General features: G+C 35.2%; 8 protein-coding genes and 1 long non-coding RNA gene across 15 annotated transcripts; 5 read left to right on the forward strand and 4 right to left on the reverse strand.

Moving 5' to 3' along the window:
• Positions 1-213: 213 nt before the first annotated feature.
• LOC126812009 (glutamate-rich protein 3) lies at positions 214-49928 on the reverse strand. Of its 7 annotated transcripts, XM_050538116.2 has the most exons (22): positions 49699-49928; positions 48354-48377; positions 45828-45921; positions 43235-43432; positions 40440-40541; positions 36735-37022; positions 36025-36222; positions 35140-35350; positions 33962-34148; positions 33639-33778; positions 33039-33104; positions 29680-29742; positions 20541-20683; positions 18839-18926; positions 17585-17662; positions 14311-16044; positions 13464-13655; positions 5780-5998; positions 5412-5560; positions 4794-4925; positions 2458-2549; positions 214-1863 (listed from the first exon to the last, which is right to left on the reverse strand). In XM_050538116.2, exons 1-22 carry the CDS (start codon positions 49734-49736, stop codon positions 1194-1196), a joined length of 5106 nt encoding a protein of 1701 aa, XP_050394073.2. In that variant the 5' UTR covers positions 49737-49928; the 3' UTR covers positions 214-1193. The 7 variants fall into 7 exon arrangements, with proteins under 7 accessions (XP_050394073.2, XP_050394084.2, XP_050394106.2 ...); XM_050538127.2 differs by lacking the exon at positions 48354-48377; XM_050538149.2 differs by lacking the exon at positions 40440-40541.
• A 134-nt stretch (positions 49929-50062) lies between these two features.
• LOC126808731 (very-long-chain (3R)-3-hydroxyacyl-CoA dehydratase 2) lies at positions 50063-60196 on the forward strand (the record flags this gene model as incomplete). The annotated part of the gene is made up of 7 exons (XM_050533670.2): positions 50063-50181; positions 51619-51736; positions 55726-55833; positions 56755-56876; positions 57568-57607; positions 58130-58268; positions 58954-60196. Coding segments are annotated over 7 exons (735 nt in total), but the record flags the coding sequence as incomplete, so codon positions are not given.
• Positions 60197-63343: 3147 nt separating this feature from the next.
• LOC126808710 (transmembrane 9 superfamily member 1) lies at positions 63344-85775 on the reverse strand. Its single transcript, XM_050533637.2, has 15 exons — positions 85519-85775; positions 83669-83758; positions 83346-83427; positions 80520-80624; positions 79948-80066; positions 79501-79610; positions 78683-78746; positions 76501-76572; positions 75826-75973; positions 75099-75224; positions 72067-72159; positions 71348-71458; positions 69100-69262; positions 68212-68403; positions 63344-67749 (listed from the first exon to the last, which is right to left on the reverse strand). The coding sequence occupies exons 1-15, from the start codon at positions 85597-85599 to the stop codon at positions 67548-67550; spliced, it is 1758 nt and encodes a 585-aa protein (XP_050389594.2). The 5' UTR covers positions 85600-85775; the 3' UTR covers positions 63344-67547.
• Positions 85776-86026: 251 nt separating this feature from the next.
• LOC126808701 (DNA-binding protein SATB2) lies at positions 86027-144125 on the forward strand. The gene is made up of 7 exons (XM_056098869.1): positions 86027-86409; positions 98798-98918; positions 126703-126909; positions 127996-128122; positions 140876-140993; positions 141884-141906; positions 144122-144125. Exons 1-7 carry the CDS (start codon positions 86323-86325, stop codon positions 144123-144125), a joined length of 687 nt encoding a protein of 228 aa, XP_055954844.1. The 5' UTR covers positions 86027-86322.
• Positions 144126-152026: 7901 nt separating this feature from the next.
• LOC126808711 (uncharacterized) lies at positions 152027-166540 on the forward strand. The gene is made up of 5 exons (XM_050533638.2): positions 152027-152081; positions 153398-153569; positions 161688-162063; positions 163097-163951; positions 164942-166540. Exons 2-5 carry the CDS (start codon positions 153408-153410, stop codon positions 165373-165375), a joined length of 1827 nt encoding a protein of 608 aa, XP_050389595.1. The 5' UTR covers positions 152027-152081; positions 153398-153407; the 3' UTR covers positions 165376-166540.
• A 10448-nt stretch (positions 166541-176988) lies between these two features.
• Positions 176989-180936, forward strand: LOC126808699 (toll-like receptor 7). Its single transcript, XM_050533621.2, has one exon. It carries the CDS (start codon positions 177152-177154, stop codon positions 179564-179566), a length of 2415 nt encoding a protein of 804 aa, XP_050389578.2. The 5' UTR covers positions 176989-177151; the 3' UTR covers positions 179567-180936.
• Positions 180937-184748: 3812 nt separating this feature from the next.
• On the forward strand, positions 184749-198834 carry LOC126808700 (solute carrier organic anion transporter family member 2A1). The gene is made up of 11 exons (XM_050533622.2): positions 184749-184845; positions 188254-188511; positions 189377-189817; positions 191824-191910; positions 192840-193043; positions 193545-193709; positions 194020-194203; positions 194826-194958; positions 195806-195960; positions 197396-197460; positions 198150-198834. The coding sequence occupies exons 2-11, from the start codon at positions 188259-188261 to the stop codon at positions 198734-198736; spliced, it is 2274 nt and encodes a 757-aa protein (XP_050389579.2). The 5' UTR covers positions 184749-184845; positions 188254-188258; the 3' UTR covers positions 198737-198834.
• A 7545-nt stretch (positions 198835-206379) lies between these two features.
• Positions 206380-208436, reverse strand: LOC126808723 (FMRFamide peptide receptor frpr-18). The gene has a single exon (XM_050533654.2). The coding sequence runs from the start codon at positions 208418-208420 to the stop codon at positions 207386-207388; it is 1035 nt and encodes a 344-aa protein (XP_050389611.2). The 5' UTR covers positions 208421-208436; the 3' UTR covers positions 206380-207385.
• A 3570-nt stretch (positions 208437-212006) lies between these two features.
• On the reverse strand, positions 212007-216385 carry LOC130014430 (uncharacterized). The gene is made up of 4 exons (XR_008789428.1): positions 216273-216385; positions 215698-215789; positions 213627-213714; positions 212007-212789 (listed from the first exon to the last, which is right to left on the reverse strand). It is a non-coding gene; the product is annotated as an uncharacterized LOC130014430 (long non-coding RNA).
• Between the last annotated feature and the right edge of the window lie 61891 nt (positions 216386-278276).

The raw sequence follows: 278276 nt of genomic DNA on the forward strand, positions 1-278276 counted from the left end.
GCGAGTTAATTAGCTCTCAATATTAACTTTTTTCTTCTGCAAACCATTATGTCCCTTTAAATTATCAACAAAAACAAACACGTTATAAATATAAAATATCTCTTTAATCAAATTAATATTTAAATTTAATAATTAGTTAACAATCATAATATCATAACAATATTAAATAACAATATATTTAATAAATTATGTTTAAATCATTAATGTTTTGTATAAAGTATATAAGATTAATAATGTCATATAATGTTACTCTCTGTATTTTCGTGTTATTATCTTCTCCTATTAAATAAATATTCCAATAAATAGGTGTATTACAAAATAATAACAAAATGGAATGTACTCATATTTATCAACGTATTAGCTTCCAAACTAAGGTTTCGCCAATAATGTTATTACAAATATATATTTATATGACTTTAGATAAATTAAAATAAATTTAAACATATTTCTTTATTAAGTATAATTATGTCCCCACCCTATCCCTCTTCCGAAATATTATTAAACATTTTCGGGTTACTTCCTGTTATTCGGTGTAGGGATGAAACCCTTTGATTCGATCCTATAAAGGTGTGTTAATTTTGTTAATTATTATTTAATGCCCCCCCCCCCTCAACACCTAACCTCCGAACTATTATTAACAATTTTTTGACAGTTTTATTCTATTCGGTGGGGTAATGAAACGTTCTGATTTGGTCCTAATTTGCATTTGATAAATTCCTGAAGATTATGGCAATTGACACAGTTTGTGTATGATTATTAAGAAAAGTTTCATTAAAATTATATACTCGGTAGTTATTCTTAAAGGATGCACGTTAAGATCTGTGATAAATGTTAAGTGATAGATTTGCCCACGATGATGATATAATGTCAATGATTCGGGCAAAAAAGTTAGATGAAGAAAAAACAGTTATCAAAACAATTGTAAATTTTGACAAATATTTCACCGATTCGATATTTTGTAGAAAGTATTAGACAATAATATTATGCAGGTTATACCCATAAAACAATTTTACAATAAAACTGTACAGTTCAGTTGACATTAAATTTGTAGACAAGAAGTTTGTACCTCCAATTTATTCCAATATAGTGACGTTGTGTAGCCAATATTGTATATTGTTACCATTAGAAACCAAACTATTATTCATTTTATCCAGTCCCCAACTTAAATCCTATTTAATCTTATCACCCATAGCTTAGTAACCGTCCGCGGCTTGGTTCAAGAGTAAATAACGTTTGATTTCGTTAAGAATGGATTCTGGAATATTATTACCAGGGGTCAAGGTCATGTCCAGTATCGTTGTGTTGCGTTTTAAAAGTTCAAGTAACATCCGGCCACCCCGTTCACCAATGCCAGTCTCTTCCAAATCTATTGCATTAATTGTTCGGTTGTCCTTTAAACCTCTGCATAGTAAAGTTATCCCGTCATCACCAATGTTATTGAAATCCAAAGTTAACGTCTGCAATCTGCGATTCTTTTCCAAGGCTTTACTCAATCGTAACCATCCTCTCTTACCGATTTCTATGTTCGAGCTTAAACTCAACGTTTCAAGGTAGACGTTTTGTTCCAGCATCCTAGCAACGTGTTCCATTCCGTCATCGGTAAGTCCAGTATCGCCTAGATCCAGTTCCCCAAGACGACAGAATCTTGCGTTCCGTGCTGGATCGAATAAACTACTATTACGACGTTGTGGTGGGGCTTGTGGGACGCTTCCATCTTGATGAGCATGAATTTGTACGACCTGAAGTTCGGATGATTGACGTATTAGCGAATTTTTCCTTCGCTGCCTTGCATCAAGATGTATGTCAACTATGCCGTCTGCTAGAATTCGAACTCCCTCATCTCCGATTTCATTACCCTGTAAACTGAAAAAGATTGACGACATCTTATTACAATAATGATAACGCAATTGGTTATAGGCCTATAAAGAAGACCAAGGACAATACCATCGCATCAAATAGATCCGCAGGCCCCGAGTTCACAAAGCATTCTCAGACCTTGTTAAGAATTTACTCAACTTTCAAACACACAACTTTGCACATAGTTTCTTAATGATGTATTTGATACATTAAAACAACAAAAGTTTGATAAAAGGCTATATTTTAGTTAACATAAGGTGAATAATTTTGAGTGAAATATTAACTTCAGTTTAAGAATGCGTGGGTTCTGGTATTTGGCTTACAATCTGAGCAAGTAAATGAATCTTCTTTAATTTATTTAATTGTCTAAAGCGTCGACCAATCAAAACCGTTCTTTGTATCTCTCACCAAAATGACTACTAAAGCATTCAAGGTAGACATTGGTACATAAATCATCTAAGACTTTCGAGTGACAGATTAGCGACATCCTGAGATCGTAGCTAGATTCTTAGGAAACAAAATATATCCAATGATTTGTCTATAAACATTATAATCATTATTTCAAGCTTCGTTGGTAGATAAGAAAAAATAGTTATTTACAGTAAAATGTCCAGGGTTGGTTCAGCTCTCATCACCTCCACCAGAAACTCCATACTTTTACTGGTTAATTCATTTAACATGAAATTTAACATCTACTCAAAATTAAAGTTTTAAAAATAGTTTACAATATGTTAAGACACAAAATATTGTACGTAATAGAACACGATTTAACAATTCAATTATAGACGAAAACCGAGACAATATTATAGTCCGTGGAGGGATATAAAACTTTAGAATATGGCCATACAATTTTATGAAAGCAGATTAAAGTTCCCAGGGGTGTAAATGGCAACAGACTGAACCTGACTAAAGAGTGATCGGAATGTGAACAAGCTCTGTCATGACGATTCAACCGTGAAACCAGTGTCTATTCTTACGGTCAAGACAATTTCCATAGGAAATTCAAGCCAATGTCACCAAAATGGAGCGTGTGACAAAATAGTACATGGTATTAGTATACTATTCAAAAAAAGTAGGGGATATTTGATTTTTAAGTGTTATTAAAGTCACCTAATGAAACTGACGAAGAAACAAATGACAAAATGAAATGAAGTTCACATTCATCGATTTATTCCAAATGATCGTTAGACTAAGTAAGGCACAGACTGACCATTATAAGGGTAAAATGATACCCGGGGTCAAACAGCAAAGTTACCACAGCATCACAACCAAGTCAGTAACGGGTAAATCCTCCTCTGTTTGCCAAACAAGCATTGATCCGACGTGGCATACTTCTAATGAGACGTCTAAGGTCATTTTGGTCCAGATTGTCCCATTCCTGTTGCAACGCAGCAGCAAGTTCTTGGACATTGGCAGGACGTTGTTGACGTTGATGTAACCTCTGTCCAAGCATGTCCCAGACATGCTCGATGGGGGAGAGGTCGGGACTCAGTGCTGGCCAAGGTAATGTGGTGATGTTCTGTTGTTGGAGGTAACCTGTAACGATCCTGGCCCTGTGCCATCTTGCGTTGTCATCCTGGAAGATGAAACGGCGGCCATGACGTCGTGCGAACGGCACAACATGGACTGCCAAGATGTTGTCCCGGTAGTACTGGCCTGTAACACGCCCTGCAACAACATGTAAAGCCGTTCTTCCAGCAACAGTGATGCCTCCCCACACCATAACAGAACCACCCCCAAATCGATCATGTCTGATGACGTTAACGTCTTGGAAGCGCTCGTTTCGACGACGCCACACCCTCCTACGTCTGTCCAAAAAATCAACAGTGAACCTTGACTCATCTGAAAACATCACATTGCTCCAGCGTCGATTATCCCAGTGTTGACGATCCCTACACCAACGACGTCTTGCCTGAATGTGATGATCTCTCAAACAAGGGATCACGCGAGGACGTCGGGCGCGAAGGTCACCCCTATGCAGTCGATTCCGAATCGTCTGGCCACTCACTCTCACACCAGTGTCTGTTTGAAGACGAGCGCTGATCTGATTTGCTGTGATGACACGATTTCTCAAGGCCAAGGTACGGATAAATCGATCCTGGGCTTGAGTTGACGCCCTTGGTCGACCTGAGGGTGGTCTGTCCTGTACAGATTGTGTATCACGGTATCTGGACCATAGCCTGCTTATGACAGACTGAGAAATATTCATCGTCCGCGCCACAACCGCCTGTGTTGTGCCGATCTGTAGCATGCCAAGGGCACGTAACCTTTCATTTTGGGTAAGCCGACGCATATTAAAATTTGTTTTCTGGTCACTAAAACAATTAAACTGATGTTTCCACCCTGGAATTCAATGCCACAATGACTGTAACATTCAAAGTCAGAGTCGTGCAAATCTTGGGTTGGACCCCCATGAGGATCCCAAGCATCACCTGCATTCCATGCGGTAGCTATTGGTGCGTTTGGGCGTCACATGTAACTGGAAATGTTTCTTCTGTTAGGTTCTATAGTGACTTTTTTCGTAGTCATTTGCATATTTTAGTATTATGCCCCCAAAATCAAATATCCCCTACTTTTTTTGAATAGTATATTAGGTTAATCGACAAGCGCAATCCACTTATTGCCAGTTTAACCCAGATATCAAAATCCTAATCCTCGTGTCCCTGCTCCTAAATATTAGTATATTACCAGACACTGGCTAAAACTAATGCGTCACTAATCGAAAATATGAATATCGTAAAAGAGAAACTTTCATATTCGCAACGTGGCATTTACATAAAAGCAAAACTTCAACGGCGTGGATGTCACTGTAATATGATAACACGATACATTAAATTAGAATAAAGTAAGATATGACTTCTGGGAAATTATTGGTCTTCCACAGAGTCCGGTGTTAGACTCACCTAGTTTATTATAAAATGGTTAGTATTACTTACCACGGGTTCAGAAGGGGAGCAAATTAATGCATCCGATATTTTGTTCAAGTCTTCATCCTTTAAACCAGCATTATGTAGACTTAATGTTTTTAAATCTTCTCTTTCTTTTACAATATCACATATTTCTTCAATCTATGAAATAAAAAAATAATCCTTCAATGAATGAATGAATGAAATGGGGTTTAACGTCCTATTTCTCTGCACCTATACCGAGAAACAGAAGACAGGTATACGCCATACATTATGCTATGAGTATGAGTAACCAACGCCTTCAATCTTGATCATGTCTGTCATCAATTAAATTGTCATGGTTTGGTCCCATGTTTCTATGTGACAAAGGGTATGGCTCCCCTGTCTAACCCTGTGGGTTGTTTGTGGCTGCTCGAGCTTTCGGTCACAGCTTGGCAGAATCGAATTATTAAAAATAAATAATTACCCAAATGAACTATTTTGTGTTGAGTGTCCTTTAAACTCAACTTATGGATCCCGCGCCCATCTGCGGTTACTTGGGCAAATTTGAAAAAAATGATTGGAAATCATTGATGCAAAGATTAGTCGTGGACCCCTTTCCACAGAAATGTACAGAACACTGTATACACTGCTTTATCCACGACTTACCTGATGTTTCTCGAGGTATATACCATCAAGCTGTATATCGTTACTATCATCCAGAAGATGTTTTATACTCCCAGCATGTATTTTATTCGGCGCTACACCAGATTTAGATAAAAACGTTCTCACTGTAGGTTCTTCATCTTCGCCATCATCTGTAGAGAAAGATAATGAGTTTTAAAGTTTGGTTGACATTTTACCTGAGACAAACATACGACTAAATAATTTACTATCGTATAAATCTTACTTTAAAAACATAGTGAAACCTCAGTGTCTCGAACACTATAATATTATAGAAATAAAAAAGCTTCTGTATCTGACTTAGTGAGATTCGCCATCTTGAAATCGTTAGTAATGAAAACCGATGCTATTACCATTTTCTTCTGTTTCAGCATGGCCATTTGAAACCCGGTTTTCCATTGGTTCAGGAGTATTGCGAAACCTCACCGACTTCGTTTTCCCTTTCCCATTCACTTGTTTTTCTTCAGCAGTGGTTGTTGTATCGCCATTTTGATTTTCTGTCGAAGCAACAGTGTCATCCTTTGGGGGTGATCGTTTCTCCTTGTTGGCACTTTCTTCGGGATTCACAGCATCTGAGGAGGAAAGTAATTTTCTTTATTTGTTCATTTATCAACTGCATTGTGTTATAACTCGATCGATAACTTTTATTTACTAATTGTATACCTTTAAACAGACTACACTACGTAGAGCACTGATTCTCAACCAGTGTGCCGCGAGATCTTCCTGAGTGTGCCGCGAAATTTTGAACGGCACACTAAGAAACTGGGAAAAACCACGTGATCCCAATTAAGTATTTTGGTCTACTGGTAAGTTCATAGCTGTGTTTTTCTTTATTTGATTTAGTCTCTGTCTACAGTTGTATGCCGTCTGACTTACATGTTTTTATTTTGCAAAATTCAAATATTTTTCATGTATATTTAGTCAGGTGTGACGCTATTTTTCCATGTGTTCCAAAGTGTACCGTTGGGAAAAAGGTTGAGAACCACTGGGTTGGAGAATTCTACGCTCGTAGATTTAGCCAAAAGTCGATAGATGTTTCAGCTGCCGACAATTTAAAGCCTCAATCGAATGGCAATCTCTAGCGTCTCGTTATTCCAGTCTACACCGATACTATTTATTGCGCATGCTCTCCAGATAAGAATATGTCGTCACTGTTTGACGTGACTTGTGGATTATGTCTAGCCTCGTTCTTCGAGTCCCTTGTTATAAATGGCGCTGAAACGCATTATGGTACACGTTTCGTGTACCAATCGTAAAATGTTTATTTTGTCTTATATACTCTTATATACCCATTTCACTCGCAAAGAGATACATTGTCAAAAGTGAAAATGGACGTTTTTGATTTTTGTCTTAATAATGAGTAATTGCTCCACCAATCCTCAGACATTCAGCAATTCGTCGTGGTATGCTCCTAATCAACTGCCCAATCACGATTTGGGGCAATCTGGCCCATTCCCCTTGCAGTGCCACGGCCTATTCTTGGAGTGTTGTCGGTTAACGTTGACGTCGACGAAAACGTCTCCCGATGAAAATAAACGTAACACACTAAAGCAAAGATACGCTAAACAGTAAATCTTATGCAAGAACCGATAGGAAAGCTAACATGGATAGATAAACCAGCACGCGGCAGTTTTCATCAACCCTTCCTTGAAGTGTCAAATTTGACAATGAACTCCTCCCGCGTGTGTGGCGCTATTGCGTGTCACGTGTGCAGCTCAGTGGTTCTGTTGGGGCGATCAGTTCTTCATCTGTGAACAGACTCTCAAAGCATGTCAGGTGTCCATGACTATTTATCATATCACAACCTGCATAGGTATTTGCCTTTCAATATCCCCTACTATTTTTGAAGAGTATATATTGGATATCAGAAGCACATCTTTTCTCGGTAAGATCACAATATCAAGGTTGATTTAAATTCACAAATAATTCGTATTTTCAGTGACGAAGACTTTGGATGATATTGAGTTAGAGACTTAGCTACTTTAATTTAAGTGGTGCAGGCATGGTCCACAAAGATGTTATCAAAACTCCGTGTGAAGTTTCAGTTTGTGTTGTCTTTCCATATCTAATTGGTGCGAACTAAATTAGGGGTGGGAGTGCGAGGGAATTAATGACACTTCTGTGGTCTTTGTTAATTACAGAGAAGAGAAATACAATGGAATGAAAGGGGGTTTAACGTCCAACTGGCAAAGAGGTGGCTGGTGGTCAATGGTAGTAGCTTTAACAAGGATGTAAGTTCTTAACTTGTTATGTTTAATAACGTTGTCATTAGTTGAATTGTGTGCATTAGTGAGAAGTGTGTTAAACTTAGCTTGAAGTGACTAATTTAAAATGGGCTGGTTAAAAGGTTTTTATTAACAGTGAACTTATAATTTAAGATTCTGTTTTGCACGGCACCAGTGTTGTGAATAGTGGTGTAGCAGGGTGGGTGGGGGCGGTGGGTGCGCAAATGTTTCCTCTTGCCTTGACAGATTTACCTATATGCACGAAGCAATGATTACGATTACCCATACTTGCTACCTGTTATATGGAAACAGTTGATGGGCACCTTACTACTGGTGCATATCTTATCACTATCAGCTGTCTCACGTGATCGTGAAAATAGCAGTTAAAGCAGTTTTGACAATTTAGCTTCCGGCTTTAAAAAATGGTGTGGGGCAGTGCCACTTTATTTAGATTTATATATGTTTTAATATGACACACAACTTATTTGATTAAAAGGAACCGCTTGGTTATCTTTTCCAAATAAAAGGTTTGTCAGTGTTGTTGCGGTTGTTGTAAAATAACTTCTTGCTCAAGCGCCTTCGTGGTCATGTAGTTACAGAAAGATTACATCTCTAACCCTAACCCTAGAATTTCAATGGTTCACATAAACTTGAAGGCGATGGAGGGTACCGAAACGACCGTCTGTCAAACAAATATCTCGAGAAGTATAATGTTTTGGTAACAAGTATATTTTCCCGATAGTTTGGGTATATTCTCTAAATGTTCATTATTTATTTAGGATCGCGAATCTCGGGGAAATACAACTTTTAACTTTATGAGTTGATGAAGTCAGAAGGTAAGGCAAGTTACAGAATTGATAAACTTTTTCGTGACTTTCTCGGCCTTATCATTTTTTATCATTGGTTGAAAGTCATAGATGTCAGTGGCTGGGTTCGATGTGAATATAATCCTTTCTTAACCATCGATAAAAAGTCGTCTGTTTTATGATCCACACTTAGGATAAAATACCCAAAGCGTTGATTTAAAATGTATAATATGAATCCAGCTTCATTGGATATCCTCTTGCATTAGATGCCTGAGTAGGCCTCCGGATTAAAATAATCCCATTTTCCATTATTTTTTTTTATTATTCATAATAATATAACAACATAAATATATCTACTCATAATAATTAATATTACAAAATAAATAATTATCACAATAAAATAAAATTCAAAATATTCTCAGTTTGTGCATTAATCTGTATTGAACTATATATTTTAATCAGAGTTATATTCCAAATGAGAATCTGGATTTATTATGGATTTGACAATTCACACAAAAATTATTCTGAGGGCACAATTTTTATGGTTCTTTGGTTTATACCAGAATAAATTTCATCTTGCCAAATTTTCTCAATTTCCAAACTTTTACTCAGTTTCAATCATCTGGTATAAATATGTGTGGAAGTGGGTCAATGGGTCATTTGATTGACTGGCCACAATTAATATTTGTAATAAAAAGATCCATTTTCCAATCAATATAGTATTTCTTATAATTGGAATAGGCTATAATATATCTTAATGCACTTAGAAATACATTAACCACTTATCAGTAATTTAGATGTTAGTGTAAAATTAAGTGAGTTTGTAAAATTTAAGAGGTGCATTAAAAAATAAGTAATTACTTTAATTACTTGAAGCGAGTGCACTGAAAATAAATAAATGCTGTAATTTTTCTTTAAATGTAGCTAAAAATATCGGATTTCAGAACAATTTTGAATGTGCTAGATATGGTACCTTTAATGATACATTATGTGTAAATCTTAAATGTCCTCTATTCAAAATTGGTATTTACCCTATATGAATGATTATATTTTTAAAGATATTCAAAAATCCCACCCAACTGCAAAAGTCTAACAACTCAGCAACGGGTGGATAATTTCACAACAGTGATGGGATTTGATAAATAAGGAGATCAAAAAGACACTTCAAGGCACAATAAATCTACTAAAAGGTGACAAAGTAAGGCACAGTCTAAAACACAAGAGTATAGCGACAACATATGGTATTAGTAAACAACTGATGCAATATGACAGACAACTGACCAATATAATAATTGATAATTTCTCCAAATTCTTTTAATTTTTAACCAGCCAAGTACCAACTTACTACTGGGTGTTTTTTGTTTTGAAGTGATGGTCACTTACATGGGTTAATTTCTGTCACATTTCATCATTTATCATATGTCATACCTATGGGGGACTTTTATGCAAGGTTCTTTTATCACAAGACAGCTTTTTTAGACTACATATATAAAAACAATAATACTACAATATAAGAGGGTTCTCAGATCTTTGAGCAATGCACAGCCATGAAGGCAGAATTGAATTTATATCTTTGATATCATTATGGGTATATTTTGCACTAAGGATGCAATTATCACATACAGGTGTTTTGAAAATATATTGCAATATCACATAATGCTTTATATATAGGGTTAAAAACTACTTAGACTATCACATTAACTACAAGAAAATATCACATACATAAATACAGTAAAATCTTGTTAAATACAGAGACAGAATGTCAATTTTATTCTTCTGTATTTTTTACCATAAACTACTGAATAGTTATTCAATGGAAGATAATATCATACTGGAGCCCAAATTACAAGGTTCAATTTAATTTAATAGTCTAAAATATATTCAATTTTATGCTTCGTTTATCAGGTTTCACTGTACTTATCCTAACATTTGGTGCAATATATTAAAAAATTATATAGCTATGAAAATAGTTTTGTAAAAAAAAAAATAGGGGATGCCAGGAAACAACAAATATTTACATAAATGGCAATCCATATGAAAAGTCTATTATATAAGGTCCATTATAAAAATCATTTGTAACACATGAAATTTTAATGACAGTTTCTATAATTTGTACATTTTAATATTTATCTCCTGTTATATTTATTTCTAAGTTTTATTTTAAAATTGCAGTCCCTCTTTGATTTGTGATAAAAATAAAATAATAGATTTTTTTGTGAGCAGACTATCCCTCTTCTTTCAAACTTATAGGTCTGCAGATAAAGCCAATGATGCAATAGGACAGTCAACCCTTTAAGCCAAAATCGTAAAGGTCTTCCACTCAATATTTCAAAACTAAAATGCTTCATAAGTAATTATAATAACACATCAAATCAACCTAAATCAACACTTTATTTTGCTCCAAATCAAAGAAGTGCAGGACCTTTAAACTTCAAGCTAACCACAACAATATTTACTTTAAAAAATCTGTTCATTCAGACTTCTAATTCTATCATATTTGTTTGTATTAATTACTACCTTCCTCAAACAAAACAATGGCAGTCTTTTATTTAAATTATTTATGCAAAAGTTAATAAATGTTTCTTCAAAATTGATTCAATTTAGTTATTAAACTATTGCTCTATATGTCTAATGTCGATTTTTATTGTTTTCAATAAGTATTATTATCTATCTACAACTTGCACCATATTTAAATCTAGCCATAGAATTTCATAAATTGGGCAATATGGTCATGTCCTAAAATAGCCAAAACACATCCTGTGTGACCTCAGAATTTAAGACATCCACCAAAAAGCATAAATATACATATCTGGGACAGATTAACGATATCACTTCGGTGGAAGCGGACGTTAAATAAAGCTATTTCACACACAGAGATTTAACTACCAGTAACACATCCTTACATTGCAGTGAATCTTTATCCATTGCTTAGGACGCTGGTCTACAATATGAGTGTACCGCTACCAATTTGAGACAGAGATGGACATGGTAAGATGAATAGTGTAGCGTTATTTAAGGATGCAGTCCTAAGCACTTTATATAATATAATAAAAAAAAGAAGACTAAATTCACTCTAAACCCACAAAGTTTCCATCCAGTCAATGGTCCCGGGGCAGGACATGATATCATGTTATCTCAAACCAATTTGTAAATGCTATCTGAAGATGCAAGGATTTTGTGCCCCAATCAATTCTTAAGTTGAAGTAATACAATACCTTAATGACATTGTTCTATTTCAGAGATAAAATAGATTCATGTTCTTGCCCAATAGGCACTATATTTCACAAAGCATGTGTAAAACTTACATGAATTAAACGTTTTACTATTGAAACAAACCCAAGGACATGAGAGACTGGATTGATTGTTTGGTGGTATCTATGAGGCAGATAATTCTTACTCTCTTAGATACCACGTTTCATTTAAAATGTTCATATAACCACAAATTGTTATTTTGATACTTCATTATAAGTACAGTAAAATATCCTCAAATAATGGTCTAAATTAAGAAAGTTTAAAAAAAGGGCTTTCAGATGAAAAATCACCAGAATTATTACCATAAGAAACTTTGCTATTGTGGTTCTACTAAGTGACTGAAATAAGTGTATACATACAAAAAAAACAGAATACTTAAGATATTATTTAGTAAAACAGAAATAATTCTACAAAAGCACAGAAGAGATGATACAGTGCCAAGCCACAGGAAAACAAGAATAAAAGGTCACAGGGTTCAAAGTTTGTAGTTCAAAGTTCATGGGTTATCTTTTAGTTCTTTCTCTGTATTGACCTCAGAACCTGAAGTAGGAAAGAGATTCAACCAATCAAAAATTAGTAATTACAAATTTAAATACATTTAATCAGATAAAGTGCAGTGATGTTGAAAATTCAGATTACAAATTAAGTTTCCTCCTATTAGTATTAATGATTTGTAATTAAATTTGAAAAGTCATCAAAAATCTGAATTGAAATATATAACTAAAAGGGTAAAATGTGGATGGATAATTTATTATTATTGTTTTGTAAAAGTTTAACCCATTATTCTTGTGTTAAAATGAAACAGTAATAAAATATAAAATACTAGCGAGCATTATATACACAATGAAAACACACCATTGATTTGACTTGGAAGTGCTGACATAATGCAGCTGAAATGTGATTTTTGGCTTGATTATTGGCTGGACATTTACCAGTGTAGAAAATCAACAACAACCCACTGGGGCCATCACAACTTGACTTTACTAACAAGTGTAGGCACAAAGAGTGGAATCAAAAATCAGTAACAGTGTTTGTCATGCAGTCCAGCAGAGATTAGTTTGCTAAGAACAGTGTCAGCACTGATACACCCATGTCAACCCATCACAGTAGCAGCAGTATGGGAAGCTACAGATGTTGCATATGACATGTCTGTCTTATTGAGGCATTCTTAGGCTTTCCCTCCAGATCTTGGCCAATCCTCTGTGGACCCTGTCTGTGGAAATGATCTGCCAGTTTCAGGATGATAGTGAGATGACATCTAAACCATTGGGAGACAGCTCTGGTACTAATGCATGTTCTTAATGTTCAGGTGTCAACCGTGGCATACTGTTGCGTCTTCCATAGAACTGTAGGAGTTACACTAAACCCAGCTTTTTAAAAGCTGCATTTTATAACACATGTCTCCGCACCACAAAATCATTGCCATTCTGTTGAATTGAATGTTTTGTGTATTAGGTAATTGATGGTGATAACAACATGCTCATGTGATATCATCCTGATCCAGAATAGCAATATCAGTTATCTCTCAAACAAGATTTATGGTCATTCGTTTATAAAAGTGGTGTGTTTTCATGGCATATCACTATATATCAAGTGAAACAGAATAAGGAATTGACTAAATATAACAAAAGTGAAATAAAAGTCTGACACAGAGTGTGAAAAATTCATAAATCAAATTGACTACAAAAGAAAAGAAAAGAAATGTATGGTGAAGAGTTACTGATAGATCTAATACTAATATAAAATTTAATCACCTTTTTCCTTTTTATCATTTTCTACAGATTGTTCATTTACTTCAGGTTTGGTTTCATCAGTTTGTGTGTCTCCAGTCTTTTTCACTTCACTCTCATTATCTGAACCAGATGTGGATGACACTGAATCAGAACTACTGGAATCATCACTATCTGAATCAGTATCAGAATCAGAACTGCTGTCTTCAGACACAGCTGAATTAAAGAACATTAAGTATATTTTAAAGATATAAATTATGGATACAGTGATTTCTTTTGAAAACTGAGATGTGAGCACATAATGAATGTTTTTGTCATGCAAGGTTACCTCCCCTGCTGAATTTATAATATGCTTAGAAGTATTTGATACAAACTAACAAAGAAAAAAAAATTCTTACATACAAACAAACAAAACAACATATTAGATGGATATTTAACAAAAACAACATGTATTTCAAAAATGCATCAGTGATATTGCTTAAGTTTTATGAAGTTTTTAACTATGGTACAAGTAAAACTATCGATGTGTCAAGCACCTAAAGTAAGCAAACTGAACATAAAATACTATTTAGGGGATAGATGTGGGAGTGAGTGTGCTGTGTTTAATAGACAAATATAATAAGGATTCTATACTACGCTGAGAGGAGGGGAAAGCAAATGGGTTTGCGAGGGATATTGTAGACATCTGTTAATATAAAAAAAATATTATTACATGTAATTGAATAAAAAGAAATTATTATTCTCTTTCTCAACCAAACAACTCAAGTAATCTCAGAACGTAATTTTTCAAAAATACCAGGAAATTATAACATAAGGCCTGTACAGTTCATTAATGCCTGTTACCTTTATTGTAACAAATTATAATATTTACCGTTAGTTTTGCTTGTAGCTTTTTGCTCTCCAGAGTCAGTAATATTTGTGGAAGGTTCTATAACTGAAGTATGTTGTGCCACAGATGATTGTTGAGGCGTGGTGGATGATGGTCCTGAAGTTATGTTTGAAGGTTCTGGTGTTAGTGTAGGTTTCTCATCTGCAACAGATGACGATTTTGTTTGTGTAGTTTCAACGTCAGTTTCACTGTCTGTACTAGATCCTGAAGTTGTCTCAGAATCTGAATCTGATCCAGAGCTGCTACTGGAATCTGATAAAGACATTTGTTTCTTCTCCAGAGCTGGTTTAAAGAACTCTTGAGAATCTCTTTTCTTCTGCAGAATTTCTTTTTCAGTTGAATCAATTGAAGTATCAGATCCTGGACTAATCTTTTTTTGGTTGGTATCTGGATTGAGAGATGAAGTATTATCAGCTGGAGATCTTGAAACCATGGAGGCAGACTCCTTCACAACTGGTGTTTGTTCTTTCTCGATCTGAATGGATTCTTTATTCAGGTTATATGTCTGGGAATCATTCTGGCCAAACTGTTTTAGCATCTCCTCAGCTACTCTTTGGTTTTTGCTGCCTTCAGATTCATTTTTCTCTAATTCTTTTAACATTTCTTCATCTACTCTACCATCAGTTTTTTTACCACCGAACTCTCTTAGGATCTCTTGAGCTACCCTTTTATCGTTGTTACCTTCTGGGTCTTTCTGACCAAATTGTTTTAGCATCTCTTCAGCAACTCTTTGGTCTTTGCTGCCTTCAGATTCCTTGTCACCAAACTGTTTCAGCATCTCTTCAGCAACTCGTTGGTCCTTTTTACCTTCTGATCTATTCTCACTTCCAGAGTCTTTTTGTCCAAATTGTTTTAACATTTCTTCAGCTATGCGTTGGTCCTTGTTGCCTTCTGGTACATTTTGACTCTCAGGGTCTTTTTCACCAAATTCTTTTAGGATCGCCTCTGCCACCCTCTTATCACTGCTACCAGAAGACTCCTTTTGTCCAAACTGTTCAAGAATTTCTTCTGCCACTCTTTTGTCCTTTTGAATTTCATCTTGATTAGTTCCAAAAGTTTTAATAATTTCACCGGATATTCTTTGATTTTTAGATTGTTCAGCATCTTCTTGGTCTTTACCAAAAGATCTTATGATTTCGCTTGCAACACGCTGGTTCTTTAATTGGTCAGAACTTCTTTCAGTTCCCTCGTCATCAGCCTCATAAGTACTCGCCCCATCAGGCTTTCCAAATTCTTCAATTATTTTGTTTGCAATTTTTCCACGTTTGTTGCCCATATCTTCATGCTCTGAGTCTGAAATAGGTGACTGTGAACTTTCTGTTTCCTCATCTGTCCATACTGTGTGAATTATTTCTGGTGTTTTGATTGGACTGCTTTGATTGGACACTAATATTGGGGAAGAACTTGAAGATTCCTTTTCATTTGTAGGACTGTTTTCCACACTTTCTGACCTTTTTTGTATTACAGTTGGGGTTGACTTGGTGACAATTTCGTTTCTTTTTGGACTTAGTTCCTGTAAAGTTGAATTAACTGGAGACTCAGATTCAGAATCTTCTGTGGAATATGTTTCTGCTGACGACTCTACAGGTGGAGGAGGGGTCGTTTCTTTTGAACGTTTGATCTCTTGTGAGTCTACAGGAGAAGCTGGGGGTGTTACTGTTTTAGAAGAATGGATATTCTGTGGCGATTTTCCTGCTTTTTGAGGTTTAACTGGAACTGAAACAATTGAAAGGATTTGAAAATGTTTTTTATCATTTAAAGGAAATTACCAATAGATTTCAGAAAATTTAAATTTATTGACAATTTTCTTATATTTCATTCAATCCTGATTGAATTTGGCTAATCTACAATGTAGTAAAATGCAGTCATGTTCAAATTTCACCCCAAAAATTATTCTACAATCAAGTGTTTGATAATAAATGATTTATCCCAATCAGGCATCCCAGCTTGGTTTATCCCAAGCCAGGCATCCCTGCATGTCTATCTCAAATGCTCATGTTAAGTGTTGATAATATTTTGCTAGCCAGTACTACAAAGAAAATGCAAAATAGCCTTATATTCTTCCTGAATTTCCAGTAAACCGAGCTAGAAACAGGAACTCTAAAAGGTTTCAATGGGATAGTTCTGATACTTTGTCTAGCCTTTGCGATGGCTATTATGATGGTTGACCACCTGTTATGAGTCAGAAAGATAATGTCCTGGATTCTGTTAGTTTTTTCCTAACATACAATGAATCAGGGAGTTTTGACATTTTTGATAGATTCCATTCATGACATATATCAATCTCAGTCAGAAAAGTTATTTTAAAGTGATAGATACAATGAAGGTACAGTCGTAAAAACATTTTAAAACCAGTTATTACAGAAACAGAGAATTGAAAATGCAAATCAGTACCATATGGTTGAAGCATAGGAAATTTAGACAAAAGGTCATTATGATTTTAATATTGCATGAAATAGAAAACTTTGACACAGTTGCAGTGGCTACAACAAATTGAATTTAAAAAATTGAAGATTTTCTGGTATTTATGAACAATCAATTTACAAAGAAAGGATTTTTATTTTGATTACATTTTGTATGCTTTGTGTGTAATATATAAAGCAAATTAAAATTAAAAAATACAAACAATCAATTTAAACAGAAACAGTGGCCATGGTTGTTACCCTCAGATTAACGAAAATATTTACTGGAATGATTGAAATGAAACAATTATGGCATGTAAAATTATGGCTACACTGCCTGGTAAAATGTTTGTCATGGTTACTTCAGATTAACAAGAGATTAATATCGTGATCAACACAATATTTCAGTCAATTGTAGACTAATATATGGTCAATTTTATTTCTATGGTTATATGTACAATTGGAAGTGAAGAATATTAGCTGTACCATGGCATTTTGGCTTACTAGTCTTCATATTCCAACTGCTAAGGGTCCTTCTATCTTAAGTTGTACAGCAATGTGTACACAAGTGAAAGAAAGTTTTTCATGGAATCAGAACAATTATTAGGCATTTAAAAGTCTGATGGTTCTTCCCCGCCCAGACCTTGACTTGAACCTTGCACATTCTATTTGAAAGGCCAATGAGATATTGCTTGACTACAGGGGTCCCATTGCATTTGAGAGAAACTATGAAATTTGTAACTTGATGAAATGAAAGTAATTCATATACATTGTAATTGTAGGGATAATGAAAAGAAAGATTAAATGTTAACACCAATTTTCCTCTTGTGATATAATTTGTCATGCATGATTACCTGTTTTCTTTGGTTGACCTTTTTCTGTTTTTTTGCAGATTTTTTCTTGTGACGTCTGCCTGATCTGTTGTCTAGGGGCTAAAAATGGAGCAAATAAACAGATTCTAGATATTCTACCGTGCAGAATTCAGACAACATAAGCTACAGATTTATTTCAGGCATAGCTAGCAGTGGATAGCTTTTAATAAAATAAATAAATATACTAACAATATGTTCTGTATATTTTATTTTACTTAGATATTGGATGTGATGCATTATTTTGATAGGTGATGGGACATGGTTTATCCAAATAAAGTTTTGTACCTTAAGATTAAGCCAAATATCTAAGTCTAATAATTTTAGTTTAATTTTGGTTTCCTGTGTCAATAGTGGAATAGAAAATTGGTTAATCTCATCACTGACATCTTCTACACAAAAATTTGATTTTTGAGTAAGTTTATATAGTTACAGATTGTATAAAAACAAAATACAAATTTAGATTTTTGCAATTCAAAATAAATCATATAGACATATTGGAAGTAAAAATACAAATATGCTAACTATGCAGCGTTGAAAAAAATCAGTTAAAAAGTAAAAGACAAATGAATAACATTTATAAAAGAGTAACAAATAAACAACACAATAACAAGATGCATCCACACATACAACACTAATCTATATCTTGTAAACTTTATCATATGTATGTTAAGTACATAAGAGAAAGTTTAGAGTTTGGTAGGGATAAATTTGTAACTGATCTTATTAATGTTTTTATTAAACCAATAACTAAATTAAGTAACTAATGTTTTGAGCGTTGTATTTTGTATTGTGTATAGGGAGAAATGTGGTTAATATTGGGAGTCTTTAGTAGTGGGAAGAAATCTGAATACCTGAATACTCTACTCCTTGTAATAAAAGTACAATGGGCTCGAGAACACATCACCTGACTCAATGACAGACTTTGTTATCTAAGTACAAGGGTTACAACATTCATCCCACCACCCTCACCCCCCTACTATGGCTTTCTGTGATTTTTTTTAGTTTGTATTAAATTTTGAGAAAATATTTTAATTCCGTCAGTGTTTTAGAACCAGAAATCAGTGTTTTATTAACCATCAAAAAAATAAAATAAATGCTAGTTATATAGAAGTTTGTGTTATAATAGATTTGTCCTCCCTGCCCAATGAGTGTTATATTAAAATTTGTATGCATTTTCTGAAGTGAAAGCAGTTTGAATGGGTGTTCTTGCAGAAAACTAAAAAGTTAATCTCTTACCTTCCTGATCCTCCTCATCTGTTTCTACAATAACTACTTTACTAACAGGACCATCTAGATCTTCTTCTTCAGATGAATATGCATCAATCTATTTAAGTATAACATAAGGAATATTAAATTTACTGAAGTGATCAAATGATATAACAACATTTTGAGGAAGCTTATACAATGTACATGAAACTGTTGATTTCATTTGATTCTATGGTTGTGACAAACAGTATAGTGTGAATGCACCTTTGATCTGATAGCCACACGAATGTATGATGTAATCTTATTGTACTTCCATATAAAGTATTGAGTGGAGAGAGATATCGAATGAGAAGCAAGGGCGAGAGATGTGCTGTTGTCGTCAGCGAAGAGTGAGCATGGAAGCCGGACTAAGACTATAATATGCATGTGTAAGGTATCAGTACTTTTAGAATTGCCTTCTTCAGTGTCTTATTTCTCTCTTCTTGTTTTCCCCTACCAGAAGCGTACCCAGGCTTTGTTATGGTACAAATATTATGGTAAATTACTTATTCAGAAAAGGTGTAATTCAATATTGATTTCACTAAACCATCGATTTAAGGGGAGATAATTTATTTTCAGGATTTAAGAATACTGGGACAAAATATTGGAACATTTTTAAGTTATCAACCACTTATTTAATATATGATCCACAGATTTAACAATAATGCCACACGGGTATAAAATAGAGTTGTTAACAGCTAGAAACGGTATATAACACAAGGAATCAAGGGGAGATAACTCAATCTCCAGAATAAATAAAGCTGAAAAGTATCTCCACCACAGACTCAATAATAAAATTTACTTGTAAGTTGTAACAAAATATTGTGGAGAATCCAAATGATGATATTTAGAGTTTGAAGTACAGAAAACATTGATTTAAACTGGTAAAACAGAGAATCAAGGGGAGATAATTTAGTTTTCAAAACCCCATTAAATATTTTATATCTCGGTGACCGCTTGACAGATTTGACACAAATTTTGCATACAATCCAATTTGAACATGCACAATGTTCAAATTTTAAAAAATGTTTTATCATCAAATGGTGACGACAATTTAAGGGCTATAATGACTCTGTAAGGGGCATTCTAAAGTCTTTAGAGTAAAATTGAAAAAAAAAAAAAAAAAAAAAAAAAATTGAAATGATACAGATATAGTAATAGAGAATGGTAGTCTTTGTGGAATAAACACAAAATTTCCCTCAGCCAAAATATTCAAATTATTTTAGAAAAAAATGCAACGACTTAATAAAGTTATAAGATAGTGGGAATAAAGGGACATGATTTGGTCTGCAAAGAATAACCAAAACATTTTCAAAATGCTTCATGAATTCAATACAGACTTTGTCATTTCTTGTAGGACATAGTTTCATTGTGGGAGCCACGGTGGTTCAGTGAGTACGACATTGGCTCGCCAACCTGGAGGGTCTGGTTTCGATTCCTGGGATGGCCGAGAATTTTACTGGGTGGTTCCCATTTGTCATTTGTGCAGTGATAGTCAATCGAATGGGACAGATAAACCAAGGTCCCATGTACACACTGGCGTACACATAAAAGATCCCCTGGCAGTCCAGGAAAATATCCCTCATAGCATACTGTATGGTGTATGCCCATCTTCATTAGCCCAGTTGGAACAGAAAACTAGGATGTTAAACCCCATTTCATTTCATTTCATTGTTTACAGTACTATTCTTACCTTTCTTCCATTTAGGAGAACTTCTTCATCTTTTTCTAAAACTGTTACAGGTGTGTCGTTCAATGAATCTCTCGGTGATTCTAAAGATAATCCTCTTATTTCACGATTATCTAACTCTTCTTCTTCTTCAACATTCTCCTTACCTTATATAGATCAATAAAAAATCATTTATAACGATTTAAATCAAATCTATAATTTTCTTATTTTAAATCAATATGGCCAAGTTAACTTAGTCAATGTCTGCAAGGTCAAAATTGCCGTCAAATATTAGTATGATATCTTGTCTGTCTGCTGAAAATGATAAGATGGTGGATGGAACTGATCTCATAAGTTTTAGCTCCCCGAATAATTTAGCCTTCGACAAACTGGATATTGTGTGCTGTGAGAAACTAACAGAAAATGGCCTTATCAAGATATTATGGTATGATATGTACATGTATGTACACCTGATATTATCAAAATCTTGTCAACGAATATTACATATTTTGATGGATATGGCATTCCATACAACAATCACTAAATTCTGCGATTTATTAATACTTTCACTCTAAATAATGATTTGGTAACGTCTTCACAACTTAACATATCAGATATATTTTATATTATAATTGTGTTTTTCTTATGGATCCGAGGTTTCTGATTTGCATGCTATAAATAATAATTAATTTTGGATATTTCTGAATGTTAGTTTAAAATACAGATCTATATTTCGTTTCGTTTTTTTTATATTTTTGATGGCCTACACTATACAAAGATCTGACCCTATGATGCCAGACATTGAATAATCAATCAGCGTTGATGTTTCTAGTGGTTTAGCCACAGTTCCGTGCATGGCACGCCATGTATTCGCTGTAACAGATCGTTCCATTGGCTAATCCTAATCCTTCACTTCAACCAAAATAATATAACAACTCTTTCAGATCCTAGCGTAGTTAAGACAAGTAAAACGAAATTTTGAACTATAAAAAACGAAACAAAATAGGATCTGTGTTTAATCAGATTGCGTTTTTAGTATAAAATGTGAAAATATGAAACGGTCCACAGCTTAAACCACACCAATATGTACTCAATTTAATTATTCAACATTTAATTCAATGACATTAAAAAGGGGACCCAAAAAGATTTTAGTGAAGATAATAGGGGTTGGGTGGCCGGTTGGTTAACATGAGGCACAACATCATAAGGCCTTTCATTGAGTTTCAACTGCCAAGGGATCTATAACATGCATGCCAATGTGTACACAGAATCTAGGTTTTTCATCCCATCCGAAGGACTATACATTGTTCCTTACACCAGTGACCAGGAGGAACCACCCCGGAAAATACTGATGAACTTTCTCTGCCAAGGCAGGGATCGAACACAGACCTCCAGGTTAGCAAAGTAACATCTTAGCCACTGAGCCACCATGGCTCCCCTATTGTTTGGGCTTGTGTATCTGTGAAATAGCTTTATTTAACGTCCGCTCCCACTTAAGATCTGTTCAATTATGCTTAAAATAGACTCAATCATCCAGTATAACAGTATAACCATATCTGATATTCATTGTTTGCAACCAGAAACAAATTTCTAAAGCACATTCATCTACTTTAGCTGTATTTGATTGGTGCAAATCAAATTTTTGCTGTTTACTTATTGTCAATGAAATATTTTTGGCAAACCATCTTTGGGGGTTTGTTTAGCCTCTTTTGTTCAAAAAGAAAGGATCACTGACTAGGTGATCTCAGATTCAACCCCTGTGTTGGCCACGAAGGTTCATCTGGATTTTTCAGCACAATGTCAGGGGTGAAGGACATTGCCTAGTTGTTAGGCTGTGTACACAATAGCATATCACATTAAACAAAAAATAACCTTTACAGTTGAAATCTGATGAGGAATAGTACACTGCATGGCATCATATTCCTGAAGCAATGGCCCAAGAAATCCCTCTCTGGTCATTGCTGGATTGACTTCTGCTACTTGAGCTTTTGGGGGAGTGTGTCTATTCTTCCCATTTAATCAAATCTCTCCTAAGTACAACAGCCCTTTGTTTAATCTGGGGTATTCCCTGAAACTTTGGACAGTGATTTAAGGTATTAAAAACAGTGAAAGTATTGTTTGTATTTAAAGAGTATTGTTTACATTGTAGCCATTTTGATACCCTTGTTTGTCACGCAATTAGTTTTTGTGCAATATTCTATGCACTGGTTAATTGGGCATAATAAATTTCTTGAGTCATGACGTAATGCTATGTAAACATATTTGGAGTTCTGTTTAAACCCGAATGATATTGTTACGCATTTAGGTATTGGTTGTTAATCAGACTATTGACTAGTCATAATTTGGAATAGAAATTTGCTTTCATTACGGCAGTGTTGAGTGGGATTAGGTCTAATGAAACAAAACACTGCGAGGAGTATGCATGGCATATGTCTGCCTTTAAAGTTTATTGTAACTGGACGGGAAATCTTTCTTTGTTCTTTTCGTTGAATAAGCAGATTGTTTTCTCTCTAGTAGATTGGGTGGAGCTTAACCGTGCAATAACTAGACATGTTCAATGTTATTGCACACTTTTGCTGGTTTACACTAGTTTTAGTAGAAGTGGGTTGGGTTTTCTGTGCAATAACAACAAGCATGTTGAGCAGTTGTCAATGTTACAAGTCATAACTTATAGCACGCTTCATTCGTTAACAGGTTTAACACATCGACCTACGACCTCTGGTTAAACCTGTTAACTCATGAAAGTCGTGCTATAAATATAACTTAGCCCAGTTGGCGCTGAAAAGTAAGACCTTAAACCCCAACATTTCTTTTAAATGTCACGATGTGTTATTTGTGCTAACTGTATACATTGCTGATTGATTAAAAGTCTTTTTGTAAGAAATTGTACCTGAAGATAAAATTACGAGTAAATCAACCCCTCTGTTCCACTTAATTAAAGAGTCCATTTCACAACATATAATACAGAGACAATATTATAAATTTCTTTCTTTATATTTATATTTGTTTGATATTATTAATATATACAGATATAATTCAATAAATAATATTAGAGTTAATAAAATATATCAAACAAAAGTAAATAAATGTAATAATTGTAGTTTATATATTATATATATAAAAAAAGGATTATATAATTTGGATACATGTATTTAACCACTTCTTTCACAAAATGACCAGATTAAATAGTACACTCAATATAAAATTAAATGAAATATTAATTAATAGTGTATAAATTATAACTAAATGTAAAAAATTAAAATAATCAGACAGATGAATGTACAATCAATGAAATTATTAAATATTTTAACACCCTTTGAGTAATACGAGTAAATATTTTTTAAAAAGATTCTTAGAATATCTCAAATTCATATACATCTTTATTACAATAATTTCAAGACATTGTTCAGATTGGGTTGGTGTAAAAATAAATATTTTTCTTTTCATATTTTTATCAACATTTGAGTTTTATTTGAGATAAGTTTATAAGAGTAAAAACAAGCAGGTGGATGGAGGCTATTATGAATGAATGTATGTAATTATGAATGATAAGAAGTGAGCATGATATTACAGTATATTGAAATTTATATATATGATTTATCTCTTCTAAAGATAATTTTTAACAAAGGATTATAATCTAAAGACTTTTCACACAATCCTTTCAACATGTACAGCTATAAAGTTAATAGGCTATAAATAAGCTAATATCACATAAACTACCGTAATTCATTATTCATAATCATTCATAATAATAATTCACTTTAATCATATGCTGTAACCAGGGTATATAATGTTCCATCTTTCATTATTAGTCCTTATTCTTTTCACATTCTTTCAAAATCAAATCTTTGTTTGAAAATTCTAGAAAAACTGTCTAAAATCATAGAAGACAAACACATGGACCAATGCTTCCTATTTTCACTTCATAAACATTTTGGTAATTTTGAGAACAACATCAGGTAATTCTGAGTCGACTATCAGTCCCTGCAAACTTGGAAGTCATTGTATGAAAATTATGTGATTCTTGATCTATTACGATAAATAAATATTAAATAACATTCTAAAAAGAATTTGGCATAGCTTAATTTTCTTAAGAATAATTGGTCATTTGGCTGTCTATGACTTGATCATCTGGTGTTCGATTGGACAATAACGGATCGTCGTCACTGGAGCTACCTGATGAAGATTCATCATCACTCGAAGACAATGAATCGCTTGAATAACTATCAGTATCATCTGATTTAGAATTTATTTCTACAACTAATTTTCCTGTATCTGAATCCATATAATTTGGATTAGATTTTTTATTTCTCCTGGCAATAGATTGTCCTTTACCAGACTGACCTTCATTAGATAGTTCATTGCTAAGTTTATTGTCTACAGCAAGATCAAACGAAACTGATCTATTCTTTTGAAGTTTTCGAGGTGAATTAGACTTAAGAGCCGATTTGTTTTCTCTTATTTCATTAACAACGTTTAAATCAGATGTTTGTTTACTTTTCTTTTGTTTTAACTTTTTTGAATAATCGTTCCGTATGTGATCAGTGTCACCACTGCTACCTTGACTGTTACTGCTACTGTCACTGTCAGTGTCACTAGTGCCACTGTAAGTATGTTCGGGTGGCTGGTGATCCTCCTTAGCTATTAATCTAGGTTGGTTGCCAACCAAATCTTTCGCTTCATCCATACACGTTTTTAAAAAATCATCAATTTCATCATCAATTTGCTTATCTTCTTCCTTTTGCTTTTCATTTTCACTCACAATGTTAACTTTCTCTTTAGGGATTTCAACAATTTGAGAATCAACTGTTTTGGCCTCGTCTTTGGTTTCAGTGGCAACTGATTCTGGCAAACTTTCTTTAGTACTATCAGTTTCTGTTTCTGTATCCATTTTCTTTTCTGTTGTGGTGTCTGCAATATTTGAATCCACCACTTCCTGATTAGCAACACATTCAGCAGGGTTTGAGTTAGCCACTTTGGGTGAATCCACAGCTTCACAATCATCACCACGTAAATCTGAATTTGAGTTTTCCATTCTCGGTGTGTCATCCTCCTCAAAGATAACTTTTATTGTTGGTGGATTGGTTTTCATATCTAATTTAGTAACTTCACTACCTTCTCTTGTCTTATCTTCATTGTCATTCATTTTTTCAATATGGCTACTTTCCGTAGATACAGCAGAATGAACAACATTTTCAGCTGATTTTGATGTCATATCCTCGAGAGTGTCCATCGTATAATTCTGAGTTTGGGATTCTGCTTCCGAAAACCTATCACTACTATTGTTATTATTACTATTCACTGTTAAAGAGGCTGGGGTCTGCTCTGTTGAGTTATGAGATGCCTGTGATTTACGGTATCCATGTTGTTGACTATCATCTTCGGAATCAGAAATGGAGAGATTTTCCCGCGATCTGTAAATATCCTTTGAAACTAACTTCACAGTTTTATTTCTAGGTTCAACACTAATCTCCACAATACTTTCGGTTTCTTCTGGAACCTCATACCTTGTCAATGAAATTTCTTCACTGAAAGTAACCTTACGTTTTGAAGGATCTTGCCGCCTTGGAGACTCAGCTTCTGTTTCAATGTCAGAAACTTCATCTGCTGTGTTGACGTCATTTTCTAGTTCTTTTAACAATTCTTGAGCAGAAAGGATTTCATCTTCAATGCTTGTTTTCTTTGAACCTCTTTTCTCAGGCTTTGGCTGAGAAGCAGACTGGGAGGAGTTTGATGATTTTACAGAACTTGATTTAACTGTTGATTCAGTTTCAGACTCTTCAGATTCAAAGGAGCTTTCGTACTCATCTCTACTACCCATGGCTGTTTCACGACCACTTTCCGTATTTGCCCCCTCTTTGATATCCTCACTTATCTCCCTTGTTTCAATAGTTGATTCTTTCACAGAGATTGAATCTGTCGAAGATGTGGATGAAGATGAACTGTGATCTTTAGATTTCTGGCTCCTTTTTATTTTAGCTGATTTGATTCTTGGAATTCTTTTTCTTGGACTAGAGGTATCATCTTTACCATCACTTTTTAAACAAATTAATGACTTGGAGTCCTTGTTTAAAATGACTTCTTGTGTTTCGTTAGAGGCAGATTCCTGTTTGGATGTTTGTGGAGAAATGACCTTATCAGGACCCTTTACTGTAATAATCCATCTTTTGTCGTCTGTGATGGTTATTTCTCTTGGGTTGCTAACTGGGTCTGCTTCTTCCTCTTTTAAATCACTACGCTCACTATTCTTCAGGAAGGTGTAAGTCGGTCCTGCATCAAGTGAATCATCAGGCTCAACCTCAACCCTTTTGATTTCATCCATTCCTCTTTCAGCAGATGATGGGTTTTTAACTGAATAGTCTGCAATGGAAAAAATAATGAGTTAAAAAGTAACAATACTAAGGCCAGAGATCAGAATTTTAAAACTGCTAATTTATGAAAGTTAGTACATTAATTAGACAACTCAGAATATGTTTTCTAAGATTAGATCTTGTCTTTTCAAATTATATTCCAGGTGACCTAGAGTCGTACAGTAACCATACACAAACATCTTGGCGATTTCTTTGACAAAACTTATTAAATTTAAAGCAAGGTTAATCGTGATCTACTCTAATCCATCAGTCACTAACTTGCTCTTACATTACAATATAAATCACAATGATGTTCGTATGCCATGTCTTGGTGACCTAGACTATTTAAATTACAGATAACTATTTATTTCTAAGTGACAGTCTCTGTCTAAGTCTAATTATGAAAACTTAAATAATTGTGGTTCCAAAGTGTTAACAAGGGTTTATAGTGAGGTTAAGGGTTATAACTCCAATTGAATCAAAAATCAAATGGGGTCTTCCATATAAAAAGTCGATCAACCTATTAATATCTTCTTTGATTGGCATTAAGTAATTGAACATATTAACACAATGTACAATTTTATGGATACACAATTACTGAGTTTAAAACTAAGTGACGCTTCGATGAGGAAACTCTCGTCTTTATCATTTGCTTGATAAAGATGAGAGTATCCTCGTCGAAATGTCGCTTAGTATTAAACTCAGTAATTGTGTATCCATAAAATGTACCGTGTGTCAACCTATTAATAGTTCATCAAGATCTAACAATAATTGTGGATGGACAACTAGACGGATAGCAATGTATAAAAATCACATTATATCAATAGCCTTATGGAGACTGTCACTTAAAAGTTAATTAAAATTAATCAACAACAAATTAATGAAAGTCCCACTAACCTGTTAGAGTGAAAAGTGCAGATCTTTTAGTTCAAATGTCAGTGAGTCAAACAGTGAAAACGGTGATATCTTGCGATAAAAAATAACGTGGTTATGATTTTATTGGCATGCATTACAGATTTTGAAATCCAAGTGTATTACATGCCCCTTTCAGCACAGGTGCTTGTAACAAATGTCAAAGATCCATTAATCATGCCCCAAATCATTAGTAGGAATTTTGTAACTTAACAGATCTATCATTTTTACAAATCTCTGTGCTAATCACCAACTCATGCTCATTGGATTTTGTGTGTTTAATGGTGATATATTTTGGTGTGTGTAATGGTGATAATATATTTTTGTATGTGTATGTTATATTGGTGATGTATATATATTTTTGTGTAATGGTAATATACTTATTAATGTGACTTTATTTATCAATCCATGCATTTTGGAGTTGAACTGTTCATTCGCATGCTTATCGAACTGGAAATCAAACCAAAAATGGGATTTTGTGAGGTCCATAATGTCACAACAATTATTATAGGAAGCACATTTGTAAAAACGTTTTTATATAATTTCAACATTTCAATAACCTTATCATGAAAATCCAGAGAGGTTGTACTACTACCAAGGCATAGTTAAATTTAAAAACAAAAAGTATTTTATAAGTCCTCATGTTACATGTGCTTTATGAAATGGGGGACCCTCATCAGTAATATCAAAACATTTAATAAAGGGAGCACATTTGTCGAAATGTTTATACAATTTCACAATTATCACAAAAATCATGTACTACCATGAGAAATCATTTATCTAGTGAGATTTTTTTTAAAAAAAAAGTCTTTAATACACTTTATGAAATGGGGGAACCTCATCATTAGTAAGAGTAAGGTCTACCAATATTCATCAATTATAATTTTAAGAATTAGTAAAACATGTTATAAAATTTTAACTTATTAATCACACATTAATTAGCACACAGCATATCTGTTATCATGGTGGGAGGCAAAGTCAATTGAATACAAATTTTAGACCAATTTAAAAATATATCAAGTAAGTAAGGGAGTTAAAACATAGGTTTTATGGTTCGGATTGGGTCTAATTGATCAGCAGGAATTCTATTAAATATAATTTTCAGCAGGGATCAAACAAAGTGAAATAATTTTCACCTAATTTTTCAGAGATTCTCACTTTCTTCTTTTTAAATTTATTTTTTACGGAACGTCTTTTTTCTGTAAATTATTTCAATATTAGATACTACAAAGGTAATAAATAGAATAACTCTTTTCCAAAACCAGATATATGCCATACAAATGTAAATTTATGGGATTTCATTCCTTTACCTAAAGTTCACTTAATAAAAAAGTATTTAATCACTTCACCTTTGGCATTTTCAAAGAAAACTGCTAAGTTTTAACCAGACCATTGCATCACATTTATCAAATTTTGGAAAATAATTTTTAATAATTATATATATTATCAACTATATGTGAGCCTCCCAAAAACATGTGTAGTGATATCAGTTGTCCTAGAGTAAGCATACCCTGTCTCATACATGTCGCTAGTCTTTAGTCTAGTTTCAACATTAATCCAGATTAACCAGACCCTACAGTGTTCCTATACTAAATGATCAGTTGAGGCAGACTGGTAACTCAAGATATACAGGAACATTTTAATTGGGTTCTTTTCAACCCTATTTGTCCCTGTTCTGAATGATTATTTATGACAGCATTCCAACATGCATATGTTCCAACATTCAACGAATCTGATTGGTTAATAAGGTGTAGCATCATGACAAACTTTGTGTGTGAAAATTATTGTTTTAGATTCAGTTAATTTCTCTAAAATCATGCAATTTTCATTCATTAATTTCTCTTGCATGCATGAAATATTACGATTTAATTGAAACTTATAAAACAAAATGTTGCACTTACTTTCATCTTTTTTATCTTTTTCCACGTCTGAATCTTCAAAATCATCGTCATAGTTTTCGCATGCTGAAAATACAAAGATGAAAAATTCAAACATTGGACATTTTTAACAGAACCTGTTTGTATTCCTCTGAAAACAAAACTAGGTCATTTCGGGACTACACATTGTTCAATTTTATTTCTATAATTCACTTGCACGTAGGTTCTTTTTAGCAGAGGGCGGAAATCGGAGGAACCGGAGAAAACCCACAAGGGGTTGGACAGGCGACCCTACTCCTTGTCACGTACAACCAGGGATTTGAAACCACGCCAGTTGACTCAATGACGGTCCTTATGGTACAGCACGCACACGCTAACCATTCGGCCATCCAACCCCCCAAAAACAACAACTGGTAGATCACAGATGACTGTTCTTTTTGATGTTGCCTCCCTTAAAGTAGTAGTCCTAAAGTTTGTAATTGAGAGGTTTGAAAAGTTCAACAAGCATTAGATACATTGTATTCTATAATCTGCATGTTTTGCCATTTATTACTATCTTTGAGATTCTAGTTCTTCAAAACAGAAAAGGTTCTGGAAAAAAAAAAACCCAGTACAAGAAATTGTCCCATTTGCTCATGTTCCAGTCAAACTGGTGTGCAGTGGAATGTTGTCACAATCACTGGTAGTGGAATTACACTATGCTGTAACAATCACTGGCGGTGGAATTACACTATGCTGTCACAATCACTGGCAGTGGAATAACACTATGCTGTAACAATCACTGGCATTCATGACTCATGTTTTATTGTGTTCAAATTAGAATTCAAAAATTAATTTAGTAAATAAACAAGTAAGTTTGAAATACGTCTGGAGACAAATAAAATAGGCCAAATAAAAATTGAGTGTTTGAAACTGTTATTAATCCTTTACATTATTAAAAGATATCAAGAACAACATATCAAATGGTAAATAATCTCTCGGTTTTGGATCCGATCAGATTAAACAGACACCCATAAAAATTTTTTATGCAACATGTCTGCAGATTGTAGACTATAAGAAATGATATGACGGGAATTGAAAATGTCATCATTGATATTCAGGAAATGGATAGAAATGTTGATCTGCAAAGATCACAACATACACCCAACGGTATAACATTATACTTTAAATTTAATACCATGTAAATCCAATGCCTTTTGTTTAGTATTCAGATAATGTTTGATTAACATCAGTTCTTACAGTTATCAATATTCTAATACAATAGGAAAAAAGAAATAGCTTCCTATCGCTTTGAGGAATGTCAATAACTAAAAGAATACTGTATCCAGAATAACGAATCAATTTTAAATAATAAAGGTTATGATATCTATAATAAACACATCATTGCGAAGAAACAAATACCCCCACCACCAGCATTTTGAAGACAGGCAAGAACACAATAGTTTGTAGTGATGTAAATTGTGCATTCTCCAAAACTCTCATTAGGTTTCTGCAAAATAGAGAGAGAGAGAGAGAGAGAGAGAGAGAGAGAGAGAGAGAGAGAAATGGGGTTTAACGTCCACTCGACACAAACTAGGTCATTTCGGGACTAACATATGGTTTTAATTTTATTTCAATAATTCGCTTGCGCGTAGGGGTCTTTAGCTGTGGGAGGAAACCGGAGGACCCGTAGAAAACCCAAGAGGTTGGTCAGGCGAACCTACTCCTTGTCACGTACAACCGGGGAATAGAAACCTGGCCAGTTGACTCAATGACAGACCGTATGATACAGCGCGTGCGTGCTAAACATTCGGCCATCCACCCCCCCCCCCCCTTCTGCAAAATAATTGCCACTCTGAATTTTGATTGGGTTCCTCCTATGACAATTTAATGAAATAATTAATTGCCACAGAAGTCTCGAAACAGTGGAGCGTTTACAAGGTTTCGATGCCAGGGACATAAAACTGATACATGATTCTGGAATTCAAAAGGATTCCTCGTTACATTCTGGAATATTTGAAAAAGAAATCTCAAAAACAAGAGGCACAGGCTGATAAAGGTGGTGACAATATATTCCACATAAAATGGAGGCATATCAAAATATATTTCTTTATCACTTCACACAAAATATTGAAATACTGATGTTGTATATTATAAAAAGACTTATTAAGATAAATGCTCGCCACAGCAAAAAAAAAGCAGACTTTATTTATGTGTCATGCCATCTTCACAATATTAAGGTGTTATGACATACAATGACTGCATGTATCTTATTGTAAGCCTGCTAATGAAACTACCTGAATCAAAGCTTTTGTTAGTAACATGCGATACCCACTCGTCATACCAATTGCTATAAATTAAAAGAGCAATGCACCAGAAAGCCAATAATTTATTTCCTTTTTCAAATTTAACAAAAATTATTGCTGAAATGGGTTCTTGTGATTATAATTCAGACGACGAAAAAACAAAAAATGCATGCAGATAGGAAAGAAATATTTTCCGGCAATCAATAACAATAAAGATGGAAGCGTTAAATCAATAGAAAACAATGTAAACTTTAAATGGCCGTAAGATTGATAGATTTTAATAACTTTTGGACCAATATGCTTTTCTGTTATAGGCTACTACTTTGTAGTGTGTATGGATAATTATTGATCATTTATTGTTTACATAAAACAAGTATTTAGGTTGTTAACCAATGACAATAAGATTTTGTGTGATATATCATCTGAATTATCTTTTAGTGGTTTATTCTCTGATTTCTAATGTGCTTCCACAACAAAGCAAGCTGTAGAAACAACTGTTGCCTATCTGTTCTTGAATAACATATCAAATTGTGGGTAATAGAAGTTTACATGGATCCAACCGAGGTGTTAACTTATCTGAATTTATGCATGTCTACACACCATCACGGAACCTTCACTGTTGGATGTGCCAAAATTTAAACTACAAAAATCTTTCAGTGATAAATTTGAAAACTCATTTATTTAATTTTGACTATAAGTTACTACCGGTAGTTTGTGAATAGTGTAAAGTGAAAAGAGTTTGCGTCATGAGCATGCATTTGTAGTGAGAACTGATCCAATATAAATATGAAATATTATTATCATTATTTTGTTTTCAGTTTGATGAAAATGAGTAAAAATAGAAGCATGCAGGCTTTACTAATGGTTCACAGTTATGATGTAAAATTTGATTTTTGTCTCTGTGTGGGTAATGTAAATAAGCAATGTGATTACATAAATCTGTGTTACATGAAATATGCATCAATGATATTGAATAGACTTTTTTTTCTGATTCTTTTGTGAGTAAACATGCATTATAAATGATTCTAGATATATTTGATATTTTTATGATATAAGCATGCCCAAATACCACTTCATGCCATAAAATGATTATTTCACCTTCTTCTATGGGTTTCACTTCAACTATGTCATTTTCTACGGGTACAAGAATCTGTTCTTGGTTTCCTAACAAATTAGATAGAGGTCAAAGGTGAAGGGTCAAAGAGAAGAATTCTAAGGATAAATGTATATGTATGCATGCTGTCCATAATGGACGTTTTGATGCAATAAACATCTTATCTTACTAGAGTATAGAGGTCTTGAACTCCAGCTTTAAAGTTACTCATACTTTTGGTACTGAAAGATGGTGCACTGATTAATAGACTGATTATTTTCAAAACTTTATAATGTATTTTTGGGTGGGTAGCTATTGTGTCTAATTTAAATTAGAGGCAAAACAGGGCAGATTGTTCACAGATACCTCTGAAGTCCAAAATATTTTTTATAAACACTTTTTTTTTTTAACCACATCCAAGTAAATTAAACACACTTTCATAAGTTTTGGCTATACGAAAAAGTTTTTGTTTTTACAAATAAAAGTACTTTTTGACTGTGTAAAGTATTAAAGTCTGTTTTTAATCTTTATTCTGAAATGTTGGGGCTATAAAAATTGTTATGTTGTTGACTTGAAGAATCATAAAAAATGTTTTTTTATTTTACCTTCTTCCACTGAATTCTGCATTTGTACTTCAGTCTCTGGTGTCTGATGTGCTTCCAAAATAATTTCTTCAGTTCCATCTTCAGGTTGAGCTGATGGTTGTTTCTTCTTTTTCTTTTTTCCACCTCTTTGTACTTGACATCTAAAATTACAATGGTGTCAATTGTCAAATTACACTTTTGTCTTTGTAGGATAATTTTGCTTGCAGTAATACCGTGTTTTACAGTATGATAATTTTGCTTGAAGTAATATTTTTTACAGTATGATATTTTGCTTGCAGTAATATGCTTTACGGTATGATAATTTGATTAGCAGCTATACTTACTTATAACATGGCATATTTCCTGTTACACTAACAATACTAAAATGGCCATTCGGTCCACCAAGTCGGACATGCTTAGCGTGCCTGTATTCACAACATGTGCTGACTCTAGAATCCATTCTACCATCGACATAGATTGTTAAACTAAACGGATAACCTCGGTGACGATGTGAAACAAATGTAAAGTCACCTGAAAAACAAAATGTAATCAAATGATTACTGATGATTATGATCATTTTCCCAACACAAGAAATAAATAAATACTATTTTTACAAAAAAAGTTCATAGGTGCTTGTTAAATGGAAAATCAGGACCTTCGATCCCACCTTTTCATGTAGAAAGCAGAAAAGCGTTCAGACAAGTTAATTGCCCTTGAATTTGATTATCTCCCTTATATAAAGATGAATATAATAGAATTTATACTATACATAATTTAGCCTCAACTTAATGTTATTTTTGAAAGAGATTTTCCATTTTAAAAACATCTGTGACTGTTATTAGAAAACAGCAGAATTTGAAAGTATGTACACCTTGTTGAGCTACCGTTAAATTGATCTGTGATCTAAAGTAATTTTTAGACTAACATGCATTTTTATAGTATCCTAATCACATGACTAAGGATTGTTTTCCATGTACTTGTGCATTTTTGCCGGTTACATGGAGACAGTCTTATTACATTTGCATAAGACCAACTTTTCCACCAGCGAAACTTGAGTACATGGAAAACGGGCTTATAGTTTAAATGCCGAACGGTGTATTTAGCTTGTCTCAAAATAGCTTGGATATGAACGTCAAGACCACATGTCTGGACACCTAACCCTTTTAAGATTTTGGGACAATTTTTTTCATTGGGTGACCTGATAATCTATTGCCGTTTTCTTAAGAGGTCTATACAGTGCATGACCCATGTGCTGTCCTTGATAACGAAAGGTAAATTTCAGCTACACGTTATTTTTTGTAAAATAAAAGTCTGATTTTATCCAAACATCATATAATACAGCTTGGGACACCAGTCTCCATTTCCAGATGAAGATTGACGGGTTTAAGTTGTTTGAAAACGTATCACGTATTTTGAGTTAGTAGTGGATTAAGGGCTTTTAACACAAAATTAAATAGTTTTATTCTCCAACATATAATCAGGATTAGCCCTTTAATGTATTAAAGAAAAATATCAAACTTACTTTTAGGTAGAAGTTTTTCTTTAAAGACTGTCAGTGTATTTCCACCACAGTGTTGTTGTTCTATAATCACCTGATTTCTAGGATCAAGTTCATCACGAGCAAGAGATAACTTCCATCCATGATATCTCATCGTCACTTCAACCATAGATTGTAACTGACCTGGGTGAACTGTGATTGAGTCCATCTGATGTAAATATGCCTGACCACTAGCCTAAACATACAAAACACGAAAACTAATGATTCAGCTGATGTCAGTAAAGAATTTAGTTTAAGGACTCATCAAGTACAATTCTCTAGTCATTTTTAGGCGATTCTTATTTTCTACAGTTATGTGTGCAATACCCAAACAGCAATATTGCCACCCAAGCTTCTTCAAATTCCAACAGTCAAGGGATCTCTTAAATGCTTTAATACCAATCTGTGTATTGGACATGGACTAAATGACTAGTTACACCTTCTTGGTAAGGCTAGATGCTGTCAGTCGTGACAGAGATGACGGAGAGGGACAAATAAGGTTCAGCATCCACTTGACACCAACTAGGCCATTTTGTATTATCTATCTCCCCTTTAGCATTTCGAGGAAATTGGAGAACCCAGAGAAAACCAATGAGGTTAAGCAGGCCATCCTACTCCTTGTCACATACACACCCATAATCAAAACCACAGCCACTTGACTCAATGACAGACATTATGATCTATAGTTCACCCATCCGAACAGTCAGCCTCCAGCCACGACAGAGACAACAATCTGATTGTGTCTCAGGTTTTCAAACCTTACCATCTGAACAGTCAGCCTCCAGCCACGACAAAGCTAACCAGGAGACAACAATCAGAAAGAAACGTACATGGTATAAATGCTTGATTTGTGAGTATCTCTTAACTTACTGTTCTTCTAGTAGGTGATCTGTCAGACAAACCACCATCTTTATATCTACGAGATCTAGCGGACGTATTGTGTTCTCTTCGTGGAGATTTCGGTGGTAGCGGAACTTGAGTTGTTATATTATACGGTGACATACCTCCACGACCTTGTTCAATCTTAGCCAATGTCATTGCATATTTTCTTAAGGCAGCTGCATTTAACTGAAAATAGGTTCATGGAATAAGATATACTCAGGGAACAAGTCATTTTCAATTGTATTTCACAGCTCTATCAATCAAGCGTCCAGGTTCATGGGATATGCAAATTAAAGATCCAGACACAACCTTATAGTAGTCTGAAATGGGCATTGTAAACCAATAAAATCTTATTATAGATCCTTTATCTTAACCCAGATATCATTCTCCCTTATACCAATATGTGACATGTATTCCTTTAAACATTTTAAGTGGTTAATTATATAATAGGCCATCATTCGATGCTCAGGACTTGTAATGGTATCAGTATCAACATATTAATCTTAAACTCGATCCTCCTTATACTTTTCTATTAATATATAGTAGCTGTTTTCAACAAGTATGTGTTATTACTCTATCCAGTTACTAAATGCATTTAAAAGATTACTGTCAACATATTGTTTTGATTTATGAGTTTAACTTGTCAGGATGCAGACTGGTGTAGTTTTTAAAAAACAACAATTGTTCATCATACTTACTGAATATAACTGTTTAAAATCTACACCATTATCATTTCTATTTTCACCATTTCTTCGTGGCGAGATATCTAAATATTCAACATCTTCTTCATCTTCATCATCGTAATTAGTTGATGTTTTCGTGGATCCTGATTCAGGACGTTTACGCTGAGGAGCACTGATTGGTCGATATTTTCCTTTAGGACTTCCAACAGATTTTGTTGCAGCAGGTCCTGAAATAGGTCGCCGTGGAGACCGGGGTGACAGAAATGGTAATATGTCTTCTTCATTTGGTCTTTTTTCTGATGCCTGAAGAAAGCAAAAAGAAAGTAGGGGTGTTAAATTTTATTCACAAAGGAGTATAGTACCAGTAGACTTATATTAATTCAAATTCAAAGTTTTTAAAGTGACATTCTTCTTAAAAAAAATTATTACTGAATGTATCAACTTTATATTTAAAAAGCAATAAATTTATCTTCTATTTTCATAATCAAATAATTTATGTACTAAATCAAAATAAAGTAATTAAAGATTAATATTCTAATCTTTTAAAACTTCAGAAGAATCATAAGAACCTCTATGCTAGGTTACTAATATATATTAAAATATAATAACACAAAGTGTTAATAAATCTCTACAGAATTCTCTACAAAGGAAAAGAAAAAGCATTATTAACCCTTTAAGCTGGGAGAATAAAGGGAAAAGAAGCTCCGGCAAATGTTTGAAGGAGTTTTCTCTTAAAGTCGATTTCATCCCATTTTTTTTCGTTTCCAGATGGTAAGTTTAACAATATAAAATAAAATGATTTATTTAATCCTTGAGTGGCATTTAACGATTAAGCACATTAAAAAGCCCAAAACAATTTATATGAAAAACAGTCACTGATTTATACACCAGTGATTGTTTTCCATATAAATTGTGTTTTTTTGGGTTTTTTTTAATGATTTGTTCAACAATAAAGCACAAATTGCTTTTATATGAAAAATATGTGTAGCCACTTTATTTATATCAATATATTAATCTACATTTTATTGCTGTTGTAAAATACTAAATATCCCATTTTATGATATATAAGATAAATTGGATGAAAGCCTTTAAAGGTGAACAAGATAATTAAAAATATTATGAAGGAGCTTCCACTAGGTGCATTCGACATCCCTGGTTTATGTACTGTATTATGTATTATAAAACTGTTGACTTTATATAATATATTCATCCCCTATTCTAATAGTATGTGCAGGGGAACTGCACTATACATAAACAAACCTGCAGACACATACTAAACAGGGGATCACGGTGGCTAAGTGGGTAAGGCGCTGGCTCGCTAGCCTGGATTTTCCAGAGTGGTTCTCCCTTGCTAGTGATGCAGGACGGAGGGCCTGACAAGGACAGCTGTCTAGTCGTTCGGATGGGACGAAAAACCGAGGTCCTGTGTACTCATTGGCGTGCACGTAAAGATCCCTTGACAGTTGGAATTCGATATAAGAGTAGGCCGTAGTGCCGCTGTCCGGGCAAAATTTCTCTCATAGCACACTGTATGGCGTATGCCCGTCTTCATTAGCCCAGTTCGGAGCAGAACTGTAGGACATTAAACCCCATTTCATTTCATTTCATTTCATACTAAACATTTATACAGGCTTCATACAAACTTCAAAGGGAGGCAACCCACACACACCCAATACAACGCACAGCAGGTTCATGTATCTTGGGGGGCAAAAGTTTATCATGACAAAATGGATTGGCCAGAAGATTTAAATAAACAATAAACAAAAATTTTTTTTTTAGAGATGTGATGCATATTTTAACTCCTGTAACATTTTTCATAGTTTTTCAAAATTTCTTTGAGTGCTCCTGGCTGAAAGATATCAATTTATTCTAAGTAAATCTTTGCTAGGATTTCTGATAACAAGGTGATTCTAAGGTTATGTGAACATAATAATATTCAAAATTAATAACCTTTTTGCCTCTTAGATATTTATCTTATGCAATGACTCAACAAGTTAATAAAACTTACATTATAACCGTATTAAATTTATATGTACTTAACCAGACATTATAGCTTAAATAAATACTAGATTATAAAATTTGATTGCTTACACTTAACTACCGATGTGTCCTACGATTTAATCTTGATGGCTTAACTACAGAACCATGTTTTATTAGAGAGAACTCATAGTAATCTAGAGCTGAATTCAAATAGAATTTGAATTAATTTTCTGATAATCTATAAGCTTACTGATTATACTCATACATGCATAACTAGTAGCTGAATTGGTAATCAATTTTATTTGGGGTTGGTAGCCAGGTTTCCTACATTTTAGCAGCTAAACGAGGCATTAGGGGTATTTCTCGACTGGTAATAAATATTTGATTGATCAGCCATGATACACATTTTAACTTTCAGTTTTTTTTACATTTGGTTTAAGAACAAAGCAAATGACAGTAACTGTGAATAGCTGAAACTCATTTTGTTCTAATGATTTTCATCTACAAAGAATCTTAATGTGTTTTACATTATTTATTTACACTGCACTTAAACATGAATTTGTCTACATATAAGTGTGGATACAACCATGGACATTTGACATTTTTTAAAATGCAAATGACACACACTTAATTAAGGTATATAGAATAGAACTACTGCTCGACATATTAATAATAAATTTGTATTAAAGGAGACAAGTCTTTAACTCAATATCATCCACATTGCAAACACGACTTATTGGTTAATTTAAATCAACATTGATATTGTCATCTTACTCTGATTCCCTGGTTGTACGTGACAAGGAATAGGATCGTCTGTCTAACCTCGTGGGTTTTCTCCAGATTCGCCAGTTTCCTTCCACAGCTAAAGACCCCTACGTGCAAGCGAATTATTGAAATAAAATTGAACCATACGTTAGTTCCGAAATGACCTGGTTTGTGTCGAGTGGAGGTTAAACCCCATTTCTCGCTCAAGTCTTTCTATCTTACTGTGAAAAGATGGGCTAAATATATCCAGATGCCAAATACTGCCATTCAATTTTGACTCTTTGCATATTTCGCCAAACATAACTGATTAGAAATTACATTAAAAACAGAAGCGATTGAATGTAAATCAGTTTATATACATTCATAATCATATTACATTATTATATGCATTGCAATCCATTTGTGTCCATTTAGCTCCTTTCATTTAACCATGGGGCAACTTCCACTTTAAGTTACAGTAGTTATTTTATACTACTAAATCTACAGTTAGATTATTATGAGTAAAACTCTAGTCTACTAAAAGTCTGCAGGTTAATGTTCTGATCATTCTTGGAAACACAGTGTCTTTTGTTAAAATGTGAACTCTGATTGCCAAAGACAAAAAAATACTTTCTTTATCCTGTTAAATTTAAGGGACACGTCATGATTACGGGGACACTATCAGGATTTAATGGCACAATTCCTCAATGACTAATATGGCTTCTATATGTGTGAAATATTTGGCACAGGCGTAGAAATTTATAGCTACATGGCTGAGGTTTGAAAATAGGGTTTAGAGAAATATGCTATTTGACCAATGGGTCAATTTTTAACTCTGGAGGTCATGACCGCCATATTATGGCCAAGTTGGATCCCATGATTCATAGACGACTAAATTTTAAATCTATGCGACACCTTGTAATAATTTATCAACTGTCTTATCTGCAATCTGAGTGGGCATATTAATAAAAGACAATGTGTGTCTATATCTTGTACCGATTGTGCTCGAGGTAGTAGTTTAACTTTCTGAGTGGAGGTGGGTATGGCACTATTTGGTCGAGATGACCACTTTGTGACAGGTCTTTCTTTTTCTTCTTCCTGATAAATATTGTAAATTATTTTCCTATATATCTAATTAATGTCCTACAAAAATAATTATTTAAAACTGTTTCGTAAGTACATTATTAGAGGTTGTCATGGGAAAAACAACACCAATTTCCACTAGTATTTTAAGGCACCCTTTATAGGAGTAGCTGATAATTTGACATGCTTTTTATTACTAATTATCATATATTCTAGAAGAGGTGCATCTTTAGCTTGATGTTATGCAAATCAGGACCTTTTCCTAGTTATCCAAGCTCGAGTTTTACTGTCAGTAATATATTGGTTAACCATAAATCCAAAATTTCCAAATTAGCATTATATTTTACACCCACATAAAATCAACACATGACGACTTCTGTTATCAATATAGAATTAAATATTATTGATTCTACAAATTCCTGGAATTCTTTAGTCAGAATTCAATACCCTAAAGTGGCAGCAGAATGTCCATCCAGGATTATAATTATAAGCTTCTCGAAAACAAGCCAAGTGACAACATGAATCAACATGATCCATTTTCCAATTATTTGCTTATTAGCAAGAAAAAAAAGAAATTGTCTCAATTTATTAATATTTTAAAGCTATTTTTCCATTACAAAATAAAACATCTGAAACAATGAACAAAAGATTCATTCAGCTACAAAAAAAAGTATAATCAATCTAAACCTTTGATTAAAAGGCAATATCAATATTTGTATTTCACTCCAAAAACATTATTCAGAAATCATCAAGTTATAATACTATATAATGCCTAAAAAAAAAATCTTTAAAAAAGATATTCTGAAAATAGGTCACCTAATATAACACTCTGATTAAACACAGATCCTATTTCGCTTCATTATAGTTTAAAATTTCATTAGTATCCCACTAGAAACATCAACACTGATTGGTTAATCAAATGCCTGACGTCATAGGGTCAAAAGCCAATCATATGACCCCTAACCCGAGCTCCCACTAGAACCGGTCAGATCTTCATGTAGTGGTGGCCATCGAAAGTATAATAAACAAAACAAAATATAGACCTGTGTTTTAATCAGATTGCTAGTAGAAAATTTATTAATATATCTTTATTATAAATAATTCATTCTATGAGGAGTTCAATTTCTATTGTTCTTAAAGTTCTTTAATCAATTTTCATTAAACCTTAAAATTTGTCAAATTATTTTCTAAATTTGTCAATAGAAAACAGAATTATTGTGATATCCTTCAATTACATTTAAGAAAGCAGAATTATAAAAAAACCCCACAATCTTATTGATTAACTACTTGTTTTTAGATAAAGATATCTGTTAGAGTATGGAAACATTTTATGAAATAAATTAAGAAGTAGGTAATCCATAAAGTTAAGAATTTTATTAATACTATAGAATTGAAGAGGTTACAGGAATGCTTGATTCTGAAATGTCAAGTACAAAATTAACCGTATAGTGTTCAGGACTTTAAAATCTACCAGGTATAGATGCCTTTGTCTATTTGATCTAGATCTATTTATCCGCAAATGAAATCGTTTAACTTAATGTACATTCAGCTAATCTTTTTAATTAAACTATAATCATTACCCTTAAGCCTATATAAGTATATATAATCCCTCACCACCCCTTTTTGTTACCCCTTCAAACTGAGTTTTATTCTCAATATCAATACTTGAGAAGTGAAAACAAAAATCATCAATCTTCATTATTTCTTAGAAAAGTGTTTCACATTTGAATTCAAACATGTTACATTTGGGAAAAAACAGTTAAAAGATCATCATTGATTAGAAAACCAATTCCTTTCTAATCCTTCCCCGAGCTTATTTATGGAAGTATACTTGTTGCCTAGCAACTAATACCACGTAAATATTATGGGTTGTTGTTTTACAGAATGGTTGAGGAAGCGTGACACAGTGCAAAGGAAAGCTGCTTGACTAATTATAAACATTATTAATACCTCTAATCAATAAATTGATGACATATTTCTATACTTTGTCATGTACATTGATCATATTACTTATCATTACTTATTTGGTGCCCTAGTAGGGAAGGTCTAGCTTTGCAGAACTACCCCCACCCCACCCCGTCCTTAAAAAACAGTTACTTTGTAAATAAAATGAAAAAAAAATCAAACAAAATCCTGAAAACTAGAAAATCTATTTTCAATTCAAGATTAAGTAACACAACAATCTTTGATTATTTTTCTCAGATACTTGTATTAAAACTATATGGAACTGATCTTCAAAGGTCAGTGCTGTACACTGTTTGTTAGACAAAGAGGCACCAGTCTGGTTTATGTATAGTATATTTGACTATATTGTGAATTTTGGAGAAATGGATAAAGGTTGGAAATAAAATATCCTCTAGGGATGCAAGGAAATTTTAAAGTTAGGTGCATGTGGCAGACAGTGCTTATGACAAGTATTTATAACCAGAAAAGTAGCTAAGAATACAAAAAGGTGGATAGACTTTAAAAGCTATCAACTTATTTCTATGCCAAAATTGATTTCTATCATATCCATATATTATGTCTAAACAGTAAACACGTTTCTATCATTTTTCAAATAGAAAACAATTTTTTGGGGGTGTTTATAAGCGCAGGTGATGTTGACTATGAGATGGTGTGGGTGAATGAACACATACATGTAAAGTACAAGAACGAATGGCAAAAAACAGAACCATAAGAAATGTTTAAGAATTAATCTTCAAACTTACCCGCACACGTTGAACTAGCTCCATTTTTGCAATTTCTTCTAATTTTTGTTTTATAATATTTTGTCTATGGCGCTCTAGATCAAGTGTTTTTTCTACAATAGCCTGGGCTAACAGATTTTTAATGTGCTTCCTATGTTCTTTCCGTGCCGTATTTATTCTGTAGGTATTTTCAGATACAAGATGTCCACTGCGACTAATCTGTTATAAAAGAAATAAATGAATTTGTTTTAAAATGTAAAGATAAAATAGGGGTCACGGTAGTCAAGTGGTAGGGGACTGCATCTTGACTAGAATGTCCCTGGTTCCAATTCCAGGGTCGCCGAAGAAGAAACATTTGATTTTTTTCAAGCTTAGTTCCCATTTGTCAGGGGCAGTGCCTGTGGCACTTGCAAGGAAGAGTTGCCTAGTTCCAATTCCAGGGTGGCTGGAGAAGAAACATTTGATTTTTTTCAAGCTTAGTTCCCATTTGTCAGGGGCAGTGCCTGTGGCACTTGCAAGGAAGAGTTGCCTAGTTGTTTGGATAGGACAAAAACTGAGGACCAACTTTGTACATGTATGCTCTGGAATGCATGTAAAAGAACCTTTGTCAGGTGTAATTTAAGTAGGTGGAAATGTCTCTGCAAAATTCTGCTCCGTAGCTTTGCACATGTGACCATAAAAACAATAATCGTAGGTTAGTATATGCTGACAAGACATTAAACTCCAGTCCTATCCCTTATTGATAAAATAGCTACAACAGCACATATTTTTGTGAACTTTAAATTCATAGTTGGAGATTTGCACACTTAACTTCTAAAGACAAAACATGTTTAAAATTAAATTCAATGTATTCATTTCTTGTTTTATAGTCCTATAGGTCTCCCTTTAAATGTCTGAAGAGTATATGTCAACAAAGAAGATTTACAGACATAACAGCTTGTCATCAACTTGACTTTTTATAATGCCACAGTAAATATTGCCTACTGCGTAAAACAAGTCCATATTATTAAACAATATTTTATTAAATGCAGTGTTTGAGGGTTGCCACAAAGCAGAGGATTTGTAATGTATTAAATGTAAGGACAACAGTTTAGGCCTTGTAACTTGAAAGTTTAAAGTCAATGGAGAGGGGGCAACACAATTTTGATAATTTAGAGTTTAATATTTAAAGGGACATCTAATAGTGTTGATTAACTTATTTGTATCAATTTAAATTTGGTTTTAAAGATCCAATATCCCACATAACTTAGTTCTGTTACATTTAAAAAGAAAAATAATTATTTGTCTTCTCACACTCGGAAATCTGAAGCTTTAAGTTTATGAACTCTAAAATTTGTTCCAACTTGGCTCTGTAAATACTGAGAAAACTGAATTTTTTAGAAGGGGGTAGATATCCTGGACACACTATAGTTATAGTAAAATCTAGCTGGCTTAAGCACCTGTAGTTCACAGTTTGACTTTACTCGAATGATTAAAGGTCAAAAAGCAAATATTTATGAGAAACAGCTATTTCACAGTTAAATAGAAACTTAGGGGCTTTTTATTGATACTAATATTACTATAAGGGAAAAATGGCTCCTTAAAGATATATTTTCATTTTCTATGGTCATTAATTGCTATTATACGATGGCAAAATGTCTTCTAAATTAAATGTACATTCATGTTATTTAGAAGATATCGGCCAGTGCATCGTAGTATTGAATTCAAACTTCTTAATTCTTAAAGTGCACTGTTCAATGTTTACCCGTTTTGATTGATTTGGTTCAACTTTCCCAACATGGACATAAGACTTAATTATGTATAGTAATTGAATTGAACATTCTACATAATATTGAACTTAAAGATACATTATGGGAGATTAGATAAAGAGCTGGCAGTTCTCACTATAATAGTTAAAAACTAGATATTGTAAAGGGAGTTCGCTGAAAATTTCAGTCAAATTGATCCACTCTGATTGAACCGAGATTACAGCGATTGAATTTTCGGTCTATCTTCGCTCGATCATCATTACTAAAGTCGGTACGATAAAAAAGAACATAGTCTCGATTATCCATTTCATGATTAAATCATGAATGAAAGTTGAGCAGCGAATGGGATCCTAATCCAGTAAATATCGAGTTGATTATGGTCTGGATAAGTTAATTAATGTATAATTAATAATTTAGATAACATTTCAGGCCTAAAGAAAGACCTGCAATAGGCAGATTTAGCTCTTGCATAATGTATGTTTAAGTGTACAAAATTTTTTATAGCAGTATTTGAGTGACCAATCACGATTGAAATATGTCACTGCATGTGCACAATATTTATAATGTTGATAAGACAAAACTGAGATTTTATTTATACCCACCCCTAATTGTACTCATTTCTGCAGAACTGTCTGAAATCTATACTAATATTTGTGACTATCGTTTGTCTGTCTGTCTGTTCGGGGTTGGCGGCTACACTAGGTCTGCCCCGAGTCTGAAATTTGGGGTATAGGGGTAGCTCGGACCGGGGAGTAACATAGGCCAGGTGGCGTTAGTCTACCACTTCCGGTTTCGGAGTTATAACCCCCGAGCGAAGCCGGGCATTCTTCTAGTTTAATATAAAATATTTTAAAATGTTTACTGACCAGTCCAACTTTACGGAGATGTTTTCGTTTTCTGGCATTAGCAAAATATCCTGTTAGATGGCCATCTGTTAAACTATTATAGTTGGCCAGCGGGCTGCAACGAAAATAAACAATCAATTTAATTATTAAACTAATCAATATCATTTTTTTTTCGAGAGATATTTAAATATCATTGTCCATATTTAAAGATAGCTTACACATATTCACATATTATTATTAATACACAAATAATCATACATTTTTGGTAAAGTAACGAAGAAATTGCCATTTGCATTGTTCCGACAATGTCTAATTTTTCAAACAAATTGATTATTGAACAAAACAATGTTACTAATGATAGATTAACAACTCATGGTTTCGTTTGGATTAAAAAGAGGCCCATCAAAAGATTTTATTACCACTTTCAGCAAGGAATTTTGAACGAATGGAATTATCAATAATTTTCAGTAATTTTGTAACTTAATCTAATTCACTTTCATAACATGTGCCATACTAGATAGGAGAGTTTTGCCTAGGCAGCAGCATATTTGCCAACCCTTCTTCAGATTCCAACTGTCAAGGGTCTTTTAACGTGTTCAGCCAATTAATACCAAGATATTAAAATTATCATATCACAGTTGGTATTCATTTTAACCTTTTATTTGATAATAAAACCAAGATAAAAATATTAAATGTGACTTTCATGTTTAACACTTATTACAATACAATAAATACTGGTACTGGCATTTGTCTGAAATCTATCAAAGATTTATTTATAACTATAGGGAAAAGTTGGATGAAGATATTAATGAAACCAAATACCAGGTCATTAATAATGAAATGGAGTTTAACGTCCTACTGTTCTGCTCCTAACCTGGGCTAATGAAGATGGGGGTCATTAATAAGCACAATACTGAAATATTATAAAATATCACCCAACACTTTAATAATTTGACAGCGTGATTTGTAACCCCTGTTTAATTATAAATCAACTGTATCAACCTGTAGGTATATTGGGTTATCAGGTAGAATTAATTTAAATGACTACTAGGCACATCAACTGGTGAGAATTACGCTCTACACGCTATGTAAAACTGGGATCTTTCATGACTATTCCTATCTAGGAATTTAATTAACTTTTATTACAGTAGCTGTATGGTTAGATTACTAGGCTAGAGCATGCGATTACAATTCAAGGTGATTATATGACATGTTTTAAGATATTATATTGTCTTGACATCCCAACATGACCTCATTCATTTTTAAGTCCTTAAAGAATATCATATATGTATATATATATTTTTTAAATTCAGTAGGTTTTAAGTTATTTTGGTACATGTCAACTTATGGTGACTTGATTTTCAGATAAAACTGCATGTGATGTAAGGGGCAGATCCAATGAGAGGTTGTTACATTATTGGACTTTTTCTCTTTTATTTTTGGGAAAACCACCCCTTGTATCTGTTACTGAAACCAGAAACAATGAAACAAGTGCTACACTGTGTAATTAACAATTGTAGGTACACTGTGTAGACACTTGTAGGTACACTGACTGTATAGATACTTGTACACTGTGTAGACACTTGTAGGTACACTGTGTAGACACATGTAGGTACACCGTGTAGACACATGTAGGTACACCGTGTGATTGACACATGTACAATAATATAGGTAATTTGAATCTGATTAACATAAAAAATGTTGTGAAAATTAATATCCATGAAATCTCTGCACAGTTAAAGAGGATTATATGGTGATTATCTCACATGGATATAAAAGGGATTATTACAATAAATCCCTGCTTATTCATGAATAATGGCAGACATGTTGAACTGATTTTTAAAAATTATTCAAGATTAATCTCTGCATACAGTTAAAATCCATTCAGTGATTTGATCTATAATTCCAACTGTCTTACCCTGCCACATAAATCCCCTCTCTTTGTCATTATTCATAATCATTTAGGTTTTTTATTAAATGTATTCTTCAAAAGATTATAAATTTTACAAATTCTAAAAAATCTAGAACAATTTAAATATAAAAGTGAATTATTTATAAACAAAATTTTTTGTTTAATAAAATGTTATGCATAAACAAAATCAAATCATCCTCAAATAATATTAGATCTCTCTAATATTTATGTCATGGATATAAAAGCTATTGTGATGTCATTATGACTGTGATGTCACTCTAAGACACCATTTGTCTATGATGTCATATACCATTCATTCTTGCAGCATCTAAAACTAATTACCAGTATAATTCATAATGAGGGTAATATTAATAAGGCTAATTATCTGCATTGGAATTGTATGGAACTAATAAGCTAATTACAAGTAATTGGATAATTAGTCTAAATCAAAGCATGTTCTGTCACAGCAAACTATTTATAAATAAAAAATCTATAGGCTTCTTAGATTAACAAAATATAATTTGCAATTCTTTGAAATCTATATCATCTATTTATTTAAGCCATTGGGATCTCTTAATAAAGAAAAAAAAAACAAAAAAAAACAACTAACAGCAGGAAGGTTATTTATGACTTACTCAGGTTGCTTTTCAATCCAAGGCCTGATATAAAATCATACTTTATATAGTTTATAACAAAATATTCTTCAAATAAATACAAACAGGGAACATATTTAATTGTAAGTGCCGATATTTTTCTGCTGAGTAGTAAATAAAATATGTTTTGATATATTTCATTATACTGGGGCCGGTGGGGGGGGGGAATGGCCGCGTGCTGTATCATAAGGTCTGTATTGAGTCATCTGGCATGGTTTCAAATCCCCGGTTGTACGTGACAAGAAGTAGGGTCGCCTCTCCAACATCGTAGGTTTTCTCCAGGACCTCCCTTTTCCTCCCACTGCTAAAGACCCCTACACACAAGCAAATTATTGAAATAAAATTGAACCATGTGTTAGTCCAGAAATGACCTAGTTTGTGGCCGGTGGATGTTAAACCCCATTTCTCTCTCATTATACTGTACAGTAAATATTACATGCAGTGTATTGCCTATTTACCCACTATATAAACTTGCTATTTGTCACAGAAACATGCTCATATTTGGTTGAACCTTCATCATGTCTAGTTTGCATGAATTTTCCTTGTTCAAGGATTTGAAAGCTGCCATTGAGACCTAGCTATCAATAACAGAGGTTCATATTCTTGACAGCGGTTTGGGGTTATTAATTTGAATTCTGACAAAAAAAAAGAAGACAAAATTTGTAGTCCAATATACTTCAAATATTTTTTGGGGACTGATCTGCAATGATGGGATGAATCATGGTATAAATGTGCACTATCCTATAAGATGTGTGATATACTCCGGATTTAAATATGAATTACTTAATATTGCATATAATACTGTGGATGAACATGTAATATCAATATACAGGTTATTGAATATTGCATGGCAACTACATAAGAGGATATTTAATATGTAATGCAAATTTACAATGCATTAATATCAACATATAATCTTTTTTTCAGTTACTACGGTATATAATTATCCACAGATAAATATGGCATATTGGTCAATCATTTTGATAATAGGTAGATCTTAAATCATTTTTTTTATTTTTAATATTTTTTCATAAAAATTAAAAAAAGAATATCAAGGCCTGGACCTAAGTCGCTTGAGATACCGGTAATAATAGGGTTTTTTTTAAAATTTGTTGGCAGGCTCATATCATATAATCTTACAAATTAACCGTCGACATCGCTGACAATACTTCTGGTTTCATTCATAACCAACTGCTAATAATTAAATAATAATTCACAAAAATAGTTAGTTGTTTGATTTGTCGTAGCCTATTGTGAAAGATACCATCAACGTTAATCGTTCGTACGTAGGAATAAAATAATCATCAGCAGAAATAGAAATACATACCCCGGGCCTTTTTCTGTCTCAGTCATAAGGTGGCTCATTTTGGCCGAAATTAATCCAAAACCTCTCGACTAGAAAACGAAATAAACAATCAATCCAAATGTAACCCAAATCTCATCATCAGCTTGGCATATTTTTCACATTCCCCGTGTTAAAATTCACGAATCTTTCATTATTATGTGTCAATACGGCATCAAAACATTTCGTCGCCGGGGTAGGTCACGTGATCAAACTTTTCCTGTCGTCATCGATCAATAATCACGTGACGTGAAACTATTTGGATTCTTGAACCGGTTTCAGTTAGCGTTATCTGGATAGTCTCGATTAGAGATTTGTCTTTATTTTTGATTTGTGATAATCACGACTACATTCAGTTATTTTTAGAATTAACATGGCCCCCAAAACAAGCAAGCCCGCTGAAAGCAAGGGTCAAAATATTATTATTCGGTTGTATTTAATAATTTATAATATAGCGCAGCTTGCAGGGTAAGTCCAGGAACAGAAGAAAATGATAGATTCGTTTAGATTCTTTATTTCAATTGCAGATTCGCTGAAAACAACTCGTACAAGATGAGGACTTAACGAATGCAAATGTACTCAGGGGGAGGTAACCCATGTCAAAGTCCAAAGTGAAACAAACCTCACAAACCTCTTTTTTGCTCATGAACGATTAAAGGGCCATTATGTAACAGTTCTCGCTGTAATAGTTAGAAAATAGATAATAAAGAGGGTAGCTTGGAAATTTCATCAAATTACTTCACTCTGTCTCTGCTGAGTCGAGTTATCTGCCTCGTGAGTCGATTGCCATGATATGCATGACATTGCTAGTGCTACTACTGACTATGTTGTTACAATAATAAACAAAGCCTTGATTATCCATTTTCACGTTAAATCATCAACAGCATAACATATTTATTTAAATCTACGTAAAATCGGAGCAATGCCAATAGGTAGATTTAGCAAGAGCATAATCAACTCTCGATGTCATCGGATGGCTCCGATATTTAGTAGTTTTGAATATGTTTTGTTGTTGATGAAATAATCAAATAAATGGGTATTCAAGACTTTGTTTATTATCGTAACAATCGTAGTAATGACAATCGAGGCAAGATTATTTATTGAACATGTATCGCCGACAACTTGGCTCACACTCAAGAGTCTTAGAGTGAAGTAATTTGACTGAATTTTTCCGTATATTCCGTTTTCATTATCTATTTTGTAACTATTATAGCGAAAACTGTCAGCTCTTTATCTAATCTTACCTAATGTTGCCTTAATGTCTAATTAATAATTTATATAACATTTAAAGCCTAAAGAAAGACCTGCCTGTTTGAGATAGCCAATAAATTATGAATAAATTATTTTTTTTTTTCAAATAACAGAAGATGGGGCTGTTTAGAAGACTCTGGTCCTAGCACAGCTGACTTGAATACTCAAGCTGTAATTGTGCCTTAACTATTGCAAAAATGCACATTATCTTCAAACACTGCAGTCAAATTTCCCAACTGCCACGACCAGATTTTCAAAATAAATAGAGCAAGTAGGCTGATAATCGTATCACTGACTTTGATTTGACACTGTTGATGGACATTATTTGAAACAGTGCTAAAGTTCTATACTTCATTTAAGTGATTTTAACTTTATTTCAAAATTTTGTCATTGTAAGATTTAATTTTCAAAACGCCAAATGCTACATATAAGGGTTTATGAGGGTAAATATAATACTTCCAATCTGAGCTAAAAAAATAAACAGCTAAGAAAACCCCAAATTAAAATTAAAATGTATTTTAATCAGTCATCTGCTTTGGTAAAGATACCTCACCCATCAGCCCATGTGCTTTTTAACCAGCTATTTCCCTTTGCCATTCTCTGGGTTCTATAAAATGAGTCATTTAATTGACATGCTTTATGATATACTTTCAGATGGGCCTTTCTTATGTTTAAAATGGTTCAATTCTGGTTGAAAAATAAGACACATATTGGATTATATCAGGAAGTAGAACAGATTGTCCAGATATTTCAAACAGCAGCTATTTTAGAGGTAAATTACCAGATACCATTGTTTCTTATTAAATCAACAATGGTTATGTTTCCTCACTAATATTCCAAATATTTCAGCTCATTTAAACATACATGCAATCTAAAAAAATATTTTGGGTTATTTTTTCGACCCTTTAAAATTATTTTTTTGTGAAAGTATATTTATAATAACCAATAAAAATCAAATTATGAACTCAAATTACCTACATTTGTACTAAGTGTACACCAAAAAGTTAAGCAAGTTAATTATTACAAAGTGTCAACTACTTAGTCTGACGATACTATCTTACACGTAGATGTGCTTCACAAACATTACTAGATAATGGAGGCTATATTAATTAAAACGTGTATATTGTTGTTGAAAAACTTCCTGTACTCCAAGTCACATAAATGGCTGTTAACTACCGTATTTTTCGGTGTATAAGGCGCATGCGTAGATAAGGCGCAGGGCGACTTTGGTAGAGGTGTTTCAGGAAAAAAAAAATATGCGTGGCTTAGGCGCACCCTTTCCCAGCGCGTGTGAAACTCGTGCCATAGCATATGTGACTCAAATCCACCTGCGATCTCCAGTAACTAGGTCAAACTCTATTGTTTACAGTTATAATAATTACCGATATTTAGCCGTATCAAGCTTTATATAATTATATTTCTTTATGAAATAAATTGCTTTTGTTACATTTGTTTATATTAATTATAACACGCAATTGCATTATTGCATAACTTTCAGCTGTAATTCTGTTGCTCGTACGGTAGTGAAATTGTCATTCAAGTCCCGCCCACAACAAACATGGCCGTCTATTACATCGTGTTAAATTCGTGAGTAATTGTCTGTGATAAATGAATCGGTTTTGATGATAAACAAATTAAATAATACCTGTAGAAATAATATATCATGATCAGCTACTCACAACTTAAATCCTGACTACCGGTAAAAGAGAAACAACAATTCCAGTTTACTCCAAGTTATGCAAACAACTGACAAACGATAGCGTCTGTTGCCCCGCCCACTTCACGCGTCATGACAATACCCAGATTGTAGCCATTTAGATCTATCAGTAAAATAATACAATAGCATTTTTAATACCAATCAAAAAAACAATGATTTTGTCAATTACAAACAATTTCATAAAGAAAACGGTAACAACTCACTGGTAGATAATTAACTATACTGGTAAAATAATACAATAGCATTTTTAATACCAATCAAAGAAACAATGATTTTGTCAACTACAAACGACTTCATAAAGAAAACGATAACAACTCACTGGTAGATAATTAACTATACCGGTAAATTATAACAATGGGCCAATCACTGAATCCATGTTGAATGAAAACCGTCGGTAACTTAAAACGGTTACTAAAAGACAGTCTTGCTCAAAGAAAACACCCCGATGTATATAAAACACCAGTGAACATTCCATCATTCTTAAAAATTATTTATTCAGAATGGCTACGAGACGAACCGCTTATACCGCTAAGGAGAAGTTGAGGGTAATTAGTTACGCTGAAGCACACGGTAATAGGGCCGCGGGTCGTGAATTTAGTTTGGGGGAGTCAAACGTGAGACGTTGGAGGGCGATGAAGGGGAAACTTACCGACATGAAACCTAGTAAAGAAGCGAATAGGTGGAGCGCCGCACGTTATCCTCAAATTGAGAGAGAATTGGTAGACTATGTGAATGAGAGGCGTCAAGAAGGTTTGCCCGTTTCGACAACAGAAGTCAGACTAAAGGCACTATTGTTGGCAAAGGGCAAAGCCAAATATGCAAGTTTCAATGCAACATCAAGTTGGGTGTACAGATTTCTGAACCGACACGACCTATCAATTCGTAGAAGAACACATATATCACAGAAACTACCACAAGATTTTGACGACAAACTAACCAGTTTTCAAAAATTCATCATTAATCTAAGATCCAAGCATGATTACACCCTGGATCAGATAGGAAATGCAGACCAGACCCCACTGACATTTGATTTACCAAGTAACACAACAATCCACAAAACAGGAGAGAAGACAGTCAACATTAAAACAACCGGCAACGAAAAGAACAGATTCACAGTGATGTTGGCCTGTACAGCAGATGGCGGAAAATTACCACCTTACGTCATATTTAAAAGAAAGACCCTACCTAAAGGCATGATATTTCCAAAGGGCATTATAGTAAAGACACAGGAAAAGGGTTGGATGGGCGATAATTTAACAGCTGATTGGCTTGAAAATGTATGGGGGAAGAGACCTGGAGCTTTGAGAAAAAAGAAGGGCCTTCTTGTATTGGATGCCTTTAGATGTCATCGATCTGATCGGTGAAGACAGACCTCAAGAGGAAGTACTCTACTCTACCGACTTAGTCATCATTCCTGGGGGTATGACCAGTATGCTTCAACCATTAGATGTATCAATAAATAAACCAATGAAAATAAAACTTAGACAGATGTGGTCCGACTAGATGGCAGGCGATGAACATTCGTATACGAAAGGGGGCGCCAGACGAAAACCCGAATTAAACGTTATATGCACTTGGATACTAGAGGCGTGGAAGTCGATCAATCCAGAAATCATTATTAAATCCTTTAAGAAATGCTGCATATCAAATGCTATGGATGGGACAGAAGATGACATGTTATGGGATGAAATGGTAGAAAAGGAGCCAGCAAATAAAAGAAGAAAGGTGGTGGAAGAAGATGACGACGACAATACTCAAGATGACATCGACATTTACTACACAGACGAAAAAGTACCAGGACTTGAAGACGCCGACATTCTTCGTATTTTTGAGGAAGAGGACGAAGAAGAAGAATTTAATGGTTTTACCAAAGCAGATATCAATATAAAATAACTTTAAAATAAAACAAAAAGTGATATCTCAAATCTATACGTGTCTAAAACTGTGCCGTGCTATAAACCGAAGAAGCTGTATGTATGTTATATCCATATTTTATTATATCTATACTGTGCCTATAACTATGCTGTGCTATACTGGTGAACCTGTTTGTTTTTATTATATGTTTTTATTATACTTGTGTTAATTTTTTATGTCATTAAAATATATTTTAGTCGATGGCTTAAATTTGTTCTGTTCTTCGATATATTCTGCAAGTTTAACTGTAATCCCGCCCATTAACGCTGTCATTGTAACAGACAATACCCATAACCTATGGTATAATGAGCGTGTGCTCAATGGAAATTACCCTTCTAATAGCCAATGAAAACTCTTTGTCTGTCGTAAGCCCCGCCTTTTCGTCAACTTGACTGATATCACCGTTAACGACACACTGTTTGGATTGCCGACAGTGGCTAACTGTACTGGTAAACGGATTAGCAGAAATATATGTCATCAAATACGCAGGAATAATAGAAATATTAACGAGAATTTTGCAGATATTGTTAGCACTGTCGTTTATGACTAACGGTATACAGAAAAGCCGGAATAATAGAAATATGACTAACGGTATACGGAAAAGCCGATACCGTATCTTAAATGGCCGCCATATTTATTGCACGAAAAATGACGACATCGGAATGTCGGAATAGCAGAAAAATATGTCATCTAATTATTTACGATATCTTTGCAGATATTTTAATAACACTAAACCGCTATTGACCCATATTGTTGCCACTGTCGTCTATGACTAACGGTATACGGGATATCGGTATGGGAAATGGCCGCCATCTTTATTGCTGTTGTCGATATGATCAACTTCAGACCTCGATGTTGACACACAGAAAAGCCAAGATTTGCTAAATACTATGTATTAGGCGCACCCCTTCTAGAAAATAAAATACCTGGTAAAAAAAGTGCGCCTTATACACGCCGAAAAATACGGTATTGAGGTAATTTTAGGCTATATATGGAGCAGTAATTTAGAAAATGATGTAAAAGGATCCCTTTTCTCTCATTTATTCATAAAACTAGGGTATATACTTGTATATACCACTCAGGTACTAAAGAGGTAAACATGATATTAAATATTATCAATTTATTTATAGGTTTTACATTGTGCTGTAGGATTTGTGAAATCTAGTGTTGTTTTAACAGCATTTCAAGTTGCCTCTAGAGTATTTTTAGTTTGGGGTGTGGTCTTCAGTGTTAAACAGGTAGGTATATGCACACAGACAATCTCATGGAAGTATTTTTTATACGCCCACATTTTTATGTGGATGTATATTGTTGTGGCCCCTGTCCGTCCAGACGTCCACAATTTGTTTGTGGACACTCTACAGGTCACAATTTTTATCCGTGGTCCCCAAAAACTTTTAAATATATCACTGTTACATCATTATGATGGTTGAGTTTAAATTTCATGAAATTGGACCGAAACTGCCGGACAAAATGGCCGCTCCCTGTACGCAAATAAGTAATATCAAGGGTGTGATCCAATTTTAATGGTTCCTTCAAACCTGGATTATTTCCCCTGTTTGAACAAAAAATGCGATTTTAGCTTGTTGACCCTCTAGAAGTCAAATTTTTATCCGATTTTAAAAATCATTACAATACTTCATCGTAACACCCTGATGGTGATTGAGTTTGAATTTTGTAACAATCGGACCGTAACAATTCTTGATGAAACTTAAAATATATGTTAATATCTCAAAGATCTCAGTTCCTTTGGATATGTACACATATCAGACCATAACTTAATGGATTATGATCCCTGATTGTACCCTCTAGAGGTCCCAATTTTTGTCCGAATTTTGATGAAACTTAAAAAATATATTTATATCCCAGAGATCTTAGTCCCTTTCGATATTCATGCATTTCAGACCATAAATTCTTGGATTATAGCCCCTGATTGTACGAAAAATCGCATTTTTTTTTTTTAGCTTGTTCTCTAACCATCTCTTGCAAAATGTGTCTGTGTCTTGCCTGGCAACTGCTGGTTTATTGATATATCAACACAAGTCCTAAATTAAAACTGCATGAGAAAAAATGAAACAATTTAAGACTCTATTTGATAGCAAATTAGGAAATATTAGTCAGTGATGTATATACAAACGTTATGTTTTAATATATTTTAGGTTCAATCCAGTCCGTCCGTTGTTTTGTTTTTGTTGGCGTGGAGTTTAACAGAAATTATTCGTTACTCATTTTATTTCTTTTCTCTGATTGGCAGTGTTCCATATTTACTTGTTTGGTGTAGGTAAGTGGAATTGTGATTTTCTTTGCTATTTTCAAGAGTGAGGCTATCCTTAAGACTTACTTGTTTCCGTTGAACTGATTTTTTATCGGTGATCACAATCTATTAACAGCATTCACACAACTATGTTAGCCCATACAGATGTCTAATAAATTGTTTCAATGGCATTTTGTAATTTTGCTCAAAATAAGCAGTTACCCCATCCGACTAGAGTGCAATATATCGAACAGCCACAAGAAAATTTGAATCTGCATTTACAAAATCTCATAGATTTGCACCAATGAAGTGAATGACAAATTGAAAAGTCTCCACCCCCTCTCCCCCTTTAATTCCTAGCAGAAGATAATGCATTAGTATCATATACAGATAAACCACAGGAGAGCTCTAGATTATGAATGTTACTTCAAGACATGCCATTAAGTTTGAATTTAACCCAGATTTTTGACTTAGTCTTGACATATCCATTTTCTTGTTGAGGAAATGTATTTTACATATTCGTACATAAAGTAAAAGTTAACAAGGTAATGTCATGTCAACCGATTTTTACATAAACATTAACAAGAAAACATCATGTCAGCATATTCTTACATAAAGTAAACATTAACAAGAGAATAACAGGTTATAATCCTTATTTACATATTTTTTTGTATCAAATTAGATATTTTTTTAATGATTCAAATTGATCTATTTGTAGATATACGTTTTTCATCATACTTTATCCAATTGGTGTTCTGGTAAGTATATTTACAACTGCATCGAGAGATTACTTTATATAAGCTGCGGTTTTTAGATAATATAATTATATATATTGTATAATATGCAAATATTTATTGAATAAATAGTCTTAGAAAAGAAAACTGCATGTAATTAGATATAAAGGGCCAAACAGCACCACATTGACAAAATGGTTGAAGGGGTATTATCAATCACAGTACGACTGACTACTGCTTAAATTGTATAGCTGCTTGCCTGTAGGTCTTGTTACCTAGCAACTATCTCCAAAATACATAGTTAACCTTGCATTGAAATAACTAGTGTCCTGTTGGAAATTAATTTCAAGACTGCAGTGTAAATCATCTATATGCTAAGCTCTATGTTTATGAAGCATCACATTTAAAGAACATCAGAAAATATCTGAAGTTGGATCAACTGATCTTTTTTGACATGCTTAAGGATTTCTCCATCCAAGTCAGTGCAGTGTAAAGTGTGAGTAATTGTTTATTACTTAATTAACAGAGTGAATGTATTGTTTATAGGGTGAATTGTTGACTATATGGGGTGCTATACCAGTTGTTAAAGAAACCAACTTATACAATCTAGACCTACCTAATCAATATAACATGGCATTTAATTTCTTCTATTTTCTCTGGTTCGTAATACTCATGTACATACCAGGTAAGTTGTCATCTTTAATACAGTTTACACTTCTATTTATGTACAAACTGCTGTGAAAATTAATTAGTTGTCCAGCATGTATAACCATTTGAAAAGCCATCTGGATAATGTAATAATGAGAGTCACATAAAAATGTAAACATTACATGACAGTAATTCCTCGTTAGAGGTACCCAAAAGTTGTGGTAGGAAAATAACGTTGGCACATAAAATTAGGATGTTAAATCCCATTTCATTTCCTGTAGTCCGGATAAACGTACACCAGGAGATGTTACAACACAATCTTATTAAATATGACCAACTGTTTAGAGATGTTTATTTGTTTAAAATATAGATCCATTTATAAAGCTGGAATCTTGTTACTTGAGTAAAATAAGTTCTATGACACCACCCAGCTTGGATTCTTGATTTACAGTCTTGATATGCCATAATCTTGGTTGTCATTGTTGATTTATGAATCGGTTCTTTCGACATTCAAATTCCATTTACTTGTCTTTTTGTCTCCTGATTTGACTAGTCTGTAATGATGGCATCTACATGTAACCGTATGGCTTACTGTGGATACTTCACATGAATGAAATAAATGATGAAATAAATCTTCCATTACCCAAGCCCCATATCCCACCCCTCTCCCTATCGTTAAAAATTTATTTTGAAATTTCTACACCCGATAATATTCATTTCAGTATTTCCACAGTTATATCTACACATGTTACGACAGAGACAGAAGATTGTAGGTGGTAATTCTAACAAAGTTCGTTCTAAAACTGATTAATAATTCTTATAACAGCATTCATTTAACTTGATATCAGGGTTAACATTTATAATTTAAAGGTTGTAGACTATCTACATAATAGCTCTTTTTTTTGTGTGTGTCCTGGTTGATTTTTTAAAATCTTTTTCTATTTTTATACTAAAATTATATATGACAATATATATGTTGAGATAATATGAAGGAATTTAGCGCTTGTTGGGCTATCTAAATATAGGAGTTGATTATGAACAGATTTTAAGCTCAAACACCAAAGAGTTGATGGCTTTGCATAGTTGATGTAATACAAATCAGCCAATATAGCCAAGATATGGGCAAGCATGTGTCACATTATCTGTAACATGTTGAGAAGTTTGCAAATTAATGTGACAAACGATATCATTTCGCAAGACAGATCATGAAAAAATGAAATTAAAGCTTGTTTAGTTGATCTAAATCTGCATAATGCTCTTTAAGTAAAACCTTGTGGGTTTTCTCTGGGTCCTCCGGTTTCCTCCCACTGCTAAAGACCCCTATGCGCAAGCGAATTATTGAAATAAAATTGAACCATGTGTTAGTCCCAAAATGACCTAGTTTGTGTCGAGTGGACGTTAAACCCCATTTCTCTCTCTCTCTCTCTTTAAGTTTAAGTAAAGCCTTTTATTTCTGTTATTTGTTCTACCTATAAAATCATATCTTCATCATGCTGCAGTTTAACCATATGAAGAAACAGCCTTAAATTGATCATCTTTGTTGATTTGATTGTTAATTATTATTTGAGTTGCTATCATGACAAATTGAGTATGTAAAATTTGAACAAATAAGCTTATACTGTAGGCAAAGGGTAGATTTTAGACACATCTAGATTTGCTGTCATCAAACACCACCAATGTGATTAATACTCGAGCCAGTATATTAAAGTATATGTATAAATTAAATTAATATTTTATATGTGAACTTCAGTAAATATTTTTTAACTTTTATAGCATGGCCATCAGCCATTCAGTAGGTACATTTAGGTAAATTGTGAAAATAGCTGGCAATGTTTAGAAACTTGCATTTATTTATACTTTATAGTAATAGGATGTGTTCTATATCAAATAATATTTGAATTTATCATCTATCTTACTGTTTATTCAATTGCATTATCATATCCTAATAAAGTCATTTTATTGAAAGTCTGCTTATTATTGATAATGTTATAAACATGTACCTGTAGTCTTTATTATACATGTAGTCCTTATTTAATGACTGAATTGGGAATCATGTGGCTAAGTGGGTAAGACGCTGGCTTGCTAGTCTGGAGGTCGGGTGTTCGATCCCTGCATTGGCTGAGAAAGTTCATCCAGATTTTCCGGCGTGGTTTCCCCTTGTCAGTGATACAGGACAGAGGGCCTGACAAGGACAGCTGTCTAGTCGTTCGGATGGGACACATTGGCGTGCACGTAAAAGATCCCTTGGCAGTTGGAATTCTATATAAGGGTAGGCCCGTCTTCATTAGTCCAGGTTAGGAGCAGAACAGTAGGACATTAAACCCCATTTCATTTCATTTAATGATTGAATTAAGGTAATTAAAAACACAACTTTGAAATGTCATACAGCATTTAATTATTAGGCTTGCTTGATTTGTCCGCCAATAAGCGAGACGGTTTGTACAAGGCGTAAGCTGGTCAGGTTACCGTATCAGAGCAAATCAAATGATCCGGCTGATAATAAATTTGGCGTTGGATAATATTATAATATTAAACCGGTAACATGACATGTTTTAATAACAATAGGTTGCCAGGCAACGAAACATACGCCCACAGCAGCTAAAGCGTCCGTGCAGTCAACAAGAGTTGTCGCATATTTTTACTTTTTTCGGTAATGAAACATTTATGATACAATAAAATCTGATTAAAAGTAACAACTCATTAAGTAATTATCAAGTTCTGTCACATGCTAACGTTTAGAATACGAAACATTTAATATCATGGATTTAGCTGTTCATCAAACTCTGTGTATCAATCTGAAGTCAATCGGATGATAAATTTGGCCATTACGCTGGCAGTAATTATCGCTGAAAATCAATAGGCTTCTTCGTCTCATGACCTTAAACACTGTATATAAATTTAAAGTCAATCGGATGTTAGCTTTGGCCTCTAGAGCGTCCACAAGCAATTGTGGACGTTGGACCGATGGATGGACGGACGGACGGGGGCGACAACAATATACGACCACATTTCAATGTGGGTGTGTAAAAACAGTATTCATGAAAGCATTACTATAAGTAAGTGACCGCAAAATAATACAGAAAATTATTTGTAGTATTACCAAAAAAAAATATTAAATAAATGACATATGAACACCTGGTTTTACGTAGCCTTAATTCAACTTTAAAGCATTTGGTTTAATTTTAACGCTTTAATATTCCTAACTAACATGAATTTTATGTTCATCATCTTGCGCCGGTGATCGCCGCTGCCGACAAAGCGGCGCATTCGGCGTACGCCGCGGCCGAATTTTTGTCGACTTCTGGTTAAATCAAGTGACCTCGCCGGGGAAACTGCCGAACTGTGGTCAGCCGGTATGCGCCAGTATGGATAAATCAAGCAGGGCCATTGTCAGTAGCTATGATGACACCTAGCTATGATTTGATTGAGTGACTAATTAGCAAATTAAATGTTACAAATTAATACTATTTGTGAGCAGTAAAATACAACAATAAACTGCAAATTCTATTACTAAGTAGAATAAAAAAAAAACAGAAGCAAGGTGAGAAGTTGTTCCTGCACTAGCTACGAGAACGTAACTAAAAACGCTGAGATATACTGATGTGCTTGTTTTTAGCGACGATTGGATGCCTTTAGTTCCAAGTGGCAAACTCAGTTTCTTTATTAATGCATGTACCATCTTAAAAATAAGTTAATTTTATACTATTAGTACTTATTACACATACGCAGTCCAATCTACTGAAACAACATTCATTTATCAGCAAATATTGACAATAAAGTAAATCGAGCATTGGTTTTTATCAAAATTGATTCGGACGTTCATAATTACGGCTATTACTACTGTGCAACTCTGATCAGATTAGTACTTTGATTGACTATTGCACACGAGGCCTTGCCTTTATTTGTTACAGACATAAATTTAAAATGTCGGAAAAAGCATTCTACTGTCGCTTTGATTTAAAAAGAGGGGATTTGCACCCCAGTCAGGTAGGATTATATGCTTAATTGTAGTTGGGTGTGGCAGAAATATTATAAATAACAATAATCAATCTTTGTTTTGATGAAAAGTATGTCAATTTTGTTTACTAATGCCGGATGCGAATCGCTCCCACATTTGCTATGTTGAAGTTAATAGGACCTCGAAACACGGAGGGTTGAGAGATGAGGTTTGTTATCTATTCCTGCACATGCATGTGACTTATAGACAGGTTTATCCAGAAATAAGGTGATTGTTCCACAGTGTATGTTAGTATTTCTTTGTAAATGTATTAATATGATGGATTACAAGGGCCACCCATACACAATTAAGTTATGTTTATAGCACAGCTTTCATGAGTTAACGGGTTTAACCAGAGGTCGTAGGCCTCTCTTCTCTATATGATTTCTACTAAAACCAGTGCAAATCAGCAAAGTTGTGCAATAACTTTGTCACATGTTCAATATGTCTAGTTATTGCACGGTTAAGCTCCACCCAATCCACTTATTCACTGAAATGTCTGTAACTTCATGAAGATTCCTGGGTTATGAGTGTCCTGCAGTAGTCGAACGCAACTGGATTTACGACTACAATGTTCCGAATTTAAATCCCAGTGTGCCGACAGGATTATTTCAAGTCAAACCTGCTGGGTTGAGCTCGATGTCTGACAAAAATAAAATGCCTGTTTAGACAGGACTACCCCCCCCCCCCCTCCATTGACAAATTTGTGTGCACTCAATAGATTCCAACCAAACTGGTTGCTTTACCCTGTAATTGGGACAATTTTCGACTTATTCTCCTCAACTGAGGTGATGTTTGGATTTGTTCAATTAAAAACGTTACTGGGCTCCAATGGGGCATGGCAAATTCGTAAAGGGGTAAAATGTATTTTAGCTAAACATAGAATATATTGCCAGGATTGTGCTTATTTAGATTTTTTCAAATGAAGCTGCATATTTTGACATTTGTTTTACTTATAATTTGCCATTCATATTCTCATTAAGTGACATCTTCAATGCGCATTCTCTACAATAATAGGCATTGGGTTCTTGTTATATTTCCTCTAAAAATTACTGGTTGTAGTACGAAAATGTCCTGGTGCTAAATTATATGAAATAACAACAGCACAACATACCTTGGTATTTTATATTTTTATTTACGTCTTCGACCCCACCAATTTTCAAATAACAGTCTCTTGAACATCTAAGCTCAGTTATGTCTTACTAAATATTCAATTTTGAAGTCACATATGCAACAATATAATAATCTATTATTAAAGGCCATTCATTCCCAACAGTTATTTAGGTTAATCAGCCATAAATAATATGATCAATATATGTAACAGCATTGTGACCTGTATTTTTTAAATCTATCAAATCCATATTCCACAGTATACTATAATAAGGAATGTAAATCTCTATTTTTAGTAATATTAAATAATGTAGATAAAACTTTTTAGAAGTGCTTGGAAAGGTGCATGTCTGTCTTCAGGTAAAATAAAAACCCAAGACAACCAAACCTTTATATTAAATTATATTCTTTAAGACAGTACATATTTTTTCTCTATTTCATTTCCTTTTTGATCACATTTCAAGGGACTGTTATTTTCAAATATATTTCCTTTTAATACGCCAACATGTATTGTGGACTTGCACTGTCGTCAGCTGTGCCAGGCATCCAACTTTGCTTGTGAACACTATACAGACTACAGTTCCTAATCTCACCATTTAGTCAGATTAATGATAGAGAGTACTAGAGTGAATTTGATTATCTATAATAGAATATATGAAAGAACCCTACTGATTTATTTTTTCACATAGTTATCTGGACTACTCCAGACAAAATTCTAACTTGGATTTGTGCATTGATGCAAAAGAAGAAACAGTATTGATTTGGAGAATTTACTTATAATTATCTCATGATTATGTTTGACTTTTAAAGCTTGTACATGACAGAATTATAGAGTTTTTTAAAACATGGTTGGATTTTTTTAAAAATCTATACAACAGGATTTGTTGAAATTGATTTTAGAATAGGTCGACTTCTCTCCAGGTCTGTTTCATTGACCCTGTTAACATAAACTTCACTTTATTTAAATATATATCTCTAAAATTTAACAAAATACACAAGATATGAGAATAACATAAGATATGGTTAAATATATACAAAATGAAGATAAAACAGTAATTAATTCAAAGATGAAGATTGATAGATATAATGTCTTGTAGACACACTTCCATTAGACAAAAACAAATCATAATACAATGTTGATATCAGACCATTAGGTTTTAAAAAGGGAACCATTTTTAATTAAACAGAGTGAGATACTGTTAATTCTGGTAATATGATTTCACCTATACTGGCACCATTTTGATTTCTGTACTGGCCTTAATCCAGTGCTTTAACTTGATGCAGCTCCCATTCTATAGAAAAGATGTATGTCTGAATTTATCAATCTTCATAGTTGTCAAATGTAAAAAGCACAGAATATATTCACCCTTGACAGACTACAAATCTTATCAACTTGTCCCTATTAGTACTTATTACAAAATAAACATTATTTTAAACTTAGTTTATTTGACTACAAATGGCCCCCTGTTACATATAACAATTTTATATTAATAATAACAATATTTACATATGTATAATAAGTACATGTTGTTGGAAAATATGTGACCACAAAACACATTCCATTTATTAACAAAATCAACACTGCAGGGACTAAATTTTCTGATTCTAAATTTTTGATACTGGAATCTAAATGCTAAGCAAATAGATTATTATTATTCTATATTAATACTTGTATAATAATTATGATTATTAATAATAAAAGAAAATTATCCAAATCAACTACATTGCAACATTCTATTTTATAAAGCTTTTAGCCAGTCATTTGTTCTAGTCACATATTTCCAAGCATATCAATTGATGAACTATACCAATAGTTATATGTACTAAAATTCCCTCTTTCCTATGACATATCCAAAACTACAAATGTGATCACATCATCAGTGCATTTATTACACAAAGTTACTAATAAAAGAGTTGTTGGAAATCATTTTGAATATCACAAATATTTCTTTTCTGTCAGTTAAGCATATTTTTCTCAATTTGAGAAAATGAAAAACCTTCTGGCTTGAACATAATGAACAGATTATAGTTCTCCATTGTTCTGCCATATATATAACCTGTGGTTAAACAGATTATAAACATAAAACTTAGTCGAACAGAAATGTTAAACGGGACAATAGTAGGAATTTAAACATATAATAAGACACAGACAAAATCAAGTTTAGTTCCATAAAAAAAATCACCTCTAATTTTCAAAACATAAAACACATTCCTGCTTGTACCAAAGGTAATGCTCCATGTAAGAGAGTTGTCTTTTTCTATTTTAAAATGTCTATCGTGTGTACACAAATATACATTCTCGGCATCCCCAGTGGTCTCATTCCGTTCCACTCCACTCCACCCTGGGTTCATCAACGGATATTTACGTATGCAAATTATCTGCCCTAAATAGTGGCTTGATTCTATGAGCCAATCAAAAAACAGTTTATAAACCAGTCTTAGCCTCAGTGTTTACATTCACAACAATATGGCGGTTTGTTCGCTCGATTATGAGAAAGTCTGCAATAAATTTAGTATATAAGAAGTGACATACGTGCTAAAACATCTTTTCGATGGGAAAGATGTTTTTATGTCAGTCAAAACAGGCAGTGCAAGTCGTAATGCTATCAAGCGTATTGGCAGATAAAAATAGAACAATCATCAAGGGCAGATAATCTGAATACGTGTCTTGCCCATGGATGAACCCCGGGTTTAGTGGAGTAGAACGGAATAAGACCACTGGGGATATCAAAGATAACAAATATACAGTTTGTTTATCAAACAGTATTAACATTAGTAAACAAATAGAAAACCTAAATGTTTGAATGTAACCATAACAACAAAAGCTAGTCACCATATAACTTTTTTTATTGGTTAATATACTGAATCTAATTTTATCTGTGTGTTGACATATTTTCTTTTTCTTCTCAGAATTTTGTCAACCTAACAAGGTAAATAGATTTTAAAAATAAACAGAATTACAAATTCAATTAACAATTCAGGACAACTTTTATGGCCCCCATAAACAAAGCTAATAATGACAATCTTTCAGCAAAAATATTGAACATATTTTCTCAAACATACAAGAATGAAATATAAAAATTTACACCACATGAAGTACCTATATACATTTAAATATACATAATGAAAGAGAATTAACCCAATTTAATAACAAAAAAAAACAAAACAACCAAAACACAAGCTAGAAAGAGATGTTAGAAATAATGTTTAACATTTGCCAGGTCCTTTTGGTACTAATAAATAGTCATTCATTACATAAGGCAGGACAAGCTTCCTTATCAATTCATGACAGCAAACTCCTTTGTGAGTGCTAAATATAAAATATTGTAACCAGCTTCTTTCCCTTTTTTTAATCAAATAACTTATAATATTATTATTAATAGGCCTTCGATAAGTCTCAACCATTTAGTTTGTAAAATTTATAAATCTAGTTGAGTTATCTCCTCTGTTACATGATTCAAAGTTGTACACACTTTGAGAGTGCTCGATTGTCAGTCCAGATATTGTAACCAGCTTCTTTCCCTTTTTTTAAAATCAGATAACTTATAATATTATTATTAATAGCCCTTCAATAAGTCTCAACCATTCAGTTTGTAAAATTTATAAATCTGGTTGAGTTATCTCCTCTGTTACATGATATAAAGTTGTACACACTTTGAGGGTGCTCGATTGTCAGTCCAGAATTGCTAGAATTGAGTTCTCTCACTGTCCCGAAAAATAGGTAGTGTTAGTAGAATCGTGGTGTAATTAAGCATTTCGGCAACAGTGATTGGCTGTCATCATAGATTCAAAGTTGTTAGCAGTCTTTGCTGTTTGCACATTCAAGGTATGTGTCAAAGGGAGATAACTCATTTATCACTTTCAAGTGTTAACCAGGTTATTGCATGATTTTGTAATAGTAATAATCTTGGCTTCCTTAAGATCACACGGAAGTCAAATAATATAATGAGAAAAGACAAAATTGTAAATGCATTGAATATCCATTGTTCATTTTCCCATGTTAAAGATTATGATATTCAAACATGAATGTAATTTCTAATATACATGTATTTTTGTGTCATGATAATTGTGGTCCAGATATTAAACAATGTGGTACTTTTAAAAGTCTTTAGCTTTGTGTATTATTATTATACATGTAGTGTACACATAAACAAAACAAAGCATATCTTAACAATAATAAAACAGAATATACAAATATAATTTGTGGAATTAGTCCATCTTTAAGTTAACGTAAATATAGCGAACAAATTTTAATGAAGCAAAGAAAGAGACCGTACCCAACATCAGGAAAAACACATAACATGTCAGAAACGTGTAGCCGAAGAATTCTATAGACTGCAATGCTCCAGACATATTTGATCGTTTAAAATAATAGAATAAGGCGTAGAGAAAGACGAACATGCCTGTTGACCTGAAATCAAAACAAAACAGAATAAAATGCTTGGAAACGTGACTACTGGTAACTACTCAATGAGTCTAGATGTCACATGAAAAAAATGACACCTTAGTGAGGTCTAGGTCAATTCGTCAATAGGCAGACGAAGTGACTTATCGTCAATAGGTTACGGTAGGAAGATAAGTCACTTCGTCTGCCTATTGACGAATTTCCCTTAAACAACTACCCCCTTGACAATTGCCCCTTTGGTGAGGTCAGCTATTGGTCTATCGAGATCAGAGGTTGACTTAAAGCGCTGAACCTTTAATTCCCTCTTCTTTAACTTATGAAGAATACTTTTCTGCTCCATCTGGGATAATGAAGATGGGCATACGCCATGCAGTTTGCTATGAGGCAAATTTTGCCTCACCCTACTCTTAGTTTGAATATCATCTGTCAAGGGGTGATTTATGTACACTGAAGATATAATATACATACCCAGCACTAAATATGGATCTCCACCACCATCGATAATCTTCTGCAGAAAGTTGAAAATAGGTCAAGGCCACCGAGATACAGGCAGTAACACTCAGCAGTATACCATATACAATAAATAAAATACCAAATAAGGTATATTGTTCTCTACCCCATAATGTTGCAAATATGTAATATAACTCAACAGAAATGGCACTGAAATTACAAGGAAAAAAATGATTTCATTCCTTAAATATGTGAACAGAAAGGAAATAAATGTTTATTCAACACCTTTTTGTAGTTATTTTAGCAGAAATTTGTCAAGTCTGTGTTTCTGCCTACTCTCCATCAAATTCAAACTGTCATGGCAGCTTTTATATTCATTACCAATTTCTGGATGGGACATTCCCATGGTAACGACAAGATGAACTTTCCAATATAAGCAAATCTGTAGTAGGTTGTTCTCAGCCAGCATTTGAAATGTGATTTAAAGTCCTACTTTTCTGCACCAACCGGGCTATAGAAGACAGGCATATTCCATACAGTATACTATGAGAGAAATTTTGCCCTGACAGCAGTGCTACGGCTTATTCCCATTTCCAATTGTCAGAGGATCATTAACATGACACCATGGTATACAACGAACTTAGTTTTTTTTATCTCATCCAAGTGATCAAACATTTTTCTATGCCAGGCACATCATGCACCACTGATGCGATGAAACCACCAGGATTGAACCCAGACCGCGAGAATCACAAGCCAGAGGAGCTATCACCAGTATCCAAGTTGAGAGTCAAGTCTGCTACCCACACAAAAAGCTATTCTGACCAATTTTGTTTTAAAATGTTAAATGGAAATGATCACTTTTCGGAAAAGCAAATACGAAACCTTCATGAACAAAGATCAACATACCTAAAAGGCAGAAAACCACCAACAACACAATGAGCAAATGCAGATCTATACCAGGGTACACTGGGAATTTCACGCTGAATATTTTTAGTTCGACATGGAGCATCAAAACTCACAGCCCAATTCTTACCAAAGATTCCTCCTATCACAGTTAGAGGATAGCCCACTGAAAAATAACACAAATATGTTACTTTATTTTAAATATATTTTAATTCTTGAATCTCTCGTTTCATTACATACATTAATTTTTTAATCTTTTAGAGGCATTTAGTGACTGGATAAAGCAATCCACAAAAACACACTTATGTAAAAAAAAACCAGCTACTTATTTATTTGGGCGACGTTTCGAAGAGTTTTCTCTCAACATTATCAAGCTAATACAGTAATACATTAATTCTGAGATCAATATATACAGAAATACAGTAATACATTAATTCTGAAATCAATATATACAGAAAAACTATAACAATAATTGATCTCAGAATTCTTATATTACTGTATTAGCTTGACAATGTTGAGAGAAAACTCTTCGAAACATCGCCCAAATAAATAAGTAGCTGTTTTTTCCATAAATATGTGTTTTTGTGTATTAATTTTTTACATAAAACCAGCTGTTTTATGTTCATTTATCTTGTTTCTGTTCTTTTATTATGTTCTTTCATTAAAATTAAGTCTTAAAACAGTTCATGATTAATCATCAGTATTAGGGCTGTGTCGATACAGTTCATTTTCTATACGATACGTATTGACGATACGGCAAACTGATACGTATCGCAATATGGTGACATCACAAATTATGCCCAAAATAGTCTCAAACTACATTCTGTTTCAAGGCTTTTGAGATGGGTAAGCATCAGGGTTTTTAATCGATTTTGAAACGAACCGGCCAGAATTGGTTCAAATGAGGTCCCATAGGAAATGGGTTAATTATAAGCTTCCATTCCCTTTAATATAACTAGACTTCAACAAAATTAATTCTTGGTAATTTGTTATGGAGAATGTCATATTCTGATGTATGTAATTACCACAAAAATAACGACAGGTACACCTGTTGAAAATTTTCCATATTTAATTCACATACCAGCTCAGGTCAGTAATATTCCAGAATAAATTACTGCCTTAGTTTATTCGATGAAATGTTCGCGTTACATAAGTCGATGATCTAAAATATTAGCATTTTTCTACTATTGCCAGTATGAGAAATTGCTTTAACCAAAATAAGATGATACGGCAACATGGCATTTCTTCATAACACAATTTGTAGTTTTTTGTCTATCATGTAACTAGTGGCGTAACTTGCAAAAGTTTTATTCATTCGTTGATAGACAAATGGCAAAATTGTCACGTGACAACCATAATTGAAATTGCTTTAAAACAAAAATTCCGTACGATTATGATATAGCCTTCAATAAAAACGACAACATTTTTAAAATAAAATATAAAATATAATAACGGTAAACACTGTTTAAAACTGGTTTATTGACCTAATTGCAACCGATATGTCACATGTCATTGTAATTTGGCATTTGAGATTCTTTCAGAAAAATATATTATTAATGACTGTTTCTTGGTGTATTCGGTGTTCTATCAGGGGATTATATTCAATAAAGATTTAAATTTACCTAACAACTGGTCAGTGAATCCATCAATGTATGATCCAGTTATTATTTTAATATCTACCAGTACCTGGAATTCATAAGGAGCGTGGAAGACGCTTGATTGGCAAACCATGCCGAGATCGTCTTCTTTTGCAAGGTGGGTTTCATGGTATTTCTTAAACGATACTGCGATACGCTATATTATGTATCGATATAAATATCGCTGGAACGTATCGATACATATTGGTGTATTGATAATCAGTATCCTATTTTTATTAACGTCAAATTTTATTATATTATTTGTGATCATTTTACATAAGTTTATTTTTTACATCCATGTATGTTGTTACCATTTTATTGTAAAGCTCTTTTGGCCAACCTTTGTAGAAATAGCGCTATATAAAAATTCTTAATAATAAAAGTAATAATTGTGTCTCTGTTCATTTATCGTGTTTCATTTCATTCATGTTTATTCATTATGTTTCTGTTCATTTATCGTGTTTCATTTCATTCATGTTTATTCATTATGTTTCTGTTCATTTATCGTCTTTATGTTCATTTACTATGTTTAAAGAGTACATAATGGTTTTCATAATACATGTACATTACAAAACTATCCATCAATCCTATTTATTGTAATTTCAGTTACTTACCGAATACCCACAAGGCCATCAATAATATCACTGTTTGCCATGGTAATGCTTGTGTTGTTCCGTAACCCCAAGCAACAGAATTAACAATAGCCCAAACAAGGAAAAATGGTACTGAAATGAAAAACAAATTATCAAAACGGATAAAATGAATAAACGCTATTTTATTCACGTCCGACAAATTAATATTTTTGTCAAATAAGGATCCAAATATTGTTATCTTAATTAAAAAGATAAAGAGCTGGCCGTTCTTGTTATAAAAGTTCAATGATAGATATGCAAACTGAATGTATTGGAAATTTCATTTAAATAACTTTATTCTGAGTGAAGTTATCACTCTTTGAAGTTTTAACAATATGTGGCATAGATAATAAATTTATTGTTGCCATTTGTTTATTTTATGTATATATATATAGTTTGTAAACTGCAAAACCCAAAATAAAAATTCATTTTAATTAAGAAGCAACTGTGTTATCAATCTGTGCCACTCAAATCATGTTCAATCTTTCCATAGTGTAAAAACGAGAGCAGGACAATTTTTTGAAAATATCGTGATATTTGTTTCCAGGCATATTGCCCAGCTCTAGTAATACTAATATATATATGCTTCATGGAGCCTATTGCTGTACTTAACAAGCTACTCAAAAGCATTCAATGTTGTAATGGTGTATGCTGTGATCCACCAAATGTTTAACGTCTACATAAAATTAAACATTACTTACAGGCAAATAATGATGATGTAAGGTTTATATTCCATACCCAGTTATCACCTCCCATCTTTTTAAACATATTAGCTGCTACATAACCACTGATACCTATGATATATTTAAACAATTAATAAAATGTTTACAGCATTACATCAAAACAAGACGCTGTCTGCCTACAATTAACTATGCTTGAGAACAGACACAAGGAAAATTGACTTTTTAATTGACAATTTGGGGGATCACGTGGCTAAGTGGGTAAGGCGCTGGCTCGCTAGCCTAGAGGTCGGATGTTCGATCCCTGCATTGGCCGAGAAAGTTCATCCCGATTTTCCGGCGTGGTTTCCCCTTGTCAGCGATGCAGGACGGAGGGCCCAACAAGGACAGATGTCTAGTCGTTTGGATGGTACGAAAAACCGAGGTCCTGTGTACACATTGGCGTGCACGTAAAAGATCCCTGGGCAGTTGGAATATGATATAAGAGTAGGCCGTAGCACGGCTGCCCGGGCAAAATTTTCCTCATAGCACACTGTATGCTTATGCCCGTCTTCATTAGCCCAGGTTAGGAGCAGAACAGTAGGACGTTAAACCCCATTTCATTTCATTTTTAATTGACAATTTAATTCATGCATGAACGATTTGAAAATATTGAGAAGTATTTATACAGCTTCCATTTACAGAAATTTAACATGCTTATTTAGTCTTGGTGTGTATGAAATATGTAAAACGAATTAGAACCACAAAACAGAATAGTATACTCAGGCCGATTAAGGCACAGGCCAACTAGGCCATGGCTTCCATCTTTTTGTGGCCCCACATAATCATTCTGTGTTTCAATAAATGCAAACTAATGCAATACATGCAATGTATACTATTCAAAAAAAGTAGGGGATATTTGATTTTTAAGTGTTATTAAAGTCACCTAATGAAACTGACGAAGAAACAAATGACAAAATGAAATGAAGTTCACATTCATCGATTTATTCCAAATGATCGTTAGACTAAGTAAGGCACAGACTGACCATTATAAGGGTAAAATGATACCCGGGGTCAAACAGCAAAGTTACCACAGCATCACAACCAAGTCAGTAACGGGTAAATCCTCCTCTGTTTGCCAAACAAGCTTTGATCCGACGTGGCATACTCCTAATGAGACGTCTAAGGTCATTTTGGTCCAGATTGACCCATTCCTGTTGCAACGCAGCAGCAAGTTCTTGGACATTGGCAGGACGTTGTTGACGTTGACGTAACCTCTGTCCAAGCATGTCCCAGACATGCTCGATGGGGGAGAGGTCGGGACTCAGTGCTGGCCAAGGTAATGTGGTGATGTTCTGTTGTTGGAGGTAACCTGTAACGATCCTGGCCCTGTGACATCTTGCGTTGTCATCCTGGAAGATGAAACGGCGGCCATGACGTCGTGCGAACGGCACAACATGGACTGCCAAGATGTTGTCCCGGTAGTACTGGCCTGTAACACGCCCTGCAACAACATGTAAAGCCGTTCTTCCAGCAACAGTGATGCCTCCCCACACCATAACAGAACCACCCCCAAATCGATCAAGTCTGATGACGTTAACGTCTTGGAAGCGCTCGTTTCGACGACGCGTCACCCTCCTACGTCTGTCCAAAAAATCAACAGTGAACCTTGACTCATCTGAAAACATCACATTGCTCCAGCGTCGATTATCCCAGTGTTGACGATCCCTACACCAACGACGTCTTGCCTGAATGTGATGATCTCTCAAACAAGGGATCGCGCGAGGACGTCGGGCGCGAAGGTGACCCCTATGCAGTCGATTCCGAATCGTCTGGCCACTCACTCTCACACCAGTGTCTGTTTGAAGACGAGCGCTGATCTGATTTGCTGTGATGACACGATTTCTCAATGCCAAGGTACGGATAAATCGATCCTGGGCTTGAGTTGTCGCCCTTGGTCGACCTGAGCGTGGTCTGTCCTGTACAGATTGTGTATCACGGTATCTGGACCATAGCCTGCTTATGACAGACTGAGAAACATTCATCGTCCGCGCCACAACCGCCTGTGTTGTGCCGATCTGTAGCATGCCAAGGGCACGTAACCTTTCATTTTGGGTAAGCCGACGCATATCAAAATTTGTTTTCTGGTCACTAAAACAATAAAACTGATGTTTCCACCCTGGAATTCAATGCCACAATGACTGTAACATTCAAAGTCAGAGTCGTGCAAATCTTGGGTTGGACCCCCATGATGATCCCAAGCATCACCTGCATTCCATGCGGTAGCTATTGGTGCGTTTGGGCGTCACATGTAACTGGAAATGTTTCTTCTGTTAGGTTCTATAGTGACTTTTTTCGTAGTCATTTGCATATTTTAGTATTATGCCCCCAAAATCAAATATCCCCTATTTTTTTTGAATAGTATATAATGTACATATACATATGCCACTGTATATTTTCTATTTGATGGATGGACGGATGTCTGTGTAATAGGCCCCATGAAATATTTTGTACCGAGATCTATTCTTAAAGTAGATAGTTCTCCGTGTGTACAATGGGTCATTTCAGGACTAACATATTATTTCCATTCGAACAACTAGACATGTACCGTTCCTAGGCCATTCGTCCTGCATCATGCTGACAAGCCGACACCAGGAACTTCTGAGCCAACACTGTGATTGAACATGTGACCTCCTGGTTAGTGTGCCAGGACCGTACAAACCGTGCCCCCCCCTCCACCCCATTTTTGACATAAGAGAGAGAGAGAGAAATGGGGTTTAACGTCCAATCGACACAAACTAGGTCATTTCGGGACTAACACATGGTTCAATTTTATTTCAATCATTCGCTTGCACGTAGGGGACTTTAGCAGTGGGAGGAAACTGGAGGACCCGGAGAAAACCCACGAGGTTGTACAGGCGACCCTACTCCTTGTCACGTACAACCGGGGAATCGAAACCCTGCCAGTTGATTCAATGACAGACCGTATGATACAGCGCGCGCGTGCTAACCATTCGATCATCCAACCCCCCGTTTTGGACATAAACTTAAGTAAATATCAAGTAGGTACTTACATGAAGTAAAAGCGTAGAGCACGATACCAGCTGAATTAATAGCACCATGACGATGTACATTAAACATTCCTAACATAGCCATTAATAATATTCCTGTAGCTAATGCTAAAAACTGACTTCCAACACCTGAAATTCAAATCAGCCTTAAAATAAAAATCACCATACTCAGAGGTGTCATTCAAAATATATTTTACACCATATGAAAAAAATATTCTGATTCTCATGAATTATTGCTCTTTCATATTTTGCAGGCCCAATTACTGGATAAACCTGGTTAACGTTTTCATACCGTTAATGAATGTACCAAGTGTGAAATGAATGCTCTTTGAGCCAGAAGTGAAGATGATGTCCCCCGTCCCCCGTCACCCACCCATCCAACACTTATCAATAACTTCTCGACCACTAATTCATAGGATCAACATCTTGTTGAGCCATAGTCCTGCACGCCTGTGGTTTGCTCAAAAGATTATTAATATGGCCAGTCATCATTACCGCATGTAAATACCATGTTCACAACATGAAATGAAGCATGCTCGAAACATTTTGTTTTTTTTTAATAACCATGGAAATTAAAAATTATTAGCATCTGGTAAGTGTTTATATATGGTTGGCATTCAATGTCATCACTGTACAGTTGGGAAGGTTCTTGAAATTGACAACATATGGAAATGTACATCTTGTTGATTTATTAAAAGCTAATAAAAGAGAATTGAATATAACAACTTACCTAATATGGCACAGAAGACATTTTTACCAGGTGGAAATCTAAATACATCTGTATGTATTATCTTCCAGCCATTATCTTCCTGATCTAAATCATCATTTTCATCATCATCTAAATTATATCTAGCAAAATCACTCTTCAATACACGAGTCTATATAAAAAATCATAGTTAATAAAGAATTAAAAACAATGTAAAATAATCTCCTTTTAAATCATTGCATTGTAGTGTCTTACTATCATGCATATAGGTCACATCAGGCAAGGTATTGCTACTTTATGTCTAAATAAACATGTTGAGGTACTTCATTACTGTTATCGCTCACATTTTTTCATATAAATTTTTTTTTATGGCTCTGGACCCTGTTTCACGAAATCTTAACTAAAGATAAAATCCAAATTTTAGTAGATACTTCAATTGTTTTTGGCTAAGCACTAAAATCAATCTAATATTATCCAATCAAATCACTAAAATTTGGATTTTATCTTATCTTAGTTAAAATTTCGTGACGCAGGCCCCTGGTTAATCTTACTCTAATTTGTAACTGATTGGTTGATAAACATTTGTTACTTGATACAGAAAATGCTGTTCAGTCATGTAAGACGTGTGTAAACATTTATAAGAGCGTGGTATCCAAGACAGTAGATGGTTAAACAATAAAATGTAATATTATAACATACCATGATAATAACAACAAAACCAATCAAGAGGAAAACTAGAACCATAGAATTTATAATTGATAACCAGTGAATCTACAAATATAAAACAATGAATGAATGAACTAAAAAAAAAAAAAAAAATTGCCAACAGTTTCACGGTGGAACACAGTGAATTGCTTGCTTGTCAATATCGTCCCGAACTAGCATGTTAAAGTAATGTGTACTTTATTTAAGTTGAATACAAGTATGTTAATCTTGAGGGAGGGTCAAACTAATATTGTCTACAATAAATTGAAAACGTGTATATGTATAATGTACAGGTCGGTTTGAATAATAACCCAAAGTTCCCCGACAATCTATATCGGTTAAAATTTTGAACGTACATGTATTACATTGGGCTATACATGTATGCGAACAGTAAACAACTTACAATTTCTTAAACATATCATTTGGTTTTCGTATATAACTTCCACATCGTGACAAGTAGATTTAATCCATTAATCATTGGCTATCAAATCCAAATTTTAAATTACATACGATGGGCTTTTACACATTACTTCATTACCCACAGATTCAGGTAATCTAAATTAACAATCTGTAAAGCACAGTGCATTACAATATAAATCCATCCGCAATGCGTAAATCGGTGAGCCACATGGTCAAAAAATGCGGCAAAAGATTGAGTTGTTAGTCTCAACATGGGACTATATTCTAATGCTGTGATACTTCGCAAAAATCTTGACCATTACCGTTATAAGACAATAATGTATTACGACGTATGACGCAATAAGAGTTGTACAAAAAAAGTTTATACACAAGTTTTGTGATTGATACCGACGAATAAATGCGCATACATATTTTAAAATTGGTATGAGTACAAAGTATTGGCAAATGTTCTTTGATTCTAATTACTCCGATTTACATCATACAAAACAATCGCTAACGCTTCTCAACTGCCAAGCTAACAAAGGATTTTGATACATCTGCAGGAAGCCATTTCACTCTATAAGACTGACCAATTAAGTTAATTAATACAATGTGCTTTATTAATTAAAAATAGATAAATTAAATACGATGGGCTTTAAAATAATACTACATTACACTCTTCATTTAAATAAACAATTCACATTTCCATGTATCATAAATCACGGGGACCGATACTGCACGTTCCAAATTAATCAAGAGTAAATATAATTAAACATAAACTTTATAATTTCATAATTTGTCTCCAATATTAGGGCTTGGTCACCTTTCACGAATACATCCAAATGTTTTATTATTTAAAATGAATAAATTAAATAAGTTGGGTTTTAACATAATACTAAATTACAGTCTTCATTCAAATATTCCATGCATAATAAATCATATGTCACGGTGTCATATTACCCGCCTAATCTAGCCAATGAATCAACTCTGTGACTATATGTATATTCTTACGCTATTGTTCTTTGCAAATATATTTTTTGAATGTGTAATCATTAGATTGTATTTGAGTTAGTCTCTAAAATAAAATAAGGTCACAAAGGCATGCAGATTTACTGTGTTGTGTGTCATATATATTCTACAAATTTGGGGACTTATTTGATATGTATTCATTCGCCCAGTGAACAGGTTTTATACTAGTAGAATTTCACAATCACATAATGTGGTGCATTACTTCTTGAATATAAACGAATATAGACTTCCTTAATTTCAGCAAAACAGGTACATTGTACATGGTACATTGTTGTTTGTGTGTTCATGTAGATCTATTGCTGATTATAAAATATTCAAATGCTCCTTCAGTGGAAATGTTCTAAGTTGCTCCTTTACGTAGGAAAGTAAAACTTACAAATGCCGTAAAAGTCCTTCACAGTCATCGGAAAATACAAATAAGTGAAATGCTTCGAGAAACAAATCTAATGAAATGTTAGCAATTCCCTAGCGTGAATAATGTCCAGCACGAAAATTTGGCCATCGATAAATAAAACATTTTGTAATACTTCAAGACAACAACGCTACTGTATAAAAGCCAGCGGGAAAAGTTGATGAAAGGCTCACAAATTCCTTGCGCGAAGCATGGTGGATTCCTAATGAAACACAGTGGATTCTAAGCGAATCTCAGTGAAAAATCTTTGGGACGAATTGTATGTATGTGTTTTTTGCTTTTAATGCACAAGTGGTTCTAATTTTACAATAGTAATATTAAATAGAAAAAATTTACCTCCAATGTTTTAGGGAAGAAACTGTTATCACGAAGTCGTTTACTTCTATCTTCAAACTTCATACTAAAAATAAACACACAGTAATGCAATAGAATGAACTGATCCTTAAAATGGCTTTGTGACTTCACCTTCATTTCCCCCCAATAACATACTGTAACAATTATATTTTTGATACTATTTTTTTTATAATTTAACCTTGCACAACCCAACAATCACCAATTTACAGCTTGCTAATCTGTTATACCGGGATAAAAAGGAAGAAATGTGGGTTTAATGCTCCTAGACACACATCAGGTCATTTCGGGACTAATATCAGTTCTAATTTTATTTCAATAATTTGCTTGTGCGTAGTTTATTTTAGATGTTTGGAGAACTTGAATACATGGATAGACATACAAACCTACTCCTTATAAAGTCTATGGGGGGTGTTGGATGGCTGAATGGTTAGCGTGCGCGCGCTGTATCATAAAGTCTGTCATTGAGTCGACTATCATGGTTTCGAATCCCAGGTTGTACGTGACAAGGAGTAGGGTCGCTTGTCCAACCCCGTGGGTTTTCTCCGGGTCCTCCGGTTTCCTCCCACTGCTTAAGACCCCCACTCGCAATCGAATTATTGAAATAAAATTAAACCATATGTTAGTCCCGAAATGACCTAGTTAAACCCCATTTCTCTCTCTCTCTCTCTCTTTATAAAGTCTATGTACAAGCATGGAATAAAATTCATGATTGTATCATAATAACCTTAGACATTAAGATTATGTTATAATGAATGGAAGACGGTACACATATATACGTTTGATGATAAATAAAGACTTACTTTGATTGGTACCATTTAACACTGTAGGTAAAAGCTACTTCAAACGGTGTTGGTACCGCGTCTATACTCACTGGACTAATTTCCTTAGTTGTTACATTTGCATAAATTATCTACAAAATACATCAAATACACCTCAAAAAGCAAGGTTCATAATCAGTCTATTATTGCCAATCTATGCCTCATAAACCAGTCATTCATTTTGCATACCAAGAAATACAAATATCTAACTGGAATTACAATGTCGGCATTCTGGTTTTCAATACCACTCATAGATGCAACACCTTTCAAATGGGAACCGGAATTGAAAGATTCTTTTTGCGGACCATGGAGAGATTTGGTACCCTTGACATTCTACCACAAGAGAGACAAAGAGAGTTTCATCATGGCTCCCTCTGGTACAAAAGAAACTAAAATCAGGCACTTATGTTTAATTAATGACTAACTTACATGGTCACCATTATATTCTATGTTAAAATGTAGATGTGCCCATAGATAGATTTTATGACTGTGAGGTAAAAATCCTCCTTCCTCTAAATGTCCAATAAAACCACGGATTGGAATTTCATCTGTAATAATAATCAATAAATAAACATTAGATCTTATGTGGAAAATTAATACAAATGATGTGGTTTTACAGGAAACCATTCCTTGATCATTATTCATCAAGAAGTCACAAACGAAAACATGTTTTAAAAGTTTTCAAAATTTAATGTTTAAATTTGGGTCCAGGAAACAAAATTAATTTGTTTCACTTCTGCTTTACGCGATGAATGTCATGAAAGTATTGGTCATGATACTTTTTTTACTGTTCACATGATGGCAGTTCTACAACAAATCTAAATGATGAGAAACAATTTCTGTATATAACTAAGGTGCTTCCATTTACAAGTATACATCAGGTTTGAAAAATCTAGGTACTCTTTGTATTCATGGTTCTTACCACAAAACTATCACATTGACCAAACTTGTCGTGCAACAGAAGGATCAGAGATTTCAAGAAATTATAAACTAATACTCACCAATAACAAACTCAAAGTAATAAAGATCTTCTATAGCATTCCGCAGCAATGAGAGGTCACTTTCAGAATAATGAACCTTACACAATACTTTCTTGTCTTCTTCTTCTGTTTAAAAGAAAATTAAAATAATATTACTTGTTGAAAAAATCCTTATTTACATGTCTACGATATTTGAAGTAATAATCTCATGAAAAAATATCCTTTGAGCTTTACTACTAATCTTGAATGATTAGAAGCTGTACCATTTTTTCAGCATTCCAGTCGCTATTTATTGCCCCGTCCCACTGCAAAAAACACTGATTAATATGTTTCTGCTCCTCCATAAGCCGATTCTTCTCTTAAACAAATAGTTTGAGCAATGTTGAAATATATGTACATTATTCTAGGTTTATTTCCTGCACTACAACAGTGATCAAAGAACTCGCCCATCAAAGATTTATCACTTTAATTAAATATGCATTATGCAAGAGGCAAATCTGCCTATTGCAAATTTGTCTATTGCAAATCTGCCTATTGCAAATCTGCCTATTGCAAGTCTTTCTTTAGGTCTGAAAAGTTTTATAAATTATTAATTAGACATTTATTAACATGAAAAGACTACAATCAACTCGCCATATTATCTGTCCGATTTTCATTGGATATGAATCCAATCTTCTGTGCAATGCCTGTTGACAATTAAACGCAAAAATGGATAATCGAGACTTTGTTAATTATCGTGCCACCGGTAACAATGACAATTGAGGCTACAGAGATTTTAAAATAAGGTTTTCTTGGCTTAGAGTGAAGCAATTTAACTGAAATTTTCAGAATAATTGAGCATAATCCATTCATATCATCTATTTTTTAACTATTATAGTGAGAACTGCCAGCTCTTTATCTAATCCTCCATAATGTATCTTTAATAAGGGATGCTTCAACAAATATCTCCTAGCCTTGTTGAACCAACCATTTGTTTGTTCGTTCCTGGAGTTTTACGTCCACTACCACCAAGGATGATATCGTAGACAACTAAACCAACCAGGCTTATGAAGACAGACATACATGTACACTATGATGTGTGCTATGCAGTAAATTTTCCCTGGACAGCTGCATTTCCACCTATTGTTTGTCAAATTTACACTGCCAAGGTTTCTTTTATGTGCACGACAACCATCTACACGACCTATACCCACATCAGTACAGTCAAAAAAATTGTTGTCCTCAGATTATAGATAACTTTAGTTTGTAGACCATCCACAACTTATTTCAGCTTAACAAAGGGCAATAATATCAAAAATTCTTGTAAATTCATAAGATTCCATGTCAGTCAAAACAATAACTTTAGCTGCTAGAGATTCCACAAGATTTTTCAAAGTGATCCAAAGACAATAACTTTGCAACTGCTTATATAAGAAATCATTGTCATTTAAAATGCTTGTCTGATGCATGGCCATAAATAATGTCTATTAATTATAAAAAATAATCAATGGGGAACTGTGATGATAATTTTATTTACATTTCAATTTTGGCATATAAAAAAGCACCCAAAACTTTATAAAACGGGCATTAATACTTTTGTCTCCATCACTACAGCCACAGAAATGAAATGAGAGTTTAACTTCCTACTGTTCTGCTCTGACTGGGTTAATGAAGGCGGCTGCATACGTCTTTTGTCAGTGCATAGCAGAATATTGCAGAAAAACTAATTGCGTGACAAACGAGGCTATCAAAATGGCTACAATACCCTTTGGAGACGAACAGTACTTTCGTCGTGTTTAATACTGTAAATCACTGTCCAAAGTTTTAGGGAAGACCTCAGATTAAACGAAGGGCTGTCATTTTGCTGTACTTACATTGTAGGAGAGATTTGATTGAATGGGAAGAAAAGACACACTCCCTCAATCAAATGCTCAAGTATCAGAAGTCAATCCAGCAATGGCCACAGAGGGATTTCTCGGGCCATTGCTTCAGGAATATGGTAAACGCTTGTGCAAAATGTATTACTCTATAAAGCGGTGGACACACTAGCCGAATCAATCAGCGTGAAAATTCGCCTAGTGTGTCCACTGTCATTCAGCCGAATGATTCACCCGAATCAAACAAATTTGATATAAAAATCTGACCGAATCATATTCGCCTGGTGTGTCCGCTTCGCCGAAGCATTCACCCGATTTTAGAATTCGTTAGCCAATCACCACTAATGTCGAGGGTCACATGATTGTCTGGAGACAAAATGGCGACTATCATCGAGACTTGGAATTCCGCAAAAGAATCGGAACTTATTACTTTATGGGAGCGTAGGGTTTGTCTATATGATACCTCCCTGCCAGATTATAGAGATCGTACAATCTTTCGACGCTGTCGAATACAGCATAAAATTTAAAAAATTCCCAACGCTGCAGCTATTTTCCTCTTTTTCTTGGTCGCAGCCATGTTTAATCATGTGACTTGTCACGTGAAAGATGATAAAATCGATTGGTGAATCGGGCGAATATAATATTGAATATAATATGATATTAGGGTTTTATTTTGAGCATTTGAGTTTTTTTTACAAATATATTAGGGGTTATTTTGAATAAGATATTAGGGGTTATTTTGAATATGATATTAGGGGATATTCGGAATATGATAATTGGGGTTACTCAGAATATGATATTTGAGGTTTTATTGAATATGATATTAGGGGTAATCTGAATAAAATATTAGGAGATTATTGAATACGATAATAGGTGTTGATTTGAATACGATATTAGGAGTTGATTCAAATACGAATGCCTTTTCAAAAGTTGTTTAGTATCCGATGTGCTTAACAATAAGGACAACAAATTGATTTTTATCTAAACTTACTCTTAAATTTGATTTCATATAAAGACTTGGCCATTCTATCACCATCCAATACTTCACCTAATGTTAAACTTTTATGTTCTATCTGAAAATAGATTACAAAATCAAATATCAACAAAATTCATGGGAAAGTGCTAATGACACACACCAAATGTTACCTGTTACTATAAAATAAACTGGAATTTTCTAAAGTCGAAAAATAAAATATAAAAGATCTGTTCCTAATTCATAGCCAGGGATGAATTTTCAAAATATGGAAACACTTTCTGTGGGCACCCAAACGGTCATTATGATCAATGTGACGTAGAATAGTATTTTAGACTTACTTGTTTAGGTCGACATACTGGAAGTTGATAATAATGATACGTTTCATGAGGATTGAAATATGGTCCAACTTTATTCACGTATAATAAAACCTGAAAATATCCAATAAAATTAAACAATTAGCTTTGAATTCATTACATATACATTCCTGAAGGCAATAGTAAAGGGCTGTATCAATGGAAAAACCATTGCTCTATCTATTATGATCGAAGTGATTTTATATTTTATGTTTATTATATGAGTGACATACATGTATATTTGCATTTGCAGTTCTTTTTAGCACTATTAACAGATCAAAAATTGACCAATTTTATTGTAATCTGAAACATAAATATTGTAGACTTGATCATTCTCATCTATATTGTTTCCACTTCAAATACTACAATGAATATAGTCTGGACAAACTAGTCGTCTTGGTGAACAATTGATAAATCATTGGTATCGTACATTGTACACTAAATCATTAATATTTTATGAAGTTCCGGTTAATAAAATCTTTGTAGTCTCTACCAGTTCACCCTATTTAACATTAACATAATTATATAAATCAAATTAAGTACATTGTTTTTAATTTAATGTGACAATATTGGTACACTAGTTGCTAGAGAGATATGGTAAAATTGGCATGCCAGAGATCTGTGGTGATACCACAGGCTAGAGATATCTGGCAATATTAGCATGCTAGAGATATGCGGCAATATCAGCAGGCTAGAGATCTGTGGAGATATGAGCATGCTAGAGATCTATGGCGATATGAGCATGCTAGAGATCTATGGCGATATTAGCATGCTAGAGATCTATGTCAATACTGGTACGCTAGAGACATCTGGCGGTATTGCCATTCTAATAGTTTTTGACTCAGCAGATGGTGGCAAAAAAAAAAGCCTAGTATGAAAAATGCACTTTATTACTTTATGATTCACAACTACTTTAATCAGAATTAATTAAAAATACCCGGCCCAATACACAACTTTCGCTTACTTGCAAATATTGTCACAAGTTAAGTTAATCAAGCAGTATCTTAAACCGACTTGGAACGTCCATTTCGTACAGCTTTACGACTTTCAAATTTTCCCTTTTTGCGCAGTTTGATTGGCTATTGTTGATGTCATATATTTAGTCCTGTCTTCTTGACGTTCAGACATCACAGACCTCTCCCGGTTTAATGCTTCAATTTAAAAGAGATGATTTGTACCCATGCCAGGTAGCTTTATATACGTAATTGTAGTTTGGTGTGTCAGAAATGTAATAAATAACAATAATCAATCTTTGTTTTGAAGATAAAATTGAGAGTTTGTCGTAGTGACTGATTCACAGCTGCATCTGCCAGAAAGAACCATCCCTTACCTCGAGGCACGCAAGGTTGAAAGATGAGGTTTCTTATCTATGCGGAGCCATGCAACCTCTACCACCTAAACTGTATTGCGGTGAACATTTACCACAGTAATTTAGTAAACCTATCACTGCACAAATTAATTAGATCTATATTATTTTTATATTTTATACGATTAATAAAATAAATCATTATCGCCACAGCACTATTCCATCTATTATGTTGTTTCTAATTCATTTTACGTGGACAGATGAGTAAAATATTTTTTAAGTCACGTATATAGCCATCTTTGCAAGTCATAGAGCTACTGCTACTTAGACCGATTTTATTAAAACTCATATTTGACATTTTTATGTGCATTCGGGTTTGTGTTGTCAAAAAATTAAAATAAAAAATAGATGGATTTGTCGGCACCATGGTTAAGAGGTCCATTGTGTGGACAAAAAATAATAATTCAGCGAAATTTTTAATGCATACTTTAGAAAAATGTCTAATTATTCCAAATAAATTGATTTATACCTCATCGCCCTCTTTATACGTGGCAGAATTTACAAAATTCAATGTTACTGCCAACACAACAACTTTCAGGAACGTCGCCATGTTTGTGTACACGTTAACAACGTGATTCTGCGAGATGTGAAGAGAAAAAAAAAGTAAATTAATTTTGCGAATATTTCTCAGCAGTTGACTAAATACACTGAGGGGGTTTTCTGTAAATGAAAAATAATTCGTCCATAATATCGTGGGGCACCTGTCGGGTCGGCGTAGGTCACATGCTAATCTCCGGCGCACTACATTCGAGGATCATCTGTGAATGTCTTAATACGCGTATATTCAGTACCGCCCACTTAGAAAATAAATTGTGTCATTTATGATTCTTACTAAGACAGCTTTAAATAATTGCATCTATTTGTGTTATTCTTGTGAAAAAATTAACAACAGATTTTAATCAGAAATATAATCCCACAATTGTTGTACTACTTTCTGCGGAGACACAAACAAGGGGTATTTACATACGTGAAGCGGTGGCTAATCCTCTTAGGATCTGCGAGAGAGATAAGTTGGGGCGGTTTTGTCAAACAAATTGCATACAGAGAGCATCGTTATCGAAATGTTTTTTATTTATCTGCAATTAAGAAAACATGGATGACAAGTTAGGAACAGGGCTATACACAGGAGCAGTGTTTTTAACGATTAGGAAGAACGAAGTGGAACGATAATCCAGCCTCAACTCGGGACTTATGTTTGAGTTAAGGTCTTTGTGTCTTAAAGCGAATTAACTGTTATATTGATAAATTAGGTACGGCCACATCACGGAGGAAAATGGATTTTAACGCCGCACTGGAGACATTTGCGGAGGCTTGGGTGGTAGCAAACACTCCAACAGCAGTATCGAACCCCGAAAAACAGGTATGTTTGAAATATTGTATTATTTTTACGCATGGATGTGATTTTTTAAGTGTGTGCATGTTTGATCCAATGTTGACCCATTTAGCTGTGTGTGAGTGATGGAGTTAGCGGGCTATTGTCTGTCTATCAAGTCATCAACTCAGTTCACGAGGCGGGTTTAATTAACAGGGCAATCAAGTCGAGATTAACATAGGATTGGACGGAGGAAGGAAAAACTTGAACCAGTTCAAAATAACAGATAGCGGTTCGGCTTAGATAATTTTGTCGTCTGCTATAACCGCATTTAGGACAGATAAGTGAAGTGAAGACGTGCATCGTATATTTGATTATATATTTTAAATTAATTAGATATAGAATAGATACCCCCCCCCCTCCTCCAATATTTTTTTTAAGTGCCTTCTAAGTTTATGAACTTGTTACAAATATTATTTTGTACAAATAATGACTAATATATTGGTAGCAATGATGTTTAAATTTAAGATCTTCTATTACATTAGTGCATTCTTTTACATTTTCTTCAAATAAACATATATATTCAACTCTTATGAAATTTGTGAAATTGCAATGCAAACGGTTAGAATGCATGTACAATTTAGAATTTTGGCTAAACATATCGTTCAGATCAATTTGACTTTATACTTATAATTTTACTAATGAAAGTGCGTTCTGATGTCCAATAACATGCATTTGGCTATTTGCAAATATTGACCAATATAGTAGTATGATGCCCAGTGATAACCTTTACTAGAGTATATTAAAACAAAGTATACAATAGTATCTTTTGTGTATTTATTACTAGAACAATTGATTATTGTATTGTTTTTATGTATATTACCATGGTATATTGGTTTATATTGCCCGAGGGTATATCATTTTCTCCTGGTCTCTCCTGTCACATTCTTGTATTATAATTGTCGCTGGCTTACATTTAACAGTGAAAGTTATAATATTATCACAACTACTTATACTGTTATTTTCTACACTCACTAAAACATTTTACCATTCTATCAATTTACTGTTTGTGATATTTAGAAGACTTTTATTGCAAAAATAGCAATAGAATGGAGATATTAAATTTGAATAATTATTTCCCAGATACCTAGCTCTCATTTGTGTCATACCACCAGCTCAGAACTTTCCAATCAATCTAATTTTAGATGCCATGGAATTACATGTACCAGTACATGTAGATACACGTATCATTGAATATGGACCTGTGTTCTTTTATCATTTGTTTTGTTTGAATTTTGTTGTGCCCTGTGCAGTTATCCTGTCTTTTAAAAGGATTAGGTAAGCCAGGTTTACACAATTCCATACAATGTATACATTGTACCTTTTTAAAAACTACCACACCCATTGTGGATTTGGAATGTATTCTCAGCCAATTAATCTCTTGTAATTTAGCCTTTTCCTTGTGCATTAGAAAGTTGTGTGATGGCAGCGATACTGATATTGACTTACAGTGCATAAGACAAAAGATTTTATTTTGTGGGTATATGAACTTTTATCAACTTGAAGGAATTAAAACTGATCTGATAAGATATTTGTTTTGATATATATTTATCATATACATATACATGTAGATAGATGAAGAACTTTTAAAAATCTGATAAATGTATAGTGACCTCAATTACATGGTTAATGAATTTATCAATAATAACATGAAGAAATTAAAACCTTTTCAATGAAATAAGAAATACACATTCATCATACTATGTACAGTACATAGGCCACCAGCCTTAATCAGTAATGATACACATGTACATGTTATATGATCATCAGTTAATCCAGAATTCTTGATGAATTTCTAAAAGACAATCATCAAATTAATATTTGTTGGCCATACATGAAATATTATGTACATAGGAAATATACATGTACATAGAAGTGTATCCATAACTTTAGAAGACTTATAAGATGTTGTTAAGCCAAATCGATCAATAATTTCTTAAAGGAATTAAAACTTGTATTATAGTTGGTAACAGGTTGAGAGTTAATCAGTTTTAGATTAAAGATTTTATGCACTCTTATTATCAGTGGTGTAGTGTCTATTCAATGTTATCGATAATTCTCTGTAACAGGTGAAAACATACTAGTCTTGTGTTGTCCAGTCATATTTGGTATATTTTTCTTATATTGTCCAATTTGGCAGTAAAAATATTCTTATATATGTATGTAAATTTTTATTAAAGGGACACAGTCACTATTAAATTGACCATCAGATCTGATTGGTAAATTTCGTTTTCAATTTGACAATATTTTGCTGTGTACAGTTAAAATTCTATCTTTATTACGTTTCGCTACATGTACATGTAAGCTCTAATTTAGAATGGCTGCCACCAGACTGCAGCGAGTTTGGAAAATCCCTAAGATGAATAACCATTAAAGTTCACGAGTTGGACATCTCAGAAACTTTTCTTCATTTAGAAGTCATACTGTATATTACTATAGTGAATTGTCTCTTTAATGTTATGAATTAGTTACTCATTGATGATTTAGTGATTGTTATAACTCAACTTAGAGATATATTAAAGACCAGTAGCACCTGTTTCCAGGCTAGAGACCTCTAGATTATTGTTCTTGGTATTAACTTTTTATCCTTTAATACACCACATGTTGAAATTATTACAAAATATTGATCCTAGACAGAGCTTGGTCCGTTAATATTATTTTCATGCACACACTATTTACTATAACTACTGTAACGTCTGTTAGAATTATCATATATTTTTATTATATTATATCAATGCTCTTATTTCGCTCGATTTGGCCAGTGAATGTCGGACTGAGAAATATATTTTTGACAGACAAATTATATGGAACTAGACCCTTGTCTAGAATGTCATGTTTTAATCCAGTCATGGACCCAGAAGAACTTTGACAGGATATTTTACATGTACAAGTGCTGCCTAGTCATTTTAGATGGTCTGGATAAATAATTATCCTAGCTTCTAGTATAATGTAAAACGTCTTGAATTGGTTTAAACATAGCATTTTATAATAAGCATTTTTTTTTAATGGGTTCAAACATTTACCAGTTGGAAATCGAACTGGAGGATGAGATTCAGAAACAGCCTTACTGAGGAGAATGGAGCTTTCAAATTCTGATCAGATGTTGTACCCACTGCATGATACTTCTATGTTATGTAACAGATCCATTACACCTGTTACAGTGTCCTTACAAATCTACCTGTAAATAATGTTGGTTGTATAGATCATTGATTAGTTTACTTTATTATTAACTGTAGAAAACTCAAATTAACATAGAGTTGCATGATCAAATTGATTTAATTAATACATGTAGGCCCTACATGTTTATTACATACTTGTACATATACATTTACGTATACATGTACCACAATTGGTGTCTTAGTTTGATTTGACTTAACAGTGGTACATGTACATATACTGTACCTGCACTCAAAAGTCTTACATGTAAGTCTTTTGATTAATAATAATAAGTAAAAAAGCAGTTGTGTTATTGAAAAGCTCTCTAGTAGAGAGTTTCATCAAGACAGTGACATAACAACAATCTGATAAAAATAAAGATCTATATTTCGTTTCGTTTTTATACTTTCTATGGTCTACACTACATGAAGATCTGACAAATTGTAGCTACATGTATAGGTCGCGTCAGAGGTCATACAAGCGCCCTTTGACCCTATGATGTCAGACATTTGATTAACCAATCAGCATTGATGTTTCTAATGGATGACCCACAGTTCCGTTCTAAACACGCCTAAAGCTTGCCGTAAGAGACTGGTTCATTGGCTAATCCCTAACACCATCCGGAACACGTCAATGATAACAACTCTTCCAAGATCCTATAGTGTTGTAGAAACAAGTAAAACAAAATTTTGAACTATAAAAAACGAAACGAAATAGGATCTGTGTTTTAATCAGATTGACATACATGTAACAAGTGAAAAACCATGATAAATTAAATCTCGGCTTTTATAAATATGGTGCCATAATATGAAAACAAGCAATTGATACTTTTTTGATCCAGTTCCGTGTGCAAGGGACCCAGCCAAACGAGGTACATGTACCAAGCCAGATCAGAACACCAAATCTATGTTACAGTGACAAAAGAAACCAGGGTGCCTTAACTTATCATTACATACAGAAATCAAACCATGCAATGGTTACAATGCTTTCTATTGATTCCACACTGCCATCTTTGTGTGTCTTAGACAATTTTTTGTCCATTCCAGCCCATTCTTCATGAATTTTTTACATGTAAAGATTGATCTGGCTTTGTCTGTCTTTAATAAACAACTATTTTCCTTTATATTAATAAGATTAATTCTAAACAATTTTGGTAAATGTACAAATAGACAAAAAGAGGTTTATTTAAAAATAAATATTCTCTCCAAAATAATTTCAAAATGTTGGTCTTGGATCAGAACTATGCTTATACATGTACAGTACCGGTAAGGGTTAAAATCAAAATTTCCTTGTAAAACTGGAAAGGTGTATATTATGTTTACATGTTTGTACCGCTTTTTGTGGGTACTGTATTTTTTGTTAAAATATCGGTTGAAGGAGGACTGTAATAGTCAATATAAAATACACAGAAATTTTAGTGTTTTTGTGATGTGGATGGATAACCATAATCCAGTCTCAAGAGATAAGATAAATCCTTTTTATTTAATCCCCTTATATTAGCTCTTTATAATGTGATAGGTATTGTCTGTCACTGATAGCTTGAAGGTATTAACTGTCATAATCCATATTGTGGTGTTAATAGGGATAATTCATCTTCTGGTGAAGTGTACACCCAGGGGGTATCACAAAAATTATGAAAGTTTAACAAATATCAATGGCTTAAATACATATATTAGAAAAATATGTACAGCCTCCACTGTTGTTATGAATTGGCAGTGGCAAGTGACATACAAGAGACATGTACATGTATTAAGGAATTAATTTGCGGACATTTTGTGTTAAGTATTTTCATCAAGTATGATTGGTCTGTCGTTACTCTATGCATATACATGTGTATACATGTGTAACAGAAATCACCTCTTCGTACAAAGAAATGTGTATTTAAAAATTGAATTATAATGTTTTTCATAATGCTTTCCTCTCTGTAAAGTGAATTTTAACTCGAACTGATGCCTTCCACATTAAGGCACAACAAGCCAGACCGTTCACATACATGTATATATATATCTTCAAAGTTAAGAATATGTACATGTATACTCTTTTGTGTTGTTATTAAGAAAATCTGTGTGTAGAAAACACTTGATATAAAAAGGGCTGGGTTGCACAAAATGCATGTACCTGTAGAATGTGACAGAATTAGTATTTATGGCACATTGAAATCAGTAGACACTAATGGGTAAGGCCAATTAAAAAGTTCATTGATAAAATTATGGATAGTTCAATAGGTGCAACAAAAATAAAATGAAAAGGGGGTTGACATGCTACTTTTCTACTCCAACTGGGCTAATGAAGATGGGCATATACAGTGTACACAGGACCTTGTTTTTTCTTCCCATTATAACAACTATACATTGTCCCTTGTCAGGGCCTCCGCTCTGTAGCATTGACAATGGGGACACTGCGCCGAAAAATCCTGATGGACTTTCTTGGCTAACACCAGGATTGAACTCAGGACCACAAGGTTATTGAGTTATTCACTGTCCCACTGTGCCCCCTCCCCAAATGGTTATTAATATTATCGAGAAGAGTAGAACACTCTAATAATACAAATAATATTTTGATGCAGATGTGTTTTTTATGTCAATGATTTATTAATAATTTGATTGTGTTTTTGAAGTATTGTTATTAATATTTTGTCCGTACATATAGAACAATAGTTTTATTTGAATGTACACAGTATGTTTTCAGTGTTTTAGATCAATGTATTGTTTTAATGTATCAAAACTTCAATAATATTAGTGTTAATATGGCAAACAAATGTAGGTTAGATCATCTCTTAACGATAATGGAATGGAATACTGTATAAATTCATACATGTAATCAGTGTTGCTATTTGAAAATATTTCTTGTCAGACATTTTTACCAAAAATAAAGGGGTATAACTCATTTGTCAACAAAATATTCAAATTCGTACGTAATAAAAAAAAAAGACGCACCTCATTATTATTCATATTTAATTTCCATACGGTATTCAAACTTATGTCAGTAATATTCCTACACAATAACGTGTTGTCGTAACACGATAGAATAAAAGTGTGCCGACAACTGCCGACCCATACTATTTTCAAATTCACGCCTTTAATATTCCTCCAAAATTACCATATTTTTCGGGGTATAAGTCGATACTTTTTTCAGCAGAAGTCCGGCATTCGTCATATACTCCGTTGCGACTTACATGTACATACCGATATAGGTTAAAAAAAATGATAACCCCAAAAATTTCTGGCAGTGACCATCGCTCTACGATACCGAGCGAGTGACATCATCTGCTAAATAATAGCGCTTGACTATAATCGCACACGTTATCGTCTAAAACAATTAACTACATGTACATGTACTTGCACTATTCCAATCAAAATATTTGTCAACATTTCTCAGCTGATTTATTTCTTTTTTTAAAAACATAACCCCATTTAAAATATTATAAACCCAAGAATATGCCATTAAAATAGAATCTTTTCTCAGACATTACTCATGTGATAATTGTCTCTCATGATTTCACGCGTCTCGCGAGATTACTAATTTAATTTTTTGGTTATTGTATTGTGTGTGTGTGTGTGAAATAGCTTTATTTAACGTCCGCTTCCACCGAAGTGATATCGCAAACAAGTTAACGGATATATTGATTTGGGGTGTTATGTACTTTTAGGATATGTGACATTGATATATGACTAGTTTCTACATGTTGTCGGCTGACATCAAGGAGATTAAAATGTCTGACAATAGAGAAAGCACGAGTTTATCACGTAGATTAAGTTTATAATTACTTTTATTGGTATGATACATACATGTAGTACGACAAAGGCGAATCAATGACTTGTGTCAAGGTAGGTGTACAGATTGTACAACATGGTAAATATGTTGATCGCTTAATTACCAAATCAATCCATCATATTTTCAACAATAATCGGGTTGAGTGGTAGATATACGCTCAGTACACTATATTAATTTTGGAATTTTGAATATTATTCACCATATCTTGATGTCAGATTGAACATATTCCTGGTCGGACGTTTCTGAGCGTTTGAAAAATAGTGTAGGACATGCCCGGAATATAAGGGCGAAATCCCAACAGTGGATGTAATTGACAAATTCAAATTCTGTAATGATCTAGATGTAAATAGATGCCATTTAACCAAAGAGTAATCCATCATATTCCTTGCATTGTTCATTTGATAATCCTGCACTCAGCACTGCACATATATATGGTGTATATAAGTTTAGTGTCTAACATGGAAGGGCCTAGACATGTATAGTACTTGTGTGAAAGCCACCGATAGTCATTTAAAGGGGCATTAGGTAAAATTAGATAAAGAGCTGACAGTTCTAGCTATAATAGTTTAAAAAAAAACATAATGAAAACAGAATATGCTGAAAATTTCAGTCAAATTGCTTCACTGTGAACCAAGATATTAGCAATTCAATTTTAGGATAGCCTCAAACGTCATAATTATCGTTTTCTACGATAATAAACAAATTCTTGGTTGTCCATTTTTACGTTAAATTATCCGTCATGAAAGGTATTCAAGTTCACTAAATATCGCAGGCTAATGATGGCAGCGAGAGTTGATTATGATCTTGATGAGCTAATTAATGTTTAACTAATAATTTAAATAACATTTCAGGCCTAAAGAAAGACCTTAAATAGGCAGAATTAGCTCTTAAATAATGCATGTTTAAGGATTTTTAATTACTTGCAAACTACAATATTGTGAAAGTAAAAATTTCTAAAAGGAATACCAGTCAATATTGGTTCAGCTCTGTTCAGTATATAAAAATATATGATGTATTGAAATTTACCTATATTCAGCATCCTCTGTAGACGATATAATCCTATTAGTTTGCAGTAAAATCTTCTGATAGTCCTCTTTTTCATTTGATTGAATAATATGTAAGGGGATTAATCTTCCCTTGATGTCTTTGTTTTGATTTCTGTTAAATACTCAATTGAGTATATTTTGATATGGAGTAAGCAGTGAAAAATTAGGTAACAATATTACAAAATAATGTATGTTCTAGCTGTGATGTCATATTTTGCCGCTAAGACTGTAGTCTATTTTTTTAGTATCTTTAAAGCAGAAAGCTATACATGTAGATTATTACAGATTCTAACAAATATATAGCTTTTATTAAACAACAGTAAAATGATATTCTATAGTCTATATTGTTGAATGGCATCATGTTTGCTTGATTTATTCTGTATTTGTGGCCATTGTGCATTAAATTCTGACAGATAACCGATTTATATGAACATAGTGAATTGAATTCATGTTATAAGACTGTCATTAATTATCAAGGTTTATTAGTAAGGACTAATCTCATTAATGCACAACAGCCCTCACTATACCTGAGTAACAAGTTTTTCACAGACTATAGATTTCTAATTGATCATCGGATTAACAGTTGCCCAGCATTCTGAGGAGAACAAACCTTGCAAATTTAACTGTATAAGCAGGCAAATCATAGAAACAATCTACAAAAGTTCAATGAAGTATTGTTTATTATAAACTGAAATACTTTTGGGGTTTTCTGGAAATCTTTTAGATTTTGACTTTCTTTTGATAGAAAAAGGTTTTTTACATTTTGTTAAATTCTGTTTAACATATAGGCCTACATGTAGGACTACTAAACAACGTATTCTAAATAAAAATTGTTTTTCTGTGTAATGTAGTTTGATCTGAAGTTTGTAGGTAGTGCTATTCTTGGTAGACGTTGTATTAACCCGATAGACTTAATGGATTTAACAGCTCAACAGAATTAGGTCAATCTCATCGCCTATCCTAAATCGTGGTTAATCTAGGATTAAATTTCCATTAGTGAAGGCAAGATTATCCAGCTCTGTGTGGTATTTAGATCAGATTAAGTGACTGGTGTCAGAAGTGTTTCAAATTACACTAGCTGTTCCATAATTTACCCTTCTTCCCCATGAATTTAGAATCTCATGACATTAGAACCACATTTAAATGTACATGTAGATGAAAAAACTTTGAATTTATTAATGAATTTTAACCAAAATAAAAGTACCATAGACCTTATGTTATATTTAAGTTCCATGATAGTAGGCCTATTAGTGTGAAAATCTTTGACCTGTTTTCCAAAATTAATTACTGGGAGAAACTCATTCTACTCAAAAAATTGTATTTTCCGACACATTTGAGGGTCTGTACATTGTATAATTGACAAAATACATTTTTCTTTAACCGGCAGTGACATTTTGTATTTCTCGCTCATGAATCTAAAAGTTAATTTTGGCTTAATATAGCAATATCAGTATAGAATGAAAAAAATATGTATTGATTAAAATTGGAAAATGGATCACAACTGTGATAAACACGAGACAATATTGTAAGGAAGGATTATCTCTGATCGGATAAGAGGAATTAGAACACCCTGAGGTATTCAGATTAAAGATTAAGGTTAAGATTTAGATTAGGCTTATAAGGACAAGGCTTTATTTTCACACACATGTACAGTACTTATACCGATTATTAAAAAAAAAGATATGGTATATTCATATTATGCCTAGATAGGCTTAAGATCTTAAGATTATAATCATGAGTACATTGTACATGTGATACACATGTAGTTTTTCTTTTTTATTGGATTTAGCGGAATTAGAACACATTGGTAAATAAAATTTCAGGACCTTATTATATATGCAGGTGTAAGCTCTGTTCAGCAAAAATTATGTGGAATTTAAAAAAAGTAGATTAAATAAAGATACATGTATATAGGATTTAGAAAATGTCAAATGCAGGCACTGATGGCACATTTTTAGTAACAAAGGATTATTTTCAGGCATATATTAAGGGAATAGGATTAAAGATTAGGATTAATCTTCTGGAGAATATATAAAAAATGTATGTTTCCAAGTCCTAGTAGCCCCAGACAGTGTTTATATCTTGAACTCATTTGTAATTACATTCCAGACAAAAAATCAAATATAAAGTTTCAGCTATTTATACAAAATCAAAATATGCCATGCTTACCAAAACAAATCCATACTGGTCGTAAAATTATTGAAATTATTAATCATTCTAAAAGGAGGTTAGGACTATTTAAAGTGTACATAATAAGTCTCTATAGATTTCTTACCTCTGTCTTTTAGAACTCGGATGAACAATGAATGTTTTTATATTTGTGTCTTCTAACATCAAAGCCATGCCATATTGACTACAATTATTATTTTAGTCTTACGAACTAAATGTACTTGTAATATAAGTAATTTCCAGGTCTTACTAAAATTTTGGTCTCCCATTTGATTTTAAGCGACAATGTTTTTTTTTTATACAAACCAGAATAATTACTTGTCATTAATCAGCCTATTAATCATACATATGTAATATTCTCGGATAATACATGTACCTATATGTACGTTTAATCATACATATGTAATATTCTCGGATAATACATGTACCTATATGTACGTATAAATGTATTTCTTGATAACATCTATTAATGAATACAAATGTTATTTTGAAACACAACCCATTTAAGAATTAGAATTTTCAAACACTGGATTTTATAAATATGAAGGTTTGTTTGATTCCATTGGTTTGTAGAGAACTATAGTATTTTATTTCATGGATATTTTCAATAATTGAATTTGGAATATACATGTACTGTGCCATGAAAAAATTAAGTGTGTAAAAGTTTTCTTAGATAAATATACAGGTACATTTAAACAAATGTTATTGAACAACCCCAGTAATATAGATTTTCTATAAAATATAAATATATTCACATTAAAAGTAGTTAGAAACATTAATGTAAGTACATTATTTTAGCAGGTTTACTGTAACCCATTCTAATTCATCCTATTGAGCTAGGCGTATCCTTCTCTCATTAATCTCCACTAATCCCCTTCATCAAAGACACGCTTAATCCACTAATCCTAGCTTAAGGGGGTTTATCGATGATGAATCATTCTGACGCGGCTGTGGTGATTAGCGAGGTTAACTTGGGTTGGGTTGTATAAACACTGTGTGTATGTAGAAAAATATGAATTATAGCTTTTATATGTACAGTTTATTAATCCATCATATTTACATACATATATTATAGTAGATGACTACATGTAACTTGGTACATATGTGCATATCTTAAAGAGATATTATATTGTAAGAAAACACATGATGGCTTTAGATTTACATGTATACCAGACTTTATTATAGCATTAGACTGAAGAGCTTCACTAAAATACTGTTGTATAACAAGTCCACTAATATACTGGAAACAAGGCATAATTCTTTGGTGCTTGTCATTTTGTGCTGCACAGATTTGTCCTGTAGGCCTATCAGTGTTTTTATTGATATATATACATGTAATTCATGTCCGACACAGAGTTTATCAGTGCTTGACATTTATTATTATTATTTACAGGCACCGATTCCTAACAAAATAGAAGAGTTTTGTGAAACAATATTATTTATTTTAGTACTTGTACATACACATGTTTATAAGTACAGTTTAATCTGGACTGATTTTAATTGTGTTTTCACAAAATTGTCTCCTGTAAAATATAAAGTCCAAAGCAAAAGTTATTTTTTATGAAATATGAGTATTTGTTCAATGATAGAGTGGTGGTGAAATGAGATGTATTCACCAATACATACATGTACATGTATATACAAATGTACATGTATGTATATTGAATCAATTTGTATTTTTATTCGCCTTGTCAATGAAGGATACATGTTTGATACATATATTTTATTATTACATGGCCTACATGTAGGGCCCTAGTTAATGGATCCAGAAAACTCAACGCCAATTACCATCCTTCTCCTTCCTGAATTTTGTTTTGTTAGAAGAGACCTGTTCTTTTTAGCAGGGCCTGAATAGATTGGTCATCTTAACTCTGTAATCATGAGACAAGGCTTTTATTGACCAACAGAGTTCCAACATCTAGTGAAAGATCATCAAGTCTTTTAAAGGTGCTGAGGGGAAAAACACTTTGGAGATTGTTTTGTACTATCTGGAAAAATGTTTTTCTCATAAAGGTGCAAAGTTTGTTTTGTACTATCTGGAAAAATGTTTTTCTCATAAAGGTGCATGCTTATGAATGTTATACATTTCTGTTACAAATAATCATACATATTAAGCACCCCCCCCCCTCCTCCTCCTCTCATCCCCCTTACACCAATGACCAGTAATCATGCATATCTAACAGATAGGTAATGACGTTATTCAATTCATATTAACATTGATTATCTTTCAGAAGGCAAAAAGTACAGATGAGTTACCTACCATGTTGCTAAGGGAACAAATAGCCACTGGTTCACAGGAAGTCAAATCTGCCAGTCCGAAGAAAACTGACACAAATAGCACACAATTAGCAAGTAGGTGATTGTTAATTTCCAGTAGGTGTTTGTACAGTATGTGTGATACAATTACTCACTTCATTCATTCATTCATTCATTCATTATAAACACGCATTTTGACAAACAAATAATGCTATTTCTAGAACAGCTGATATACAATTTCTTATTCATTCATTCATTCATTCAATAAACATGCATTTTGATTAACAAATCATGCTCAAGAATGAGCAGTTGATAGTATTTCTCATTTGACAGAGTCCTTCACCTCATCTTATTATAAACAAACTTGAAGCATGTGTACATGTACATGTAAATATCCCAAAGCAACTTGAAGATGGTAAAAATCACAAAAAGTGAAATTGCAATGGTTTACAATCAAAAACCATATAAGGTATAAGAAAAGATGTAAGAGCTTGTTAATCCAAGATGTCACCTGGTTTCTGTGGTAACATGTACTAATATGTTTTGATGTATAAAGAAGATTTACATGGCTTTACTCAGGTATGCCTGGTCACATGACCTGAAATCTTGGAATTACAGCAAAATTCTGATGTAGTTTACCGTGTACCTTATTGACGTTTATCATAAATTTATGTTTTAAATTTCTTTCAAAAATTTACTCAGTTTCAAGATTTAACAAAAAATCACCTTTTTTTAAATCAACGTTATTGATATTTGGACTATTTTGATAAGGTATAAATGTTGTAGCGCTTACGATCAAAGATGTTCAAAGCTTACACGTAGATATTTTTTACACTAATCTTAAGAAATGAAATCACGTTTACAAGGTTTTACAGGAGTTGAAAGGGTTAAACCTTAAGCACGCACAAATCTAGCTTCCCTTTTTAACTCGTATTAGCCGTTGGCTTGGTCGCGTTTGACGAAGAATTCGGTGTATTTCTTCAAATTACTTTACGATTGGATAAATAAATAAATACCTGAAGCATTTGTGTTAACAGAGATTTACTAGCAAGCTTTCAATTCTTTAATGACGATCAAAAAACAACAACTTAAAAGATACAGCACAACTCTAAATGTAAATTCTTTGAGATTAAAAGAACAGAATTTTAATAACTGAAAAAATTACCTTTGAAACAAATTGTTTTAAATTTGGAAATTTGGCGATTTTAAAGGAGCTATATAAAGCTCTTTGATTTTATTAACGTCAAAATAAATAATTGATTTTCAATGATTTGACATGTTATTTCAAGTAATGATTGGACTAGCTCTTTTTGGTTTGTTGGGTCACTTTAATGTTATTTTGGCCTTGCTGTGTATAAAAAATCATACACATGTATCATTGATTTCATCTATAAATTTCAAAATTTAAACAAGAATAGTCATTACACAGGTTAAAGAAAATAAATATATACATTTTAACAAAATTAATAAACAAAAGTAAATTTACATTGATTGATTAATGGATCTTATCATATGACAAATAGAGTTTTGGTTTGAAAATGTGGTCTTGATCCACCGGTTAAACAATTAATTCTCCATACAGGTACTACCAATGCAAGGTGAATGACGATTTTCCTCTCAATCAATTGTAGGACATTCTGAATGACCCTAGAAACTGTATAGACTATATTTTTTATACGTCCACATCATAATGTGGATGCGTATTGCCGTTGCCCTACTCTCGGTCACCCAGGATCTCCTAGTCTTCAACGTACAGAGGATCTGGGAACGTCAATATTTGGCGAAAAGTTCCATTGCCAATGCGTAACCGGTAGTTTGGTTTTTATGTGGTTGATTATCCAGTATCTTTGGCCAAGTCAAGTAAGAGTTGCCCCTCTTCCTGCAATAAATCCCATAATTCTTGCATTATTATAAACAAACATGAGTCGTGACGACAAATTAGGATTAATTAAAAAAACATACATTTAGATATTGGTCCATGAAGAGAGAAATTTTACAATAAAAAAAGTTAAGACTTTTGGATATTGAAATTGAACTTGCAATGCAATCAAATGGATTTTTTGAAATGGCAGACTTAAATTAATTTCATTAGCGTCGACACCTTGTTTTAGGACTAGTTACCTCCCTTAAACTTTGTTTATGTTAATGTAAAAGACCGGATAATCTAGCCAATGACCTATTATTCTCAAATGTTGACAACGCATCCAGACTAATATTTGCAGAATATTTTTCTGGATGATAAAGACTACCATGTGAAACTTTACACACGTATTCCTTATACCCTTAGGATGATCCCTATTGTTTTTGGTGCATTCCCGACCTCCAGGGGAAGAGCCACGCCCATTTTTTAAAATTTGCTTGACGCATACAGGCCGCATTTCTTAACGGATCTACTTCAAATTTTGCATACTTATTCCTTGTGCCCTAAGGATCATCAGTATTGTTTTTGGTGCATGCCCAACCCTCAGGGGCTCTTAGCACCAAACTTTTACTTTGGGATGTCGAAAATGATCTTTCACAACAGAACCAACACACTTTGAAACCGGTTTCAAAAATACATAAAAGCTGTCAAATCGAAATCTCTCTGATTTATTGAAAAACAATTGAATAGTTTCAGTGTTGGACTCCAGCCTGCAGGCCGCGTGGATTTCCGAGAATCCCAGTCTAGGAAACCTGACGTTAATCTGTGACGGGAAAACATGTATCTGACGACGAGATTATGAATTTCACCGGAACATGGACGCAGATAAAACTGACGGATGCATTGTACATAGTAGTTCACAGGATATATATGTCGTATTAGTAAATGTTAGCCGGGGAAAATTTTGGCAAGCTTTGTGACGCGGCCTGCAGGCTGGAGTCCAGCCATGAAACTATTCATTTGTTTTTTTCAGACAACTAGTATCACTATGTATAGCATTTGTTGTAAAACTAATTCGGAGAGATTTTGATTTAACAGTTTTTATGTATTGTGAAACAGGTTCCGAAGCGTTTTGATTCTGTTATGCAAGATCATTTTCGACGTTCCAAAGTAAAAGTTCGGTGCTAAGATCACCTAAAGATAAATTTTAAATGTTATTGAAAATGTGATTACTTTCGATCACTTTCAGCTTATTTTCATGATAAAGGAATGACTGTGCATTCACTTTCAGTGCAAATGAACCCATTTGACCTTTGACCTCGAATATCTCGAAAACGCCCCAACGGCGGACTGATCACCACTCGGCATCGTATTCTACGCAAAATTTTACTCTAGAAAAGTTTGGTCTGGTTTTGTGCCCATTTGATGCCCCCCCCCCCCCGATCCTCCAGACTATACCCGCTAATAGGAGAAAAATTTGGTTATATATGAAAATATTTCTACAGTAATAATGACATTAAGATGGTTAAAATTATGTTTTGATATTTAATTTAGTCATCATGAATTTTATAAGAAAGAGCTTGGCTTAATAACTTGTACTTAAAGCTCCAACGAACCCCTATGGCTACATCGTATTAAATTTATAACAACCTTCTCTCTAATCTCCATGTTTAATCTTTTAACAATTATCGTAATCTTGTGCTTATATTAACTTATCTTTACGCTTATTTACTGTTTTCAACGATACAAATTATTCTTGTGAAAAGAAACAGCGCCCCCTACCCATGTTTATTATAACCATATTACCATATTATGATCTTTCTCTTCGCGATCATGATAATGTTCTTTATACAGATTAACAGCTAATTTATTTTATTTTTACGGGACGCAAAATACGCAGGTTATTCGGTACAACTAATCTACCGACAGCTTAAGAATATTATTAACGAAGATTTAATTAAACTTCGTTACTCAGTAAACTTGTCTCTTATCTCAATTTCGATGAATTTTTTTTTTCTTAAGTTAAAACTAAAACTTGATTAATAACAAGTAATGAACACAAGATGTATAAAATGATGAAACATACTTCTGTCGATTTCTTTTTTTTATTTTAAATCAAGGTTGTGCGAGCACTGTCTGTATATTTATTCAAAAGTGGTTTTAAAATGAATATATCTCTTTCAAGTACATTTGTATTATTCAATACTGAATTTAAAGAATATTCGACCAATATCAATCCATGCAAGACGCGTCAGTTTTACTTTATATAGAACAACTGATACCACTTCTTCTAACAAACTTTAGTTAGATTTAATTAGAGTAGGTTTTCACATAACAATTTACATCTAGTTTAAATTTCCACATAACAGATTAGAATTTCACAGTTAAAATTCACTTCTATTCAAATAAAGAATTTCTTGAGCCAAGAGTTATATAAGGTTTGAACATTACCTATACATATGTATTTGAAAAAAGCATGAGCTTAATAGAATTGATAAGGGAGTTTGACATATTTAACCCTTATGTTTGCAAAGTTGGGGGCCTAAAATCATGGTTGGGACCTAAATCTCTTTTATAATTATAGGCAATCACAACGGTCCTCAGTTGTTTGTAACTTTGTAATGTTGTGTATTAATCTGATTTAATGTGACCCTACCCAACTTATTATAAATCGTCTACACAAAGAGTTTATTAACAATAACATGATGATAAGAATTTATTTAATCTCATAATAGATATAAAAATAATCCCTTCAACCACTAACCATGCCAGTGTATCAGATTAATTTAATCAGGCGAAAATTTCATCTCAACGATTAACTCGTCAGCTTAATAAGCAATTCATGGCGCATACATAAGCCACACCCCCTGCTGAGAACATTTCATTGGAACACACAGCTTGACCGAGCTTTTATGTTATATTAGATTTAAGGTTTTATGACTTTTCTATATTTAAAAACTTGAGTTTCTAGATCATAATGTATTTTTGGTATTTTCTGGATACAGAATTATCTTCATTTAGATCAGAGTTGAAGATAAGATAATTTGTCTTGTTTTATTTTGAAGATTTTGTTGAAATTTATGGTCGGATTTACATGTACATGTATGTGATGTTAATGACTTTTCTTGTACACCTTTAGAAAATCTGTCATCATTGAAAATTAGAATTGCATACATAATAAACGTGCTTGTTGCCAGTATGATTGAAATATAATATAATTTTGATTCATTTTTCTTGTCACATTTTCGTTTTTTTTTTTTTTATCATTCTTAAATCAGATCAATTTTAATTTTAATGTGACGTGGTGTCACAAAATGCACACACTTCTTAAAGCAAGAATTTCATATTTTCTAAGGAAGTCAAAACATAATTATTTCTATGTCTTTTGCTCAATAGGTTGTCAACTCACTATTATACGATCTTAGGCATTATTTCCCACACTTAAAATTCATTGACACCGGAAATAATAACACAATTACCTCCCTTGTTTTTCTATTCCCCCCATGAAATAGCTATCTTCAAACATTTGAATTTGAAGTTGAAAATGATATTTTTGCCAATTTCTCAACAGGCAATAGTGAATTATAGGATTAATAGGATTACTCTTTAACAAGGTAGGACTGTTTATAGATACCATCTATTTATAAGGCTTTATTTTAATACATTTTAAAAATATAACTTAAAAATATAAAATTGTAACTTTAAAGCCACATCAAGTCAGATCATTCACCTACAGTATATCTTAAAAGAAAGTCAAAATATATGTATTGAGTAATTATTATGTGTAAGTGCATCCTCGATAATGAAAACTGCATGAAGACTGAAAGGATTTGGACAAAATGTTTTGGATTTGTTCAATAAATTTGCTCAAAAAAAATATATATCTACACATTGTCTTGAACAATATTTAATAGGAATTAAGTTATCTTTTGGTCGCTAAAGAATGGAGTAAATTTTAGACATTTTCTCATTGACAGAGAAATTGTTATTATAATGATAACCTAATCCATCTACCGATGGGACATTAATCCCACTAGGGCTCTTGTTGCTGATTATTATGATGTTGAGGCTAATACATATTGACGTATTGTCCCTAAATGCAAAAATTTGTGTCATTTTATACATATACATAAACTGCCTATCCAATCTATAAAGCATTAACAAATACTTGTTGATCCTGTACGTTTGAGAAAGGATTGTGTTTCTTTTTTTAAAAGCATATATGAAGGAATTTTAGCATCACTAAAAATCATTTATGATTTGTATCAAGTCAAAGATATTCACATTCAGGATGAGTCTTACTAAAGATAACTTTCTCCATTTAAAACGCCCAAGATGAGCATTAGTTTAAGACGTAACTGTCAATTTGGTGTCAGGATAGAAAAAATAGTTGCCTAATTTAGATATTAACTGTGCATAGCAATTGAAGGGGGAGATTACTCTAAGCTGCTTAAATCAAGACATGGCTAAAACTGTTTGCTTATCTACTTCTCCCAGTCGTGGATTTAATCGGCTTTACGCAGAGAAGCTGACAAACTAACGCTAGAATCAATGTCAGATTAAGAATTAACGTTTTCTTTTCACTGCGTCAAATTGGTTGCCGATTAATATCAACTTAACTAAGATTTTCTCAGCTTAGCACTCTTTTTTTTTTTCTTTTTCCATCAAAGAAGTTTTAATCCCCTAAAAAGTCAGTTGGGATAAAAAAACAAAACTTTATTTCACTTCTTTCTAATTTTTGTTAGAAATAAAAATGTTGATTTATTTTATTGGTTTCCTTAATTAAATATCACATGATTTTTAATAGTATAAAGATTGATTAATTAAATATCACATCACTATAAATAGTATAAAGATTGATTAATTAAATATCACATCACTATAAAGAGTATAAAGATTGATTAATTAAATATCACATCACTATAAATAGTATAAAGATTGATTAATTAAATATCACATCACTATAAAGAGTATAAAGATTGATTAATTAAATATCACATCACTATAAATAGTATAAAGATTGATTACTTTAGTATTTCAAAAGTTCATGTTGACCTATATCCAGCAGTACTTTGGGTGTCAATTTTTCATTTCTGCTTTATACAACCTTAGTTTTACATATCAACGTTTTTATGTTAATTTTACACATGATAGCTTTTGAATTCTAATCTGTCGGGGTGCTACTATGCTTTTAAGACATACTTAATCATCTTATTGAATAAACAAACTTTTGAAAACATTTTTTTTCTAAACTTGGAGAATTGATCAATTCAAAGTACATATATGTATGCAAGTTAGTTTGATCAATCCATTGCCTAGGTCTTGCAAATATGAAATAAATTAGAATTTTAATAAAACAAAAAGATGATAATAATTATTAATGCATGTTACTAAAAAGGGACTAAGATTTGAGTTGTGTATTTGATGGTTTATGTTCAGGCTTATTGTGCTTTTCACAATAAATTTATTTCACATTAGATGGATAAAACCAGTCATCATGAAAGGCCAGTGATTTAATCCCCCTTTTTAATCATTTTTCAGCCCGACAGTCTAATCCCTATAAAAGCCACTAGTAAGGATTAGGAAAGTAGAGGATTATAGTAATCCTCCTGTCTGCATTCAAGCCCCCAGGCCATGAGGGTTATTGTTTCTCGTTGGTCCCAACGATTCAGACACCTTAACTGGTCTCTTAATCAAAATCTTCATGATATATCCATGATGGCCTCAAGGCACTATTTTAATGTCTTAACATTTACTGCAGACTAAAACCTTTTTGAAGAGCAGATAAGATCTATGGATTTATACAATCTTTTTTTAAAAATCTGATTTAAAGGAACACGCATACAAAAGGAGATGAAAGATTGTCTTGGGGATTTGTGAATTTCAAAAAATACAAGCAGAAAATTTATTGATAAATTGAAGAAAAATTTATTAAAATCATTATGTTTGTTCTCTCTAAAGATTCCAGTCTTAATCACAAACTGTGTACATGGTTATGAAATTTAGTATGGATATCAGTAGGCTAAATTTTGAAATAGCATGATGAAGGAAGTTTTTTTTAACGATTTTAATCTTAGAAATGACATAAATTTTTAATACAAAGATTCTGGAATTAACAGAGTCCCTCATATTTCATTTCAAAAGAAAATTAATGTAATAGTAATTAAACATTGATTGCATAATTCTAGAGCTTTAGAAAAAGCACCTTGACTAAACTAATGTAAACAAATATTCAATTGGTTTAATTGAAACTATTATCCAATGAGAGCTAAGCTTACAGATTATTTGAACCTCAGGTTTTAGTCTTGTAATTGAAGCAGAGAATGTAAACAAAAACTTGATTGGTTTATTTTTTTTTTCCTTAGTAACCATTGGTTGGATTTTTGTTGGGAGTTAAGCCAGAAATTGTGGTGATTCAGCACTCGGAAGACATTTTAGTTGTAAATCCACCTTATGCCAAAAATGTCAGATTATGGCAAAATAGAGTATCTCCGATTGGAATTTTAAAATGGCTTTCTTAATCGGCTCTCGAATGATAATATGATTTGAATTTGAATCAGTATTTCAGAAATAATGTCAGGTTGTTAAAGTCACAAATAACAATCAACAAACAACCCACAAAACAAAGACATGGACAACACGAAATCAAGGACATTGTAACAGTAAAAGATAACAATGAAATCCAGTGAATAACTACTACATTACATTTTTGAAACTTGAAACTAGTCTGATTTAACAGGAGTGGACCAAATACATGTACATGTATACCCCACCAACCCCATACATATTGTCAGTCTTGTGTTTGTTGTAACTTTTCATACTACATGTACATGTACATAATGTACATCGAAATTACCCCCCACCCCCTCTCCCCACACATTTATGGCCCCCTCCTCCTGCCACTTTCCTTCTCCCTCCCCCACCCCCTTTCATAATCTTTGTATCATAAACTATGATGTGTAATGGAGAGGATATTGGGAAAAGACCAAAGCTTTATATACATGTAGTTTCTAATAAAAGTGATAATAACCTTATTTGGACATCAAGTAGACTTGTGGTGTAATAAGTTTCTGTGGGGATAAACACAGTTAATCCTGTAACCGCTAGCTTTTACTGTCCAAATTGTTGACGTAAGAAAATACAGTAATATTGAAGCTTTGACTAAAACCAATGATGTGGGATTATTACCCCATCTTAGGAAATAAAATCTCCATTGAATGAAATACAAGTCAGGCCAAGATAAGTTCAATTCTTGGTTTGTGTTCTTTCTATAGATTTTATTTTATGTGATGGTAAATGTACCACTGTTAAAAACAAAGAGGGGAATAAATTCTTAAGCAAAGCTATACATGTATGAAATTATTTATTAGAGATGCTTGATGGTAGATCACAAATATCTCAAAAATCAAATTAAAACAATTAATAATCTAAATAAGCACATCCAATTAAAAAACCAAGCCAAAAAACTGATCACAAAGAAAGGGCTGGCTTTAATATGAAGTGCAAAATCTACCTAAAATTTAATTAAATGGCCATAAGTTAAAATTTATTTAAAAGTTCCTTTTGGACCAGTATGTTTTCGGTAAGAGTAGGCCTACCTTTAATCGTACCTGATTACAGATTATATTATCTGATTACATGAAAATTTGTAATCGATTACAGCTGATCATGTTACCAGTACTTATTAGGCTTACTCTATGTCTGTCGTGTATGATAGGTATGAAACCACCCCCACCCCCCAAATAAAAATCCTTTAAATGTTACAATTTAGATATACATGTAAATATGTATGCAGAGACGCTGCTGTACAGACAAAATTATCCTCCTTAGCATTTTGCCAAAGTAAATGAAATTAACCATAATCTTAAAGTCACTTTGATAGGGTATTGACAAGATATTTAAACTCTATTCTTTCCTTCCAAATATTAGCTGTATATTGGGTTACCAATAGAACATTGGCTCAAACATAATTAACTGATAGAAATTAACTTTTAAGGCATGGTGAAGTCAAATTCAAAAGATTAAGCTGTAAGTTTAGTTAGATTAAAGAAAAAGATCTTATCTTTTCATGTTATCTTTGGATTGAACAAAAAATAAAGTTCATAACATTCAGTAACCAATATTGCCGGAGATTTGATCTGCGTTGATGGTAATAAACTTTCTTAAAGGAATTTTGTCATCCAGAGTAATAGACTTAAACATCCTAAAGAAAGTTCCTCAATGATTTCATTAATCATGGTTTTTTTTATTAACGCCAAAGTCAGCTTCGATATTGTCAGAAGTGTCAACAAAATTTTAATGTCTAAATTAGATGTCGAATGTTTGTTTGATATCTAATCCAGGGTCGGATTAGGGCATAGGCTTTAAGCGAAGCTTATGTCGACTTTGCAACCAGTTCCAGGTGTGCTTACATGTATGTTGATCAAATTAGCACATCGACTCAGAACTGATAGCGATTACAATTAACACGTGACTGTTAATTTATCACATAATCATCAAAAAGGTGAATACCTTAGAAGAAGCACACAAAGGCATGATTGGTCTTGCCAAACTTTTATTACTACATTATTGTCGATATCATCGACACTTGAAAAGTGGATGCCTTCGTTCACTTCCATTTTGCCTATTTATATGGTCAAATGAAACATATCTCTTATCACATGATGTTATTTCCATGGAAACGAGTTGACGCCAGTTGTAATGAGTCTCACATTATACCTGTATCCCAGGAACCAACAATGTCTTAATCTGGCTTTAATCTAATCTTTCGGATAAAAAGAATAACATATCATTATTTTGAATACATAGTTTTTCGATGGAACTGGATTTATAATTGATCACGTAAATTTTGGCTATAAATTTGAGCGATTATGATGAATTAATCCTTTACTTACCTACGCTTATTGATTATTGTTATTAGACTTAATCTTCTTACCAAAGTATTAACAATTATTTATTTTTCTTTTTCATAGAAATAATCCCTCATAATGAAATTATTTTGATTAATTTTCAGCTTATTAGAGAAATTAATAATAAATCATATTTTTTTTTGTCATTCAGGCGTATATTTTTTGTCATTCAGGCGTATATTTTTTTGTCTAATGCTATTAAAGATTTTTTCACCCTAAAATAACATAGATGTAATTGAGTATGAAAATGGAACTAATTCAAATCACATTATTCTAAATGTTTTTCTTTGAAATGTCAACAGCCATTTTAGAATTATTGAGTTCCACATGTAGATCTGCATGTATATACATGTAAAAGTTTGCTATTCTGTTGTAAAGGAGATTTTTATTTGAACTTTTCTTTCAACGTATTATTCTTATCTCTAATCCTGTTTTCAAAACTGATTGCATCGGGCAAAGCATCTAATATACAGACGAATACAAGATTTTTAAAACGGGTATTGGAGGTGCAGATGAAATTTTTCGAGTGTTGCATATTACTGAAGAATACGGATATTGCAAATGAATGTATAATTGTTGAGGACAATATAATGAAAATATTGTAAACTGTGTTAATCCCGAGAGGCATTCCTATTATATTGAAGACCGCTCGATATAAATGGACTCACTATCATCATCATCATCATCATATGATCATCATCATCATATGATCATCATCATCAAAAGACATATGTATAAATGTACACGTATTTCCCCCCATCCCTTCAAATCCCACTGCTCTGAAAAGTTTGAGAAAGTATAGTCTTCCGAGAACCCTAAAGACAGATAAATATTCAAGTTTTCAAAATAATTGGATTGGGCCCTTATTCACGAAAACTTAAACTAAGATACAATCGAAATTTTAAGAAATACTGCAATTCGATTGGCTGACCAATATGCAAATTGGATATATGCAAATTGATTTTACTGGTCAGCCAATCGAATTGCAGTATTTCTTAAAATTTCGATTGTATCTTAGTTTAAGTTTTCGTGAATAAGGGCCCAGAGTCTTACTTACAATTCCCCCCACTCCTTCAAATCCCACTGCTCTGAAAAGTTTAGAGTATATAATTACGGGAATTGACAATTAAATTGGTGGGGACAATATAACGATAATACTGCAAACAATGTTATTGTAAAATCATATGAAAAAATAAGATATAAATTGGCAATAGAAGAGGAGAGGGGGTACGCACTTGTGACTCCCCCCACCCCCCACCCCTCTGCATTCACGCCTGTAATAGATGATTGCTAAGTGCTATTGTAACACAAACATGAATTCAAAAGACATGGAATTCAATACATGTATCTGGACAGTGGAACTTTTCCCAAAAAATTCTAACACTTAACATGGCTTAAAGGGATATATATATGCCAAATCTCATGTCAGTTGAATTGGCTTACTGACTTAAAACTTTAAATGTTGAGAAATACCTTTCCTTAAAATAGTTCTACCAGGTATGTTTCTACATGTTCTTCTGAATTATATACATGTATCATAGATTACATGTCAGTGTTCAAAAATTGTTCAATATTTTCAATTTAATGAAAGAATTTAATAATCAAATTAATCTCCAATATCTTTCATAACCATGTTTTCACACTGACTCGTTTTTATTTTGTTAATTCTCTTCGATCTGGTCTTATCCTGAAACGGGTCATAATCCCCACTCGTGTTCGTCTGTCGATAAAAATTATCTCGCTTCTTTTATTCCCCTTTCTTCTCTGCGCTAATCCTTCGATAATTCTCCGCAAAGCCTCAGTCTGCTAGCTTCATTTCCAAACAATACTAATCTGATTTAATTTGGTTGCCATGGTGATTAATCCTGTGGTATTAGCACTAATCCGAGCTTTATAAAGAACTGACATGTCCGAAGTTAATCTCCATAGAAATAACACGGATAGACTGTAACGACCTCCAGATAAAACAGCAGACAATTACATCAATTATATTATCACACACTACAGCAGACGGGCGAACAGCCATTGTCTAAAAATAAACAGACATTTTCTAAACTGTTTATTTTGTATAGTTTAGCTCAAAATCTATGTTAAAAAATTCATATCTTGCAATTTTCATTTCTAAAAATACCTTTTAAGAAAAGAAATGGTCAAATGTCGATCACTTGACTCTGCTTTTCTGTTTTTATTTGCTATTCCTAGACCATCCTGTCTGTAGGCCCATGTTATTGTATACATGTACCGGTGCATGTATTATAGCCGAAGCCAAACATCTGCCATTAAAATGAAATGAAACATGTTACATGGATATGTTTTCTGTTGACATTTTCTTACATGAATTATAGTAAATCTGATAAATGCCCTACTTGACTGATAATGTGTCTGTCAAGTTACATGTATTCAGGTGTGCATTGGAAGAAGGAACAGCGTCAGGTCATTCAAAAGGGACAAAATAAAAAAAAATAAAAAAAATTTAAAAAAAACACTGTCCGTTTGCATGTAAAAAAACCTTGGCAGTGTTGAAATCTGATGCTAAAATGCCACTGTCAAGACAAAATTTCCCTCATACATGTAGCACCTGTATTGCATACGTCTGTCTTCACCTGGTTGGTACAGAAAAGAAGTTTCCTGAACTCCTTTTCATTTCATACCATTTTAATCAGCAGCATAAATAATGGTCCCTTAACAATATAATATATATATTTGTAACCATCTTTTCCATCCACCGCCTGACTACCATCATAGTAACTCAATCATATCCCTTTATTTGATCAAATATTCAGGAAAAATCACCATCCACTTGTTTTGTATGAACTGTTTAAATCTTGTTGATATGTTTTTTGTATTAACTATAGTTTTACAATTAAGGAAATGATGACACCACTAAAAATCTGCTTGTGACCAAAAAAAATAATTACTACCTGTGCTAAGATAAAAAATTACTATCTTTGAGTTAAGACTTTGTCAAAAAAAAAAATCTAAAAATAACACAAATTGATGTTGATGTTCATTATTTTTTATTTCTTTATATAGATTTAATTACCTAGTCTCGAATTTTCTCACATAAATGTTTGATATTTTGAGAACCACAAACTTGTAAGTTTTAGGATTAGAGTTAGTAGGTGTGTATAAGAAATACAAGGAGTTGAGGTAGGGTGCTGGGTGGTCTTAACACACTTTCTGTAGATCATGATGAGGATTTACTTGTCTTGTTTCCTAAAGACCCCTGCGTACATATGCATTAAAGATGCATTATGTAAGAGCTAAATCTGCCTATTTTCATTCTTTATTTGGGCTTCAAATGTTATATAAATTATTATTTAAACATTTATTCACATGACAAGCGTATATTCAACTTTCTAGACCATCGGATGACTGCGATTCAAATGGATTAGAACACCTGCAGGCTTTAAAAATTTAACGATAAAATAGATAATTGGACTTGATTGTCAAGTATCGGTGTTACAATAATGAACAATCTACACGATATCTGGTCAAACATTTAAATACTCATAACTCCACTCAGAATAAAGTAATTTGATTCATCTTTATTGAAATAAAGTTATTGTAGTTGGAAAATAGTGAGATGTGTATGTTACATGCTACTTTTTGCCCTTTTTCTGCTTGTAGGCAAAATGATGTCCATGTTATGTCATTTTTTGCATATCTTGTCCAGAGTTCTTTTAGACAGGGTGGATTTTGGCTGTGCAGCATCTTCTGGTCAAATAATGTTAATACGAGAAAAGGCATCTTTCAGGTTGAAACATGTCTTCAGTAGCTTTTTATCTATTATTACAGACACTACTATGTGCCAGATGGCTAAGAATCATTATGCTTATTTAAATTTAACAAAGATGAGCAAAAACTCTAACAATCTCAAGCCCAATTTTAATGGATAGAAATGATTTATCCTTCAGTCGGTTACTGGCGATTCTAAGAAAATAAAGATGGCAGCACAAAATCAATAAAGAGAAACATGATTAGATGATTGATTGATATTATTATATTTGGGGACCAATTTACTTTATATTGTGTATGGTCAGAATGTCTGTGTTTCCTTTCTAGTGTATGAGACGTTAAATTTCATTTCATTTCATTTCTAGTGTATGAGCCTTTAATTAGAGAGAGAAACAAGGTTTAACGTCCACTCGACACAAAATAGGTAATTTCGGGACAAACATGAGTCAATTTTATTTCAATAAGCTGCTTGTGTGTGGGGGTCTTTAGAAGTGGCAGGAAACCGGAGGACCTGAAGATGACCCACGAGGTTGGACAGGCAACATTGTTCCTTGTCACATACAAGTGGGGAATCAAAACCATGCCAGTTGACTCAGTGACAGGCCTTATGATTCAGGGTACACACGTTATCCCTTCGGCCACCCAACCCCTGGAGCCTTTACTTCCATGAACAGGTACATAGTTTCATGACATGGTGTTGTTTTTGGTCTGGTATGTAATCGTCTTTCATATGTTTGTTTGTAAGCCTAAGTGTTAAATTCTGATTAAGTCTTACAGAATGTCATGTATTATTTCCTGATATTTACCATTTTAATATGGTGTATGATGACGGTATTAAATTTCTCAGGTAAAAATTTTAATCTCAAGTACTAAAGAGGGAGATTTTACCAGAAAATCCCGATTAAATTTTTAAAACAAAAGTAATTAATGAGGCGATGATGATAATTAAATGCAAAATAAAAGAATGACAATAGGATGAGCTCAGAATTACAGGAGGATTGTACAGGTAAAATCAAGGATTATTTTGGATAGGCTAAACAGGGATCAATTTCTGTCAAGTCACGAAAAAAAGGACAATTATAATCTTCTTAGCTTTTTGTGATTTTTTTGTAAATAAATTTATTTTTATTTTCGTAGATAAATATCTTTTTTTTTTGGAAATAGGTGACTTTTTTGTTCTTTTAAAAGTTTTTTTATTAGTGTATTTGATGTTATTAATACAGTTCAAATATTTCTGTGTAATTGGATAAGAAACGATATTTTTTGGAGTCATTTCTCAAAATAACATAACATATTTTTAAACTGATAATAATAAAATTCTTTCCTGGTTACAATTAAAGACTTGATAATTATGACATCATGGTACAATGTAAGTTAGGTATTCAGATCTCATCAAGACACTGTTGTCATTAGATCTGAGTGTGTTGGAACCATTTTACACTTATGATTATGGCACATGAACTTTAAACCATTTCATAAGGAATCCCCTTATGATGATGTAATATCTGCAAGTGTCATATGGTCAAATCAGAGGATTCTACACTCTTTAATAAACATTAGCAGAAGTAGTATTTATTCCCCCAAAAAATGAAGGGTGCCATTGATGACTTCAATTTTTTGTTATTACTACATGTATATGTGAATGTGTCTTTAATGTTTTGCAGTAGCCAGTAAATATATAAAATATATGAATGCTTGGACTTCATGATAACGATATTAGATAAAAGACTAAAGAACTGTATCATTTAATCTTCTTTGTTATAAGTTTGCGTGATGAAGAATCTGGGTAGTCTAGACCTTAGATTAATCTGATGATGGAAAAGGGTCTTAAGGCTAGGGATTAGCCAGGGATTAAATAGGGGATTAGCTAGAATCAGATACGATGGGAATTAAGGAAGCTTTGAGTCGACTTATTTTCGCTTAATCTGATATTTGGCGGAGAAGAAGATGTACATGCACGTAGAGTCGAGACTACCACAGCGATTGATTTGTAGTTTTATTGATATCTATATAGTACACATTAAGAAAATGTATTGTTAGTATCTGCTTAATGTCTCAGTTAGAAGGGGAGGGGGCTGGGAGGAAGAGGGATTCAAGAGAATGTATTAAGACTGATGTTTTTATGATAATAATTTTTTTTAGAAAAATTAATATTATACCAAAGACAGTATTTTTGTTTAGTATTTGCTTTAAGGGAGATGGTTCACCTATTACTTTAATTTAACAATAAATAGATGGCAACCATGTATAGATCAATCTCTTTTAAAAACTTTCTTAAAATCTGCATTCAAATGCCCCACTTAAAAGTCTCAGAAGATGGATTGAGGAATGTTGTGAAAGTTTAATCTCTAAAAGGAATATTAGTCTAAAATGGTTCAATTCCTTTCAGTATTTCCAAAGATACATGTATGATGAGGTGAAAATTTGTCATCATACAGTATCATCTGCAAATGATATAAATAGGATTTGAAAGCCAGCGCCATCGATAATCTTTGCTAAATTCTTGTGATGGACGTACCTCTTTGTAATCCTATCGAATCCAATCCGGAAGATTATCTACCCCTGATATTTAGATTTTATTTTCTTAATTAAATATTAAATAAGCCTTGAAAAAACAGATTATTTCCGAAAAATGGAAATAAGTTATAAAGACTTAAACTAAAGTAGCAATATTGTTATTAATTTATAAAAAAGAAAAAAAAAACATATCCCATCTTTGCAATGTAATACTTGTGTATGGAAATTTACATGTACAAACTTTGAATGATCAACATTTTTATTTTTTACCCAAATCAAAGATGTCCAGCCATTTTTTTAACTCTTATATAATATAATGGTTTGAGGGTCACCAAATGTAATTAGGGTCAATAGAATTGATGGGTTAATACTTTAATAGGGGTTGTAAGTTATTACAATGTCAGGAGGAAATGAGAGATAAAAGGGTAATAAAAAAAAGGGCCGGATTTGGATTATCTTAATCACATTTTATGATCTGTTAAAAGGTTGTGAATGGATGAGGGTACCTATTTATATTACAGGATTAAAGGGGTTTTATTTGGGGGTCAATAAGGGATTAGGATAATAACAGATTAGATTAAAAGAGGGGCTGGACTTGAAATAAACAATGGTAGACCTGTTTATGGGTAGGTTTCTGACATCCTTATTGAGAAGCTGATGCAGCCCTTAGATTCACACTTTATTACTCAACTAGGAAAGGTGAAGCATCTTTGTAGCTTTGTTTTAAGGATCTATATTCTAGAATGGTAAGAACAGTTTTTTGTCATTAGATTTGTTTCCTCGATCATATTTTCTGCAGAATGTGCTTTCTGTAAAGATCCATATTTGACAATGATTTCTTTATTGGCTGCATTTGGTTTGTATTTGATAAATGAAAATGTTTTTAAACATCTCTCGAACATTATTAGGGCACCTTTTCAATCATCCAAAACTAGTCATTTACTGTTACCAACTACAGGTTGTGTCTTCTCCAACTACCATTCATATTTATAAAATATTAACCATGTATTGGGGTCTCTGTTCTTTCAAAAATATCATGCATAAATCAATAATCTATGTAACATCAATTGTAAACTTAAAGTAGCTAAGTCTCTAACTCAGTATCATCCAAAGTCTTCGACATTGAAAACACAAATTATTTGTCAATTTAAATCAACACTGATGTTTGTGATCTTATCAGGAAAAGATGGGCTTCTGATATCCAATATTTAAGACAAAATAAACATTTTACCATTGGTACACGAATCGTATACCTTAATACGTTGCAGTGCCATTTGTAACAGGGTATTCGAAAAACGAGGCTAGACATATTCCACAATTCATGTCAAACGGTGACGCCATATTCTTATCTGGAGGGTTTGCACAAGAAATACCACTGGTGGAGACTGGAATAACCAGATGCTAGAGATTGTCATTCAATTGAGACTTCTGGTGTATTTCGCTAAACATAACTGATTATGTTGAGATTGAGAAGCAACCCATATGACTAGTGAAGATTAGACGAACTCTTGGTAGTAATAAACAAATTTATTGGTGTAAACGTTTCGACATATTTTTTTCGTCTTCCTGAACCCCTTATGTATCGCTAAGATCCCAGTTTAGATGTCCTCCTACTACTAGTCTCCAGCTACATAAGACCTACTTTACGAGAGTTGTCGTCGTTTTCTACTGCTTGATTATAATTTACAGTATAAACAGAAACGATTGAATGTAAATCAGTTTATATACATTCATATTACATTATTATATGCGTTGTGACCCATTTGTGTCAATTTCTAGGTCCCAAATATACTCTTCAAAAAAAGTAGGGGATATTCAGAAACAATACAAAACTGCGGAAATGCACTGCTGTTTTTATTAGAGGTAACCAGTGTATGTTAATAACAGGCCAATTGCCTACACATGAACATAAACAGTTCATATGGGCGGCTTATGTGACAGCCCCATTTCACTCGCAAAGAGATATACACCGTCAATCCTCAGACATTCAGCAATTTGTCGTGGCATGCTCCTAATCAACCGTCCAATCACAATTTGGGACAATCTGACCCACTCCTCCTGCAGTGCCACGGCCAATTCTTGCAGTGTTGTCGGTTGATGTTGACGTCGACGAACACGTCTCCCGATCAAATTAAACATAACACACTAAAGCAAAGATACGCAAAACAGTAAATCTTATGCAAGAACCGATAGGAAAGCAAACATGGATAGATAAACCAGCACGCAGCAGTTTTCATCAACCCTTCCTTGAAGTGTCAAATTTGACAATGAACCCCTCCCACATGTATGGCGCTATTGCGTGTCGCATGTGCAGCTCAGTGGTTCTGTTGGGTCGATAAGTTCTTCATCTGTGAACATTCTCTCAAAGCATGTCAAATGTCCATGACTATTTATCATATCGCAACCTGCATAGGTATTTGCATTTCAATATCCCCTACTTTTTTTGAAGAGCATAAAGTGCTTATGATATAATTCGGTTTTTGCATACAAATTAAATGAAACTCATCGATGTACAAAAGGCAAAATATTACCTTGTGCACTAAATGTTTTGTTGTAGATCTCCAGTGATTTTGCCTCAGCAGCATCTTTCTGCTTAAAGTACAAAATGTATGTATGCTTAAACATACATTATGCAAGAGCTAAATCTTCCTATTGCAGATCTTTTTTTAGGACTGAAAATTTTATCCAAATTATTAATGAGATATTAATTAACTTATCCAGCCCATAATCAACTCTTGATGCCAAGGCTAGCCTGCAATATTTAGCGGATTGGAATACATTTTTTGAAAAATAATTAAACGTAAAAATGGATAATCGAGACTTTGTATTTTATCGTACTGTCTTTATTAATGATGATTGAGGCTAGCTTGAAATTCAGCATATTCTATTTACATTAGCAATTTTTTTAACAATTATAGTGAGAATTGTTAACTTTTTATCTAATCTCCAATAATGCCCCTTTAATGGTTCATACTCAGTTTGAAAGACAGTGTGTCTCCTACCGTGTTTCATTCATAGTTAAAGCCTCAATGTGCCAGCTGGCCAATAATCGTTTTCCTTATTTAGAGAATAAGGATTAACACATGTGTTCTTTAGATAGTAATACACATAATAAAAATGAAATATACTAGCTTAGATACAAATGTACATGTACCATCTTAATCTTGATGTTAGTTCATGAATACATGTATAAATGAGTTATTCTGTAGACATTGACAGGCTATTCTAAGAAAATAAAGATGGCGGTATGAAGTGACATTAATAGAAAGCAATACCAAAGAATGATAAAACAACAGTTTCATGTATATACTGGTCCATAAAACAGATATCAAACATTGTCTCTTTAAAGATGTATAGAAAAAAAAGCATGCTCTTTAATCCTATGTCAGGGATGATGATGAATATTATCAGGGTATTATCAGGGAATTATCTAGGGATTATGATCAGTTTGATGTGATTTGGGCCACATTAATCCCCACTTTTAGAATAATCTTCTTATCCATATGCACACAGACACGAACTAGTCATTATAGTTTTTAGGTGAAAACCGCTGAAAATAATTAACATAAAGGAGTCAATGAAATATGAAAATGTTCTTCTAGTTAGATTTTTATTTTAAAAATAATCAAAACAAATTAATTGATTAATCATTTAATTATCAAAATTGTGCCATGAAATTTTCGTTAACAGATGGGACCAAGCCTGGAATAACACCTGAGCCAGCGAGTCCCCTGTTTCGAAAATATTACTGTACAATAACTTTACTTATGAACTTACTTTAAGGTAATTCTGTGTAGGCTTCATTACAGGGACTACAGGGCTAGTAAAGATTTGCACAGCGTAGAACCCTTTGAACAATCTTGTGGGTGCATTAAATACTAAATTTGTCATCTGATTAATCTTAAATTGATATGTGTTTTTGTTCATAACCTGATGATTATCAAACATAGAGTTATCATCTTATTAAAGAATCCTTTCAAATTTAATTATTTCATGGATTGTATCTTGTTGCCCTTGATCAGTTTTTTAATACACGTACCTACATGTATATCCAAAACACTTGATACCACTCCTTCCTAAAGCCAGAATTTTTTATGGACACCTGAACAAACCTGTGTGATTCTCTCTTGCTTTGATCTAATAGTACTGTACACAGATAATCTTATTTAGTTTATTTTGTATCTCTAAGCTTGGTATTGTTGGATCACAGTAAACCTTGCTTGATCTCTTTTAATCACAACTAATCTTCCACCTTTCTAAACAGAACCTGACCACACCTGAGCTATGTTTACCTGTTTACTCCAGTTTTAAACAGTCAACTCACAGGTGTCAATAATAAACAAGAAACGAGTAAACAAATACATGTAGTAAACAATATTGATTTTCATGAGTACTAAAATCCATTAAAATTGAAAAATCTGACTTTATAAAAGGCTTGATGCTTTATTTGCATTATGGCTAAAATAGAAAATTTCTCACAACTTAACACACGCTATAAATATGTACTCAGATTGATTATTTAACATTTTATTAAGAAAATAAAATACCAATCATACATAATCTACCAGCTTGGATTCCATCGGATTTAAACCAGGCCCATCAGCTTTCTCTGCTACCAATAAAAGATGGCAGCGTCTTGTTATGCTCGAACAGCATAGATCGACGGAATTTCAATTTATTCTTAACTGGAATTGAACCATTTTTGAACTGATATTCCAGTCTACACCAATGGTATATCTTGTGCAAACCCTCCAGATAAGAATATGGCATCACCGTTTCACATGACTCGTGGAATATGTCTAGCCGCATTCTTCGAGTCCTTTGTTACAAATGGCGCTGAAACGCATGGTACACGATTCATGTACCAATGGTAAAAAGTTTATTTTGCCTTAAATATTGGATATCAGAAGCCCATCTTTTCCCGGTAAGATCACAACATCAGTGTTGATTTAAATTGACAAATAATTTGTGTTTTCAATGTCGAAGACTTTGGATTATATTGAGTTAGAGGCTTAGCTACTTTAAACTTTCACAATATTGTACTTTTCATATGATCCCTATAAAGCATCCAGCCTTTTATAAATGTTATATATACTTCATGATTATTTGAACTTGGATACAATGTTAGTTGTAAAATAGTAAGTAATTTGATTATAGTTTTAATTAAAAATGGTTCAATTCCCTTCTATATTAACAAAGATATGATGATTTGAAATTTATTTTTAAGTTGTATGGGATATGCATAACAAGCCAACACCACCTATAATCCTCACAAATATCTTTTAATAGGCCTTTTTTATAATCTGACTGATTCCAACCATAGAGATTATCTATCTTTAATGTTTTCATTTTGTTTTCTTAACCAATCTTGACTGCCAGATACATGCAAATGACAATGGGTGAGCTCAAAAGTAGTATTGAAATAAATATTTATGATGTAATATGACACTTTAGTGTAACTCTGTTTCTAACTTTTGACCTTAAATAAAGTTTTAGGCAAAAAGGGAGATAAATACAGCTTGATTTTCATTCAACTGTGGATAAATCTACAAGAAAGAGTCTCCGGATAACATAAGTGTTACCCGAAACAAATTCAAACAGGCTTCCACTTTTAATCTTGAATAATATATATATTAGGCGAAAAAATAACCGCATTTTATGAAAATTATATAACACTTTAATTTACTTTTGACCTTGATAAAGTGTTAACCCCTAAGGGATAAAGGTACTGTCCTATTGTAGCCCATGTTAAAAAATGAGAAAACTTCCATGAACTGAGATTGAGGAAACACTAGAGTGACACTAGTGTTGGGTTGACTTCATTTGAGTAATTAAAAGCTAAGAGAATGTTACAAATTTGGTTTAGGTGAAAACAGTGAGTCAGTGTTAAATTTTGAGGTAAGTAATAAAATAAAAAATAAAGTTTTAACTGCTTGTCTCACCTAAATCATATAATTATCCATTAATATTTTACTTAGTATAGGTAAATAAAACAAATTGATTAATGAAAATGACCACAAGTTTCAATTTTAAAATTTAATAAGGGGCTCAGGTTAACTCTTTTATTGTCACAAACTCTAACACTAACTTTTTGTTCTGACCTCACCCAGTCAATGGTTTTAAGAACTTGGTAGTTTGAGAACTACAATTTTCTTCATTTTGCCGAGATCGATCCCAGGGTCGGTTGAAAGGAAATTTCCTCAAGGCCCCGTCAAGGAATAGCGTGTGGTTATTTGAAAGGAACGAAATGCTTAGGTCCCATGTCCACATTAATGCGCACGTAAAAGAACCCTTGAAGGTTTGAGTTTGAAATGGAGACAAAATGTCTTTCATAGCACACCATAAATGGCGTAGGCTCATCTTCATTAGCCCAGTTGTTTGAGTGTCATTTTGTAATTTGACATATCAAATAGAACATTTATAGAATTCGTTTAATAGGAGCAATGACCGTTCCTATATTTACCTTTACACTAATTATTAATGTATCACACATGCTGTAAATAATGTTAACAAGTCAACCTTTAAACATATAAGGCTTCTTTCCTAATTATCACTTGTTGGAAGTAAGGTGTTTATTATTGTACATACCTATATTAATACCTTCTAACCTGTATCTATTTTTGTGCTTCTTTGAGCGACATTTAGTAATTGACACATCAGGTAATAAAGCAAAAAAGACACTTCATTGAGGGTACTCTCAACATTATCAATCATTTGCATTACTTAAAGTATGTGCAGGGGAACCGCATCACACGTAAAACAAAACCAATAAGACAAACCTGCGGACAAGATAAACTACACAGACATTGCAAGAAATAAACAACAAAAATAATGGGAGTAAATGGATGCAGGGGCCAGCTGCCTGTAAATATACAGGATTCGAACTCAAAATAAAAAAAAGAAAAAGAGAATTGATTTAGAAGAAAGGCGTAATGTGACCTGTCTTGACCATGGTGGTCATCTTCTAACGTTGACGTTATGAGTGAGACAGTTGTGTTCCATTTTATGTTTTTGTGCCTGATAATGAAAGTTTTGTGTAGGTATCATGTAAGTTTAGAAAAATAATACTGTAAATTATTTTATAAATATCATTAACTGGTAATTGTTTATTTTTGGAACGCGATAATTTTAATGTTGAATGTCTTTAGAGACATAACTCCGACAAAAGAATTAAAATGTGGAAGATTTTTTTTTCAGAAATATTCCAGATGAGACAGAAATTAGAGCTGAAAAACTATTATTATTAAAGTTTTTTTTAATGTTATTTAAATTTCTAAGTGGAAAAGAAAAATTTCTGATAGTGGGTATATATAGGGTGGAGGAGTACTGATAAAAATTGATGTGATTTTGAAAGTTATAGTTGTAAAAGACATCTTGTGATGTAAATAAAAATATTTTCTTTTTGAATCAGAACATACACTGTATATATAAAGAAAAATTCAGAGATAGTGTTTTTAAAAAATAAAAATAGCAGTACACAATTTTTATAAAGCTGGTTTGAATTATGACATTTTTCCCGGAATTGCTCAGGAATTAGCATGTATTAAAGGATTTATAAAATAAAAGTACATCTACTAAAGTGTAAAATAGATTTAAATAATTGAGAAATTTAATAGAAAACAGTATATCATTAGGAAGGTTAACATTGCAAAGAAATCAAGAAAAATCTTTCTGAATTGGTGTTCAGAAAGTAAACTTCAATTTTAAAACAGGAAAAAACATTTATAGTTTGAAAAAAGAGGAGTTAAATTTATTTTAAAAATAATGTACATTCCTGTAGACATCTTCCTAAACTATTTTAAGTCGTGTGATCGTCTCACATCTTTTTGATACATACGAGAAAAATGCTGGGGACTTAACTCTGTCTAAGATAACAAATATTTATTCTAAGACTGGCAAAAGAAGGGATAGAAGCGGAGAAAATTAGAAATAAAGCCGAAAGCTTAGCCAATGGATAAGACAGAACAAGTTTAGAAAGCAAGCAAGCTAAAAACTCGTAATTAGAGGATTATTCTTTACGCGGTAGCGTGTGCCTCATTACGAGAAGGATTATGGGAAGGATTAAATCTAGTTAGGTCAGTATCGCTCAAATCTTCCAGTCGTGAATAAAATCGTATCGCCACGACAACTTATAACTCAATGTGTTCATTTCCACTGTTTGTTCCTTGGATTTATCTTTCGATGTAAAATCCTGTTTTATTTCGGAGAGTGTTAGCATATCTGATTGTAAGAGTTGGCTGTGATTAAGGTTTGAAAGAAACGATTGTGAAACAGCTAATCTGCAGAATACATTTCAAGTTTTTGTTACTTTGAAGGATTTTATGTTTTGAGTGGAAGCCAGTTTTATCTTTGGGTGTGATGTGAAGTGATGGGAAGAATTTTAAAGTCGTTTTTGTGATTATTTTTTTCTGATTTGTTGTGGATTAATGAAATTAATGAAGATCCTTTTCACAAGAGATTTTTTTTGTATACATGTACATGTATACCAGTACATGTATTAAAAGAATGCAGAAGTTTTTAGTACATGTATAAATAAAGCATCTTTTACCATTATTTGAAGAAATCTGTAATATGTAATGGTATTTCAGCATACATCTTATGAAATATACTCTCATCATTGTGAATATTTAAAAAAAAATATCCAAAGGAAACATTAATGGAATCTATGCTTTTTAATTCATGCTTAATAATTCTCTGATTCTGAAACCTATGCTGTACTTTTCAAGTTGTGTCATTTTAAAGAGTTGCCAATCCAATATATATATATATATTTATTTATGCACAGTTTAATAATAAGGTTTTTATTTTATGACTTCCTTATGTAACACCTTTACTTGTTGTTCAAAAGAACATTAGCCCATTTACTGTGGAATATTGGAAGGACCAATTAAACTGGACTATAACATGCCGTGCCATATAGATAGATATTATGCTAATTTATTCACCATGATGTGTAAGAGGCTTTATCCTATTGCAGACTGATGTTCTGCTTTATAAAAGATATTATAAAAGATGATTTTCACGAACTTCTCTCATTATGAAAGAATCATCTCAAGACTCAATTAGTCAGCAGTAAATCTTTGAAATTGAATCTGATTGGATGAATGTAAATGAAGTATGAATAAACCTTTGAAAGTCAAAAACTTTACGTAGCTTAGAGAACTTTTTTCGGAAATCTTAATTATATACTGATTTATCGGTTTTATGGAATAATTTGGCGTGTGTTTAATTTAGAGAAAGTATCGTGACTTTCGGTAACTGGGTTTCAGAAGCAATTGGATTATTAAATAGTGTGCCAGTACGAAAAAATTATATCTCTGACTTGAAGACTTGACTTTAAAAAAGGAATGAGAATCTTATTCATTTGTTAGTCAGTGGGGCGTGTGGCTTCTGTTTTAATCAAAACACTGAAGTTGATGAAGATTACTCTTATGAGGCATTTACATTCCTCAGAAACTATTATTAGGATTTGACGGTGATGTGTATTTTTCATAAAAATTGTTGATCATCCAGACCAAAAGACAATGGATTTTCTTCGTCTGCACATGACTGGATGTCTAAGAAGTAATTTAAACAATTATTTTTTTTATTATTATTTTTCTCTGTGATATATTTAAATTGATCATTTGCAGTGTTTATTGATGAATTTAGAATTCTAAAAAGTTTGAAATTACAATAGTTTCATATAGCTTCCTAGAAGTTTTTGTAGAGAAATTTGAATAGTAACAATATTATAAATCTTGGTTTGAAGCCAGTTTGCAGAGGAGGTCTCATGTATAAATTTAGCTTAAGAACATCAAGTCTTTAAAGCCAGTTTTAAAGATATCTCATTTATAAATTTAGCTTAGAAACATAAAGTATTTACATTTTAGAAGGAATAATTAAATATTATGGAAATGGTATTAGAAATAATTGTATTAAACATGGAAAAACATCAAAGTAAACAAGGAACATTTTATGATTAGTTTAACTAGCTTATCTTAGCTTCTCAAAGTTAGTCGGTGTACAGAACTAATTTCTGTATCGTTAATTTTCTTTCGTAATTATTTCCAATTTGGCTATTTCAGTATCACCATTACCCTTATCGAGCACCCCCTGTAGATTCAAATTTTTCTTCTCGCTAATAATTTTCTGTGCTTGATTATTAGAAAAGTTTTGATGAAGTAATAATAATAATATTTAAGCTTACATACCAGTGTGAAAATTTATTTTTTGTTCATTTTATTTTGATATTTGGGAAAAGATGAGAAGATTGTAAAATTTGTGCTTGAATATTTTCATGTTTGATAATTCAATGTTTGTCTGACCTAAAAAGTTGTTGATTGATGCTTTAAAAGTGCTAATTTTGATTTCTACAAGGAAGCCAGTTTTTTTTTTTGAAATTAACAGGGTTGCAGGTGCAGCTCCCTGGCCCCCTCTATATCAACTAATACATTTCTTATGCAAGACTTGTGGTTTATAAAAAAAAAACAATTATGTTAGAATACGGATACTTTGATGTTGATAACTTGATAGTGGACTCAAACATCGGTTAACTTGGGACATGTTTTCTTTGAATTTAAATTATTTGTTGCCAACACCCAAGATAAAATATTGTATTCAAAAGATTGCTATACTTTTCTTTTGACATCACACAATTACAGAAATTTGGTGAAACCAATGCATTTTCAACATTTTTATTTTCAAATTTGGGTTATAACTTATAGCATGAGTTAAGAGTGTTTTTTAGCAATGGTGTTTGTGTTAAACCATTTCTTTGGGTCACTATTACTTTAAAGTAGGCCTGTTTGCCTAATTTATATTTCCTAAAATTTAATGATAAATAAATAATGTTTTGAATATTTGTATTTTTCAGATGCAAAGTCACTACCAATACATTGTGTTATAGAGCAGATTAACGGAGTTCCATCATTTGATAATACTTCTAGTCTAACAGCAGTTCCAGATAACATTGAATTAGACAGCTACGCCATTTTACCTAACTCTACACTATTACAGGATTTAGTCCGAGCAGCACTTCTTAAACTTGGCTACAGTTCTGTTGATGCAATCAACGCTAAAGGTATGTATTGGATATTCACTTATCATTTTTTTTGACATGAAATATAACTTCTGTGATCAATGGGAAAACAGAATTTATATGAAAAAATATGTTAGAGGTTCCCCTTCCAAATATTATTACTTTAGAACACAATATAGTACAACTTCATTTAGTAATTACATATTAACACAAGGTACAATTTTATGGATACATAATTACTGAGTTTAATACTGGAAGCAATTGTACAATGCTAAGGCTATTCCCTAAAAAACAAATCTTTGTGAAAAGACATTTAATGTACCCTTGTGGCAGTTTCATTGAATAAATGCATGTCCAAACTAGATTGTTAGTTAAAAATCTGTAAATAGGCGAACAGCCTTCCCAGATTTCTCCCACTTTATTGTTTACCCCATACTAGATTGTGTCAAATTTATGGTCAATTCATTGATCCATTACCCAAATTGTGTCATTTATATATATATACGAAAAAAACACCTTTTCTTATAGAATTAAAAGGTGAGAGAGAGAGACAGGGTTTGACGTCCACTCGACACAAACTAGGTCATTTCGGGACTAACATATGGTTCAATTTTATTTCAATAATTCGCTTGTATGTAAGGCTTTTTAGCAGTGGGAGGACACAGAGAAAACCCACGAGGTTGGACATGCTACCCTACTCCTTATATCACGTACAAGCGGGGCATCGAAACCATGCCAGTTGACTCAATGACAGACCCTATGATACAATGAGCACCCGCTAACCATCGGGTCATCCACTACACAATAGTTCAGTATTACATGTACATTCATTCTGCCATCCTCCCATCTTCATTACCATGGTTGGTTCCAAACCGTAGGATGTTAAATCCCATTTCATCCAACATTTTTGACTGGAAATTAATAATCTTTAAATGCCAACTTCTATTGATTTTAAAACATTTAATTTTTCATCCCTCAAAACAAATCAAGATATAAAATCCAACGAATTGGTCATTTGTATTTTTGAAAGCCGTCTAGATCAAACTTGAACATTGAATTTTTGGTGGGTTTTTTTTACACAGTGATGAAAATTTTTTTTTTAATATTTTTGAAACATTATATTTTCAGGTGCAATACAGATTAAGAAATGGAAACCTCTATGTTTTGATTCTATTTCCGATAATACTCAGGCTACCATAGAAGATATACTTGGTGAATTAACGAACGTCGCTACATTACGTATTAGATTAGCCAGGTGAGTAGCATTATCTCCCTTTTCGTACTGTGATCTACCCCCTTACAGTGCTGCTTATTGTCCACAAACCAGGAGGACCCATATTGTTAACCATTTAATGCCCGTAATTTGCTATTTACTTCCTTTATGGTACTGAAAGATCATAAGTCCAGGATTAAAGGGTTAAACATGATTTTATTGATTTTCATAAACATTATGAATGTTTATAGTGATTTATATGTAACAAATTTGATAAATACACAACCCATGCTCTCAAATTATTGAAGATCACATCAGGTTTGTGACAGATTGGTTTTAACTGAACCAGGAATAATTTTAACTTAAAGTTAGTATTACTGGTTGCTGTATCGTCAATTTCTCATAGCTGATTGATTACATGTGTAACTACAGTTTTAACACAACTATCACTTGACAATCAACTAAATAAATAAGAATAGAAACTTATATGGAATATTTTAATTTTATCTGTTATACATGTATTCTGTTTACCAATTTAAAGGATTGTCTACAATGTAGATACATAGTTCTGTGGAATACAATTACTGTTTAGGCCTGTAACTGAGGGATGTTGCTTGGTAAAAACTAGGGAATCCTAGTCCAAACATTGCTCAAAATAAACAGTAGCCTAATAATAAACAGTAGCCTACATGTACATGTAATTGTGTTCCAAAATAATACACAGTGGCCTAATTGTGTTCCATAATAGTAAACAGTAGCCTAATTGCATTCTATAATAATAAACAGTAGCTTAGTTGTGTTCCATAATAATAAACAGTAACCTGATTGTGTTCCAAAATAATAAACAGTAGCCAAATTGTGTACTATAATAATAATAAGTAGTGTAATTGTGTTCCATAATAATAAACAGTAGCCTAATCATGTACTATAATAATAGACAGTAGCCAAATTGTGTTCCATAATAATAAACAGTAGGATAATTGTATTCATTAGAATTCTGTCCTATGTATATCCAGTTTAATTACTAAATACTATTAAAGAAATTTTGGGTTGGGTAGACTAGGTTGAAAATGCTACAAATTTTATCTATGTGGATGGTTGATCTTGAAAAAATTGGATTCTGTTTGTGGAAGAGGCCTTGTGTACAAGTTCTAATAATAGTGGGCTTCTGACCTTCTCTTACCTCAAGGTCTTACATGAGATAGACTATATTATTATATCAAATAGAAACACATCAAATTGATCTGTGAAGAATTAGGGTTTTGATAGTACATGATAGTTTTTACTGAATACAAGACAAGCCGCGTAGTAATTATCAGTACGAATTCCAGTGTTTTCATTTTAAATTTTGTATTTTTGTCTTTTCTTCTGAAAATTATAAGCTTAGAATTAGTCAATAAAACAGAATCATACATGGGTAACCATTCATATGAAAATCTTGACAATATTACATTACATTTCCCCACTTTGCCACACTGCACCTTAATCTGTACACTTTTCTGGGTACTTGCTTTAACGCACCTTATAAACGTGCTAATGTAAAACTTACGTGTGACGCTTTTTCTGTGTTTTTTAGTCAATCGAGGCAAACGAGTACCGATGACGTAAAAGAGAAATTATTACAACTTTTATTGACCCAGTCACAGAGTCTGCTTAATGATTCCGGTTGTCCTATAGAAAAGGTATGTATGTCTGGATGATTTTATTTTATATTTGATTAACAAGACTGTTATGAAAAAGTCAACTCTTGACATCAATGTTGTTTAACATTCCTGGATTGTGCCTCTTGATTAAAATGACATTGCAGTATTGAAGTCTGTGAATATAAATGTAAATTTAAGTAAAAAAAAGAAAAAAAGAAAAGATTTTCAATCATTTTTTGATCAAAGGGGGGTAATTCTGTTGGGAATAAATCATTGTGAGGTAGCAAATTCAGTAGGAGTTTTATTGCTTTATTATAGTCATCAGTAAAACTATAGTTTGGATTATGTGCCCTTGTACTGTCAAATGCTGTTTGTTTTCGTTTAACAGAATCTGACTTTAAATTCATCTCTGTATTCAAACAATACATAATACATGTATATCGAGGCCATTAGTTCGCTGTAATGTCTTCCAGTTGGTGCTGATGTGCTATTTCCTTCTTTTTTTGGTTAATTGAAGCAATGGAAGGCCCCATAGGAAGGTGCCATTTCTGTACATGTAGATTAGATTTTGCCTGAAATAATTAAGGAATTAACATTTATAGAAATAACTTTGCTTTGAAATTGAGAAAATAATTAAAAATAATCACATGTTTGAATGATCAGTGACCTGGCAATATTTTCAATCCTGTTTGCAAGTCAGCTTATATCAATTTTATTTTTTTGTTTTCATTTCAGAATATCTTGGCCTCTCTATCAAAGGGAGAGAACTTGTCTGAGTGTTTAGCAGAAGGCCTATCTGACGAGATGAGGGGAGCATTCGATAAATGGTACAGCGAACAACTAAACAGGTCCAACAAATCACTACCTCTTGATATGAAGAGTTCCACTTCTGTCAAAAAGGAAACCACGAAAGAAGAAGTCACCAGTCCAGTAGAAAATGACCAATCAGATTCCAGTCCTTCATATCGTAATTTTCTGTCTCATAAAACAAGAATTCGGACAAGTTTTGATCCGGAATACGAAATTTCTCGATTACAGAAATGGTTCCAAGAAAATCAGCATCCGTCACGTGATCAAATGATTGGCTACATGAATCAGTTGAATAAACTTGAATCACGTAAAGGTCGACGACCCCTGGACCTCACAAATATCATATATTGGTTTAAAAATGCCCGAGCTGCACAACGCCGTGCTTCAAAAGCTATGGACGACTCATTTGAAAATGAAGAAAACACAGATAGCAACATCGGGGACAACATCCCCTACTTACCAAATAAAAATGCAGTCTACGTTATTCCATTTCCTTATCATCGAGCTGTAAATTCACTGGATAATCATATCGATGAGCCATGCGACTTGTCCATGAATAAACGGAGCAGCTGTAAAGACATGGAAGATGAGACTACCTTACGCAGAGAAAGTTCCGAAGACCCCCAAGACGAGGTTTACGAAAATGGAACAACAGATAGTGCAATATTTGAAAATGAAAAACAACCGATCAGACATACAGAAAAAGTTTCTAGTGACTTTATGTTTAACGGGCTGTCCAAATCGCAAAATACCCCAAATTCTCATTCTAAAGACCTGTCCGTTGTTAAATCGGAGCCGAATATAAGTAGTGAGAAAATTGATACTATAACGAATGGGAATACCAGCCATACAAATTCTAAATCTGTCTCCGATAATGATCATTTTGATAGTGCCAGTAAAGAGAGAATGCGTCGTGACATGTCAGATGATGACAGCGATGACTCGGATGCCAGTTCTGATTCAAGTGACGAACAGAAACTTTGTATAAAAGAAGAAAAAGATGAAGTCAATGATTATTCCAGTATGTCATATAATGCCGTCTCGACTGCCAACATGTCACCTGCCAGTATTGCTGCCATGTCATTGGCACAGATGTCACAGCCGTTACATATACCTCAACTCCCCCCTCATCTAGCCATGGCATACTACCCGATGAATGCACGATATTATATGCAGCACGCAAACAGCCTACAACAACACTCCCCTCAACCTCCATCCTCACATCATCGTGAATCATCGCACAAAAACAGCGACAGCAGGAAAAGACGAACACGTGTCTTTATCGACCCTTTAACAGAGATACCCCAGTTGGAGAAATGGTTTGAAGAAGATACACACCCATCTGCCTACATGATTGATAAATATTGTGAAGAACTGAATCGAACAGACTATCGTCAAAAATTTCCTCGATTGGAATCCAAAAATATTCAACTTTGGTTTAAAAACCATCGAGCGAAAGTAAAGAGGATGAGATTATCCTAAGGTTCCGCAATCAGCAAATTTGTATTGTTTTACTAAAATACTTGATGACAGTTAAACTTCCTGTAGACATGATCAGCCAGTTTGGAAGTGAAGTGTGCAATTTCCAGAAACATAAAAAATGACATGACTGTTCAGATATGTCATCATACATGTATTGTGCAATTTTAGTATTTGATTAAAACTCTGTTAAACAAAAGTTGAAAGAATAATCATGTGATTTTTTTAAGTTGCAGCCAATCAGAATCTGCATATAAAATCACATGGATTTGAGTAAGAATGTGAGCGATAGCCTTATAGAAATACTGGATAACAGAGACATTAATTTTTAGTCAGATGGGATACCAGGGATATTGTGATTATGAAAACTGGAAAACAGAGACAAAAATACAATGAACAATTTATACTTAATATTTGTGTAGTCATTAATAATAACAGGGACATAATTGCTAATATAGATAATGTACTCAATTCACATTGGAACACAGGGACAAATTTACTAATACTATAGTCAGACTGGATAACAGGGAAAATGTAGCTACCGGTATATTGTTTGTTATAGTAGAAATATATGACATCGTGTAATATTAGGCCTTGGACCTAACCTAGTCATTTATTTATGTTTTTTCTTTAAGAAAATTTACTTTACTCTGTTCTGTTATTGGAAAACACAGCAAGGGGTCATTGCAATTATTAGGGTTTCCTGTTTTTTAGATTTTTTTTTTGTGTTAATTTTTGTTAAAGATATATTTATGTAACTCGGAAAAAATAACATTACTGCATTGTCTGTTAATAATATTTTTGAAAGATTTGATGATAAATAACTTAACCAAATTTGTCACAGCTTACAATTAGATATTTCACTTTCATCCCTTTGAAAATATGAATTAAAACAATACACATTTGAAAGGAAAAAGCACTTTATATTTGATTAAATGGAGTGATACATTTTACAAAATATTGTGGTTTTGTACAAAAATATTACACATTATGGCAGATTGGTGTAGATCTAAACCAACATTTTGTTTTGCAACACTGTGATTCTTGATTGGAAGGGAAATAACCCCTGTGAGGAAATAACTCTATTATACAAAGTAGAACAAAATTTTCAAATGAGAAATAAGATGGTTTACCAAAGGTGATTGTTTTTCCTTGTTACATATTATATTGTTAAATATTTCAATCTTGTTTTCGTAGATAATATGGCTTGTATTATTAATGAATGAATTTTCATAATCATAATTCTTTGAAAATGCAAAGAAACAAGGCACATAACCATATACATGTACACAACTTTAAATATCGTAAGTTTGCATTCTTTTTCAATAATTTTTTTTTTTCATACCTGCCAATCATCATTTGTTATTCACAAATATGATAACAAAAAATCATATTCTAATTTAACAATGGAACAACATTTATTATATGTATACATATTTTCAAGTATTTTAAAAAAATGTTGACTCTTCAAAGTACCCGTTACATGTATGGTTATTTAATAAATCCAGTATCATTTATTTAGAAATATTTGAGACTGTTAATTTAAGAATTATAATAAAAATAAGTCTTTTGTTAAGTAATTCATTTCAGTTTTACTGTAGATTAATATCTTTAAAATGTGTTAAATTATTTTGTAATGGATGTTAAGGTTACCTCCTAATTGAATGCAAGGACATTAGTATTTTCTAGCGTGTCGTATTATTTTCATCAATGGACTACTCCAAAGTAGAAAACAATTAATCATTTGCTGGATTAGTCCATTTAATTTTTGGGGATGTTTATTTAATGATGGGCAGTTATTTATTTAAGTCTGATTTCCTACTATTTGTTGATACCCAATTAATACTCCGTTAAACTTGTAGAATGAATATAACTAAAGGATTTCTAAATGTTTCTTAGTTCTTTGAATGATGTCATCAGATGATAAGCCTCGATCAACTAGACTCTTGGTATATATTTGTAGTCTGGTTGAATGAGATTATCAAGCCATTTGTGTCTCTATCTACCTGTCTCATTAACTTCCCTTGTTAGTGTTAGTTAATTATTTACTTACTAGTATTTTTTCGTTACTTTTCTACTTTTCTTTTAAATTTTAAAATCGGTTGAGGGATCAAATGCATTGTTAATAAGATTTTTTAATTTGTAATATTCACTAAATCATATTTAGGAATTTTTGTACCCCAGTTTTTTTTTTTAATTTGTATACATGTAATTAACTAAATCATATTTAAGAATTTCTATACGCCAATTTTTTTAAATGGCAATGTCTAAAAAGAAAAATTCTTCAACATAAGTAAGAAATTGCAGAGATACACAGTTTTAAAATCAAGATGCACAATCGCCAATCTTACATTTTTTGTGTGAAAAATATGACTCCAAGAAAAAAAAAATAGTGCTTTTTTAAATTTGAATACCAAAGTTAATTATCACCACCCCTTTAATTTCTGATTTTACCCCAAAATATTAATAGTGCTTTTATGTGCTGAGATAGAGAAAAACTTATTAAGTGCTTAAATGTAAAACATAATGTTTTTTGTTCATTTTAAAATTGCTTAAAAATTCATATTCACTTGGTTATGATCATTATGGTTTAATGAAAATTAAATTAAAATTTTAGTGTTGAAAAATAATTTATTGTTTTACAAAAATATAAATTACGCCAAAGACATCACATTAGTATTTTATAGCACGCTAAACAGAATAAATTCACTTTTCACTCTTTGTATAAAATTTCATATAATTAATATGTGCATATTTTAATTATTTTGCATAATTTTAAAATTAAAGTCAAACTTATGATGAATTTTGTCATAAATAATTTAATTGCCTTAGAAGTTTCAAGTGCTTTTACTACGCAAAAAGCCAAAATATTTTAATTTTTTAAAACAAATTTGTTTTGCTTAAGAATTCATATTGTTACCGATTGTTTTTGTGTATGTATAGGTTTGTGACTTTTCTTTACAAATGATGCCTGAAAATTTTCCTTTTCTGTTTTAATTATGGTTTCATATTATTGTGAAACATACTGAATAATAACTTCAGCATAATCAATGATAATTGGTTAATAGATTTTCATAATAAATACAGTTTAAAGATACTTTCCCACAAAAGTATTTATCGGGTGGTTATTTCAATTAAAAGCATGGCAACTTTGGTATATATGGAAAGTAGAAACATGAATCCTACCAGAAAAATACTGGATTCCCTGGAGCGAATACATGTAAGGGTTTCCCTAACCGGCAACCTGACGGTTAGGGATGTCTGCTCGAGTGACGTCAATGGTTGCATGCAAAGATTGTCTGATTTCTCAGTGCTAGGGAACACTTGATGTATTTGTTGATAAACTTGATGGTGAGAGTACTAGGAAAAGGTGAGAGACTTAAACATACAACAGTTTCTGAGATACAAAGTGCGGAAAAGACGTGGGCAGTGGATAATCCGAGAATTCAATTGGGTTTCGATATTTATGATAAATGGACAGTGATTAATGACAACATCGTCTTGTATGTGCAATGAATTCTCCTCCAGCTTCACACCAGTTGCAAGGTACCACGTCAGCCATGTCACCTGACACAAACATGACTTCTTTTAATAGATTTTTTATAGCTTGGGTTATTTCCTCATGAATACAATGTTTTGAGAAGGATTTGAAGCAAAATTGTGATAGATTAATTAGTTTGAACATGTTTTTAGTCCAAATATATCATCAAATCACTCAGTTTGTATGTGGGAAGGTATCTTTAAAATTTGTTTAGTTTTCAACTATCATAATACATATTAATCATGATATATATTGTCATTGCTTAAAGGCATAATTAGGTATTAGATTTTTGATGTTACATTAGATAACTTCCTATTTATAGTTAACCGCAGGCCCTTTTACATTTGATATTAAGAAATATGTTAGATTTTAAAACTACACTAGGCCTCCGAAAACCCTCATCAGTGATCGTTACGCCATTGGTCCACTGGGTTTGTGTATTCTTTTAAAAATGTACTAATTTACTTCCTGAAAACTAAGGCGCTAATTGTGATCTCAGTATATTCCACATTAAGGCCATATTAAGGTCAATCAAAAGAGTGCTTGCAATAGGCAAGAACTTTATGTACATGTTTAAAGATCGTAGTGGTCTGCGTACACTGAAACCCCTCTCTATAGCATTGTTTTCGAACAGGCATAACTTGCATGACTCACAACAACGTTTTAATGATGTCTTGCTACATGTATATTGCAGATGTGGTCAATGGGCCGCAACATCAAAGTTAGTGTATCCATATTTCTTTATAGCAATTGTTATTATAACCCCATGTGGACTACCTACATGTACATGATTGTAATACTAATTAATGACTCATTTCCAACAAAATATATATTATTACCATAGCAATTACAAATTATTAAATTCAATAAACACCAGTATTTAAATATATTCTTCTTCATGACGATTTGACATTTTTATGTACCCCAATTTCAAGTTATTAAATTCAATACACACCAGTATTTAAATGCATATACACGTATTCTTCACGACCATTTGACCCCATTTTATGTACCCCAAATTTACGCTCCCTATTCATGTCACATTTGGTAATATTTCACTGTTGCAATATCCTAAGCATAGTCAAGAAAAAAACCCTCTCACCCCCAAAATACCCCCTTCACAATCGTATGCAATATCCCCATCCCCTTCTTTTATACTTGCCCCATCACCTCCCTTCCACCACTTTTTATGTAAATACTCAAATGTAAATCTACTAGTCATATTTGTACAAATTATATATATATATAATATTATTATTATTCATGTTGTACCATTACCATACATAATAATTCATTAATATTCATAATATCTCATTAATATTCATAATACTTGTTGAATATACATTAACTAATAAATGTACGCCTTAATATCCCAATGATTGGTATTTTGTTTCTTGTTGATAGTTGTAGTATGTGTACTTGAATGATACTTATATGTACTTGAATGCGATTCATCTGTACTTGTTTGATAATTGTTAGCACTTGTATGATACTTGGAAGTACATGTACATGTAGGGACTCAGTAATTGAGTAAGACTTTTGGTGAGACGTGTGTACTTACCTACAGTACAAGTTGTTTGTACTTGAATTAGACATATCTGTACTGTACTTAAAAACATGTTTTTAGGCAATTGAGAACTACCAGTACTTGAGTAAGACTTGTATAGTTTAGCTTGTATAGTTCTTCTCGATTAAGTACCAGAGATTATGATGTACCCAGTTGAAACTTTTTGGGGATGCTAACATGTGTTAGTACTTGATGGTACATGTATTATTTACTTGGATGCAATATTTATTTACTAATAAGAATGAGACGCATTGCCACTTTTATAATACACATACTTGCATTGCAACATAAGTATGATGTCGTTCACTGATACATAGTCATTTAATGCTGGTGAGAATTATTGGCACTGATACTAAATAGATACAATATAGTTTGTTAATGATACTCATTGGTACTGAAATGAGACCTGATAATAAATACTCCACTGTACTGACACTTATTCATACTCACTGGAATTTGAGAATTAACTGTTTCAGTAATCACAAACTATACTTGTGTATTGTCAGTTTATCAAAATTTTACTGTTTAATATTTCATACTGTGTAATATTAAATATATCACATGGACTACTGTGTAACATAAATATATCACAATGTCTGCTGTGTAATATTAAATTAATCACACTGTATGCTGTGTAATATTAAACATATCACACTGTCTGTTGTGAAATATTGAATATATCACACTTGACTAATGTGTAATATTAAATAAATCACACTGTCTCCTGTGATATGTGGTGTAATATTACACTGTAATATTAAACATACCACACTGTCTAATGTGTAATATTAAATATATCACACTGTCTATTGTGTAATGTTAAATATGTCATGCCTATAATACTTGTTTATACTATTAATATATCATACCATAATTCACCATGCACTTTATATACATATTATATATATACAGAAAATAAAATCTATACAATATAAACTTGGTTGATCTGGTTTTTTTAGGGAGTTAGAGATTTAAATAACTACATTGACTGGAAACTTGACCAATCTGCTCATGTTGATAGAAAAGTATTTAGCACGTACATCACATGCAAAACATAGATTTCGCGTGCTATGATTTCCTATATTACCGTGAAACGGCATTATTTATAGTGCGCTTAATAATCCATCCATATACGCATGCCCAAAGCGCTATGATTCTCTCGTTAGTAAAAAAACATAAAGCAGTCTGTTTCTAATTTGGATAATAGAGTTGAAACAAAATGAGTTTTCAGTTGTAGATTGTGAAAATTTGAGATTCTCTAATGCTGTCCTTGTAAAGCTGTCTTCATTTTTCGGGCAATGTATTTCCGTTATTCGGGCACAAACATCAGAGAATGAGACCATATAACATAAAAATATAATTTTATAATTGTAAAATGAAATCGCTTACGGTTTACGTTTTGAATTCTATAATATAACATTTGTGGAAAACTCTTTCTAGTTAATGATTGATTCATTCTGAAAATTCGGGTGACGAAGACAATTTTCGGGCAAAGACCCCCTTCATCCTTTCTGACGGGTTAAATATCCTGGAGAAACGGTGGAACAAATGTATTGATGCCAAGCGGGATTATGTTTTTAAAGAAGTATAATAACAATTCTCACACAATTCCCATGAAGTAGAACTTGACTGCATCCCAGTTTTTGCCATCCCCGAAATTACATATATTAAACACGGCAGCGAACTGATTTAATCAACCCATATACATGTCTAATCTCAATTCTCCGTTCGTAATTAATTATCCCCTGCCTTTTGAAGTGATTGTCTTGAATGAATTCGATGATAATTTTCTGTCCGTTTATCCCACATGTTGGAATACGATAACCCTACTTCTTCTAATTTGGGTAGAATTTTAAAACACATAGTAGGTAAATGTCTTAGCTGAGTTCGATGATGAGCAATATCTGGTCTGCCATTGCTTCGGAACACAATAATTTTGATTCTACATGCGGTTGCCTGAAAATAATAGATCAATTGGGTTGAAACAAACTTTTGCCACCAACAAGTACAATCATTGAATGAATCATAGACATAAGAACTGCAATTGTAGTGATATTATTGTCTTCGTACCAGACCATCTTGTGAACTTACCCATTGAAATCACCAGAAATGCAGTCAAACAGACTATTGGGCAGTCATCAAGATACTGCAACTGAAAGGGACTAACCCCAACACAGATACGTGCCGACATGGTCTCCACTTATGAGGATGATGCTACTTCTTTCCCCACAGTAAAGAAGTGGGTTGTGGAATTTAAGCGTGGCAGAGAGAGACTTGATGATGACCTGCGTCCTGGAAGGCCATCAACAGCAGCCATTCAGGAAAATATTACCCGGATGCATGACATGGCGATGGCTGATCGACGACGATTGACCACTCGACATATTACCAGTGCTGTAGGCATCTCTCATGCGAGGGTTGGTATATCATTGCCAACGAGTTAGGAATGACAAAAGTTTCTGCGGATCAGAGGCCGAGGCGTGTCAGATTCCTGACGTCCCGTGACAATCTGCGCCGTTTTGAAGCAGATCCTGATAAATATTTGGTCAGATTTGTAACCATGGATGAGACCTGTTTCCAAAAATGAAAAAGGAACTAGCTGGTCGTGAACGACTGTTTTTTTAGTATGGCTGAGGAAAATTTCTTCCTAACCGGCATCCAGGCGAAAGTGTGTACACTTGGAGAGGTCTATGTAGAAAATAAATGGAAACCATCGACTTTGTACAGGTCTTTCACAGATTGACTTAGAACTTTATTAATACAACTTTGTAATATAACTTGATTTATAGTTACTTTACATCAATACCTTTTTTATAAAAACATCATCGTGATGGGTATATAAATGTAAAAGAGTATGTGCAACAACCTAATATAATCTTTAAGTGGCATTTAGCGATTGAGCACAAAACAACAACACAATTTATATGGGAGAGAGAGAGAGAGAGAGAGAGAGAGATGAGGTTAAATTAACGTTCACCGGATACAAACTAGGTTATTTCAGGACGAAAGTTATTATGACCTCTTTCATCATAAATTTGAGATTGTTTTTCTGGTTTTTTTTTAATCTATTCTGAATAACAGGTTTGAGTGGTTTTTTAGATCTCTAACTGCAAATTTTACAAATGGCCGCCTGTCTACAACATTATGTAAGTGTGTGTGTGTGTGTGGGGGGGGGGGGGTAGCATGTGCGCGCTGTGTCATAAGGTCTGTCATTGAATCAACTGTCGTGGTTTCGAATCCCCGGTTGTACGTGACCCCTAAGCGCAAGCGAATTATTGAAATAGGACTGAAACACGTGTTAGTCACTACATGACCTAGTTTGTGTCGAGTGGACGTTAAACCCCATTTCTCTCCCTCTGTCACACAACATTATGTAGAACAAAAATAAATTTCTATAGATTTTCACAGAATATCATATAAATGAAATGAAATGGAGTTTAACGTCCTACTTTTCTGCACCGACTAAGCTAATGAAGATGGGGATGCGCCATACAGTGTTCTAGGCGCTAGGGCCTACTCTTAATTTGGAGTCCAAAAACTGACACGGAGAAATCGCGCCTGGATATTCCGAGAATTTTATCGGACAACCGAATAATATAGAAAACTGTAGGATTGGACTGGAGAATACAATCACTTGAAAATTATAGTATTTTACACCAATTCTGTACGAATTTATACATTTTCTATGGAAACGTTTTTTTTTTTTTTTCATAAGGTTTAACCGATCATACAAATGACTTTATATTATATTATAGCACTGATATGTTATTACTACCAAATGAATGGAATGATCACGCTGTCAGGCGAGCTGTACATATTCTGTTAAAAGAAATGAATCAACTTACATTGGGCAAATTATCTCCCCTTTGCCAGGTAATTTTTGTTAATTTTTGAATTGTTGATTTGTCATCAAAATGAAGCAATCGGATTGGGATTGCATCTAATATCTTTAATCGAAGATTAAACATATATTAATCATGATTTCAAAATTATAGTTTATGTATCTACATGATTTCAGGGGTTGTGAAGGGGGCAGGACCCAACTACTTGATATCTATCCACGCATGCGCATTTCAAAATGACCAGAGTTGAAACTGACTTGAAATGCTTTTGCTTACAGAACCTTGTTATGTACCGCACCAACCCTCTCTAGATCCTCACTAGATCCCGGCTGAATGGGTGTCCGAATGGATCAAGTGATATGGTTTTGATTCCCCGGAATAGGGTCGTATATCCAACCCCGTGGGTTTTCCACGGAACCCCTAGGGCTAAACACCGCCACGCGCAAGTAAAATATTAAAATGAAACTGAACCATATGTTAGTCTCGGTATGACATAGTTGGTGTCGACTGGACGTTAAGTATTTGGGGACCAATCCCCTGACCTTTCATTTGTATATTTATCATATTATTGTATATTACAGTCAATGATATTAAATATTATATTGCATACTACAGTTAGTGGTGTCTAATATCATATTGTATATTGCAGTTGATGATATTTTTAAATATTAAAGTATTATATTGCATTTACAGTCAGTGATATCTAATATAACATTGTATATTATAGTTGATGGTATCTCATATTAATATTTATATTGTATAGTATTAGTACAGTGATGATATCTCATATTAATATTTATATGTATATTACAGTCGATGATATCTAATACTATATTGTATATTACAGTCAGTGGTATCTGATACTATATTGTATATTACAGTCAGTGGTATCTGATATTATATTACATGTATTTATTACAGTCAATGATATCTAATATTATATTGTATATTTCAGTCAATGATATCTAATATCATCAACAATAAATATCACAATAAACTAAGTCAGGAAAAATGTCGAGAGTTCGGTGAATGGTATCTAAATTACAAGAAACAGTCTAATGGTAAGTAGAAGTCGTATAAGTCAACGGGTCAAGAACAGATAGACGATGGAAAGACAGTGTTCCACTTCTCCATTGAGAGAATAAATTTTGCTTGTGTTGTTATGAAATAAGGGCAGGTCTGTATTTTTCAAACGGTGGTATCGCGGCCACCAAGTCATTTTAAAATGGCATTCTACCCCCCCCCCCCCCCACACACAGAGACTTAAATAATCCATTAAATAAAAGGGTTGGGGATAGGGTTATACGACCTCTAGTGCATGACGGCGCACCTGGCAAGGAAAGGTGTCTAGTCGTTCGGGTGGCACAATAAGGCAAGAGGATACATGTATACAATTGACAGAACTGTAAAGATCAAATTTTAATGAGAGTCGGGTAAAGTCCCCCAAACACCAGACTGCATGGTTTATGTCGGTCTTTATAAGCACGCTTGGTACAAAAAATAAGATGTTTAACCGCATTTCATTTATACATTTTTAAGAACCCTAGATGATCACCCTACGTCACTTCCTGTGTACATTTTAGTTATTGAAAGCATCTATGTCCTCTTTTTCTTGTCAGAATTTACTGAACTGGATAAAGCACCAAAAGATTCCCGATTGACCTTCCATCCCGTGTATGAAATTCCGCTGCTTAGAAACTGGTTTAAGACAAACAGGAAGCCGTCTGAAGAAAAACTTAAATCTTTTTGCGTGCAGCTAAATAGCGGCCACGTGAGACACGAACGCCCGGCGGTGACGACGACAAGGCTGAAAGTTTGGTGGAAAAATGAACGACAAAAAGAACAAAGAATATTAAAAGAAAGGGAAGAAATATCCGAACCTGTTCAGAAAAAATCAAAAAGACATCGCACGACACGTTCGTGTACGAAAGGATCTGTAACAAAAGAGGTGTACGAATCTAATAGCGCTCCACTGAATTCAGAAATACCTCCAGCAATGACCCTTAGTGACGTTATGGGTGTTAAGGATGACGTCAATAACGATGTGTTTATATCACCATCGGAAGCTGATCCGAAACTAAGTACGTGTAATATCGACTCCTGCGTTTCACAAAATATTTTACATTCTGCTTGTGATGATTCGAGTGTTGTTTCTAGCCTCGCTGACACAACAAATGAATATTCAAAACAGAATATTTTGCATAATGATGACAATCTTGCGAATTTAGAAATGGCACCTAGACCGAGTGATTTTTTCACAAGTGGATGTGAACACCACCATGCTCCGTGAAAGTCTCTGAATACAATCATGTAATAGCAAATCAACACATAATCTGTCAATGACCTAAAAATAAATTAATATGAACACGACCATGCTCTGTGACATCTCCGAATAACAGGAAATCAACGCACAATCTGTCAATTAATATGGATAAAGTGAAAACAAAATTTTCTAGTAATAATGTGAACCTATATCTATACAAACATAGTCTAAATTTATATGGATAATGTGAAAATGGATTTATATGAATAATATGAAAATAAATTTATATGGATAATGTGAATCTAAATTCGCATTTATAATATGTAAAGATCTTATTATGAACAATATGAAAATGAATTTATATACGATGTATGCACAATATGGATATTTTCTTAAATATGAATAAAAACAAATATCGGTTGATTTAAAATGAACGTATATGAGTAATATGGATTCACGTTGGTATGAATTAGATGGATCTGAATTTGTTTTGTGACCTTGCCTTTGCCAAAAACTAATAAAAGCAATTCAACCTATGTTCAAGTCCGTAGCTATATATAGCCCCAAAATCTTGGGGGACTAGGTTGCTCTCCCCCCAGAAAATTTTGGAAACTAGGGTTTGCACTAGGAGAGGTACTATGAAAATGACGGAAAATTTCAATTTTGAGACTGAAATTGCGATATTGGCGTATTTTGATATATGAACATTATAAAAATATGAAGGAAGGAATACTTTAGCGTACCTATAATAATTTATGAGAAAAACGAAAAGTTCGCAATCGGGTTATCCTGAGTGCGACTTGTTTGGATTTTGAAGATTATTACGCCTGGCGCGGGCTTGAATCAATCTCATCCCCATTGTGAATTTAAACTGGAAAATTTCCTATTGTCTCCAGTTGACTTTCTTATGGTAGATTTCTTCGGGCGTCGGTATGCGGTCGGTTTCTTGGTTGGACGCCCATCATCTCGTCGTGGGCGGCTCACCATTATTGGGATTAGGCACGCCAGCAATCACGCCGTTTTGGACGCCCCATCAATCAAGTTAATCGTGTGATTATCTTCTGTAACATCATTCCGGCAATGATAAGGATCCTCTCAAGGCGGCAACGACCTCTTACTCTTGGAGGGTTTGGTAATGTTAAGTGGGCGCAGCCACAAAGATCTTACTGCTGGCGAGGACAGCTTTAACACTGAATCCGAGCGATCTGCCCTCGAAGATAACCGGATACGCATGACAGAGATCTTGTTCCTTTCACAGTTGCTTATTTCACTATCGGTAAAACTGAGGACCATGTAAAAGACCAGTCATCTCCAACTTATCCAACACCATGGGAAAGTTGATACATCCTCGAACCGCTCCAACCTTCTTGTGTAACAGCACTGGTACATAACTCCAATCGGCATGAGACAAAAACAACTGGACTGGTAGAATCAACCTTACCCCAGACGGGTCCCTTCGAACAAGAAGAACTCGGTAGTCATGAATTTACTCTTCTCTCTTCTTTATCCGGATATATCAAATAACAATGAATCGGCACTTGTAGGACCTTCAGAAATCTCTGAAAGCTATAGTATAACCTACTGTCTGAACCGTCGTAAATTTTGAACGGATTTCTTCGATTATGAACAACGACTTAACTTTGGTTATTATAAACTTACCTGTGTGTTTCAAATCAACTCCCGTAAAATAAAATTCATTGCACAATTAAATATTCCAACGAATAAAAAAGTTCTGTCTTGAACAATTTGCCTATTACTTGTAAGACAACATGCCTTACGTCACGTGTTGGGCGAAACCAAAGCCCTATATACTATGGAAGACCAAATGGGACAATATTCATGATTCTTGTTTCTACATTCCAGTTTGAACATTTTAGACACGAACGCAACATTCTAAACTAATGATTCTTGTTTCTACATTCTTATGTCAACATTTCATGCACAAAATAAATATTTTAAACAAAAAAATGACTTTATGTTTCATTTTCGGCGTTTTATCGGTAACTTTTATATATCATTAAATATTGAAATTAAAAAATAATTTCTTAATTTTACACGACAAAGAAATCAATTCATTGGTTTCTGAAAGTATCTAAAAAAAAATCTGGAATTTGAACTCTTATGAAAATATTTTCTACGTTTCAAAATGTCTTGAAGTTAAAATCTTGAAATGAAAATGTCCAGAAAAATATAATGAATTATCAACATTATTACACCAGAGGGCGTTAGCGTATGTATACAACTTTGATACAGAATATAGATTAGAAAATAAAGACGTAAAAAATACAGTCGTCGGAACGGAAACAAATAACCCACTTGTGAGTATTGGAACCTGGATAACTCTTTAATTCAAACGGACTATAATGCATATGACAAAATTCCTTTAAAGGGTCAATCCCGATAATATTTTGGAGAATAAAACTTCTTAATTTTGTGTTAAAATCCCTTAAAATCCTCTACCTTAGGGCCGGGCAACTAACTCAATATCTGTGATATATTTTCAAACAACTTAAACCTGTCAGTCTTTATCTGAAAATGGAGCCTGGTGTCCAAAGCCGTATTATGTGGTGTCTGGATAACACCAGGCTTTAACTTTATAAAACTTATGTGTAGGTGAAATTTACCTTTCGTTATCAAGTACAGCACATGGGCCATTCATTGTATAGACCTCTAAAGGAACGGGAATCAATTATCAGGTCATCCAACAAAAAAATTGACCCGAAATCGCAAAAGGGTTACGTGTCCGGATAAGCAGTTTTGACGTTCACGCCCAAACGACTTAATATTTTGAGCTGAAACTTTGAGACAAGGTAATTACACCATTCCTCTATATTTTGGCGTGGAAATATCATATGTACTCCGCCTTTTATTTTTGAGACTCTGTTCAATTCGGAATAGTCCCTTTAATCCATTGACATGATCATTTTTCTAAATTATTTTCTAATTCTAAAACTAAATTAAATGACGGTAAAATTAATTTAAAAAGTCATTCTGAACGTCTGAATGCTAATTAAAGTATCTCTTCTTCGGAACTCTCTATAGCATTAAATCATTGAAGACAAAAAGTTTCCTGGCCCAAACGTTTAAATTTTTAAAAGTTTAAATGAAATTTCGAATTGCGTACATGAGTAATAATGATTTATACAATATCCAAACCTCTTAATTTGATTCTTGGCGCTGGGGTTATTCTCGAGTCATGGTTAGTCTTTTCCTATAATATATCCTTGTTTCCGGAACATATCTCATACACCGTCCAAGATATCTTTTTGAAACTGTGTATACACATCAACCCATTACAGTAGTTGTACCTTTTGGTATTTAGTAATTTCTGTGATTTATATTTTTTGTGTTTCCACGAAAACAAATTTGGCGTAAAATTTTGTTTCCGGAGCATATTTAATAAACCATTCAAGATATCTTCATGAAACTTTATACAAACATTAGTCTATTTAGGAATTTCTGGGATTTATATTTTTTGTGTTTCCATAAAAACAAATTGTTTTGTTTTCAGAGCATATCTTATAAACCATTCAATATATCTTTACGAAACTGTATACAAACATCAAACATTCTGCTAATTTGGTATTTCTCAGATTTAATCATTTTTGTGGATCCATGGAAAAATATTTGACTTAATTTTTATGTACGATTTTGTCTCCGGAGCATTTCTCATAAACGGTTCAAAATATCTTTTTGAAATTTTGCACACACATCATCCTATTACAGTAGTTGTGTCTTTTGCTAGTTAGAAATTTGTCGGAATTAATCATTTTTGTGTTTCCATGGAAACAAAATTCTCTGTTGAATAATCTTTGAATTTTTGCTACACATTTTAATTAATTTTTGGTATATAATTATTATTCTTGAGTATATCTCAGAAACTGTTCAAGATACCTTTATAACACGTTTACATTCATCAACCTATTATTTTATTTTCTGATGACCGTCCTTCTCTCCCGATTTCATTTCCGGAGCATATTTCATTATGCGTCCAAGAAATCTTTTTGAAACTTTGTACAGGCATCAAACTATTGTAGTATTTTATGCCATCTTTTCTCCCTATCTACACATCAACTGTGTTTTGTTTTTAATTAAATACTATTAGTTAATTGTCGTTTTTGTAATGGGTGTATTGATACAAAACTATATATACTTTACTATGCTATTCATGTATATTTGTAGCCACATTATTCTATTAAATGGGGGTTGGATGGCTGAATGGTTAGCGTGCGCGCGCTGTATCATAAAGTCTGTCATTGAGTCGACTGGCGTGGTTTCGAATCCCCGGTTGTACGTGGCAAGGAGTAGGGTCGCCTGTCCTACCTCGTGGGTTTTCTCCGGGTCCTCCGGTTTCCTCCCACTGCTAAAGACCCCTACGCGCAAGCGAATTATGTAAATAAAATTAAACCATATGTTAGTCCAGAAATGACCTAGTTTGTGTCGAGTGGACGTTAAACCCCATTTCTCTCTCTCTCTCTCTATTCTATTAAATAGTTGTTTTTTACATGTTATGTTGTTTTCCTTCTCTTTTATTACACCAAATCTGTTTTTTTTTATTGAATAGTATTGTTATTTTTATATGCTGCAATAAAACCTTATCTTATCATATATGTCAGAATAGTGTGTGTGTATTTTATTCCACAACCATCGCCACTTTGTCGGAAAGTCTATTTGGCTCTGTTGTAATATCGTTGCATAACTTTTTTATTACAAAAATGGTAAACAGTCTACCAAATCATGATTTTGTTTGAAAATGTATATTAAATATCCGGGGATCCCGTGTTCATTCCTCTATGCTGGGGATTACATTCGGGTTAGCTGAAGCATGCAAGAGGTCGCCTTTGGTTTCCGGGTCCACTTGGTCACGTGTTGAATCAAACAGTTGTATATGAAACCACCACGGGCGATGATGGGCTTGATTTAGGAATATAAAATTTATTCGGGATTACAGATATGAGGAAGGTAAGAATGTGTTTATTTTTTAATTATCCATCACAAACCAGAAACAGTCTAATCTATCATCAATCATCATAATGAAAAATCAGAGATTTTTATTATTTCTTTTTTTTTCAAACTGCAAAAGGAACGAACTATTTTAATGACAGAAACTATTCGGTTTTATAAGAGGAAATGGCTTACGCTGTTGACCGGTCAACATTGGTAAACATCTAACAAACTTGTACAATAATGTTGTAATTATAATTTACTGAAACGCAATAAGGACGCGCCGATAAATTTTTATCTTGCGATTCTGAATGTAATAACAAAAGGATTACACGTGAGAATGTTGTTTTCTCGATGGCGTAAACCACACTATACATGTAGATCAATTCTCGAAAAGACAAACAAACCCATTTAATTCGACAGGATCCATGTTCCAAAACACCATTTTATGCTGCATACACGGGGTATAAAATGTGGCTTTTAAAAGGCTGGTACCAGTACAAACAGGGCCAGATTAAGGGGATGGGGTGCAAAAACGGCTGCAACTAGAGGCCACCAATATTATAGGGGTACCAAAATTACATGTACATAACCCTTTATATGAACCAGATGGCATAAGCCTGTTCACTGTTGATGCAAGGGCACCAGAGTCATTTTCAGCCATTTCAGCCAGGGACCCCATTCAAACTTAATATGGCTCCGAATACAACTCCTGCAGTTCTGTACTGGAAGACGCAATGATATGCCATGGTTAATACTGGAATGCCCAGAACGCGTCATTACGCTAGTTCAAGAGGACATGACCACCATCTCCTCCCATGTGGCAACGTTGCATGACATGTGTAGCTGCTACAGGTAGACACACAGGTTACTGCATTTTGATTTATACCACGCGTATCTACGTTTCACTATAGAGTTTTATGTCTTACCTTGATTGTTAAATCGGTAAATGTCCAATCTACTATCATGCCGATATTCACATTTTAGATGCATTATCTCGACAGCAATTCCAGCCATATTTGCGTTGCGTTTTGATTGCAACATGGTATTATTTTTAACCTTTTCTTCGGAACCACTCATGGTATTTCGACCTATGGTGACTCTGGTTGTTTGAAAAGCTTACGGATACCACGAAATATTTAGCCATGTAATCGTTTTCATAATAATATGTTCTTATCTAAATATATACCGTGTTCTTGTTACTTAACATATTATTAGTATTAGTGATCACTACTTACTTATGTTTATACAATTGTATGATTATAATAATGCTGTTTAAATTTGTAATGCGGTTGTTCTACACTATAGGATTCTGAAGTCTTGCAAACTACAATATTGTGAAAACTAAATCTCCAAAAGGAATATTAGTTCGGTTCATGCGCAACATGTACGGGGTGTGGCCAAAAACGGCATATTTTCACTTGGGTAAAAACGGCCAAAACTTAATCATTGTGTTAATAATACATAAAAATTGTTGACATATTTTGACGGGCCTCTTATTAATCTGGGGCCGGTTGTTCAAAACTAAGTTATTTTAACGATCCGTTAAACTCTAACGGGTCGTTATCTTGCTAACGTGTCGTTTGTTAACGACCGGTTTAATTTCTATTGCTGGAAAGTCATTATCCGTTAGCCAACGGACTGATTAAAGTTAATCCAAGAAAAGACTGTTCATTGGCTGAATTTTAAATTTTTAAATTCAATGTACATGTATAACAACTTCATTGAAGTTAGTATTAACAAAAAACTGAAGACAAATGAAATGAAATGGGGTTTAACGTCCTACTGTACTGTTCCTATGCTGGGCTAATGAAGACGGACATACGCCATACAGTGTGCGATGAGGGAAATTTTGCCCGGGCAGCGGCACTATCGCCTACTCTTATATCGAATTTGAACTGCCAAGGGAACTTTTACGTGCATTCCAATGTATACCCCGGACCTCGGTTTTTCGTCTCATCCCAAGGACTAGACAGCTGTCCTTGTCAGGCCCTCCGTCATGCATCACTGACAAGTGGGAACCACGCCGGAATATCTGGATGAACTTTCTCGGCCAATGCAGGGATCGAACACCCGACCTCAAGGCTAGCGAGCCACCGTCTTACCCACTTAGCCACGTGATCCCCTAAAAACTGAAGACAGTGCGTCAACTGTTCAGTCTGTTCACAAAACTTGATTAAAGACAGAAAGATAACCGTAGAATTTACTAGATAAAACACTATAAAAAAAAAACCTATAGAAAAGTTTATTTTATCCTTTAGAAATTTTAGCATAAGACCGTAGAAAAAAAATATTGGATTTGTACTACATAAACAGAAGACTATTTGGGGCCATTATTTCCCACTGACCCCCCAAATTCTGTAGAATACTATAGAATTTCATCCTATAGAAAATCGCCTACACCTCTAGAATGTTCTATAGAATATTACATTGGTAATCTATGACTTTTTGCTAAGGGTATACTTCGACTGACAGCCGACGAATGTCATCGTTGAACAGATAACGGAGTCCAACACATCCGTTAGATATAACGGCAAGTTAACGATATGTGAAAGTTAACAATCCATTAACTTCGTTATAAGTTTACGGAGCTTTGAACAACCGGTCCCTGGTAGATTATCTACCGTTGTTATTTTGATTTTGTTTTCTTAATTAAATGTTAAATAATCAGTGTTAGTACATCTTAAAGGTGTGTGTGTGTGGGGGGGGGGGGTAAGTCGTACAAATGAGATATTGTGCGAAAAATGCTTAATATAATGATTTATATGTGTTAGTTTTCTACATATCCGGAAATAGTCAACTGATGTGAACAACCTATGGCCATTATTATTAAAATGTTTAACATAATGTAAGCTGTATCCTACATACTAATTTAAATGAGAAAGAATCACGCATCTGACGTAGCCTAATCCTTACAAGATGTACAAGTCATATGAATAATGGTTGTATTATTAATATCGGTACACTAATGACCAATTCGTCTTTCCGTATGACATATTTAAAGGCGGTCAGTACTTAAGTAACTTGTAATCAAAACCATGGTCGTTAATTTGGATGTTGAACAGTACGGTCAGTGGTGGCCTAGTGTTTCAATTTATATTACTTTGGAATCTGGCAATAACTTTATTATAATGATTCCAATAAATTTTAAAATAGCAATATCAAAACCCATAACTTTACTGATACCAATAATAATGGTGATAGTAATAAACTTATAGTAAACTGAACCAATAAACGTTACCATAGTGATACTAATACACTTTACCGATACCAATAAATTTTACTGATACCAATAACTTTACTATATATGCTGATACCAATAACTATAGTGAACCAATATATGTTACGATAAATACCAATAACTCTAGTGAACCAATACACTTTACGATAAATACCAATAACTATAGTGAACCAATATACTTTACGATCAATGATACCAATAACTTTAGTGAACCAATAAACGTTACGGCCAATACCAATAACTATAGTGAACCAATAAACGTCACGGCCAATACCAATTACTATAGTTAACTAATAAACGTTACGCGCCAATACCAATTACTATAGTTAACCAACGCTTATACAATACGAACACAGATACACTATTTTTAACATTGCATTAAAGGTTGATTTAATTAAAACACCGCCTTTATAACAATGAAAATTGAGAAGGGTGGTAACACTAATATATATAGTAGAATATATTAATACTGAAATATAATATCTATTTATAGATAACTGTCACGATTCGCCAGGTCTACATGTAACAATGTCAAATTTCTAGTTAAAATGATAAAATATCGCGTAATGAGGAAAAAAAAACCTTCTCGGTTGAACATAAATCAGTTAATGTTAGTATGCCACTTAAGACAAATTTCACCTTTGTGCTTCGTGTTAGGCTCGAGGAATGACGTAAGTACCAGGATTTATTTCTCTCAAATTTCTGCCTTTTCGAAGATTTAGTCTTCCAATAACAAGGTGCCGCTGGCCTAGTAACCAGTAGGTCTCATGGTCCTCGGAATGTTTTAAAACGTGGTTTCCCCTTGTCAGTCGGGCAAGGACGGAGGGGTCTAGCAGGAAACGGTGTGCTCGTAAAATAACCATTGACAGCTGGAATTTGAAGAAGAGTAGGCGGAAACGCCCGTATCCGAATAAAATTCCTTTCATAATACACTGCCCGTCTTCATTAATCCAGAAGCCGGTGGTTCAGAAAGTAGAGCGCTAATCTCCATATTTCATATCGAATAATTAATTATATGTTGAGAATATTAGTGTCAATCCTATCCTCAGCGACTTTTGTATATTTTTCTATGGCTGTACATAGAATGAGGTTTATGGGCAGATCAGAATGGAATTTAATACCGGAAAATTATGTGGGCTAATTTAATACTGAACAAGAATGAAATTTAACTTTGAAAAGAAAGTTATTTAATACGGAAAAGAATGCTATTTAAAGGGACAATAACACTCTTGCTGGCTTGACAGCTCCAGAAAATAAAAAAATAGCCTTATTCTAAGTACTAGATGTGTTAGTGTCCTACTTGTTGTGTATATTATCCATTAAATCCTATTTTACTTGTCCAGAGGGTTCAAAAATATTTTTAAATCCAAGTCACATTTGAAAAGCTTTACGTCAGGCTTTTCAAATCATTTAGTTGAATTTTTCCAGTTTTTTAAATTAGGTGTGTTAAGATGAAATTTGTATCATCAATTAATTGGAATATTTTAAAATAGTGCAATTTGTTGACCAGAATAAAGATTGGGACATATTATTCAGTTACAACAAGAGTGGTATTGAGCCTTTAATATGAATTGAAATGGGACTTAACGTTCTATTTTTCTGCATCAAACTAGCTAATGAAGAAAGACATGTGGTATGCAGTTAATTGAACGCAATTTGGTCAGAATATCGGCTTATTGGTAAACCTTGTTTTTGTCTTCTCCGATCGACTCGATGCCTTTTCTTTGTAATTTCTAATGTTCGATGAAATATACGAACAATCCATACTGTTTAATACTTATGACTGATTAGTTGATTGATTTTCTGTCGCCTGGAATGTCGTCATTTTGTAATCATCATTTATCTCCATGACAAACAATACAATGTAAAAACATACGCATGGTAAACGTATTTTCATTATCTATTATTGAACTATTATAGCAAGAACGGTCACCTCTATTTCTAATTCTTACATAATGCACCTTTAAAAGTATTTTATGAATTGTAGATAAATCAACATGTTTTGTCTGTATTGGATAATGTTGTTGAGTGTAGTAGAGGAGGTATGGGGTCGAGCGCGACTAGTGGAGCCACCAATGAGATCAAGTTTATGGCGGGAAGGTATCAGCAATGTTCATATTAACTATGATGATAATCATGTTAACTGTGGTGGCTTTGACGTAAGTAAATTGAATCCGGCTCTGTGTTTTTACAATGGAAGCCGGTAAGTACAGTCTCGTCCCGTCATGCCTTCGAGTTGACTAAGTGCGAAGCCATAGATAATACCGTATGATTGCCGACTCATGAATTCTCGACGTTATGTTGCGAAACGCGTGAAACGGCGAGAAAGGTGGTTGATCACTTCCGGTCTTCTGTTCTCGCTGTTTGTTTACTATAGGCCCAGTAGCGATATTTTTATTTAGCGCTTTCTTGTAGTATTAAATGTGGCATCATCTGGTTAAATGGTAACGAGAAATAGAAGCAATGTTCGAGGTAAGAATAAAAATGAATATCTTATAATTTTGATATTATATTGTATTATAAATAAGTATTACATTTCATGAAAATCTCGACACGTGTGTTGTCCAGTTAAGGCAAAGTTTGACAGCTTTGACCTACTTTTAAAAATCGGCAAAATAGAGTTTTCAATTCATTAATTTGTAAAATAATACTTGCAGATCATTAATAAATCGTAAATATATAAAATACAGTTTGGTATGAATAATAACATTGCTGTGTTGGCTATATATAAGCTTTTAATTACACAATTTTTTAAAAATCTTTTGTATTTTCAGCAGAACGTACTGGTACCCGTCTTTTGTTTGCTACCTAGGGGCCTAGGGGAGTGCCAGCTTGTGAAGCAAATATATTTCATGTTGATTTATTGTGATACTGATAAATATTTGTATGTTTTATTTATGTTATTTACTTCTTTTCATATTGTGTGTGTGTGTGTGTGTGGGTGGGGGGGGGAGGGGGTATAAATATTGAGACACTAGACATTAATATATTGATAAAGTATTTTATTTTATGTATCTATTTATTTATAATTTTTTTTTTTTATTTCATTTTTTGGGGGGGGGGGGGGAGGGGGGATATTATTATTTTCATTATTTTATTTGTTTTATTTTAATACTCAACAAGGGATTTGGTTTAAATTGTTTGATTGTATTATATCATTATTGATTTTAATTTTGTATAGTTGAATTAAGCATAATTATTTAATTTTATGTATTTCAAACATCAGAAAATAAACCATTCAAGCTATGTGTAATGTGTTTGTATGGTTATGTTGATGGTTAAATAGGTTGAGAATTGAAGCCAAATGACCAATTTTCGCGAAAAAGGGATCTGCCACTTGGTGTTACAGAATTCAGTCAATTTTGCTCCGATATTGATAAGGTTGGTTTTGTTACAATGCTGAGATGTATGGCTTTTCAGGAAATAACTGCCGGTCGATATTTAAGGATATGGGTTTACTGTTCCATGTAATTAAATTAATCATTAAAAATATAACCTACAATTTTTGTTTCAATTAAATAAGTTAATCTTTACAATACTATTAGGCTATTGCATTTTTTGATTTAAATAATTTAATCTTATCAGTTGAGGAAGAAAGAGTTGGTATTTCAATCTAATAAGGTGCCTATAAATTATATAATTATTCATCCAATTATGTAACATTAACACTGTCTGATCGCTTTATTTAATAATACATTTATTAATTTATCATAAAAGTATTGTTAATTAAAGATGCGTTTTTAAATGTTAAACAGGCATGATGTAAGAGCTAAATCTGCTTATTGCAGGTCTTTCTTTGGGCCTTAATGTTATGTAAATTATCAATTAGACATTTATTAACATGAAAAGACCATAATCAACTCGCGATGCCATCTGATTGCTCAGATTTTAAATAGATTAGAACGGTATGGTGGTAAATTTTCAATATATTCAATTTGCATTATCTATTTTTGAAATGTTATAGTTAATAACGAGAACGACCAGCTCTTTATCTAAATCTTACATAATTCCCCTTCAAATTTATGTCTATTGTTATTGTTTTATTTTAATTTAGGACATAAAGAAATATATTTTGGTTCTCGCTTGGATGACGTGTTTTAATTTTTTTTTTTTTAAAAAAAACCCCTAACAAAACAGTCTTGTTAATTACCCCGGTTACACGAAGTAACTCTGTAAAAAAATTTGACTAGATCTATAGGCTAATTTGTCAAGTATGCAAACAAGTTAAATGTTAATGACATGAATGATATTGGATACCGTAATCATATATTCATATAAACAACATGATGAGATAAATGTAGTGCCTTACAATTTTTAAAAACTCATCTGTTACAAACAAGTGATAACTTAGAGCTAAAGACTTTGTGTAGGTATGTTTTGCCAAGCGCTATGAACACAATTTTTGCGGAATTTTGGCGCTATAGAAATGGACGTTCATTATATTTATTTATTTGGTTCTTCTGGAAAAATACATACATCTATTTAAACACCAAAAGTACTTGGCTGTACTGTTCAAAAGCTTATAGTTCCAAATTTTTAAACAAAACATCTTTCACATGATTTAATTAGCTATTTATTTTTATATCGAAGCCCGAAGAACAGGAAATCAAATTGGTGTGGCCAACATTGAAATATCAGATATCAAGGATGAAGTTGCCTTTATCAACTCTTGTAAATCTTTTAATGTACAGGATTCCTGGAAGAATCTATTTTAGAACACAAATTCCCTTTCATTGATAACTAAAGCAATAATTCCTTTTATATTTAATACTAATAGTGTTTTCTTTTTCCTTATATATAATTGTTATATCTACTGAAGCTAATTTAATTTCTCAACAAAGCCTAGATCAAAAAGACTATGAAATAATTGCTTACATTGGGGTGGATTTATATAAGTAAACTTTTTTCCAGTTGTGCAAGCTGAATAAAAAGTATGTGTGTATTTTATTTCTTTTTTTTTGGGGGGGGGGGGGTCTGCATTTATAAAATTAACTAAATTAAATGACAGAGCGTCAGAGGGACTTAAAATAATTAAATGGCCATTTTCTAAAATTATTAACTAGGCCTAGATTGGAAAAGAATTTTGGAGGGATATTTACATCTTTATCAACTAAAGTATACAAACAAAGCTGAATTTATTAAAAAAATGCACATTTGAATATAAACAAGATTTTTAAAACTGTTCCAATATACCATGCAATTGATAATAAAATGCAACATCTAATTTTATTAATCATACTATAGATAGGCCTATACCGTAGGCCTGTGTGTGGCACAGAGGTGCGGGTTAGTTAGCTCGCAATATAACCTTTTTCCTTCTGCAAATTAAATTGTAGAACATTTTTTTTGAAGTATTAGAAAAATAAAAATAAAGGTGTTTGAAGTATTATCTCTATATCAAAAATATTTCCTAATTTTAGTGTAAATTGGTACGGTACATGATTCATGAATGAAGAAAGGCATTTTTTGCCCATTTGTAACCTTTTTTCAACTTAACGTCACACAGTAGCTATTTCATCTTTTGCAATAATCTAAAAATATTTTGGAAGGAGATATCTTGTTCTTTTTTTTTCATATAATTTTTATATACGTGTTCATTTTATTAATTTCATAAACGTAAGTTTCAAAAATGTCAATTTCGCGTGTCACTGTGCGTACGTACTGTCGAAAGCTAGACCGGAAGTAAACAACCCCCCCCTGCGCAAAAAAATATGCGCACGAACCAGAACGCAACATCACGTAAAGGGCTAAAGACGAGTCGGCAATCATACGGTATTATCTATGGCGAAGCGAAGAGGCCGCGAAAGGCTACTTAACGGCTTCCATAGTTTATGCTTCTCGTATTCAGGTAATCTTGTGGCACACAGATCAGCAGTAAATATTCGCTAGGCCGCGACAATCACTGATAAGGATGACATCCATGCGACTTAATGAGCCAAAAATATTAACTTTTTTCCTCCGACAAATTAAGTTCTAAAACATTTTTTTTATGTACTAGAAAAATAGTTAAAGACGTTTGAAGTATTTGTAGGTAAAAATTATTACCTATTTTAGTGTAAATGGGTATTAAAATGAGTAAAAGGCGCCATTCTGCTCGAATCAGTAACGTCTTATGTAAACGATGCACGCGCCATTGAGCCAATGGTTGGACGCCGCGTGATATGACGTCATGTATTGAAGGCAGTCATCTTTTACAGAGAAGACTGTGAAACAGATTAATCTTGTGGCTGGCCGATTGATCTGACGCATGCGCTTACGGTCATAAAGTCTGTCAACGCGGTTGGCATAGAGTAAGGGTTGTCTACATAATCTTGTTGGTTTTTCCGATTTCTTTTTAGCATTAAGATGTCAGACCCATATATATGTACAAGAGAATTGTTGAAATAAAACTAAAAGACACCTGCAAATTATCATTTGTGGAAAACCGTTCAGATCCATGAAAATCAAATATAGACCCACCCTTCTTTTATAAATTACAGATCAACCACATCACTATCACGATGCACTAGCTAACTAACCATGGGCCTAGACGTAGTTCAAAGGAAATGAATTCGGGTTTAACGCCCGCTTTGCTGCACCAGGCTGAAAAATACAAGTTACAAAACACTAAAGGAACATTATTATAAATAATACACATTTTTGATTTACAAATTTAATTTTTTTATTTGGCTAAATACGTTTGAAAAATTAAACTTTTCATTACAGCATACTTGACATAAATTCAATTTACCTAAATTGTTTGTCTAACCTCCAATCCATAAGCCACAAACCTGATCTCGGTCATTTTGTCTCTTTATTAAAAATCGGTAATCACCAGAGAATAAAAAAGAAACGATTTATATAATTATACAATTTTCTCACTGCAGTAAAGCTTGTTTAAGAGGGTGTTACGATGGCTTAGTGAGTATAGCGCTTAGTCATCAATTTGCCCCGACAACTGTCAAACACCTAGTTTTTCGGATGTGATATAAAGTCTCGTATGTACACGTTGGGGTTCAAATAAAACAAGCCTTGCTAGTTGGAATTCGACGAAAGGTAAGCGGAAATATCTCTGTTCAGGCAGGGTTAAAGTATAGACGCCCAATCTTACTAGAAAAATGCTGGATTACTCTAAAAACACCCATGGGGCAAGCACTGGGCAAAAATGTCAGGGTATCATTAACTGGCAACCCGACGGCTTGTCTGACGGCTTATTATGTGCAAACTTGATTGAGGGAGCGGTTGTTATTTCTTTATCGAATGTTTAGGCTGTTTTGGGAACTTTGAGGGGTGAAAGTTTGGAAAGGTTGGGAAAAAGGTTGCGATATGTATGGTAAATGGACAGTAATGACAAATACATTCTGACAAATGGACCCTTTTTCAGTCAAGTTAGGTGACAAACATGGCTTCTAAAAACATACATTTTGTAACTAATACAAAGTTTTGAGAGGGATTTGAAGCAAATTTGTGATAGATTAATTAGTTTGAATATGTTTTTAGTCCAAATATATCACCAAATCACACAGTTTGTACGCGGGAAAGTATCTTTAATTAAAGTCCTGATACAAATGTTGTGTGCACCAAGAAAACCCTCTTGCAAATAAATGTGTAAATTGAACTGTCATAATTGACCCTTTGCGCCCAGGGTCAATTTGTGCTTGTTTTAAGTTCTGTCTGGCTAAAACTTCATACTATATGTAGCATGACATAAACGTGGGTAATTATTTCGTCATGATTTGTACCTAAAGGCATATTTCATATGACAAGAACTATAATAAAAAAAAAACATTATACAAAGATATTTATTACCGGTAAACGCTTTCACACGCCAAACTCATAAAACTAGTACATGTATATTAACATTGGTGATCTGAGGTTTTGTAGATGGGCTATTCATTTCTGAAGATAAACATCCCGCTCTTTGAATTAATTAAGACGCAATAAATCTAAAATAAAATAAAGGACATTAACTTAAGGTATTTTTTGAAGATACATTCAAAATAAATATATCCAGCATGTATTTATCCTATACCTTTAAAATAATTTCTACTTTTAAATGAACAAATATAACGACATTGCGCACGATTCTTTAATTTTTGCATTATATCCCGAATTTTCACTATTGATGAATTGATGATATTCACTTTTATAGCGATTGCAGGCTGGTCAATGATGTATTTTATAAGATAGGAAAATGGTTTGGCACAACAGATTGAAAAAAAAAGAACAGATTCTACATGTGCGTTTATAAAAGCTAAAACATAAATGAAAACAATTGCTCGCTGAAACTTAAAAAAAAACCCATCCCACACAGAAGTCTTGAAAACGTAACAAGGAGAATGTTTATTTTCACACACACGCACACATTTCACCAGTCGAACTATTCAGCATACTTAAAAAGAAAGAAGAAAGGACTGAAGTATCGACAACATAGCCCACTGTGGTCAAATTGATCAGAGGGTATATTATAGCGTTATATACACTTCAAAAAAAAAAAAAAAAGAACGCATAGCCCATATTTCATCATTTTTTTTATTTGAACGGGATCTTTGTTTCCATAAATGTTACTTGTTTTCAATGTCATTATGTAAGAATAAAAACAATGTCGGGCTTCTAATTGTGACTGGTCATATTGTTTGCCAATATTTGTTTTCGCTTGATTGCACCAAGACACATGAGTATAACAATTTCGCAAGGTTTTCGCATTAAACCGATATCTAAGGTCTTTAAAATCCCCGGGTTCTCGGTTTCAAAATCAGTTGCACATGTAAACACCAAACCAGTCAAGTGATACCACATCTAAATGAAGATCAAGGCAACAACGCTATTGGTCGGTTACAGGCAAATGAATCCCAGACAGATGTAGCCAGGCGCTTGAATTTTTCCCAGAGTACCAGCTCTCGCCTTTGGGATAGGTACCGACAGCGAAGTTCAACACGTAAACGCCTAAGCTCAGGTCAAACAAGAGTGACCCCACCTGCCCTGTATCGTCATTTCTCGCCTTTGGGATAGGTACACAGTGGTTTACTTATTTCGTCTAATTAGTAAAATAATATGTACCTAATCAGACCTAATAATTGTGTAGCAATAATATTTTCAGTAAACTGACAGTGAAAAACCCACAATCAGTCAGGAGGTAATTGGTAGTTGAAATATTGCTAGCCGGGTGTGGACAGTGTGGTTGACAAGGATTACACTGGGTGTGGGCGTAGCCTGCCTCTGTTTTCGTACGCCGTACAATCGCCATGCTTATTCTAAAAATTGAAAACAAGTATGGCGATTATGTAGTGCGGTAATTCATTTTATTTAATTATCTCTGTAGTTTTGTAATCGGAGTTCAGCTTTAATTATATCTTGTGTCAAAAGTTATTTTGACATAGAAAATAGATTGCTAAAATATTTAATTTTTAATGAAGTGGATATCTCGTTGCATAACTGTCAAATGTTGAAACCAATGCCCGGGGCCATAAATATGTCAAGCCAGTCTGAAAACAAAACTGTTGACGCCATTGTACTGTATAAATTGTCAAGATTAGTAAATTGATAAAGAAATTGTTTGCCCGGGTTGACTCCAAAATTTTAATAGGGCATTGAAAAACGTTTCCCGTTTTCTGGAGGTAGCACCCCTAGGGTTACAAACAACGTGTGCCGAATTTTTGAGATAGGACATTTAACCAAAGTCCAGTAGATCATACATAAGAATTAATGACATGGCGTTGAAATTCACTGTTCATGCGAAATTGTGGTCATTGTGGTCATGACAGAGTGAACCATGATTGATAATGCACCGTTCCACTGAACAACCTTAGAAACTATTAAGTTAAATATAGAACAAATAATAAGTTGACGTCAACCAATCCAAGTTCACAAGCATGACACCCGAAGTAAAATCCAAAGCTGAATTTTAACAAAGAACTCTATCCCAATGAACAAACAACTGACAGACGAATATTATTTATGTATCACCCAATTTCAAAGTGGCTTGACAGTTTAATATTGTGTGTTTCTTACATTAACAAAGTTTGACATTAATATCCTAGTTTAACATAATATTCTAACGACTTGATTCGGGGTCACAGTATCATCACTTACTCAAAGACTCATCATCTTATGTATATAATTGAAAGTATTATTTTCGGGAGAATATTAAACTGTCATAAAAAAATTACTATCTTCTAGAGGATGGGTTAACCTGTCCCGTGAAATAGGGTTATCGTCTCATATTTTGTCTTACTATTTTGCTCTGACTTTTCGTGAGGCCATAGTTTTCGCCATTATCATTATTGATTCTATTTCAGTACCAGTGGAAGACTGCACAGGGAAGTTGTGGTGCTTGTGGTGATCCACTGTATGGACCATACAAACACGTGTATCCTGGAAAACATGCCACAGGCATTGCATTGCGACACATTTCCAAAGGAGATGTGCTAAACGTAACCGTGTTTGTAGATATGAATCAGATGGGGTATTTTCAGTTTAATTTCTGTCCACAAACAGACCTTTACAGTTTTGTTGATCTTGGACTATGCTTTTCGAAAAATCCCTTGACTGTATGGGAGACAAATTCCTCCAGATATTATGTAGGTAGTGCTGGTGGTTTATTAAGCCTTCATCTGATACTTCCGGATGCATTACAATGTGAAAATTGTGTACTACAGTGGGTATACGTCACAGGTTAGTAACCCTCATCGTCGCCATAATATTTCTCATCAGAAGCAATAACTGATATGAAATGGGGTTTAACCTCATACTTTTCCGGTGGGGGTGAGGATCCTGCCCAGATATCGTCGCTACTGCCTACGGTTAATTCGAATTCCGAATGTCAAGGGACCCCGTTTTTTCGTTGCATTAGAACGACTCAGTACCGCCCTGCATTACCATCAAGTGGAATCCAAGCTGGAAAATCCCGCTGCATATTCTGGACCATGACCTGGATCGAAACTGGGATCCTCTGTGTAGCCATCCAGTCCCTTACTCACTGCGCCACCGTGTCTTCCAGTAACATCACCACTGCCGGCATGTGCATATTAATTAACAAGATTCGTCCTCATCGTCATTATTTACGAATCAAGAATAAATAATTTTTGATGAGGCTGTATCAAATTACAACCTATGATATATATTTGAGAGACTGCCTTAGGCAACTGAACTCTTTAAAAGAATATCGTTGGTGGAATTCCGCTGTAGACCGTGAAGTCTTGTGGTCTCCACGCCCATTCCCCAGTTGTTCAGTATAGAGGGGCGTTGTGCAGTGCCGAGCCTGTAATGATACAGGCTTCACTCTAAATAAATAATAATAAAACAAATTTACAAGAAAGACGTAACAGAAGTAATGTGACCTATCTATCTGGGCTGTGATCGTCTCTTGAATGGCGATAGTCTGCCAGTTTATGTCATGAGTTAGAACACCAAACTTTAACAATAATTATAATGGCGGTAATCCCGGTAAAATCTCGGAAAACGCTTAAATCAATGAAATAATAGTGAGCAAATAGCTGGGCAAATCCCAACAACGAGAACATTCTGCAGTACGAAGGATGGGATGTGCACTTTGAAAATTGTACCTCAATGCAGAACATCCTTATTTCCCCTCTTTTTCATGTTATACGTAAACATAACCGCATTTTAGTCTCAAAATTACCGAAACGAGACGTAACATTCCATTCCTTTCTAAATATTTCATTGCAAATAACGATCTTCATTTCAGGTTACAGAACTGGTAACGATATACAGTCGTGCAGAGAATGTCTAGGGTGTGGACCACAGGAAACGTATATCAACTGTGCTGATTTTGCCGTCCACGCGACGTCTCCTCAAATTGCGGAGTCACCTACACTGGTTCTTAATCCCGGAGGGCTTCTTTCAGGAGGTCCATCTAATCCAACACCCCATACAGAAGCAATCGCTAATCCGGGAACAAATAGTTCTGCATTTCAATCAGAAACGGTGATAAATTCAACAGTCAACTCAACACTTGCTTTAGAACCACTACTACGACTGAAATCAATAGCTTCCATGACTCCGATTGTCTCACAAACGACAGAATCGAATTCCACAATTGAAACTCCTGTTACTACCAATTCAACAAGTCAGCAATTGGAATCATCAAATAAGACATCAAACACATATAATTATTCAGGCTCAGCAAATTCAGGTGTAACCGATAAACTGCCGTCTGTTCAAAAAAAGGAAAACACCAGCGCTCCACCTATACAGATAGAGTCACGGCTTACATCAGTGACCCCGCCTTCTGAAACAAAACCGACAGGAACATCTCGTGGTACACCAGAAAGCATAAATTCGACATCCGGACTGATAGTAAAATCCAGTTTGGCGACCCCTGCCTCCAAACAGTCAGGTATGTCACCTGAAATCAGTAAGAAGGAAAATAGTGTGACTCGTCCTGTTTTAGAATCTTCCCCATCCTCCAATTATGTACACGCTGGTGTTGAGAAGAAGGCTTTGCTGTCATCGTTAGCTAGTCCTGTACCAACAAATGTAAATGCTCTAGAAAAAACACCTTCAGAAGTAGATAACAGGACTCCTTCGGGGAATGATACAGGTAACCAAATTTTGACCTTACGATAGTTTGATATGGCTAGGCCTCTTTGATTTCAGTACAAAAATAAAATGGTAAATGAAATGAAATGAAATGGGGTTTAACGTCCTACTGTTCTGCTCCTATACTGGGCTAATGAAGACGGGCATACGCCATACAGTGTGCTATGAGGGAAATTTTGCCCGGGCAGCGGCACTATCGCCTACTCTTATATCGTCCAAATGCCAGGGGATCTTTTACGTGCATTCCAATATATACACGGGACCTCGTTTTTTTCGTCCCATCCGAACGACTATAAAGCTGTCCTTGTCAGGCCCTCCGTCCTGCATCACTGACAAGGGGGAACCACGTTGGAAAATCTGGTTGAACTTTCTCGGCCAATGCAGGGATCGAACACCCGACCTCCAGGCTAACGAGCCAGCGTCTTACCCACTTAGCCACGTGATCCCCTAATAAAATGGTGGACTTCATTGAAATTGTTTAATGAGATGCGTTGAAAATATAAAACAGATTTTGTGTTAGGCTATTGAGGCTGAGAAACAAAGATAAAATAAACTACCTACTCTTAATATTTTGAAACAAACATATAATAACGTAAATCTTGCTCCATCACTGGTGGAAATAACATTATCAACTCAATTTTAACTAAATCAAAAAGGTTTAGTTCCTGATATTAATCTTGTAACAAATATCTTTTATATTCTTTCGGATTTCGTATGATATATTGAAGTTATCGTGTGTAGGTACGCCAATCGCGACACCCACGTGTCTTTATCGTTCATTGTAGCCATAAGTAGTGTTGTAATGTTTGTGTAATGATGACTTCTCCTTCCATTTGACCTGGCGTGATTCGTCAAATGCGAGCGAGCCGAACGTAAGGTGTGTGCGCATTTGATTACGAAAACATACCGACTAGTGTGATGTTCTACTCAATCATTATACGGTTTTCATAACTTTTGTTACACATTATTATTTTTTTTTCTTTTTCAACAGGTGGAACGACAGTGAGTTCGAATTCTCAACATGGGTCTGCTGTTTTAAACGAGCATGCTAATGTACCCGGTTTTAGTGCCATCAATATCGATGTGCATAAAGAAGTGTGCCAAGCAAATTCAACAAGCCTAGTTTGTGAGCCACCAGAGCGTTCCGTGTGGTGCAGAAATAATTGCAGGACTAACAGAGAATGTCCAAAGGTAGACTGCAGGTGTGCGTGTGTGTTCGGGGACGGTCGAAAATATCCCATTGCTCCCAACCCTGTTACGATCGTTGTGAGATCTACAACCTTAACGAAAAAAGATATGGTGCCCAAAGTGCCTTGTTATAAACCGAAGCCCCACTGGCTCATGATAACCGGGATTCGTTCGTATTGTAGTGACCATTGTCCAGGAACAGCATGTAGTATATACTGTAGACGTTCTTTGTGTTAAACAGATCTGAACTGAAGTGATCATGTTGTGGTCGGTGAACAGTCAATTGCTAAAAAAATCAGAATCTCTATGATACATGCATATCATTAAAGATATATACTATGCCGTTTTAAACTGTATGTAATGTTTGGATAAAGAGGCATTGTCATAAATGTACATATAATTGATTGGCAGAATCACTGACCTACTATATTTCACAAGAGTTTTATATAATCCCTGAAGACCTCTCAAAATTTATACAACGAATAAACTGAAAGATTATTCCAGACCAGGCAACTAAATCTAAAATCTAAAATTTACTTTGAACATTTCCGATGTATCTGTATTGAAGTCAAAACCAATGAGCTAACGCCTCTTTAATCTTTAAATGTAATCTTAGAAATGGGACACTTAACTCTGCAATATATAATGGACAATATGACTTTATATTTTCATTATTACAACATATTGTTCCAATTGTCTATCCTGAAATAAAAACAATAACCGTTTTCAAATGATTTAGGTTAAATGACTTCAGAAGAAAATATATCAAGTTATCATACTATTAAGTGGCACCGCGAGCAATGTGTGTGTGAGAGGACAAATTCAATTCAAGACTCTTCTCTGTTTCACTTTTTATATACATTTTTTTTTCTGACGAAGACCATTTGCCCGAAATGTGATTTCAAATTTCTCAGAAAAGTCTGGGAGCTAGAAAGATTCGCTCAGGGCGCATTTATAAAGCTTAGAACGGTTATGATAATTTGTGAATATAGAACCAATCTTCTAGTTGAGTATGAATTGTTAATTAGACATTAATTAACTTATCCAGATCATAATCAACTCTCGATGCCATCGCTAGCCTGTGATGTTTACTGGAATTGAATACATTTTGTGATAAATGGATTTGAATACATTTTGTGATGGATGATTTAACGTCAAAATGAATAATCTGGACTTTGTTTTTTATAGTACCTACTTTAGTAATGATGATCGAGGCTAGGCCTAAAATTCAATTTGACTGAAATTTTCAGCACATTCTCTTTACGTTATCTATCTTTTAACTATTATAGCGAAAACTGTCAGTACTTTATCGAATCTCCCATAATGCTCCTTTAACCCGATAGTAATATGAGTGTATTTTAACTGTAAAACAAGTTCGTTAATCCATGATGTATGTATTTAGTGGGGGTAATAAATATTTGGTTTGACTTTACACAAACACACCGCCATACTAGCAAGTCCCTATATAGCTGCAATAGGAACGGTCAGCAGACTGTACTTGCTTGTACTTATATGTTGGTAGGAGAAGTGGGCAGTTACCCACCCCCACTCGCTGCTTTCCCTTCATCCCTTTATTTCTATCAGATACGGATCTTTTGATATTTTGATATGCTGGATATCATCTTTTATGGTTGTTAAAGGTTGCTTAGTTGAATTCTTTAAAGAAAACGCTTTATATCGAGTTGAATCTATATCATCACCAGTATGACCATACAAATCACAAATAAATTGTTACAAATGTTTAATAAGCTAATCACCAATGTGCCAACCTGAGAGGCTAAACAAAACCCCACACGATATGGGTACACATGGTTTCTTGAATCATTAATTAGTATCAGTACATTTGCTTGCAATCTGTTTGGTCAAAACTCTGACGTCATGGCCGACGGATGACTTTTAGCACCTCTTCACAAACATTTGATATTCAATACGTATTACGCTTGACAAAAAATAGTTCGATTTTATTAAACTAATTTTTCTTTAGTGCGAAAGAATGGTAAATGTGGAAACGAATTTGCACCACAGAACAATGATTCGACATTTGACCGTTGACCGTATGATGTCTTTATCTACTATGTTCATATTGACGCCTGGTTTGAATCCATTGAATAAATAACATTCCCAAAAATGTACTCAAGTTTGGAAATAGAGGCATCCCGGCGATTGTTAAATTGCAATATGTTAGGGTTCCCCATGTGCCGAAAATTTTCCCTACTAAAAGTAGTACTCGACACGGTGTATGTGCACGCTTCGGTGGCCCGAAGTGATTTCTGCCTAGTCACGCACTCTGTTTGAGTCTATAAATAGCCATCGCACGTGAAATTCTCAACACATCTATCAACTATTACATCCGTACAAAATCTATTGTTGACGATTCTGAATAGCAGTAATATTTAGCTTTTTGTTTGGTTATTACAGCAGCTTTAAAAATTACGTTCGTTTTATTTTTTTAAATTGCTTTATCATTAACTATACTGTTAGGAACGGCATCTTTTGGTTTAGTACAAATAATATCTCTGAAAAACTCGGGTAAGACACGAACATGATACTAGCAGTAGTTTCATTTAACTTTTATAAGGTTCTTAAACATTTTGTTGAGTTGCCTATACCGTGCGTGTTTCTACAATCAATTTCTTGTTCCAGCTTTCTCTCATGTTGCGTAAAAAAGTAATCTTGATTATCCCGGCCTGTCAATCATACGGAGAATATTCGGTAGACTGGTTAAGCGAGACTAATTTCAAAACAAGGGCACGTAACCAAGTTTTTGCTCAAAAGTGCCTGGATATTATGGACGAGACTCGGAACTATTTTTCAGGCTATTACTTATCGACGATTAAATGGTCATAGCTTATTAAAAGTACAACATGGCCGTTTATTTAGTGACTATAAATGTGCCCAACAGATTTAAGGATTGGTATATATATATATATAAATATTGTGGTGTAATTGTCGAGCTATTTGGAGATATTTATTTATGGTGGGACACCCTAAATATCTACAGTGCCGGACTGGGCCCACCCGTCCGCCTGTCCGTGACAGGTGGGCCTAAGCTCATTAAAAATAAGTGGGCCTAAACCTATAACGAAAAAATAAAAAAGAAAAGAGGCAGAAAAAAGAAAAAAAGGAAAAAAAAGAAAGAAGGAAGGAGAGGACAGGACACAGGACAGGAGAAAGAAAAGATAGGAAAAAAATGACTGACAAACAACACAAAAAAGAAGTGTACTACAAAGAAAAAACTTTATGAGTTTGACCTCATTATACCGAGAACCGTGTAATTCATCTTTTGTTTTTGACAGTGAAGAGAATTCTCAAATTCATTTAATGATAGCCTCTGTAAGGTTCGGTTACGTGCAATCCTGTTCATTCGGATAAACACATATTCGTTTCAATGTTTTCATCTTATAAATCACCAAAAATTCGAGATCTCACTAAAAATTCAAGTTTTATTATCTTTGGGCATCTTTCAACAATAAGCATAACATCTTTCAAACAATAAACATAACGTCTTTCTACAATAAGCATAACATCTTTCAACATCTTAACGAGTGAATCAGTAAATGAGTAAGTGAGTGAGTGAATGAGGTAGTGAGATTCGCTGCAAAATATAACAATTAAAAACAATTAAGTATTATAAATTACAAGGATTTTCATATATTATTAATAGTAGTTATCTCCCTTGAAAACAATGTTTTGTCTTGCATTCCACAACAAGAGGGACCTGCCGGGGTCAGAGGTTAAATAACTGAGATTAGATAGCCGAGATTAAATAGCTGAACTTTCCAACAACTTGTTATTTTACAGTTTTTCTACAAAACTTTACCTTAATTCTAAAAAAGAATGGTCTACATAATAAACAGTCAAAAACTCACATTTAATTGGTGACTTTTCTGAACTTAAAACATATTCATATTCATCTTTTTCAACAATTTTCAACAAAGGCTTTCAACAGTGCTGGTGCCTTGATTTCCACAAAAAATTCAACATGGCTATGTTGCTAAGCAACCTGACAGAGCTTCGGTTCTAGCCCACCAACACATTAATTACTACTTTGTTACATTGCTCAAAATAAAAAAGTGGTCATCATGCATAATGGAGACAACAGCCTCTTAGGTCATTTTGTTATCTAATTGTATCAGGAAGTCAAAAATTTTTCTTCTTCTGCTTTGGTCTGAAATGCTTGAAAAATGGGTTTGCGGTTGTCAATTTTCAAAATTTTAGTGTTAGTGTTAGTTTCGGTTAACAAAATGAGACAAGTATTATCAGATTATAAGCAGAGTACGGTTCGTTGATCACAGCCAATAAAACACTGGCATATATATTATGTAACAGTCTTGGTTGGGCAAAAAAACTTAATTTTACTGGGGGGGGGGGGCGGGAACGTACTTGTGTGGGCCTTGGTCAATGACCTGACAGGTGGGCCTTTGGCCCACCAGTCCGGCATTGAATATCTAAGATTCAGATAGATCGCCCCTCATTCTTGCTATAAACAAAAGATAATCAAAAATGAATATATTGGAAATTTCAGTCACATTACTTTATTGTGGCCGACGTTAATGTTAATTGAGGGTTTGACACGATTATTTATTTCACCGTTAAATTATTAAGTGGCGATTGTGTTCTTATTCATTAAATACCACCACCATCCGATGATCTAGAAAGTTGATTATGGGCTTGTCATGTGAATATATGCCAATGTAATAATTCGAAGCCAACGCATTTAGGTCCCGTACTGTAGAAATTCTTATCAAAGTCTGAAGGTCAAAGGATCAAAATTGTAGAAGGATAAACAGCTGATCGATGACCTGGCCGAGATAGGTCCAGATGGACATGACAAACGTCATTATGAATAGATCTCTGTCTGAAATAAAACGTCTTAAGTCATCATTTGAGATAGTGGCTTAACATATGGCACGACTTTCTATGTCGGAAATACGTGATTTATTTAACCATATACCTCTAAGGCTCTAAGTTACTATTTGTGTACGGAAAAAGCAACATAAACTGCGCAAAAAAAAAACCCTTTGTAGTTTTGCTGAACAGTGCCCCTTTCAGCCTATTATACTCCCACCCGCACACATACACCATGACCTCGCTACGGCTAAAAAAACCTGCCAGATCGTGGATGAGAGCGACATGGACATGACGAGGTCTTGATCAGCGTAGTAAGAGCGTGGTGGGGTCGGCTACTACTTCACAACGCGGGTTTGGGACATGCGCCCTATACGCATAGCGAAGTCATGTTTAAAAGAAGCGTAGCGACAGCAAAGTGAGAGCTGGGGCAGCATACCGAGAGCGGGGAGAATCTTAGCGAAGTCGTGGTTTTTGAAAGCTGTTTGCGTTAACTCTCCTGAGTTGGATCTGATGAATGAGGGTTAGTACGCCAAAAATCCATTAGACGAGCTGAGGTAGCAAGGATGTGATCGTCGTGTCAGTGTGGTGTGGTCTTCTAGTTTGTGGCAGCAACGTAGTTGAGCACGGTGGGGAAGTAGCCGTGTGTCGTGCAAGCGTGGAGGGTTTGTGACTAGAACGTGGTATACCACTTGGGATGAGAACTCCCCGCATTTCACCACGACCCCACCACACTCTATAGAATTGTGGCTCATAGCTAGTAAGAGGAATAAGATGATATGAACATACGACAATGCTTGATTGTCCCATTCGCCTTTCATAATATACAGGATACTTGTCAGGGATGGCTCTGTTTGTGTGATTAGGACACAAAACACACCACTTGTCAGTGCTGGCGCCTGAAGGCCTGGCAAGAAAAAGGACCATGATTAAAGTGATAACGTCTGTATACTATGTTCCTTTTGAATTACATGTGAGGGAAAATCACATGCTTTCTGTCGTTCTGAAATGTGTTGATCTGATGTGTCATTCCGATAGTGATGGGTCAATTCTATATAATTTTAGTCAGTAGTTGCAGTCAAAACTGTGCACGGTGCAAATATTTTGCCAACGTAGATATTGTTGGCCTTCGTGGAACTATTTATTTGACAAACAGGAAGTGTTTTACGAATGGGACAGGAAAAATCTCAGATCGTCCATATCTCGGTTATTTGCCAACGGGTCATCGTCGGGTTTTCATTTTTGGAATCTTTGGGCTCTGACTGTCGGTTTTTCGAAATTCGAAAGTTCTCTCGATTAGTTTTATCATCAAAGATATGCGAAAGTTTTCTTCAGCATTTTTCAGACATTCAAGATGAAGTAACTCCGTTAGTATTTGAGATATCAAGTTGAAACTTGGTAGAAATAAGAAACACTTTGATGCTTTCAAAATGGCATATTAAAAAATTTGGGGCGGTTTCCAGAAACTTCCAAAAATTACCGAGGCCTTCTGTTTTTTCACGAACAGGAATAGTTCTCTCCTTTTTTTTTTTAAAAAAAAGCCTAAAAATGACATGATGTTGTTAGCTCTAGATATTGTCTTTCATTTTCAGAGACGTTGTTCGATAACATTTTCAATCGTTTGGCCGCCATAGAAAAAAACCTTCAAATCGATATGCCGCCGCAATTTTGATTCCGATTTTCGAAAAATTTTTTGTTTGTTTTGAACTACTGCAAATGGCAACAATTCTTAGGTGATCTAGCCGCTCAATGACGCTTGACCTTTGCATATATGATGACCCCGACGTCTACTGACATCTAAAAGTGCGGTCTTGAAGTATAACTTCCGGTTTTATTAAAAGTTCAAAATGACAAGTTTTTCCACTTTAATAGGTATTAAATGTTACTATATTCAATAGTTCATGGTGTAACTTTGTTGTTGACATGACCAGACGTGACCTCACGCACTGAAACACACCAGTACTGCTTTTACGCAGTTCTAGTTAAATGGAAGTTGAATTTTGGCTTGTGGTGGGGCACACTCGAGGACCGTCAAGAGCAGTAAAACTCTAAGCACATCCTTGATTGTCGATACGCATAGCATTTTTTCTTAGAACAAAATTCAGAAACCCAATTAATACATAAAATCTACGGTATTATACTGACGCAATATACACTTTATATACACATAGTTTTATTTTCTGATTTGATTTGCTTGGTGTATTAAATCATTAAGTTCAAGCTCAGAAGTAGGCTACACTAGATGTAAAAACTATATGTGTCCATTCGACACTTACTAAGTCATTTCGTGACTAACATGGTTAAATTTAATTTCAATAATTCCCTTGTATAGGGGTCTTTAGCTGGGCGGGTGGGGGTGTTTGGAGGACTTGGATGCAACCTACGAGGTTGAACAGGCGACCCCTCTCCTTGTCACGTAGAAACGGGGATCGAAACCAGCGTCTCACCCACTTAGCCACCGTGACCCCTGTCTGAAATTGAAACAATTCTGGTTCTTATATTGAAATGAAATGAAATGGGGTTTAACGTCCTACTGTTGTGCTCCAGCTGGGCTAATGAAGACGGGCATCCACCATGCAGTATGCTATGAGGGAAATTTTGCCCGGGCAGCAGTACTATGGTGCACGCCAATGTGTACACGGGACCTCGGTTTTTCTTCCTATCCAAACGACTAGACAAGTGTCCTTGTCAAGCTCTCCGTCCTGTACCACTGACAAGAGGAAACCATGTTGGAAATTTCCGATGAACTTTCTCGGCCAATGCAGGGATCGAACACGCGACCACCAGGCTATCGAGCCAGTGTCTTACCCACTTAGCCAGTATGGCTCCCATTCTTTTATTGAAAAAGATCAAAGAAAATTCTTGCTTGATATTAGGAGACAATGTGGCTCAGTGAGTGAGACGCTGCCACACTAACTAGGTGGTCCCGTGTTCAATCCTTGCCAGTGGTACGGGACATAGGGCCTGTCAAGGAGAGAGAGAAATGGAGTTTAATGTCCACTCGACAGTACAAACTACGCCATAGCAGGGCACATGGTTCAATTTTTTTTAATTATTTGCCTTGCCTGTAGGGGTCTTTTGCAGTGGGGGGAAACCTGGGGACCTGGAGAAAATAGTTGTGTAGTCGTTCGGATGGCACAAAAAAAAAATACTGACATCGCACGGAGGGCCTGACAAGAAGCAATGTAATTCAGTGCACATAAAAGAACCCTTGGCAATTGGAATTCGATATGTCAGGGCAACATTTCCCTCATAGGAAACTGAATGGCATATTCTTGTCTTCATTCGCCCAATCAGAGAAGAAATGTAGGACGTTAAACCCCATTTCATTTCATATCAGTTGCTATAATACGCTGTGGCTTAAAGAGTAAGATGCAGGCTCACTGACCAGGCTCCCAGTTGCCCGAGACAGTTCATTAGGATTTTTTCTGACATGGTTTCTCTTTGTCAGCGGTGTAGAACGGGGGGCCTGTCAAGAATTTGTTTATATTTGGTGTAGTTTGGACCAAAGGCAAAATTGAGGTGCCATGTACACATTGGTGTGCACGTAAAAGAGTTCGAGGTCCTGTGTACTCATGTGTGTGCATGTAAAAGAACCCATGGCAGTTGTAATTTGATATAAGAGTAGGTCATACGATATATGTCAATGTAAAATTTCCCTCATATCACACTGAACATTCTGTGTTTGTATATAGTACGCTCAACACAAACCAGGTCACTTCCAAGCTAACATTTGGTTCTATGCTTGTGTCTCTTTTTTTCAGTGCAGGGGTTGGATGCATGGTCTAGTGGTTAACGTGTGCACATGAAATCACAAGGTCTGTCTTTGAGTCACGTGACATGGTTTCGATTCCATACTTAATTAAATCTGACAAGGAGTAGGGTCGCCTGTCCAACCTCGTGGGTTTTCTCTGGGCCCTCCGGTTTCCTTCACTGCTAAAGACCCTTAAGTACAAGCGAATTATTGGACAGTAAACCCCATTAATCCCCCTTCTCTCTTTAGCGGTGGACACACCAGCCGAATCATTTGGCCGAATCAATCTGTGCCAAATCACAGCCAAATTAATTCGACCCAATGTGTGGTCACACTTGCCGAATCCTTCACCCGATTCACCAGTCGATTGCCTCACCTTGGTCTTAAAACAATCACATGACTTTTCGATATATGATTGGTGATTGGCTAATGAATTCTACAATCTTGTGATTGTTTCGGCGAAGCGGACACACTAGGCGAATATAATTCGGCCGAATACTCAAAACGTGTGATTTGGGCGAATATTCGGCGGAATGACAGTGGACACTATAGGCGAATATCAGCACCGATTGATTGGACTAGTTTGTCCACCGCTTTTTCAAAACAAAGGAATATGCACTAACTCATTTGAACAACAATAAAATGTCAGCAGCATAAAAAATTGTAAACATAGGATATACAAATTTAATAGCTATCATATTCACATGCAAAATTGGAATTTTTATTTGACAAAAATGTATGATGGAAAATTGAAACACAGGTAAAATTTTTATTTCTCAGCAAACCATATAGCCTGCATTATAACTTACAAAATCTTACTTCGCTTTACATTAGTCCATTTTTTTGGATGTTCTACTTTATTTTTTGTAAAGTAATTGATATCCAATTTGATAAGGGATTGGTTATTTTAATAAAGTTTTTCTTACAAAATCTTCTCTGACAAACTAGTTAAACATCACAGCATAGGCTATAGTACAAAATTAAATGAGAGCAAACCCTTTTTTAGCTTTGATCTTTTAAAATATCTTATTGAATGAAATGTTTAAAATGTGTACCGTACTGACTATACACATCAAATCTCATCCAAGGATTACCAAATTTCCAACAAATTTACTCTTACCGTGTAGCCTAGGCTACATGATGGCCTGTTGTTATTTTTAGGCACCTGAATGACCGAATCATTGATGGAAATTCCAAGTTTATTGAGCTTTACATAAGACTCGTTGTTCACTTTTTGAAGGCGGTAGCCTAATGAAAGAAATGTCGACCGTGTCCGTTATCTCTTTCGAGAATCCTCGCTAATCGCTATATTATACGACTCGTTAGTTACGATTACGTTTCTGCCACGGCGACAGTATAATTTGAAATAATGTAATGCCAAATAAGGCATGCTTGTATATATTACATTTCGTGTGTCACCACATTAGGCTCTAATGAAATTCAACTATCCAAAAAACATTCAATTTTCGTCGGCCATTTTGATTATGCCAATGGCTGTTCCCTCATTTTTTAAAGACGGAACGAAACAGCAAATAACCGTGGCCAATTGGATTAATTAATATGTGTAATTACTGACCACAGGATTAAATTTCCCACAACAGAAAGGGGGATACCGAAATAATAAACTGTGTATTTAGTATTTGGACTTCCCGGAGAGCGAACCCCGCTAATGACCTATTTTTATCGACAGACTCCATTTTTCTACATTCACTTTAGTTGATTCAGCGTACAGTTAAAGCAAAGACAGGGCTAAATGATTTTTTTTCTACTCACGAATAAAGTAAAATAAATAAAAGAATATAATATTTTTTTTCTTTTTTTTTCTAGTCAGCAAAATAAAGTGGACTAAAATACGGGACACCACTTATCACAATGGCACGCGTTTAACCATTCGGCCACCCAAGAACATTCCTTTGACAAATAAAGTGCCCAAATCATTGTAAATAAATTGACAGACAAAGAAAATTGTGTTATAGATACGCACATTTCTCTCATCAAATCAAAAATTTAATTGATTTAATAAACTAAAAACATTGTGGATAATTGAAATTTGAGAATTATAGTTTTCAAATGTTTAATTCGAGAAATGTCGAAGATTGTAAGAATAAGTTTAGAAATGTCAATCATATAATACGCTTTAGCTCTAAGCAAAGACTGGTGGGCGAGGTTTGTTGTGTAAATTAATAACAATATTAACTAAATGGCAACAGGATGTACCCCGACATTCGCACACACTAGAGATATTATCGTGTTCCTATTTAATTGCCTTAAAGGGAGTCTTTGTGGAGTAACATCTTTTCGGTTACGTATATCGTACATCCATGTAATGTCGATTGTCTAGTCTCGATTTGATTTCCACTTTCATTGAACCTATAGTGAGTGACCAATTAACAGTTTGCTGATTAATTAAATCGAAGGGATAACTCTTCTGATATTTTAACAGATAATTTCCGAAGAGCCATGTTTTGATATACGCATATGTTTTAATTTACACGTGATATATATTCATGGTTTTTAAATTTAAATTTTTAAATAATTACCTATACTTTACTTTATATAACAGTAATTATTGTCTTCAGCCGCTTTGATATTGAGTTTCCATTAATGATGTGCATACTGTTACACGGCGTCAGCTTTTGTTTCCATCAAAATGGCAAATTACGTCATAAACACAAATGTAATATCATCAATATCCCTTTAAAGATACATTATGGGAGATTAGATAAAGAGCTGACAGTTCTCTCTATAATAGTTAAAAACTAGATAATGTAAAGGGAATTTGCTGAAACTTTCAGTCAAATTGATCCACTCTGAACCGAGATTTTAGCGATTGAATATTGGGGCTAGCCTCGATCATCATGACTAAAGTCGGTATTATAAAAAACACAGTCTCGATTATCCATTTTTTGATTTAATTATGAATGGAAATCGAACTGCAAATCTTAACCTAATCCAATAAACATCACAGGCTAGCAATGCCATCGAGAGTTGATTATGGCCTGGATAAGTTAATTAATGTCTAATTAATAATTTAGATAACATTTCAGGCCTAAAGAAAGACCTGCAATAAACAGATTTAGCTCTTGCATAATGTATGTTTAATGAAATGTAATCCCACATCTCCTTAATTACAGACTATTACATCCTGTGTTGTCAGTTTATATGGTGAATCATTATTTTATTATTATGTAACAAATTGTGAAGAATCCCGGTTTAACAAAAATATTAACGGAAGTTTACCAGTTAACGTTGATATAAGAAGTCTGTCTTATGAATCATTATTTTATTATTATGTAACAAGTTGTGAAGAATATTGGTTTAACAAAAATATTAACAAAAGTTTATCAATTAACGTTGATATAAGAAGTCTGTCTTTTTGTGTAATATAGATATTACGAGTACATACAAAAAATGAAATCTTCTTCTCATTCAGCTATATATATGCTGATTTTTCTGGGTAGTGTATATAGAAATCAAACTCAAGAAGTTCGAGAATCAAGAAATGTGATCCCAAACAATGGCCATATTGGACATGAAAACGAAATTAAATCCAGCCGGTATAGAAATGAGATTAATCTACTGGGAATGAAAGCGGAAACAAAATGGAACATGGATAAGCTAGAACGGCATCAGGACTATAATGGAGGATATTATTCTGATCTCAGAGAAGTGACAGCAAACGATATCGGGAACATACCATATAAAGTATTCAATACTGGACGATCACGGAACTTGGTTAATCAAAATGGCGGGGATCTAAAGGTAGACATAAGAATAGGAGATGATTGGGGGCCATGTGTTATCCGTAAATTCTGTCTATGCAAAGGAACGTATGTATATTGTTTGGATGGTGGTCGCCAGTTGTCATATATTCCCGAATTACCCCCCGGTACTACCGCATTTTTCTTTTTGAACAATTATCTTCCACTTATCGACGAGTTTACATTTTCTAATTTAACCAGTTTAATCTTAAAGGAATTGGTCATTTCTAACAATTCCTTGCAACGGTGTCAACCATATATGTTTAGACATTCGAATTCCATTCAGATTTTTTATATTGCCAATGAACGTAATATTTCATCAGAAGAATTTAGAAAATGTTTCTTGGGAGTTGCAGATACATCGATCAAGGAAATAAAGATTACCATGGTTTCACTATCCATTTTCCCATCGAATATATTTTCAGGTTTAATAAATAGCTCGGTTGAAACACTTAAACTGTACGGAACAACACTGAGGACATATGATCCGAAGACATTCCAACTCATTCCAAAACTTCGCTATCTTGAATTGGAGCTCAGCAGTCTCACTGATGTACATGTATGGTATTCCAATATCCTTAATAGGCTCAGTTTCAGCAAGAACAAATTAATGTCATTTCCTAATTTATGTGTAAATGGTAGAGCGATGTATCCTAATTTATTAGTGTTAGATCTCAGTTCAAATCTTGTGGAGATATTGAAATCATCCATGATAAGCTGTATGAAACAACTAAAGCAATTTTCAATTGATTCCAACCCGATAGACAGAGTTAGAACTAATACTTTTAGCGATTTGCCATTTCTACAAGAACTTCATATCTCCCACATAAAGAATGAATTGTTTGTTATAGAACCCATGGCATTTAACAGTTCTTCCCTTTCGGTACTTTATTTTGAAAGTCAGGCCCTTGATTGGGTAGCGGTTGATCTAAAACTGTTTTCATTTTGTCCAAATCTAAAGACTTTATTTGTTCAAGGCAATAGTTTTGCTTTTTTTACCGAAGATGATTTTGATACACTTCTGGGTCCTTTGAAAAATCTCAGAATGCTAATTCTTGAAAATACTGGGATAGCATTTCTTCCACGCGTTATATCGAGTCAATTGACAAAATTGGAATTATTAAATGTTGCTAAGAATAGAATAATCAGCTGGCCAGAAAATTACTTTAAATCTTTAACGAGCTTAAAGACACTTACTTTAGCAATCAATCGCATATCGGTAGTTACTCAAGCCTCTTTCCCAGAAACTCTAATTGAACGTCTGAATAGTATAGATCTTTCAGCGAACCCATTTGTTTGTTCCTGTGACTTACAGTGGTTCATAAGTATGGTGGAATTTTATGACAAAACAATCCATAAATTCGAGTATTATCCGGTGGATTATTTATGCAAATGGCCCAGTAGGTGGCAGGGGAAACAGATAGCCATATCGTACGTCACTGGGAAATATTGTTTTCTTACATCACAGGTCGGGTTCGGTTTGATAGCGGCCACATCGAGTTTAGTTTTGTTTGTTATGTTTGGAGCTGTTGTGTACCGTTATAGATGGAATATCAGATATGTTGGATATATGCTACAGTTTCAGCGGCGTCGTTTCCAGCGAATTAATGACAAGGGAGATAACTATCATTTTGACCTGTTCTTAAGTTGTAGCGAAGATGACCTCGATTTTATTCTTGCTGAAATTATTCCAAAATTAGAAAATGAGATGGGTCTTAATCTTTTTATTCCACAACGAGACGGAATCGGAAATAAAATGGACGGAATTGTGAATAATATGGATGCCAGTAAAAAAGCCATTTTGTTTATCTCCAATTCATACGTTCAAGATCATTTCTGTGAATTTGAGGCTAGTTTAGCGTATGAGAGATATTTATACGAAAAAACTAATTTTATGATAGTTATTCTGCTTCAGGAACCTGATGCTATAAACGTTACTAAAACTATTTATAGAATAATTAAAGCGGATGAATATATATTGTGGTGTGAAGAGGAAGAACACAAGCGATTATTTTGGTTGAAACTGACCGAAACTGTAGTTAACAGAGATGACCTACGCGCATAGATGCAGGCGCAGCGCTTAGGGGGGGGGGGTCAAAGAGACCAGATACCCATCGCCTGCGCAGGGTCAATCAAGAGGTTCCTGGGCCCGAAATAGTCGAAAATAACATCTACAGCGTTCCATTATTCAAATTGTCATGGTTAGCCCCCCCCCCCTCACGCCCCACTTTCTCCCACTAGGCGAAAATAAATACAAATTAATTATTAATAAAAACAAAGCCACAAACTTGGAACGATACAATTAAAATCATATTAAATAAAATTAAACAAGCTTTATTGTCAAGTTAACATTATTTTTGAAAATTATAAAATTAAGTGACTAGTTTTATTGATGTATTTTGTATTAGTCACGTTCACTGTAACAATCTCAATCTAAAAAAGTATTCCGTTAATTTTGTTAATTTTAAAATACATGTATGACGAATATTATTTTGGAAATTAAAGAATTATACAGTGTGACTTCCGATGAAGTTATTCAGACTAACATCTCGACAATACCCATGATGTTATTTTTGAGAGATATTAAGCATGACAGCATTTTATTTTATGATCAGTAGTGGAATACCGCATTTTATCAGTGAAATAAAAGTGTTATTCGACTGGCTAGTTGTTTTTACCTAAAATGATTGTAAAATCATAAAATAAATAGAACATTTGTCGTTTTGTCGTGAATAACATATTTTATTTCATCGCTAAGCAAGAAAACGTTTATATTTTCACTCATGCTACGCATTCGTGAAAATATAAGTTTTCTTGCTTCTCGATGAAATAAAATATGTTATTCACTCTAAAATGACAAATATCCTCTATATATTTGATTTATTTTTTATTTCAGTGTTCAGTATATTGTATTTAATACTTGTTTTTCTCTTGTGCTTCTTGTATATTATGCTTTAGTTATACTTGAAGATGCATTATGTAAGAACTAAATCTGCCCATTGCAGGTCTTTTTTTCTGGCTGTGCATCTTGTATAAAATATTATTTAGACACCAATGCACATGACAAATCAGTTCTCTTAGACCATCGGGCGAAAGGGATTTAAATGGATTTGAACATTCGTGAGGTTAAAAAATTTAACGAAACTGACCAAGTCTCGATTGTCAAGTACCGTTGCTACGATAATAAACGATCTACGCTATACATGTTCAAACAGTCATAACTTCGCCCAGGATAAAGTAATTTGAATGAAATTTGCAGTGTAGTCATTTTGCATTATCTATTTTTAATCTATCATAGCAAGAACAACCAACTCATTATCTGAATCTTACATAATGCATCTTTACGTTAAAATTAAATAGTGATTATCATTTAATATTGTGCTTCTATTTATAATATATATAGTACATGATTAAACTATATCTAAACACAAGGAATATACATGGTTTTATAATCCCATATGAACGTATTAAGTCATAGCCCCTGTCCACGCGGACGTCCGTTCACATTTGTTTGTGGACACTTTACAGGTCACATTTGTGTCCAGTTTTGATGAAACTTAACCAAAGTTCTCTGATGGGGTTACAATATATATATCCGATTTTAAATATATATGTTTATGGCCCAAACATCGCAGACGATGATTCAGATGAAAGTTATTATGTTAAGGATACAAAAATCTAATTTGAGTTTGTTTTGGTGCGTATCATACAGCAACATCTGGAGTTATGGTCCCTGCCTTTTTGGCAAAAAGGGGGTCTAGTGGTTTAACGCGTATTTCAAGCGAATCATTGAAATATAATTGAACCATATGTTAGTCCCGAAATGACCTGGTTTGTGTCGAGCGGACATCAAGTGGCGTGCGGATACAAGGAGTATTTCGTGACCCCACGATCATATCCTTAACATTTGTGGGAAACTGGTTCATAATTGTCTAGCGAGAATTTTATACATTGTCAGTGACCTTGGCTATATTGCTACAAATTGAACGGAAGTGAGGTAGTAGAAACATTTCCTAAAGATGAAACTATTATATTATCGGAAACAATTAACAAGGGTCCACCCCTCCCCTTTAAACAAGTGTCTAATCTGTTCTGCGCTCGGTGCTAGCTTTGTATTTGGAATCTTTCTTACTGATGATATTGTGTTGGTCATTATAGTAATCCAGATCTGAAAACAAATCTAGATACTCTACCATCCTCATCAAAAGACGATTCAACATGGATATGAAAAAAGTTGTTGGTAGATTTTGATGGTTTTCAAAATACCTTAGGGTGTTCTTAAAATGTAAAATATCTATGTAGAGTTTTGTATATTAAAGACGGTATTAATTCAATAGTACGCGGGATATGACTTAACACTGAAATTTACGGCGACGCTATTTTTTCTGACAGATAATAATGGATTCATCGAAGCTGTTTTCTCGACTTATTTAGTCGGAAATGTACGAGTTCAATTTCTCTGCCAATTAGACCTCTACTTACATCTAATTTCCTCTCTTTCTCTGCTGCAATATCCTGGCTATACCATTGGTAACCGTAACCTTGATACAATATTATCTAACAAACTTCATTAATATTTATCATGTACCACAATTTATTAGTAACTGAAACAATATATATCAAGGCCAAGTTCTCTTTATTAAAATACAAAAGCTGTGTCATTGTTAACAGTTATAAAATATAAACATGATGACTTCACGTGATGTATTTTTTTCTGGCCTTAATTATAAGATAAATTTTAGCGAATAGTACTCGAGATGACTAGAAAATGTATCGTGGATTATTAACTAGTCCAGACCAGAGTCACTGTGGTAGCGAGCAGCCGGGCCTGGGTGGGGAGGGTCGAGGGGGGGGGGGGGGTACCTACTCATTTTCTCGCGCACGGAAACTCTTACATGGAAACGGTCCATTACATTTGCATTGGACCGACTTATTAGCCGGCGAGGGGGTGGGGTGGGGGCGGGGCTGGTGTCATTGAGTCAGCATGTTTTAGGCAACTTGACAGTGTATCTTTTGACGCCAAACAAGTACGAGCATTTTGTATTATGGACTATGGGAACCGAACACGACGCCATTACAGCCATCATGTGACGTAATATAAAAAACGAAGACCTAACGTTTTTTTCTTTGTCTACGTTATCACCCTTGGTGGAATTGGAAGTAAAATTTCAGAAACGTCCAAAAAAAGATAAAGAACATTAACAAGATAAGTAACGCTTGAGGACCAGTCCCCTGGTTCAAAATATCCCGGGGGGAGGGGATGGCCGAAAAGTTAGCACAATCGAGACTATGTTTTTTTTATCTTACAGACTTTAGTACTGATGTTCGAGGATAGGCCTAGGCCTACAATTTAATCGCTAAATCTCGGTTCAGGGTGGAGCAATTGGACTGAAATTTACAGCATATTCCCTTTACATTATCTAGTTTTTAACTATTATAGTGAGAACTGCCAGCTTTTTGTCTAATCTTCCATAATTCCCCTTTAATTTATTTTGTATGATTTAATGACAGAAATCTTTTGTCTATATCTGTAAATGAAATGGGGTTTAACATCCTACTATTCTGTTCCGACTGGGCTATTGAAGACAGGCATATGCCATACAATGTGTTATGAGAGAAATTTAGCCGGGAGAGCGGCGCTACAGCCTATTGTTATTTCGAATTCCAACTATCAAGGTGTTTTTTACCTATACGCCAGTGTGTATACAGGCAGGGGGGGATTGGGCCATCGGGCTACGTCATCCACTGTCAAGATAACACACGATCAATTGTACAGTATTACAAAACTTTATGTACATGTTAATCTGTAAAGGGTCATGTCGTGTGACCATGTTTATCTTTCAAGGGACATGTCACTAAGACATTTGGAGAATGTATTTATGATGTTAAAAAATTATTTAGAGCTAATGCAACTTTGCAGTAAAACAAAGTAGAAACACTTCAGAAAATGTAAATTTAAACCTACTTCTACGATTCTAGACAAAATGTCCAGATAAAATAAAAGAGGGAAAAGTGAAATTTAACAGGAACTACACTGAGTGTCCACGTGTTCACACGTCGATGATTGTTGCACAAAATGTATAACACGCATTATAGATTAGAGATATAAACCACAGGCGCCTGTAACGTGGAAAATATTTCAAAAATAACATCAAGCTATGCCTAAGTATATGTCTAAAGTCTGTTACGTCCATGTTCGTAAGCGAGATTATCAAATAACTGGTCTGATCCCAGTTTCTAACTCAGGAGCAAATAACTCGTCTGAAATCGATTCTCTTTCAGTATAGATATAATAATACCAAGGTGAGAAACGGGTTGGAATTAAATAATTGGGATCAAAGTTCGCTACTCTAGATTTCGTCAACCAGGTGCAATACTCACTAATTTTCGCTAGGTAGACAATCAAGTCACGTGGATAATTAAAGAGTGTCACGTGGATACTTTTTAAACGACATCGTAGGCCCGATTGTCTACCAAGCTCAGGCCAAATAAGAGTGGCCCGATCTGCCCTGGATTGTCACATCTGGTTTCGTCATTTGCGGAAACAGTTCACAACAGCGACCTCTACTACATCAGCAATTCTTGGATGGCGTAGAATCTCAGACCAGACAGTCCATAGACGCCTACGTGAAACCGGATTACGAGCCAGACGTCCGTTAGAGCTGTTGTTTTGAAATACGCCGACACCGTCAAATCCGACTTCAATGGGTTCAGACACACAGGGTATGGCCACAGCAACGCTCGAGAACAGTTTGGTTCAGCGACGAGTCGCGGTTCCTGTTGCAACGAGGCGACGGTAGACTAGGGTATACAGACGACGAAATGTCACTATGCGTTTCTTTTTTTCCACGTTACAGGCGCCTGTTATATAAACTGGATGCTACCTTATTAAATAGTGCTATCGTTCGGACGGGACGATAAAACCGAGGTCCCGTGTATTATGACGTTCACGTATAATATCTCTTGGCAGACGAGACGTTCAACCCCATTTGATTCACGCAAATAAGGAGTATGGTCGCCTGTTATTGAAATAAAATAATGTAACTCCCCACCCCTCCCCCACCTTCACTTAAACATGCCCGAGAACAGCCATTTACGCACGGTCTATCTTATATTCATGTACACACTCATGTATATACATATTCATATAATGAGACGTATATTCAAATTAGATTTAGTCCATAAATGCGACTAATTTGAATCCAAAAGATAAACAACGAACTGGACTGGGGTATTATCATACGAGAGATATATGCAAGACACGAAGTATATATTTAGTTTGCCCGTTTCGTGCTTTGTTGAGACAGATTACAGAAGAGTATACTCACTATTGAAAACAGGAAAGTAAGTAACCAATTGATATATATATATACAATATATATTTGAAAAAGCAAGACGCGTAACTATGCTTCTATGCGGTCCATTATTGCGGCTGTAAAATGGCTGGTGTAAAAAAATGTATTGGTTGGTTTCCCACCAGATGTAAACGTTTTGCGGGAATTAAATATTAAAAATATATATTTATATATTTATTTACAGCAATATATTCTCCAAGTAGGTCCCTAGTTCAAAACATCCTAAATCACTGTTATTTTTATCAATGGTAACCTCTATTCAGGTAATAAAACTGCGTGTGATCAAAAGGTATTTATTAAAAAAAAAAAAATAAATAATAAAAAAATATATAAAACCAAAACAAATTTATATCTACGGAGTGTATCACCGATGTAAACCTTGCATGACCCATCTCGGACTTATGAGCGACTGTTTCATGCTGTATAATAGGCTACATTATGTATTGGGTCTGCCACTTAGCTGTATTTTTTCGTGTTACCTAGTATGCGTTAGTCTTTATTTAAACACAACTTACGACATAACCTATATAAGCAGGTTGCAGAGAAACCCGGATCCAAATTTAGAAAGCTCTGAGTGGTGTACAGATTTTCAAAACAGACTAAACGTTCCATAAAATCTAAACTGAATGGTCTCTGTATAACAGCATTGTCAAATCGAAAATTAAAATTTGATACTAAGTTGCTGATGTAAAATAAATCACCCCAAAATAGGAAATGGAATGAAATGGGATTTAACGTCATACAGTATGGGATGAGGGTAATTTTGCCCGGATGGCAGCGCTAATGCCTACCCTTATATAGAATGCCAACCTCCAAGGGACCTTTTACGAGCATGCCCATGTGTACACGGGAGCTCGGATTCCTGTCTCATACGAACGACTAGACAACTGTCCTTGTCAAGCCCCCGTCCTGCTCCAATGACAAGGGGGAACAACGCCGGAAAATCCCATTGAACTTTCTCGGCCAACACCGGGAGCGAACCCGCGACCTCCAGGATCTTACTCACTGCCCCCCCCCCCCAAAAAAAAAGAAGACAGTATCCTCTCTATATGAATATCCAGCAATATTTGTAAACTTTACATATAACAATTGTAAATCTAATATAATATTGTTTTTTGTGTTTTATGTAAAAACATGTTCTAACTGATAGGAGTACCGATAAATTTAATAATAGTACATAGATACTAATTTGATATTCAACACTGATAATGTTCTGTTACAAACCAGTTTGTGATTTAACTCTATAACTAAGCTTAAAGCTGAACTCCGATTACAAAACTACAGAAATAATTAAATAGTCAACTGAAATATTGCTAGCCGGATGTGGACAGTGTGGTTGATAAGGCATGCACTGGATGTGGGCGTGGCCTTGCTCTGTTTTTGTACGCCGTACAATCGCCATGATTGTTCTACAGCTTGAAAACAAGTATGGCGATTATTTAATGTGTTAATTTTTTTATTTAATTATTTCTGTAGTTTTGTAATCAGAGTTCAGCTTTAACTAAGTTACGCGCAATCGGGAGTGAGAGAGAGGGAGATAATTTTACCATATGGCCGTCCCGAACTTAGTTTGTGTCGAGTGGGCGCTGAACCCCATCTCTCAATCTCTCTGCAATTGTTCGATATAGAATTATTCTATTAAATAATCATTCAGAAGCGGTTTTCCATTGTATCGTTTGTAATTGAAGAATAGACATAGTAGTCTCCCTTTGACCATGTCAGCAATGTTTCCTAACTACGATTTCGCATTTAACAATGCATTTTAAAAAGACAATCAATTTTGTTTAAACCTTTTCACCCTGAAATCATTTTAGCATAAAAACAACAGCGAACTTTTAAAAGAAAAAACAAATCTGGGCGTAACTTTATGAAAGATACATTATGGAAGATTTGATAAAGAGCTGGCAGTTATCATTATAATAGTTAGAAAACTAGATAATATAAAAGGAATTTCAGTCAAATTGATCGACTGTGAACCGAGAATATAGTGATTGAATTTTAGGCCTAGCCTCGATCATCATTACTAAAGTCGGTACGATAAAAAAAAAGTGCCTCGAACATCCATTTTTTGACGTAATCATCAATGAGCGTTGAGCAGCCGATCTGTTTCAAATCCAGTAAATATCGCAGGCTAACGATGACATCGAGAGTTGATTATGGTCTGGCTAAGTTAATTAATGTCTAATTAATGATTAAGATAACATATCAGGCCTAACGAAAGACGTGCAATAGGCAGATTTAGCTCCTGCATAATGTATCTTTAATGTCATATAAATAACCTCTATGATTTTACACCACATAAACTTTGTTTCATACAAATGGGACAGTAAATAATTTATCTAGGACACAAAATCGGATTTAGCAAATTTCAAATATTAATAAATAAAACAATTCATATTTTTATTATTTTACGCACAATATTTCCGAATTTTGTTTTAATATCATTATATTTTAGATATTGAAAGTGTCCATTTTTATATGCCCAAATTTTAATGTAGATGCATTGCCGTCACTCTGTGTGTCCGCCCGTCCGTCGCTCACGTGTTTTGTTAGCATAATGTAGGCTACGATAACTCATATATATCTTTAGAAATCAATATGGACTGACTAGCTCTCTGAAATTGATATGGATGTACTCGCTCCCTGGCGGTCACGGTGGCTAAGTGGGTAAGACGCTGGCTCGCTAGCCTGGAGGTCGGATGTTCGATCCCTGCATTGGCCGAGAAAGTTCACCCAGATTTTCAGGCGTGGTTCCCCCTTGTCAGTGATGCAGGACTGAGGGCCTGACAAGGACAGCTGTCTAGTCATTCGGATGAGACGAAAAAACGAGGTCACGTGTAAACATTGATATGATCTAAGTGACACTGGGCATACAATGCCGGCAGTTTTATTAACATCCAATGATAATCAACGATTTTATAAGCAAAATACCTTGAAAAATGATTATCGAAAACTCGGCTTTTTATTGCAACGCGGCACATTGGCAATTAATATTTGATATCCATATGTCGGTATACATTTGCTGCTTTATATTGAACGTTAACATTATAATAGATTCTGACTGGTTTGTATTGATTTCAAACTGCAATCTTTATCTGTCTAACGTGCAGAATAGGGTCGCCTGTCCAACCTCGTGGGTTTTCTCCGGGTCTTCCGCTTTCCTCTCACTGTGATTACTATTACGCACACGCGATTAAAATGAAATTGAATCATACGTAGTTCCGAAATGACATAGTTTTTGCTTAGTGACCATTACACCCCTCTCTCATTCTATGCAAAATTGTGCGTGCATAACAGTTTCTACGTACATTATAAGTCCAAATGTTTGAATTTTGAAATATATACGAACATGTGCCTAATCAATCGTATATATATTTTTAAAAAATTTTCTTATTAGATAATATGGCGGAGAAAAAGGCAGGATCTGAAAAAGAGAAGTTTATCACATCGGTTGAGAAAGATGAGTGTGACTATGGTGATGTGGGCTGTGGCGTAGGAATATGTAAACCGGCTTGTTTACGCCCCTTGGCTACTCTACCTGTCTTTACCGGTGTTTTTTCAATTTGTTCTCTTCTCACCTCAACTCTTATAGTTTATGTCAATTCACAAGTTACTACACTTGAAAGACAATTTGGTTTCAGCAGCTCGGAAACAGGTAGGGATTAAGACAATTACTTAATGTCTACGTACGTATTTTATTTGACTAAAGCTATGTGGTTTTTTTTATTGTTTTCTATTTCTTGCTAAACCAACCGAGACATTGGGTTAATATATAGAAATATTGTGAACCAGCATATATTTTTATGGCCTAAATTTGTGCGCATAATAATTTCCGCTGTTTGCGTTGTCAAGCACAAATAATCCACCCACTGGTAACTGAATCATTTGTTCTCTTAGTCTGTCGCCAATTGTTCGGGTTTTGATGTTTGTTACTAGGGCCCCAAATGGTAACAGATCTCTAGATGGAGTGATCAATTTGAATGGAAAATCTAGACAGAGTATTAATACGAACGAAAGTTTCGTCAATAACATCAACCCTATATGCATAATCAATTTAGGTTGTTTCGTCTTTTATAGAATAGGGTATCACGTGGCTAAGTGGGTAAGACGCTGGCTCGCTAGCCTGAAGGTCGGCTGTTCGATCCCTGCATTGGCCGAGAAAGTTCATCCAGATTTTCCGGCGTGGTTCCCCCTTGTCAGTGATGCAGGACGGAGGGCCTGGCAAGGACAGCTGTCTAGTCCTTCGGATGAGACGAAAAACCGAGGTCCCGTGTATACATTGGAATGCACGTAAAAAATCCCTTGGCAGTTGCAATTCGATATAAGAGTAGGCGATAGTGCCGCTGCCCGGGCAAAATTTCCCTCATAGCACACTGTATGGCGTATGCCCGTCTTCATTAGCCCAGCATAGGAGCAAAACGTTAAACCCCATTTCATTTCATTTCATTTCTTTTATAAAATACTATAGATACACATTAAAAGCTATCCGAACAGTCAAAGTAAAATATTTATATTTGAAGGTCTCATCCTGGCGGCTAACGATATAGGTTTCCTGGTTAGTACTTTATTTGTTGGTTACCTAGCACCCAAAGTGCACATTCCAAGATGGCTGTCGATGGCTGTTATATTATTCGGTATTTCCGGTATCACGTGTAGCATACCTCACTTCCTATTCGGTGTTGATTCAATCCTAACAATCAGAAATGACGACGTTACCTCTGTAAGAAGAATGCCGACTGGTCAAATGTGTACCACCAACAACCAAACAGAATGTTCTGTTGATAGTTCAGGCATTGACGTCCCACCAAGTTTTGGAATCAGTGGAACTAAGGCTAGAACATCATTGTGGATAATTGTAATTGGAATGATACTACAAGGGTTCGCTAAGGGACCAAAACATACCTTCATCGTATGCTACATGGATAATAATACCGAGAAAGCAAAGACGGGATTTCTTTTAGGTAAGCATGTATTTATCATGACTTCATTACTTAATCCCAACTTTACTCAACACAATGTAGAATACACTTCACAGGGTACCCATAAATAAAGGGGGAGGGGCGGGGCAGTCTACAAATTAAGTCAAAATCTCACTAAGTGGCCCAAATAACTTGTCCGGGGCTTCGGGTGATCGACAGATCTACTGAACGGCAGATACCTAACTCAAGTGAGGCAAGTATGTAGACATGGCTATCCAGGCACGCCAACCACATGAAGATGCGCATTTCTGCGAAATAGAAATGGGGGTTTAACGTACCCCCAGTATGAGATCGGGGAAGTTTGCTCGGACAGTGTCTTTTTTTTAGAATTCCAACTGTAACACGGGACAGTTTGTATTGGAATAGATCGAGGTATAGCCTGGAACATTAATTTTTCGCAGCAAAACATCCCGGACAATTCGGCACCTTACAGTCGCCATACGCACTATATTATAATTTGACATTGAGACATCCCTTCAATGTAAATCAACCCGGTCAAATCTATACAAAACAGTCGCCTCCCGGATTATTATTTGTTGAAATTGAGTTACCCCTGGGTCATTTTGGGACAAACACATGGTTCAATTTTATTTCAATAATTCGCTTGCGCGTAGGGTCTTTTAGCAGTGGCAGGAAACCGTCGACCCGGAGAAAATCCACGAGGTTGGACACGCGACCCTACTCCTTGTCACTTACAACAGGGAAACTGAAACCACGCCGGTTGACTCAATGACAGGCCTTATGATACAGCACGCATGTGCAAATTATTCGGCCATCCAACCCACTCAATGTAAAACAACCCGTCAATTCTATACCTAACCGTCGCCTTACGGACTATTATTTGCTTTGAGACATCCCTTCAATGTAAAACAACTCGGTCAAATCGGTATGTCGCCGAAGAAACTATTATTAGTTGATACAGCACGCATGTGCAAATCATTCGGCCAACCCACTCAATGTACAACAACCCGTCAATTCTATACCTAACCGTCGCCTTACGGACTATTATTTGCTTTGAGACATCCCTTCAATGTAAAACAACTCGGTCAAATTGGTATGTCGCCGAAGAAACTATTATTAGTTGACACCCCAGCAATATAAAACAATGCGGTCAATTCGGTAATTAATAGTCGCCCAACAACTCGTTGTAAAATGAAAATAAAGCGATCAATGTAATTTGTTATTGGTAGACTATCATTATCAGTAGACTTATTTCATGGGTCTCGGTCATCACCAAAGATGCATTGCAAATACAGGAAATGTCTCATGTTTATACTTAGTCTCCTACGAATTATCCAAGTTATACCATTAACTTAGTAATCATTCCGATGCCGTCTAAGCGTTTTCATCAGAATAGAGTTGCCCCTGAATCTCTGGCGGATTTCGCTACTTTCATGATAGCTTTGTTCATTATCGAGACTTTGAATATTAATATCAATTAATACTGAAGAGGAATGAAGTGAAATATGATTTAATGTCCTTCTTTTCTGCACAAAACGGGCAGACGCCATACAGTGTACTTTTGTTTGCACACGTGTACGTAGGACCTCGGGTTTTCGTCTTATCCGAACTACTAGACGCCGTTCATTGTCAGTCCTCCCATCTGCACCACTGGTTAGTGAGGCAGTACCTTACTGGGGCACCGTGGCTCCTAAAGATGAGCAGATTAGGACAACAAATATAAAAGTACCATTGTTATTGTCGCGGACTAGCTAGTGTCTAGTTATCTTAAACATCTGATATCATTTTTAATTGAAATGTTTCTTTGATCGGGTGTCCACTTTCCATCTACTCCAAATTTAATAGTTTAGTATAGGGTTTATATTTACTTGAAGGTGGGGTTGGATGTGATCGAGAGTTTCGATCCTTTGCTATGTCACTATTACAATTCTAAAATAATCGAAAATATGTCATTGCCCAGCTGAAATAGTTCGTGTTCGTGTTCTAAATAGAATTACTGAACTGTGTTTACCTTTGTTTTGCTTCAGGTATCGTAATAAGTCTATCTATATTTGGACCGGCTGTGGCTTTCACACTTGGCGGAGTTTTTACTAAAATATATGTTACCTTAGATGGTGAGTAACGCAGCACACCCTACAAAAATACACACATATATATATATATATATATATATATATATATATATATATATATATTATATCGTTCACAGTAAATCCAATTCCGCAATTATCCTTCCTTCAGGATTGAATAGATAACTTCATGCATTACGGGTCCTATATTCATATCGTACATGCACATAGAATGAGATTTAGATATCATCTTTATCAGATGTCATTAATTGCAATATTCATGATGATTCTTAATGAATGTCATTATAATTCGCGGGATCTTCTGTGCTAGATGTAATCATTTTCACACGTTAACACGCATCTGTTTAGTCCATGTTATCAGATTGTCTATAGACTTGAATCAGGAAAATCATTACTTTGTCGTTAACTTGTCAGATCACTGTTATGTAGTCTACATCGATATTATCCAATACTTATAATACATACTTCTACTACAAATACTGTACGTAGTAAATGGACAAAGGGATCCGAGGGCAAAATCGAGTAAATTGTAAGTGGGTTTCCTGAATGGGAAGGTATCAAAACAATAGTACCCAATAGTGAAGTAATATTATATTAGTACAATGTCAAAGCACTTCTAATTTATTTACAAAGAGGGATACTTCTTAGTTAGTAGACAATACAAACAAAACTACCGTAAATGAATATAGTACAATGCCAAAAAGCACTTCTAATTTATTTATAAAGAGGGATACTTCTTAGTAGACAATGCAAAGAATACAACCTTAATTGAATAATTTACGCTCGTAACACTGCTTTTTGCTCTCTTAATTTTGATTATTAACAAAGTAATAATGGCGTGTCATTGCATTTACGCGCGTTTTACTAAGCATTAAAAGAGAACCGACAGATTGTGAAGATATTGATTGAATGCAGAATTAAACTTATTGTAATGTTTCTATTTCATATTTAAGATGTAAATATCGGTCCCCGTCACCCAAGGTGGATAGGAGCATGGTGGTTAGGTTTCGTTGTGTTTGGTGTGGCAGCGATAATTCTGGCACTGCCTCTATTTTTGTTTCCTAAATATCTGAATGGTCGTAAACCCAGACCAGAGAACAAACCGGACGTTGGACCGGGGTTTAAGAACTGGGGTGATTTTAAAGAAAATGTCAAACGTAAGTTAAGTTTAAAGTGTTGTTTTGTTTTGATCTTCTGTTCTGTATTTAGTGTGTTCTATAATTTTGAGAAGTAAGACCTACTTCTCTCTTTGATTTGACGTTTTCGATAGCCCGAATAGTGAAGAACTTTAGGATCTTAAACCCCATTTCATTTCATTTCCTTGTCACCTCCACTTTAATGTTTGCAACTGGGATGAAACTTGATGTTTCATAATATGTCAAAAGCCAGTGCAAATTGATTGGTAGCTTCTCAAATGGTAATTTGTATCGGTTATTCAATTTAGGGTTTCAAATGCTAATTAATAGTGGTGTCATGCGTTCTAGAAAGAACAGTCATTATAGATATTATCCCACCGTGAGCCCGTTCAGTATTGCGAGTTCAGTATCTTTGTCTGCTTAATTGCGTAGTTTGGCACACGCTGCTAATATTATTGTATTAAAATGAAATAATTTGTGTTGAGTGGGCGTTAAATCCCGTTCCCTTCTTTCTCTCAACAGGATTTTGTCACTTACTGATCAAGATTATGGCGAATCCTATATTTGTGATGTTACAGATTACATCCTGTCTACACATGTTCGCTGTAGCGGGGTCCAGATCGTTTTTACCTAAATACGTAGAAAATCAATTTAGCTTAACAGCCTGGCAGACAAATATTACTATTGGTAAGTAACGGAGAAAAATTAACTTCATTTTGTCTGGTTCCAGAGTACTTCAAATCCAATGTTTGAAAAAGATATTTACACCAACGCCGTCAGTTACCAAAGATTAATAACATGTATAGCTACCCAAAATAGCGAGAAGTTGCATCTGGTCTACCAAAAGAAGTAAGCATGCCCTGACCCGAACATGACACGCGTCCCTACCAGGTAACCTTCGAGTACTGAAAGTCGGAATGAGTCAACGTGGACTGAATTGACCCGATGTACTAATATATTGCTTTCAATTCTTTTTCAATGAGTTTTGATTTTTCAGCTAGTTTAAGTTTGACAACAGCTTCTATAGGGACGTTTTTCGGAGGCTGGTTAACAAAAAGATTTAAGTTTACACCAGTGGGAAATTTGAAATACGTCATTATAGTCAGTTTCATCTTGTTGGGCTTAAAATGCCTCGGATTCGTGTTTGGTTGTGATCAACCGGAAATAGTCAACATGCCCGGGTAAGAGTTATTATAATTGCCCCCGATTTATTGGTAAGCGGACTAGATACTGTAATTACGTCCGGGCAGTACCTCACGTATTTCCAGCTGTACTACGGTCTCAAATAGGCTATCTTATTGTATTCTCTTAAACTGTAACATTTTTGAATTTCCAATGTATTGCTTTGATTGTAAATTAAATAACGTCAAGTAGATCTGAATCGTATCCACGTTTACAGACATATCAAGACTGATATCTTGTTTGTTTAAGGTGCATTATGTAAAAACTGCAGGTCTTTTTTTGGCTACAAATGTTATATAAATTATTATTTACTAACATTTACCACTCGGACCAAAGACCACTCGGACCAAGACCAGTCAGACCAAAAACAAAAGGTCACTCGGACCAAAACGGAGACCACTCATAGTCATATAAAAACAAAAACAATTTATTTAAACAACAATTTATTAGTAGTCATATAACTATTAAAGCACGAATGGCCATCCCTTTTTTTTAAATCTTACATAATGCATCTTTCTATTGATTACCCGGAGAGATCGTTATAGCCCACGATGTTTACTTACGAGAAAGTTTGTCTGAATTAGTAATTCAAGTTTTAAATGAAGACTCTGTTATTTTCAGTTCACCATTACAGAATTCCAGCTGCTATGACAACTGTCAATGTAAAGATGAAGAGTTCTTCCCCATTTGTAGTGATGATCAGCAGAACTTTTACTCGCCATGTCATGCTGGATGTCCTAGTAGTGATGGAAATGTAAGTTCTAATTACTTTTGAAAGCCCCGACTCTTTCCTTGGCCTTCTGGAAAGTGTAGAACTAGGAGGAAAACAAAGTAATTTTAATAAAAATTGCAAAATTAATACATTTTCAATACATGTGTAGGTGCTTCGCGGGGGATGTTAGGAATAATATTTCACAAAGACCTGACAATAACATTCAAATATCCGTACAAACATAACTATACATGTGGCTATAAACTTGGAAGTACGACTCTGAGCGGCATTTGATGTATTGATCCCTTACAATCTACAATATTGTGAATATTTCAATCCAAAAAGTGTCCAATTCCGTTCATCATGTACACATATAAATTGGCTCTTTCTATACAGCCTGTGGGTAGTTACTTTTCCTCGTATAACGTTGTGCTAACAATTACCGAATGTGGTATACCCACCTAATAGACACGATGATAAATGTTACGAAAACGGTTATCTTTAGCACGAAAGAATAAAATCAAATTGGCAATACACTCTGAACCTTCTGTCGTTCAGCTCCATTTTCATCGTGAAATCAGTTTAAAACCCCGTATAATAATTGATATTTTCACTGTGAATAAAATTAAGTTCCCGCTGAAATGGTTTCGTCCAACACGTGATACGTGTTATGTATTAAACAGACAAGTCGACAATACGAGTCCGATTTTAACGACGGTGATTTCAAAAATGTAAGTTTTTCATAGTTTATGCAAACGTTATGAAGACGCTTCATTTTTGGTAGGATGGTTCGAAGTAGTTTTATTTAAGATAAAAAGCCCTTTGTTATTTCAACTTATTGTTATGTTTATTTTAGATAACAGACTTTGCGCCCTTCTTCTCATTTCAGACCTACATGAATTGTACATGCATTACGTCAGGCAGGGCTACAGCGGGGTTCTGTACTACAGACTGTCCTTATTTATATCCTTATGTGATATTAAGTGCCATTGTTGCATTAATTGGAACGACTTGTATTATACCTAAGTATATCACAATGATCAGGTGAGAGGGTTTGCGCTACTTTCAAGACAAAGTGGATAGTTGATATTCTCATATCTAATGAATGACTAGACATACAACTTTACCGCAGCATTACCGCAGTCAAATCTGGTCCTACAATCAATACCCTTACTCGGTCGCTAAGACATATTACACACATGACAAAGGTAACATAAAGCAAAACATTTGATGTAGCTCAGCCAGAGTTCAAATCCCGATCTGTGGCGAGTGGAACACTGAGTTGAGCCGGCAGGCTGACAAAGAAAGTGTTGATTGGCACAAATTAAAGCTTAACGGTTGAAATTCGATTAATGAAAAGCCCGGTCAAAATTATCCTCCTTGAATTTCACACGTAACAAAATTAACCTATGTTAACCCCAAAACTGTTGTGTTGAGGTAATGTTAAATCCTGTTCATTTTTTGTCGTGAAAGACGGTATCTATGCTCGTAACAGTGACAATACGGATCTACGCTTTCGTGATTTCCTGTTGCGAGATACAATATTAAAGATACATTATGTATGATTTAGATAAAAAAGCTGACCGTTCTTGCTATAATAGTTTAACGTAGATAATGCAAAATGAAAATACTAAAAATTTCATTCAAATGTCTTTATTTCGAGCGAAATTATCAATGTTTGGAGTTTTGACAATATGTGGCATTTATTGTTTATTATCGTAAGGAATATTATTGTTATTCGAGACTTAATCTGGTGTTTCCATTTTTAAATTAATCATTAAATGATCGAAGCGTTCTAATCTGCCTAAAATCACAGTCATCTGATGGCCCGAAGGGTTGATTATAGGCTTCTCGTGTTAATAGTATTACATGCTTAAAAAATAGTTTATATAACATTTGCAGCACAAAGAAAGTCCTGCAAAAATGTATGTTTAAAGGGACTATCCCGATTTGATCAGCGTCTCAAAAATTAAAGTCCGGGTACGTATGAAATTTAATCGCCAAAGTATAGAGGAGTGGTGTAATTACCTTGTCTCAAAATTTCAGCTCAAAATATTGAGTCGTTTGGACGTCAAAACTGCTTATCCGGACACGTAACCCTTTTAAGATTTCGGATCAATTTTTTCGTTGGGTGACCTGATAATCGATTCCCATTCCTTTAGAGGTCTATACAGTGAATGATCCATGTGCTGTACCTGATAACGAACGGTACATTTCACCGATACATTATTTTTATAAAATATAAGTCTGGTTTTATCCAGACACCGCATATACAGCTTTGGACACCGGTCTCCATTTGCAGATGAAGACTGACAGGTTTAAGTTGTTTGAAAACGTATCACATATTATTGAGTTAGTTGCTCGGCTCTAAGCTCGAGGATTTTAAGGGATTTTAACACAAAATTAAGCAGTTTTATTCTCCAAAATATTATCAGGATTGGCCCTTTAAGTGCAATATATCACTTTGTTCAATCCCCAGGTGTGTCACAGAAGAGCAGAAACCACTTGGCACAGCTCTCATCAGTTTTTTCAGTTCGTTATTTGGTAAGTTATGTCTAGAATACTCGTCAATTTCCCAAAGTAGGCTTATCTTCAAAATACGTCTAACACCAGTAGTATTCGCCTTCTGGTTATTTCCGTTCCTAATAATCACTTGATTATCATACGCGGAGATTGAAGCTATCATATTGGCTGCAAAGAAAATCTAATTTCAACTAATTATGTAGAGCTGATTGGAAAGATGACATCTGGCTGCGAAAAAAAAATAATCGAATTTCAACGAACCATGCGCAAGAGGGTTATTGGAAATGGGGTTTAACGTCCCACCGGGCTAATGCAGACAGGATATTATCACTATTGAAACGAGACATGCTTCATTTAATTCCTTTGTTCTATACTGTTTGTCAGTGCGTAAGGTGCTGGCACTCTGGTTCGGGCGAGCCGGAATTTGAGAAAGTTACCCGGAATTTTCCAGCGTGAATTCCCCTTGTCAGCTGTGCAGGACAAGAGACGTTGTCTAGTCATTCGGATGGGAAGAAGATCCATAGTTCTGTCTACAAGTTGGCATACACGTTAACAATCTCTTGGCAGTTGAATTTCGAATTTGCCACTGTCCGGCCAAGATTTCCCTCATAGCATACTGCGTGGTGTATGTCTGTCTTCATTAGCCCGGTTGGTACAGAAAAGTAGGACGTTCAACCTAATTTCTTTTTTATCTTTATTTTTTTATGCAGGTTGGTTGCTAGGGCCGTTAGTCTATGGTAAAATTATAGATTCTATATGTCTCGTTTGGGATTCACGGTGTGGTGAACGAGGGGCATGCACATTGTATGATATCAATATGTTCCGGTATAAATTTCATGGTTTTGTTATTGGTGTTGATCTGGTTTCTGTAATTCTAATGTGTATAACGGTATTTGTGTCTAGAAATCACGAACACATGAACACAAAACCAGAAGTAGATAAACACATGGAAGGTAAACAAAATGGTGAAAAGGAGATGAAAGAAAATAATCAAAAGGACAGAAAAGAATATGCAGAAAACAATAAAAATGGAGAACATATTAGCCGTGAAAAGTCAAATCACGGAGTTAACGATCCAGAAGGTAGAATGCATGATCCAGAAAATCAAAATGGTAGGATGTTTGATTCAGAAAATCAAAATAATGATAATAAAAATGGAACCTTAAACGGTGCCGAAGAGGAAAAAGGTGACCAGTTAGCCCAAGATATACAGGGTGGCGGCATGATACTTTCAGAAGATGCATCTCGTCAACAGGTTGATCAAGCACAAAATTCCCAAAATCAACTTGAAAAATAAAATGGCAAAAAATTGTCAACAGCTAGATTACGATACTAATTAAATTTGATATTTTAAGAAACATATTGATGTTTTTAGATAAACTTGTTTGCTGTTAAATTTGCTGATGTTTATAAATAAATATGTTGATTTTTAAGAAATCTAATTTTACGCGAAAGTAGTTGTTATTTTAAAAACAAAAAAAATATACAAAATAATAATTTAAAGATACATTATGGGAGATTAGATACAGAGCTGACAATTCTCACTATAATAGTTAAAAACTAGATAATCTAAAGGGAATTTGCTGAAAATTTCTGTCAAATTGATCCACTCAGAACCGAGATTTCAGCGATTGAACTTTCGGCCTAGACTCGATCTTCATTACTAAAGTCATTAAAAAACATAGTCTAGTTTATCCATTTTTTTTATTTAATCAGCAGCAACATATCGGGCTCTAATCCAGTAAATATCACAGGCTAGCGATGACATCAAGAGTTAATCATTGTCTGGATTCGTTAATTAATTTCTAATTAATAATTTAGATAACATTTCAGACCTAAAGAAAGACCTGCAATTGGCAGATTTATCTCTTGCCTAATAATTGTTTAAATATTGTAATTGTAAAATATAGGCTGGATGAGATATATCGCATACGTTATTTTTACCTTGTGCCAGTTGTCCCTGTACCATTTCATTTCTTCACTTGTTGGGGGTGATGTCAGTGGGGAGGGGGGGGGGCTACAAGGACTGTGTGCCTTTCGTATGGGACGAACACAGTGGCGTAAACGTTAAAGTACCCTTGGCAGTCCCACGCATTGCATACGTAGCAATTTGTTACAAAATGACCTCTGTACCGTAATACCGTGACGTTAACCATCATTCCAATTACTGATCGAATACCGTAGCTTAAACGTTTAATAATCCTTGAAATTTTGATATCCCACGCACTGCACATCATCGCAATGCTGAGACGTTATACACCATTCCAATTGCAGATCGCCATGTCATGTTGGATGTCCTAGAAGTGATTGAAATGTAAGTTCTAATTACGTGTGAAGGCCGGAGTCTTTCCTTGGCATTCTGGAGCTTGGAGGAAAAGAAAGTAATTTTTAGAAAAAAAAGCTGTTTCACGACAGGGGATATTGGAGTGAATATTTGTCAAAGACCCGACCACGAACCTTCGAAATATGCATACAAAGATTGGGTGAGTCGTCAAACATAACAATACACGAAGCGTACGTAACTAACGTACGAAAATTAAATGGTAGCTGGCTTTTTTTTCGCACGTATACAGTGAATGGCCATTTTGCTCAGTAATCCCAGCCAGAATTTGGCTATTTTTTTAAAATTGCGTTAAAGTTTTAAATTTTTGTTTAGAACTGAAATAAATTAACTTTTAGTCAATCCCCACGCTAAAAACATTAACAGAATTGATTGTGTATAACTGAAATAGACACAACCGAAGCACAAAATAGTGCCAATATGCCGACGTCAAATGTAGAGTTGTAGATGATGTTATTTTCGTGAAAAATCATTGGAAGAAGCGATAAGACGTTCTGTACGGATTATACAGTCCTAAAGGCTGCAAGAAGGCTATTGTTTACAATGTAACATTGTGTCTTGTAATGTTGATAATGATCATAATGATGGTGTTTACATTAAATTGTTTGTTGATGTGGCCTCATGACCTGTGACGTTTAGATAACGTCATATGGATATCATGGCTATTGACTGTGTCAGAGTCACTTCTCTGCAGGTAGGGTGAGTCTGTCGTTCAGATTGTACACGAAGCCATCAAAAAGGCTATTGGGAAATCGTCACATACGTTAGACGAACACTTAAAGTCCTTGAACGCCATTTGATGTATTGTTAATCCCTCGCAAACTACAATATAATGGAAGTAACATCAATCCAAAAATGGTCGATTCCGTTTAGAATTTGCCCATTCTATACTGCGGATAATTTCTCTTGGCGTGGGTTGTTGTTTTGTTGGCGTTATACACCCACCTAATAGACACTTTCAACGCTGCAGAAACACGCTGATCAATATTACGAAAACTGTTATGTTTGGCACGAATACCAGCGGCTGCCAGGCAGGATGCGCTCACATTTTGCAAGAGATGGATAGACAACAAGCTAAAAAAAAAATAAAATAAAAAATGATGTTTTGTACTATCATGGGCCATAATCCAGAAAGTTATGGTCTGAAATGCGCAAATATCTGAAGGGACTCAGATGTTTGGAATATAAAGATATGCTGTAAGTTTGCTCAAAATCGGATAAAAATTGTGACCTCTAGAGGGTCCATAACCTTTGTATTACATACTTATACACCATTTGCGTACAAAGAGTGGCCATTTTGTCGGGCACTTTCATTTCTATTTTCCCGAAATTCCTATTCAACCTTCATTATGGTGGATTAGTTATATACGAGCGTATCTAAACGGTTTTTAAAATCGGAAAAAAATTGTGACCTCTAGAGAATCCACAAGCTAAAAATCAGGGGCCATAATCCAGGAAGTTACGTTCGGGTATGTGTGATTATCAAAAGCAACCAAGATCTTTAGGATAAAAACATATATTTAAAATTTCGTCCAAATCGGATATAAACTGTGGTCTCTAGAGGTCCACAACCTTGATATACCATATTTTACACTATTTGCGTACAAGGGGCGGTCATTATGTCCGTCAGTTTTTGTCCGATTTCCACGAAATTCGAACTCAACCATCATTAGTGTATAACTGTGATATATTCACACGTTTTTTTTTTAAATCGGATAAAAATTGTGACATATATAGGGACCACAAGCTCCAAATGCGAATTTACGTACAATCAAGGGCCATGAATCAGGAATTTACGATCCGATATGCGCGAATATCGAAAGGAACCAAGATTTTTGGGTTATAAACATGCATTTCAAGGTTCATCAAATCGAATCAAAATTGTGAGCTCTAGGAGGTCCACAACCATGATATACCAGATGTTTACACTATTTGCGTACAATGGGCGGCCATTTTGTCCGGCAGTTTTGGTCCGATTTTCACAAAATTCTAACCCTCAACTATCATTATAGGGTTTAACGGTGATATGTTAAAAAAAAATTTTTTTTTAAAATCGGATAAAAAATTGTGACCTCTGGAGGGACCACAAGCCTAAAGGGCCATTTTTCTTACAATCAGGGGCCATAATTCAGGAAGTGACAATCCGATATGCGCGAATATTGACAGGAACCAAGATCTCTGTGATATAAACATGCCTTCCAAGTTTCATCGAAATCGGGTGAAAATTGTGACCTCTAGAGGATCCACAACCTTGATATATCATATTTTTTTTACATTATTTGCGTAAAATGGGCGGTCATTTTTTCCGGCAATTTTGGCCCGATTTTCACGAAATTCGAATTCAACTATCATTAGGGGGTAACGGTGATATACTAACAGATAAAAAATTCTAACTTTTAGAGGGACAACAAGCTAAAAACGTACAATCAGGGGCCATAATTCGGGAAGTTACAATCCGATATGCGTGAATATCAAAAAGAAAAAAAAGATATTTGGGTTATAAACATGTATTTCAAGTTTCATCAAAATCGGATCAAAATTGTGACCTCTAGAGGGCCCACAAGCTAAAAACGTGATTTTTCGTATACAATTAGGGGCCATAATCCATGAAGTTACAATCCGATATGCGCGAATATCAAAAAGAAAAAAAAAGATATTTGGGTTATAAACATGTATTTCAAGTTTCATCAAAATCGGATCACAATTGTGACCTCTAGAGGGCCCACAAGCTAAAAACGTGCTTTTTCGTAGAATCAGGGGCCATAATCCATGAAGTTATGGTCCGATACATGCTAATATCGAAAGGAACCGATATCTGTGGGAGATAGACCTATATTATGAGTTTCGTCAAAATCAGATAAAAATTGTGGGCGTATAAAAATGACATCAAATTGGCAATACACACGAAACTTTTGTAGTGTGCTTCATTTTTATCGTGAATTTTTTTTTAAACAGACAGGAAGGTTTCGTATAATTAATTGATATATTCACTATGAATAAACTGTAGTAGTCTGGCTAGCAATTGTTTAAATATATATATATATATAAATATATATATATATACTATTCAAAAAAAGTAGGGGATATTTGATTTTGGGGGCATAATACTAAAATATGCAAATGACTACGAAAAGAGTCACTATAGAACCTAACAGAAGCAACATTTCCAGTTACATGTGACGCCCAAACGCACCAATAGCTACCGCATGGAATGCAGGTGATGCTTGGGATCATCATGGGGGTCCAACCCAAGATTTGCACGACTCTGACTTTGAATGTTACAGTCATTGTGGCATTGAATTCCAGGGTGGAAACATCAGTTTAATTGTTTTAGTGACCAGAAAACAAATTTTGATATGCGTCGGCTTACCCAAAATGAAAGGTAACGTGCCCTTGGCATGCTACAGATCGGCACAACACAGGCGGTTGTGGCGCGGACGATGAATGTTTCTCAGTCTGTCATAAGCAGGCTATGGTCCAGATACCGTGATACACAATCTGTACAGGACAGACCACGCTCACGTCGACCAAGGGCGACAACTCAAGCCCAGGATCGATTTATCCGTACCTTGGCCTTGAGAAATCGTGTCATCACAGCAAATCAGATCAGCGCCCGTCTTCAAACAGACACTGGTGTGAGAGTGAGTGGCCAGACGATTCGGAATCGACTGCATAGGGGTCACCTTCGCGCCCGACGGCCTCGCGTGATCCCTTGTTTGAGAGATCATCACATTCAGGCAAGACGTCGTTGGTGTAGGGATCGTCAACACTGGGATAATCGACGCTGGAGCAATGTGATGTTTTCAGATGAGTCAAGGTTCACTGTTGATTTTTTGGACAGACGTAGGAGGGTGTGGCGTCGTCGAAACGAGCGCTTCCAAGACGTTAACGTCATCAGACATGATCGATTTGGGGGTGGTTCTGTTATGGTGTGGGGAGGCATCACTGTTGCTGGAAGAACGGCTTTACATGTTGTTGCAGGGCGTGTTACAGGCCAGTACTACCGGGAAAACATCTTGGCAGTCCATGTTGTGCCGTTCGCACGACGTCATGGCCGCCGTTTCATCTTCCAGGATGACAACGCAAGATGTCACAGGGCCAGGATCGTTACAGGTTACCTCCAACAACAGAACATCACCACATTACCTTGGCCAGCACTGAGTCCCGACCTCTCCCCCATCGAGCATGTCTGGAACATGCTTGGACAGAGGTTACGTCAACGTCAACAACGTCCTGCCAATGTCCAAGAACTTGCTGCTGCGTTGCAACAGGAATGGGACAATCTGGACCAAAATGACCTTAGACGTCTCAATATGAGTATGCCACGTCGGATCAATGCTTGTTTGGCAAACAGAGGAGGATTTACCCGTTACTGACTTGGTTGTGATGCTGTGGTAACTTTGCTGTTTGACCCCGGGTATCATTTTACCCTTATAATGGTCAGTCTGTGCCTTACTTAGTCTAACGATCATTTGGAATAAATCGATGAATGTGAACTTCATTTCATTTTGTCATTTGTTTCTTCGTCAGTTTCATTAGGTGACTTTAATAACACTTAAAAATCAAATATCCCCTACTTTTTTTGAATAGTATATGTTTAAACAATATATATATATATATATATATATATATATATTTACATGGCTCGCAGTAGAACTATTTAAGATATAGAGCTTTTTGCCTTTTCTTTCAGTTTATTGTTATGATAGAGATTGGTTTAACGTCCACTCGACACAAATTAGGCCATTTCGGGACTAACATATGGTTAAATTTTATATCAATAATTCACTTGCGCGTAGGGGGTCTTTAACAGTGGGAGGAAACCGGAGGACCAAACCCGCGAGGTTGGACAGGCGACCCTACTCCTTGGCAGGTACAAGCAGTGAACTGAAACCACGCCACAGACCTGATGATGCAACGGGCACGCGTTAACCATTCGGTCACCGAGCCCTACTTACATGGTTGAGAGGAAGAGTCTATTAAAGTACTCAGTAACATTACGGTAACATTCTATTCCTAAATTTGGAATATTGGCTGCGCGCAGACGTGATTTTCACAATGTCGGATCATTTCAAATGAATTTTGATTATGTTTTGGGATCGCTAATTTCTACACGAAAATAGTGTTGGATTATTATAAATTTGTGTCGGATGTGGCAAGAAATGATTCCTTTTGGCGAACAAAGAAGAATCACGGTGAAAAATAGACGGTAAGGATTCGAAAATAGCCTTAGAACCGAGATGGGGGAAAAGCCTTGTTTCATATTACATGTACTTGTGTATAGGATCCGCCAGTAACGAAGGAGCGCACCAGCTCTCTAAGAATTCGTTAATAAAGTAACCATGGGACTCCTATTCGCGGAGCTGTGACAAGGACAGTGTGACGTCACTCGAATCGTGAACACAGTGGCATAAACGTTAAAGACCCGTTCACAATCCCATGCATTGCACACGTAAATAATTTATAACAAAATGACCACTGAACCGTGTTACAGTATTGGTTCTTTTGAATCAGGTTTTTGACGACAACACTGGTTTAATTTCATATGATACTTTTATTGTTCTTCAAACATATCAAGTACAACGCTTCCTATAGGTAAAGACTCCACAATTAGCTTGTGTTGAGGGAGCCATGATCCTAGCTTGGCTTGGCAACCTCGGGTGCCAACTCCCAACTATCATACATGCCGCTCTCCGGTCTTAACTTAATTTCTATCACCTTAGATATCTGCTTATAATCGCTTTCTAAATAAATCATATCACCTGATAAATAACCCCAAAGTGAAATGTACAATAACACTTCTAGAACCAAAGTATCGCCTCCATATTTTCAACTAAGGATACAAAGAATAAATTCCATCAAACATAAGAATAAAATCCTGGTTCCCACAAAACTAAGACCACAACTTCAATAGAAACATATATACACACATAAAACCTGTTTGTTATTATTTCTTTAACTATGTAAAGTCAAAACTCGAAATCCCATTAATTAAAGGACAATATTGGTGCCAGTCATTATCACATATGTGATAGAACTGGTTAAACACGTTCCAAATATTATTTTATCACAGTGATCATTGCTACGTTAGATGCGTAATCAATGTGTTAACAATCGGAAGTGACGAACGCAAAACGAAAACACGAGTTATTCCTCTATATACCTGGCTGAAGTGACGGGTGATAACAGATACATGGGCGAATTTCTGCTCCCTAATAATTCCTTCCAAGACCAAAAGTTGTTGTGTTAGACTGGGAAAGGATATCTGACAATTCATAAAAAATTGACTGTCACTCACTAGATAAGAGAACATGAAAGAAAAATATAAAAAGTCCGTGCATTACCATGTTTTTATAAGTATAGAATGAATAAACATACGTGAATGTACGGACTTTTTATATTTTTCTCGTGTTCTCTTATCTAATGACATTCAATTACTTTTTTGAATTGTCAGATATATTCTTACAGTCTCATACAACAACTTTTGGTCTACGAAAGAATTATTAGTGAGCAGAAATTCGTCCATGCATCTGTTATCACTCGTCACTTCAGTCAGTTATATAGAGGGATAACTCGTGTTTTCCTTTTGCGTTCGTCACTTCCGATTGTTCAAGCATTGATTACGCATCTATCGTAGCAATGATCTCTGTGTTTAACCAGTTCTATCACATATGTGATAATGACTGGCACCAATATTGCCCTCTAAATAACAAGACCAAACAGACAAACGGACAATCTGAAAAGTAACAAATTACATGTATACCCAACTACACACCATCCCAATCGAACAAACAAAAGATAAAACAGGTTAAGAATATAAGATCAAGGCAAACTTGTATTGTCAATAAACAACTCATATTGACTTCAATAATGAAGGACACGAAATAGAATATTTTCTCTATCAAAGATATTCGACAGTTTAAATTAATATTGATTAAATAAAATAAGACAAAAAAATGCAAAATTCTTGTAAGACTTTTTCACTAAGTTTTAAAAACGCCGACCAAAGAGTTTATACAGCTATAAAGTATATGGATTTGTGATTAAGAGATAATTATTTAATAAGAACCCTATCCATGAGGAAAGTGCGAAATCGTTCTTGCTTTTCTCAAGTATTGCAACCCAGGTTCCCAGAGATAAGTTTACCCTTTGTTGTTTATCTGCGAATGTCACGTGATGCATCCTTCCGTCGGTCGCTTCACAAAGATCCAAGATGGCGCCTCAAACTCGCGTTTCTTCAGGAATTGAGCGTATTTAGTCGAATCACTCACATTGTGTGCTAAAAATAGTTCCCGGTAAATCATCAAATCGGCTGTTTTCGAATGATCTTTTGATGTCAAGATGTTGAAAATGTTCCAAGGATCATTAATATGTAGCGTGAAGCATACCTTCCGTCATGACATACACACGATTTCCAGTTTGTATTCGTAGGAATTTGAACACCTGACCCCGACTGATCTTATCTAACATAAAAAGATGTTTAATTTTCTAAGTGTGTTGTTGGCCTGACACATACACGACCACGATAGAGAGCACATAAACAACTTGCCAACGATGTTGAAGGGATAGTTTTCGTTCTACCGGTACAACACACGAATTCCATTATCATACAATGGATGTTGGCTCCGTATCAAATTTCCACACACAAAATATCCTCTTTAGAGTCTTTCGGAATTTTTTACTGAAAAAAGAATACAGGTAGAAATTAACGGAAGCGTTTAGTTGGACGAGGAGGTTGCATACGTTTCCGGCTATTCGGATATCGTTGATTGGTTCCTGTAGATCCCGTTCGGATAAATATGTCCGATATAACAACAGAATCGTCCATGGCAACTGACACAATAGAAATATTATCACTATGGTTATTAACATTAATGTCACTTTGTGTTGTTCTCGTTTGTATTTCAAACTCGCCTGCTTACTTTCCCATTTTAATAATAGTTTACGACATTTCTTCGCTTCTAACAAAGATCGGATCAACAAGCCGTTAAACAAAAATAAACAAGAGAAGGGAACAAACGTGAATATAGTCACGAACCACCAGTAGTATCCAATTTGGTAGTTTGAATGCTGTGCGAACGTTGTGTATTCACATCGAAGGTGGCCATGTTGATTTGTAATAATTTCCATTTCGAAAAATTCCGGAAATGTATTTACTAAGCAAAATATAAAAATTACGAATGAAACGATTTTCGCTTTACGAACAGTGCACCATATTTTACCTTTCATCGGAAGTCTAACCCCGATATATCGTTCGATAGTAAAAGCTACGGTTATCCAGACCGCGATATTGCCCGATAAATCAGTTAAAGGGCGAGCATAAACTATGAAATAGAATGCTGATATATGCTGATCGGTGTCACTACAATGTTTAAAGGACAATGAAAGACTTAAAATCAAGTAAAATATGTCGGCTAAACACAGAATAAATAAATAAAAATTGGTAGAAATTCCCTTCATAAATGGATGACGTAATACAAATACATTAAGGGAATTCCCTAATAAACCAATAGCTGCTACAAAGGGCACTAGTATTTTCTGTACAATATATCGAGTAGTTTCCAGAGATTCTGGAACACCAGGCATTGACATGGTAGAGTTATCGGTCATAGTTAAAACTTCAGTAAAATTACTCTCCATCTTGACTGTATAACAACAGTTTCTTGTGGTAATTATCTCTCCTTAGATACTTTTAAAATAAACTTCCATGGTGTCACAAAAATGAATGTATTTTCAAAACGATATCTTCATCAAATCGAGAATAATGAAATAACAAAACACACATTTTTCAAATCCGTAAATCCATTCATAATTTCATACCAATGAAATTGTATAACATAACACAACACAACACAACACAACACATTGAAAGCTGGAAACTCGTTGTGATTCATCGTTATTCTCCATATAATTAATTCCATCCCCAATGACTGTTAGTTATATTTTTTTCGGGCATCATTTAATTCTTTTTGTTTACCTGAAAATTATAATAAAATATTAGTTTATACAATTAGAGTGTCGAATGGAATGTTGGTTTATCATGCTGCAATGGTAATATGTATAGAAAATACACCGTACATCAGTTAATGGTTTGATTTAAATACGTGTGGGTGAGGGCGACGGGGGTTGTGGGAACGAACATAGAACAGGTTTAGGCAACTAACAACCCACACGACAAATTCTTTCGTATCAGAAGACTACCCAGTGCGTGAAAATGGCCCCATTTATTGTGATATTATGAGATTCGTGTGAGTTTTTTATTTGCACATTATGATAAAACAGTTTAATGTTGCGGGAATTGTAATGGAAATAATTTTACCCATCTGATACCATCGACACTTCTAGGGGGCTTTGTTTCATTAATTGTATTGAATATATATCTGAACAATATATTCGCTGTTTCCTTCAATATTTACACGGTTGCTGTAAGAAAATATTCTTTAAAGGAGCTGACAGACGTCAGCATATAGATGTATATACATGCAGAATAGAAATGCAACAGCCACACTGACTGGCTGAAGTGACATTAACTAGCATTTGACGTGTAATATTGACATAAAAGGCGCGAATTATCTTGAGACTATATATCATACATTGCAGTCTCGGGTATCATTTTATGCCATTTCGATTCATACAATTAAAGGTCTATCGCCAGATCTTACGATCTTTGAATAGTTCACATCAATTATTTGAGAGTTAGCAGTATGGACGTCTGATTATAATCTCCCGGGTTCAAATCCCTGCGTGTGTCGAAAATGACCTTAATTTGTCTGGGGTGAAAAATTTGCCTATTCGTTCGGATAGAGTATGAAAATCTTAGGTTCACTCGTATGCACATTGCTGTACATGTAAATGAACCATAGCTTGTTGCAATACAAAGTACAGTAGACAGGTACGCCACATTTCAGGCAAACGTCTTTCTCTTGGAATTGCATGCGTCAACATATAACCCCCCCCCCCCCCCCCCAAAAAAAAATAACCGTAGATTAGTATCCAAATGATGGATTATTGTGTTGATGATATGTTAAACATCGTTGCATTTAATGCGTTGACATCAAATGCAGTTCAAAATGTGACCCGTGAGGCAAAATGAGACGAATGCGCAAAGTCTAATAATGAGCTACAGACAAAATAAGTGAAAATATTGATTATGATCGAAATTGAGATTTTCACAAAAATGAGACTATGTATCGACCCAAAAGACTAAAATAGCAACAAAACATCTTAAAACACCTTTATTTGGACGTTTTGTAAGTGTACCGTATTCTAAAATCTTTCTTTTCATTAAAAAGCTCCGCGAAATTGGTTAAAATAACAATAAAACATCTTAAAAAACTTTTTTGGGACGTTTTGAAATAGTACCGTATTCTAAAATCTTTCTTTTTCTTAAAAATCTCAGCGAAATTAGTTATTTTTTGACGCACGCAGCGGTACGACCAACCTATCTCTTTACGTAATACTTGGCATCGTTGTGAAGCCGTCAATCTCTAGTCTATAAATATCGATAATCCCAGTTTTAACGAATACAAACGAGTTTTTAACACACATACAATCACTCTGATCAGGAGTGAATATTCGCTAGGCCGCTACAATCACTGATAAGGATGACATCAGTGTGACTTAATGAGTCTTAACTATTAACTTTTTTCCACCGACAAATTAAATTTTAAAACATTATTTTTTTTGATGTATTAGAAAAATAAATAAAGGCGTTTGACGTATTAGTAGGTAAAATTTATTTCCTATTTAGCGTAAATGGATATTAAAATGACTAAAAGCCAGCATTCTGCCCGAAGCAGTAACGTCTTATGTAAACATATAAACAATGCACGCGCCATTCAGCCAATGATTGACGCCGCATGCTGTGACGGCACGTGTTAAAGGCAGTCATCTTTTACAGAGATATTAGAAGACTCGTATAGACAAAGAAGCTCAGAGGGTCAACCTAGTTGAAAATTGTGCCAATTTTCTCCTACACTGAAAAAAAACTTGTGTTGAAACAACACAAACTTGTGTTGGTTTCAACACAAGTAAGGTGTCTCTATTTAACAACACAAACTTGTGTTGAAACAACACAAAACTTGTGTTAAATGTTGAAACAACACAAAACTTGTGTTAAAATGTATCAAACAACACAAAACTTGTGTTGAAACTTGTGTAAAATCTACACAATACTTGTGTTGAAACTTGTGTTGAAATTTCTGAAACTTGTGTTGAAATTTCTGAAACTTGTGTTGAAATTTCTGAAACTTGTGTTAAAATTTCTGAAACTTGTGTTAAAATTTCTGAAACTTGTGTTAAAATTTCTGAAACTTGTGTGGTTTCATACAAACTTGTGTATAACCATCAACAAAAACTTGTGTTGTATTTTTCCCCAATTTATATCCAGTATAGCAACCTTTCTATGCAGGACCCCTCTCTTTGCTCTGTTAGACCTGTAAAGTTTGATAAAAGAAGGAAACAAAAAAAAAATTTGTAAGATTATTATTTATTCATAAAATCATAGGAAAAAGTAAATTAATACATCAAAATAGATATTTGAAATGTTAACAGAAAAACAGAGAATTCTAATACTAATTATATTGTGTTATATATAATGACCCCCCCCCCCCCCACTTTACCCATCACAAAATATAAAATAGCTATTTAAATTGTTCTTTACCCCAAAACAAGAACTGAGAATATAAAGATATGTACACAGTATCCCTACCCCATACCCCAAAATATATAATTCAAATATATCTAAATTTAATAACATCCAAACCAAGCACTAATAAGATTAATTATGCACTAAATTGAAACAATTTCAAAAACTAAAAAGTGCTACAAAATCATACTACAAGTGATTTGTGAGGCATCTAGAAATAACTAGCATACACAGAAAACTAACAAAAGAAAAATGCACTATTTTGCAGGAGTAATAAAATGATGTAGAGCCTTTTCCTCATTATAAAAAAAACCCAAACAAAATGAATATTTTATAAATAAAAGAAGCAAAGCATCAAGATTACAGAATTGAAATAAAAAAATATCATATGTTCAAAAAATTTATATACAATCACAAGTCATAAGCCACAGTGGTTCAGTGAGTATAAGGCGTTGGCCGAGAAATTTCAACTGGATTTTCCGGCATAGTTCCCACTTTTCAGTAGTGTTGGATATGGCAAGGGATAATTGGGTACAAGTCTGGAATCAAAAGAGAGAGAGAGAGAAATGGGGTTTAACGTCCACTCGGGACTAACATATGGTTTAATTTTATTTCAATAATTCGCTTGCGCGTAGGGGTCTTTAGCAGTGGGAGGAAACCGGAGGTCCCGGAGAAAACCCACAAGATTGCACAGGCGACCCTACTCCTTGTCTACAACCGGGATTCGAAACCATGCCAGTTGACTCAATGACAGGCCGTATGATACAGCACACACGTGCTAACCATTCGGCCACCACCCACCCCCCAGAATCGAAACCAACCCAACTGCGTTCACTTTGAAGAACCCTTGAAAATTGAATTATTTGACTCAATGACAGACCTTCTGATCAAATGTGTGCGTGTTAACCATTCGGACCCCTGAGTTCCCTTTAAAGAACCCTTGACAGTTGAAATATTTGATATAAGGGTAGGGTAGAATCACTCTAAGAACACAGAAAAGCAGGATATTAAACCGTATTTCATTTCATAAGCAAGGGAAAGTCACCTTAATGTAGGTCAAGGTTTTTTGTAATTCTGGGTGTATTTGATCTACATTTGGTTTCTAGTAATGCCTATTAAATACTTTATGATTTCCGACCAAATTCTAAATGATTTATATGTCACTTTACTTGCTATATTATACATACATATTTGAAGAGAATTAAAATCTAATTGTGTTTTGGAAGAAAATTTAACATTAATAACAAAAAATAAATATTTAAAAATTGGGTCAAATGCATTCTTTCCCAGAAGTATAAAATAAATTGATGCTTGGGTTCTCTTGTTATCATGCATCAAATACTCTTTCAAGGGTGTTCCAGCCTAAAAAATAAAAAGTAGGCAATAAGAATACAATGTTTAAATAAACAATTTATTTTGCCACATCGAGACTGAGTCTCTATTTGGTTTCAACTTTGCGTAACGCTTATTGTGTCTTGTCCACTTAAAGACCCAGGCAGATAATTATGCTCAAATCAAATGGATAAAAGAGAGAAAAATGAAATGAAATGGGGTTTAACGTCCTACTGTTCAACTCCTATACTCGGCTAATGAAGACGGGCATATGCCACACAGTGTGCTATGAGGGAAATTTTGCCCGGCAGCGGCACTATCGTCTACTCTTATATCGAATTCCAACTGCCAGGGGATCTTTTACGTGCATTCCAATATTCGTCTCATCCGAAGGACTAGACAGCTGTCCTTGTCAGGCTAAGTCAGAAAAAAGTCTTGAGATTTGGGACTGAAGTCTCATAATAGGTCAACTATTCACCCGGTTCATACATGTATTGTCTGCAAATCTAGATTCCCTACTACATCATGGCAGCACCTATTTATTTGGCAATGTCTAATTATTTTTGGACCCATTCTTATTTTATTTCCATTGACAACAAATTGGATATTACCCTTTAAAATCTATTGAAATCTATTTGAAAAGTAAAATATTGTCCATCATTATTTTACTGCTATTTACTGTAAAAATTACACATAGGCCCTATCACAACTTGAAGGAAATCAATGGATGTGATTGGCAAAAATCAAGCATGCCAAGTACTTAAAATAGCAGAGTCCTAGGCATTGCCCCAAGAAGAATAACTAGATTACCAAGCAAGTGTATAAAACTACTTCCTGATTAAAAATACAAATATGTATGTTACTTACATTTTGCCTGATTATCAAGCTCTGTGAGAAAAGTTTCCACAATATGAATAGCCATTTCCAACTGTTTTTATCTTTCTGATGTAGTTAACTGAGAAAAAAAACATACATGTATTAGATGACTTAAATTGACTCAACAGTTAAAAGATGAAAGTTTTAATTTACAGTATATATTTTACACAAATTTCTGGAGAGAATTAAAATATAATTGTGTTTGAGAGGGATATTTAACATTAAAACAAAAATAAAATATTTAAATAACAGGCCAAATGCAACAGATAACTTATTAGCTTTTACAATCACTACATTCTTTTTCAAAATTATAAGGAGATCACGTGGCTACGACGCTGGCTCGCTAGCCTGGAGGTCGGGTGTTCGATCTCTGAATTGGCTGAGAAAGTTCATCCAGATTTTCCGACGTGTCTTCCCCTTGTCAGTGATACAAGACGGAGGACCTGACAAGGACAACTGTCAAGTCGTTCGGATGGGACGAAAAACCGAGGTCCTGTGTACACATTGGCGTGCACGTAAAAGATCCCTTGGCAGTTTGAATTTGATATAAGAGTAGGCTGTAGTGCCGCTGCCCGGGCAAAATTTCCCTCATAGCACACTGTATGGTGTATGCCCATCTTCATTAGCCCAGTTTATGAGCTAGGATGTAGGATGTTAAACCCCATTTCATTTCATTTTCAAAATTATAAAATAATTTGATGGCTTAATATTCAAGTATTATGACCAGGTAGAATTAGAGCATAGTTAATTTGAGGCCCCAGCCATTATAGATTAGCCAGAATCCTAATTAAAATAAACTCTGTAATTATATTAGAGAGACATTGTTTCATAAATTATTATCTATTGTAAAGTTAATCCAGTAAGGTATTAAGGATTATAAAGTTAGGGTAACTAAGAAACAAAGCTAAGGTATAAAAGTCCTGAAAATTGTATATATTAGAAAAAGGCGAGTTAACCACAGGCAGGCAGCGGGACATACTGAAGGGCAGGTCTCTGATATAGTGACAAGTTATTTCTTAGATGCTGTTCCTTATTACGTTACCTAGCCTGTGGGTCAGTATTATATGTATATATTATCATTGTCAGATATTGTTACAGAATATAAGATTATACTAAGAGAAGTGAGTTATTGAATTATTGTATGTTCAATCGTACACCTCCAACTAGATTGAACATACAACCCATCGTCGAAGGTTGGACTATAAGTAGGTCCATAAACCCCGGATGATAGTATATGGTTGAGTTGGCAATAAATATACTTTCTACGGTTCAGAATTATTAAATAAACAACTTATTTTTCCACACGTTGAGTCTCTATTTTGTTTCAACTTTGCATAATACTTATTGTGCCTTTTCAAGTTACAGACCCAGGTAGATTATTATGCCTCAATGGGTCAGAAGCCAGAACAAAAGTCTTGAAAAAAAGACAATAATGAAAAAATAATGATTTGATTTACCAATTATCTCCACTAAGGCAATTGTGAATACAGTATTGCAAACAGTATTACAATATGATATTAATTATATTTTACAAATTCATGCATTTGAACGCTTCATAATAATGATTATGAAAGGGTGTAACATTGCATCCATCTTATAGTTTTGAAGTAATATATCAAAACTGTATATCAACCAAACAAGCCTGCTGAGTTTCATGTTGATCGTATTTGAAATGGCATAGCGCTAGACTATGCCCCAAAAGAAGAACTAGATTACCAAGTGTATAGAGAGAGAGAGAAATGGGGTTCAACGTCCACTCGACACAAACTAGGTCATTTCGGGACTAACATATGGTTTAATTTTATTTCATTAATTCGCTTGCGCGTAGTGGTCTTTTGCAGTGGGAGGAAACCGGAGGACCTGGAGAAAACCCACGAGGTTGAACAGGCGACCCTACTCCTTGTCACGTACAACCGGGGATTCGAAACCACGTCAGTTGACTCAATGACAGGCCGTATGATACAGCACGCACATGCTAACCATTCGGCCATCCACCCCCCCCCCCCCACCAAGTGTATAGAACCAGTTAATGATTCAAAAAGCAAATATGCATGGTACTTACATAGCCTTTGTCTGATAAGCAACATCTGTGAGAAAACGCTTCCACAATATCAATAGCCCTTTCCAACTGTCTTGATCTTCCGAGGTGGGTAACTGAAAAAAAATATGCAATGTATTAGTTGGCTTAAATTGACTAGACAGTTTTGATTAAGTCAAAAAATGTTAGTAGGCCATAGTGTCGTTGCCCGGACAAACATTTTCTCTTAGCACACTGCATTAGACCAGTCAGAGCTGAACAGTAGGACGTTGTCTTTAAACCCCATTTCATTTCAGGTAATCTAGTATTTTTCTAGTAAGATTGAAGTCTCTCTACTTTCTTTATATGTAAATATCATATTTGAAATAAGCCATACTTTTATTCAATATGGGGTGGGGCTGATGGTCTAGTAGTTAATGCATGCACATGAAATCACAGGGTCTGTCATTGTGTTAAGTGGCATGGTTTCGATTTCAAGGAGTAGAGTCGCCTGTCCAATCTCTTGAGTTTTTTCTCTGGGTCATTCGATTTCCTCCGTTTGCTAAATAGTAAAATACCCATACCCGCAAACGAATTATTCATATTAAATTTAACCTTACCTGTCCTTTTTCCCGAAACGACCTAGCGTCTGTAGGCTAAGTAGAATGGAACAGTGTGCAGGGAAAGGGTGGAAACGGAAGTAAGCTAATCGTCGTCGTAGTTGATTACCGGTATGCATATAGGCATAGCTTGGACTACTTGATTCTTCAAATACAAGTACATGTAAGGCCTTGTTTTATGTCATTTTTCTCTCTCTCTGTTGCATGTAAGAGTCATATAAATACTTTACTTAATTGGGATTGTATGTTCACATACACTAATCATTGTAGGACATTGGTAAAAAAAAAAAATAGAAAATATAAAAATTAAATGAAATTGTTACCAGTTTTTCTTCAATTCAATGCCAATGGAGTCCTTGAACGGTAAATTCTCAATAATTGCTGTAAGGTGGAAAGAGTCATATCATCACTGACTGGAAAAAATAATGAAACTATAGAGAAACTAGAGAGACTGATTCTAGTTCCATTATTTATTAACTGTGACTGAATCAGGAAAATAGGGGCCTAATAATATTACACAGAGTCAGAGGTTGAACGGAGAATTGGGGAAAATATCTGCTTATTTGATTTAAGGTTGTTTTTTTTTAGATTACAATTCAACTAACACAAAAGTGTAAAAAGATTTTTTCTAGTCTGTGCCCGCGTTTATGTCTACTCTTGGCAAAATCTAATAAAAAATCATGAAACAAGAATCAAAATGGCCGCCAATCGGGTCTCCCACGCCAATCCAACCTCCCAAGATATAATTTCAAAACAGATTCTTACCTGCTGGTTCAAGTCGAGCCGTTTCTGGTTTAATCATAATGTGATTCTGTAATGTAAGTATTTGAACAACATCGTAGCGCCGAACAACTAATGTTAATTAAGCACGATTTCAGAAAAATTGAACAGATTTGATAATAACATGCCGAAATTTTTTCCCTGTCCCCGCCATTTTAAACATGAACTTCCGGGTTAAATTGTTGGATTTTTTTTTAAGGAAACGAAATACTAATATTATACACAAAAACAATATCGATGCTAAATTACAAACATGGTATTATTTTGTTTTATATAAATATTCACAAACCTGCGTTCTTTTATTCTCTGTGACCATTAGCTTACATTTGTCAAACATATCACTGCTCAAAAATCATTTCAGCACGCTGTTAAATGGTAAATGAATTGTGTGCAATCAATTCATTTAATGTCCGGTTGCACCGAGATGATATCGCAGACAAAATGTAGCCTATAGTACGTTGATTTTATCAACCAATCACATTAAATAATAGTTTTACTTATTTTCCTGTCAACGCATTTGGAGTCAATTGTTAAAATCACACCGGGCATGAGCGCTCAATAGGCCTTTGATCTACCAGTTTATTGGGTCCATAAAAAATCAACAACTTTATTTTAACTACAGACATCTTAACACCAATTAGCATCCAAGTCTGTCTGGCCATCATGTCTGAGTAAAAAATACTTTTCTTATACTTGTGGACGCCCGGATTAAGACTTTGTATGGAATTCAAATTTAAAAAAAAAAAAATTGTTGACGGTACACATTACTTGTGTTAATTATATGAAAAAACCCACAAGATTTGTGTTAATGCATTAAAAAGAACACAAGTTTGTGTTAATGCAATGCAAAACAACACAAGTTTTGTGTAGAATAATTTTCACACAAGTACTTGTGTTGAGATCCAACACAAGTTTTTTTTCAGTGTACGTAATTGCCAAATATTTGTAGTAGTGGAGTCTCCCTGACAAGAGTTATCTAATTTCCAGTCCATAGCTAGGCTAGATTAGCTGAAATCTGTACCACCTAAAACAGCTTTAGAGTTGTTCAGTACCACCACAGGAATCATGAATGACCCCTGCCAGACAATTTGTGCGGTGGGTTATCCCTGACAGACACGCCCCAAAATTCACCGCCCCAAACTGGTACAGATTTCATCTAATCTAGCCTAGCTGTGGACTGGAAATTAGATAACTCTTGTATAGTCAGGGATACTCCACCACTACAAATATCTGGAAACTACATAACTCTGTCAGGGGTACCCAACCACTAGAAATGTCTGTCAGAGTGTTTTTGTAATATCTGAAGATGTACGGTACACTGCTGTACAATTTTCATGTGGTACACTTTTGAGCTAATCTAGCCTAGCTGGAGGGCATTGCATTTTGGGCATGGAATACCACATCCACCACCAGAAACCCGGCAGACTTACATTCTGATGATACCAGATATACATGCATTGATACCATATAGGAGAAAATTGGCACTAGGTTGACCCTCTGGGCTTCTTTGTCTATACATCATTTTGAAGGTATTTGAAGGCGGAGTATGTGAAAATAACAATAATTCAATTTTCAAAATTTCCTCATTGCGTCTCAATTTACTAGTACGGGTCACAAATCTTATAGGTATGAACTTGTGTAAAACAGTCTTCGTAATTAAAGTGATTAAAGTCAAAGCCAAATCCACTTATTTTAGCTGTTCTATGAATTGTGAAATTTAATTCACTGACATCAAAAGAAATATCGCCCAGTTCTGTCGTGCATCAAATTGTGAAATTAGGCGTTTCTTTAGCACTTCAGTCATATATAATTTGAAGAATTCTCTTGTGGCCAGTCATAACGACGGCGAATCGTTAAATTCCATTTATTTCTTATCGTCTCTATTTATCTCCATATAGAAAATATCTGCGTAGATTGTCTGAAAGTGTATTTTAAATGTTGCTTGGTTACGATATACTGATTATCAGCTGCAGCCTGCAACCTAAGAGAACCGACAAAACTGTCTACACATAACTGTTAACGTGGCTCTAACGGTGTATTCCCACGAAGGCGCAGTTATTGAGCGTGACCAAAATTAATCCTTCCCACGAAGGCGCAGATATCGACTTGTCGGCTTTCGTTTGAAGAGAGACATGTTGTTATTAGGACCCAATTAACGGTGTTAAAGATTTTATAAATTTATGTTCACTCTGAATTTTATTCAACAATTTTGCAACAAGAACAAAATATCAATGAGATTAGAATCGTTCAGTATGCTGGGGGACAGGAACCACCAAGGAAAGGATACAAATATGCTCAAATCCAAAGCCAGCTCCAGGAATTTGGCGAAATTAAACTAATTTTTGTTATAGTATAGTTATGGTTTTATTTCTTATTTGGCGAAATTAAATTAATTTTTGTTATAGTATAGTTACGTTTATATTTCTTATGCCATAACTGATGCTAAAATGTTGGTTAATTAGTTACATTGGGAATTATGAAAGTGTAAATTCTTATCATAACAATCTATAACACCATTGTTACGTTTTTAATCCATTTTAATCCCTAGGGGCTGGATTCCCGCGAAGTCGTCGAAAACGGGGTACTCCCACTGTGCCAGTTTTTAATCCCTGGATTATCCTGGATTATCTGATTTTAATTAACAGCCTTAATTGGCTTAATCAAGTGGGCCAATTTTATGGTGTAGAGAACTGTGTTCAACAGATTATTCGTTCAGCATATGATGATAAGTAATTTTTTGTTAAAACTTAGTTAAGTGGTGAACTCCGTTCAGAGGACACTATATATACTATTCAAAAAAAGTAGGGGATATTTGATTTTTAAGTGTTATTAAAGTCACCTAATGAAACTGACGAAGAAACAAATGACAAAATTAAATGAAGTTCACATTCATCGATTTATTCCAAATGATCGTTAGACTAAGTAAGGCACAGACTGACCATTATAAGGGTAAAATGATACCCGGGGTCAAACAGCAAAGTTACCACAGCATCACAACCAAGTCAGTAACGGGTAAATCCTCCTCTGTTTGCCAAACAAGCATTGATCCGACGTGGCATACTCCTAATGAGACGTCTAAGGTCATTTTGGTCCAGATTGTCCCATTCCTGTTGCAACGCAGCAGCAAGTTCTTGGACATTGGCAGGACGTTGTTGACGTTGACGTAACCTCTGTCCAAGCATGTCCCAGACATGCTCGATGGGGGAGAGGTCGGGACTCAGTGCTGGCCAAGGTAATGTGGTGATGTTCTGTTGTTGGAGGTAACCTGTAACGATCCTGGCCCTGTGACATCTTGCGTTGTCATCCTGGAAGATGAAACGGCGGCCATGACGTCGTGCGAACGGCACAACATGGACTGCCAAGATGTTGTCCCGGTAGTACTAGCCTGTAACACGCCCTGCAACAACATGTAAAGCCGTTCTTCCAGCAACAGTGATGCCTCCCCACACCATAACAGAACCACCCCCAAATCGATCATGTCTGATGACGTTAACGTCTTGGAAGCGCTCGTTTCGACGACGCCACACCCTCCTACGTCTGTCCAAAAAATCAACAGTGAACCTTGACTCATCTGAAAACATCACATTGCTCCAGCGTCGATTATCCCAGTGTTGACGATCCCTACACCAATGACGTCTTGCCTGAATGTGATGATCTCTCAAACAAGGGATCACGCGAGGACGTCGGGCGCGAAGGTGACCCCTATGCAGTCGATTCCGAATCGTCTGGCCACTCACTCTCACACCAGTGTCTGTTTGAAGACGAGCGCTGATCTGATTTGCTGTGATGACACGATTTCTCAAGGCCAAGGTACGGATAAATCGATCCTGGGCTTGAGTTGTCGCCCTTGGTCTACCTCAGCGTGGTCTGTCCTGTACAGATTGTGTATCACGGTATCTGGACCATAGCCTGCTTATGACAGACTGAGAAACATTCATCGTCCGCGCCACAACCGCCTGTGTTGTTCCGATCTGTAGCATGCCAAGGGCACGTAACCTTTCATTTTGGGTAAGCCGACGCATATCAAAATTTGTTTTCTGGTCACTAAAACAATTAAACTGATGTTTCCACCCTGGAATTTAATGCCACAATGACTGTAACATTCAAAGTCAGAGTCGTGCAAATCTTGGGTTGGACCCCCATAATGATCCCAAGCATCACCTGCATTCCATGCGGTAGCTATTGGTGCGTTTGGGCGTCACATGTAACTGGAAATGTTTCTTCTGTTAGGTTCTATAGTGACTTTTTTCGTAGTCATTTGCATATTTTAGTATTATGCCCCCAAAATCAAATATCCCCTACTTTTTTTGATATATGTATGGAACTACCACTGTCATTTGTCAACAACATTGATCTGACAGATATCACAAGATGGCAAACGTTCAAGTAGATGTTAGTTTCATACCAAATGCTCAGGGTTGCCAAAATCTGGTGTATAGAGGGCATAAATTTAGAATTTGAACGAGGAAAGGGGATAGGGTTCATTGGAGATGCTGTAAGACTACTTGTCCAATGGTTAATTTGATTGTCCGCAGAGCAGCAGCTCTTCCACTGGTACGACAAAGTGACATAGACGATTACTGCCTGAATGCTCTGGAAGTTTACCGATTACGTGACTGAGCAGTGGGTGGAAGGAGGTGAGCGAGATATGTGGAACCGTTTTCAGACAACTGGTCCAAGCACAACAAACAACGTTGAAGGATGGCATTCGAAAATGAACAAACTGGTAACCAGCCACCTCAACATATTTCGTTTTATCCATCTAATCAAGCAAGAACAGGCATTCGTCGCTGTAACTCTGAAACAGCTTGCTGCTGGTGCCTCTAGCAAACCCAGAAAAAGGAAGTACCGGCAGTTGGAAGACAGACTGGTAACAGAAAAGCGGCGCTTCCATGAAGGGCATTACACCGTCATCGAGTACGGGGATGCTGTCTCCCATTTAGTTGGATTGTAAGATGTATTTTCTTGAAGATGTATTATTAATAGGGAAATGTTTGATTAAATAAAATGTTTAAATGATAACTTGTACATTATATGCTAAAAAATTTAAATATTGTATTTTAGTATAATAATGTGTAAAAAAAGGTAGATTTAAAATGGAATAAAATATTAAATTAAACTGTTGATCCTCTGGTAAACCCTTAATCCTTAATCCTAAGTAATCCCCATTATTGTATCGTTAAGTATTTGATTAATCCCTAAACAATAAAATTGGCACAGTGGGAGTAAATCTCGAAAACCACCTTTATTTTAATCCGTTACGGTCAATAACTGCGCCTTCGTGGGAATAAACCGCTCTAACATTTAATTCGCCGTTCTCCACAATGGAATGTCGGGGTAGAATCTTGTAAAATATGGGACTCACTAGATTTAGTCACAGTTCGTAACAACGAGTATTATCCCATAGCGTTCCCAAATCAAGTACAGGCCAAGATTCTAGATCGGATGTGATGTTTTCAAAATGGCTGATCTGTTCTGTGATAACGTTTGGTCAATCAGAAGATTTATTAAATTATACCTTATTGCACACAAAAGAAACATTATCCAGATTCGTTTGAATATGTTCACAGAAACAAAAGCGACCTCGGCTTGTACTTAAAATAATATATACAAGCATACCTTTCTTTTGGCCTCAAATGTTATGTAAATCATTAATTAGACAATTATTCACATGACAAGCTCATTATCAATTCTCTCGAACATTGAATGGTTGTGATTTTGAGCAATTTAAAACACGTTCCCCATAATATAATAATTTAATTTAAAAATGGATAATCGAGACTTTATTATCGAGACTACGCTACTCCTGTCATAACTTCGCTCAGAATGAAGTAATTTGACTAAAATTTTCGATATATTCCTTTTTCATTATCTATGTTTTAACGTTTATAGCAAACACTATCAGCTCTTTATCTAATTCTTTAAGAGGTCATGTTACGTATTATTAAAGTAAAACTAAGTAATGGAAGAGACAAAAAAAATTTTTTTGAAAAATATTCTCTTCTATTTTATCAACCCCTGTCATCGTTTCACTATTCCAGATTCCGTCACATTTGAGAAAATACTGAAATAAGTTGGACTATCGGAGAACTTATCATCAAATAAGAAAAATAATGATGTATTTATAGCCATAAAAAAAAAATATCCAGGAATTACCACAATAAGCACATATATTCCCTCGAGTAATACTAAAAAACATTTCATATGAAATTCGCTACTTTTATTTTTTGTTTCGTTAAAAGTAATTTTATATTTTTAGTATTTAAAGGACGTGATTTAAGAAAAACATAGAATAATTATTTAAACACGCGTGTGTGAGAAACAACTAATCCATCAAATATACCCACGAATAGAAACTATGCGTTTAGACTATTGTTTTATCCACATTATTGAAAACATATAAAGTCATTATCTCTTCTAGAGGAAAAACAATGGAAACGTTAATTTTAGCTTTTGCTTCATATGGCAAAATGTACCAAAAAATATGTAATATTTTTATGGAGCAGTAAAGGGGGGGGGGGCTTAATGAGCATAAGGTCACACATTGAACCAATGGAGCGGTTTCTATCCCACACTTGTACGTGAAAATGGGTAGGGTCGCCTGCCCAGCCCTTCTCCTGCCGCAGAACAGTAGGACATTAAACCCCATTTATAATTTCATTTCATTTCCGTGCCCTTCCACTGCTAAAGTCCCATACGCGCAAGCTGATCATTGAAAAACAAAATTAAACGATATGTTAGTCCCGAAATGACCTAGTTTTTGTCGAGTGGACGTTAAACCCCTCTCTGGTAGCTGTATTTAGTTAGTTGAGTGGTAAAAAGGTCGTATTGGATAAATAGACAACACAATGACAATTTCCAAGACCTTTCTATTTAAATCGTTTCGGAATAAAAGAGCTTCAGATTGACAAAAATTGGTGTTCGATCCCTGCATTGGCCGAGAAAGTTCATCATGATTTTCCGACGTGGTTTCCCCTTGTCAGTGATGCAGGACGGAGGGCCTTACAAGGACAGCTGTCTAGTCCTTCGGATGAGACGAAAAACCGAGGTCCCGTGTAAACATTGGAATGCACGTAAAAGATGCCTTGGCAGTTGGAAATCGATATAAGAGTAGGCGATAGTGCCGCTGCCCGGGCAAAATTTCCCTCATAGCACACTGTATGGCGTATGCCCTCTGCATTAGCCCAGTATAGGAGCAGAACAGTAAGACGTTAAACCCCATTTCATTTCATTTCATTTCAAATATTATTCTTCTTTAATAAATCAGTCTGGAGTTTAAATCTCCTAAACGTTTTGTAATTACTTCAGTGTTTGAATCTATAATCCTTTAATATTGGGCCTTTGTGAGATGGTCAAATCTATTTAATTCCATGATAGATGTTTTTATTGTTGCCACTTCTTCGTTGTCTGGTCACTATGACCCAACTTCTCAACTTTACTAACTGGTCCGAAAAGTATGACAGCTCGGGGATCTCGTAGGACTTTTAATGAGGTGTAAAGTTATTGGATTCAATGCCGTCAAAGGATGTAAGAATAGCAATTTAATTTAACTGATCACATAACACATATTTTGAAACAATGTGAATCGGGTCTGGGAACTTTTGAAAAGCTAAATAATCGTTATAGATACTTATAATTAAATGCCCGCCGACGATGTCCCATCGAAACCCTATCCCTGATGTCCACAAAAGTTACTTTTATTCCGAATTACGTCTGTCAAATCTTCTTTTAGTGCACTGACAGAACCCTTGACAGTCGACATTCGAAATTAGAATAGGCCGCATTGCCGCTGTGCGTGTAAAATTCCCCTTATAACGGCACTGTTGGCCGAGAAAGTCGGGCGAAAAACCAAGGTGTCGTATACACATACATTTATTGGCGTACACATGAAAGAACTCTTTGCAGTTGGGAAAGTAATCTGAAACACCGACAACGGCGGATATCGTGCGCAAGGCGGGTTATACCCACTGTCATGAAAACCTTGGAAGTCTTGAGATACACAAATTGGAAGTAACAAAATGCAACTGTCGGTCCTACATTTCAACCCAACAAACCACTTAACTCAAGCCGCTCCAAATGCATGAATATTCACCAAAACCTGGCAGTAAATGTATATTTAAACCCCTTTCTCCCATTCTACAGCGAATAGTCAACAAAGATCGCCATGCAAAAGAGGGAACTACGGAGAGGAAGACTATAAATAACTTTTGCACTAGATTCGTAACCAGCGTAGGAATTAAAGGTGCCCTGTGTCCGTTTGCAACACCGTTAACTCATTGTTGACAGTCGCGTGTTAACCAGGTCTGGATAAATATAAAGAAGCTGTATACCTCCATTTAAATTTAACAGCTAAATGCCTGTTTAGACTAATGGTACTTTGCCTGATACTTATTCGAGTATGAAAGTGACAGGAATTATTTACATTCAGACAAAAACTATTAAAAATAATATGCTAAACATATGGAATGGAGGAACGAAGTCCATTTCAATATTTGTCCGTTCACTTCGTTCAGCGCGAGATAATAAATAAGAAGGGTTTCTGAGAGAACGTCATGGTGGTTACAAATTACGGTCAATTCCAGATTTGAGACCTGGAATATATTTAAGAACTGTAGTCTCTTGAGTGTACACAAGCCAAGTTCAAGGGGAAGATAACAAACTTCCACGTCAATCTGTGGCGAATACGTCATAATGGTGGTAATTGTTTGTTCTGATTGATCACTATATTTATTTATTAGGATGAACTATATAAAGATCTTACCATTAACTAAGTGTGTGGATTAAAAGTTTGACATTTAACGAATAGTAAACGCGAGCGCGTTGGGCCAGAAGGCCTGTTATTGAGTCAAGTGGCGTGGTTTCGATTACCCGCTTGTACGTGGTAAGGAGTAGGGTCGCCTGTCCAACCTCGTGGGTTTTCTCCCACTGCTAAAGATTCCTACACACAAGCGAATTATTGAAACATATGTTAGTCCTGAAATGACCTAGTTTGTGTCGAGTAGACGTTAAGGCTCCCCTCTCTCTCCCCCTCTATCTCTCTTCTCTTCTCTTCCCCCTCTATCTCACTCTCTCTCTGTCTCTCTCTCTCCACACACTGTTTGTTCTTAAAATCCGAGGAGCTAGAATTAATAAAACAAGATTAGATCGGAATATGCCGTCATAATGAAAGGAACTGAAATGAAATAACTCACCGTTATGATGCTTATATATTTTATCTGTCTAGTTGAGAAGAATCTAAATCCAAGAGACCTTTTCTTCAGGAAACTCAGTATTTCCTCACATGTTTCCTCGGTCTGTTTACTTCATACACACACAACCACTTCCATATAGAACTGAAAGAAAGGGGTAGAAACCAATTATAACAAAGTCATTGATTTGTGTGTGTCGATTTATACAGAACAACTATTCCACTTTTTGTTTTGTAATTTCCTCTGATTATCGTTTCTTCTTATTTGATTCCTTTATTTAGCTAATTTAAGTTTAAAAAGTTAAACGTCAGCCGAGGAAGTTTAAAATTGTGTGCGCTTTAATCAATATAATCAAACACTGGATCTTGTTTTTCGATTCTCACTACACAAGCCACTAAAGACGAGTTTGTGTCATAAAGTTCTAATAACATTAGCTTTCTTAAAGCTGGATGACCGAATGTTTAGCGCGTGCGTGCTATACCACAAGGTCTGTCATTGAGCCAACTGGCGTGGTTTCGATTCCCCGGTTGTAAGTGACAAGGAGTAGGGTCGCCTGTCCAACCTCGTGGGTTTTCTCGGGGTCCTCCGGTTTACTCTCACTGCTAAAGACCCCTAAGTAAGCGCAAGCGAATAATTGAAATAAAATTGAACCTAGTTTGTGTCGATTGGACGTTACACCCCCCCCACCCATCTCTCTCTAGCATAATGATTCCTGGTATCATGCTGTTTAACCTCATGCTATAAAAATTCAATCTTATGAAACACGCCAGGGGAAATAGGTCAATATGAACAGCGGTTACATTAATAATCTATAACGCATGTTTGCATGGTCAATAAATTTTGATAAATAATCTCATCGAGAATTATTTGATATTATTCATGTTACTCGTGTAACCCACATTTTGTTTGTTATAGAAAAATAAGCTCTCATGGGTCATTTTTGTGGGGTATTATGTGTCATCAAAAGCAGGCCTATACTTTAATTTCGTCGCTGAATGACGACAATGACTAAATTTCAATTTAAATAGTTCTCCTCCTACATTTTGAAGACAGTCTATTGTCTAACCCACGTAAAACCGAATGTACATCAACGGTGCCCGAAGCAGTAATTTTGATGCACGTCTGAGAGTTTTTATCTATAATTCTTACGGTCTTTGATTGTCATTTGAGAGATGTTTAATCCTTTGCAAACTCAAATAATGTGAAATTTGATCTCCAAAAGAAATATCGTCAAAATATTTTTCAAAGATAGGGCCAATTCAAAATTTGTCAACATTTGGTATCGTATGCTGACGATATACAAGCGAAATGGTCAAAGCAAGTCTGTACCACATACAATCTTCCTGAACATCTTTGATGAGCCTAACTTTTATCCGACTGAATCAAAGCCGGGTGATAATCTATCGTTGATATTTTGATTTTGTTTTCTTAATTAAAAGTTAAATAATCAATTTGAGTACATTTTTGCGTGGGTTTAGCCACGCAAAGAAGAATCGCGGCTTTAACAGAATAGCAAGTGAAGTCACATGGATATTCTGTATACTTGTATCCGGTGCCTGTCCGACGGATATTACCAGAGTCTTGAATGATTCTTCACTCTTACGTGAAACTGATGATAATAATTATGCCGATAATTAATGGACTAGTACCAAAACTAATGATACAATAAACTAATGGGCATTACATAACATACGAGATTAGTGTTTTGAAAGAAGAATTGATGTCCTGAGAGATTAAATCCATACAGAATGACAATTTCTAGATATAAATATTTGTAACAAATAAATACTATCCAGCTACACGGTTATATAATGGCTGGATGACCGGAACTGCATAGAGGAAGTCACTCTTCGCGAAAGTCTTACCGGTAAAGCCAGGCTGACACTTGCACGACTTTTGGCCACGATTTTGTCGTGGCAAGTTGTGCCATTTTGGGGCACGAACTGGGAGGCCCCCGCACTGTTCACGACTAGTTCACGCATAGTTCACGACGAGTTCACGAATGCGTGCCCATAAGTGTCCACATTGACACAAACTGGCACGACGAGTTCACGCATAGTTTGCGCATTGTTTACGCACTTCCCGCATTGGCACGACGAGTTTGCGCAATTCGGATGGTGTCGTGCCGACTTGGGCACGCCATATAAAAAGGGGGCCTAACTCTCTGGTTGAAGGCATTTAGTCCGTAAAGAATTGATGGCTGACGAGAGAGAGAGAGAGAGAGAGAGAGAGAGAGATGGGGTTTAACGTCCACTCGACACAAACTAGGTAATTTCGGGACTAACATATGGTTTAATTTTATTTCAATAATTCGCTTGCGCGTAGGGGTCTTTAGCAGTGGGAGGAAACCGGAGGACCAGGAGAAAACCCACGAGGTTGGACAGGCGACCCCACTCCTTGTCACGTACAACCAGGGATTCGAAACCACGCCAGTTAACTCAATGACGGGCCGTATGATACAGCAGGCACGTGCTAACCATTCGGCCATCCAACCCCCCTTGATGGCCGACGCAATATGTTTTAGCTTTTATCACTAGCCGAACAATCCCAGCAAGTATGAATAACACTCACAAAATTCTAACCTGGGCCTAAAAGAAGAGACGGATTACTTTAAGCCTTTTATATTAAGCCCTAACAGCAAATTATAAAATACTGAACAAATTTAATCCGGATTTTAAGATGTATACAAAACTGTGGGCGGCATTTTGATAATCGATGTTATCATTCATCCACTCTTACTTCTATCGACGCTTAAGGATTTGATACTGACAATATTACTTAGAAATATTACTGTTGTAACCAGCTGATCATAATATGTTTTTATTCCTGTCTATACAAATATTGAGAGCCATATATTTTCCAATTCGCTAATTTATTTCACAATAATGATGAACCGACAGGAATGGCGACACATTGGTCATTAAAGATGCATTTTGCGAGAACTCCATCTGCCTAATGCACGTCTTATATTTAGCTTCAAATGCTATACAAATCATAATTTAGACATATATTCACATGCCAAGCCCACAATTAACTCTGTAGGACTTCGGATGGTCGTGATTTTATAAATGGATTGAAACACGACCGCCATTTAATGTTTTAATTTAAAAATGGATGATCGAGACTTATGTTTATTATCGTAACAATGGTAACAATGAAAACCGTGACTATGCTATTCTTTTCAAAACTTCTAACAGTTATAACTTCGCTCAGAATAAAGCAATTTGACAGAAATCTTCAATATATTATACCTTTGTCATATATTTTTAAACTATTATAGCGGGAACTGTAATCTCTTAATTAAAATCTTACAGAATGTATCTTTAGCTATTTGATAATCATTACATTATATTGCCTAAATTACACGTTTCTTGGTGAAGTTACCAGAATTTGAAGTGTTCACAATATAGTCGAGATTGTCAAGTACCATTGTTACGATAATAAACAAAGTCTCAAAATAAATGTTCGTGAATAAAAACTTTGATCTCTTTTTAGATTATTATCACCATTGTTACGATAATAAACAAAGTCTCAAAATAAATGTTCGTGAATAAAAACTTTGATCTCTTTTTAGATTATTATCACCAGCTTGTTTAGGATAGAACTGGGAAGGGTACGCCGAATTATAAACGGAAGTATTTGATTGTTTATCACTCGTCATGCGAGGATTGGACAGGACTGGTCTTCAACATCTGCTTCCATAATAGTAATATCGCAGACGAGATCTAGAAGAATCGATGATTTCTCCTGTAGTCCTGTATATTAGAATATGATTTTGTAATGTTTCCATTCTCGGTCTATGGATATGGATTAATTAATGGGACGTTTAACGACACATCTGCTGAAACTGGAACCCGTACAACTGACAAGTTTCGATTTAAACACGTTTGAATCAAATTTTAACTAATCAGATGTTGCAGATTACGGAGACTGTTTAACCTCTTGTATTCTAATTAGAATTTTAAAAAAAATATCTGTAATCGCCAAATTATATCTACTTTAGAACTTTGGTTATGCCCCATGAACAAGGGTTATTGCGGAGAACAAATGAGGTTTTTACTATCAGCCTTTTAAAATAGGCGTGGTCGCATGGTCCTAATTTCACAAATCCACGCCCGCGTTTGACAAGTAGGCTACAAATGTACTTCTTATCTTACCGACCAGCTCACTGTCAACAGAAACATGAGAAAGTGGGAGATCGTAGCTACTACACAGGCATCAACAATGAGAAGAGACAGTTCTCGTTAGAAATCGATCTATTATAGAAGCGATAAATTGACATAAAGTGAGATAGACTAGGTGGTTATCCGCCTACATGTACATCAAATTAAATTAGTTACTGGTTATAACACTTGAAGCGACATGAATAGTTTTGTCTATCCCAGGGAGCATTCAGTAACCGCTATATTAACTATTGGTGTGATATTATTTATTTGTTAAATATAATCATTTGGGAACATGTCAGTAATTATTACTAATACGTGTTTCGTGTAATTTAAATAAATCGAATTCCTATTTCTGAGCAGCCTGGCAAGGACAGTGTCTAGTCGTTCGGGTGGTAAGAAAAACTGAAGTCCTGTATACACCTTGGCGTGCTCTCGAAATAACGCTTGGCAGTTGGAATTCGATATGCGAGTAGGCCGTAGAAATAAGAGTAGGTCGTATAGCTGCACTGTTCTGACAAACTTCCCCCAATAGCACACTGTAGGGATATGGCCTATTTCATTATCCCGGTCGGTGCTGAAAAGTAAGACGTTAAACACCATTTCATATCAAACAATTTGGTCTTGAAAAGCATCCTGCCTGTCTTCATTTTGCTCCTTAGACAATATTGACATTCTCTAATATATTATAGACGTACCGATATATTTAACAGTGGTTATATGTACATGATAAAAACAAAACGAGAGATACATTTAGATACCATCATGGTCTCGATGGCCGTGGAGAGAAATAGGATTTCGCCCATACGTCGACACACAATACTATGAGAGAAATAAAGTTGCCACTTCGAAAACTTGACTTCGATGTTCATGAACACAAACTCGTCTAAGATAGAAAAAGGGTGATGTCATTAAATCAGTTAAAAGTAATGTAAACTATTACGACTGGAGGCAACTAGTTGTCCCTAGTGGCAAGCGACATGAGCGCATTTGCGACTATCCAGACTCAGCGCCTCGCTGTGGTAGCCAATACGTTTAGGTTATTTAGTCATGTGGTACCAGGGGGGTGGGGGGGGGCAACAATAATGGCGGAAAAGTGGATTGAGGCCGACGAAGATATGTTAATTGAATTATGGCAGCAACGACCCTCGTTATTTGACAACACGTCAAAATTGTACTCCAACTGAGTCCAAAAACAGCAAGATCACCAAGCTATTGCATTGGAGCTTGAAAAGCCGGGTAAGTTGGCAGTTTTACATCATCTGTGGCGATGGCGATGCCGATAGGGCCTAGGCTTAAACTTATGTAATTTAGATCTAATCATTTTTTATAACAAAAAGTAAAAAAAGTCACCACTTCGGCAAAAACTCCAACGTGGCCCTGTTGATTCATTGTTTCTCCTTCGTGCGCTTACTGTTTAATTTAACACACACAAAACCCAACAGAAAGCATAGCATAGACATGCAGGCGCTAGCCTAGAGTCTGTACTATTATACGTACATACTGTGACCCTACGTGTAAGTATCGTTTTTTTTTTTCGTTGGCTGAAATTATCATATACGTCATTATTATTCCCATATTGTCCAATCATATCTCGTGTACTAAATTACGCACGATTTACAAAATAGCTAGAAATGTCAATATTTCTAGCTTTAGCAACTAGGCCTAACCTGTCATTCTTAACTATCCACAAGAGGTACACAAACTCTCTTCAATTGTTAATTTGGTCCCTGGAGCTTATGAAAGTATATCGTGATATAAAGTTTCATTTCTTCGACATCAGCATGCTGATTTGTAAACCTTAGTCTCAACCATAATAAAGATTGTATTTTTAATATTATATTATGCCTAAATATTCAAGCTAATAGTCGAAGATTAATGGCCCGATTCACTTGGGGTCCACAAAGTAAAACACGACTGATGAATGAATGAATTATATGATTTATTATAATGGAACATGAGCACCAACATTGGTTTCGTACCGTACGTTACATCAATACATATTAATTATTCAATTGCGTCAAAAAGTAAAACATATTTACCCAAATCCAATGCTTTAAATTTAAAATAAAGACGTTGGGAAATGTGTTTCAGATTCTAAAATATCCGTAATTTAATATGAAAAAACCTCCAACTAACTAGGTATTGGGGTAGGGTGGGGCAAGGCGCCCATTCGAGGTAAAAGGCCCATGCCCTTTTAAGGAATATTAAATGACAATATAATTGACATGTGACAAGCGCGAACGACGTCATAATTACGAGGAAGAGCCTAGCACATTACAGACGGAAGTTGTTGAACTTTAGCTTATAAGTAAGTATTTTATTGTGTCAACACCATTTTCACTAATTTTCTTATAAAATATGACTTATAGAGTTTAATGTGCATGAACGCCTAAAGTTGGCGTAGAAACATTCTGTAAATATTACAGTGTAATCTGTAAAGGGAGCTAATAGTGATCTAGTAACCTTGCTAAATATATGAAAGGTCGGACCACAAAAGTTTGTATAGGGGGGGGGGGGGCAAAACGCCCATAGTGTGTGAGGGCAAAAAGCCCACCCTGGGCGTTTTACCCCAATACCTGTAGTATAATATAAATATTGATATAAATAACAACATAAAGTAGACCAAACACGTTATGCATTTTTAAGAAGTAACCTATTTTATTTATATTTTTTCATGGTTAGACATTACAATAAAAAAAATACTAGAGGTCAATATGGTAACGAAAGATTACAGTCAGCACTGGGTTGTGTCAGAAACGGAATGCCATTGATTAAAGCCAGTTGACAATTTGAAATTCACCGTAGAACCCTAAGACGGCATCTAGACAAAAAAGTAAAGGTGTCCGGAACTTTGCATTTGGGAAAGCACACACCTATCTTGCCCGAGAATGTGGAGACGCAGCTACATGATCACATACAGTTTATGGGAAAATCATTATATGGTCTTACAACAACTGATGTTATAAAATTAGCGTATGAGATCGCTGAACATTCAGGAATTCCGCATCCTTTCAAGGCAGAAACTAAGAAGGCAGGGAAAGACTGGCGGCTTTCCGGATTTTTAAAGAGAAATCCAGATTTGAGTGTCCGGCATCCACAGGCAACTAGCCTATCGAGAGCAATTGGCTTTAATAAACCTAAAGTAGACCATTTTTTTACATTATACCATGATGTGTTAAATCAGCATAAATTTGTTAGTTCCCAAATATGGAACATGGATGAAACTGGCATAACAAACGTCCAGAAACCAGGCACTATTATAGCTACAAAAGGTATTCGACAAGTAAGCAAACTGACAAGTGGTGAGAGAGGTTCTACTGTTACTGTTATATGCGCAATGAGTGCGGCTGGTGTACATATTCCCCCCATGTTCATCTTTCCAAGAAAGAGGATGGTGGATCATCTGATGACAGGTGCACCCCCACAGTCTGTCAGATATGCAAGCCCATCTGGTTGGACTGATGGTGAATTGTTTTTTAAAATGGATGGAACATTTTACAACTTTTACCAAAACCACAAAGGATAGTCCTACTACAGACGGTCATCACAGTCACAAGACTGACTGCAGTTCCACCACACAGCACACATAAAATGCAACCACTTGACAGAACCTTTTTTAAATCTCTAAAATTATCTTACAACAGGGAAGCTGACTATTGGATGATTTCTAATCCAGGAAAAAGAATTTCCTTTGCTGAAATGGCTGGTATATTTGGTATGGTCTTCTTGCGATCTGCAACTGCTGAAAAGGCCGTTCATGGTTTAGCCACATGTGGATTATGGCCGTTTGACGCCAGTATTTTTTCTGATGATGATTTCTTTGCATCATTAGTAACAGATGAACCCGAAGTCCCAAACCAAGACACCGATACCAACAATGCAACTGTTATTATATCAAACATCATTGAAACTAGTTCGTCTTCCCATGATGTTCCATCCACTTCACAAATAAATGAAGATACACTGATCCCACCAACAGCTCATTCAGGCACTACTTCAACTTCAAAACCTCATGGAATTTCGACATTTGATTTAATTCGGTCGATTTCACCTCCTCCGAAAATAGCCGAGAAAAGAAAAAGAAGGTTCGTCTAAAGCGGTCGGAAAGGGTAGGGAACCGGTTAGAAGGCCAATTAAAGTTAAAGGAAGTAAATCTAAGAAGAACAAAGTAGACGATAATAGTGATGAAGACGAAGACGATGAGTGGCCATGTTTAATTTGTGCAGAACCATTTAGTAATAGTAAATCACGAGAAACCTGGTTACAATGTGGTGTTTGTAAAAAGTGAGCACATCAAGATTGCACGTCCGGATCACCTTACTTTATATGCCCCAACTGCGACTCTGATGAATCAGACTAATTGTTTATAAACCGTTATGACAAATAAAACACTCAAACACTGTTTTCTTTTCTTTTTATTGATTTATTTAATTAAGATTATAAAAGTTCAATGGAAAGGGGTAAAACGCAAAAGGCCCACTTCCCAAAAATATTTTGAATGTAAAATTTAGAATAGTTTACAAGTCTGTACGTATGGGATCCGTAAAATGATGTGCAATATGGCTTCTTTGTTAACTATGTTAATTTTCACGTTTGTACTATTGTTAGGAGTTTCGCTATATCATTTTCCGCTTATGGGGGGGGGGGGCTTGCCCCACCCTACACTATACCAATCGCCATACGTATTATTAAAAGGCGCGTACGTGTGGATGACATGCCACGCCCCCTGGAATGACATACTTTCCGACTATATCACGCTAAATATTATATTTTTAAAAATCTCTGCAGACCAAATTATTTAATTCCGTTAAGTTTTCTAGTACATTATAAATATTTGTTTTTATTTTTCTACAAAATATAATAGAGTTTTGCGCCTGTCAATTCGAGCCACAATATTTTAGCGTAGTGTGGTTAGTAGAATCAGGTCACCTTACTTAATGTGACAGGATAGGTGTCTTATTCATTTAGATATTATGTGTAGATAATTTATGCTATCACTAAAGTCAAATACATGAATATAAGAATAGGTACACGTAGGCATTTTTTTTTATGTCAAATACATTGTTATAAATTTGACTGTGAATTCACTCCATCAAAGTATGGTTATTTTAATTATTAAAAACTTAAGCAAGAAGCCACTCAAATGGTGTCAAATTTTAGTTATTAAATTTGTTGAAGTTAATTGGTGTCTTTGTATTTTACCTTCATAGTAAAGGGTTATCCTGACTAATTAAGATTATAAGTAAAAGTACTCACCCTCACACAGGATAGTATTATTATAGCATGGAACATGTAGAACATTAAAATTTTGTATTTTGAAACCTGCTTTCAGTTGTGCTTACAACAGGTTGGCCAAACTGTTTGCAGGAGAAACAAAGAATCAAAATTAAATGAAATGGGGATTAACGTCCTACTGTTCTGCTCCGAACTGGGCTAATGAAGACACAGGCATGCGCCTTACACTGTGCTATGAGGGAAACCTTGCTCGGACAACGGCGCTACAGACTATACTCTTATATCAAATTCCAACGGTCAATGGCCTGATTTTTGTCTCTTCTTCGGGAATATTGCTCATTTAATAGACAACGAGGAAAACCTCACGCCACTATTTCACATGTACAAACAAGCAAAATACTACACCTGTCTTCATAGTCATCAATATAACAGTTTATTTTATATATTACCAGCAAAACGTGACAATGAAATAATAACTTATTCAACCTTAAACCTTTTCTAACTTATTCAATAAGTTTAATAAGCTTACGCCAGCGTGGATATACAGAAATAAATTTGAATAAAATTGTTCAGAGTTCCATAAACAAAATGTAATATACTTTTTAAATTTTATATTATTATTATCGTTATAAATGTTAATATTAAAATCTGTTACCTGAATTTTGCTTTTATAAATCTATTGAATGACCAATGTAACGGTGATATTGTTAGATATGTGGGACTCCTTATCACATATATCGCTTTTGTTATGCTATGCTATCGATAATTTAATATAAATATAACTTGTACAGATCTATATAAAAACGACATTTGCGATCAGCTGGCTTGGTGATTGTTAATTAAACACGAGCTGTTGTAGTTTTGTAAAACAATTACAGACAAAGGATAGATTATAATTTGATGTTTCGCAAATATTCGTTGCAAGATATAGAACTAATTTTGTTTATTTTCCAGATGAGAGATGAATCTTTAATAGGAATATCAGTTCAAAAATGGTTCAATTAAGTTCAATATTATCAAAGATATGTGGAAATTGAAATTTCATCAATCTAAGCTTCTTGATATGCAGTAAGCCTTCGCCATTTTGTTGCCCACGAAACGTTAATGATTGGCCTTGAATCCAAGCAGGGAGATGCTCTAGCTTTGCTATTTTGATTTTTTTGGGGGGTTAAGTAAATGTAAATAATCAATCTAATTACATTTTAACGTGAATTCAGCCGTGGCCAAATACACTATCTCTTACAACATAAATATATATATAATGCACAAAAAGAATTATTTGTAAATCGAGCATCGGTTGAAATTACTATGGAAGGGTATCGCTGCCAATATTAAATGCTCTGCTACAATGTCTTTTCTATTGATTATATGTAAAAAAGTACAATGCACAAAGTCATAATACCGGTAATGATAAAGTCAAAATACCTCTAAGGCAAGAGTTAATAAATATAAAACGTCAAATGTTAAGTGTTAAATGACAAATGTTTTGTGGGAAAATGCTTTTTTTGACGTGTCTACATTTTACACTTCTCTCATTACATTTTACATTTGCTCTCTGCCACATCCCATTTGTCCTTTACGCATTCTACATAGCATGTTTCGCACAGCATCAACATGCATAATTATGCAAATGTAGGATATCATGTGACTTATTAACATATACGGAAACCTGGCACACTATAAGCCAGAACAAGGATATTCACGACACTATAACAGGAAATCAGGGGGGGGGGGGGGATGGCCGAATGGTTAGCTTACGCGCGCTATATCATACGGTCTGTCATTGAGTCAACTGGCGGAGTTTTGATTCCCCGGTTGTACGTAGCAAGGGGTAGGGTCGCCTGTCCAACCTCGTGGATTTTCTCCGGGTCCTCCGGTTTCCCCCCACTGCTAAAGACCCCTACGCGCAAGCGAATTATTGAAATAAAATTGAACCATGCATTAGTCCAGAAGTGACCTAGTTTGTGTCGAGTGGACGTTAAACCCCATTTCTCTCTCTCTCTCTCTCTCTGTGCAATGTCCAAATACGAAATTTCAGGTATCATGTTACATATTGGCGAAAATCACATTCATTTCTGTTTGTAAATATGTAAATAGTTTTCTGGTACAATCGTATTTTCATAATTTAAATCCAATAAATATCACACTATTAAAGGGGTATTCAAGTAAAAATACTGGTCTAAATACGAAATTCCAGATACCATGTTAAATATCACTGATTGCTCTTTTCAAATATGCAAATAATTTTCTGGCACATTCGTATTTGCTAAACTTTACAAAATAAGATTAAAGTTGAAGTGAAGGAAGGGGGCGGGACTAAGCTAAACTAAAATAAAGATACAGGGCTTAATCAAAAATTCTCTATGTCCATACTGAAAAGTCATTCCTCTCTTTAAATATATTATTTATTTGTTGGGCACAATGCTTATATATTGTTGTTTTTTTTTTAATGGATTAAAGTAGGCAACTCAACTCTGTTTATAGAGAGACCGGAAAGAGTGCGGGTGTTTAAAATATACAAATACGAGTATTAATACGAAATTCCAGTTATTGTGTTATAAATTACTGGAAAGTATGTTTCTTTGGCTGCTTGAATCTATCAATTATTTCCTGGTACATTCAAAATTACGCACGGTCGTCTAGATAGTTTCTTATGGTGTGCCAGCTTGATTTCTTTTGTCGTGCGGTGAATATCCTTATAGTGTGCTTGTGCCGGGTTTCCATATATGTTAATAAGTCACATGATATCCTACATTTGCATATGCAAGTTTGCATATGTGCGAAAGTTGCTATGTAGAAAGCGTGAAGGACAAATGGGATGTGGCAGAGCGCAAATGTAAAATGTAATGAGAGAAATGTAAAATGTAGATACGTCAAAAAAGCTTTTTCCCACAAAACATTTGTCATTTAACACTTAACATTTGACGTTTTATATTTAACTCTTGCCTTAGAGGTATTTTGACTTTATCAATATCGGTATTAGGACTTTGTACATTGTACTTTTTACATATAATCAATGGAAACGACATTGTCGCAGAGCATTTAATATTCGCAGCGATACCCTTTCATAAATTACAGACGTTTTGAAAGTTGGAGTATCTTTATCACAACGATATCTAACGTAGTTAAATGAAATGAAATGAAATGGTGTTTAACGTCCTACTGTTCTGCTCCGAACTGGGCTAATAAAGACGGGCATACGCCATACAGTGTGTTATGAGGGAATTTTTGCCCGGACAGCGGCAATACGGCCTACTCTTATATCGAATTCCAACTGTCAAGGGATCTTTTACGTGCACGGGGCCTCGTTTTTTCCCATCCGAACGACTAGACAGATGGTATAGCTCACACATCCCAAAAAGCATGCTTAAAGTCCCAATAGAGACCAAACTTTACCCCCACACGAACTATTAGCAAAACAAGTTAAGAACTTTATGTAAGCATATGTAGGTTATGTGTGGACGGACAGACATGGGCAGCATCAGTCGATAAATAATTACAACTCTCTATTGATTAAACATCCCAAATTATTCGTATTTTAAAACAAAATGTGTGCCCTGGCTTTATTAAATTTCCTTGATTTGTGTATTCTTGACGATTTTCATAAACCGTATTCCAACTTTTAAAAATGTCTCTGTTCTATTTTGAATGCCACTTAACTTATGAAAATACAAATATTCTATTAAACGATATTTATATAAAGTCATTTCAATAAAATAATGTTTCTTTTAGAACATTTCTGGCAGATTAATTCTTTAAGTGCAGATGATTCTTGTAGAATGCAATTTTAGAGGCAGCTGATTCCAAATTCCTGAAGCAATGGCCCGAGAAATCCCTTTGTGGCCATTGCTGGATTGGTTTCTGAGCTTTTGAGGGAGTTTGTCTATCCTTCCCGTTCAAAAAAATCTATCCCAAGTACAGTAACATGACAGCCCTTCGTCTAATCTGGGTCTTCCCTAAAACTTTGGACAGTGATTTAAGGTATTAAAAACGGTGAAAGTATATTCGTCTCCAAACAGTACTGTTTACATTGTTTTCGATTTAATAGCTTCGTTTGTCACGCAATTAGTTTTTCTACAATATTCTGTTATGCACTGGTTAATTGGGAATAATAAAATCGTGAGTCATGACGTAACGTTATGTAAACATATTTGGTCCAATTTGGAGCTCTGTTTTAAGCGTAATGCTTTTGTAACGCAGTTAGCTATTGGTTGTTAATCGGACCATTGACCAGTCATAATTTTAAACAGAAATTTGCTTTTGTTAAAGCAGTGTTTAGTGGTATTAGGCATAATCAAACGAAACACTGCGAGGAGTATGGCAGATTCTTGCATATTAATACTTTAGGGGCATCTGATTCTTGCAGATTGATGCCTTAGGTGCAGATGATTCTTGTAGAAATAGAAGTTACTTGATAACGATGAGAGTACCCCAATTGACACGTTGCTGTAATAAACACAGTGATTGTTATCCAACAAGATGTCTGTTACTGTATTTGTAGATTGAATCTAGAGTATAATTTAATGACGAATAAATATCCGAAAACATTCACTGCATTCTATAGTGACTTTAATTTACTTTCATTCATGGAATCATGATGAGTTGAAAAGTTCTAATAGTAAGTGCAGGGGGGGGGGGGCTGCACCACGCACCACACATAAACAATACACAAGACAAATCTACGGACAAGACACAATACATAGTAATCACAAACAAACGTACATGTCAGATCAAGTGAATGAATCCTAGGGCTAGTCGCCAGACAGGTAAATCGGGATATCAGATAATTATTCTATTCTATCGTGATTTAAGGAAATTTACTCCTCTTCTTGTGTGTGTATAAATGGAGTAATTCAAGAGTATTTGATCTAATATATTACATTAATTTGTAATTAACAGAAGTAGTAAAGCGGTTATCGATTATTTTACTACAATTCGTTGAGATATACTGATGTGCTTGTTTTTAGCTATGATTGGGTGTCTTAAGTTCCAAGTGGCAAACTCAATTTCTTTATTAATGCATGTAACATATTAAAAATAAGATAATTTTATACTATTATGACTAATTAAACTTACAGAGGTCAATGTAGTGGCACAACTATCGTCTAACTCCAAATATTCGCTTTTAAATTAATGAAGCGTTGTTTTTATCCGCCATACACAGCCACACATCTCACGTTTCAAAATGGCGTTCGGGGGGTTGGATGGCCGAATGGTTAGCACGTGCGCGCTGTATCATAAAGCCTGTTATTGAATCAACTAGCGTGGTTTCGAATCCCCGGTTGTACGTGACAAGGAGTAGGGTCGCCTGTCCAACCTCGTGGGTTTTCTCCGGGTCCTCCGGTTTCCTCCCACTGCTAAAGACCCCTACACGCAAGGGAATTAATGAAATAAAATTAAACCATATGTTAGTCCCGAAATGACCTAGTTTGTGTCGCGTGGACGTTAAACCCATCTCTCTCTTTCTCTCTCTCAAAATGGCGTTCCTAGTAACGGCTCGATATGAAATACGATGATTTATACCCGTTTCAGGTAGGATTAAATGATTAATTGTAGTTGGATGTGGCAGAAATATTATAACAATAACCAATCGTTGTTTTGATGAAAATTATTGTCAATTTTGCTTCCTGAGGCCCGATGTGATTTGCGTTGGACTTTGCTTCATGGAAATATATAGCACCATCTTTTATCTCGAAACACGGAGGGTTGAGAGATGAGGATTGTTATCTACGAGTTAAGCAGCGACTAAAAAATAATATGCGAGACATTTCGCAATATGTCCTAATGCTAGGTTCCCACTGTCGTGCGATTGTCCCGATTGAGTCCACGATCTGGTACGTGCAGATGTGTTCAGATACGTTTCTATATAAGATCAACACGATTGTTACGACTGACCACAATATATGATAAGGCCTGATAGGATCACCACGATTACTCCTCGATGAAAACCCCGATTTCAATCGTAGCGCGAATCGTGATGGTGCGAACCTACTATAAAGTCTAGTTCACACCAACGGCGAATGTCGCGCTTTAAATCGGCGAACAAAGCGCCATCATTTTTGTTTACTTTTCCAAAAATATCACGATCTCCTAAGTAATGTTACGCTCTGATAAGCTCTGATACGAATTGGTTACGCTTTGGGGGACGAATTAAATCCCCGATTTGATCAGGCCTTGTTACGCTTTGTTACGCTTTAAATCACGCTTTGATGCGCTTTATTACGCTTTGATGCGATTATGACGCTTTAAATCACGCTCGGATACGATTATCAAGCCCTGTTGTGCATTGTTAAGCTGTGTTACGCATTGGAAAATTTCATGCCGCTTTTGATCCAGAGCAGATCCACAAAATCATTGCATCTTTGACTCCACAACACGATGGCAGAACTACAAGATCCAGAAGTTCCAGATGTACTAGAGCATAATCTATCTGAAGAAGACATGATGTTTGTCTCCCTACTGTATAAATACATCCTAACCCTTGAGGAGGAGGAAGAACAGCAAAGACCAGGGAAGGTTGGTCTACCAGCAGGAGGGAGAAGACTATTCATCAGGAGCTGCTGGACCAGGCCATGGCTCACTGAAGAAAAAAGACAACAGTATGGTCAATACACTAGCCTCCTGGATACACAACTCAGATAAGAAGACCCTGCTGCCTTCAGAAACTTCACCAGATTTACCCCTGAGGTGTTCGATGATATCCTGGAGAGAGTTGCACCAGTCATTCAGAAGCAGCAGACTAACCTACCTCCCCTGAAGCATCGAAAAACCTTGCCCAGCAGTTTGAACAGAGGTGGCATGTCCCCCATGCAGTTGGTGCCTTGGATGGAAAACATATAGCCATCAAGAGGCCAGCAAACACAAGCAGTCTCTACCATAACTACAAGGGGTTCTTCTCCATACCAATGCTGGCCTTGGTAGATGCACAGTACAAGTTCATCTGGATTGAGCTGGGAGGTAAAGGACACATGTCTGACTCCCAGATATTCATTGACTCTGGGCTCTTTGAAAGCCTAGCAGATGGGTCCATAGGGCTGTCCCCATCATGCCCTCTCCCTGGGGAAACTAAGCCAGATATTCCATACTTCATCCTGGTTAATGATGCTTTTGCCCTGAAGAGCTACATGATGAAGCCATACAGTAGAAGAGGGATGACAGATGAGCAGATAATCTACAACTACAGGATCTCAAGGGGTAGAAGAGTGGTGGAGAATGCCTTTGGCATCCTGGCAAACAAGTTCAGGTGCCTGCTGGGAACACTGGAACAGAAAGTAGAGACCGTCAGACATTTGGTGGAGACTGCTGTGGTGCTGCACAACCTGCTGGGGCAGAGGGTGGTGATGGCAGCCAATGAGGTGGATCACGAGGATGAAGAGCACAATATCATACCAGGGGCCTGGAGACATGAACCTCACTGGGAAGATGTTCCACTGCCACCTGTAAGGGGCCGCACAACTGCGTATGCCAGACTACATTCTCTCCCAAGTGGGTGCTGTTGACTTGGCAGCAAAAAATTTCTGGTGTTGTACTTTCTGGTGCAGTTGAAGAGAGGAGTGGGTCCGAGGCTGTTGGAGATGAATACTGGATAGAGAGAGAGAGAGCGAGAGAGAGAGAGGGAGAGAGAGCCCGCAAGACTGAAGATGAAGACTAGTGTGTTATGAACATTATTTTGTAATATTGACTTGGAAATTTGAAATTATTATGTTATTATGTACTTTGGAAGATGCTATGATTATTATTTATGTTATTATTCATCTTTGCTGCACCACTACCTCTCTTGGGTCCCATCTTTGTGTTGTTTTTCAGGTTCAGGATACTTTTTCTGAAACAATGCAATGAGTGGTACGCAAGTCGCAGCGATGGACACAGAGCTTGGGTATCGTAGGAGAGCGTGAGGAAGCGTTCCAAGCGTAACAAAGCCTAGCGAAGCGTGTCAATCCTTGATCAAAGCGTCTCAATTCGTGGGAAAGCGTAACAAAGCGTGTCAGATCTTCATGCCAGATCGTAGCAAATCTTGAGACATCTTAACAAAGCGTGTCAAGTGGTGACAGACCGTGAAGACTGGGGTCCCCGTATGGAACAAAGCTCTGTTAAGCTTTCCTACGCTTTGGGTCAAGCTTTGCTGAATTTTGTTACGCCTTGTTAAGCTTTGATACGCTCTCGGCGCTTTAATCAATTCCTGACAGAGCGCCCAAAATTTTGAAACAGTCTTAAAATTTGTTGGCGCTCTTGCCGAATGTCCCGCTTTGCTCAAAGCTTTCCAACGATCTATTACGACCCTGACGCTTTAGTCGAGCTTTGTTACGCTTTGGTGCCGTTTTGCACGCCGCTTTAAATCGCCATCAAAGCGCCGTTAGTGTGAACCTAACTTTAGTAAATCAAAAGAAGAGGCCACGATCCATGGCGACTGAGCAATCATTTCATTCGCCTAATGATTTGAGAATATCTCAATGAAAGAAAAATAGAAGCGGTGAAATAAAAACAAAATGGACAATTTAGTCGCGGAGTATAACTAACAATTTTAAAAAATATCTACAAATATATATCATTATAGCTATTTCTAATTGATTGTTCTTTATTATACAATATCGGGCCCACACCATTTATACAATATCGGGCCCACACAATATCGGGCCCACACCATTTATACAATATCGGGCCCACACCATTTAACAATAAACCATTTGACTCAACGGTCAGGGTAACGTCATACTTTTTTGCAACGACCGGTCACCGGGCTAATTAAGACGGGTATACGCCTTGAAGTGTTCTATGAGTGACAGTATTAGAATTCCAACTGTCAAGGGTTCTTTTAAGCGCATGTGAAAGCGTACATGTGACATCGTTTTTTTCGTCCCGTCCGAACAATTGTTCTTTGCCAGGCCCTCCGTCCTGCACCGCTCAGAAAGGGTAATCACGGTGAAAACTTCCAGGGAATTCAATCGGCTAACACCGGAATTGAACCTCTGACCGGCTAGTTAGTGGGCCATCGCTGTTCCCAGTTTTATTCATATGCTGTCACATGTTCAATCCCGTTCACCTATTAAACAAAGTTTTAATACTTGTATACACGAAAGAGAGAGAGAGGGAGAGCTAATCTGGTTGCTTGGTCTTTATATTTCGTGCCAACATCATTAAAAATAGACCGTTCGGAAATACCTCGTTTGCGTGACAAAAGGTTATTAAACGACGCAAATGATTTGCCGCTTTGGCAGCCCTGCAAAGTCTATACAAATAACTTTATATCTAATGTCGTTAATATATTGTACGAATTATTCTGACTTTATTAATGTTTGATTATGACATTTCTTTGTTGTCAATCTCAATTTCAAGTGTAAATCATCTAGGATTCCAATATTATATGAAACTTCCACAATATTTCCTACATAATTTATGGGTCTCTTGAGCGCACATTAAAGATCTTTTCTGTAAGAGCTAAATCTGCCTATCTCAGGTCTTTTCAGGCCTCAAATTATTTTTTAGACATTTATTCACAATTTTCTTTAAATTTTAAAATGGAAAATGGAGACTTCGTTATTATCTTACAAATAGGACTTAACAATCTAGACTATTCACTGCTCACGCGATGTTTTGTAAAACTTGAACCATTCAGAAATTTGACCAGACTAAAATACTGTAGCTGAAACTGTCAATATCTATTTCTAATTATTATAACAAAAACGGTCAGCTTTTTATCTAAATCTTACGTCATGTAAAGCCTAGCTTACAAGCTGTCGTACGTTCCACTACGGGTAGTCTACGGCCGAAATTTGGGTAAACCCGTGCGTGGGACTTGCGCGTGTTCGGCACCGTAGAAGATCGGGGACTAGCCGTTGAGACGTCTGGTCCTGCACATACACCCGGTTTCTTGCGGATGGTCTACGAGATACCAAACCCCACGACCCGTGCGTGTTGTGAGCTGGGCCTTAGTAATATCGTTCGCATATGTATCCATTTCAAACTACTGTGATGCAGTTTCAGAATGTTTCACCATGAAAGACATCCAATGATAAAAAACAAAATCCGGGTTACGGTTAGAATAAAAGGTACATGTCTGACTTAAAAAAAAAATTCATCGTTGTTTTGGTAAACAACCACATTCGAAAGAATTAGGACCGGATATTTTTTGTAGTCATCTTTGAAGGTACGGACGCTTCTACAAATAATCAAACGAATTTAGTGACCGGCACACATATTGATTAATCGAAAGCATACGTTATTTTCATTTTCAAAGATGTATATCTAACCGGGTTTTAAAAGATAAGATAATGCTTACTGCCCCCAGGTTCCCACTGTCGTGCGATGCGTTATTGTCCCTATTGTCCACGATCTGCTACGTGCAGATACGTTCGGATACGGCCAAATTGTAATAGTGGGGACCTAGGATTATGCCCCCATCAGACCGGGGTGGCGTCCTTACTGCGCTGCTGCGACCGTACGGCGACAAGAAAATGCACAAGGACGCCGGCAAACGTGAACACAAAGCGTGAAAATGTCACAAAAAATTATAAACTTGAAAAAAGTGGCGTTCTCATAGCTTTCCAGTTCAGATCGCAGAACCTTGGCGTTTGTTTCGAACATGCTCAAAACAAACGCCGTGACTCGGCGACCATGGATGCTACAGCACGATAGCTGGCGTTTCCACCACGCTTATGGCGATCTTTACGCGCTCTAAAACCATTTTCCGTCGCGGTAGCAGTGCTGTAAGGTAGGCCTAGTTCAGATTTCCAGTAAATTACCTCGATTAACTGGACGCACGTCGAATAAACGGTCATGAGAATGGGCTTTGTTCGAAACAAGGATGGGAATCCTATAAAAATATACCCTGTTTCCCAGAGTGCTAGTTTGTGGATATGGCAGCTCACGACGCCTGCTTTTGTCTGTATGGCAAACTGCATGTAATGCTGGACCAAGCGTTTCTTCATAATAATGCTTAGGGGATAGTTTGATTATCTTTATGTTCTTCCAGTTAGTTGTTCAGTTGGGATATCAATTATAGATTCCCAATAAAAAATTATTCTATAAATAGGATATATGATGAAAATTCTTTAAACTGTCAAGATAACTCCAGGAGCTACTACTAATTTCCAATTTTACCAAATTGACCGTAGTTGTTAACTTCAAATCATCTTCTTGGTACTAAAAGTTATGGGTAATTATTTAATTTGATTTCTCTGAGCAAAGTAGTCGGAATTAACACAATTTCCATTGAGTTGAGATAGGAATATTGATGTTTAGGTTGGTTGGTTATATTACTGCCTGGTCAAAGGGAGGTTTAGATCTTTCAAATTTATAAGTACATGTATGTCAAAATCGACAGAAATGAATTGAAATAGCACCAACATACGGGCATCATAACAACGTTATTGGCACGTGGGCCCGATCTATACAAATCAAAAGCCAGTAGCGTGTGTTCACCTCTAGCAGACATACACGACATGGAGGAGTATTTCTGCTGCTACTAAAATTTGAATAGTGAAACCTTTACTTAAACATACATTATGCAAGAGCTAAATCTGCCTATTGCAGGTCTTTCTAGACCGGAAGTGTTTTCTAAATTATTAATTAGACATTAATTAACTTATCCAGGCCATACTCAACCCTCGGTGGCATCGGATTTCACCGATATTAAATAGATTAGAACAGTTCAGCCATATTTTGATTTAAGCTAAAAATGGAGGAGCGAGACTTAGCTTCGAACAATCAGTACGGTGATTGAAATTATTGCACACGTCTTGTCAAACCTTTAAAATTATTAATTTTACATTATTTATTTTCGAACTATTATAGCAAGAATGGCTAGCTCTTTAAATAAATCTTACATAATGTATCTTTAAATATACATTATGCAAGAGCTAAACCTGCGTATTGCAGACCTTTCTTTAGGCCTGAAATGTTATATAAACTATTATTTAGACATTAATTTACTGATCCAGGCCATAATCAACTCTCGACGGCATCTGATTTCTCCGATATTAAATAGATTAGAACGGTTCAGCCATATTTTGATTTCATTTAAAAATGGAGGAGCGAGACAGCGTCGAACGGTGGTTGCAATTATTGCAGACGTCTTGTCTTGTCAAACCTTCAAAGGCTAATACCTTCGCTCGCAATAGAGTATTTTGAATGAAATTTTCAAATTATTCATTTTACGTTATCTATTTTCGAACTATCATAGCAAAAATGGCTAGCTCTTTATCAAAATCTTATATAATGTATCTTTAAACTTAAACTCGAGTGGCGGTTTCGTAGGAAACTTGCATTTTGAAAGAGGGGGATGTATTCTTTCCCCCTAAATTTACAGCCCGTGTAAAGATTCCAATCTTGGATCCCCACTTTCCCATCTCGCTATTTCATTCATTAGAATAAAAGTAGAAGTAAATGTTGGTATTTAACTTCAGAGAGGCAATATGACAGAAAGCAAACAAAATGTTTCATTCAATATAACCTCGTTAGCTATGTCTAAACTCTCGCATATATAATACACTAGTAGATATAAACCTAAACTCTGTATTAGACTTTTCTTATATAATCAAATATATTTCAAACCATTACAGACACTTAAACAATGCGGATTGACATCAATTGAAACTAACAATAGCCTACGTTAAGATTGTTCGATTTGAGTAATATGTTGGGGTTTGGTTTTGCTTGCTAAGCGTACATTTGATCTTAAACTCTGTATTAGACTTTTTTCTCCTGGGTTTTTATCACTTTGAGATATCCCTAGGTTATTAGCAAGAGTAAATTCCAATCAAGTAATTTAGAAGATCCAATTTACACGATTTATGCCTTCCGCAAACTGGATTTTTCTCAATAATAACCTTTCTTTTTTTTCGGTCGCTCATTTCATCAGAGTATTGTTAAACGTTTTATGACAATTAATTTTCCACGTCAAATATCCGTGGTATAGATTTCAATCGTAAAATTTAACAGTGCATATGTGACCTGTGTACAAAGGATTTTCCTCAATAATAACCTTTTTATTTTCGACCCGAGATTTCACCGGAATATTGTTAAACATTTTATGGTAATGGATTTTCTTCTGTATACAGTCTTAATGGTAAGAACTATATGCCACTATAACATCTGATTGAAACAGATAATATTCCCTTTCTTTTTCTTTTTGTAAAGTCCAGTATAGTGCGCATGCGCGAAGGAATAAAAATTCCCAATAATATCAATGTGATCAAAACACATTCTAGTTTGGTTTTTGTGCTAGTAAATTCTTTGTAAGTTGGTATATAGCCCTTATAATGCTTAAATAATGTTCCACTCAACTCGGGTACGTTGTCTGGAAGCCACCCTGGACCCATCGGGCCATACCCCACCCACCTACTATTACACCATGCCAAGAGGACATCGGCAGTGTTTCACCATCACCCTATCTCTTACGGTTTACACTTAACTCGTAATTAGCAACATGCAGACAAGAGCTTCTCCACCTCACAACCACTTACCTTCAATCCTTGCTGGAATCTCTGTCAAAACCCTAAAGCATAGACTCTGGTCATTTGGTGAACCACACGATCACGAACCGAGCAAGGCACGAACACTACTGTGTGGCGACATCGAGAGTAACCCAGGACCAGGGAATTCACACGTTTATCCATGCGGACTCTGTGATCAACAAGTAACATGGGCACATCGTGATGGACTCGTCTGTGAGGGCGTCGACATCTGGCACCATCGTTCATGCATAGGACTTAGAATTCTGTTCTGTGGATTACGACCTACTTGTGAAGTACTCTCACGTCTAGGGGCTCTAGTGTAAGTGTGACTGCGTGAACATTACTAGCTTTACGATTCAAAGTTTTGAATTAAATACGTCTAATATATTCAACCCCCAATCTCAGATTGATTCTTCGATTGACCCCTTCATATCAAGAACAGTATTCAACCCACTACATTCTAGCAGTCAGGTCGAGGGGCATAATAGATCTAGTCAACGACGAGTATCTTCCTCAACACGGTCCCATACGGGTACATCATTATTGTTCTGTATCTCAGAAAAACGGAAGAGTGCAGAACTACAAGCAACCTCTACTATATTTAGCCTGATAGTGTATGCGACACAAGAGTCATGGCTTAAAGGCATGAAATCACCCACTCCGGACTTCATGAAGTAATCAGAACTATTTCCGTCCGGCTACAAAGCCTACAGGAACGACCGGGGGACTCGGGGGGGGGGGGGTCTTCATTCTTGTACATGAAGACCTGTTTGCTGATGAAAGGGCTGATCTAGTCACAAACTGTGAAGTTGAATGGGTTGAAGTCAAGCTTAAGGATAAGAAGAAGCTCCTTGTATCTTGCCTTCTACATGCCCATCGAAATATGCCTGATGTTCTTGAGCTGAAGGGATCAATCGTCCTAGCAACCCGAGACAAAAAACGATTCACCATCATAGCTGGAAATTTCAAATGCCCAGACAATGATTGGCAGAATCCACGACATTGTAATTGCTGACTACGACACCAAGCCCAAGCAAAAGTCCAAGAGGATGCTTCAATTTGTTCTAGGCAAACTGGGACCAACAAAGGAAGGATACCGCTAATATATCCACAAACAGCCTACTGCTGTTTAGGAACAACATATCAGTCCATCAACTTTGGAATATTTTCAAACACAAATACACCACAGACCTTTAGTCCAATATACCATCTGTTATGAAAATCGAAGAAAGAAGGTAACATTGGTATCGCTCCTCTACGGGAACACGGTCATCCTGTCAGCGACTGCAAGTGCAAGGCAGGAATACTCATTCAGCACTTCAATTCAGTTTTCACCTTGACAACACAGATCAGGGCCCACTACTCTTCAACATCGTCGACACCATATTCTCCCCTCTACATATTGCCGAAGAAGATGTACTGAAGCTTCTCGAAAACATCAATGTCAGGAAAGCAACAGGACCAGACCAACTCTCAAATAGAGTCACCCAGGCGTGTGCCATTGATGCCACCCCAACACTCACAGCCATCCTCCGGAGTTCTGGAGAACTGCCAAAAAATTGGAGAAGCTCAAACATTGCACTCGCTTACAAGAAGAAAGGGGATCGTCACACGGCTGAGAACTACCGCCTAGTGTCACTTACTCTCAAAACACATCCTATGCCACCACATGCCCATGATCTGCTAGGATAAAACGACAAGAACAAACATGTGGACACCATGATACTAGACTTCAGCAAGGCGTTCGACGCCGTGCCTCACCAACGACTACTCATAAAACTAGAAAATTACGGCTTCCGTGGACGCATCCTCAACTGGATGGCAAACTTTCTGACTCAATGAGAGATGTGCGTTGTCGTGGAAGAAGATAAATCCCGTCATGTTGTTGTTGGGTTCGGCGTACCCTAAGGCACGGTGCTGGGGTCCTTGTTGTTTCTTTGTCACATCAACGATCTACCAGAAAGGGTGAAGTCCCCCATCTGCCATTGATTCCATGAAAGACAATCATATTCTTCAACAAGATCTTCATAACCCGGGGAATGAAGTTCAGCGCCAAGAAATGCTACCTACTCAGCACAAAATGCAATTTTTCCTTCTTCTATTCTTTCAAGGACCAAATCCTCAAACAAGTACAAGAGAATACTTACCTTGGTATCAACTTCTCTGGCGATCTCAAGGAGAAGTCGCACATCACCATCATCACAAAGCAAGCCAATTCTACACTAGGCTTCTTTCGTAGAAACCCCCTGACACTGGCCAAAGAACTGTAGGAAAAACGCATTCATCAGGTTCAAGTTAGAGTATGGAAGTGTCGTCTGTGACCCCTATCAACAAAGCGACATCGACAGACTAGAGTGCGTTCAGCGATCTGCAGCACGCTTCATAACCATGGACTACAGATCCAGGCAGGATGGATGTGTTAGCGCTATGCTGAAGGAACTCGACCTCGACCCACTACAAGTTAGACACCGTCAACAGAGACTGAGTTCCTGCACAAGGTGGTGGAAGGACACGTACCATGTATAAATCTAGACCACTATTTACAACCAATCAGACCTTAACGCACTATAAGGGCTAAAAAATACGAACAATATACCAGAACATTGTAGAAAACACAGTGAACAATAACTCAAATTATTTAAAACTATACAAGCAAAAAGTGACAATTATAAACACTCTTTCTTTGTAAAAATAGTCCTTAACTGGTATAAACTCAGCAATACCTTGAAATGTGGTTTTATGGCACGTCAGCTCCAACCGGGCTATATTGCGGCAATAGCAATACCAGCAATACCTTAGTAAACTTAGTACTTCAGAGCTGCTCTAGCGAAATCTACTTAAATGCGCACATGAATAGAAGCCAGCAGTAGTTTCTTCAACGCACTACATATTTGAGTGAAGGCCATCGAAAGTGTAAATATAATAAAACGAAATTAAGATGTATTTTAATCAGATTGTGATTATAACACCTGACAGTTATTGCCTTCAATGATTATGTTCAATCATAAACCTACAGAAATCAGGAAATGAAATCTTTACCAATTACTTTGCTTTTTCCAATCAAATATTTATGTTGATTTGCCGTGTGAACGACAGTTTTGTTCTGGAGCTTTTTCCTTGTGCATTTCTTCGTTGCAAGAAGAAAGGGTCGCCTACATAACAACGTGGGCTCCTCTAAAGCTCCCTATTTTCTGCCACCGTTAAAACCATTGTATGAATGTGCAATTCTTCGTTGCAAGAAGAAAGGGTCGCCTACATAACAACGTGGGCTCCTCTAAAGCTCCCTATTTTCTGCCACCGTTAAAAACCATTGTATGAATGCGAAATATAAAGAGTATCTAATACCTTATAGTCCCTTAATTTCACTATTTTACACATACACACATGTAATTATATTGTCCCTCGTGGGCTTCTTTGCTAGTCGTAAGACGTTACTGCTCCTGTCACTGGCACATTCCAAGTCTTTGTTTAGATCGTCTTTTTCCTTCTTGATTAAGGAAAATACCATTTTGTCGTTTCGTTCAGAAAGCCATGGTCTGTTTAGTTATCTATACTAATATTTGTGACTGTCGTTTGTCTGTTTGTCTGTCTGTTCGGGGTTGGCGGCTACACTAGGTCTGCCCCGAGTCTGAAATTTGGGATATAGGGGTAGCTCGGACCGGGGAGTAACATAGGCCAGGTGGCGTTAGTCTACCACTTTCTATCTCTGTGAGCTAGCAAACCCTATATACGACCCGTGCGTGTTTAAACCCGTACGGCGTGTTGTGAGCTATAGGCTTTAGGTCAACTATATGACAGGGTTAAATGTGTTCTTAAATTATTTCTTAACCATCTTAGGCAAACTTACAATTTAATTTTTGTATTTATTCATTGGTGCGTAAGTAATGTAAAATTAATTTGTTCGCAATTTCCCGCAAACATTACATGCTATTTTTCTTATTAAAAAGTGTTGTGATTCAATATCCTCGATATCCTATTTGTTTTCCCGTCAAGTATATTAGTAGTTACCTGATCAAAGGTTAAACTAGCAAACTATAATGACTTTATAACAATACAATAACAATAACAGTGTTACGGTTGATTTACTCATATTTCATTTCTCCGCCAACAATGTAAATTGTGCTGTTCTTAGTATCTTCTATCAAACCTTAATAAGCACAAATCTCATAGGATGCAAATAATAACTTTCCTCCTTCTCATACAGAGTTTACCTTTCTACGTTTGTTTGACAGAACAAATACACCCGGTATGTAAATGTATATACTAAAAAAATGCGATAATGCAAATACATCAAGGGGTGGGCTCAAAATATCCGTCGGTAATTAACTGTTTTAATATACGTCGTGGGTTCAAACAGAGTTCAAGAAAACACCAGTAACATCTTGTTATATAAACACAAGACGTCACAGTAGTGTCAATGGGTATCTAAATGGCACCTGATATGACCTCTATAAACAACGCTGTGATTTGAAAGGTATACAGAGTGACGGGGGCCGGGAAAAGCAATTTTATATCAACAATTCACTTGGGTGTAGCGGGAGGGGGGGGGGTGTTAACCAATGGACCCAAAAGAAAACCCACAAACAACTTCCTGCAGATGGCGTGATTGGTAAATGTGTGCTTTGAGTAAATCCGTTGAGCTAAGGGTCGGGATTATCAAGCCGCTTTTGACCAGTGAGGTATATAGATTATAGAAGGATGGGTGAACACAGGAAAACATTTAAAAACCTTCATAGGTATTATATTGTAATATAATATTGTATCTATAACTCAATATATTCTATAATAATCGACATTAAAAGTTAATGGCAAAGTTAAATGTTGTTATCTTACCCTGAAAATATGGGCCATTGATATTTAAACTTTTAAGACCCAAATGAACATTTTAAATCCAGCTGCCGACGTCAAAGCGGAAGTAATTAAAATGGTCAATCCAAACACGACATAATGAAATAGAGATACACTTGTAGGCAGGAGCAAACGACTACCATTCATTTTGTACTACTTGGGTACTTATTTCAACGAAGGTAACTGATTAGAAATTACAATAAAAATATTAAACACGGAATGTAAATCAGTTTGTGTACATCCATATTATATTAATATATCTTTCGACTCGGGTGGTTGAGTTGCAGAATGGCTTTACAGCATAGGGTCTGTCATTGTTTCAGTTTCCCGCATGTACGTAACTCTCTGCTAAAGACCATTGAAATACAAACGAAATGAAATGAAATGGGGTTTAACGTCCTACTGTTCTGCTCCTATGCTGGGCTAATGAAGACGGGCATATGCCATACAGTGTGCTATGAGGGAAATTTTGCCCTGGCAGCGGCACTATCGCTACTCTTTTATCGAATTCCAACTGCCAAGGGATCTTTTACGTGCATTCCAATGTATACACGGGACCTCGGTTTTTCGTCTCATCTGAAGGACTAGACAGCTGCCCTTGCCAGGCCCTCCATCCTGCATCACTGACCAGGGGGAACCACGCCGGAAAATCTGGATGAACTTTCTCGGCCAATGCAGAGATCGAACAACCGACCTCCAGGCTATCGAGCCAGCGTCTTACCCACTTAGCCACGTGATCCCCGAAATACAAACGAACCATGTTAGTCCCGAAATAACCTAGCTTGTCGAGTGTACGTTACTCCCCCCCTCCCCCCTTTCAATCGCAAAATTAGGAAGGTATTCCCTTGCATTACTTTTAGCAATACGTCAATTTCAGCTGAAAAATTAATTTCTATCGAGCCGTATATTTTAAAAGCGTAAAGTCATTAAGTAATGGCATTAATAATTCACAGTCATAAGACGTATTGTCAAGGTCCTCTAGTACAAAACCATCGTAGTGTAAAAACAACACGCATATAAAACAAAGGTTATATTTACCAATGTTTATTGATACTGTAGAAAATAATTAACAATGGTAAAGTAAGATATGCAAAGAATACACTTTAATATTATTCTAGTTCTATGTGGGTGGTATAATATATATTGATGTATATATGCTAGGTTCCCACTATCAAGGTCACGTGTACACATTGGCGTGAACGTAAAAGATCCCTTGACAGTTGGAATTCGATATAAGAGTAGGCCGTAGTGCCGCTGTCAAGGCAAAATTTTCCTCATAGCACACTGTATGGCGTATGCCCGTCTTCATTAGCCCAGTTTGGAGCAGAACAGTAGGACGTTAAACCCCATTTCATTTCATTTCATTTCCCACTATCACGATTCGTGATACGATTGAAATCGTGGTTTTAATCGCGGAGTAATCGTAGTGATCCTATCAGGTCTTATCACATATAGAGGTCAGTCGTAGCAATCGTGTTGATCGTATCGAAACGTATCTGAACTTATCTGCACGTAGCAGATCGTGGACTTAATAGGGACAATCGTGTCGTAACGCATCGCACGACAGTGGGAACCTAGCATTACCAGACAATATATTTACTTGTGCGATTTCATTATTTGGACATTAAGTCAGAATACAGACTTCAAAGGGATGTTTTCTCGAGGTGAATGAGGTAATCTCATCGTCCAATCTTAAAGACGATGTGCGTCATTTGATGGGAGCCGCGCTCGCTCAGTAAGACCCTGGCTCCCTAACCTGAATGTCCCACGATCTCGGTGTTGGCCGAGAAAGTTTATTCGGATGTTCCGATGTGCTTCCCCCTTGTCAGTAACGCAGTACAAAGGGTCCGGTAATGTAGGTCCCGTGTACACGTTTTCGTGCACACAATAAAACCTTTGGCAGTTATATCTATGATATGATATAACTATAGGCCGTAGCGTCGCTGTCCGTGCAAAGAGTCCGTCGTATGTCCGGCTTCATTAGCCCAGTCGGAGCAGGACATTAGAAACTCCATATCAGTTCATTTCACTTTGCTGAATATATCAAAATGATAGTCTGCTTGCTTGGATTCAATCGGATTAAAAAAACATGGAGGTGTAGTGGGCTTGTTTACAAATGGAATTTCAGATCAGTATATCTATTTAGATATTGAAAGGAATTGAACCAATTTGGGGCTGTGGTTTGCAAGGGATTCCTGTATCGTTCAAATCACAACCAGTGGCTTTAAAGATACACTATTCAAGACCATAATTAACTCTCGATGCCATCTGATGGCTCCGACTTTAATTAGTACACTAGAACGGTTCGGACATTTAATGATTTAAATTAAAAAATGGAGAAGCGAGGCTAAGACTCGAATAACCAGCACTATGGTTATGATAATAAACAATCAATGCACACATCTTGTCAAAACTACAAACATGTGAGTGAAAATTTCAATATATACATTTTGCATAATCTATTTTTGAACTATTATAGCAAGAACGGTCAATTCTTTATCTAAATATTTCATACTGTATCTTTAATAAAATAAATCTATATTTAATAAAATAATAGACTAAAATTAAAAGTGATTGTTAGTAGGTGCAGAATAAATAAAATAAGAAAAACATCCCTCCAATTTTCAGCCACATAAAGACTAGAAGGTTACTGTTAGTCGTTAGCACGGGCAAGAATGCAAGATTGTAAAGTGGGGGACAGACGAGCGTATTTTTTCGCCCGATCGCGGCGATTTTTAAAATCGCTCGAAAATATAGCCCGTGTGCCCCTTCTGGGCGACGACGATTCTGCTCGGCGAACCATTCGCCCGATCAATCGCTCGTATCTAGCATGTTAGATATTTTCGGCCGAATATTTTTCGCCGGCTAATAAATTCGCTCGTGTGACCGTGTCCAGCGTATATTGTCGGGCGATTCATTTTTATAAGCCAATCATCGAGATCGTTGATATCACATGATCTCAAAATGGTTGCCATTTTGTACAAGTCACGTGATCGACAAGTCATGTGATCGACATAATTACTCACAGAGTGGCGTACGCTCTTGAGACGATCGCTACATGTGCCCGTTCGTTATCGGCCGTAAAAAAATCGCTGGCGAATTTCAATCGGCGCGATCGGGCGGAAAAATACGCTCGTCTGTCCATAGCATTAGCAAACACACACTTCGAGTGTCGCTAGGTGACATTTTAGATTTGAAATTGAACATGTTTCCCCATGAACATCTCGTTAGGTATTATGCGTTTAGCTACAAATATATTTATCTCTTTAATTTTAATTCCAAATCAGTGGATCTCAACTGTCAGGGAAAGATAGCTTTAAAGGGCCAATCCCGATAATATTTTGGAGAATAAAACTGCTTAATTTTGTGTTCAAATCCCTTAAAATTCTCTACCTTAGGGTCGAGCAACTAACTCAACATATGAGATACGGTTTCAAACAACTTAAACCCGTCAGTCTTCATCTGGAAATGAAGACCGGTGCCCCAAGCAGTATTATGCGGTGTCTGGATGTAACCAGACTTTTATTTTATAAAAATAATGTGTAGGTGAAATTTACCTTTCGTTATCAAGTAAAGCACATGGGTTATTCATTGTATAGACCTTTGGCGGAACGGGAATCGATTATCAGGCCATCCAACGAAAAATATTACCCGAAATCTTAAAAGGGTTACGTGTCCGATTAAGTAGTTTTGACGTTCACGCCGAAACTACTCAATATTTTGAGCTGAAATTTTGAGGCAAGGTAAATACAACATTCCTCTATATTTTGGCACTTAAATTTCATACGTATTCAGACTTTTATTTTGAGACACGGTTCAAATCGGGACAATCCCTTTAAGGGTGTGATGCTCCAGAAGGTGAATAAATAGTTTATTATATCGATATATCGATAATGACGTCTGGTTGAAAAGGCGTTATCTTGATATGATATCACTTCAGGCCATTACAACAGAAATCTTAGGTTAGATGCCTGATGTCCATTGGAAGAAATGTGTCGTCAGTCACTCAAAAAGATGGCGGCGTAAAAACAATAGAAAGTAATGTGAACTATTAGATTATCGTAACTTTGTTTAGGCTTCATCGGTTTTAGAGTATCGATCCCACTCTGGCTATACCTAAATAAAATGTCCCAATCTTAATTCTGGTACTCATATACAATCCGTAGTATGAAATACACTAATGTGGCTCTCTCCCGAGAGCCTCCAATTTATTTTCTTTTTTCTTCAGAAACAATAATACCAGAATACCAGAAGCGCCATCCAAGGAAGACCATCAGCACCACCAACATCAAAAAACAGTGAAATCGCCTTTGTATATAAATTTAATGTATTGTATGTATTTTTCATAAAACTAGGAAATATTACGAACTAACTTTTCATCATCCTAGGTCAGTGCTTATGTGGAGACTTAACCTCTCCCCCAAATTCTTAAACCTAACCCGGCAATGTACACATTGACTGGTATATTTCAGGCATTGTACACATTGCCTGATTGTAGACATTGACTGTCATATATATCATCTTATCAACCTTATTTTGTAAAACAAAATGGAAAAATTCAGGTAGCCCGATGGTGTTCTCGCGGGTTTCACTATCAAAGAGACTGGTAAAACATTCTACAAACAGGATAATGGGGAATCCCATTGTCGGGCATGCGTACAACGCGAACGCGACAACTCGCTTCTCGCTATTAGGACTAAGACTAGTAGTGCGAGTTATAAATAGACAATTTTTCCCTTAATTTTTTTTCCCCTCTTCCTGCATTTTTGGGTTGACTTTTTGGTCTAGAATTGGAGAAAAGGGATCAAATTTGCAATTTCATAGCAGTTTTGGGTAATACTGATGATATTACAGCGGAGGGATAGGGGGTGTAAAGTGTCTTTCTGCAGAGCAATCATTGTGTCGGAAGTGAGATTTTCACCCCAGTCAACTTCAAATCCGTGTAGCAAAAAATCTAAATGGTCAACCCCCTACAAAATTATGATGAGGAGATTGCCAAATGTTGTCCCCATTGTGCCTATAAAGATTGGAACCAACGGAATGTTGAGCAAAAAGCTACAGCCTGTGATGTTACAGTCATTTAACATTGAAGTCAATGGGCAAATAATTGCTAGTCTGAGTCCATTAGTGGTTACATTTGGCTGTGTGGTGCACTCTACTTCTAAAAGGGTTCAAGATTACAATGTAGTATTTACAATTTTGACGTATAGCAGAAAAAAACATGTTTACAAAATTGGAGAAAGTCCCAACATGATATTTACTACATTACATCCATAATTGTTAGCTGTTGAATTCGGCTTATACGGTAATAATAATGAGGTGCTATATCTTAACTCCTAATCAGAATTGGTAGAGAAAGAAATGAAATGGGATTTAAATGAAATGAAATGAAATGGGGTTTAACGTCCTACTGTTCTGCTCCTATACTGGGCTAATGAAGACGGGCATACGCCATACAGTGTGCTATGAGGGAAATTTTGCCCGGGCAGCGGCACTATCGCCAAGGGATATTTTACGTGCATTCCAATGTATACAATGGACCTCGGTTGTTCGTCTCATCCGAAGGACTAGACAGCCCTCCGTGCTGCATCACTGACAAAGGGGAACCACGCCGGAAAATCTGGATGAACTTTACCGACCTCTAGGCTAGCGAGGCAGCGTCTTATCCACTTAGCCACGTGATCCCCAAATGGGATTTAACCTCCCATGTGTTTGCATAATGTGGACTAATAAAGACGAGCAGTATGTTATGAGGGATATCTAGCCTGGACAACAGTGTTTCCGTATACTCTTCATTGAACACTCTTCCTTTACATGCACGCCAAATATACACAGATGGACCTAATTTATTCGTGCCATCAAAACGACTAGACCTTGACAGACCCCCCATCCTGCACCGTTATTATTAGGTTGGAAAATACCGAGGAAATTTCTTGTCGGACACTGAGAACAACGTCGAGAACTACTTAGTGGATCAGCGCTGCATACTCACCACTGAGCCACCATGGATACAGGAAGAGAAACGCTGTTTAACGTCCACGCTAACAAAATTGCGTCATTAAATATTTTGCGCTGGCAGGGGAGTGGCGGGGGGGGGGGGTAGTTGCGGAAGGGAACAGAACTGGAGAACCAGAAGAAAGCCCATAAGTTGACCACACGGCCACCCTAGCATTCTTAAATGGCAAAGAAAAACGATTTTTCTTTCAGACGACCTTTATTAATCCACGTCAACCCAACAGGTGGTGTGCGTTAAAGATAACCCCGATCGCTAATAATTCTGTTTTGGCTCGGATCAAAATTTTTTGAATTTCACAGAAAGACCACCAGGTACGCGGCCAGTGTAAACAATTTAATGCAAAAGTTGTGTGAGGGTCGAATTCACTTCGTCTGCTGTTAACATCGTATGGCGGTGACGGCAATCTATGACCAATATTCCTTCTGTGGGTATAAAAATGATTTCTTGAACAATTCATTATAGGTTTTAAATGTGCGTGTGGTTTAAAGATGGAATCATACCACAAAGGAAATTACAATTTAAAAAGACAAATATATCGACTTACAGCCGTAAGATGCAAGAATAAAGGTTAAATTATAAAAGTTTAAGTACTTTTTTTGTGACGTATCCGGATAGTCTCATGTAGTTGGTGTGTCTGTTCCCAATATTCAATGAGAGCCCTTTAATATTTGTTGAACACCAGAATTATAATTATTCCACACATTTTAGCAGAAGGTATTCCGTAGCTATATTGAGAACGATAACATGTCTGGCAGCCGTACAAATTCTTTACGCGAAAGCCTGTCAACTTCTGCTCAACTGCGGATGGCTTATTTTTGTCTTAGAAACGTATGTCTTAGAAGTGTAAAGGGGTGAATATGGCACCTTTGCTGTGCCGGATATTGGCCATACAGTATGCCATGAGGTAAATTTTGACCAGACATAGGGGAGGAGAGAGTCAGAGAGAAGGAGAGAGAAAGAGAAAGAGAGAGAGTTTAACGTCCACGCGACACAAACTAGGCCATTTCGGGACTAACATGGTTTAATTTTATCTCGATCAATCGCTTACGCGTAGGGTCTTTAGCAGTGGGGGCGGATAAAACCCACGTGGTTGGACAGGGGATCCTACTCCTTGTCACGTACAAGCTGGGAATCGATACCACGCCACTGGACTCAATGACAGACCTTATGATGCATCGCGCACGCGATAACGACCCCCTCCCCCCCACGCCCCGCCGACAGCGGCTTTGGGATGAACATGACCTATTACCATCAGGTAAGAGGATGGCACAAAAGTTACACAAACTTACAAAAACATCCTTTCCATTATAAATATACATGAAAGTATTCAAGATAAAGAAAGGTGTGAAATATAGAAGATAATTAAGACGTTGCTGAGGAATAAATCTCAAGATTATAACAAAGATGACCATAACAAACATATCTGAGAATCATTCCAACCAGTGCAAGAATATTGAAATTTTAACCCCATTTGCAACTATCTTACAGGGCAAAAATAGCGAAAGGCTCCAAGAACTGTTGTTGCTGGGTTATTTCAAGCTTAAAGGTTTTATAACTTAGGATAAGGGCCACTCTAAAACAACATTTCACAAATATCTATGGCATTGTTGTTATGAGAAGTACATCTTTAAAGTGCTGGCTCAATCATGTTATAAATAAGTTTACTGTTTATTTCGAATACACGAAAAGTAATAATTAAATAACATTGTCAAATCTTTTTTTATCTTTAAGATATTTATGTATGTTTTGAATAAAACGACTATTTTGAGAATTACTTAAGTTGATATCACCCCATATTAAGGTACTAATATTAATATAATTTGGCGTATTGTTCACCAAATCGTGGCGTCGTGTCATGTTATTTGGCCAGTCCAAGAAATAATGTTGTGCATTTTCAATGGTATGGCTGCATTGGCAATTTTGATTTTGAAACAGGTTAACTCGGTATAGATCCGATTTCAGTGTAATGCAGTTCTTACCAACTACCAAAGGTTCTATTGCGTACACACCACCGTTTACTCAAGACTAGACGCTGTGATGTTACAGTCATTTAACATTGAAGTCAATGGGCAAATAATTGCTAGTCTGAGTCCATTAGTGGTTACATTTGGCTGTGTGGTGCACTCTACTTCTAAAAGGGTTCAAGATTACAATGTAGTATTTACAATTTTGACGTATAGCAGAAAAAAACATGTTTACAAAATTGGAGAAAGTCCCAACATGATATTTACTACATTACATCCATAATTGTTAGCTGTTGAATTCGGCTTATACGGTAATAATAATGAGGTGCTATATCTTAACTCCTAATCAGAATTGGTAGAGAAAGAAATGAAATGGGATTTAAATGAAATGAAATGAAATGGGGTTTAACGTCCTACTGTTCTGCTCCTATACTGGGCTAATGAAGACGGGCATACGCCATACAGTGTGCTATGAGGGAAATTTTGCCCGGGCAGCGGCACTATCGCCAAGGGATATTTTACGTGCATTCCAATGTATACAATGGACCTCGGTTGTTCGTCTCATCCGAAGGACTAGACAGCCCTCCGTGCTGCATCACTGACAAGGGGGAACCACGCCGGAAAATCTGGATGAACTTTACCGACCTCTAGGCTAGCGAGGCAGCGTCTTATCCACTTAGCCACGTGATCCCCAAATGGGATTTAACCTCCCATGTGTTTGCATAATGTGGACTAATAAAGACGAGCAGTATGTTATGAGGGATATCTAGCCTGGACAACAGTGTTTCCGTATACTCTTCATTGAACACTCTTCCTTTACATGCACGCCAAATATACACAGATGGACCTAATTTATTCGTGCCATCAAAACGACTAGACCTTGACAGACCCCCCATCCTGCACCGTTATTATTAGGTTGGAAAATACCGAGGAAATTTCTTGTCGGACACTGAGAACAACGTCGAGAACTACTTAGTGGATCAGCGCTGCATACTCACCACTGAGCCACCATGGATACAGGAAGAGAAACGCTGTTTAACGTCCACGCTAACAAAATTGCGTCATTAAATATTTTGCGCTGTCAGGGGAGTGGCGGGGGGGGGGGGGGTAGTTGCGGAAGGGAACAGAACTGGAGAACCAGAAGAAAGCCCATAAGTTGACCACACGGCCACCCTAGCATTCTTAAATGGCAAAGAAAAACGATTTTTCTTTCAGACGACCTTTATTAATCCACGTCAACCCAACAGGTGGTGTGCGTTAAAGATAACCCCGATCGCTAATAATTCTGTTTTGGCTCGGATCAAAATTTTTTGAATTTCACAGAAAGACCACCAGGTACGCGGCCAGTGTAAACAATTTAATGCAAAAGTTGTGTGAGGGTCGAATTCACTTCGTCTGCTGTTAACATCGTATGGCGGTGACGGCAATCTATGACCAATATTCCTTCTGTGGGTATAAAAATGATTTCTTGAACAATTCATTATAGGTTTTAAATGTGCGTGTGGTTTAAAGATGGAATCATACCACAAAGGAAATTACAATTTAAAAAGACAAATATATCGACTTACAGCCGTAAGATGCAAGAATAAAGGTTAAATTATAAAAGTTTAAGTACTTTTTTTGTGACGTATCCGGATAGTCTCATGTAGTTGGTGTGTCTGTTCCCAATATTCAATGAGAGCCCTTTAATATTTGTTGAACACCAGAATTATAATTATTCCACACATTTTAGCAGAAGGTATTCCGTAGCTATATTGAGAACGATAACATGTCTGGCAGCCGTACAAATTCTTTACGCGAAAGCCTGTCAACTTCTGCTCAACTGCGGATGGCTTATTTTTGTCTTAGAAACGTATGTCTTAGAAGTGTAAAGGGGTGAATATGGCACCTTTGCTGTGCCGGATATTGGCCATACAGTATGCCATGAGGTAAATTTTGACCAGACATAGGGGAGGAGAGAGTCAGAGAGAAGGAGAGAGAAAGAGAAAGAGAGAGAGTTTAACGTCCACGCGACACAAACTAGGCCATTTCGGGACTAACATGGTTTAATTTTATCTCGATCAATCGCTTACGCGTAGGGTCTTTAGCAGTGGGGGCGGATAAAACCCACGTGGTTGGACAGGGGATCCTACTCCTTGTCACGTACAAGCTGGGAATCGATACCACGCCACTGGACTCAATGACAGACCTTATGATGCATCGCGCACGCGATAACGACCCCCTCCCCCCCCACGCCCCGCCGACAGCGGCTTTGGGATGAACATGACCTATTACCATCAGGTAAGAGGATGGCACAAAAGTTACACAAACTTACAAAAACATCCTTTCCATTATAAATATACATGAAAGTATTCAAGATAAAGAAAGGTGTGAAATATAGAAGATAATTAAGACGTTGCTGAGGAATAAATCTCAAGATTATAACAAAGATGACCATAACAAACATATCTGAGAATCATTCCAACCAGTGCAAGAATATTGAAATTTTAACCCCATTTGCAACTATCTTACAGGGCAAAAATAGCGAAAGGCTCCAAGAACTGTTGTTGCTGGGTTATTTCAAGCTTAAAGGTTTTATAACTTAGGATAAGGGCCACTCTAAAACAACATTTCACAAATATCTATGGCATTGTTGTTATGAGAAGTACATCTTTAAAGTGCTGGCTCAATCATGTTATAAATAAGTTTACTGTTTATTTCGAATACACGAAAAGTAATAATTAAATAACATTGTCAAATCTTTTTTTATCTTTAAGATATTTATGTATGTTTTGAATAAAACGACTATTTTGAGAATTACTTAAGTTGATATCACCCCATATTAAGGTACTAATATTAATATAATTTGGCGTATTGTTCACCAAATCGTGGCGTCGTGTCATGTTATTTGGCCAGTCCAAGAAATAATGTTGTGCATTTTCAATGGTATGGCTGCATTGGCAATTTTGATTTTGAAACAGGTTAACTCGGTATAGATCCGATTTCAGTGTAATGCAGTTCTTACCAACTACCAAAGGTTCTATTGCGTACACACCACCGTTTACTCAAGACTAGACGCTGTTACTCAGTTTTACAATTTAACCTTTATTCTTGCATCTTAGGCTGTAAGTCGATATATGTGTCTTTTTAAATTGTAATTTCCTTTGTGGTATGATTCCATCTTTATTTAAACCACACGCACATATGAAAAGGAGAGAGAGAGGGGAGAGAGAGAGAGAGAGAGAGAGTTTAACGTCCACTCGACACAAACTAGGTCGTTTCGGGACTAACATATGGTTTAATTTTATTTCAATAATTCGCTTGCGCGTAGGGGAACCCGGAGAAAACCCATGAGGTTGGACAGGCGACCCTACTCATTGTCACGTACAACCGGGGAATCGAACCACGCCAGCTGACTCAATGACAGACTTTATGATACGGTGCGCACAAGCTACCCATTCATTCAGCTATCCACCACACTGGCAAAGAAAACCAAGCTAAAAAAAATGATCGAACCCGCTTCTTAATAAGCCAGCGCCATACTTATCTAGCCACCGTGGTCCCACTTACTCGTAGAAAAGGGTATGCGCCTGTTGTTACATAATATTCAGGACTGCAGTATCAATTCCATAAGCGAAAGGCTTTTAACTGAAAGGGGCATCAGGTAAGATTAGATAAAGAGCTAAGGAGCCGACAGTTCTCCCCCTAATCGTTAAAAAAATATGCTTAATATGCTGAAAATTTCAGTCAAATTGCTGCACTCTGAACCGAGATGTTAGCGATTCAATTCCGATTGCCATTACTAACGTTGGTACGACAATAAACAAATCCCGATTATCTATTTTTACGTTAAATTATCCAGCACAAAATGTGCTGGATCGAGAGTTGATCATGGTCTGGATAAGTTAATTAACAATTTAGATAACATTTCAGTCCTAAAGAAAGACCTGCAATAGGCAGATTTAGCTCTTGCATTATGCATGTTTAACTACTCAAATTGAACATATTTAATTAATACGCATGCGTAGGTAGCGTATCTTGTAACATGGACGGGAGATCGTCCTTTGTTCTTTTCGTTGAATAAGCAGATTGTTTTCCCTCTAGTAGATTGGGTGGAGCTTAACCGTGCAATAACTGGTCATGTTAAATGTTATTGCACACTTTTGCTGGTTTACACCAGTTATAGTAGAAATCATATAGAGAAGTTGGTGGGTTTTCTGTGCAATAACAACAAGCATGTTGAGCAGGTGTCCATGTTACGGTGAACCAATGTTACAAGTCATTTATAGCACGCTTCATTCGTTAACAGGTTTAACACCTCGGCCTACGGCCTCTGGTTAAACCTGTTAAGTCATGAAAGCCGTGCTATAAAAATAACTTAAAACACCTCGTTTCCTTTTCAGATGTCTGTTTTTCTCTCTTGTTATTTGTTTATCAGACAAATGACGTTCCTGGGATTTGTAATCAATATTAGCATATTTAAATTATGGCAAAAACAACAACATAATTTAGTTTGTCAATATGCCATTATAATTGTATACACATTCTCTCATTACAAATTGAAACATATTTTGAGACGTTGTTACAGTATCCTTCGTCTCCGAAAGACAATTGATTTTTAACGCAAATGTGAACCTATTTGTTGATATTAGGAGTGAAGAGATTCCCAAAACAGGTTCTCGTCTTTAAGGGGGGTTGGGTGGCCGAATGGTTAGCACGTGCGCGCTGCGTTGTATCATGCGGTCTGTCATTGAGTCAACTGGCGGGGTTTCGATTCCCCGGTTGTAGTAGGGTCGTCTGTGCCATGTGTTAGTCCCGAAATGACCTAGTTTGTGTCGAGTTAAACCCCATTTCTTTCTCTTTCTCTCGTCTTTAAGTTTATTACTGTTTTCTAACGAGCTAATCCTTTAAGTACCATAAAACTAATTATGAAATTCCCAATATAGATTTTTTTGAGTACGTATTTAGCAGAAATAATATACATTGTTTATTTTAGCTTCATGCTACTATTTTTAGAACAGAAAATACACAACAACACTTTAATATAAAAAAAAACAAATCAAAAACAACAACTTTTAAAGACGGTGTATGTTATGAAAAGTATGTGTGAAAATAGAAGTATATATTCACATCCTTCTGCGGAAGAGAATAGCTACAATTACAATTACTAAATTGTTCTTATATCAGTATTATATTATACTCGATAACCACAAGAGATCATGATAGAAACATAGCTTCGATTGAAGATCGGAGGTCGGGGGATCAATCCCTGCATTGGCCAAGAAAGTTCATCCAGATTTTCCGGCGTGATTCCCCCTTGTCAGTGATGCAGGACGGAGGGCCTGACAAGGACAACTGTCTAGTCGTTCGGATGGGACGAAAAACCGAGGTCCCGTGTACACATTACCGTGCACGTAAAAGATCCCTTGACAGTTGGAATTCGATATAAGAGTAGGCCGAAGTACCGCTGTCCAGGCAACATTTCCTCATAGCACACTGTATGGTGTATGCCCGTCTTCATTAGCCCAGTTCAGAGCAGAACAGTAGGACGTTAAAACTCCATTTCATTTCGATTAAAGTTCAAATAGTATAAAATCATTTTCATCAAAATTTGTTACAGCATTCATGATAATTTTGTTTTCGATTTCAGAATTTCAAAGAATACATAATAATATTGTTTTTAATGACACGACGTGATATAATGTCGTATCTGAGGGCGTAAATGGATTAAAATGATACTTTTTTGTTGGACGCCACATTAAGCATAATAAAAGATTTAAAAAAAGCTTAGAGATTGTTTAATATTTCAGAATTTAAGTAATTAGAAAACTTTTTGTGATAATAAAGTCAGTCTTCAATACAGCATTGAGTTGTTTTTTTATTAAACAAAATGTGTCCATCGCGTGAGAAAATATCCCGCCGATTCCATTACCTTTCATACTGCACGGTTGACGTCAGGCGAAGTAAGAATTTATACCCTTTAAGATTTTGTTGCGGAAAATTAAATCATAAGGGATACTGGACAACTTTATAAAGATTAATTAATTAAAGGGGCATTGAAATATTTCACCATAGATTTCAGGTTCTACTAGAAAGTATAGTACCACACACAAACGAACAGAAATGCAGAAGACAAATGAACGGAGAAGACAAATGAAAATAATATGTATATCGCCAAATACTATAACCTTTTTCCCGAAAAATTAATATTTATTTACTTGTCACTTATTCCACCAGCCACTCTTGCAAATAAAAATTATCTCTAGTACACGGAGTTGTAGAGTTAAAGATACCTTCCCGCGTACAAACTGCGTGATTTGATAATATTTGGACTAATTAATCTATCAAAATTTTGCTTCATATCCTTCTCAAAACACTTGTTTTCACGAGGGAACAACCCTGCTATAAAAAATCTATTAAACGGAAGTCATATTTATGTTTGTGTCACGAGACCGGCTACCTAGCAACGGGTGCGAAGCCGGAGGAGAATTCATTGCATATACAAGACGATGTTGTCTTTAATCGCTGTTGATTTATCATAAATTTCGAAACCTAATTTAATTCTTGGATTATCTACTGCCCACGTCTTTTTCTGTTGTTTTTATTTCAGAAACTGTTGTACTTTTAACCTCTTCATCAAGTTTATCAACATATACATTTAGCGCACACTAACGTTGAGAGATTAGACAATCTTCGCGTGCAACCTTTAACGTCACGCGAACAGACATTTCTAACCGTCGGGCTGCCGGTTAGGGAAACTCTTACATTTTTGTCCTGTATTCGCTCCATTTGTGTTTTTCAGGGAATCCAATATGTTTCTAGTAAGATTGGATGTTTCTACTTTCCGCATATACCAAAATTGCCATACTTTTATTGCAAATAACCACCCGATAAATACGATTCTGGGAAAGAATCTTTAATCACGCTCCGTCGATTAACAAGACACTAAGCGTGGCGAACGAACATAGCCAATAATCTCTCGCAGGGATTAAATGGGTTTCGATCAAAATATGAAACACTTGTAATTAAATCAAAACAAAATTCAAACATTTACACAACAAAAATGATCAAATTTGGAAACGTTACAAGTTTTATCTACGAAGTAGGAGTTAACTATTTAGTTTTGGTTTGGAAAATTGCAATATTAGAAACTGGTAAAGATACACTCATATTCCCGGATATTCACAGAAAACTCAATTGGTTAAAGATTTTTTAAATCGCAGGATCAGTTTTATGGGTGGGACTAGTGCTCGGAACTTATCTAAATCTTAGGATAAAAGAGAATTAAAATCTTATTAATTATATCGATGCCTGTGATGTAAATTAAATATACCATAGCCATATTCTAACGGAAATTTGTCTTTTGTACAATTAATCAAATACGTCTTATTTTAAAGAATGGTAAGAAATAGACTGTCTACATTTTAATTACTTTTAATGAGCAAATGTCGTGGGTGTCAAAATAGACTGTTGATTAGTGTGTTATTTCGGTTAGCATCAGGCCAGCACTCAGTAATCAAATTTTCTTTCGTTGTTTGACTGCAGACATTGACTACAAAACACTAATTTAGTTTGCGAACCTAAATGTTTCATGTTCATACTACAAATATACACATAAATCCAACCAAATTGATCCTTGTCCTATTTACAAATCAAGTTGGTAGTAGAACCGGATCCTTTCAATATCCCGGAACAGAAACTCTGGACTCACTACAGTACTTATCAACAGAAAAAATAACAATATTATCCAATATAGAATACTTAATGAAAACTACTACATTACTTATGGACTATAGAAAATGAAACCATTATTTAATACTTTAATTGCGGAACAATTTCCCATTATTTACTGCATTACGCATAAAACGAATAACAATTATGTTCCAAAAATAACGGACCATTGGCTATATTCTTGCAACGATTCGAAACGCAGATACCATATGAAGTACAAAAATACAATATAAATATTTTTTGGCTTTATGATCATCCCAAATACATGAGAAATGATACTGGATTATGTAAAGATAGTGCACACATCCTATCGTGTGTAAGACATCGGGCAATATACTTATAGTTCATTGAAAAGATGCTTTGGGACTTACAAGAATGTACCACGGGGCACAGATAAGAAACCTCATCTATCAACCCTCCGTGTTTCGAGATAAGAGATGATGCTATATAGTTTCAACTGGCAAACCCCCAACGCTAATCACATCGGGTTTCATATAAGCAAAATTGACAATTTTTTTTTCAAACCAACGATTGATTGGTTTATACCATTTCTGCCACATCCAACGACAATAAAGTATAAATTCCTAACTGGCACAGATACCCTCTTTTTAAATCAAAGCGATAATAGATTGCTTTCTCTGTCATTTAAAATTGGACGTCTTTAACACATATAAAGGCGTGGCCTCGTGTACAATAGGCAATCAAAGTACTAACCTGATCTGAGTTGAGCAGGAATAATACACCGTAATATGAACTTCCGTATCAATTTTGATAAAAACAACACTTGATTTACTTTATTGCTGATAAAGTTGTTTCAGTAGATTGATCTGCGTACGTGTAATAAGTTCTAATGGTATAAAATTAACTTATTTTTAAGATGTTACATGCATTAATAAAGAAATTAAGTTTACCAGGTGAAACTAAAGGCACCCATTCGTAGCTAAAAACAAGCACATCAGTATATCTCAAGCTACTTTCTCGTAGCTACACGGAATAATACTCATCGATGCTATTAAAACACAGCTATTTCGTTTCGGTTTCTATAATATAAGGGGTCCCAACCATATAAATGTGCCAACCTTAGATATATTTACCATTAACGGTTGAATTTTGTCAACCCAGAGGATAAATTGGAATATTCTGGGTTGTCACATTTTCTACATTTTTTTTCCCAAGTATAATGGGGTTTTTTAATCTGAAGTTGAGAAGAAAGTAAGTGAAATGTGTTATTATTTTTATTTGAACATCAAACAATATTATTGTAAAATCACTTCTTTTTTGGTTACTTTATTATAGTATAAGTGTAACCTAAAATTATTGAAAAAAAAACCCAGGTTGGGCGTAAATTTACTTTCTAAAGATGGCAGGTGTAGACGAAAAATGTTGGAAACCTCTGCTATGCGCATCATAAAATGTCCCCTTTTTGTTGGTTGTTTTATTATTTTAGACGCATAAACTAAATTATTACTGAACAGACCAGGAGTAAATTTACTTTCGAAAAGATGCTAGGGTTAAACAGGACGAAAGGGGTTGGGAACCCCTGCTATACATCATTCATAAGTATTATAAATATGAAAAGTAAATTAGATATGTATTTGAATCAGAAGAGTCGCCAGTCAATTTGTTTGAATACGAAAACATAACTGAAATTTTAAGTGGTTATACACAGTCCTCTGAATGAGACGAAAAATCGAGGCGCGCTTGGGTATACACATTGGCGTGCACGTGAAAGAAACCCTGGCAATTGGAGTTTGAAGAGGCGGAGGTGTCTGCCCGAGAAATATTCTTCTTTCGCTTTGCACACGTAAATAAAAATAAAATTTACCGCATGTTAGTCCCAAAATGACAAGGCTATAAAATCCATTCTGTTCCTACATTAACTTTATGTTGTACAACGTCCACAGTCGTTTAACTGTCTAGATTAAACAAACAACTTACCTCTACTCTATCTTAAATCATATCCATAAAATATCACGCACACCCTTAATTATTGTCAAAACGATGACAACTGACTTCAGATTTGATCATGGAAATTATCTTTATAAACATTAAACAAACAAACATTCACCTCCACGGTCCAAAGATCTTCAATTTGCCATTTAATTATACTATTCTTGTGCACTCTGTTGTTAGTTACTGGGAGTCGACGATTCTATTCACACCAACATCATTTAACTGATATTATAAAGTATACCAACATACATCAATGATCTATTGTCCACGCCTCTTTTACTCGATTATCTAATCAAAAATATACAAAATTCTTATATAGCCGAGAGTGCAGGAACATAACAACGCACGCTCTCGACTGGCTACACTCCACGCTAATATGATATCTCGATACTGACTTGAATGAAACATCAACGACACAATTCTACAGTACCTCACGTGATAATGACTGGATAATTAAATATAGCAATATAAGTAGTCTTGATTGATATCAGAAATCCTCTTAACTATTACAACTCTTATAGTAACTCATGGACTATAAAACCACCAATTACGGTCAGGGATTCAATAAAGTTAAGTGATTGAAACAGATCGAACTTATCAGTACTAAATAAGGCATGGCTGGGAGTTGCTTGAAAATCAGATAATAGTATAGTACGGTAGATAGACCTGATTGACATTATGATCGAGTAGCTCATCATATGATTCTTTGAAACACGGCAACTCTGGTCCAAATGAACAGTATTTAAATATTACTATCACAATGACTGCATATACAGGTCACAATACCATGGGATACTATTAGTGCTTATTACTGAGCGACGTTTCGAATAGGCTTTTGCTTGATAATGACTAGAGTCAGTCGAAACGCCGCTCAGTAATAAACAGTAATTGTATTCCATAGAATTGTGACATGTATATTCCAGTTCAATTACTAAATGCCATTGAAACAATTTATGAATGAATATTTTAATGAAATAGAAAACTTAGCTTTTCCAATCTCCCCTGAGTCAAGATGACATTTCAAGACGTGTAAAACCTTGGCCAAGGAGTGTTTGTCTATCGCCTACAAATATAGCTTTTTTTTTTGATTGGTTGTTATAATTTCATTGTCTGTAATCGGATGAGTCCACATATTTTTCCGAAAACTATAATAATGTTAATTTGAAAGGCTGGTATTCGCTTCATTCATTATTATCTAGGAAGCATGTCAAATGTCTAGTAATATCTCACCATTCCCTTCCAAAATTTATCATATACCATTAGCTAACGTATGCTCACCTTGGATAATAATTTGAAAATGTATTCAGTTTGGCATTTAATGAGATTGGCATAAGATTTAAAGATGTAGTATTGTTCTTGTACAGCATTCCTATCTCTGGAATGGATAAAAATTAAAAACCTGAAACGGGTCAGTTTAATTGAAATGTTACAAGATAGAGCACGTAACAACTAACATACACCAATTTTCACGAACCCTAGTTCAGATGGCACCTCAGAAATGACTGCTATTTTGTAACAAAACTAAGGATGGGTTACATTTCTAAAGATTAACACAGGGAACTTTATGGAAAGAAATTATGTTATCATGTCAACCACACTGTGTTCCTTATTCAGTTGTATCTTGTAGTATATTGAATTCTTTCTCATTGTGAATATAAAACTTTTTGTAAGAATGACAAAATTGATAAAGAATTTATGCATTAATTAACTGTTTGTACTATTTGTCTTATGGATTTTGTCATAAATACTTGCCATTCCAAAGATTCCGTGATGACAAAACAAGTTGTGGGAGGCCGGTGCTATCTTCTGATGGCTCTTGATTGTAAATGAAATGAAATGGGGTTTAACGTCGCACTGTTCTGCTCCGAACTGGGCTAATGAAGACGGGCATACGCCACACAGTGTGCTATAAGGGAAATTTTGCCCGGACAGCGGTACTAGGGCCTACTCTTATACCGAATTCCAACTGTCAAGGGATCTTTTACGTGCACGCCAATGTGTACACGGGACCTCGGTTTTTCGTCCCATCCGAACGACTAGACAGCTGTCCTTGTCAGGCCCTCCGTCCTGCATCACTGACAAGGGGGAACCACGCCGGAAAATCGGGATGAACTTTCTCGGCCAATGCAGGAATCGAACACCCGACCTCCAGTCTAGCGAGCCAGCGTCTTACCCACTTAGCCATCGTGATCCCCGGCTCTTGATTGTACGATCCGAAAGACTGGCTTACTTTACATCAGCTCGGCAGATGAGTTCTAACAAGTCAACAAAATTTCTTTGTATCTAACTGATTGCTTATGCTCCGTTCAAGAATGACATTATAGTAGTCTCAACTTATTTAATTATCAATGACACCAATATTATAGATGTGTTCTAAATATAGCAATTTTATTATCAATGGAACTTATATTAGGGATGTGTTCTAAATAGCAATTTAATTATCAATGGAACTTATCTTATATTAGGGATGTGTTCTAAACTTATTACCGCCTAGAAGGGGATAATAATAACAAAATATATCGGCCTATAAGGAGGTAAACAACAACCCGTTTTTACCGTTCACTAAATTTATGACCTCCATCAGTTTACAAGACCCTAGCCCTAACCCTAAACATAGGTCCACCACGCACAGGGACAGTAGAGATACCTCCACAAAAAGAAAAAAAAATGTTTCAAGATATTATGGATAGCCGAGCCCCAACGCATCATTCAGGTTTGGCTGAATTGGGATGAAACAAACTTTTGCCGTGCACCAACAAGTACAATCATTGAATGAATCATAGACATAAGAACTGCAACTGTAATGTTCTTATTGTCTTCGTACCAGACCATTTTATGAACCTATACATTGAAATCACCAGAAATGGGCAAAACTGGCTATAGGACAGTAATCAAGTACCTGCAACTGAAAGGACTAACCGCAACACAGATACACCGACATGGTCTCCCTCTACATAGGGATGAGGCCCCTTCCTTTTCCTCAGTAAAGAAGTGGATTGCGGAATTTAAGCGTGGCAGCGAGAGCCTTGACGATGGCCAGCGTCCTGGAAAGCCATCAACAGCAAGCATTCAAGAAAACATTACCCGGATGCATGACATGGTGATGGCTGATCGACGATTGACCAATCGATATATTGCCATCACTAGAGGGATGAGCACATTATCGCCAACGAGTTGACAAAAGATACTGCAAGAAGGGTCCCAAAGCCCTCGACTGCGGATCAGAAACGTTTCAAATTCCTGACGTCCCGTGACAATCTGTGTCGTTTTGAAGCAGATCCTGATAATTTGTTTCCAAAAATGATAAAGGAACTAACCAATCGCCATTTACCTAGTTGTCAGCTGTGAATGACTGTTTTTAGGGTGGCTGAAGAAATTTCTTCCTGAACGGCATTCAGGCCTTGCAACACCTGGAAGGGGGCCATATACGTATAAAAATAAATGGAAACCCTCGACTTTGTACAGGTCGGTCACAGATAGTCGTAGAACTTTTTAACCAGCATTCTTACGATAAGATACGCATATTCTGGGAAGTGGGCCTTTATGTCCATGTGATAGAAGTTATAATTTTACCGAACGGTAAGAACGGATTGCCGTTTGCCTCCTTATAAGGCGATTTATTTCGTTATTAATAATATTAGAACCGGTGGTTCTAAATAGCAATTTAATCAAGTTCTAATTAGCATTTAATTATCAGTGAAACCTATATTAAGGGCGTGATCTAATTAGCAATTTATTGTATGGATTGTTCTAAATAGCAATTTAATTATCAATGATACTTCTATTATGGACGTGTTCTAGCGAAATGAAATGAAATGAAATGCGGTTTAACGTCCTACTGTTATGTTCCGACTGGGCTAATGAAGACGGGCATATGCCATACAGTGTGCTGCGAGGGAAATTTTGTCCAGGCAGCGGGCTTGCGGCCTACTCTTTTATTAAGGAATATTTTACGTGCACGCCAATGTGTACCCGGGACCTCGGCTTTACGTCCCACCCGAACGACTAGACAGCTGTCCTTGTCAGACCCTCCGACCTGCACCACTTACAAGGGACAACCACGCCGGAAATCACGATGAACCTTCTCGGCCAACACCGGGGTCAAACCCGCGACCTCCGGGTTAGCGAGCCAGCGTCTTACCCCCACGCATTCTAGCAAATACTCCCCCACTACTTTCTTTTTCTCACTTAGATATTTGATTTAATCGTCAAGATTACTATCTAACTGAGACTAAAGAGATATTTTAAGTGCTTTTTTTGCCCGTTGGCGATTCGGGATTTTAAGTATAGATTTACAAGTCTGTTATTTAAAATGTTTTGACTTCATAATCTAGAGTAAAGCAGTTAGTATTTTGTAATCATGGTTAATTAAACACGCATGCCTAGTTAAAGGGGCATTTCATAGAAAGCGGAAGTTTTACGACTGGCTGTAACGGTCGCATAGCCGACCCTAAAAAAATGAATTTTCAAATGGTGATGTGGAATCGGGTTTGGATAGAGAATCGAGTATACCTCCATCGCCACCATCTTGGAACAACAACAGCACCGCGATGAGTAGCGTTTGGGGTCCAGTTCCAGACCCAACAAAACTCAACAGAACATGTTCCGATCTATTTCAACGAACCCCTCGTAACTTGACATTAAATGGGTTATCCCTTTAAAGGAGCTAAATCTATATTCGTTGGAACCTAACATAGACGAAAATAGGTCAAAAATCACACATTGATGTAATATGAGTGTTATAAGAAAGTGATCTACATTCATTAACACTTTTATTGTAATTTCGATTCATTGGTTGTCGTCGAAATACGTGAGCAGTCCAAATAGAATGCCAGTCGCTCGTTTCTGGTTAGTCCAGGATTCATCAGACTTACAGCTTGTTGTTTCACTTACGCGCTGACGTTTGGTCTCGTTCATCCAGGCGCCTATTACAAACCGCGCTCGAGGGCAGTGTAGAGAACACGGTGGTGTGTACTAATTATAAAATTGTTCACTGTATCTTAAATATTTGATATCAGGAGCCCATATTTTCAGGTTAAGATAACAACATGACTAGAACATGAGTTAGAGCTTTACGCCCTTTAACGCAAGTTCGAGGCACCATAGATATGTTATCGGTTTGTTATCATCCCCTTAAAGGAGGCGAGTCTTTAACTCAATATCATCCAAGACCGATATGCAAGACCGACTCTCATCTGTGAACAAAACAGTTCTCCATTGCCTGTGTCGCCAGTTCTTGTGTTGTTGGGCAAACTGTAGACGTTCACGTCGATGGCGAGGGGTGAGGATCGGTCCACGGTAAGGTCTACGGCAATGGATGTCCTCTCTGGTGAGACGTCGGCGCACTGTATCGGTACTGATGGGTCTTCCGCGAGTTCCCACTGTCTGAAGTGCTGTCTCAGATGCCTGTGTGAAGGGATTCTACACGTTCTGTCGCACACCATGGCGGTGTTGTCGCCTTCCCAGCGGGCACACAACGTTGTGACAACGTTGTTCAGGGGTTGTATCACAACGTCTGAAATAGGTCAGCTGTAGGTTGTTTTGCAACAAACTCTTACGTTGTGACAACGTTGTACGGACGTCAAAGCAACATTGTCACAACGTTGTGTGGTGGTTGACGAAAAGTTGTGACAACGTTGTACGGACGTCAAAGCAACATTGTCACAACGTTGTGTGGTGGTTGACGAAAAGTTGTGACAATGTTGTACGGACGTCAAAGCAACATTGTCACAACGTTGTGTGGTGGTTGACGAAAAGTTGTGACAACGCTGTACGGACGTTCAAGCAACATTGTCACAACGCTGTGTGGTGGTTGACGAAAAGTTGTCACGTCAGAATTTGTTGTTTTTCAACGTTGTGTGGTGGTTGGCGAAAAGTTGTCACGACGTCAGAATTTGTTGTTTTGAGGTTGTATAAAACCCAGTATAAGCCCCATCCGAACTCCCTACAGTTCTGCCCCCACTGGACTAACGAAGACGGGAATAGGCGGCCGGGCACGATGGAAGTTAAATTAGGTGTGTGCGGGGAAGGAGGGGGGGTGCTTAAATGCCTAACAGATTTGGGCCACGGTTTTCACATAGTGAAATGATACGAGAAGTTTCAACACTCTCACTCAATTAGAATCAAAGTTATTGTGTCCCATCACAACCAATCTAATTGCTTCTTTCTGAATAAAATCAGTATCAATTAATAGGACAGTACGTAGTTTCAAAACATTCAATTCAAACGATTATATTACAGTCAATATTAATGCTAGAGTCATATAACTTTGCAGTAATGGGTAAAGGTAATAGAATCTGATCATTAAATTTTAAGTAATGGTCATGTAATGAGTAATGGAAGATTTCAAAAGTAATGAGTAATGGAAATGGAAATAATTACATTCCGAAAATCATGTAATGGTCAATTACATTTCAATTACATTTAATGGCGCATTCTTTGAATGACATTTAGTAATTAGAACATAATCAAATAACACACTTTTATGGAATAACAATTACTATGGTTTATTTCACTGCAACGTTTCAACAAGGTGAACATGAGTAGCTATCACAAGCTTTTGATGAAACAACGGTGAATAATCGTATATACTAGGATTAACTCATTATACAATTAAAAGATCAAACAGAGGATTGTTGAGATGTACTGAAACCATACACATTACTATATAATTGAAACCAGTTTAAAAGAAAA

Source organism: Patella vulgata, chromosome 1, assembly GCF_932274485.2.
Source record: "Patella vulgata chromosome 1, xgPatVulg1.2, whole genome shotgun sequence".
NCBI classification, from domain to species: Eukaryota; Metazoa; Mollusca; class Gastropoda; family Patellidae; genus Patella; species Patella vulgata.

Excerpts from the sequence above, each read along its gene's own strand:
- LOC126812009 (XM_050538116.2), bottom strand. The coding sequence starts at position 49,736 with ATGAGCCACCTTATGACTGAGACAGAAAAAGGCCCGGG. Across the intron at positions 16,045-17,584 it reads AGGTCAACCAAAGAAAACAG|TTCCAGTTAAACCTCAAAAA; the intron begins GTAATCATGCAT and ends CAATTGTTTCAG. Across the intron at positions 1,864-2,457 it reads CCAACCCTGGACATTTTACT|TTTACAGGGTAATGAAATCG; the intron begins GTAAATAACTAT and ends AATCTTTTTCAG.
- LOC126808710 (XM_050533637.2), bottom strand. The coding sequence starts at position 85,599 with ATGGCGACGTTCCTGAAAGTTGTTGTGTTGGCAGTAACATTGAATTTT. Across the intron at positions 80,625-83,345 it reads ATATGAAATCAAATTTAAGA|AAGAAGAAGACAAGAAAGTA; the intron begins GTAAGTTTAGAT and ends TCTTTTAAACAG. Across the intron at positions 76,573-78,682 it reads TCTTCCCTAAAACATTGGAG|ATTCACTGGTTATCAATTAT; the intron begins GTAAATTTTTTC and ends TTATATTTGTAG.
- LOC126808701 (XM_056098869.1), top strand. The coding sequence starts at position 86,323 with ATGGATTTTAACGCCGCACTGGAGACATTTGCGGAGGCTTGGGTGGTA. Across the intron at positions 98,919-126,702 it reads AAATAGCACACAATTAGCAA|ATGCAAAGTCACTACCAATA; the intron begins GTAGGTGATTGT and ends TGTATTTTTCAG. Across the intron at positions 126,910-127,995 it reads TGATGCAATCAACGCTAAAG|GTGCAATACAGATTAAGAAA; the intron begins GTATGTATTGGA and ends TTATATTTTCAG.
- LOC126808711 (XM_050533638.2), top strand. The coding sequence starts at position 153,408 with ATGTTTTGTCTGTATTGGATAATGTTGTTGAGTGTAGTAGAGGAGGTA. Across the intron at positions 162,064-163,096 it reads ACAGTGGGTATACGTCACAG|GTTACAGAACTGGTAACGAT; the intron begins GTTAGTAACCCT and ends TCTTCATTTCAG. Across the intron at positions 163,952-164,941 it reads TCCTTCGGGGAATGATACAG|GTGGAACGACAGTGAGTTCG; the intron begins GTAACCAAATTT and ends CTTTTTCAACAG.
- LOC126808699 (XM_050533621.2), top strand. The coding sequence starts at position 177,152 with ATGAAATCTTCTTCTCATTCAGCTATATATATGCTGATTTTTCTGGGT.
- LOC126808700 (XM_050533622.2), top strand. The coding sequence starts at position 188,259 with ATGGCGGAGAAAAAGGCAGGATCTGAAAAAGAGAAGTTTATCACATCG. Across the intron at positions 189,818-191,823 it reads AAAGACGGGATTTCTTTTAG|GTATCGTAATAAGTCTATCT; the intron begins GTAAGCATGTAT and ends GTTTTGCTTCAG. Across the intron at positions 193,044-193,544 it reads TTTTAAAGAAAATGTCAAAC|GATTTTGTCACTTACTGATC; the intron begins GTAAGTTAAGTT and ends TTCTCTCAACAG.
- LOC126808723 (XM_050533654.2), bottom strand. The coding sequence starts at position 208,420 with ATGGAGAGTAATTTTACTGAAGTTTTAACTATGACCGATAACTCTACC.